Source organism: Chrysemys picta, chromosome 1, assembly GCF_011386835.1.
Source record: "Chrysemys picta bellii isolate R12L10 chromosome 1, ASM1138683v2, whole genome shotgun sequence".
Taxonomy (NCBI): Eukaryota; Metazoa; Chordata; order Testudines; family Emydidae; genus Chrysemys; species Chrysemys picta.
In genome coordinates, this window is record NC_088791.1 from 197,746,879 (window position 1) to 198,035,236 (window position 288,358).

A 288,358-nucleotide genomic window follows, 5' to 3' on the forward strand; every position below is an offset into this window, starting at 1 on the left:
GCAGATCGGTAACAGAGAAGGCAGCTGTCCCTCCTTGCACGTGTGTGTAGCAGACATGGAAATACGGTGAGGTCACCGCATTCATTGCTTTCTTCATGCAGCCCGCTCGGCTTGGAACAGCTTCCCCTCGCCACGTTCCCACGGCAGCTCTGAAAAAAACCCAACTCTTCGACGCTATTCTAGAAGCCACCCGGCTGTCGTGACATTGTGCCCCTCTGGGCCAGCTCTCCTATTCCTTGTTGTGGAATCATTGACTCACCCTCTCCCTGGCTGGGCCAGTCTGTGTCAAAAAATGGTGGCAATTTATGAGAATTTTTAAAACATTTCCCATACAAAAACTGTGGTTGAAATATCCAATACTGGAAACATTTCAACCAGTTCTATATAAACTGGTTTTAAAAACCCAGCAAAAATGATTAAAAAAAGATTGAAATGTTGACAAGCATTGGTCAGAATGGAGTACCACCATGGCAGGATCAGAAAGCATGGAGCCTGCTCACAGACTCCTTTGTCTTTTGCAAGCCATAGAGCCAGCTCTGCAGGGGCACAGAGGAGTTATGATGCAGGCCAAGGGTGTGTAGAGGTCAGATCCAGTGGGATCACAATTTGGACAAGGTATTCTTAGTATTATTTGTATTCCAGTAGCACACAGAGATCACAACCAAATGCAGGGCCCCATTGTGCTAGGAAACATACAAATCATAATATAAGATAAAGTTTATGCCTGAACAGTTTGAAAATTAAATACATAAGTCTAGTTGGGAGGACAAGCGGAGAAACAGAAAGGTGAAGTGACTTGCCCAAGATCATATATCAGACCCAGGAACAGAACTCGGTCCTCTTGGGCACAGATCCTGTGTGTATGTATGTAGGGCACAGTGTTCTAAAAAAGCTGTCTTGGTATTCTGAACTCTGACTTTGAGTTGGAGTATTTGGGGAAGAGTTTAATTTCCCCCATTGGCTCAAAGTGACATTTGTTTTCATGTTGGATTTGTAATTCTTCAGTTTTACAGTTTGTTTTTCTGTCCTAATTCCTGCACAGCTTGATAGGATTTAGTGACGCATCCTGATGTTTGCTTCTTCCTTACACCAATTACACTATTTTAGCAGAAGCCATTGCTTCCTCCCTCATTCACTCTCTGACCATGCCTACCGTAGTTAATTAACTGTTCCTAATTTAACTGGTGGAACAGAACCAATTGAAGTCCAAGTAAATGAGTGTACCCACATTAGACACGGTGATTTGTGTTCTGTACATTACAGTTTTGCTCCATGTTCTCACTAGTGCTGTTCTAAATTGCTTTAGTTGCAATGCCTTCTTGGCATCTATCCCACAATTTCAAGCACATCTTCCAGAAGCAAGGGATTCTGAGAGATTTCAAAGGCCACCAGTGCACTATTGGATAGTAGTGGGAGGGCTACTTGAACCATTGTCCATCTACTGGCATTAAACATTACAGACCCAAACACTGCTTATTCAAACACTATTCGGCTGTTTGGAGCACTTGTTGCAGAGGTTTTACATGCCTGCTAAGTGGACCAAACAGTTTTTAGAATTGCTCTAGTGTAGACAAGTGCTTTAAAAGGCAGGGTGTGTGATGAGAATAACTGCTTCAATCTATGTGGAACAGATGGAAATGTAAATAAAGGTATTGGTCAGGACACAAATGGGAGGCAGGTGCCCAACTTCCATTGACTTTCATTGCCCTTTTTGCCTTTGAAAATCTCCCGAGATTGCTATACTACTGGTAAACATTTTGAAAGGGATCATCCCCCACTTCTTTATAACAGCATATGACATTTTAGGACAGCCCCCATAATAACACCTTTGAAAGAGTAACATTGCGCAACAGCATTTTTGGAGAGAGTGGGCCACAATAACCTTCCCACCCATCCACTTCACAAGATGTTGGGTTTTTGTTTTGTTTTTTTGGCAGGCAGGAAAGAGGGAAATGTATAAGAGTTTACTATACATTTTCTCTTCTTCCACCATCCCATGACAGAGGGAGGAATCAAGGCTCAAGTATTCTTTCCTCCAACCTCAAAATCCTGAAGTCTCCTTATCCTTTATGGCAGGGGTGTCAAACTCATTGGAAGAAGAGGGCTGAATTCTACTTTTAATGATGTCTCATGGCCCAGGGTATAAATTCAGGACTATATACTCTCAATAAGACATTGATGTCAATTGGCAGTTTGCACAGATATCAAGGAAAGGATATTGTCTTTATGCAGTAACTAAATGTTTTATTGTTATTTTTCAGTACCTTATTGTCACATTCATCTTCAGTATGCACCCTTTTTGTTTTAAATATGTTCCTGTTTAAGCCTAATGTTGTTTATGCTTTTTGTTTCTCCTTCTTCCTTTCTCAATTTCTTCTCCCTCCCCTGTCTTTGGGAATTTCCTCTGTTCTCTGCATTCTCTTCTTCCCTGCAGAAATTCCAAGTTTCCAACCCCGTGGGCTGCACTCCCATCCTCTTCCCAACCTACCCACTAAAATGATGAGTGATTAAATAGTTGATGTTGGCACTGAAGTGTCATCCAAAGCAGTGGTTCTCAACCTTTTTTTACCCAGGGACCCCCTAAACTTAAATTGACAAACTTGCAGAACCCCAACTCCCCATCATTATTTTGTTGCTCATAATTTGTTTCTTTCACATTATTTTAATAGTTATTATTTTAATATCCTGAATATTACTGTAGAGAAATTATTATTTGAACAGATCAACAAAACACAGCAAATTAAAATATTGACAGCTTATTAATGCCAGAGAAGTTTTCAAACTGTGCGGCATGTCCATCTAGGGGGGCTCGAGGAGGGAGCGCCACCGCCACTCCTTGACTCACTCCAGTGGGCCACCCAGCAGAAATCGGGGGCAAGGCCACAACCAAAAATTGCAGCATCACTGCAGAAGAGAGATCTCCTGCCATCAGAATGGGTTGCCTCACAGCCATTGACTCCACAGGCAGCAGCTAGCCAAGGAGACACACCATTGCTCTGCTTTGCTGCATCAGCACTTCAGGGAGCAGGGCCAAATGTGCCCCCCACCACACGTCACCTCTGGTTACTGGTACATTCGTGGACCCCCTGGACTATATTGGCGGACCCCTACTGGTGTGCGGACCACAGGTTGAGAACCACTGCAAAATCTATATTCCAATCAGCTTTAGATTATTACCAATGCAGCTAGAAAATGGAAGCTGAGATTCTGGAGAATCTGAATAGGTCATGGTGACCACGTAAATAAATTATGTGCTGGCCATATGTTTGATGCCCCTGCTCTGTCTTCTCCAGAGTCAGCTCCTAGTCTTTCTGAGAAAGCCTGCAGGTGGCAGCAGCCCAGGATTAGAAGCTCTGCAGCCTCTGCTTCATGTGCATGCTCTCAGGCTGCTGTTTACCCTCCCACACCCCAGTCTCTGAGATGCTTATCTGCCACAACCACCCATTTCCAAGCAAATGAAAAGTGAGAAATAGAGACAGAAGGGCTGTGCATGGAATAGGGATACATTATTCAATACATTATTTTAAAATAGCAAACATAAGTTGCCAGGGTCCTTAAGTCTATGGGAGATTTGCCTGAGAAAGGACTGCAGGATTTGGCCCTATTGTAATGTACTTACGTATAGCGTAGTATCCACTTGTACCTTTAAACTTGTCAGGGCAAGGACTTGTCATTTATCTGGCACAGTTAATTTGATGTCTGGGGATGGGAAAGATGGTGTAGGACACAGGACATGAGGGTTCAATTCCTGGCTCAGGTACAGACTCCCTATGGGACCGTATGCAAGTGACTTAACCTGCCCCATACTTCAATTCCCCATCTATACAATGGGGATATTATGTCCCTATATCACAGGAGTGTTATGAGGCTAAAATCTCATAATGAATGAGGTGGTAAGAGTTAGATGTAATAGAATATTGTATATAAATAATAATACAGTAATAACTGCCCCCAGAAATATGACCGGCTGACACATTTGAATATATATTATTACTTTCAAAGTTTTATAAAATCTCTTGTTATTAGAAATGTTTTAATTTCAGATGTAAGGATGTTGTGTTTTGCTTTTTTTCTGTTTGGCTTTAGACATTCCCCTGCAGTGGTAGCAATTCAAACACTGCACCATTGTGCTAGGGAATCAGCTGCAAGGGGAGCTTCCTAGAAACTAACTAGAAACAAAAATGAAAGCGACTAGCTTAATTTCATTGCTCAGACTGAATTAAGTGCAAACTATGTATTTGTGCTCTAGAGATCAGGTATGAGAAGTAACACCTACAGGGGCCACCCAGATCTGACCTACCACACAGCTACCTCTTGCCTGAAACCTTCCTGAGGCTATGGCAATCTCATATGTTTGTGCTGTCTGTGAGGCAACTGGTGCCCCCCACTGCAAGACGGCAGAAGTTGGCCACCTTTCCAAAAAGAGAGGGCAGTTTGGAAATGTAATATCTACCATGATCTATTGTCTGCGTGTCAGACAGGGACATGGACAGAGAATAGCTCTATCTGGCACCAGGGGCTGGTGGTGGTGGTGTGTGTGTAAAGGACAGGTTTCCTGGAAGAATCAGGCCCTACAGAGCCATGTAGATGGCATAAGCCTAATGCTGCCACTGCCAGAGTTTCACTCCCTAGAAAAAGTGCAAATTAAGGAGCCATTTATTCTGTGAGCTGGAAAATCCATCAGTTATGAAATGCTGAATTCTCAGATTCTCTGAAGTACTTCCTGTCATTCCAGAGCAGCAGCTGGCAGCTCCCAATCAACAGAACAGCAGTTCTGCACACTAAGTACCACCCTTTTTTAATCTCTTACAAAACACTGGTCCCCAGTGTCATTTCCAAGTAATAGTAGCTGTTTGTTGTTTTATATTTTTACCTGTCAATCGGGGGAGAGGGAGGGGGAGGAAGAATTATGACTCAGCAAACATTTAAACATTTGTCTTTTTTTTCCTGAAGCAATGAGTCTATGTGAATTTGAAATAGTCTTCCATGAACAGGCAGGATCTCACTCATCAGAGTACAGCAATGGGGATGTGGTTAAAGTAATTAAGTGTCCATAATATTGTGTAATTTGGGCCTGGACTTCAAGGCTCAGATTCAGCCAGTACTTGGCAGTACCACGTATTGGTACCTCTCTCAAGTTGCTATATTGTTTTCCAAATTCTCCGCTTGTTTTTTCTTAGTAAATCTCTAGCTGATTTGGTTGTGAAGAAAATCTCAGAAAAATAAACTGAATGTAAGGCCATGTCTACACTAGCAAGCTTACAGCCACTCTATGCCAATGGGAGAGAGCTCTCTCGTTGACATAATTAAACTACCTCCAATGAGCAGTGGTAGCTATGTTGGCAGGAGAGCGTCTCCCGTCAACATAGTGCTGTGCACACTGGTGCTTCTGTTGGAGTAATATGTTGCTCAGAGCGGTGTTATTTTCACACCCTGAGGGACATAAGTTATACCTACAGAAGTGCTAATGTAGACATAGCCTAAGTGATGTAGAGATGAGTCTGCAGAGAGCCTGAAACAATAGCTCTGAGAGATGTGAACTACCCCATTCATCTCAGTGAGGCATTAATCAGACGTCCAAATGATGGTAATTTAAGCTTTGTCCATAGTTTTATTTCTCATGTCAGAAAGGAGAGAAGAGGATCACAGATCAGCACAACATGCTGTGAGGGACAACAAGTAGGTGGTGGTTGGGAGATACCACCACTTATCTTTTCCCCCAAATCAAGAAGGATTGAAGCTCAGTGGAACGTAGCAGAGCCTGTGGTCATAGTCAAGCCCCACTGAGCCCAGATCAAGGAGGCCAGTGGAGCTCAGAGAGCTGCATGATCATATTTTGAATAGCTGCACAATCTACTGTAGCAATGCCTCATTTTGAAAACTCACATGGGCAGAGCTTGGAAGTGTATCATCATCATTTTTTCCATCGAGTTTGGTCCCTCCTGGACTCTATTTATTGATACAATGGGACTCCTATAGGAAGCAATCATTACATAGGAAGCACAAATTCCTAAAGTTATTATTGAAAAATATTTTGAAATAGAGCATTATGGGGGCATGGATGGTGTGTGATTAGCATTTTATTCTATTCCATTCCCCAGCTGGCCTGAGCCAACTAGCACTGCAGTTAATGGCAAAACTCCCATGACTTCAAAGGGAGCAGGATCATGTCCACAATTATTTAACTAATGATGTTGTTTTATTTTATTTTACGTGTAGCTTTCACAGTAAATTCATTTACAAATCATTTACATCATGATTATGCAGGGATAAAAACACAATAAAAAATTCTTACCAGTTCGTCATCCCTATACTATAAGGTCTTCTTTTACTAACATGAGAGAGAGAGAGACAGAAAGACACGTAAGAGAGAAAAACATAAGCCTATGAAGGCTCTATGCTGCATGCTGGGCTATTAATGTTCAAGCTAGTTCACAAAGAAGCCTTATTGGAAGATATTTGGCAATCTATATCCAAAAAGGCTAAACAAACTGAAACAAACAAATAAAAGCAACAAACTCAGCAACAAAGGGTACGTCTACACTGCAAGCGAAGATGTGATTGAAGCCCTGGTAGGCCTACCTGGGATAGATTTAATCTAAGTAGCATGAGTAATAATAGCAGTGAATACACAGCAGCATGGACTTTAGAATGTGCTAACCACCAGAGTACAAGCTTGCCAGGGACCCTGTGTATTCTGGTAGCTCACCTGTACTAAAGCCCATGCTGCTGCATCTTCACTGATATTATCACCCCAGTGCAGAAGGCCCTCATGTGTATGTCTAAACTGCATAGTAAACCTGGGCTCCGACTCAGGGTTAAGCCCAAGCCCCCTACCATCCACACACAAATCTTTCTGAATTGGGCCAGAAAACCCTCAGGACCTGAGCCCAAGACTTGCCATGATGTGAGTCCAAGCACAGGCAATTTGCAGTAGGGACACAGTTCAAGCCCGGGTTGCCAGACACGTGTCCGGAGAATCTGCTAACACTATCCCACAGTACCTTTGGCCTGTATTTTCCAGCCCTTCTATCTCAAAACTTCCTGTTTGATTCCCAGGAACTGGAAGTGACCTCCCGGTTCAGATACAGCTGCTCCGCATTAACCCTTCCTTTCCATGATGATCGCTTAACGAGAAACACAGTTAACCCTGTCTCGCGTTAGCTATGGCCAGCACTATGAAGAAGCCCTACACCAAGTGCTCTGTTAGCTGGTCAGAGGAACACAGCCAGATTTTTTTTAATATCTGGTGTGTGGCAAGCAAGACATTCAACTTCAGCTAGAGTGCAAGAAATGAACACATGTACAAAGGTACCTCAGAGAGACTTGCGACTTTGGGGATTCACTGGACCCCTGATCAATTCAGAGAGCAAGGCAAGTAAGTCAAGACTGACTACTGCAAAGTCAGGGATGATAACCACCGCTCAAGGAACTCCCCAACTATCTGTCTCTTCTACAAGGAATTTGACCACGTACTGGGAACTTTACTGAGCACTGAACCCTCAGTAGTGCATGACAATCTGCTGAGCAGGGCTGACAGGCCAGAGCGATGTGTAGCTGTTGATTGTGGGGGGAGGGGCACAATGTAAAGGTTCGGGTGCGGGGGAACGTGACCACCCCACATGTTTCCTCTGGATCTAGGATAGAGGTTTTCAAACTCTGAGGCATGCCCCCTGAGGGGGGCATGGAGGAACATTCGACGGGGAGGGGCAAGCGATGACACCAGAAGGCTAGGGCCGGTGATGCCAGACAGCTCGGGCCAGTCCTATGTGGCAGGGCACAGGGAGGGAGCACCACATTTACCCCTTGACTCACCTCAGTGGTTCACATGCCCCCCCATGTCAACTCTGGTTGACACCCTAAAAGCCCCCCCAGTCACAGGCTCCACTGGAGGAGAGGCAGCAGCCGCTAGATGAAGCTAACAAAGGGACCCTGGTGCTGACACAGGTCCCTGAAGAGGCTATGTCACTGGAGTAGCTAGAGCACATCCTGGATCCATATTTGGAGGACCTGTTTGGGGACAGCCCTGGGGAGCAGCCCACAGCAGCACACACGGCTAAAGTGCTGCAGCCAAAGCTTGAGACTTGTATGTTTCTGCCGCCATGTTTGTTATTATTAATATACAAATGGGAGAGATTTCTGGGTTATGACCCTAGAAAATTATTATTACAAGTCAGGAGATGTAGCATGCGTCTGTTCAGTTCCTTAGCATCCGCCCTCCCCCCACACCACATGGGATTCAAAATGGACACTGGGAAGTGTGGGGGGGGGGGAAATGTTAAACAAGCAGTTACCATGAAATTTTTATTAGATACACACTGATTGTTAGAAAGATGAGTTGGGGTATTAATATTATGAGTCTTACATTCCCTTTCCTTTTCCTACAGTTCACCATATAAATCAGCCACGCTGGACTGCCTGTAGTATGAGTGCAAACAATACTGGAAGGTGTTTTAATTCATGGGTGCAAGTATTATGAGTCCAAACTGCACTGGAGGTATTTAGTCCATGGCTGCCTGTATTATGAGTCCAAATGATAACAGAGCGTGGTTGTCTCTGTTATGGATCCAAATGGCTGGCAGTTGGGGCTCTGCATGAATGCAGGGTGCTTGCAAGGAGGCTGAATTACATCTCCATGCTAAATCAGCATCTTGTTGATTTTGCCATTAATTTTCTCCCATTCCTGGCTCCTTTTTTAGTTCTTTTACTGTGTTTCTTAATTTGAGGTATACATTTAAGTTGGGCCTCTATTATGGTGTCTTTAAAAAGCACCCATGAAGGGCCAAGGACAACAGAGGCACAGGGGACACCAGCAATCGTGAAATTGCTGTGCAGGAAATGGACATCGTTTGGGTGTTTTGCACTCTTGTACATTTCATATTTACATGCACTAGTCGCCTCTTTTTGCACTGCTTTTGTGTATTGTGTTCTGAGTTTTGATGGCAGCTGGTCTGCGTTTCAAGTTTTTATATTGCTAGTTCTTATTTAAATGCATGTTTAAAATAAAGTGCTTAATTTGCACACAAGTTTCATTAGCAAATTTAATTACATTTATTAAAGTGGAATGTCATCCCAGTAATCCATAAGCTGTGGGTAGCGCATGTCCAGTTTCTATAAAATGCATAAAAAATTCCATCCACCATATAAGCCATAAACTGTGTGATGAAGTTCATGAACAGCGTTTACAAAATGCATACTACAAATTCATAAAAACAATCTTCTAGAGCTGCCCTACACCCAGAAACAGCGAGATGAGTATGGCACAATTAAAAATACTATTTCATTCCCCTTCATCCACGGGGCCGTTCAAACATATTATGTGGCTGCACAGAGAATCCCTGCTTTTTGTTGCCCCTGGGGATCCTGCACCAGTAGTGACAGGTGCACCTTCTGGCTCTGTGTACAAATCCAGCAATTCAGCAGTGTTGTGAGTCCATTCTTGGTGAAATGGCTCACTTTTGTCCTCACAGATATTGTGTAGAGCACAGCAGGCTACAATAATGTGGACAGCAGAGGTGACACTGTCATCCAAACAGTTTTGAAAGCAATGCCACCACAATTTCAATCTGCCAAACACACATTACACCACCATCCAACAACTACTGAGCATGTAGTTAAACTTTCTTTGGCCAGACCCTCTGAAATCAGGGTATGGTTACATAAGCCACAGTAAAAGGACATCCCCTAGAATAACAGTGACTCCATTTATAACAATGTAATTCGGAGGGAATAATGTCCCAGCTTGTCCATGAAGGTATAGTTCCCATCTCTGGAAAACCTTTGTATCATTCACTTTGCCAATACATCCCACATTGGTGCCCATGAACCTGCCTCTGTGATCAACTGGGGCCTGCATTACAATGGAGTAGAATCCTTTGTGGTTTATGTACTCATGTGCAACTTGCAGAGGGCAAACTATTGGCACATGAGTCCCATCGATAGCCCCAGCAAAGTTTGGAAAGTCTATTCTCTCCAAGACAGCAATTATTTCAGGAACATTGTTTATGCCCCCCATCTTTGGGTACATCACCTCGCAAACCTCTCCCATGACAAACCCCACAGTTGACTTGCCAACACCAAACTGGTTAGCTATGGGGTAGCAGTCTGGGGTAGCCAGTTTCCAGGTGGTTATAGCAACTGGCTTCTGGACCAGCATGGCCTCCCTCATGCATGTTGTCCTGACTCTGGAGGATCAGAGCAGGCTGATCACACAGCTCCAGGAACATCTGCTTCTTCATGCAAAAGTTTTAGAGCCCCTGCTGGTCATCTCAGGTCTGCTTGACAATGTGATCCCGCCAGTCTGTGCTCATGACCCAGCTCCAGAAGCACTATAAGGGGAATCTGGGGTTATGGCAACAGGCATAAGCAAGATCAGCTGGGTTGCCGCTGCCATGTCTGTACCCCCTCTCAAGGAGGTGTCTTTGATTGAATATATACTACCACTGAAATGTCCACAAGCATCTCTCAGATGCTGTGCCTGAATCCTGAAATAAGAGTGAAATCATGAGCAGGAGAAATTCTTCCACCATTGCTGGAACCATGTTGATGAATCTAGTTGCAGGGAGTGTGCACACCCAAAAGTGACTTGTCTGGATGCACTGGTGGGCTACAAACAGTTCTCGTCAAGTCCTGTGGGATGGACAGCTAAGGTCTCTCACAACAGACCATGAACCAAGCCCTAGAGTGGGAACAGCTACCAAGGGCACTAAGAACCCTGGCATATACCCCAGAAACAACAAGGTCTGACACACATCTGTGTGGTGCAGTGTGGATGCATTGGCACAGGCATGAGACTTGAGTAGCAAGGGAGTGTGGATGCCCAAGCACGAGCTTGGAAAGAATGGGTCTGCAGGCCTGGGTTCCACCAACCAGCATTTACTATGTAGTGTAGACACCCCTTGAGGCCTTATGTGCCATGTAAAGCTCTCTGAAGACATGAAGGGTGTCTTATCAGGAGAACTGATGCAATTGCACTATGCAGTAGAGGCAAGAAATGGGAGAGGGGGAGGTGAAGAGGAAGAGGTGTACCCCCCATGCACTGTATGGAGCGGAGCCCAGCTCCACATGGGGAGAGCGGATGTTTGAAAGGGGAAAGGCCAAAGGATTTTCCACTGCACAAATCATCCAATCCTCCCTCTGCTGGAAGGGAGGCTGTTAGAGATGCAAAAGCTACTCCAATTGATGACTAGGGGAACCTCTTCAGAGTGCTTGACTGATGCTGTGAGGCAGTAAAGAGGATTCCTTTCCCCTTTCCATCTCTGGAGATCCCTAGCACCCTTCAGATTGGGTGTTAGGCACAGAAATTCATCCTGAAGGTTTAAGTGGTGCATATGCCCTATAACAGCCCCTTCTGCACTGGGGGGGAATTTGACTGTCACAGTTCAGGGCAACTGCACCTGTATTCCCTCTCTGTGGTCCCTTGACGGCATCCACTCTAGGTTTCCAGTTCCTCAATTATCGCCTCTATTGGGCGGAGATCCAAGTCTCCCTCCTGACTGGGATTTTCCAGGCTGCACAGTTCCATGCCATCACTGTGATAGCCCAGCAAGCCAAATTGTCTAAATAGTCTGTGCTTTGCTTTCTCTTCAAAGGCAATGAACAGAGTTATTGCCAGTACCTATAAGTTGCCACACAGCCCTTTATAAGCAAGCACATTTATTTTTAAGGTGACAGCATTACAGAGAAAACATATAAAAACAATGAAACTTCCTATGCAAATGTTAAAAACTTACCAGAGGTCACCCATCAGTCTTATCGGGCATCAGGAGGCTAAAAGCCTTCTACTCTTTCCCAGGAAGGACTGCCCTCCAACCTTGGACAGGAGGTCCTATCTGTTTGCTGGATGAGAAAGAAGGTCCTGTCCATTTAAACACAGGCTGTTTATCCAACAGCTGTTTATCCCTTTCTTTGTCTGTTGGTCTCTGGATAATCCAGTTTGAACTAGTATAAACGAAACTCTGCAGGTGGTGGTACCTCTCTAGAGGTGTTACAACCTGAGTGAATTTTCTTAATCACGCCCCGTTTTTAGTTCCTGGAAGAGCTGTGGTCACTCTCCACCATAGAATTACATACAATCCCTGTCCCACAATGATGCATAAATGTAATAGAGTAAGAGCCCCAAAGACATTGCAGGAAATTGCCATATTTGTACCAAATACATTAAACATTAAGGCTAATAAAAATCCATAAATATATGAAAAAACATATTAGGCTCTCAACAGTCTACGTTTCATGTAATTCACTTGGTTGCGGAGTCTCATGTATGAGCTACAAGAACATGTCTGGTGGTGTAAAAATCATGAGATGTATGTTTATTCTTCCATATTCCCCTCAGTACAGGTAGCATCATTTGAATAAAATCAGCCTTTACAGTTATGCTTTTTCACTGGTGGGTCTGTGTTGCCTAGGCAATAACTAGGAAAGTTGGAATACTTTTATCCTGAAAATACTTCACTTATTTGTCCATTGTTCCTTGTCCAAAACTGAAGCAACATTCACCCCCAACAAACAGTTGTGCTGCACCTTTGAGAATTGTTTGAAATTAAACAACTTCAGACGGATGCCACGGACATATCTTTTGCATGTATAGTGCAGGGTGAGAGGTTCGCACACATTAGGAACACTTACAGGCATCACTTAAAACAATTAGGATGGGAAGGACCTCACCTCTGTCATCATCACATGACTATACCAGAGGAAGCTGTTGAGAGTTCTTCCCAAATATTCTGAATGATAACTCGATGCCTGTTCCTGTTATCCCTCCATTTGTACAAAATTATTTGATGTTCCTGGAGGAGACCACCAGACTAGTGTAGTCTCTGTTAATTAGAGACGGTCCTGGTTTGCACAATTCAGATCTGTATCTGGATTCATATTTTTACTCCCCCAAAGGTCAGGAACATTCACATATGGGGTTTTGGTTCATTCATTACAGGCATAGATCCCCTCATCAATTAAACCTGATCTGGATTTAGATTTGAAACACTCCTGATTTCAGAGGGCTCAAACCAAGGGGTTTGGTTTGGGCCCATTGCTATTTGTAATTTGGGCTACAGGGCTTTTAACTGCTCGTGGCATCTATCCATCAGCTTAGAGGAATAGAAAGTTCCCTCTTTAAATTCATTCTCCTCCTCAATGTGCTTCAGATCCTTCAATATGAAATTGGGGATTTCTTCACCTTTCCACCCTAATGCCAACCAACAGCTAAAAAGGTAACTGTCTCCCCAAACAACTTTGCATGCATAACTAAAAATATACTGTATATACTTGTTCATAAGCCGAATATTTTTGGTAAAAAAGTGAAGCATCAAAGAACAGGGGTCGGCTTATAAATGGGTCTACACCAAAATTTGATGATTTTAAGCTCTATGGAATTATTGAATTGAATATCTAATACATTGTCGTTTTGTTTACCTGGAGCGTCCGCAGGCATGGAGCCCCTCAGCTCCCAGTGGCTGCGGTTCGCCGTTCCCAGCCAATGGGAGCTGCGGGAAGTGGCGGTCAGTATGTCCTTCGGCCAGCGCTGCTTCCTTGCTACACCTTACAAGCCAATCAGAAAAATAAAATGAACGATAGTATTATAGCACTGGTGTCAGTTTGCTACTGTGTAATTTGATCTCTTCATACATTTCTACCAAATAAAACAACACTAAAAGACATGCCAAGAAACAAGAAAAAATGTCCAACAAGGTGCGCTTCATTTCCTGAGCTAGAGAAAGATCTCAGTAATTGGGTTGTTGAATGTCGACAAAATGGGTACATTGTCACTAGAACTGGAATTCATCTGCATGCTCTGCAAATGTCGAAAGATGACAAATACAAGTCAGTAAAGCTGTCAATGTTTGTCGCATCAGCGGGTTGGTGTACTCGCTTCATGAACCGTCATGGTCTCTGTCTTCATCAGTGAACAAAGATAGTGCAAAAGCTGCCAAGAGATCTGGAAGAAAAAAATCTAATCTTTCCAAAGGTTTATTATAAAATATCGAAAGGAATATGCATTTGAGCTGTCACAAATAGGAAATACGGATGAAACACTGATGACATTCGACCTCCCAAGCAACAGAATGGTAATTGGTGTTGGTGAAAAAACAGTTTTAATTAAAACCACTGGCCATGAAAAAATCCATTTTACGGTGGTTTTATTGTGTTTGGCAAATGGATCAAAGCTCCCTCCTGTTGTTATTTTTAAAAGAAAAACCTTGCCTAAAAACATTAAATTTCCTGCTGGTGTCATTGTACGTGCACACGATGGATGAAAGCGGGACTACTGAATGGCTGGAAAAAGTGTGGAATAAGAGACCAGGAGCACTTTTCAAGAAACCTGCTATGCTTGTTTACTTGGAGCGTCTGCAGGCACAGATCACCTCAGCTCCCATGGGCCTCGGTTTGCCGTTCCCAGCCAATGGGACCTGCGGGAAGTGGCTGGGAATGGCAAACCGCGGCCACTGGGAGCTGAGGGGCTCCGTGCCTGCGAACGCTCCAGGTAAACAAAACGGACCAGGAGCCAGAAGCCAAAGTTTGCCAACCCCTGAAATATAGGGTCAGCTTATGAAAGGGTCATACAGTTTTTGCTATTTTTACCTATCCATCTTGGGGGGTTGGCTTATAAACGAACGGGTTAATGAATGAGTATATATGGTAGTTAGACTTCATAAAGCTGACTAGACCATATGATGACTGCATGACTAACATATGACATTGAATTTCAAGGAAGCTTTCAGACACATATCTCCAGGCCTCAAACTGTCCTATTGTCAATCCACGTAGGTGCGCCTTCATAATCTTTGAAATTTAGTTGCATTTTGGACATTTCTGGCCCACATTTTCAAAAATGTCCACTAATTATGGGTGCCAAACTTGAGACAACTGTATGTTTAAATTCAGGCCCTCCAAGTCACTTTATGAAGATATGGGCCATCTGTTTTTAGGCCCTTAATTCCTATCGGTGCCCACTGAAATGTTTCTGAAAATATAGCCCTGTGAGCAGCAGCTAGGATGTATAATGCAAATATATACTCTATCATCTGGATTAGTGTTTCCCTTCATTAGCGTGGTCATGAGGGCTGGTTCAAGCAAATCTAGTGTCCCCTGCACATTGACTGTGGCCCACATTTCTGAACATGCCTTCCTGCCTCCACACACTTCAAACACTAAGTCATGCTAATCGAGGTGTTGGAGAGGGAAGTATGTTCACTCCTATGAGGGACCAGGGGACAGAGAATTAGTAGTGTTTCTAGAACTGAGGAGTATGTTTACGGAAGAAGTTATAGAAAGGTAGATGGAGGTTTCCTGTTACACTGGAAGAGTTGGCCCAGCCAACTGTGATTCTGTGTGAATTCCAATTATTATCACCATAGGCAATGTGAGCATAAAGGGGTTTCACGGAACATGGTGCTGGAGCATGAGAAGTAAACATTCCACTAGCACTGGTAGCCTGGCTCCCAGGACCTGTGGGCCTCCTGTAGCCACTGGTTTGTTAGTATTGTCTGAACCACACCTGGTTGCCATCACCCAATGCAAGGTTGCATTCTTAGCCCTGGTCTACACTACGAGTTTAGGTCGAATTTAGCAGCGTTAGGTCAATTTATCCCTGCACCCATCCACACGACCAAGCCTGTTTTATTGACTTAAAGGGCTCTTAAAATTGATTTCTGTACTCCTCCTCGGCGAGGGGTTTAGCACTAAAATCGACCTCGCTGGGTCGAATTTGGGGTAGGGTGGATGCAATTCGACAGTATTGGCCTCCGGGAGCTATCCCAGAGTGCTCCATTGTGACTGCTCTGGACAGCACTCTCAACTCAGATGCACTGGCCAGGTAGACAGGAAAAGCCCCGGGAACTTTTGAATTTCATTTCCTGTTTGGCCAGCGTGGCGAGCTGATCAGCACAGGTGACTATGCAGTCCCAGAATCGCAAAAGAGCTCCAGCATGGACCGAACGGGAGGTACTGGATCTGATCGCTGAATGGGGAGAAGAATCCGTGCAGGCAGAACACCATTCCAAAAGACAAAATGCCAAGTCCATGGGGCCAGATGCGCTGCATCTGAGGGTGCTAAAGGAGTTGGCGGATGTGATTGCAGAGCCATTGGCCATTATCTTTGAAAACTCATGGCGATCGGGGGAGGTCCCGGACGACTGGAAAAAGGCTAATGTAGTGCCCATCTTTAAAAAAGGGAAGAAGGAGGATCCGGGGAACTACAGGCCAGTCAGCCTCACCTCAGTCCCTGGAAAAATCATGGAGCAGGTCCTCAAGGAATCAATTCTGAAGCACTTAGAGGAGAGGAAAGTGATCAGGAACAGTCAGCATGGATTCACCAAGGGCAAGTCATGCCTGACTAACCTAATTGCCTTCTATGAGGAGATAACTGGATCTGTGGATGAGGGGAAAGCAGTGGATGTGTTATTCCTTGACTTTAGCAAAGCTTTTGATACGGTCTCCCACAGTATTTTTGCTAGCAAGTTAAAGAAGTATGGGCTGGATGAATGGACTATAAGGTGGATAGAAAGCTGGCTAGATTGTCGGGCTCAATGGGTAATGATCAACGGCTCCATATCTAGTTGGCAGCCGGTTTCAAGCGGAGTGCCCCAAGGGTCGGTCCTGGGGCTGATTTTGTTCAATATCTTCATTAATGATCTGGAGGATGGCGTGGACTGCACTCTCAGCAAGTTTGCAGATGACACTAAACTGGGTAGATACACTGGAGGGTAGGGATAGGATACAGACGGACCTAGACAAATTAGAGGATTGGGCCAAAAGAAACCTGATGAGGTTCAACAAGGACAAGTGCAGAGTCCTGCACTTAGGATGGAAGAATCCCATTCACTGTTACAGACTAGGGACCGAATGGCTAGGAAGCAGTTCTGCAGAAAAGGACCTAGGGGTTACAGTGGACGAGAAGCTGGATATGAGTCAACAGTGTGCCCTTGTTGCCAAGAAGGCTAACGGCATTTTGGGCTGTATAAGTAGGGGCATTGCCAGCAGATCGAGGGACATGATCGTTCCCCTCTATTCGACATTGGTGAGGCCGCATCTGGAGTACTGTGTCTAGTTTTGGGCCCCACACTACAAGAAGGATGTGGAAAAACTGGAAAGAGTCCAGCGGAGGGCAACAAAAATGATTAGGGGGCTGGAGCACATGACTTATGAGGAGAGGCTGAGGGAACTGGGATTGTTTAGTCTGCAGAAGAGAAGAATGAGGGGGGATTTGATAGCTGCTTTCAATTACCTGAAAGGGGGTTCTAAAGAGGATGGATCTAGACTGTTCTCAGTGATACCTGATAACAGAACAAGGAGTAATGATCTCAAGTTGCAGTGGGGGAGGTTTAGGTTGGATATTAAGAAAAACTTTTTCACTAGGAGGGTGGTGAAGCACTGGAATGGGTTACCTAGGGAGGTGGTGGAATCTCCTTCCTTAGAGGTTTTTAAGGTCAGGCTTGACAAAGCCCTGGCTGGGATGATTTAGTTGGGAATTGGTCCTGCTTTGAGCAGGGGGTTGGACTAGATGACCTCCTGAGGTCCCTTCCAACCCTGATATTCTGTGATTCTATGATTCTAATATATATGCCAAAATCTCCAAGGGCATGATGATGGACAGAGGCTACAACAGGGACACACAGCAGTGCTGCGTGAAAATTAAGGAGCTCAGGTAAGCCTATCAAAAAACAAAGGAGGCAAACGGTCGCTCCGGGTCAGGGCCCCTTACATGCCGCTTCTATGATGAGCTGCATGCAATTCTGGGGGGGAGGCCCTACCACTACCCCACCACTGTCCGTGGACACCTGCAAGGGAGGAGTCTCACGCAACAGGGATGAGGATTTTGTGGATGAGGAAGATGATGATGAGGAGGAGGATAGCGCACAGCAGGCAAGCGGAGAATCCCTTCTCCCCGGCAGCCAGGAACTGTTCATCACCCTGGAGCCAATACCCTCCCAACCCTCCCAAGATGGGCTAACGGATCATGAAGCCGGAGAAGGCACCTCTGGTGAGTGTACCTTTGTAAATATAATACAGGGTTTAAAAGCAAGCGTGTTTAATGATTAATTTGCCCTGAAGACTTGGGATGCATTCATGGCCAGTATAGCTACTGGAAAAGTCTGTTAACGTGTCTGGGGATGGAGCGGAAATCCTCCAGGGACATCTCCATGAAGCTCTCCTGGAGGTACTCTAAAAGCTTTTGCAGAAGGTTTCTGGGGAGGGCAGCCTTATTCCGTCCTCCATGGTAGGACACAAGCCAGTAGCAAATAGTCTGGAATTATTGCAGAACAAAGCATTGCAGTGAATGGGCTCAGGCTTTGGTGGCATTCAAGCAACATCCGTTCTTTATCTCTCTGTGTTAGCCTCAGGAGAGTGATATAATTCATGGTCATCTGGTTGAAATACGGGAAATTTGTTTAAGGGGACATTCAGAGGTGCCCATTCCTGCTGGGCTGATTGCCTTTGGCTGAAAAGAAATCATCCCCGCTGTTAGCTACACGGTGGGGGGAGGCCCGTTAATGCTGAGCTATTTGCATTTGGCTGACAGGGATCTTCCCTGATACTAGCCACATGGGGTGGTGGTGGTGGTGAAGCCATCATACCAGAGAATCAGGTGGTGCAGGGGGGTTGGGTTGAGCTGCACATTCACCTAAAACCGCAGGCCCTCCTTTTAAATGGCCAACCCAACGGGTTTTGTTGGTATGGGAAAGGAGGGCGCTGCTGTTTGAAACCATTCCCATATGTTATGAAGGTTGAAGAAGCCGAAACCCTTTGCCTTACCATGGCTACCTGCAAGCCGAATTCTGTTGCCCAGCCGAGCATATGTGATGTCTCACACCAAACCAGCAGGCACTCAATATAAGAGGCAAAATGCGACCTTGTACCAAAAGCACATGTGCTATGTAATGTGAATCGCTTGAGTCAGTGTGAAATAGTCTTCCCTTTGTTCTCTAAAATGTATCTTTTAAAATACTACTCTCCCTTTTTTCCTCCCGCAGCTGCAAATGTTTCTATGCTCCCCCTATCATCTCCATCCCAGAGGCTAGCACAGATTAAAAGGCAAAAAAAAAACCACATTAGTGACAACATGTTCTCAGAGCTCATGCAGTCATCCCGCACTGAAAGAGCTCAGCAGAATGCAGGCAAACAATGGCAGAGTCTAGGAAAGCATTAAATGAACGCGATGAGAGCAGGGAGGAGCATGATGAGAGGAGGCAGGATGCAATTCTGAGGCTAATGGGGGAGCAAACTGACATGCTCAGGCATCTGGTGGAGCTGCAGGAAAGGCAGCAGGAGCACAGACCGCTGCTGCAGCCCCTGTATAACCGCCTGCCCTCCTCCCCGAGTTCCATTTCCTCCTCACCCAGACATCCAAGAACGCGGGGGGAGGGAAGCTACAGGCGCCCAGCCACTCCACCCCAGAGGATTGCCCAAGCAACAGAAGGCTGGCATTCAATAAGTTTTGAACTGTAGTGTGGCCTTGTCCTTCCCTCCTCCCCTCATCCACTATCCCACCCGGTGCTTCCCTCCTCACCCACCCCTCCCGGGCTACCTTGCGAGTTTTCCCTCTATTTGTGTGTTGAATTAATAAAGAATGCATGATTTTGAAACAATAATGACTTTATTGCCTCTGAAAGTGGTGATTGAAGGGGGGAGGTCGGTTGGCTTACAGGGAAGTAGAGTCAATCAAGGGGGTGGGTTTTCATCAAGGAGAAACAAACAGAACTTTCACACCGTAGCCTGGCCAGTCATGAAACTGGTTTTCAAAGCTTCTCTGTGCGTAATCGGCCGCCAGGCGATTTGCCTCAGCCTCCCACCCCGCCATAAACGTCTCCCCCTTACTCTCACAGATATTGTGGAGCACACAGCAAGCAGCAATAACAATGGGAATATTGATTTTGCTGAGGTCTAACCTAGTCAGTAAACTGCGCCAGCAAGCTTTTAAACGTCCAAATGCACATTCTACTACCATTCTGCACTTGCTCAGCCTATAGTTGAACTACTCCTTACTACTGTCCAGGGTGCCTTTGCCTTCATCTGCCATGGCATTAAGGGGTAGGCTGGGTCCCCAAGGATAAGTACAGGCATTCAACATCCCCAACGGTAATTTTCTGGTCTGGGAAGTAAGTTCCTTCCCGCAGCTGTTCAAACAGACCAGAGTTCCTTAAGATGCGAGCGTCATGCACCTTTCCCGGCCATCGCACGTTGATGTTGGTGAAACGTTCCTTGTGATCCACCAGTGCTTGCAGCACCATTGAAAAGTACCCCTTGCGGTTTATGTACTGGCTGCCAAGGTGATCCGGTCCCAAGATAGGGATATGCGTTCTGTCTATTGCCCCACCACAGTTAGGGAACCCCATTGCAGCAAAGCCATCCACTATGACCTGCACATTTCCCAGAGTCACTATCCTTGATAGCAGCAGCTCAGTGATTGCGTTGGCTACTTGGATCACAGCAGCCCCCACAGTAGATTTACCCACTCCAAACTGATTCCTGACTGACCGGTAGTTGTCTGGCGTTGCAAGCTTCCAGAGGGCTATCGCCACTCGCTTCTCAACTGTGAGGGCTGCTCTCATCTTGGTATTCTTGCACTTCAGGGCAGGGGAAAGCAAGTCACAAAATTCCATGGAAGTGTCCTTACACATGCGAAAGTTTCGCAGCCACTGGGAATCATCCCAGACCTGCAACACTATGTGGTTCCACCAGTCTGTGCTTGTTTCCCAGGCCCAGAATCGGCGTTCCACAGCAGGAACCTGCCCTATTACCACCATGATGTCCAAATTGCCAGGGCCCGTGCTTTGAGAGAAGTCTGTGTCCATGTCCTCATCACTATCATAATCGCACTGTCGTCGCCTCCTCGCCCGCTTTTGCAGGTTCTGCACATACTGCGGGATAATGCAGAAGATGTTTACAATGCTCACAGCAGCAGCGGTGAGCTGAGTGGGCTCCATGCTTGCCGTGGTATGGCATCTGCAGAAGAGCAGGAGAGCAGAGTTGCAGTGGAACCGGTGGATGACGAAGGATGCCATGAGAATAGATATTTATACAGAACAACAAGAGGACCTGCGAGGTGGATTCATGGCACCAGGAGCACAAGAGAGCAGAGTTGCAGCGGCAGCAGTGGTTGACAATGGATGCCATGAGAATAGATATTTATACAGAACAACAAGAGGACGTGCAAGGTGGATTCATGGCACCAGGAGAGCGGTGGATGACGACGGTTAGCAGTCCTACTGCACCGTCTGCTGACAGCAGCACCCAGGACACAACAGCAGTGGTGACAGTGAGCTGAGCTGAGCGAGCTCCATGCTTGCCGTGGTATGGCATCTGCATGGAAAAAAGGCGCAAAACGATTCTCAGACGTTGCTCTCACTGAGGGAGGGGGGCCTGACGACATGTACCCAGAACCACCCGCGACAATGTTTTTGCCCCATCAGGCATTGGGAGCTCAACCCAGAATTCCAGTGGGTGGCGGAGAATGCGGGAACTATGGGATAGCTACCCACAGTGCACTGCTCCGTAAGTTGATGCTAGCCATGGTAGAGAGGACGCACTCTGCCGACTTAATGTGCTTAGTGGGGGCATACACAATCGACTGTATAAAATCGATTTGTAAAAATCAACTTCTATAAAATCGACCTAATTTCGTAGTGTAGACATACCCTTAGTCTTAACTAGTAATGCAGTGAACAATCCTTAGAGCACTGATCAGTATGAGTTATGTCTGCAACACTGTCAGCTTGCACAGAAAATATTTGAGCCCTCTGGTTTATTATTTATTCTTCTCTCAACCAGTTTATAGCCATTACTTTCTAGTTGATGTTATCAAAGATCCATTTCCCTTGCCCTTTATACTGGCCCCCTGATATGTTAAGCAATTTGAAGCTCCTAGTGATTTGTTAGCATTCTGGCATTCTTTGACAATATAAATAAGGGTACAAGAAAGTTTCCATACCTGACAGGTGTATCATAGACTCACAGACTTTAAGGTCAGAAGGGATCATCATGATTATCTAGTCTGACTCCTGCACATTGCAGGCCACAGAACCTCACTCACCCACTCCTGTAATAGACCCCTAGCCTCTGGCTGGGTTACTGAAGTCCTCAAATCATGGTTTAAAGACTTCCAGTTACAGAGAATCCACCATTTACACTAGTTTAAACCTGCAAGTGACCCCATGCCCCATGCTGCAGAAGAAAACATCTCTGCCAATCTGACCCGGGGGGAAATTCCTGTCCAACCCCAAATATGGCGATCAGTTAGACCCTGAGCATGTGGGCAAGACCCACCAGCCCAACAGCTGGGAAATAATTCTCTGTAGTAACTCAGAGCCCTCCCCATCTAGTGTCCCATTACTGGCCATTGGGGATATTTGCCGCTAGCAGTTGCAGATCGGCTACATGGCATTGTAGGCAGTCTCATCATATCATCCCCTCCATAAACTTATCACGCTCAGTCTTGAAGCCAGTTAGTTTTTTCCCCCCCACTGTTCCCCTTGGAAGGCTGTTCTAGAACTTCACGCCTCTGATGGTTAGAAACCTTTGCCTAATTTCAAGCCTAAACTTGTTGATGGCCAGATTATATCCATTTGTTCTTGTGAAACGTATCAGTCAAACAACATGCACTCTAGGCTTTGATCATCAAGCTATCAAGCTCAAGTCTAAAGGTGGGTACCTCTTCCCCAAGGAAGAATTTATTTAAGTACTTGTGCTGACATATTAGCAACAAAAGCCCAATTAATTACAACCTGGAAATAAGCTCTTATGGAGACTTCTCCTCTCACATTCCCTGTCCTAGATCAGATTCTGGTGGGCATGTTGGGCTTCTCCTCTCCCATTCCTGCCACTCTCAGCTCCTTCCTCTATCCCTTCCCACTCTTCTCCTCTTTTGAACAGCACTGCCTCCAACTCTTCTTTCCTCTCCCATTCAATGTTGCTGTTATCAACCATCCACCCAACTCCTCTCCATCAGCCTTTCTATCTGATTTTGACTCCTGCTCTTTCACTTCTTCTCCTCACAATCTCCCACATTTATCTTTGGTGACCACAGCTTCTATGTATGCCTGTCTCCTCATCCTCACCTCCTCATTCTATCTGTGGCCTTGGATCAACTCTCCCACCTACCTAAAGGGCTGTTCACTTGACTTGGTATTCACCAAGCATTGCTTTCTCTGATCCCTCTGTTGCTGGGTTCCTTCTCTCTGACCATCCCCTGGTCTCTTTCAGCACTGACCATTTGCCTCCTCTCTCTCACTTTGCTACCAGCCCTTCTATGACTTCAAGCCCATCAATGCTGGTGACTATTTTCCTGTTCTCAGCCCTCTCCTCTCTTCCATCAATATGACCATTGATTCTCTCCATGCTTCATTCTTTTCCACCCTGACACTTTTGCCCCACTCTCCTTTTGAAAGGTCCTCCCTGCCAACTCTCATCCCTGGCTCACCCCAGCATCTGCCTCTTTCACTCCTGCTCTTGTGCTATAGAGGTCTCTGGCAGAAATTCCATGACCAAGCTGACTTCCTCCATTACATATTTGTTCTCTCCTCCTTCAGTTCTTCCATCTTCCTAGCTAAACAACTCTACTCCTCCACCCTAACTGAATCTCACGTCCGCAATCCCAGCTGCCTTTTCCCTACCTATGACTCACTGTTCAAACCCTCCCCTCCTCCTTTCTCCACTTCTCTCACTGCACAGGACCTCACCAATTTCTTCAAAGAGAAAATTGACAAAATATGATGTGACCTTCCCCTTCCCCTCAGATTGACTTCCCTTCCCCATTCCCCTCCACAGTCCTCTCCTTCTTCTCTCTGTTATGTACACAGAAGTTTCTCATCTGTGCTCCTCCTTTAACTTCTCCACCTGCCCCATGACCCCATCCCATCCCACCTCCTCACTTCCCTCGTGCTGACCCTCATTTTTTATAATACCCTTGACCTCAAACTCTCTCCTCTGGTTCTTCCCCTTCACAATACAAATGTGCCTTAATCTCTCCCATCTTAAAAAACCTCCCTTAACCCCCACTTGCCTTCTCCAATTACTATCCCATCTCCCTTCTTCCCTCCATTTCTAAGCACATTGACACATTGTGTAAAATTGCTATGTGGAATTTCTCTCCTCCCATTCCATCCTAGACCGTGCTCCAGTCCAGCTTCTGCCTCTTGCACGCCACTGAAATGTTTCTCACAAAAGCCTCTAATGATTGTTAACCACTTTCTAGCTAAAGCTCAGAATCAGTACTCCAGTCTCATCCTCCTTGACCTGTCAGGCACCTTCAGCACTGTCAATCATGCTCTTCTTTGTCAAACTTTGTCCCCCTTTGGCTTCTGTGCCTCTCTCCTCTCCTGGTTGTTGTCGTATCTCTCTAATTACTTCTTCAGTGTGTCATTCAGAGGATCCTCTTCATCCCCCTTTCCCTCCAGGTTTCTGAGGGGTTTCTAAAGGGCTCCGTCCTTGGTTCCTTTCTCTTATCCCTCTATGTCTTCTTTCTGGGTAATTTCAGCTGCAAATGCAAATTCAGTTACCATATCTCAATGCTGACAATTCACAGATCTACCCCTCTACTCCAGATCCGCCTACTTCTGTCCAAAGTAAAATCGTGACCTGTTTTTCTGGTCTCGTTTTGTGGCTGGCCAGCCAGTTTAAAATCACCATGGCCAAAATGTAAATTTTAATCTCTTTCCCCCAAGCCCTCCCCGCTATCTCCTTTCTCAACCAAGGTGGACATCATCACCATCCTGACTGTTCCTTAGGCCTGAAACCTGGGCATCATCTTTGACTCAGGCCTCTCTCTAGGTCCTCATCGCCAGGATTTATGTACATCTTGCTCATTCTGCCTGCATAGCATCTCTAAGACAGGGCTTTTCCAGTCCATCCACACAGCTAAAACTCTTATACAGACTCTCATCATTTCATATCTCAATTATTGCAACATCCTCTTCTCTGACCTTGACAAATGCACTCTTGCTCTACTTATATCTATTCAAAATGGTGCTGCAAAGTTAATTTTCCCAGCTCATCACTTTGACATACGACTCCCTCTACTTTTTGTCAGCAGATATCTGATCTGTCCCACTCCGCTTTTGCTCGTATAAAAAAAATAAAGCATTTCCACCTCAATGAAGTTTTCATATGGATGTCATTCAGTTTTTCTTTGGCACCTGCTCCCAAATACTCACATCTCTCAAATAGGTTCAGCACCAGTGGCTCTTTGAGCATCCCACTAGGTCAGAAAATTGTTCTTTTAGTTTTGCTACAGTATCAGATTTGTAATACAGGTATGGTCCAAAATGATATCCCTCCCCCCAAAAAAACAAAACAGTTATGGCCCATAAATATAATTGTTGACAAGCTGGATGAGTTTTCAAAACAGATCAATCACAATATTTAACTTTGAAAAATCATAATTCCATATTCTTTAATGCAGAGCTGCAAAGCCATATCTCAAAATGTACTGCTAACAACACTGGACCCAATCTTCACTGCCAAACTGCAGTGCCAATCTTATGTGCCCATAATTCCCTTTGAAGTCATGCGTGCAAATGAATACAGGATTGGACCCACTGTAGTTAGGAATAAATAAAATAGACAAGTATAAAACTGCTGGCAAAATAATGTATTGATCTTTGTGTTCATCGCAAAAAATTGCTATTTCATCAGTTATTTTCAGAAGCTTCTTATCATTTCACCACAAGAAAACAATTCACTTCTTTCTGCAGGAGTAGGGTTATCCATTTCTCACTCTCCCACATCTGGGTAAACAATCTGCTGCTAAGTAATCCTGAGTTTGTGGACTGTTCCAACTGAATGACTGCTGGCAAGCATCTGATTTAGAACTGCTGATTGTTTCTTTGGTATCAGTACAGGGTGATGCAGGATCTAGGGGAAATGCTTCTGTTGCAATTACTTATAATTTATATGATTGTAGTGCACAAACAGTGTGTTTTTCAGACTTTAGTATAGCATCATTGTTTAGAAAAACTAAATCAAGCCAGACACATTTGATCGGTTTTGGGGTTTTTTTGACAGAAAAATTAACAGAAGGTAAGAAGAAGGGGAAACAATAGATGAAGGACTATGAATAAAATGGAGTGCAACAATGTTTGTACCCCACACAGGCTCTGAATGGGTGAATCTGAATAGGCCAATCAACCCTCTGGTTGCACCTGGAAGGTTGGCCAGGCCCAACTAAACTTGAGTCACAGTGGGGAAGGAGCTAGGTAGTTACTATAAAGAAAGGAAATCTGAAGCAGAAAGAAGCTACTATCAGGGTCAAAAATGGATAAAGGACATATGTAAAAAAAAAATTAAGAGAACTAAAATTTTTTAGTCATGGGAAACCAAACTAGAGCTGTACAGTTATTCCCCCATTTGTGGATTTGGAATTACATAGAAAAAAGAAGGAAAGAAAAAAATCTTACATTATGATCAATGAAATTTTTGAATTTATTTATGAAAATGGGGCCAGCTTTACCAAGTCAATCCAGATTCTATGGATCAAAAGATGATAGTGCAAGTAGAGTGGGAACAGCTTTCTGTGTTCCTTGTCTTGGAATCCAGAAATCTACAAGGATATTGAATTATGTGACCATTTTCATGGCTGAACTAATGGGGAAAATGTTGGCACTAACCTGGAGAAGAGATATGCAATCAAGTGCAGCTGTAATTTTATCTGATTCCTTGTCAGGAATTATGACAATCAGAACAGGGACTTTGGAAAGCAGAAATGCCATAAGTGAAATAATGTTCCTAACTACAGAATTAAACCAAGCAGGTATCTGTGTAACAATAGCATGGATTCTTGTGCGTATTGGAATATCTGGAAATGAGATAGGTGACAGAGAAGCAAAACAAGCTCTAAAAATGAGAAGGTGGATATCAAGAAACTCTTAAGCAGACAAGAATTTAAAAGTGTGGTCATGAAGGAACTTGGAAAGGAATGGCAAGAACAATGGACTAAGAAAACAAAAGGACAAAGTTTTTATGATGTATGCTCAGAAACAGAAGATAATACTATACTCCACAGTCAGGGTAGAAAAAATGAAGTAGTCATTTTTAGTGTTGGTAGGTCATTGTGCCTTAAATATGAAGTTAAATGTATTAAAGAGACATAAAGATGTGCTGTGTATTGTGTGCAAAACCAAAGAAACTTGATCATGTTCTATGGCATTGTGGGCAATATTCTATGGAAAGTAAGTTTCTTTATAAAAAATTTAGTTGACTTGAAATCAAAGATTTTTCCTTGAAAGGACCAATGAGACTGTCAAGGAAAATTAAACAGTGCCTTGCTGTGTTTCCTTAAGGATACTACACTGAATGAAAGGATATTTAAAAAATGGCTAAAAATGAAGGAAGGAAGTTGTGGTCATAGCCTCATGTAATGAAACTGCTCCGTCAAAAAAACAAACAAAGACGAGGAAAGGAGCTACAGGGAGAAACTCTGCAATCACTCTCTGGGACTAAAGAGACCAGGAGGATCAAGAAGGAAGGCCAGGGGTACAATTGGCCCTGAGATCTTCTCTGGAATAGGGAAGTCTGGCAGGAAAGAGATGAAGCAGCCCTGGGAGTGGAGCAGATTGTGTTGGTGAGGAGTCCTGATAAAAGGGCAGGATTGTGACTTCCAGGGAGAGAGCCCTGGGAAGTGTTTAACTCAGGAACTATATAAGGGAAACATAAGAGGCATGAAAGGTCAAACCCATGGAGGGCAGAAGTTGGATTAAGTTATACTTTTGGTTTGGGATTTGTTGGGGGAATTCCAAGGGGAGAGTCCTGTGAGTCCTGGCCCTGAAAGAAGGGTGAACTTAGAGAGTTCTGTGGGAGAGGTGTGCTGACAGACTATGGTAGGCAGAAGTCCTAGAAGGCAGCAGCAAGAAGTCAGAAGGAGCAGACTTTGATTGCTGGTTATTGAGTCCCTGGATTGGAACCCAGTGCAGAGGGTGGGCCTAGGGCCTGTGAAGCCCCCCACCCCAAGAAGGGGATAAGGACAGTTAAAAGCCCTGAGAGAAGGGATATAAGGACCACAGGGCTCAGAGTGGAGAGCTGAAGACCATTGGACTCTTATTTGTTCAGTTAGATTTTCTGTTACCCTGGATGGGACTAAAACATGACTCAGCTGGAGGGCCGAGTCATGAGAAGAGGCCATCACTGCAGGACCAGTGACAGTTGGTAAGGGGTGCTACACAGGAGAGAACTGCCATGCCATGCCCAGCCACGAGTGCATGCTCTAGCAGAGTCCACTCTTCCGCATAGTGTACTTTACACCCTTTTACACTCAGTTAGACTCCCCAAGACCTAGTTACCTCTGCTCCACCTGTGTATAAAGGAGTTTAAGATGGTGCTATTTATACACTGAGGAACCAGTAAAGGTTGTAAATTACAGTAGCCCTTATTCTAATTTATATTTCTCTGACTTCTTAATATGGACCAACTCAGATTCCCTTACACAAGAGTGGAGTGGCTGTAAGAAGATCTAGGAGAGTCTGAGTACAAACTGCTCTAACTTACACATCCTCACAGGGGACATCTGGATTTGGCCTGTGGTATACTTGAATTTTAATAAAGCATTTTATACAGTTTCTCACACAATTTACTCTTTGATTAGGTTGGATAGGAAGACTTCAATGTGGATCAGAAAGCGGCTGAAGGGTATTTATAAATGTCACTATACTGAGTTGGAGAAGCTGTCTAGGGGGGTTCCAGAGTGATAGGTGTTAGTGCAATTCTTATTTAAAATCTATAGTAAACTGGAAGAAGGAATAAACAGCATGTTAATTAAATTGGCACAGTGAGAGAAGTACGATATGCCATTGGGGACAGAAATAACAGAAGGATAAGGAACATGATTCAGTTTTGCAAAATAGAAGCATTGGCAACAGTGATCCCAAACAGAGATACTCAATGGAAGGAGAACTCTGAAAAGCATTAATATCAACAGAGTGCCCTTGTTGCCAAGAAGGCTAACAGCATTTTGGGCTGTATAAGTAGGGGCACTGCCAGCAGATCGAGGGACGTGATCGTTCCCCTCTATTCAACATTGGTGAGGCCTCATCTGGAGTACTGTGTCCAGTTTTGGGCCCCACACTACAAGAAGGATGTGGAAAAATTGGAAAGAGTCCAGCGGAGGGCAACAAAAATGATTAGGGGGTTGGAGTACATGACTTATGAGGAGAGGCTGAGGGAACTGGGATTGTTTAGTCTGCAGAAGAGAATGAGGGGGGATTTGATAGCTGCTTTCAACTACCTGAAAGGGGGTTCCAAGGAGGATGGATCTAGACTGTTCTCAGTGGTACCAGATGACAGAACAAGGAGTACTGGTCTTAAGTTGCAGTGGGGGAGGTTTAGGCTGGATATCAGGAAAATATTTCACTAGGAGGGTGGTGAAGCACTGGAATGGGTTACCTAGGGAGGTGGTGGAATCTCCCTTCTTAGAGGTTTTTAAGGTCAGGCTCGACAAAGCCCTGGCTGGGATGATTTAGTTGGGAATTGGTCCTGCTTTGAGCAGGGGGTTGGACTAGATGACCTCCTGAGGTCCCTTCCAAACCTGATATTCTATGATCAACAGAGATTTAGTGGTGATAGGATACAGCAAATTAGACATAATTTCACAGTGCAATTTCCTGAGAAGTGGCTGCCAGTAATGCAGACTCAGAATGTGTCCTTTCTATCCGACAGGAGGCACTCAGCCTGGAGATGAAGATTTTTGGCTCCTGGCTCTCTACTCTAGGATTCTCTTGCAATTGGTTCCCCAGAGGAATTGCAGGGAGGATAACAAAGAAAAGAGAACATGGAACTAGGCCTCTGCTAGACACTCCCCTTTTGCCTCCCAAAGAGAACGTTGGACGGGGGACCATCAGGTGAAATAACTATGCTGACTCTCCTTGTTCCCCTGTCAAGGACTCAGTATCCCAAGCAGTCTCTCCAAAGTCTCCCCTACACTGAGGCCCCACCCTACCCCATTGTCACGGAGTGTGGGGGGACACAAGGCCCTGCATCGCCGGCTTCCTGCGATTCACCATGACTCTCAGCCAGCCAGTAAACGAGAAGGTTTATTTAGATGACAGGAATACAGTCCAAGACAGGTCTTGCAGGCACAGACAACAGGACCCCCTCAGTTAGGTCCATATTGGGCTCCCAGGGCGCCCCAGCCCCCTTCGGAGATCAGAGCCCCGTCTGCCTCCCAGCCATCTCACCAGCCATCTCCTGAAACTCTCCCTTCAGCGACCCCTCCCACAGCCTTTGTTCAGTTTCCCGGGCAAAGGTGTCACCTGGCCTCTAACCCCTCCTGGGTTCTCTTGTTACATGCTCAGGTATTCTCCGTCGGTCAGTCTCCCATCCCTCAATGCAGACTATCCTAGCCACACTCCCCTGTCAGCATTCAAAGACCACAGTAAGAACAGTCCCAGTTCGTCACACCCATCCTCTGTGCCTTCCAGGAATCTATGTATTTTTGTGCCCTTCCCCCTTTTCCATTTTGTCCAAGGTGGATGATTTGCTGGGGGGAAGGACTGGGCTCAGACCTGAAAGATGTCTTCTCCTTCTCCTTTCCCTTCACCATGTGTCCCTATCCATGGACTGAATGCTTCCTGGAAAGTTTCTCTTTAAGACTGGGATTATTTAATGTCACACACGGACCAGATTTTCAAAAATACCCTGATGGAAAAGAGTGGTAGAGGATAAACATTCTGGTTTGCTCACCTTACAAGAGATGGGTAGAAGTGAAAAAGTATTACCAGTACATCCTTTTATCTCTAAGATGGTTGAGACCAGCTTTGCACCCCCAGTTGGAGTGGCCTATTGCCCAGAAGATGTACTGGTTGGATTTAGGCATTCAGGAGGTGTGGCTTTTACATGCTAAGATTAACTCAGCAGTTGCCTCCCATTCAAAACAATTTGGCTTATCTTTGGTCTCCAATATGTCTCTACAGGATGCCTTAAACAGAAGGTGGATTTGGCCATTCTGAGAACATTCAGAATAGGAGGCACAAATAGCCATGACGACCTATGCCTCATGTACATTTAGGGTGGCTGCTCAGTGGCTTATTGAGATCCAGGCTGACAAAGAAACCTACTTTAGGCTTCCCAGGCTTTTATGCCTTAATCTCTCCAAGCATCTCCTGGAAGTCAATAGACTGAACAACATGGCACATTTCAGCTACCTGGGAGCCAATAACCAGAGGCTTCTGTCATGGCATATAGAACTGTCTTTGAAGCTCAAATTCCTAACTCTTGCCAATAACAGGCAATCTCATGGTATCAGTAGCTCCAGGGGCTCAAAAGCAGTACTTGGGGGGGGGGGGGATTTTTTTTTGGGGGGGGGGAGGAGGAGGGAAATATTTCAGTTGCTGAAAAATGCAGTTTCGGTCAAGCGGAAATTATTTGTGAATTTGACACAAATTCACCGTATAATTTCATCCAAGAAAAGAAAATTGGGATTAAATTCACAAAACAGCCAGAGAAGGAGTTATTGCTGCTGCCCTTTATAACTTTTAGACCAGTGGTTAGGGTCCTCACCTAGGACAAGGGTTCAAATTCCTGCTAACAGGTGAATGCCAAGTTGTTGGCTATACTATGGTGAGCGTCTCTTAATCTCTCCGGTTGAAGCTGTTCCACTTTGTGTAAATAATTAACTATTCATTGGAGCAGGGACGTAAAGTTTTGGGTTTCCTACAGCCTTGGGGAATGTCCAAACTACTGTGCTAGAGAGTCATTCTCAGGCACACATTTTCTCAATGATTATTCAAGTAGTGAAACAGCTTCAACGGGAGAGGTTGAGAGAGACTTCATCCCAGAATAGCCAATACCCCAGAGCAGGAATTTGAACCCAGGTCTCTCCCTGAAAAGTGAGTGTCCTAACTACTGGTCTAAAAGTTATGAGGGAGTGCAGGGTCACAGCACCTTCTCCTCCAACCATTTTGTAAATAGAGCCCTTTAAAAATGCCTGTCAACAAAACATTTCAGCTGAAATGACGTGTTTTGTTTGACCTGAAATGGATTATTTCAAGTTGCTGAAATTTTGGGATTTGGTTAGAGTCAAACTGATTTTTTTTTCAGAACTGCCAAAGAACTGTAAAATCAGTTATTCACCCACATCTGATAAAAGAAAGGTCTCTAAACAGTAGAAGATGCCATGTGGAAGAGGCATGATTACCAACCTAATGTTTGTTATTCTTCCTCCTTAGATACAACAGATGTTACTGCTGTGTTGGTATTCCAAGAAGGATGATCTGCTGACTGGTCTGGATGTCTGGTCTTTAGTCAAGTAACAGCCTTGCAAAAAGGAAACGTTTGACACTCAACTGGAGTCTTGTTCTTCTTTCTCTTTTACGTAATCACTGCTGCTGAGGTATCAGTATCAAGGCAGTAAGTTTCTTGTTACTTATTTGCAATTATTTCCCTCCTGACTCTCTCTTTTTCTCTTCCCCCTCCAAAATTAAACATTCTCCAATAGAAGGAGAATTGAATGTCTTAGGAAATAGGTAATGGAACATAGTTTTTAACCCCTAGGTCACCAGTTCAAACTATGACCAGGTCAATAGACTGAAAGGTCTGATGATTTCATGACTGTTCAATCGTTTATGGTGTGTAGAATGAATTGGTGTTGGTCCATTTTCTATTGGGCAGATGTCTGCATCTCAAAAATCACTATAATTGGCACCCTTCTTGGCAGTCTAAGCAAGGAGGCCAATGACCGAAATAACACAGACAACTATCTGCTCAGAACAAGATTAAAGCACATTGGTAAGGTGGCCTGGTGAATGAAGTAAAAACTAGAGCAGAAGAGAGTGAGGGCACAGATACATGGTTTTCATCAAATTCCTGTGGAAATTTCCTCCAATTTTGTGAAACCACATAAAGCAAATTTCCATGCCTACAGTTCCTAAGTAGTTGATTATTTTATTTGAATGTGGAACTTGTTTAGAAGTTAAAGCATCTTAAAAAATATATTTGTCCACCCAGCTGGTGTAGTGGATGTGACATCACAGCTCTGGGTACTGGTTCCCGTGGACAGCAGCTATTACCACTAGGCCACCCTGTCACCTACACCTCTACCTTGATATAACACTGTCCCCGGGAACCAAAAAATCTTACCGCCTTATAGGTGAAACCACGTTATATCGAACTTGCTTTGATCCGCTGGAGTGCGCAGCCCCGCCCCCCCGGAGCACTGCTTTACCGCATTATATCAGAATTCATGTTATGTCGGGGTAGAGGTGTATTATGGTTTATGGGATAAAGTTGCTTTTTTCTCCCTGTAGTTAAGTTTACTAATATCTTTCAGAGCAGTACCCTCTTGCAGGCCTATGAAATTATTTTTGGAATCTATTATGCCCCTGTTAAGGATGACACTTTACTTGACTTCTAGTAGTCTTATGCTTTTCTTTTCTTTCTTAATTGCACTTGCTTCTTTCTATTTGTCCTATTCAAATTTCTCCTGAAACAAAGGGTCTGAATAAAATCAGAAAAGAAATAGTTTCCTGCTTGTGCCATTCTGGCTGTCAGGTTGAGTGAAGAACCAGGCTAGTACTCGGCAGTGGCACACTGCACAAACTTAATTACAAGCCCCTACATTTGCAGCCAGAGGAACCTCCACATGCAGATCTCTCCTCTCCCATCTTGCAGATGGGGTAAGCTCTCTCCATTCCACCATCCCCTGTACTCCACACAGGGTGCTCCGGGGTACAGATTTACATGAGGGCAGGTTTGAGAACTGAGTAGGTTGAGGACCTTTATTAAGGGATCTGGGGCACCTGTGGCCAGAAGGAGGCCCCCGCTAGTGCAGCTCCATTAAAGTCATGTTGCCAGAGTGATGGAGATCAAAGCTGGTGTTGATCCTTGGGAATCTGCAGGGTTTCTGGGTGAGTTTCAAAACCTGTTCTGTAGGGAGCAAGCCTTGCCCTTCTAATGGGGCAATGTTGGAGAAATTTCAGTAGGGGTTCCTTGTGGAGATTTCCTTCTCTTCAGTCTCCTCCCCCAGATTTTACCATGGAGAGGGTGATCTAGCTCATTCACAGCCATGATAGCCAGAGATAGTTGCACCATTTGAAACTCACAAAAGAAAGATAACCTTAAACTCAAAGATAATTGTGCATGAGGGAAGCAAGGAAAAGACTAGAGGGACCAACTCTGAGTATTCACTACATAGGACTCCTTTGAATATAAAAAATTGCAATATTAAGGGTTTGTTCTTTGCTTTTTAAAGGTTAGGAAGTAGAAAGACTCCAGTCCATTAAACCTGTAACTTATTTTTAGGGTATTAGTATTATTTTTCATACCCCTCTTCTTGTAAATTAAGCTACCTTAGTACTGTAAGTATAGCATTTTTAAAGAAAAAATAAATAGCAGAAACCTCTAAATTATCTGAAATAGCTTTTCTATATATCATTTTGTGATTTTAGGTCTGGTGTCTTGTAACCTGGCAGGATTAGAAAGAAGTGCTGTATTTCTTTAGAGAGGGTAGGTCCCCAGTGCTCTGTGGTATAAAGCCTTCTTTTCTAGCACTTGTGGGTCATAGGATATTAGACCTCTCACTGGGGCCAAATGATTTTTCCAGAAGCAAACAACAAGGGGTCCCTGGTAGTGCAGCTCTGATAGAATCGTGCTTATGTGTATGTGTGTTTTTTTAAGATGGAGTGAGTATGGAGGCCAGAGCCGCTGGTGAGGCAGAGGGACTCTGTGGGGATGGCTGTAGTCTAAGAATCCTCATGGCTCAATGACTCAACCTATTCTGTGAAAGAATGAGGGTGGGCAAACCCCATCCCCCACAACGATGACAGATTCTTCTCAGTGTGAGGCGAATCCTCCCCCGGCATTCTCTCCTAGAAGTTTTAATATGGAAAGTGGTGGCAATAAGACTCCAATGACTCTACTGACTCCAATGGCAGCACTACCAGGTCCCTCAATTGTTCCCTATAGTATATTTAAAACATTTAGTTCAATCCAGTTTTAGATAACATGAGGTGGGATTTTTAGATGCCCTCAATTAACTTAACTCTGCTGCCACTGAGGTTAAGTTTTACCATTGCCTTCAATGGAAGCAGAGATAGATCAATGGTACAACTCCCATTGTCTGCAATGGGAACAGAGTTAAGCTAGTGCTGAAATTTTTGAAAACCCTACCCTCAAAGCACAGGTTTTGTAGATGTAAAAGGATATTTTCTATGGTAACCTCACTTTCTTTATAATATTTCAATAAGATACTTACTAAAAACAAACATAAAATGTTATTTTAATCCTAATGATACCAGCTAAAAATGGTTGTGCTGTATATACAAAGCATATAGACTGAAACATACCCTTTTGTGAGCAAAATCCCACCCCACTATAAATAATATCAAATTTACCAAAAGATTCCAATGTGAGACAATAACTCAAAAGAAACAAGTGTAAGTTTATTGGACTCCAACATTTCTTAGTCAAAATCTAAGTAAAGAAAACACACAGTAGAAAAAGTCATACAAAGCAGCAATGGATTTACATTACATTAAAGGAAGAGTTATTCTAAACTATTAATTCTCAGTCCTAAAAAAGTAAAAACCTATTAATTAAAATCCAACACTGATGTAACTGAACTAATATACAATGGCTACATGATATACAGGATTATAAAAAACAGCTTTTATTTGTCTTAATCTATAACACTTTAAAATGACAAGTGATTTTATGTAACTTTAAATTGGAAAATATTACAGTTTGCATGTTTATGTTGGATTATTCCAACTTCCACAAAGCGTAGGAGACTTTTTCCAAACACTACAAGTGATCCCATTTTTCCTGTTGTTTTAAAAAGGGACACTGTCAAGGTTAAACTCTGATGTTTTGATTTTGTAACTATTCATAAGTTTTCAAATATTGTATTTTAAAGGGTATTTTAAATTTAACACTTTGCTACAGTGGTGGAAACCCAAACACAATATTTGTGCCAGTGTATGAGAACTAGAAAAGGAAACTGATTTGTCTGTTTTAACTGTCTCAGAATAGCAAAATACAACAGATCCACAAAGCTCAGATCCATATTTCAGACACACTGCCAAAGTTTGAGGGTATCCCTATCTGGGATTTTCATGCCCAAACATCTAAAATATTAACAACTGGGGTTTAAAAATTATATTAGCTTTATTAGTATCAAGTATTGTTAACACAGGTAAGGATGTTTACAGTATGTTTATCATGATAGTATCCCTTTATGTACAATAGTTAGTACAATTTTTGTCACAAGTCATTTTAAACAAACGAGAATCAATAGGACTTCAAAACAAAACAAAAACCCAAATACTATCAGGCTGAGTTCAACACAAAATTTTTTAACACTGATTCACTAATTACAACATAAAAAAAAAAATCTATCTTGCTTTGATTTTCATCTAGAACTTCTGGTAAGAAAATGTAAACAGACAGTACAGGCACATGCCAGCTTTTATAGGCACATGCCAGATATTTGCACCATAACTGCTAGTGCTCAGGAGTTAGGGCCATATTCTATCCTTGTCCCACATGAGGAACTTCCACTGATGTCAATAGAAGTTTTGGGCAAAATCTTAGACCTTGTCTACACTTATCAGGGATTTGACGTGCAGTGATTGATGCATCAGCAGTCGATTTAGTGTGTCTAGTGAAGACCCGCTAAATCAACCGCCGATCACTCTCCCGTCAACTCCTGTACTCCACCTGAACGGGAAGCGCAAGGGGAGTTAACGGGAGAGCATCTCCAGTTGACACTGCGTAGTGTGGATTCCGCGATAAGTAGATCTAAGTACATCAACTTCAGCTACGTTATTCACGTAGCTGAAGTTGCGTAACTTAGATTGATCGTCCCCCGTAGTGTAGACAAGGCCTCAGAGTACAATACAGATCTGGAAGAAACCTGCACTTCCTACTTGGGCAAAAAGCCTCAAGGATGTCAATGGGAGCATTGCCCAAGGAGAGAATGCAGGAGCAGGTCCCCTACAGCTGTGTGTTTTGGTTCACTGGAGGGTTGTAAGGCTATAGTTGTGTTCTGAAATGAGACTGACAACTTAACTGCCATCTCTGAAGTTTAACTGTCTATTGTTTTCTTTAAAAAAAGTTACAAAATTAGAGTAGCAATACCATTTCATGTCCTTTGTCTATTTTGGTAAAATTGCAGAATTACACACTAACTATATATGTAGCCTTTATTCAGAAGAACATTCACTTATAACATTTTTGTTTCTACCATTTAAAAGTCCACAACATGTAATTATTTCCATTGCTTACTTTGAGTGGTTGATTATGGCCCCAATTCAGCACAGCACTTAAGCATATGCTTAAAGTTAATCATGTTTTAAGGCCCAATGACTGCAGTGGGACTTAAGCATGTGCTTAGCTGAATCAGTACCTACATGAACTAGCTTTACTTCACAGGCCCAATCCTGTTCCTACTAAAGTAAACAGGAATTGTCACCTACTTGAGTTGGAACAAGATGAGTCTCTGTCAAATTTTGTTGATGGAGGACAAAACAAACGAAGAAAGAATTAAATTCTAAAGTATATATTAAAACATCTGCATGTTCCGTCATGCCATATGAAAAAGAGCACAAAACCTCAAAGTTTAAGAGAAATCATACAAACTTTCTGCAATTGTTAAATAATCAGACAAAAAAGCCAAGGCCTTTAGTACCCAATTCACACAGTTGCAAAACTAAACCAAATATGAAGAAGACAGGTTTTTTTGTATCAATAATTTGCCTATCATTCTTGTTATGGCCAAACTAGACATTCTTTAAAAAGACCTTTATTGTATAAACAAGCAACTAACAATTTCTTCCATAATTTAACTTTTCTAACATATATTAAAATTACATGAGTGGAAGCATATTTATTCCATATCCTCCAAAGTAAACACTTCTGTCTCAGGGCTTTTTAAGATACTGTATAAAAGCTAATAGAAAACCAGAATTGCTATATAAATATCTCATATTTAAAACTTTATTTAGAGAGCCTGTATTCCTTTATTGGACAACAAACAGGAACTAATTTTAAAAAAGCACAGAACATGCTCAAAATTAAAACAAACTTTTAAAAATAATCTAACAAATTTATAAAGGAAACTAGTTATATCCACTTTTTTCTGACTTTTACAATATATATTACACTTGGGGAAAAAAATCAAGACTTCTTCAAAATATAGCACAAGGTTGTTATGTGTGTGCTATTTATAATCTTAGTATACCAAAAATGCATCAAAGAAGTGCTTCAGTTGAAAATTATGATTATTTGATAGCTGAACTGGTCATCATATTTTCTCTTAGAAGGGTATACTCATTCTTAGAAGGCTACGTACAGACTGTCAACAAACTAAAAAGGAAATATCATGCTGTTTTGTACGGGAATCAATGGTGAAAACTTAGGCACCAATTTTAATACCTTGCTTTCACATTTTGTCCACATAGATTTCTTCTCCTAAAAGACATTTAATGTAAACACAAAACAATTATTTAGCTGTGCTCAATATATTTAACATGGCTTTATTTCATTTTGCTTTTGTTTAATAAACAAGGTTGAGTAATTATTATTTTATGGTGAAATTACTTCTTTTCATTAAATGGTTTAATTTTGTTAGTTGGAATTTAAAAAAGAAGGAGTCACATCCGGAAGCGTCACCTATAAAAGATTATATAGGAACCTTGTTTCATAGAATCATAGGGTTAGCAGAGACCTCAAGGGTCATCTAGTGCAGGGGTTCTCAAACTGGGGGTCGGGACCCCTCAGGGGGTCATGAGGTTATTACCTGGGGGGGGGGGGGGAGGTCACGAGCTGTCAGCCTCCACCCCAAACCCTGCTTTGCTTCCAGCATTTATAATGATATTAAATATATTAAGAAGTTTTTTTAATTTATAACGGGGGGGAGGGGGTCGCACACAGAGGCTTGCTGTGTGAAAGGGGTCACCAGTACAAAAGTTAGAGAACCACTGATCTAGTCTAACTGTAGTTTTGATTGCAGTTTTCATCTAAAAATACTTGCAGATTATTAGTGTAATTATGTTCTAACATAATTCATTTGGAATAAGGAAAAACACCTATGGGTAGGTGTTAGTGTGTTTAGTAACAGTTTTAGATTTTTTTTATCCACCATGTTGTAGCAAAAGACTTTGTAGCTAATTATTGCAGTTTGCTGGTAGCTGAAAGTCTGAGGGTCATATTGTGCCATCTCCTTTTATGCTGAACTTCCCAATGAAAATAAAGTGCTGTTTTAAAACAAACAAAACAAATGATGGCAAATATGGACTTTGATTGAGTAAGGTATCTAAGTATGTGCCTAAATAACCACCCACTGAAGTCAATAGGCAAACCCAGCAGCTTAAAGGTAGGCACCCATGCTCAACCTTGCTGAATCAGGGCCATTGGTCCTGAATATTATCATTGTTGTCCACACCTTTGTATTTTGGGCCTCAGCTTTCTGACTTCTGTGGGAATTTTGGATGCTGAAGGAATGCAGTATCAGAACCTTATAGGATTAAGGTCTTGATCCTGCTCCCACTGAAGTCAGCAACAAAACTCCCGTTGACTTCAGTGAAAGCAGGACTGGGCCCTAATTACACAGGACTGAATGCAATACTTTCTCTTTTCTTTTCCCATCTGAAGTTGGCCTGAATCCAAAATGGACTGTCAAGTATTTAATTCATTTGCATTCTCACTGTTTATTCTAATCCATTCCACTCAATTAAATTTAAAATACCAACAGCAGAAAGATGGTTTTAACTCTGAGCTTCTAAACAAGAGAAGCACATTGTCAAAAGCAGGTGAAAAACTAACTCTGGACCCGTGCCATAGCTTCTGGCAAATATCTGATACTAATGATGCCAACCATTCCAACTGTGACTATTTTTAATCATTACCACCATGATTTTAAACAAACCCAAATAAACACTTCTAACACAAAGGATCACAAACAATAGAAAGTGTCAGAAAAGAAACAAATATTCTATACACTGTATTTACAAAATCCAATGATTGTAGTGTGGTGCTTTTTCCTCTGCTTTGAACTGGATAGGTTTGTTTAATACAAAATTTAAATACATATTTTGTTCATTTATACAGGTGTCTATGTAAATATTTACATTTTTTAAAAAACATATCTTTGTGCTAATGGCCACATTTACTGCCACACACAGGAGTTTATTTCACAACCCCTTCCTCCTCTTCTGCCATTGAAAGTAATATATTCATACATTCTATTGTACTCAGAATTACACACAACAGTACAAACCAGAGGAAACAAAATTGTGAATTGTTTGACATCCATTCAATGTTAGTTCATATGCATAAACAGTACTGTTTGTATTATAAGTGCTGCTTTATTACAATGCTTGTAGTTACTGAAATACCTACAGTAAATTAGCCTTTGGGGCGTTATATAAAGCAGCATACTTTTTTTTCCAGAGTCTTCCTTAGAAACTTCTATTTAAATGGCTGAAAGCAGGCTTGCTGCTACTTTAAATATAAAATCCAAGTATTAATATTGCTCATCTTAGATTCTATTGTATTTTGCACAAGTTCCATATAAGAACAAAACAATTCCACATTACCATAAAATACCAAACATTCATTCCCAATAAGTGTCAGGGTAACTCAAACTTGAGGTTTATTTGTTATTGCTAAAATATTACTAAAAATCTAGATTACTAAAGAAAAATATTCCATCCACTTCTTTCTTAACTTCAAGTGCAGGGCTAATATTTATAGGGAGCTCAGGTGTTCATTATACTCAAAACAAGAAGTTGGTTACAGTATAACACTACTATAAACTCACAGTTAGAATCCACATTGTTGTTCCTTTTTTGTTTTTAATGTATATTTATATATATTGACACCACAGGATGAGGATCCATGCATACAATCAAGATGTGATTGGATTTCAATGTTAATGAAATTAAATTATACTGTTACTATAAGATCCCAGACAACAGTACTTTAAATTATTCAAATTTCTATCTACTAACATCAAAGTTAGTTTACCTTAATCTTCAAATCCAAGCAGCATCATAAATCCATCTTTACTTTTTTGATGTTTCTTGTCCCCTTAGATTTCTAGTTTATATGGCATACTTCTGAAATATCCTGGAAATGGTCTCCATTTAACCAGCTTTTTAAACTACCTGTTGAAGATCTCTAGCTAATTGTGTGTCTGTTCATGGCTCCAAAGACTAAATGCAGTCTTGAATGTCCTGTGACAAAGTTTACACATATATTGTCTTTTGAACGTGATTGCTGAAAGTGGTGGAGCATGATAAAAGAGCGTGTCCGATTCTTGTGGAACAAATAATTTCTCAGTAGTAGTTGGGCTCTCAGATAAACCTGTCGGACTATCAGGCTCTAAGGGCTGGATTTTGGGTAGAGGTGGGGGTGGAGGCAGAGGTGGCGGTGATGGGGAGTTAGCTGGTGGACATATCTCAGCATCTTTATTCACTGATTCCTCTGCAGCCTGTGACATATGAGACTGGAAGTGGCTCCACAGACGGAAGTTGGTCCGGAAGGCCTTGTTGCACACATGACAAATAAATGGTTTTACAGAGCACAAAAGCTCCTGGTGACGCTCCAACTGCTTGTGTACAGTAAAAATTTTTCCACATTTTTCACAGGGCCACAAGCCAGTGACTTTATTAGAAACTACTTCCTTAGCTTCTCTGTTGGTTTCAGTGACCTCATCCTCTATATCGTCTGCAGGCTCTTCTTTGACGTGAATTTTAAACTGTTTGGAAACACTTAGATCTTCAGGGAGGCATGAAGAATCTTCAGAATCAAAATTAATTTGTTCTGAAGAATCACTGAATACTCCATCTTCCTTTGCAGTAACAAAATTGTTCATTTTATTAGATTCTGATTGAGAATGCAATCTTGACGCATTCGTTATTTCACCATTGTGATCAAGAATAGGTAAAGAAAAATTCTCTGTTGGGGCCATGGTATTTTGATTGTGAACTTCAACTTGATGACGCCAAATACTAAAGGAGGATTTAAAAGTGCGCATACATTCAAGACAAGTGAGCTTCTTATATTCACACTTGCTTTCATGTTCATGCTTCAGCTCTGGAGAAGAAAATCTAAGGCTGCAATAAGGACAGACTGTTGCATTTCTACAAAGTCGCTCATGATTTCCCTGTTCAATAAGAGAGGAGAGCTTAGCATTACAAAGACGGCACTGGTAGACCTCTTTGTTTTCAACTGGACTTGCAATATGAATGTGCTCTTTTTGCTTAGAAACCTTATTTCCTCCAATTGGTTTTTCCCCTGGATGCATTTTTATGTGCTGTTTAAATTGGGAGAGAAAACGATAAGCTTTCCCACAGTAGGTACAAATGTAGGCTCCTTTGGATCTTGATCTTAAGTTCCTTTTGATGACTTGCTGTGCTTGTGAACTGGACTGTCCCTGAAAGCCTTGTTTGCCACGTCGTAGTTTAACAATCAGTGCTTTCTTAATCTCTCTCTCTCTCACAATATCAATTAATTTTCTTTGGAATTTTTCATCCAAGACAGCATGTGAACTGGAAGCAGGTGAGGGGTTCTTCACAATTCCATGCTGTGTCTGGCAATGAGTCCATACTTTGAAGTTTGTATGAAATCTCTTGTGGCATATATCACAAGCATATGGTTTCTCTGGATTATGATACATATTAACATGACGATGAAGTCCTGCTGTAGATCTGAAAATCTTAAGGCAGTGCTTGCATTTAAACTTTTTGTTTGGTCTCACTTCTTCCAATTCACTGTATTCATCTTTACTGACATCAGAATCTGGAAAATCAGCATCAAGACGCGTAGGACTTGAACTTTCCTCAAAATTATCCTCTGACCCAGGAGAACCATGCTCATTCACTTTCAGTTTTTTAAATGGTAGCCTTCTATCTGCTTGAAACCTCCTTTTTGCTGGAAGTCTACTCATATCCCTATTATCATCCTCAGTTTTAAAAGGGAAGTCTTTACTGGCAGATGTTGAAGCATCTCCTACTGTAACTCTTATTATTTCAGAAGGCTCTGAAAGTGGGCTGCTAGGTTCAGTTTTTATTCGTACATCAGTTAGAGGAGAAGCTACCTCCCTATCAGTTGACTGAGAGGCACTAAAGGACCTAAGGCGGTGTGGGTGTATTACCTGTGTCTTGTCATCTAGGACAGCCTTTTCTGAAGACTCTTTCAAGGATGACTTTTGAGATGTAACATTAAATGTTTTTCCCTGTGAGTCACTAGTCACCAATGATGATCCATGTGAAGCTTTTAAATCAATAGAAGATGAATAAATAGGAACCTGACTATCCATGGACAATGACCTTCGAAGGAGACTTTTTACAAGTGGGCCACTCCGGTCAATACTTTGGTTTTCAGGACCAGATCCACTAGATGGAACCACTAGTCCTAATTTTGAGTAGTATAGCAAATTCCTATCTTCTCCTTGACCATTTCCTTTTCCTGTCTCTCGCAACAAAAATGTAGATTCTGATGAACCATGCAGAGATAAGATTGGAGGACGTGGTCTTTTTAATGACATCTCTGCAGCTTTTCCTCTTAGAAGCTGACCACTCACTCCTGGCTCATCACATGAAGTTTCTTTCTCAGCTAAAGGCTTTTGTGGCAATACTGCATTCCTCTTCACCAAGCCACTTCTACTTTGGTCATCCACAGTTCCAGAAGGTTCATGAAGTTTAGTGTAGCTCACAGGACTGTCTTTTAGCCACCTCCTGTCACTTAATGATAAACTGTGAAGTGGTTCAATTGGTTTTGTTACTTGAGGCCTATTGTTTGTTTTGATGGCAATGGAGTGTGAAGGCTTAGAGCTATGGCTTAAATCATGTGTTTGACTGACATTTTTAACTTGTGCTTCATTTCTGCTCTGACAAACAATGACACTTCTCTTCTGAGAACCGCTTTCATCTTCTTCTTGAAACAGTATTTTTTTAATGGGACATGCTGGAAAAGGAGCTTGAGGACTCTTAGAAACAATGTTGGTAAGAAAGGAAATTCCAAGGCTGTAGCCCAATTCTTGAACAGCCGCAAGACTGCTTTTCTCAACAAACAAAGATGAAGAGTAAATGTAGTTTAATACATTCTCAAAAGCATCTGGTTCACAGAAGTCAAGTTGAAACACTGATTGGGACTCATTCTCTTTATTTGTGAAGAGAGTCTGGAAGTATTCACTGCTGGCAGCCAGAACATTTTTATGAGCTCTAAATTTTTGGTCTCCCACTATAAGAATAACATCGCATAGCTGTCCTTTTAGACGTTCCTCATTCAAAGCACTTAAGAGAGAAATGGCATGTGCTGGGTTTATGTAATGCAAGAGCCCCTCCATGATTTGGATTTATCTGAAAAACAAAAATAAAGATAGTTATGGTCTGTTTCATATACACTTTTAAAATATAACTATTTAACTGATTAGTTTCTGATTATAGCCCACATAGCTATTTTTTCATTAACATTAAAGAATTTTGAGTTTTGGGGCTATGCCTGGGAATTAAAAGAACAAAGGCAATCTGTATCCATAACTCCAATAGATACACAGGCATGAAAAAAAGCAATTTGTGATTCTGCTTTTCCAATGTACCTTAAATAGTCACTCTCCATTAAGATTATTATATCTGACCGATAAGAGAAGCTATGTTCTCTTCCTGTAGCTAGCATATGCCTACTTCTCTTTATACAGGAATACCCAGTAAGTTGACTGAGTGTGAAGGAAGTTTTTTCCTACCAATACTTCTGCAAAGACATATTAAAAAAATATTGCTAAAATCCTGAATCGGAGACCTACAATATGGATCAATTTTTAAATGTAACTCATTTTTGAGGCTAAACAACATTGATAGTACCCTGTTAATTGAACAGACTAAAGTTTTTTGTTGCTGTTTTTTTAAATGATGGAAAAAACCTATACTGCTTAATTGTCTCTGATGAAGACTGGTGTAATTAACTCTCATATTTGCTTACATTTAAGGGAAAGGCAAAAAGTATACATTAACAACTTTGGAAGTGTATTACTAAAAAAAATTACTTGTAATTGAGTGGCCATGTATCCTCCTTTCTGGGAATTTCCCAGTTTTACAATGGAGTCCAAGTGTTTTTTTGTCACGACTTCAATATATAGTGTACCACCAACTAAACTCCCTGATTTGACCCCCAGCAACAGATGAACTTGGTGCCCTGGTGCCTTTGAGCAGGGTTCTAGAGTGGTTCTTCCTCACTGTATTGTTGCATGCCATGAGGCTGTAGTGCTCAAATCCTCAGGTGACACATGTATGGATAGCATTAGCCTTTCTGAGACAGCATCACTCTGGAAGCTCATGTGGAGTTGCTTGCCCGCTATGATCCCTAGATCCTTTTGAGGGTCACTGGTTTCTGGGATACAATACCTCATTCTATAGGAATGGACCTGTGAGGCACACTGTACCTCAAAGCAGCATCCGGGAACCCCCATATTCATCCCATCATTAGGGCTGTCAAATGATCAAAAAGATTAATCTTGATTAATTGCAAGATTAAAAAAATTAATCATGATTAATCACAGTTTTAATAACACTGTTAAATAATAATAGAATACCAATTTAAATTTATTATACATATTTTTGGATGGTTTTTCTATATTTTCAAAATATATCAATTTCAATTACACCACACAATAAAAAGTGTAGAGTGCTCACTTTATGCTTTCACTTGTAGATTATATTTTTTATTACAAATATTTGCACTGTAAAAAAGATAAAGGGCATATGAATATTTAGCATATCTGGCATGTAAATACCTTGCAACATTGGCTACAACAGTCCCATGCGAATACCTATTTTCACTTTTAGGTGACATTGTAAATAAGAAGCGAGCAGCATTATCTCCTATAGATGTAAACAAACTTGTTTGTCTTACCGAATGGCTGAACAAGAAGTAGGACTGAGTAGACTTGTAAGCTCTAAAGTTTTACATCATTTTGTTTTTGAGTGCAGTTATGTGAAAAAATAAATCTACGTTTCTAAGTTGCACTTTCATAATAAAGAGATTCACCTCATACAAGTAGGGCAATTAAAAATACTATTTCTTTTTTTCTAATCTCGTAATCAGCAGCGGAGTTGTAAACAAGGAATTTACAATTCTGTAAGAGAAGCACCACACAATGGGGGATTGCTCAACCCTGTGACTCAGCAAAACCCACCAGGACGTGTCTGGGCTAATGTTTTCCAAGCACATGGACTGAGGATATAAAATAAGGGACAGTGGCATCATGCTTTTGCCTTTCTCCTCCTCCACCTACCCGGGAAGCAACAAGAACGCTGGGAAGACAAAGACTTGAACTGTGTAGACTGGTCCCAGGCTTAAAGGGGAAGCCTGTGTATTAAGAACTGTCACTTAGCTACAACATCCAGTAGGGTGAGAAAAATTGCTTGATCCAAATACTGCCTAGTATAATAAGGTTTAAGATTTAGACTGTATGCTTAACTTTTATTTTCTTTGGTAACTATCACTGACCTTTTGTGCCTAACACTTATAATCATTTAAATTCTATCTTTCTGTAGTTTATAAATTTGTTTTATATTTTACCTAAAACAGTGTGTTTTGGATGAAGTGCTTTGGAAATCTCAGCTCAATTTACAAAGGCTAGCATATGTCCTCTCCCCATCGAGGGAGGAGAGGACTGGGTAATAAACTTACACTGGCCAGGCGTCTGACTAGGGCAAGAGGGTGTATTCCAGGAGTCCAAGGCTGGGGGCTTGGGAGATTTGCTTGTGCCTTTCTCTGTGTGATTTGTGAGTGGCTCAGGGAGCATTCATGCAATCTAGCTGGGTGTGGGGCTCCATATGCTGTTGTACTGAGTGATGACGATGCCTGGAGGGGTTTGCTGCTTGTCACTAGCAAAGCATTGTGAGAGACAGCCCAGGCTGGAGAGTTAAGGGAGCGCAGCAGTATCCCAGTTCCAGGTTGTACCCCAGGCTTCCCATCACAACCTGCAGTTCTTGTTCCTAGATGTATACTTGCATTTGGCTGTATTAAAATGTATTCTGTTTGAATGGGCCCAGCTTATCAAGTGTTCCAGATTGCTTTTTATGACTGTCCTGTCCTCAATGTGGTTTACCACTCCACCAATCTTTTTGTCATCCTCAAATTTTAATCAGTAATGTGGGATAGGGTGACCCCCAGCTGAGGCATCCTCCAGTGGCAAGCTGTGACACAAGTGTGCCTGTCTCAGTTTCCCCTTTTGTTTGCCCAAGAAAGGAACATAAATCTCTCAAAGTTTGATACAAAGCCTGCCTCTAGGTGTAATTTATTCATACACACCAAGGCAGTAATTCCCCCAAAATCTTGTAATAAAACCGTTTTTCAATTTCCACAATAAATAGAGCCAGAGTTGGCTTTTTCCATTCCCCTCTCCAAGGACATCATCTTCAAGTCACCAAATCAAGAGTCAAAACAGCACTTTCTTCCCAGTTCATTTTGCCCCGATCCAGGCCCAGCTTGTCAGGCCTCCCTGACAGAATGACCAATTTTCCCACAGTGTTCCAGTCTCTCCCTGCTATGGAGTCCTACCCCATTCTCCCTCAACACTCCTCTTGCTTCCAGGCTCATCGTCCCCGACCACACTGATCTTCCCCTTTCATAGGGGCCACTGTCCAATCCTTCTGCTCATCGGGGGTCCCCAGCTTTGATCAGTTCTCACCAATGGCTTTCCTCCAAGCTCCTCACCAACAGCTCACAGTTACTGCTCTCCTTCCAAACTCAGCTCTCTCCCAAGCAACTTCTGCCAGCTCTTCCCTGATGCTTCCTGTCTCTCTCTGAGTCATCTCAGGTTCTCTTTCTTCTGGTCTTGTACAGCTCTCACCTGACAATTTCCTCCCTAGAGGGCCCTGGTGTCCACTTTCAAGCCCAACTGGGAGTCAGCTCACCAATCACAGGTACACTGGCCTCTTCCATCTTAAGGGGCTAGTGCCACCCTATGACAAGTGATTTTATATTTACTTGAATGATATATTAATAACATTGATGTAAATGTTAAATACCATTAGACCTAGTACTGATCCCTGTGGAACCCCACTAGAAACCACCTTGACTCAGTGGTGATTCGCCATAAAAGACTACTTTGAAATCTGTCACTTAGCCAGTTCTTAATCCATTTAACATATGCTTTATCAATATTGTACAGTGCTAATCTTTTAATCAGAATGTTGTGCAGTACTATGTAAAATGCTTTACACAAACCTAAGTACATTAAATTTAGGCAGTTACTTTTATCAACCAAACTTGTAATCTCAAGCAATGAAATCAGGTTTGTTTGACAAGACCTATTTTCCGTAAAACCAGATTGACTAGCATTAACTATTATTCCTATCCTATAATTCTTTATCAATCGATTCCCCTTTGGAACTCAAAAAGTTCTACCTTGGCCTCAGCTAGGGCGTGAACCTACAGGTGGTCAGTGCACTGCAGGAAGTAGGACTGATCAGACTTATAGGTTCTAGGTCAAACACACACCATAATCTGCTTAATACCATGAGCAAAACAGTAGAATTCCATTTCTTCGACTGAACTGAAACTATGTCCAGTACAGAGCTAGTGTCTGTGAAACTCTCTCCCTTAAATATTTCTAATATTAAGCCCATCACTGAAATATCCAGGTGGCAGAATCAAGACTATTGAAACCAGATCACAAAGAGAGCAACAACTAATAAAAGATAATTTTGTTTCAATATTCCTGGATTGATAAGATCCTTAGCAAAAACTATTTATTCCTATATTTTCCAGTATTAACATGCCACAGAGATCCTTAAGCAAATCACAGTGTATTTGGTCTCAGGAAGTCCTTGTGCAACAATGCACATTCAAGGGAAAGAATTGGCAAATATTAATCTAAAAATACATTGTGTAACTTTGCTATCACTGTGCAAACTGCCCCAGAACACAGGGACCTGTCAGGTTACCTATATTATAGTACAGTGTTTAATTACTAGATCACATACTACTTTTCCCACACGACCTCTGCCTGATTGAGTGCACAGGATGGATAGTGCTCACTAAATGAACAACTATTCACTATTTTTAACTTCAGCATCCAATGTGTGGCCCCCTGCTTTATTTACTGTACATCATCCATCACTACCTGGAATACAAAATTATTAATTTTCTCACATTTTTCTGTGGTTTCGATCACCATAGTATGAGTACTTCACGCTAATGAATTTATCTTCACAATACTCCTATAAGATGAAGTGGTAGTCTTTTTTCCCCCCCATCAGTAAAATGGTGGATGGAGGCACAGAGAAATTAAGACCAAGATAGTCAAGCATCCACTAATTTTGATTGCCCCAATTATAAACAACTAGGACCTAATCTTACAGAGTACTTAGCATTTTCATAGGACTTACCATTTTTCAAAGCACAGCTCCCATTAGCTTAGGATACAGTTAGGAGTGCTCACCACTTCTGCAAGTCAGACCCCAGGTGTCACACACTGGACACCCAGAAAATGAGGAACACATAATTAATGAACTATGAACATTTTGGTTTAAGTGGCTTTCCCAGCATCACAGAGGAGCTCTGTGGCAGAGGCAGGGATAGAATCCAGTTTTCCAGGGCAGCATTCAACTTCCTCAACCATGGGACCACCTTTCTTTTTCTGCAGTTCCCTACCTCATAAGAGCTGCCCTACTGGTCAGACCAAAGGTCCAGCTAGCCCAGTATCCTGTCTTCCAACAGTGGCCAGTGCCAGGTGCCCCAGAGGGAATGAACAGAACAGGCAATCATTAAGTGATCCATCCCCTGTCGCTCATTCCCAGCTTCTGGCAAACAGAGGCTAGGAACACCATTCCTGCCCATCCTGGCTAATAGCCATTGATGGACCTATCCTTCATGAATTTATCTAGTTCTTTTCTGAACCCTGTTATGGTCCTGGCCTTCACAACATCCTCTGGCAAGGAGTTCCACAGGTTGACTGTGCATTGTGTGAAGAAATACTTCCTTTTGTTTTAAACCTGCTGCCTATTAATTTCATTTGGTGACCCCTAATTCTTGTGTTATGAGAAGCAGTGAACAACACTGCCTTATCTATTTTCTCTACACCAGTCATGATTTTATAGACCCCTTAGTTGTCTCTTTTCCAAGCTGAAAATTCCCCGTCTTATCAATCTCTCCTCATATGGAAGCCGTTCCATACCCCTAATAATTTTTGTTGCCCTTTTCTGAACCTTTTCCAATTCCAATATATCTGTTTTGAGAAGGGGCGAGCATTGATTTATATAGAGGCAACATGATATTTTGTCCTATTATCTATCCCTTTCTTAATTATTCCCAGCGTTCTGTTTGGTTTTTTGACTGCTGCTGCACATTGAGTGGATGTTTTCAGAGAACTACCCACAATGACTCCATGATTTCTTTCTTGACTGGTAACAGCTAATTTAGACCTCATCATTTTATATGTATAGTTGGGATTATACTTTCCAATGCATATTAATTTGCATTTATCAACATTAAATTTCATCTGCCATTTTGTTGCCCAGTCACCCAGTTTTGAGAGATCCTTTTGTAGCTCTTCGCAGTCTGCCTGGCCTTAACTATCTTGAGTAATTTTGTATCATCTGCAAATTTTGCCACCTGACTGTTTACCCCTTTTTCCAGATCATTTATGAATATGTTGAATAGGACTGGTCCCAGAACAGACCCCTGGGGGACACCACTATCTACCTCCTCTCCATTCTGAAAACTGACCATTTATACCTACCCTTTGTTTCCTATCTTTTAACCAGTTACCAATCCATGAGAGCACCTTCCCTCTTATCACGTGACAGCTTACTTTGCGTTAAGAGCTTTCGTGAGGGACCTTGTCAAAGGCTTTCTGAAAATCTAAGTACACTATATCCACTGGATTCCCTTGGTCTACATGGTTGTTGACCCCCTCAAAGAATTCTAGTAGATTGGTGACGCATGATTTCCCTTTACTAAAACCTCATTCATAAGCCCCTTCGTTTTCAGTTTAAACTGATTTTTACCAAAAAAATCCTGGGTTTTACAAAAAGTATTATTCATTTCCCCTCCAATTTTCACCATACTTTTGTATCAATCAAATATATAAAAAATAACTTGTTTTATTAGAAAAATAAAATACATTGCATGAGATATATGTATTACAATAATACATTAGTCTGTGTGTATATGCAAAGCTGCTTGTTGAAGTATGGCTATGTATTAGTCTAGAAGCTACAACAAATAGGGACACACACAAGCTCTGAAGTGCGTGCATATCTTAACGTACTGATGAATCTCATGCCCACCATGTGCACATTTCAAGCTGTTAGCAGATAATGGTTTAAAGATCTGAAACACTAAAATGGGTAGAAAATGAAAATCTGTATCAGAAAACGTTTCAGAGTACAAGGAAGTCCTCTAAAGTTTTAAAAAAATAAAACCAGGAGAAAATGATAAAGTTGATTGTATGCACTGCAAATGGTGTGGCTCAATTACTAAATATAAATATTTATAGGCTAATAGCTTTAAGTCTACAACAGTAAACTATTTATTCAAATGAAAAGTTTTATTTGGGGATTAGAGATGTATTGTTTTCTTAAACTCAGAAGTAGCATTGTGTTTTGAGTTCTGCAGCAACCACATTGAATTCCATTCATCAAAGCATTAATCTGATGAATAGTTTTTCCCCCTGTCCTTCCGTCCACCAAAATAAATCCCGATATTTACCCAGAAAAATTAATAGATTTGTCCAACCAATTTTCACCTGTTTTTGTTGTTTTAGTAATAAACACGGATAAATTCCCAGGAAAAGTTAACTAAAATAAAAACTGAAAATGAAGGCCCTCCTACTCATTCACTACACACCTTCCAACTTCTGCACTAACTGAGGCAGGGATCCTGGAAACAACAGTCTCATTTCACTACAGAATTCTGATCAATTCCCTGGGATCTGTCTATTCTGTGCACTGAATGAGGTCCTTGCTGCCTCTGTTACCTTCAGGAGAGTGATATCAGCTTGGATCATCTAGCGGAGACAGTGGCAATCTTCATTTTGATTGCTCAGACTGCAAACAATAGTGCATGTGATCCCACCCCTATTGTGCTTTTCTGTTCCCTCATGGTTTCCCAGACACGCTGGCATAGCTGCTGGAATTAATGATGCGGGGGGTGCTGCAGCACCCCCTGACTTGAAGTGGTTTCCATTATATATAGGGTTTACTGTTTGGTTCGATGGCTCTCAGCCCACTATAAAAATTGTTCCAGCACCACTGCATGCCGGAGGTTTGGTGGCAGGGATAGGCATTGAGCTTATAAACTACAAACCTCAGGCCATGGCTAGCAGCAGCATAATGGGGGGGGGAGTTTGGGAAATTTGCTTGTGCACTCTTGCCGCCGCAACTCCCCCCACCACGCTGCCTCTGCCAAGGTTTACAATTTGGGAAGGTCAACGGTGGTCCCCAATCGCCACACAACGTCCATGTTACAAAGGGCAAGGGGCCAATGCCACTTGTGCTCCTGCTGTGAGTTGCCCACCCAATGCTGCAGCCAGTTGCCTGGCCCCCATGTCCCTGGGCCATACTCAACATGCCTGATACAGCAAGCCAGTTCAATGAATACCTTGTCTCAATGAAAATGTTCTGCCTTGTACTTCAGTGGAAGAAGGGGAGCGATTTTTATGTATCAACTGTGCACTAGACCCTGATTACGGACTGACAATGATTGCTTTGTGCTTTCATGTCTTACAGCTGAAAGTGTGGCCTTTAGCTCATCCTCCACACCAGTGGAGAGGCTGTCTCAGATTAGAAGAAGACAAAAGACAACACATGACGTGTTTAATGAGATTATGAACACCTCTGGGACGGCTGACACTGAGCAGAGAGCAGGGAGGATTTCTCTATCTGAAAAACTGGACATGGACATTGTGAGCAGGAGAGCAGCTCAGAAGCATGAGCATGGCATGGCACACAGCAGGAGATGCTGGGGATTCTGAAGGACATGTTGAGGCATCTCCCTCTATAGCCCCAGCAAAACAGCATTCCCGCATCACCGTATTCTCACCTCCCCCTCATGTTCCAGGGAGAAAATGCTATATCCCTTCCACTCCACACTGATGGAGGGTACTAGGAATAAAGGCGCACATACAATGGTCTTTGACAGGCAAGGCCACTGTATTTAAAAGAAAAGATCGGTGTTTTTCCCCTCCAAATTTTATTCTAATGACTATCCCAGGTTACATTATTTTCCTGATCTTTCACTTTCAATATGTTTATGCAATAAAACTACAGGTTCTGAGAATGAAATAACCTTTATTACTTCATACCATGGAGGAAGGGGAGGTACAGGGAAACTACAGAAACAGAGGGCATTTGCTGGAGACAGAAACCCAGCAGGCACAGCAAGGTTCACAGTAAGGGAAGGCGTAACTCAAGAAGCAGCACACAGTACCGGGGGTCATTACTAAATCACGTTTTCAAAGCTTCCCTGAGACACAGTGCTCTACAATGTGCTCCTCTTATTGTCCTTGTATCTTGCTGCTCAAAATTAGCAGATAATTGTTGTAAAACTAGTCAAATATCTAGATGAACTGATGTATCTCCTGGAAGACCTCTGCGTACCCTCCGTGGTATATGTACCTCTGGTTGAGAACCACTGTTTTAAGGAAGTCCAGATAACACACTAGTCGATATTAAATTTAAACTCCCCCCGCTTTACAAAAAGTCTACTTCTTTAAAAAGCATAACCACACAAAGGGGCTCAGCTTGTTTCCCCACTGCCTTGTGATCCTTCTACACTCACTCTCACCCCAACTGATTTACACCACCCACCCACATTTAACTGTTCTCCTTAAAAATTAAAAAGGTAAAAAGTAACACATTACTAGGAGATTATTAGTTTTGGAACAGCTGAATAAAAATGAGATTTTATAATTTCCTGGGAGAAAGGAGATAGCAATGATATTCCAAAGACAGGTTCCCACTACAGGGTTATCATCATATAGGATCCTTTTCTTCCAGAAAGCCTTTCAGGTTGTCCTTTAAATTCTTCAGAGCCAAGTACATGCATGAAGTGGACATTTTTACAGCTGGCTGCTTCTGTTTCCATCTTGTAAGTACCTGTTATTCCGCCGCCCCAAATTTTTCCCTTTTTATTGCTGGGTGAGTGATAAATCATTACATCCTCTCAGCCTACTGCTCATACCAGACTCCTGAACCTCTACATTTCTCTTTCTACTTGCATCATCCAATCCATGAGAGAAGTAACAAGTCACTTTATATTTATAAACATAACCGTTTTAAATCTCTCTCTGTATATGTACAAAGCCGCACTCTACAAGTGTGATTCAGATTACAACGCCCAGGTAGTTTGGAGAGGGAATAACCCAGATCCTGATACATTAAGCCACACACAACTCGATGCAGAGCTCTTTTCCACCTCAGCTTAAATGAATAACAAATCAGAATTGGGGCTTTCAGCAGCAATTTTTTTAAAGAAAAAAAAAAAAAACCCAAGCAACAGAGACTTCAAGGTGACATGTAAAGGATATTTAAAATATTGAGCTTTTAACTTTTTTTTGCTTCTTTAGGATATATTAAAAAGAAACCAGAAAGGCTGAAAAACAAACTTCTTATAAATTTTAGAACATGGTTTCCAATAGATGTTTATTGTGAGCTCCAATACCTCAGTTGAAAGCGTATTGAATCCTCAGCCAAAATGTTTATCATCATTTGAAGTTAAATAGATATAAACAAAAACCAAAAGAGCTTAAGCAGTCTAAAAATTCCTTCCTCCAACACCATTTTTTCATGGTGTGTGTGTGTGTGTGTGTGTGTGTGTGTTCCTACTGTATTTTCCACTGCATGCATCCGATGAAGTGGGTTTTAGCCCACGAAAGCTTATGCCCAAATAAACTTGTTAGTCTCTAAGGTGCCAAACGTACTCCTCCTTCTTCCTCTCTCAGGTGCTCAATTTTCACTCTCTTGATTTTTATGATGTTGTCATTTCATTAACTCTCTAGTCATCACTAAATCTTCCTGAATAGACAAGACCTGAAATTCTAATATTAAAACAAGCAGAAAAAACAGGCCTTATTTATTTATGCATCATGAATCCACAAAGGGGCACAAGCCCAATTTTCCCTCCTCTGTAGGTAACCTTTAACGGGTGTGTCTCAATCATCTTGGGAAGGCTACTCAATAAAATCTGAAGCAATATATCATAGGCACAAATGGCATCACTTTCTCTCTTAAACTGACACTACATATTAAAGGCATGTCTACTCACCAAAGTTTTACTGTTTCAACTATACCAGTATTGTTACCACAGTACAACACACCCTCTGCCCCCCCAGTCTGAGCATAGTTATACTAGTATTGCTTATTTCATATGGGAAGGGGAATAAGCTATACCAGTATAAAACATTTTTAATCTTAGGGTACGTCTTCACTACCCGCCGGATCGGTGGGTAGTAATCAATCTATCGGGGATTGTACAAGAGTTTGCCGGGGCTTGACCCTCTCCGGGGAGACGGGGGAGCCACACCGACTCACTGCACACCGGGGCTGGGCACTCCGTCCAGCGGCCGAGTTCCCCGGCGGTCCTCGCTGTCCTGAGAGACACAATAAGCTCGGCCCTAGCTTCGGGCGGACACCCACGTTATGTCAGGGCTCAGACCCTCAGTCAGGGCTGAGCAACAATATAACCTAAGCCTCAACAGTCCTGGGAGAGGGAGAGACTGCCACCCACGAGTTCGGTGGCAGGGGAGACACAGGCTCTCCCACTCCGCTGCGTCCCAACCCGGGGCCCTAGCAGCGGCAGAAGACCCGCTGTTTCGTCAGTGGGGATCCTGGCCGCAACACACTGACATAGGCTCTGGTAACGCTGCAGCCAGACTGGGGTCGGCTGCCCCCGGGCTACTTCCACACTGCCCCTCTGGGCCTACCTGGGGGCCGGTGTCGGCCTCGGGGGGATCCTGGACCATAGGTTCATCAGGCCAGGTATCGTTCGGTAAGTCCAGCAACTCCTCCGGGTAGAGGGCGCTGGGCGGGCCCAGCGGCTCCTCTGGATAGCAGGCGCAGAGCAGGCCCGGCAGCCGCCCCGGGCCGTGGAGATTTCCTAGCCCCGAGCTAGGCGGGAGACATCTGGTCTCTTCGGCGGCTGGGGCCTAACTGAGTTCTGAGGGCCAGCCTTTATGCTTCCGAGTCGCCACCTGACCCCTTGAGGGGCGGGCTCAGAGATCCCTGGCTCCGCCCACTGCGGCCTCTGGATGGGCTCTTCCCCCTCCGGGGCGCCGGGGAGCCACACCGACTCACTACGGGGATCGATTTATCGCGTCTTGTCTAGACGGGATAAATCGATCCCTGAACACGCTCCCCATCGACTCCAGAACTCCACCAAAGCGAGAGGCGGTAGCAGAGTCGATGGGGGAGCCACGGCCGTCGATCCCGCGCTGTGAGGACCCGAGGTAAATCGATCTAAGATATGTCATCTTCAGGTACGCTATTCTCGTAGCTGAAGTTGCGTATCTTAGATCGATCCCTCCCCAGTGTAGACCAGTCCTTAGTATAACTGTATCTACTCTAGTGTTTGTACCTGTATAACTATGTTGGTTAAATCAATCAACCAATCACACCCTAACTGAAATAGGTACAAAAACTGTGTGTCAACCAAGCCTAAGGAACTACAACCTGTGAGATGAGAGGATTCTGGGCAAAACACCTCATCTATCTCTCTTGTGATTCCTCCCCTTAAGTGATGTAAGAGCAGTTTGCTGGGTTCCAAAGGAAACTCCATCCAGCTGTCCTGAGCCAGAAGCAAAATAGTGTTAGCTGTGACAGATGATGTGGATGGTAATGGAAAGATAGCTGGTGGTTTGATGCTGGAGTAAATTGGGAGAACCTAATCCTTATGACAGGTATATGAGAGACTTTTCCCTCCACTTCCAAATAAAAGTTAATTTTGAACAAGCTCCTTTGCATATTTTCTAAACAAGTGTTCTTTTCCCTATGAATGGGAAACAAACATGTATTAGCTCATAACACTTGTAGTTCTGCATTAAGATAGTGACTATAATCAAATATCATGCTTCAGGCAGGCATCTGCAGAGGCCTCCCCTCCCCCCGTTCCCCCCCCCCCCCCCCCGCACAATTGGCTTGATGTATTTTTTTTTTTTTTTATCTTCTCCTTCCTCTGATGCAACTTAAATTGGTCATAGCTGGAGATGGGACGTTGGCCAGGGTGGACCAGTACTCTGAGATCATACAGAAAATGCCTGGCTGGCGTGTCTTTCTAGATGCCTGACTGATGTGTCTTGCTTACATGCCCAGGATCGTACAGATCCCAGATTTGGGTCAGGAAGGAATTTTCCACCAGCTCAGTTTGACAGGGACCTCAAGGGGTTTTCACTTTCCATTGTAGCATGGGGCACAGTTCACCTGCTGGGATCATTTGGGCATATCTCATTTAATCATTTCCCTGCCACTGGTGGCACCTGGGTCTCTCCTGTTTTCTGCCTGTGGCTCATAGTTTAATTAGTCCTTGGAAAACTAAAGTCTTTGGGTTTCACATAGGGGGATTTGGGTGAAATTTAGTGGCCTGTGATATACAAATCAGATTAGATGATCTGATGGTCCCTTCAATTCTATGAGATTTAGAAATTGTATTCTTTCTCTGTGTCCAATATAACATTAATACATTATAACAAAGGACTCTACCCGGCTCCTACAGAACACAAGGAGAGTTTTGTTATTGACTTCAATGTGAGCAGGATTGGGCCCAAAGTTAGCTCCTGCCACTGATAAATATCAGTTGGTGCTTTCAATTAATGTTAACGGAATTACGCATGTACATGAAAAGATGAGAAATACCACTGTAAACACTACCCATTAATAATACCTCCAACTAATCTAATCAAAGTTTTACAAATTAAGAAAAAAGTATCCTAAAATTAGAAAAAATGCATGCATATATTTAAAGGCATTTTCATAAGAGATTTCTTAAAACTGCTTATTTTAATTGCTTTTGAAGATAATGTAGAACAAGAGGAGGCGCGTGAAGCAAGTGCCCAAAAATACTTTTGTCTTTCTTAAAGAATTCAGTTTAAGAAATGTACATGAATTGCCCTACGATCACAGATCTCACATTAAAATATTTTTGAAACCTTCATTCAATAAAGATTGTGGGAAACAGGTTTCCATAGGGCATACTTTCAATCTGTGACAATTTAAATAAAGGTGCATTTTTAATTAAATTATGGAGCAAGATTTTAATGTTTCATTGAAGCACTACAACATAAGAGAGAGATTTACCATATATACTCGTTCATAAGCCGAATTTTTTTTAGTAAAAAAGGGAAGCACCAGAGAAGGGGGTCGGCTTATGAACGGGTATAGAGAGGGAGAGGTGGGATACAGCCCCTCCCCCCAACAGAGGGAGCAAGGAGAGGCAGCAGAGCCAGAAGGGAAGAGGCGGGGCCAGCATCTCTCCGCTTCTGGCCACGCTGCTCTCGCCCCAGCCACCGAAGCAGCTGCAGATCCGGGGCTGGCAGGCTGCAGCTGTGCCACTTGCACCCCCCCCCCCAGAGCAGGCTGTGGCTGCGCCACCCAGCCCACTGGAACATACTGCCAGCTGCGCCGCCTGGTCTGGCTCACCGGAGCAGGCTGCGGCCATGCTGCCCGGTCTACTGAAGCAGCTCCAACCAGGTCAGAGACATCCTCCCCTGGCCCTCCCCAGATAAGGTGGGAAGGGATGGTATGGGGAGAGTGTGGGGGTCCCGGGCTAGGGGTGGGGTCATGTGGAGGGTGGTCACAGGGGTTACTCCCCTGACTCCCAGCTTCTCCCCCCCCCAGTTGTTGTCCCAGCCCATCAGGGTAAGCAGCTGGCGCGCTGGGACACTTTGTTTACTTAGGTTTACCTCTGTGCCTGCAGACGCTCGAGGTAAACAAACCATCTCGGCCCACCAACGGCTTATCCTGATGGCCCGGGAGCCAAAGTTTGCTGACCCCTGAATTATAGGGTCGGCTTATGAACGGGTTATAAAAAATTTTCCATTTTTACTTATCCATCTTGGGTGGGTGGGGGTGTCAGCTTATAAACAAACCGGCTTATGATCAAGTATATACAGTAAATTATCTTAATTCATCCAAAATGAGGGATTTCTTCAGCCGTTCCAGATGAGTAAAATTTGGTAGGTGAGATTAATCACAATATTATGAAAAAGAAAAAGAAAAAACAACATGGGAGAGCGGAACAGGTGCCTAACATAAAAACAAGCTTTTGTTTCCTTTCTTGTTCCTTGAATGATTCAATTTATGAGATGTAGATGATCTGCTCCAGAATGATATGACACATAAAAGCTTCATTCAGTGAAGACAGTAAAAAATACATTTCCCTTCTTTCAACTATGAAGAAAAAAAAAAAGAGACCTGCTGTCCCAAATTTCATAATCATTGGGGAGAGGGGGAAAAAAGACTGCTTTAGGGAGACTGGTCTTATACTGACAGACAGCCATTAGGGACAGGGTTGAGGAGGAGATCTCCTTTTAACTGAGGATGGATTTTAAAGCAGACTATGTTACACCCTTCTCCATCTGTGATGAAGGATTTTGCTGTGTTTTTAGAGAATTAGTTTTCTGAGATCCTCAGATGGAAGGTGCAAGTACTATTCTTTTTTATGAAACTATTCACTCATTTAGAGGGTGACAGCCTTCTGAATGAGCCTTCACTCACAGTTAATAATGGTACTTTGCAGATATGGAAAGTTAACAGTTTTCATTTGTGTATTTCAAAACTGAAGAATATTATAACAGTCACTATTAGCAACTACTATTGTTAAGATTTCAAAACTTCAGTGATAATAAATGTGACTTGTAATTATTAATTGCTCATAACTTTGTGAAAGATTCTCCCTTTGGACTGAAATTTTCCATCTGAAAGGTGTTTAATTTAACACAAATTATGGCCACTGTTCTGAAGGTGACCAAAAACCTCTAATTTATTTTATATTCTGATCATCAGTAATTTCCAGCTCCGTGGAAATAGCTCATAACTAACTGAATTCAGAAAGCTCATACTTGGCATCATGTAGTTTTCAGTGATGTGTAGTGTCTTCAATAGGTTAAAAACATTTTAGTTTTCTATACAATGTTAACTCAGTCTTGTGTGTGTGTGTGTATATATATATATATATATATATATATATATACACACACACACACACATTAAAATTGCCTATGCAACCTTAATTTGAACCCCTTATGTGTATGCATTCTGAGATAGTCTTTAATTACATGATTACATACTATTTTTCCCCACAGGACCCTTTGCCTGTGTAACAAGCCTGACTTGTGGAGTATGGAGACAGAATCTGCAGGAAGTCCTCTAGCTTGTACGTAGAAAGGGCTAGAGCAGACATAGGGAGTGGCTGACTCTATAGCAGTCAGAGTGGGAGGCCTCCAGAGATCTTGGCCCTGACTGACCAAATTGAAGGATGACTGTGGCCACTACTGGTGGAAACCATGAGGGAATGGCCACAGGATAACACAGGCTTTGCAGGAGGCTGATGACAGTTTTGTGGAGTCAGACAGCAGTTGGGTGAGCAGCCCCTTCTCTTTGATCTGAAGCTTGTTCCTGGACTTATCCAGAGGTGCCAGACAGCTGTAAATAATAAAAGCTAATTTGTTCTTCATCCTACAAGTGATCCCCCCTTGTGCCTGATTTCTCCTACTCCAGTTCCAGACATTGAATCCAGAACCTCCCTTGGTCCACTCCGCTACCCAGAATCCCTAACTTTATCCTGGGAGTGGGGGGGGAGTAAAACCTGTTTCCCCCAAGCTTCACCACTTCTGCTCTATCCCTTCCAGTTTGTCCCTGGCCCTATCCTAGCCTCTCATTCCAGGCCAATTTTCCTTACCCAGCAAGTTTGTCTCCACTCCATAGGCTTCTTTCATCCCTGGTCCACTCTCCTTGGCCAGCCAGTCCCAGTTCTTCTCTGATCTGTCCTCTTTTTCCCATCCCAGCCTCCATTCAATGTCCCCCACACCATACCTGTCCCCAGACTCAGTCTTCTCGTTCAGCTTCAGTATCCTTATCCCCACTCACCTTCCTGGTTCCTTGTCCCAATCTCTTCTTCCAGCCAGTCCCAGTTGTCTTCCCAGACCTTGGATCCTCATCAGATTTGTCTCTCCCTCCTACCTCCATACTTTGAGGTAGCACAGTTTGCAGACAATATAAAATTTCTCAATATAGTCCAAAGCAGACCGTGAAGAATTACAAAACTTGGTGACGGGGCAGGAAACTGGCAGAAGAAATTCAATCTTGATAAGTGCAAAGTAATGCACCTTTGGCAACATAATCCCAACTATACATACAAAATGATGGAGTCTACATTACTTGTTACCAGTCAAGAAAGAGATCTTGAAGTCATTGTGGATAGTTCTCTGAAAAACATTTGCTCAATATGCACCAGCAAACAAAAAAGCTAACAGAATGTTAGGAACCATTAGGAAAGGGACAGATAATAAGATAAAATATATCATAAATCCATGGTAAAACTACACCTTGAATACTGCATGCAGTTCTGATTGTCCCATCTCAAAAAGATCAATTAAAATTGGACAAGGTACAGAGAAGAGCAGCAAAAAATGATTAAGGGTATGGAACAGCTTCCATATGAGGAGAGATTAAAAAGATTGGGACTGTTTTGCTTGTAAAAGAGATGATTAAGAAGGGATATGATAGAGGTCTATAAAATCATGAATGGTGTGGTTGAACTGAATAAACAAAGTGTTATTTACCTGTTCACATAACACAAGAACCAGGGATCACCCAATGAAATTAATAGGCAGCAGGTTTAAAAACAAACAAACAAACAAACAAACGGAAGTACTACTTCTCACAATGCACAGTCAACCTGTGGAACTAATTGTCAGGGGATGTTTTGAAAGCCAAAAGTACACCTGGGTTCAAAAAAGACTTCGAAAAATTCACAGTGGACAGGTCCATCAGTGGCTATTACCCAAGATGGTCAGGGATGCAACCCTATGCTCTGGGTGTCCCTAAGCCTCTGACTGCCAGATGCTGGGACTAGACGACAGGGACTGGATCACTTGATAATTGCCCTGATCGGTTAATTCTCTCTGAAGCATCTGGCATTGGCAACTGTTAGAAGGAAGTTTGAATATTTGCTACTACCACCAAGATCTGCACCTGCGGCGGCTCCACCCGGGCCCGCGCGCCCTAGGCTTCAAGGCGCACCGCAGCGGCCCTCCTACTCGTCGCGGCGTAGCCCCCGCGGCTCTCATTGCTGGCGACGGCCGGGTATGGGCCCGACACTCGTCCCTTCGGAACGGCACTCGCCTATCTCTTAGGACCGACTGACCCATGTTCAACTGCTGTTCACATTAGAAGGAAGGACACTGAGCTAGATGGACTATTGGTATGACTCACTATGTGACTATTGTTATGTTCACATTCCAGGTGAGTAGCCTAAAAGCTGGGCTAAAGGTTATAAGAAGGGCATTGGTACCAAAACCATCACCATCTACTCCTCTTCCTAGCATTTTGTGAATCCTTATAAAAATACCCAAAACAAAAAGTTCCAGGTCAAACATGTTGCATTTGACTCAAAACACATTTTTTCGATATGCTGAAGTTTTTCACAATTTTCAGATTCAGTTCAACCCAAATTGAAATTCTTTCCCCCAATTTTTCAGAAATGCCAGCGAACTGGGGGGGAAAAAAATCAGTTATCCACCCAGCTCTAGTGTGCATGACTATTCTGTGAGGCTAGCATAACCGGCAGTTACTTTTAAATTTTTACATCAGCATAGCACTTCTGTGAGACACCGCAAGAAGAATCTACGATATACAAATATGTTCTCTCTTTCTTCGTGGTTCAGATGAGAGAAACACGAATGTGAGCGATAGCTTCTACATATGCAGCGTAAACCACACTGTCACGGCAGTCCAGCGCCCTCTGCATTCTCTGCAGAGACGCCAATGCAGAGGTGACAGCAGGCAAACAGGGGGTGACTGGGCCCCACGCCAGGCACGGATGCCCCCTAACCAGCAACACAGCAGCTCTTGCACCCGCTGACTGCACCTTCCCTCCCAGCCCTGCTGGAGCTCCCTGCTTGGGCTGGTGTGAGCAGAGGAGGCACGAGCACGCACAAACCTATAGTGACATCACTATACTCAATTGGTCCCCACCCCACGCAGGGCCACGCTCACCGCATTGCGCATGCTCAGAGCAACTCTCTCCCGCCTGCCGCCCCCACCCCTCACAGGCACCATCATCCCGCCTGCGCAGTGAAACATTTGCAACTGAGCAGCTTGCGCCTCAGGCCAAAAGGCCACATTTTGGCTACCACGCGCGCGCAGCTAAGCAAGATCGAGGTTCTTTTAGGGGCACTACGCACGCGCATAAGAGGGAATGAGAAGCCCACTATGGGCAACAGACATGCGCACTAGAGGCTTCGACGAGTCTATGTGGCGGATGTGTGCACGCGCAATGGGCAGGCTTAGTCCGTCTCCGGGAGTGGAGCATGCGCGATGAAGGGATGGGCTAGTTTTGTAAGTGGCGCAGGCGCACTGAAGAGTTTGGGGACCGCAGCCCCGCTCGGTGGGGGGAAAAAAAACACCTCAGAGTTACGTCAGGAAAAGACGCCTTTGTGCACGGGGAGACCCGCGCGGCGCAGGCAGCTCCCAAAACGGGCGCGAGACGCGGCCGTTACTCACCTTCTCCGCCGTTAGCCGCACCCCACCCTGCTGCCCCCCTCGGCGCCTCCCTTCACGATTCGCCCGCGCGCGCTGCTGCCACCGCCGTGATTCCATCCATCTTGAATTTGACGTCATCCCACACCAGGGATGAGGTCATCGCAGGGAACGCTCGTCACGTGCGCAGTGTTGCGATTGGCCGGCGCCAGAGTGGGGGGTGCGGGAGAGGCGCTTGCGCTGGGGACTGGGTGGCGGTTAGGGGGAGTTACGGGGGTTCCCCCAACCGTCAGTCCCTCCTCGCGCCCTTCCCCTGCCGCTGGCGCGGCGGCCCTGCGCTCAGTGGGGGACTGGGGAGGCGCCTTTCGCCAAATCTCATCCCGGTCGCTGCGTCGGATGGGAGCGGCCTTCCCGCTCCGCGCTGCGGGCCGGGCCTGGGCCGAGCCCGGGGGGTGGGGTAGAGAGCGGGGCATTCCCCCGTCCCCAGGGTGCGCAACGCGTCTCGCAGCGCCCGGGGATGGGCTGGGCTGGGCACGACTGCCGGCATCCGGGCTCAACACTGAGGGGGGGACGCAGCTGCGCGGAGCTGGGGGACAGTCGGGGCTGACCTGCTTCCCGCCCGGGCCCACGCGTGCTGCCGGGTCCCAGGCGCCCCCAGCCCAGCCATAGCACCGTGACCTCCCCTGGGACACCTGCCGCGCTGCGGTGTCGCGTTCCCGGCCTGGCTGCGCTCAGCCGCGGAGTCCGTTTGGGCTCGGGTCGGCTTGCCCCGAGGAGGATCCAGCCCCTGTCCGTGGTGGTCTTGCCTGAGAGGCCCCAAGGGGCAGAGGCCGGGCTCCCCCAGCACAGACCTCAGCCCCCCGGGGTTGGCAGGACATCCAGAGCAGCGGTTCAGGTCTAGCCGCGCCCTGAATTAGAGCGGGCAGGACAGCACCACTCTCAGGCTCGCTGCAGTCTCAGGACATGTTCTCCAGGGGTGTTATAGCCCTTATTTTTGTATCCCTGAGGACTAGAAATGTTATTTACCTTTTTAAAGGGAACCCTGGTATTTTGACATGATCCCAGAAGCTGGGGCCTAGGACACATGCCTATAATGCCTCTGTTATGTTTTAATTAGGCTCTGTTTTTACAGCGTGTGCCCCCTACCTGCCCCCAGAGCCTCACTTACTTAGCAGGAGAAGGGTGGCTCCTTTGGACACTAATTTATAGGCAGTTTTTAAGATTATAATTTCTTTATGTAGTGATAAGTAAAAAATATAACATTAAATAACTCTGGGTGGTGCCTATGCTGTGTGGATAGGTAAAAGAACTACCTTTAGTACTGTATATTTAGCACCTTTAAGGTGTGAGCTGAAGCTCATTGAAATTAGTGGAAAGATTCATATTGGCTTTGGATCAGGATTGTAGTGAACATTTAATGACAGCAACAAAAAATAGCTGCTAGTCCACATAATATAATAATGGCCTGGAAAATTACATCTGATAAAATTATCTTGGTTTTTTGACTAAAATCAAGCCATTTCATAAGGCCCACTGCCTGCTTCTACACAATATCCTATACATTAGTGTTTTGTCCTTATGTTTACATCATTTTAATTTACACAAGTGTGTAAATAGACAATACTGTACATAGAAACAGCCTAACTAAATACATCCAAAACAAGCTGAACTTAAAATATAAATCAATACAGGTGACTTTAAATCTTATTAAAATATGTAAAAAGAACGAGGAGTACCTGTGGCACCTTAGAGACTAACAAATTTATTTGGGCATAAGCTCTCAGGTGCCACAGGTACTCCTCATTCTTTTTGCTGATACAGACTAACATGGCTACCACCCTGAAACCTATTAACATATGTAGAATTTGTCTGGCCCACACAAGATTGTGCTTAGGTTTATGTGGCTCTCCTGTGTAATAAGGTTGGGCACCGCTAGGTGCCTAACTGAAGGTATCAAAGTTGAACAAAGCCAAACTAACTAAAGTTATATCTATCTTCCATAGCTTTCAATGAGAGCAAGATTTGGCTCTTTGTCACTTCTAACACTAATAAGTAATACAGAAGCTGCAGGTAGAAAGATATCTAGTCCACATACATGTTTTTCGCTTAACATTCCCCCCCCCCCCCGTAATTATTAGTATTGATACTTTTTCTAGGTGGCAAATGTTCTTAAATAGATATTGGGATCTTAGTAATTCATAAATAGTTTGGTGTTGCTCTAAAAGAGCAAATTATTTCAGAAAGCTATAATACTTTAGCTTCTAGTTTACTTTGCTGTTATTCATTAGATATTTTTTTATGGATCCAGTGGTTTCCATTTTAATAATGAGATTATGACTACCACAGTCGAGCCCTTGATAGTGGCATGCATGGAATCAGCAAGTTTGTTTTCTGTTTTTATCTTTCTTGGGTGGATTAGGTACTTATTTATCTATACCAATTTGAAATATGATTCTTATAGATTTGATTGTTTAAAAGGATAGAGGACTACGTGCAGCTAAATACTTTAGCATGAAAATAGTCTCATTCAGTTAGCTGGAATTGCTCAGATACTTAAGTATTTTGCTGACTTAGAGACATAATATGATCATTTTTGTTGATGCTAACAAAACTGAGGCAAGTGATTGTAATATATACTTTTTTTTTTTGGTTTTTAAATTGTTCTTGGGCGCATCTATTTTCTCAAATTCATTCATTCAAAATTGTTTGAATGATTTCTCAGTTCTTGCTTTGTAACTTTTTTGTGAACAGTTTTGCAAATATTTAAAATGTAAGATGTTTTGGTGGGATTCTTGTTTGTATTTCACATGTTTCATTGTATAGGGTCCAGACCTGCACTCCTAACGTGGGAAAAACTCCAGTTGACTTCAACTAACTTATAATAATGTAGTCTACTTCTATTCCTATAACACTGATTTACTGGTTGTACACCAAAAAAAGTGAAACCAATCAGACAATACATATATTGTGAAATACACAAAATCCATAGTACTGGAATGGGGGTAACAAATATTAACTAGGACTATCAAGCGATTCACACTGTTGTTAATAGAATACCATTTATTTAAATATTTTTGGATTTTTTCTACATTTTCAAATATATTGGTTTAAATTACAACACAGAATTCAAAGTGTACAGTGCTCACTTTATATTTAATTATAAATATTTTTGTAAAAAAACAATAGAAATAGTATTTTTCAATTCACCTAATACAAGTACTGTAATGCTCTCTTTATCATGAAAGTTGAACTTAAAAATGTAGAATTGTTAAAAAAAACCCTGCATTCAAAAATAAAACATTGTAAAACTTTAGATCCTACAAGTCCAATCAGTCCAACTTCTTGTTCAGCCAATCGCTCAGACAAACAAGTTTGTTTACATTTGCAGAAGATAATGCTGCCTGCTTCTTGTTTACAATGTCACCTGAAAGTGAGAACAGGTGTTTGCATGACACTTGTAGCTGGAGTCGCAAGATACTTACATGCCAAATGCGCTAAAGATTCATATGTCCCTTGATGCTTCAAGCACCATTCCAGAGGACATGCGTCCATGCTGATGACGGGTTCTGCTCAATAACTGTGCAAAGCAGCGTGGACCGACGCATGTTCATTTTCATCATCTGAGTCAGATGCCACCAGCAGAAGGTTGATTTTCTTTTTTGGTGGTTTGGGTTCTATAGTTTCCGCGTCAGAGTGTTGCTCTTTTAAGACTTCTGAAAGCATGTTCCACATCTCATCCCTCTCAGATTTTGGAAGGCACTTCAGATTCTTAAATCTTCGGTCGAATACCGTAGCTATCTTTAGAAACCTCACATTGGTATCTTCTTTGTGGTGAAAATGTTCTTAAAATGAACAACATGTGCTGCTGGCTCATCATCTGAGACTGCTATAACATAAAATATATGTCAGAATGTGGGTAAAACAGAGCAGGAGATAAACAATTCCCCCCAAGGAAATCAGTCACAAATGTAATTAACGCATTGTTTTTTTAACAAGCATCATCAGTATGGAAGCATGTCCTCTGGAACAATGGCCAAAGCATGACGAGGCATATGAATCTTTTGCGCATCTGGCATGTAAATATCTTACGATGCTAGCTACAACAGTGTCATCCGAATGCCTGTTCTCACTTTCAAGTGATGTAATTAAGAAGTGGGCAGCATTATCTCCCGTAAATGTAAACAAACTTGTTTCTCTTTCCAATTGGCTGAATAAGAAGTAGGACTGAGTGGACTTGTAGGCTCTAAAGCAGGGGTTGGCAACCTTTCAGAAGTGGTGTGCTGAGTCTTTATTCACTCTAATTTAAGGTTTCGCATGCCAGTAATACATTTTAACATTTTTAGAAGGTCTCTTTCTATAAGTCTATAATATATAACAAAATTATTGTTGTATGTAAAGTAAATAAGGTTTTTAAAATGTTTAAGAAGCTTCATTAAAAATTAAATTAAAATGCAGAGCCCCCCAGACCGGTGGCCAGGACCCGGGCAGTGTGAGTGTCACTGAAAATCAGCTCGTGTGCTGCCTTCGGCACGTGTGCCATAGGTTGCCTACCCCGCTCTAAAGTTTTGCATTGTTTTGTTTTTGAGTTATGTAACAAAAAAAAACTATTTGTAAGTTGCACTTTCATGATGAAGAGATTGCATTACAGTACTTGTATGAGGTGAATTGAAAAATACGATTTCTTTTGTTTATCATTTTTACAGTGCAAATATTTGTAATAAAAATATAAAGTGAGCACTGTACACTTTGTATTCTCTGTTGTAATTTAAACCAATATATTTGAAAATGTAGAAAAAATCCAAAAATATTTAATAAATTTCAATTGGTATTCTACTGTTTAACAGTGCGATTAATCGCGATTAATTTTTTTGAATTAATTGCCTGGGTTACTGCAATTAATCAACAGCCCTAATATTAACCTCCCTCTGTTTCTATAACAGGCGATGAAATATTCAGACTCTGTAATAATTCCTAGAAAGGTTGCCGTCAGGATTTTCAGTTAGGCCACTATTTCAAGAAGTTAAGCAGCTGAACCAGAATTTTAAGGGCGTGTCTAGTGTGGGAGGGGAAGAGGGGGGAACTGGATCTGATGTTTTTATTTTAAATGTCCACTTTGCTGGTTGCTGTTGCATTTATTAACCGTCTTCACAGGATATAAAACAACTTTAAAGCTCTCATACAGTATTTATACAGAGAGGTCAAAACCAGTGAAATTATTTTCATGTCAGGATGTTTGAGGAAGATTAGTTTTGACAGATTAGTAATTACTTAAATCTCCATTTGCTATCCAAAAATATCTTCTAAATGTAGCCTGATTAGTACTTGTGGTTTGTAAGAAACAGTACAAATAGAGGGTGATTCAAGATTCGTTAAAATTATATTGAGTTAAATTTAGATGGACAAAACGGTATGGAATAATTAAGTGGTCTGAGCACAAGACTGGGAACTCAGAACTCTTGAATTCTAATCTTGGCTCTGACATTGATTCTTTCTGTGTTACACAAGTAATTTGCCTCTTTTCTCACCTTTTAAAGGGGGATAGTTATACCTAGCTCACAGAGTGTTATAAAGATGTATATTTGTAAACATTTTAAAGATGAAAAGTGGATATATAATTGTATTTTCAATACAAGATGATATGAAATTTAACAAAATCACAGATCCAGAATGCCTCCTCCTGCAGGAAAACTTGTGTCAGAAGAAAAATCAGCCAGGGGAATTTCATGGATTCTTCCCTGAACTGCTCCTACTTGTGTAAAGGTTTTTGTGGACCATGTATATTGGAGTTCTCACCCTATTATTGGATTTCCTGTGGATCATTGGGTATGTGTGAGGAAGAGAGCCCCCTTCTGCACATAGAAGCCATCCTGGAGGGATAGCTGCTGCTGCTCTGTTGCATCCTCTATCCCCAGTGGTACAACTTGTCAATTGACAGAGTCCACGTACAGCTATATAGTAGTAAAAATGTAGGATACATGCTTTGCACTGAAGTCAATGGAGTCATTACTGAATTACCCTGCTGTGAGTTCAGAATTAGACTGCAGCGGGAGGTAATTTGGTGATACCTACTGTGTGGACTGTCAGATAGAAATCAAGGAGATGAGCAGATGATGGTTCTGCAGTGCACAGCACCTCTGCTACTTCACCCCCCTCAAATGCCCACCTCTGAACTCCAAAGAAGTGAAATGGAATGCCTGGACATCAGTGAAGATGACTGAAGTAATCTCTACTTTCAGTCTGTCTGTCAGGTTAATGCAGAAATAAATATTTCAGGGAATACTGAAAATTTTAATATTGGTTATTTCCAATATCTGAGAAGTCACTCCTTGCCAAAATTATGTAGCTTATCACTTGCCAAAACATATGAAAATAATGCTCTTGGGTCACCCATTGCTGATGCAGCTATCTATGAGAAAGGAAGCCCGTTTGGTTTGTATAAAGTGCACTCTGACTAAATTTAAGACGCATCTACTAATGACTGATACTAGATGAAATAGCTAGGGACATGTATGCCATGAACAGAAAACATAATTACTAGTGTTACTATAACTATTGTAATGAATGCAGAGAGGATTTTAATTGTTCAGAAAAAAATACAAACATAATTCAGATACAAATTCTGTCTTGTCACAATACAGTGTATAAGGCTGAATTGTCATAAGTGTTCAATTCCCACAGCCCCTATTAATGTCAGCTGGAGTTTGATTTCTGAGCTCTTAAGAAAATAAGGCCCAAGGTATTTTGGTTGTAGTATAAGCAGAATAATAAAGACAATAAAAAATAAATTGTGGCATAGATTTTCCAGATACAAATGTGTACATCTTGGCTCTTTGTTTTAGAGCAAGCACATATAGTACATTGAAATATAGAAAAAGCAAAGTAAAAAGACAAAAATAAATAGCATAGCATAACCATAAATGAGTGAGTAAAGGCAAAGCAAGATGAGGAGGCACTGACATCTCATTCAGAGTTTATACTGATTATAAATAAGTAGCTCTCAGATACTTTAGATTAACTTTAGCTGACATTCAAAAAACTCACTTTCAAGAAAGATAGATTCATTAGAATCTTTGCTTTAGTACAATAATTAGGTTTATTTTCCTGTAAACAAGGCTTTGGAGATTACATTTCTTGGCAGAAACTACTGCTAGTGGAGCCTTAATTCTCTAGAAGGTTTATGTAAGTGGATATGAGAAAGCTCCAAAGAGCTATTAGCGTTGCAGAATATTTAAAAAGTCAATGAGACATCTTCATCATTCCTTAATAACCATACATTTTGGTCTCAAAAGCATTTTGGTGTCAGAGATTCCTGAGAATTGTTATCCACTTCTGTGTAATGTAGCAAATGCATTTGTTTGAGCGAGGTTAATATACTGAAAAATGTGCAGTATGCAGTGCTTTCCCTTAGGAAGCAAAATTTTTTTTTTTTCCTGGAAAGATTATGTCTGTATTTTCAGTCAAAGTGGTTTATGATACCTTCTCATCAAATAAAGAATACACGTGTTAGAAAAAAAATGCAGTTAAATCATGGTTTTTTTGCGTTACACACAAAAATACCTGTGTGTTTTTAGTTAATTTCTTACCAAATAATGTCAGAAGCATTTTGTCATTTTTATTTAAAGTTTCACAGTTTAGATAAACTAACCATGCTACATATGTACCATGGTTAGTGAACGTTGTTTTACCATTCACTCACTTCATAGATTATATTTATGTTTTAGTATGAAGACTACAAAGTAGTTATTTTTAAATAAAGATTGATTACAAGTTTAGACAGTACTTCTCTGTTCTACATAAAAGTATGACACTGAAAAAAATCAGGAACTGAAGCTTGCTGCAATGAGGTTACTGCAGAAATACTGCTCTGTAACAAGTCAAATTCTGCAATTGTGAAGCCTGTGCAGTCTCATTGTCAGCTGAGAATTTAGTCCAATGTGTTAATTGTTATTAAGTGGAAAATTCAAGTAGTATAGTAAAAATAACAGATGCCTAATTATTGATCGTTTTCTTTGTATGTCACTGGCCTAATTTCTTCAGTACATTGGACAAATGATTTTGTTTGCTACTTGAATATAGAAAACCCAAAATACACCAGAAAACCCACACACAAAAATGTGGCATACAGGATGTAAATTGTCTGTCCCAATTCTGACTCCCTAAAAACTTGTACAGAGACTACATTGTAGGTCTTCTCCAAAAGGAGCTGTGTAAGGGTGTTTGAGGCAGGACTAGTGCCATGATCTGCATTTTTGTGCATCTAAAACCTTCCCCTTCATTCCCCCAGTTCTTGGCAGGAATACACATGCACATACCCACAGATTATTTGTGCTCCCAATATAAATAATCTGCATGAGGCACCGAGGGTGCTACCAAATAGGCACACATTAATAATGATTTTTCAGCATATATCAGCCATTTTTGGAGGCCACTTACTGTATGTGAGGAGGTAGAATTTGAAATAGCTGCCTACAATTTCACCACATTAGTGATGCTGGCAGGGATAATAGCATTGGACCATGTGGTACCAAGATAACCAGAATACTTATTTGAGAACCACAGCCTATACTCAGGACAAGTGGTTTTGGTTTTAAATTCAATGTTAAAATTATTTATTTAAATTGCACAATTTTGGTCTCCAGGCTCCTCACAAACTGACTTCTTACAGTTTTCCTTACCCAACTGCCATGGAACATCCTGAAATGCTTCCCTGTAGACTCCTTAGAGTAGACCCTTCCCATAGTGCCACATAGCTCAACTTCACAGGCTTTTAACTCAAGCAGATTCTGCTTTATACTAGCCACTCCAAGGCTCTACCAGCACAGGCATATGTTGGAGCTGACTGGTGGCAAGGTTGGAGTGTGAGGTGTGCTGGCAGAAAAGTCTCTAGGGAGATCTAACCTGCAGTCTCTCCTTTTACATATATAATGCTAATCTGGAAGTGGTACAATTAGAGGAAATTCTGACATTCATCCCGCCATGACATGATAAATTACCCTTCAGAGATGATGAACTAGTCTTTGAGTAACAGTGTGTCTTTTACTGCAGTGTCACTTTTGGAGATTGGCTGACATATGTAGACTATTGTGTGTAGATTAGTTTTGAAGTGCAAGAGCTGCAGAAGAGCAGACCTGCCTATTTACATATTTTAAGTTAGAGCCTGGGAAAGGGGAATGTTGGAAACTGCTTAGGATCTAATAGAATCCAGTGCCAAAACCCTATATGTTCATGTTGCTGCTGATTCAGAAGAAAGGAAAGAAAGAAGAAATACATATCTGAATGAGCTACATTTTCTGAAGGTGTTCATATCAGATCCATGGGCCTGATTCTCCACTGCATTACCCAGTTCTGTACTGGTGTTGCTCCATTCATTCAGTGAAGATACATCAGCATGAAATTGGAATAACATGGTGAATCAGAAATTCTGTGGGTAGAGCTGGTTGACCCTCTGAAATATTCTTGAAATATGGATTCAATCTGGAATCATTTTAATGTCCAAAATAATTTTCTCTCATCTTCCCTTTTCTCTTTCAGTGTTCTCTATATTAGGTTAGATGATTCAGCCCTTTGTTATTGTTTCCGCCTTTCCATTGCCTTAATTGGCTCTTTTTGAGACATTACATATCATATGTGATTGACAAATGCTATTTCTAGCAACATGGAGTTTGTCTATTCCTTCCCTTCCTTCTCTATATTTTCACTCCTGTTTGTTCTCCTACTTCCTTCTAATTGTTTGTCTTTTTACCCCATACTTCTTCAATTTATGATAAAATGGTAGCTCTTGGGTTTGATTTGCCCCTGTACCAAGGGGTGTGTCATCCCCTGTACCAGTGGGGGCTGCTCCAATCTCAAAGTGAGATTCACTATCATGCTTCAGCAAGGATGGCAGTTTTAAGTTACAATTGTGTATCTGCAGGAACCCTGCTGGCAGAGGATGCCCAAGGACGTATTGAATCAGCATATATGTTAGGTGCCTGGGACCCACCCCCACACCAGTTAGTGGTGCTCATTTTTCAGGTGCACTATGCAGCTGTAGGCCTGTGACGGTTTACGCCCCTCATCACAGGGCAGCACAGCCTAGTGGCCAGAGTCCAGGAAATTAGTCCTTGGTTACAGGGCAGTATGGCCTACTGGCCAAAGTCCATTAGAACAAGCCCTTGGTTACAGGGCAGTGGGACCTTACTGCTGGCTCAGCGGGGGTGGTCCTACCGAAACACGCTGAGGCTTACCAGGGGCAAGGTACCAATCTGTCACACACACTCCGCCCGGGTCGGTTCCTACTGGCTTGGGAGTTGGGGTCACCCACAAATCCCAGGGTCCTCTGTTGGTCTCCGGGGCCATTGCCTCCCTTGGTGCCTACCCCGGTAGGGGTTCATGCCGTCCAGAAGAAGCCTCCACTCCAAGCAGCTCTGAGAGCATCGGCTGGTTCTCTGCAGGATCTGCCTGGTTAGATCCTTCCCCTTCAGCCACCAGCCCAGAGTGAGCTGAGTTCCCTCCTTTTATACTCACTGAGCATTTGGAGCATGCCCAGTAAGGCCGGGGCGGGACTTCCCCTGACAGAGCTACTTGTCTGTCGCTGCAGGGGCTAATGCGGGTCGGGGTGAGACTGCCCCATCACAAGGCCCCTTGATGGAGTGGGTATTGTTACTTTTTCCCCACTGTCACACCCCCTTCAAAAGTTGACTTTCCACCACTGAGGATATTCCATCTGATGCTGTACCAGCACAGATCAACAGACATTACAGCGTACCTTGATCAAAAACTAGGCTCAACCTCATGACATCACCACCTGCCAGCTGACTGCAATTATGGTATGTAACTGCAGAGACACAGTAACCTTATAATGTGAACAGTAAAGCTTTAGCATTTAAAAATATTGTTTATGATCCCAAATCATTAACAGACCTTTGTGTAGATTTAAATATGACAAATACTTTTATATTTAAAGGAAAATATTTGAAAATCAGTTCATCCTCCCTCTATTATCTGCCCTCAATTCTGTGTTTGGGGCGGGTTCATACATTTTAAGGCAGGAAGGGACTATTATGATAGTCTGGTCTCCTGCATAACACAGGCCACAGAAGCTCTCAGAGTAATTTCTGCATCAATTCCATAACTTCTGGTTGAGCTAGAGCATATCTTTTAGAAAGATATCTAGTCTTGAGTTAAAGACTTCAAGTGATGGAGAAGCCACCACAACCCTAGGTAAATTGTTCTAATGATTAATTACCCTCACTTAAAAAATGTGCCTTACTTTTGCCTGAACTTTGACTAGCTTCATCTTCCAAACAATGGGTCTCATTATGCCTTTGTCTGTTGGAGTAAATTCAGTACCTTTTCTGCAACAGTTGATAATATTTAAAAAAAAAATCAGAGGAAATGCCCCTTTCTTTTGAATATTATAATTAAGGCGGGGACAGTTTCCAGCACTGAGTAGAGAACTGGCAATTTATTCTATACAGAAAAAATGTGTTTACAATTTTCCACCAATATTCTACCCAAGAAGAGACCATATTATATATTGCGAATGCAAATGTTAATTGTATTTTTCCATTCATGTTGGCAAATTTATGGTTATGTCTCTGTTCCCACTTCTGTAATAATCATGGCTTATGTTTCCCTATATATTTGTTGAAAGATATATTTTCCCAAAATTATTTTTTAGTGGAAGTTTGTTTTGAACTTCCCCTAAATGTTTGTTACTGTAAAATTTCTTTATCTTATTTATTTTAAATACCCCTTTTCAGTTTCCATATCTTCAAATGGCTCGCAATGAACTCCTACGTTTTAGTCAACATATATTAAGAATTTTACTAGTATATCCCAACATTTTGTAGCATTTAGTATTTATATACATTCATTTAAAAATAAAAGTTTACAAGTAGTATTTGTTTGTACATACACCTCTACCTCGATATAACGCTGTCCTCGGGAGCCAAAAAATCTTACTGTGTTATAGGTGAAACCGCGTTCTATTGAACTTGGTTTGATCCACTGGAGTGCGCAACCTCCCTCCCCCCCCCCCCCCCCCCCGGAGCGCTGCTTTACTGCGTTATATCCAAATTGGTGTTATATTGGGTCGTGTTATATCGGGGTAGAGGTGTATGTCTTCTTTGAGAGACAAATGTGAAGGCCCCAATTCTGCAATTGACTGCACACGGATGGACTGCTGTACAATAATGAAACTGTTTAATTTAACAGCTTTGTCCTTCCTGTGGATATATTAGCGAGAGATGGATAAGGGCCTTGTTGGTTCCTTGGACTGCACCTTTGGCATGTTTGTCCTCATTTACATTCAGATAATTCCTGCAACATTTATTGAGAATATATAGCTTAGTACTGGAAACAGTCCTTGCAGTGACCGGATGAAAATAATCATGATATAAAAAAATGCGGAGCCGTTCTGATGACTGCCACAATGGGCATAGTATGTATTTTAAAAAATTACACACATCCTACAATGAAATGCTTCAAATAGTGATGTGTTTTGTTTTGTTTAATCCATTTGATAACAGTAAAACCCCACATTTCCTTTTATGGTAAATTCTGTTACACTGGATCTTGCTGTTGATAGGAGAGCTGATGAAATTCAAGCTTAGCTGCTGATGAGCTCAACGGAGCAAGTCACATTTCATTCTGTTTTTTGTTTGTTTGTTTACATGGTAACTGTCTCTTTCCCTCTCCCATACAAGCAAAGGCCATGTAGTGCAGCTGAATTTTTGCCTTTTATCTCCAAAACAAGGTGCTAATAACAGCATGAGTAGACACCAAAATTTGAAAACAAGAATTTAGAAAGCAGAGGATAATAATAGACTGCAGGATCAGCCCACTGAGATGTCAAAAGCAGCCTTTTTCTTTTGAGGTCTAAAAATATAAAGGGATTCAAATTTGCTCTTCTGCTCCTGCAAGTGAAATGAACAATTCACCCAAATGACCAAATTAGGTTATTAACTTTCAGGCTGAATTGCAGATTTCTTATACTGCCCTCTTCTATTTAAACATAACCATAGAACAGTAATTTTTTTTTTACAGGCATAGATAAATATTTCAAACATCAAACTGTTTATAAATGTACCTTTCAAATGCCCCTTTAAAGAGAAACTTTATATTGATCCTTAAAAATGTCAAAACAAAATAAATGTCACTGTTTTCATAACTACTATTTGTGCAATATGATTTATCTTTAATGCAGATGGCTGGAAAGAATAAACAAGTTAATAAGGAGCTGTGGGACCTGCCTTTTCACTGTGCATACAAAGGCTTGTTAAAGGCAGAGGCTTGAATGGTACTGGTAGAGAAAAGGTTTAGAGAGTTTACAAAAATCCAGTCCCATAACACAATGCACAGTGAGCCATTTCTACTCTCACTGACATGATTGTCCAAGAATGAAACTCAGCCCCTTACTTTTATTTTATTTTATTCCCCTCCTTCCTGTCTCTTCTACCTCATTCCAGAGTTGGTTCTTCCTTATCTCAAGCTGTTACTACTAGTCAAGGCAGTGACTTGTAATGTTTTAGGACTAAAATCAAGGTTGAAATTTAGCATTTATTTTAAAAAAAAAGCTTTGATAAGTGAAGACCAATATCATTCTATTACTTTTATTTTGAATATTAACACTTTTTTGAACCAAATCAAGGTCTCCCCCGGAGTATTTATATTGTGCTATTGCATCTGAACTTGGCAGTGATATTGACAAGAAACAAACTATAAGCAAAAGTGATACTGACTAATCTATTTTTATTGTTCAAGCTAAGAGAAATGCAGAATGGGAAACTCAGCATAAGGAACTAAAAGAACATTGGATTTAAAAAAAAATCTTTCAGCTCTTGTCACTTGTACTGTAACATATGTAAGACTGTCGATCAAAATATACAAACTGTGATTGTCTGTAGATTGTTAGAAACAAATTACAAAGATGACGTGCTTGGGTATAAATTTTTTATCAGGTCCTATGGAATATTGTATGTACCGAAATGTATACTGGGATCTAGAGAGTCACCTGGTATTATTATTATTGTTCTCTTATAGTAAGGTCTAAGATCTGGGCCCCATTGTGCTATGCACTGTACGAGCAATTAAGAAAGAAGAGAGTCTCTGCTCCAGAGAGCTTGCAATCTAGGTCTCAAACAGGATAGAGAAAACAGACAAATGTGCTTGTTTAACCAGAAGCAGGCATTAGGTTTTAAGGAGGGATTTAAAAGAGGATAATTTCGATGGGGAGTTTTCTCCATATATAAGATCAGCATGGAAGGAAACACAGAAAGTTTCTCTAGTAGCAACTGCTTTTGTGAAGGGTGATCTCTAACCAAAAAAGGAGGGTTTTAAAAAAGTATAAAGTAACTGAAATTCTTTCAGTTTTGTTTGTGTTCTGTGAATCTAAATAAATAATAAATAAAAATGTGCATTCTATTAGTTATTGCCTCATCTTTTCTCCCATCAGAATACTTAGAAGCTAGTTTGAGACCCCTGTAAAAATGTACCTCTAAGTGTCCAACTTCAAAAAGAGCATCACTTTCTTCCCATGCATGTCTCATTACTTCTCTTTTTTCTTGATCAAGTATGCATCATAGGCAACTCAAGGAAAGTCCTACTGTCCATTTCATTTGGTACTTTCCTATGTTTCTTTTATGGGGTACCTGCCCGTGATGCAATACAGGGTGTCATTCCAAACCAGCATTTAGTGTTTTTAAACATCTCTTTTCAACACTCTAGTATCATAGAGAAACTGCTTTTTTTTGTGGCAGCAGTTCACGCTTTTGGGAACTGGGATAGATGTTACTTGCTTTGGGATCTGGAGAGCCAGGGGGTGCTACCTAGCTCAGGCAATGGCTCTGTGTAGCAGAGGGTGTGGAGACAGCCGCACAGCTTTCCTGGCATCAGAAGTGGAAATATGAGTACAGAGTAGATTGTGTTGAAACAGAAGGATAGTTCACCCACACTAGCGTGAAAATCATGTTCCAGTGCCGTGTATGCCAATGGAAGCTTCTTCCTTGTTGCTGAAAGTAATGCAAAGTGTACATTTTGTATGAAGTCTATAGGTTACAATTAGTAGGATGTGTGCTGTTCCGTTACCTAATTGAAAATGGTCCCTATTTGAAATCTATTCTCGGATACCTGGTAAAATGAATCCTGCTTGCAGGCTAGAATGTGGTTGTGTAGTTAGGAGTGGTTTGTTTGTTTTTTTTTTTTTTTTTTTAATGCTTTGAAGTCAATGGACCCTTTATATAGGGTGACCAGATAGCAAGTGTGAAAAATCGGGATGGGGTTGGGGGTAATAAGAGCCTATATAAGAAAAAGGCCCAAATATCAGGACTGTCCCTATAAAATCAGGACATCTGGTCACCTTACCTTCATATTACAGAAGTCACCTGGTGGCAGAATGAAAGAGTGGTAGTGCCTTCTGACCAAGTCTGAATTACTCCGTTTTGGCCCTTTGGGAACACCTACTGCTATGGTTCACAAAGCGGATTAATGTAAACTTTAGAGAGGTGGAGGGCGAGGAGCAGAGAAGCCACAAAGTGTTTGGCTTTTCCATTCTAATTATGTAATCTGAATCTGAAAATGAGTGTAATTTAAAAAAAACATTTCATAAACAAATATGATTGAGGATCCAAATGCTTTTTGTAAAATAAAGAAAAATCAGTCTTTCAGATCCAGAAATAACAACCATGGAGCTACTGGCAAATTCTCAGTGTGTTCAAATTCACGCAAAGAAATAAGTTTCTGTTTGTAGCTTGTCGGATTATTATTATTATTATTTGGCATGCAATTTATTTCTCTCTCTTCTTGCAGCTGAGGGATTTTGTTTGGTTGTTTCATTTTTATTAAAAAAAACCCTCCCTCCTTGGTACACTAGCAATCCAGCCTTTGTCTGGGAGGGTTACAATGCCAAGGTGTTAAAAAAAGACACCCCTCTACATACTTTCCTGTAAATTGATCCAATTAATTCTCTGGAACTACTACTGGAAAAACTCTGCTGGTTTCCTTCTAACCCTCAGAAGCACTGAGACAGATCCTGTTGTCCTTAGTCATTACTCAGGCAAACCCTTCCTGAAGCTAACTGGGCTGTTGGCATGAGTAAGAAGTGAGTGAGGAGATCGGAATTTGATCCAGCCTTAATGTGCTTACCTCCATCCAGTGCTGCAGATTCAGGATGATCCTTCTTTATAAGTCTGTCTGTCATTTATTGACACTGACACTAGAGCACACAGAAAACATTTTCTTGGTAAACAGTGTGGTAGTAAAGCTTTTTGAATAATAAAGACTTTTCATACCCACCTATAGCTTGGGACAATCTGAACCTAAAGGGATTCTGAAAAATTCTCTTAGGTCTATAATATAGAACATTGTCTGCAATTAAAAAAAAAATCCTTAGGTGTTAAGCTTGCTTTATTTTATTTTATTTTATTTTATTTTATTATTTAGACATTCCTTAGTTGTAAACTAGGGTCAATTGATCAAAACTGAGTGGAGGGGAATCAAGAAGTCTGGTTGTTGCATACTTTGCTTCTTATATCTTAATGGTCAGGGCAGGATTCAATGGGCCAGGTTAGGAGGACAAAAAGTGGGCTGAAAAGGAGCAGTATGTACCCTTAGCTAGCATGTGTTAGAGACTATGCCACAGCAGTAGTTTGGTCACATCCCCTAGCTGCCATGGTCCTGTTGCCGTTTGGAAGGGTCTGCCACTCTTGAGCACTACGGCCCTGATTCAGCAAGGTATTTAAGCACATGCCTAACTTTAAGCATGTAAGTAGTCTCATTGACATCAAGTATGGGTGTATTTAAATGTAGGCACATGCTTAAATAGTTTGCTGAATCAAGCCCTAAATTAGAATCTGGTCCTGCACAACGGTAGGGGCAGAGTGAGGAGGGAAGTTGGGATTTAGTTGGGAATTGGTCCTGCTTTGAGCAGGGGGTTGGACTAGATGACCTCTTGAGGTCCCTTCCAACCCTGATATTCTATGATTCTATGATTCTAAGGCCGCTCTAGTACCCTCTTGCGTCACTAGTGAACCTGCATAGCAGCAGGCAGGCTCTGTCCCTTGGATTGCTTTCATATTAAGAACTCTGTTGTTTTTTATCGAGAGCAAACAAAAAAGTAACAGCACTATTTCTTGTATAAGAACTTTTCAAAAGGATGTCTTCTTTCCAGCAGTATTTCCTAAGTACAGTGTGAGGTCTGAGCAATAGTCTTATTCTGCTATTAGGTTTTGTAAGGTCTGCATTTTGAGCAGGATTGTACCATCAAAGAACTACAGAAAATGAGCGCTTCAGTGACCCCAAAATTACACAATCTTGGTTCACTCAGAGATATAAGATCAGTCAGATGTTCAGCATGACCTGCTCCTGACTCATGGGATTTTTTTTCTGCTGCTACCAATAAGAACTTTTTTCCTCATGAATCATTTTTATACAGCTGAGCATATTAGAGGAAAAACAAAACAACTTGCCTATGGAAATGTGGGTTGGTTTAAAAAAAGAACAAGTAATTTAATACAGTAAGAGACTGTTCTATATGAGAGAACTTTTCTGGGTATATCACTGTCTGTCTGTCAGTCACTTCAGTCCCATTTCTGTAGTATCTGAGCACTTCAATTTCTAATGTACTTATCCTCACAACACTCCAGTCAGGTAGGTCAGTGCTATTATCCTCATTTTACAGATGGGGAGCTGAGGCACAACAGGATTAAGCCCAGATCCGCAGTAGAAAAGGTTTGCAAGTATAACTATATCGATGTAACTATACCAGCAAACCATCCATCCTAGCGTAGACACAGCTTATACTGGCAAAAAAGTGCTTTTGACGGTGTAACTTATACTGGTTCCCCGAGCAAACTAAATTATAACAGCAAAAGCACTTTTATGCCAGTATAACAAAGGCATCTGTTGGTATTGAAATGTTGCAAACAAATCACACCCCTAAATGACACTACACAGGCAAAAGGTCTAGCGTAGACTTGGCCCAAGGTCACACAGGATGTCTGTGGCAGAGGTGGGAAATGAACACAGGTCTCCCAAGTCCCAAGCTAGTGCCCTAACTCTGGGGAATGAGTGTGAATAAGGATTCTGGAAACGTACATTTCACTGCTTATGAAATTAGGCAAAGATGTCAGGTATAAAAATTGATTTTCTGAAACAGGAAAGGAAATGGAGCAGGTCTGAATCTTGAATGATAAGAATGATTTTTTTTACTGTGGGAAGTTTACTTGAGGAAGATTAGCTTATTTATATCAACTAGCAAGATTTACTAAGCACATTCATCTTTGGTGTAATTCTGTTGACTTCAGTGGAGTTACACTACAACGGAATGACCCCAAAGGTCTGATAGTGATAATGTGCATTAAAAAGTTGGGCCCAAATTTGCAATGATATGCATCCTGTGCTATCTTATTAAAGTAAATGGAGCTGCAGAGCATATAAGTCACTCCAGCATTTGACCCTGCTGTGGTGAGTAATGGTATGTGTGGGAATACACTGTTAGCCTTTGTATCAGAGGGGTAGCCGTGTTAGTCTGAATCTGTAAAAAGCAACAGAGGGTCCTGTGGCACCTTTGAGACTAACAGAAGTACTGGGAGCATAAGCTTTCGTGGGTAAGAACCTCACTTCTTCAGATGCAAGACACTTGCATCTGAAGAAGTGAGGTTCTTACCCACGAAAGCTTATGCTCCCTGTACTTCTGTTAGTCTCAAAGGTGCCACAGGACCCTCTGTTGCTGTTAGCCTTTGTTTACCTCTGGCTTTTTTTAAGGCCATAGGGAGGTAAAGCAGTATTGTATATTAAAAATAAGCACATATCATCTTCCTTCCATACCTGGCTTACAAAAGGAGAAAGGTTTAATTTTTCAGATGTTAACTTTGTTTATTATAGATCATATTTGATAGCATTATGCTCCTGTGAGTGACACTGCAAAGAATAAAAAAATCCACCACTTCCTGCTAAGGGTCTGATGCTGCTCCCATTGAAGTAAATAACAAAATTCAAATTGACCTCACTGGTGCAGGATGGGGTCCTACTGCTGCAGCCAAATATATTTGGTAAATTCAAACATATTTATCATTGAATAATGTCAGGCTGCTCTTGATGAAAACAAGTTCTTCCACTAGTTTTGGCTTCTCACTGGAGCTGTGTGATATTAAACTAAAAATAGAATTGAGAAGCCAGAGATGGGAAAAGAGCTATTTGGCCATTTCTCTGCCAATTTATGATTATTCCCTAGAGTACACTCACTAGTTCTTTTTGCAGGCTAATTTTTAAATGTCATTCCACAGCCTAACAGACTCCATTGTTGGAAAGGGTTTCCTGACAGTTATTTCCCTTTCTTAGTTTTGTCCTGTTACCCCATTATATTGGTCTAATTCTCATTCCTTGGTGTTTACACCAGTTGGGAGTGGGGGGGTGGGAAAAGGGACAAGGTGGAGGGAGGGAGGTGCTTGGTGTGGGAGTCTAAAAGAGCTTCAGAGGAGTCAGGGTAAGGGGGGCAGAGGGGAACAGGCAAGTGAAATGGGTTAATAAGTGGAGCTATTGCAAAGAGGAACAGGAAGTAGTGGAAAGAGGGAAGAAGGCACTCAGCAATAGTTGGGACAGTAAGGACCAGGGTGCTCCCAGGACAGGTGCGAGAGAGAAAACAGAAGGAGCCAGCACCAGTATTGTCAACCCCAAGTGTTCAAAAGACATTAGATTGGCTTACAAATGACAAGATTTAAAAAATAATAATGTGGGGGTTCTCTCCATTCACTTTCTGGTTTTGGAACCTTTAGGGGTCACATTTTAAAGCTTTCCCCCCCAACTTACTTTTTCACACAAGGAAACCAGAGAGCCTGCTGAAATCACATAACTCCAGGAGCTGTGGTTTTAAGAAAACCACCACATACAGGAGAGCTGGCAATGTTAAAACAACGTCAAGGAGAGGAGGCAGCAAGGCTGCGGCATTAATGAAGTTTCAGGGTGCAGCAGTGGAAAGGAGAGTTTCTGAGTAGGGAGAGGGAGAGAGAACACAGTCCCTCGCTAAGCTGCAGGGAGAAGACGGGTTTAACTTGAAGAGGTTGCAGGAGGATTCCCTGGTGCAGAAGGGTGACTAAAGTATTGCTGCCTCTGGTCGTATCTTTACCACATGGGGCTTCTGGACAGTAGTGGGTCCTGGAGGTATTTGGGGAAACTAGATTTTTAGCTTTAGTTCCTGTCTGCACTAGAACTTTTAACTAAGTTTGTGAACAGTTGCTGGCTGTAAACATGGTGTGTGTAGCCATGGCAGCTAAACATGTGTCACTCTTGGCAGAGGCTTCGGCTGGTATGTGGTTGTCTTTGTGTGACCAGTTTGTAACACTATTATTTCACTGTGTGGGCAGGATTCTCTCACCATGCCTTGAAAGAGCACTTTAACCATGGGCCACAGTAATATGGTGTGGTGGGCTGTGGTCCTAAAGTTCTGGGGGCTGTAGGGAATGGTGTGGTGCTTGGTCTACATCTATGATATAACACTGTTAATGCACCTATTAAGTTTGTGGTGCTCTCTGTACATTATAATTATTATGCTGTGTTTGTCACTGATCCTATGAGTTCTGGAGCTCTGCACAAGAACAAGTAGTGGAGGTTGGCAGCAGTGCTAGGTATTCTGCAGCATACGTTGTGAAGTCATAACAATGAATTATTTCCCAACAAAACAGATTTTAGTGCATACCAAAACCAGTGCAAAAATCCTCTCTGCAATTAAAAAACAAATACAGTAAAAACTTCTGAAATAAATCAGTGGAACAGAACTTAACAAGGGGAAAGAACAAGGGGAAAGCTGACCCCAGGCTGCAGCCAGACTGGGGTTGGCTGCCCCCAGGCTACTTCCACACTCCCCCTCTGGGCCTACCTGGGGGCCGGCCTCGGCCTCGGGGGGATCCTGGACCATGGGTTCGTCTGGCCAGGCATCGTTCGGTAGGCCCGGCGGCTCCTCTGGGTAGCGGGCGCAGGGCGGGCCCGGCGGCTGCCCCGGGCTGTAGAGGTTTCCCAGCCCCGAGTTCGGCTGGAGACATCTGGTCTCTTCGGCAGCTGGGGCCTGACTGAGTTCTGAGGGCCAGCCTTTATACTTCCGGGTTGCCGCCTGACCCCAGCAGGGGCGGGCTCAGAGCTCCCTGGCTCTGCCCACTGCGGCCTCCGGATGGGCTCTTCCCTCTCTGGGGCACCGGAGCACCACATCTACTCACTACAGGCTGCCAGCCCTAGAAATCTTCAGGGGAGGATTACAGAGTGCCTCCATGGAAGTTTCATTGAGATCTCTCAGGAGGATTTCAAGGTACATCCCTATGTAGGTAAACAAACTGCTCCGCTTACCCTGTAGGGGAATTAAAAGCAGATAACACCATATCTCTGTTTGTTGTACCGCTACTTCTTCCAGTTGAAGACATTAATGAAAAATCTATACTTGTGTCCCGCTAAGCTGGGGGTCAGGCACCATCTGTACGTTTAAACATTGTAATGGAAAATGCATTCACACATTTACCTGATGTTCCTTCCCCAGCATCAGGCTCAACCATACTCAACTGCCGGGACCAACCAGACTGCAGTGGAATCCTGGCTTATGGAACTACATTCTCCTCCTCCTCGGTGTTCATGGAAGGTGTCTCTGCCTTGGGGTTCTGGGAGGTATGTATAATACTCTGCCAGGTGCTGATGGGGTCTCCTCCAAATATGGCATGAATCTCATTGTAAAAGGGGCAGGTCTGCAGCTCACCACCAGTTAGACTGTTGGGCCCCCCCATGCCTTCTAGTATTCCTGACGCAATTCCTTCACTTTCACACAGCCCTGCTGCTGGTCCCTGTTGTAGCCCTTCTCCTGATTCCCCCATGCAATCTGCTATTAGACGTCCACATTTCTATTACTGGTCCATTGTTGTGCTTGCACAGCCTCGTCTCCCCAGAGTCCCAGGAGATCCAGTATCTCCTGTCTATTCCAGTCAGGAGCTCATCTGGAGCACGTAGCCAGCATTGTCAGCTAGGCAGTTGCACACAACAATGGAGAGCTGCTAGGTGTGCTCACCAGGCTGGGAAATTAGGAAAAGGCACTTCAGAAATACACAGGGGTTTTAAAAGGGGTGGTGTGGCTTCCCATCTCTCTGACCCCTGGGCAGTGGAGTTCACAACTGTGATCAGAGCTGTCAGTTGTCAGACATTGTGGGAGAGCTACTGAAGGACTGGCAGGGTTGACACAGGTAACGGAGTGTCTACACTCACCCTGTGTCAACCACAGTTTGTCGACCATTGCTCAATGCCACTCGGAGGTGGTGTTACTGCGTTGCTGTAACAGGGTGCTTATGTTGGCAGGAGGCAAATTTGAGTATAGACACATGCATCAATAGATTGACGCAAGGCAACTTACACTGACATAACTTTGTAGGGTAAAACAGGCCTTACTTTCATGAAAGGAGGATCACAGCGAAGCCTGGCTGAAAAGTGCTGCAAGGATTTTGGGTAAGCCAAACTCTGCGGGACATGAGAGTATCTCATTAATTAACACTCATTCACGAGCTGAGACTTATGACTTTCTTTTATATGTAACCATTTGTTTCCAATACTACTTCTTGCTATTACTTTGAATCTCTGTGAGTTGTTAAACTTATTCTTGATTTCACTATAAGCAAATCTCAGTGCCGTGTGTGTTTGGCAGAGCGGTGATCTGAGGTGGAACTGGTAAGCTGGAGTGTGCTGCTCCCCTGGGAGCAGTGAATCAGCAAATACTGAGAGTGTCCAGTGGACCAGAGACTGGACACTCCAGGGAGACACTTGGAGAGCTTGAGGATTGGAGCGTGCCTGTTGCTAACCTGTAGAATGACAGCAGGGCCTGCAATGCTTAGAGGGGAGTGCTTGTGTTGTGCATGGCTGGTGGAGTTGGGGAGCTGACCTCTGGCAGGTGCTGACAAGGCTTCCTCACACATAGGGCAGGTGATAGTGACCTACCTCACAACCCTGAGTTACCCCCCAGGAAGCATCACATGCTGTCACAGAGTGGCTGGATCTTTACGAGGAGATGAACCTCAGCCTCAGCTGTGACACAATTAGCTAGCCTCTGCAGGTGGTGAAAAACAGCAAGGTCACATGACTTGCAGTCAAGTGGTTTAAGTAGGCCTCTTAAGAAAGATATGAGGGCCTAGAGAGGCTATTTTTCCTCTAGGGGAGGAGAAGGAAGACTCTAGGAAGGAAGCCCTGGGAATTGTTGCTGAGCAAAGGAGAAGGGAGCAACCCAAAGGAGCCGGGGCGGGGGTGGGAGATTGAAAAGGGCCTGTAAAAGGTTGAAAACTGAGCTAGAGGGCTTTGTGAAGTGTGTCTCGGTGGAAGACAGACCAGCTCCTCAGGATGGAAGGGCTGGGCCCAGCTTGAAGCTGGGGTGTAGACTCTTGATTTTTTTTGTGTTTCTCTTTTTGGACAGTTGTACCCTCAAAAGGTGCACTCTTTGTTAAATGACTTAACTGGAGGGCCAAGACACTGTAACAGCGAAACCTGGCTATGGAGTTTTTCAAGGAGCCCCCAAAAGGGAAAACTGGGGCAGGGGTGGTGCAGAGATACCCCATCTAATGAAGGGGGTACTCTGTGTGTAGGCAGTGACCTTGTTACAGACACAATTCAACCCCGTTTGTACTAACTGGGTTAGATGAAGGGTAGATCAAAAGTCAAAATTTTCATTCCATTGGAAATTCTGAATAATTTTGGAACAAAAAAGAGAAAATTCAAAACTTCTCTCAAAAGGGAAAATCTGAAATTATTTCATTACAAAATAATTGAAATAGTTTGTTTAAAGCCATTCAAACCAAAATTGAGCCTGGGAGCCCAAGCTCCAAGATTCCCAGCTCAGCTGTGACTTTCAGGGCTTCCAGGCTCCCAGCTTCATGGCAGTTAGCCTGGAAGCCCTGGGGTCTTTGATCCTCAGAGAGTCTACATGATGGGACAGCTGCAGACCCTGGGAATCTTGTGGTCCCCAGTTCACAGGCGGTCTTCAGAATGGGGCCAATGGCTCCTAGGAACCCAGGCTCCTCAGCAGCTCTCCAGCTGAGCTAGCAAGAAACCAGTTTTGTCAAAAGTTAATTGAAATTGATACACTTCCACAAAACATTTTGGTTTCAATGAATTGGCATTTTATGATGAAAAACTGTTTAGTTTGAAAATTTCCTACCAGCTCTAGCCAGATGAGGTTGTCAAACTAGTTACAAAACAACATCTGTAGCTGTAGAATGTAAAGGCCTTTATCGGGTTCCTTTGGAACTCAAGGGCACAGCCCTCTATTTTTGGGTCTAAATGTGTAAACCACTCACTGTCTTGTCACATACAGAGCATGGCTCCTAAGGATATTTCAAGTAGCTGTTACTAATTGAAATACAAAATAAGTAATTATAGAGTAAAGTGAATATTAGATCAATTGACCTTCTGCAATCAAATGCCTGACCCAAACAAAGGAATCTGTTTCCATACCCTTTTCAAAAGTACAAGTTAAAATAAAAGCTGAACATGTCAAAAGAAGTAAGTACATAAAATTATAATGGGAAAGTCACTTTTCAGCCACAATAAAATTATAACCTCCCAATCTAGAAGATTCAAATCCAGTGCTCCCCCTCTGAAACAACCTGCTTCTTTACCCCTTAATTTAATTCATTCATTTATTTTTGCCCTGGTTTTACCTGGCACAGTTAGCCCATCCTTGGGCAAATTGCATCTATTTGGGCAAATTAATACATTAAAAATGTAATTGCAGAGAATATCAACAAAGCAGTCAGGATACTTGAGCAGCTGCAAATGTTATAGATTGAGCCCTTGCAATGAGCTCCTCCCAGAGTTTGCCACCACACACCACTGGCAGACCAGGGTGAGAGCGTTCATTCCACTGCATGGTTTTTCTCTTTTCCCCCCACCAAAGTGGCAATTAGCAATCTTTCCATTAGGCTCTTGAGGGATAACACATGACCTAGAGAGAAATGAACAGGGAAAAATGGCCTCAGTCCAGAGGTAAAAGTAAGCCGGTACGCCCCGGTACAGAGTACCGGCAAGAGCCAGTGCACCGTACCGGGGCAGATCAGCTTCCCCTGGCAGAAATTTAAAGAGCCTGGGGCTCCCAGCAGTGGCTGGAGCCCCGGGCCCTTTAAATTGCCACCAGAGCCCTGCTGCCGGAGCCCTGGGGAAGCGGCGGCGGGGCTGCAGTGGTTATTTAAAGGATCCAGGGCTCCGGTAGCCGCTACCACCCCGGGCCCTTTAAATCATCCCGGGAGCCTGCTGGAGCCCTGGGGTAGCAGCAGCGGGCCTCAGGCGGTGATTTAAAGGGCCGGGGCTCAGCCGCCGCTACCGCCCCGGGCCCTTTAACTTTCCGCTGGAGACCTGCCGCCACTACCCCAGGGCTCTGGCAGCAGGGCTCCGGGGACGATTTAAAGGGCCTGGGGTGGTAGCGGCAGATGGAGCCCCGGGCCCTTTAAATCACCGCCCGAGCTCCCGGCTACTGCTGCTACCCCGGGGCTCCGGCAGCAGGGCTCGGGTGGTGATTTAAAGGGCTCGGGGCTCCCACTGCTGCTACCCTCCAGGGTCCTTTAAATCGCCGCCTGAGCCCCGCTGCTGGAGCCCTGGGGTAGCGGCGGCAGGGCTCTGGTGGTGATTTAAAGGGCCAGGGGCTCCCGGCTGCCACTACTGCAGTGGAGCCCCGGGCCCTTTAAAGCTCTGCCAGAGGCCGGGGCCTCCTCTGATGGTGATTTAAAGGGCCCGCGGCTCCAGCTGCTGGAGCCCCGGGCCCTTTAAATCACCCCCAGGACTCCCAGCCGCCTCTGCAGCTGGTAGCTCTGGGGGTGATTTAAAGGGCCCAGGGCTCCCAGCTGCTGCTACCACAGCCCCAGCCCTGGGCCCTTTAAATTCTGATTTAAGGCCTGGGGATTTAAAGGCCCTGCCTCTTCCAGTAGAGGCCACCCCTCTTTTGGTACAGGCCCCGCCCCCTCACAAGGATTCTGGATTACCGGTAAATCCTTTAAGTTACTTTCACCCCTGCCCAGGTCTGAACACAAAATCTATAAATGCTTGTCAACCTTTGTTTATAAAAATATTTAAATCTTCCAAATGGTGGATGAATGTGCTTAACTTACCTCTATTAACTCACTCTCTATTGACTTGTTGCCACTAAATCAAGCACGACTCACTATAAAAACTGCAGCAATACAAAGCACACATGCTGCCTAAGGTGGCCATATTTCCCAAAGGGAAAACAGGACACCGAGCAGGCTGGTTCGAGCCCCCCCGTTCATGGGGAAGGCCCCATTTGTTTGTCTGAGCCCTCCTCCCCCTTGGGGCTGTCCCCAGCTGCTTGGCCAAGGCACCTCCCCCAGACTCTCACTGGTCACTCAAACCTTGCCGGCCCCCCGTGAGAGGCTGTCACTATTCACTGGTCACTCATACCCTGCTGCCCCCACTCAAGGCTGTCACTGGTCACTCAAACCTTGCTGGCCCCCGGCTGGAGGCTGTCACTGGTCATTCAAACCTTGCTGACCCCCGGCTGGAGGCTGTCACTGGAACCCTGCCGTCCCCCCTCCGACACTTGAACCCTGCCTCCTGTCCCCCCAGCCCAGCCTCCTCCCTGCACAGGGCTGGCATCTCCGCTCGCCCCCCCACATGTTCCGCCACACTGGACCTCACTTTTTTGGCAAAAATGGGCATTTGTCCCATTTGCTCTTGCCAACTTGATCAACTTGCCTCCTGGGATAGGAAGAATCTTCGTAAAGGTAACACAGTCACCAAGCGCCATGGGAATCTCTGCAAAAAGACTTTTGAAAGATTTGTAATTGGATGCCTATTCTCAGGACATTTTTCATTTAAAATGCTATACTACGCACAGTTCATTCCATTTGGGTAATGGACTAGATGTCCTAGCAGGTCTTTCTCAATCTCTTGATTCTAGCCACAGTTCATCAAGTACATGTCTAGCATTTAAGCATGTGAGTAGCCCTGTTGGCTTCTAAAGGGTGATTCACATGCTTAACATTAGACTTGTACTTAAGTATCTTACAGGGCCTCTGTGATCTCCATAGCTGTGTTTAGGCATTATTGAAAATAAAAGTTGTATGTGTCTAAACAGTAATATCACATAAGAAACACTGGAAATGTGAACCACAGGTCCCCAGAACAAGCTATAGGACAAATCCTGGAGTCCATGTTCAGTTTGTATTAATTTTCAGGCAAAACTTCCGTTGACATTAATGGGAATTTTGTCAGGTAAGGACTTCAGGATGGATTGGCGTCTGCTTATTTATCCTGGAGTCATTTCATCCACCATTGACATGCTGTTGTAACACACTGTTAAGTGCCTGGCCCACAGAGGACATCAGCCTTCTACTGCTGCCAGCAAGAGGCTTGAGCTGTGATCCTGAAAAGTCTTACCCGTATGCTCAACTTTAGGCATGTGAGTAACCCCAGTCAATGTGCTTACTCAATACTCATAAGCTTAAATTCAAGCATGTGCATAAATCTTTTCAGAATTGGGAGCATTAGTTCTCTACTGCAAGATGCAGAGGCTCATGCTTTAGCTACAGAAATTCTAGGTTCAGAAGTCAGAGATGGATAAGGTGACAGTTGTTACGCAGCCAACTCTGGAATACTGTGGTTGTTTTAAAGCAACACTATACAACAGGGGTCTCAAACTCAATTTACCTTAGGGCCAGTGCCAGTCCTCAAATCCTCCCAGCGGGCCAATAATGTCACTGAAGATGGTGTTCACGCCACCTCCCAGCCCGTTTCCCACCCTTTCCCCTCACTCCCTTGGTCTCATGCCACCCCTGCTGACTCTACCCGGTGACTAGTGATGCTGACTCTGCCCAGCAATTAATGATGCTGCCTCCATGGCTGACTCTGCCCAGCAACTAGTGATGATATTTCTGTCCCTCTCCCCTAGCCAATGGGAGCTGCGGGGGGCGCAGCCTGCAGCAGACAGCTGGCAGCGTGGCTGCATGGGTCTCTCCTCTGCGGCTTGCAGGGAGCTGAGCTGCCCGAGGTGAATGACACGTTGCTGAGTGCAACCCCTGGGAGGGTCCCAGGAGCAGCAGGATGGAACAACGTTGGGGGGAGGGGCATGTGACTCTCTCCTGCCCGCTCCCCCGCTGCCCCTCAGCCAGCAGCCATGAGGGCCGGATGAAAGAACTTAATTAAAAGTTTCTGCAGGCCGCAGTGGGGAGGTTTTCAGGTCGCAGATGGCCCATGGGCCGGGACTTTGAGACTCCTGCTATACAACAATCTAGGTTAGTGAGGAATACCACATGTACTTGAAACTTCAGTGGAAATATGGGTTGGCAGAATGTAATTACCTACATTTGAATCTTTCCAGGACATTGCAGAACATTCTCTGTTCTTCCAAAAGTACTATGGAGTTTTTAATGACCATAAGTCAGGACTTAAAGTTTTATTAGGGTTAGTTAAAAATTTTCTGTCAACATTTTTTTTGACAGAAAATTGAGCTTTTGGCAAAACAAATTTTTTCACGAAGAATCTACTTTCAGCAGGAAATGTTGGCTTTTTAGTGAAAAAATGAACACCCCAATCCCAAAATATTTCTATTTGGAAATTATGCCTAATTTGTAGTTGTAGTTCAGTTGCTTCATGTCCTCTTTCTCCTTTGTGGGCTGGGCTGGGCTGAGCTTCCGGGCCAGACTACCATGATGTATGGTGCTGAGGGACTCTCATAATGCACTGCCTCCCCTCTCTAAGAGGAGATACCATAGTGCATCATGGGAGGTGTTGTCCAACTAGGGATCCTGGCCTACAGAGAAGAATGGGAGCATGAGGCACCCAAACTACAACTCCCATGAGCCTTTCCAACTCAAAAGATTTTTTTTTTTTGGCTGAAATTTTTTTTATATTTGAGTTTCCACTAAAAAACAAAATTTTCAGTGGGAAGTTTAGATGAAAATGATTTTTTTTTCATTTTTGTCTCAATTTTCTAGGGAATTTTTTCCCCAGCCTGGTCTAAGTTTTTAAATCTCATGCATCAAAACAGATGGGTAGCACCAACAGCAGCTAGGTGTCCTCAATACTATGCTGGAGCTCTGGCTCAGTACTGACTCAGAGGAAATAAACTACTTATTGAATCACTCATTGCCCTTGCGTGTTCCCTGGAGGCCTACACCGATTTAACTTGAGGGGTCTAACAAGGTAATTGTTCAAAGATGTATGGTTACATTGTTGTGGCTGAGATTTAAAAACACACATATTGGAAAATTCACAGTTGTGGTCACCAAAGAAACTTTACCTGGTTCTCTTAAGCACTGGTAGTAATTGGTACGATTGCTATATGGCATTACAGTAGAACCTCCGAGTTATGAACACCTTGGGACTGGAGGTTGTTCGGAGCTCTGAAATGTTCATAACGCTGAACAAAACGTTATGGTTGTTCTTTAAATAGTTAAGTGAACATTGACTTAATGCAGCTTTGAAACTTACTATGCAGATGAAAAATGCTGCTTTTAACCATCTTAATTTAAATGAAACAAGCATAGAAACAGTTTCTTTACCTTGTCAAGTCTTTTTTTCTTTTAAACTTTCCCTTTATTTTTTTATAGTTTACACAGTACTGTACTGCATTTGCTTTTTTCCCCCCTCTGCTGCTGCCTGATTATATACTTCTGGTTCCAAATGAGGGGCGTGGTTGACCGGTCAGTTGGTAACTCTGGTGTTCGTAACTCTGGTGTTCTACTGTATTTATGTATTAATATATTTGTGTGGTGTAGGCATACCATAACCATAACAAACTTTCCAGGCTTCATTCTGAAATCTCAGTTATAACATTTCATTAGTGAGGATTTGTGGGTTTTTTTTTGTTTTGTTTCTTTGTTTTTTCAATAAAAGAGAACAATTTCTATGCTTGCTCATTGTGTTTGAACAGTGTGGATCCATTTGTCTTTGCAATTTATATTCCTGTTTTAGATAGTGAACAGAAAGGGGTTCTGGATGCCCGAATTTGCTTATATACAACCTGATCCTGCCCTATCGCTGCCCAGCCCTATTCTAGCTCTCACTCGGGCAGCAACATGGGTGACAGTGCGGTCACAATAAAATGAGGGAGGCACTAAAGCAGCCAGTGAGCAAGCTTAAAGTTGGGAGGGAAGCATTATTTTAACATATACAGTTATTTTTAATAACTTTGACTTCAAGAGGTAGAATTTCTGAGGCCAATAATTTCCAGGTGTGAACTATAATATAACATCAGCTCTGATTTGGCCAGAGTCAAAATTGAGTTTAAAATGAATGCTGAGGTACAGTCAACTGTGTGAGATATCGTTCCTGCCTGTCTGATGTTCAAGGCACAAAAGGGGATTAGTGCTCAGAAGGATAGATGCGGACCAGTGCAGCAGTTTTTCTAACATCTTGTTTTGTAAATGACTACATTGGATGGTTCAAGCTGTGCACTGGTAGGCTCGGTAATTGAGATGCAAGAGTTCCATGGGGAAAGCATTAATGAGACTACACAGGTGAAATACCCATTGGATTTTCTCTTTGTTCAGAAGCCAGTTGTCATCACCCATCTGCAAAGGAGAAAAACAGAGGAAAATTTTTCCTTATTCCAAAAATCTGGATGCAATAACAACTGAGTTTTTGTTCTGTGAGAAAAAAGAAATTAGAAGAACGATGCCAATCTTTGCTGGTACAATGACCAGGATCATTGTTATTTCTTTCTTCATTCTCTGGACAGCCACAGGGCAAGGGAAAGGAAATGTCTTCACAGGTGAGTAATACACAACGCAGCTGAGAAATGTTGGGTATTTTAGTTTGGATATGATGAGATGTCTCTTTATGCTAAATGAACCAGTGATTGTTTCTGCTCTCCAGACACCCAGCTGTGTCTCATTGACCACATAAGAATCGCCCAATTAAAAAAACCTGTCATTTCCCTTTTGCCAGAAAAGAGAGGCTCAAACTGCAGCTTTATACTCAGTCATGTGCCGATTTTGATGAAAAATCCTTTTCCTTGTCTTGAGGAGTGTCTACAAATTAAAACTAGCAAACTTCTAGAGATGTATGAGGTGGCAAAGGCAAGAGTGTAGATGGCACATCTTTAACTCTCACATTCAGTTATCGGCTATGAATGGGAATAAGCCAGCCAAATAACCGTGCAAATTTCTGGCTTTGGCGCACCAGTTTTAATTCCTAGTTTACTCTTAATTTCTAGACTAATTCATTATTTATTTAGATTTGAACAGCTTTTAATTTTTGGCTGGGATTTTGTTGTTGTATTTTTTAAAAATTGCCTCGGTGGCTTTGAAATTCTCAACCAAAATATATAACCTATTTCTTAAACATAGGGTGACCAGATGTCCTGATTTTATAGGGACAGTCCAGCTATTTGGGGCTTTTTCTTATAGAGGCTCCTATTACCCACCACCCCCGTCCCGATTTTTCACACTTGCTGTCTGATCACTCTACTTAAACATGGATTTTTCTCAATAACGCTACCAAAAATCACATTTTAAATAATCCCCCTACAGAAGGGGGGACAGGCAGAAGATACAGAGATCTTTTTGTGCTTGCTTCAAAAAAATGTTTGAGGTTTTCAGATATGAGAGCCTAGAAAACAGAACCTTTAATTCAAATCTTTTCAAATTTTGGAGACAGAGCAGTTGTTTGAATCCCCTGGATGAGGACCCACCCCTTTGGGTTTAATTGTAGGTCAAATCAAAGCAATTAAGGACTTTGTCTCTGGTTCATGTTTGGATTTAGATCTCAAGCATTCTTGCAAATTTCAGCCCAACATGACAGCAGCTGATCTTGTGAGATTTCCATAATTTGGGATGAAAATCTAGCATGAAGAACTCAGAAGTTTTTGTCACTGGTAAATTTGACAATGATCCCATATACCAGGCCTGATTTGGTCTTGACCTTGAAATCAAAACACAGCCTATTCCTAATTCAGAGTCTGAGCTGAATATTGAATAACCAACGCAGCTCACCTCTTATAATAATACTCACACAGGTGCTTTTGTTATTGTTGCTTTAGTATAATAGCTTTGTACTTTGCCTGCCCATGCTTGAGGTTGCTAAAATGAAAGCTGAAATGCTCAAAGATGACAGACCTAATGTAACAGAAGTAACTTCAGATGATTATCTGCTTTGCTAGTAATTTCAATTGTGAGTTGGTGGAAACACATCCAGTACACTTTAATTCCTGCTGATTGGGAGCTAATGAGCAGAGAATGCCAATTTGCTGAACAGACCAAATTGTGCTAAGCCACAGTGCTCAGGAGAAACTGCTGTCCCCAGAGAACCGAGCTCTCATAGTAACAAGCCTTATTTTAAATAAGACTGCACTGTGGGCCTGAACTAGCTTCAGAGAAGGAGAAGCTGGAACTGTGCTTGCTTCTGTTAGCTTTGGTTCAGTCTCTTTAGAAGTGCATCTTTCTACACTCTCATGGGAATCCCTCAAACCTGCTTTCTTGGCTGTGGCAGTTTCAACCCGTGCCTAGTGAAATAGCCATAAAATTGAATTGCATATATCTGGCCTGACATCAGTGCTTCTTAATTATATACTTACACTTGGTTTTCACACATCTGTACCATTTTACTTTCTAGATTTCATATCCGTATATATGTTGAATGTTGCTACAAATCCAAAGCTGGTTGCGGTTGCCCTGGAAGCTTTAGATTTGTGATGATATCTTTAGACTGTCTTTTCAGCTCTGGATGTGAGGATATGTATCTTTAACCTTCCTCTTATCTCATTGTGCTATTCTGTTCAGGTTCTTATACCACACTCATTGCAGTGGGATCTGAGCACTGTTGTCGTGGCGATGGGGGTGGCTGGGGGCATGCAGAACAGCCCACACAAGCCTAACATTTTAAATTGTAACACTGCAATTCTTGAATATCACAATTTTGATCTATGAAACCCAGGAGCAGACTCTGTCTATCTATATGTATGGCCCCCTCCATCCCCGTAAAATCTGAATGCTATAATTAATTTATGCTCGCAGCACCCCAGTCAGGTAGCATTATCCCTTTTTTATAGCTGGAGAACTGAGGCAGAGAGAGAGATTAAATCACAATCACACAAGTGGTCTGTGGCCAGATCCTCCACAGATGTAAGTCAATGGAGCTCCATTGAATTCTGTGAAAATACACTAACTTAAACTAGCTGAGGATCTGGCCCTGGGTTCCAACTTTCCAAAGAGACCTCTTAAAAACGAACCCACCAAATTTTCAATTACACATTTATGTGCGCACAAATACAGGACACCATTTGCTTACAAATGTGGTGAGCATGTTTTTTGGGGGGCATGTGTGTTTGAAAATGTGATGTATAAGGACCAGCATCTAAAATTTTTACACTGAATTAGTTTATCTATATTTTTTGTCATCTTTGAATCATTTGTACTGTACATATTTTGATTACATGCTTCTCTTGCTTCATTCTCTCTGTTTGGCTGCCCACAGTTCTCCGAGAGCCCCGAAAGGTGTAGTCCCACCACACTTTGATTTCTGTATCCACTTCACATTTAACTTATTAAAAGCCCCTTCCATCTTTTTCTGTGTGTAAAGTTATACCAATATAGATGTGTTTATCTGATTAGTCTTTTCACATTTCCAAACCTCACCCCTCCCATTTTTATAAAATCTCAAGAGGAAATCATGTTATCTATCACACAACCCTAAATAAAATTACTTACAATTTTACTCTAATTAAATACTATATTTCATTTGACTTGCTAGTCTACCTTTTTTTAATGCTCCATCTTGATACTTTCATTTTGGTGCATGTGATTGGGATTCACCTATTAAACTTTTCAGATAAGTCAGTTGTTTTTATTATCAAATGAAGTATTTGAATGTTTAAAATGGTTTTCTCATAATCTGAAATAAATCTGATGAAAATACAATAGATACCAATTCCATCCTCAGGAAAGCCCTGATCCTGCCAGCATTTCTGAATGTGCAGAACTTTACTCACATGAGTAGTCCCATTGCGTGTGTAAAGGTAAGCACATTCATAAGGGTTTTTCAGGATTGAGGACTGAAATGATCCTGTTTTATAAAATGATGTGTAATACACTGACACATATTATCATTGTATCCTTCATAACTACTTTAATATAACAAAGACTTTAGCCAAGCATCACCACTACGCCTTTACTTGAGACAGCATAAAAACAAAACACTTCTCTCTCAAGTTATCTGTCCCTCTGATTGTCAGCAAATTTTGGGTTGTGTTATTAAGGAAAACTTGTCTTTCGTTTTGTGGATCCCTCATCCAATGCAATTCATCAGCAACCTCCCACTAATCCGTGGTAGCTCACCTCTATTGCTTTCCTTCTACAGCAGGCCTGTTTAAGATTTTGAAGATGTCTGCTAAGATCAAGGCCAGGGCCTAAGCAGCAGAGATTTGAGGCTAAACTTAACACATGCCTTTATGGAGGCCATTTTACCCCGGTTAAATCTAACCTCATCTAAACTGATTTCAGGTCTCAAAAGATATAGGATCAGATTTTAGGCCTCGGTATAAATTGGCATAGCTTCACTGAAATCAGTGGAGCCGTGCAAATTTATAACAGCTGAAGGCTGATCCATAGGATTTACACTGATCCACTAAAAAATTAGAAGGGTAAAACAGAAAGTCCCGTGACCTGGTCTTCTGGGAATGCTTGTCAGCGGAAAGATGTCTCCAAATGTTGTGGGGTCACTATACTCTTGTCTTCTAGTATAGTCTATCAAAGGATGTTGTTGAGGCATTGAATATAAAATGGGATGAAGCACACAAGAAAAAAAAAAAAACCTAATGAGCTTCTCCCACCTCTGATTTCTGTTTCCAGACACTATGAACTCTGTTTTTTTCCTCAGAAAATCATAGAAGTTCCGAGTCCCTTAACTCACATGTGAATTTTAGACTAATTTTGTTAATGTCCATAAAATTTATCCAAGTTATATTGCCATTGTTCTGCCCAATCTCTCAAGGCATTTATGTTTATCTGGAGCTTCTCACAAACTGCACAGTTTTTACTAACCAAAACAACTCCCACTACTAATTGCCATCAGCAGACTTCATCTGTCCACTTTCTCCAGTAACATTCTTCCTAATAATTGCCTTTCTGAGAATTAATCATTCGTTAAATGGCTTTTTTTTCTAGATCATAGCCCAGTTTACATCTAAACATTGAAGGAAACTCATTCTGTAGTGCTAGCCATTAACCCTGATTTTTTTTTTAATTTTTTAGAAAAAGGCCTCTCCTTGCTAGGCTACCATCTGTGCAACTATAGCATGACTAAAACGGTGTCTAAAATGGTTGCCTACCAAAAGTCATATGAGAAACACACTTCTTGTGGAGGATGGATTCCATGGATGGTTTGTCCTAAGACGTCTTATAAAATGCAGTATCGCATCGTTGAAGTCCCTGAGATTATGAATTTTACAGATTGCTGTGAAGAGTATGAACAAGTTGGGTTCTATTGCACTTTATGTAAGAATTATAATAATTATTTAAATAAATATTCCTTTTGTTAGGTGATTCACTGTAGATTTTGACTCAAAAGGCCAAGTTCACTGCTGGTGTCAGTCCATTGAAACTGCTGAGTTGGCATAGGTCATCGGTAAATTTGGTTCAAAATGTCCATTTTGGAAACGCATTACTTTGCCACCCCTACAGCTTGTCTTTCTGTGTGTCAGGGTGGATGCACATTAGTAGAGCAGTGTGAAGTAGCTTGTCCAGTCATTGCCTGGTGCTATACCTGTTCTGTGGATGACTTCATTTTACAGGGCTATCAGTTAGGACTGCTGGAAACACGCCGATTTAATTTCACAAGGACTTATTTTAATATTTGCTTGAGTTTGGAGCCATGGCACTTCATGGCCATCTTCAAGTTGTGCTTTGAATTTTGAGTTCAAATGAACCTAAAAATTCAAAGGAAAACTTATGCAATGGCTGCCTGATGTCATGACTTCTTCACGAATCCACAAGTTGTCCCAGGTTTGCTTGAAAAGTTGGAAAATGCAGTGAACCTTTCATTGAATCTGATCAGACTTTCTGGTTTATAACAAAACTCCAAATCTGATAAGTTTCACCTGCCGGCAGACCACGTTGAACATTTTGCACAAGGCTGCTTGTTGTCAACAATAAATCCACATTTTAAAAAGCTCCCAAAGGTTACAGATACACTGAGTTCCTTAGAGACAGTGGGTGGGATTTTCAAAAGTACTTAAGGGTATGTCTACATTGCAACCTCCCAGCTCGGGAAGACAGATGTGCACTAGCAGGGCTTGAGTTAGTGTGCTAAAAGTAGCAGTGCAGATTTTGCAGCATGGGCTAGCTACCTGAGTATGGACCCAGGTGTCTGGGTGGGCTTTTACTCAGGTGGCTAGCCCAAACCGATGCCTCTGCCACAACATCCACACTGCTATTTTTAACATGCTAGATCAAAGAGAGAGAGCGTGTCTGTCTAGCCGGGCTAGAAGGCATGCTCCCAGCTGCAGTGTAGACATACCTCTGTGACTTGAGAGCACCAGTACCATTGACTTTCAGTGGGACTTTGAAGACACAAGAAAGAACTGGTATAACTTAAGGTGTGACTTTCCTGTATAGTTAAACCAGTGCAAAAGTTTGTATGGGCACTAAGTTTGGTGATAAAAGTGGCTTATTTCAGTCTAATTAACCTGTTCCTAATTGACTTTAAGTTAATTAAACTGAAATAAGCCACTTTAATACCGAAATGTGTCCACACAGCCTTTTACACTGGTTTAATTATATTGGTTTAAAAGATGATTCAGGTTCGTTTCTCTGCTCTCTATGAGCTGAAGGGTGAAAACATTATCTACTTTCTTGTGTATACAAGCCCTTATGTCTTATGTCACTTAGGTGCATTTGAAAATCCATCCCATAACATCATACATTATGCAAGTTGTTGATCATTTATTGCTTATTAAATCACTTTTTGGCAATGTAAGATTTCAGTGGAAATGACTGGAACATAAAAGTGGTGTCTGTTTTTGTTAACCCATCTTTTTCTCAAAATAATCTAAGGGAAAAAAAGCATAGTGAGACATAAATTCTGCCCTGACTTATTCCTTCATGCAATTCTGTTGACTTCAGTGTTTTGCACAGGGTGTAAATCAATGCAGAATTTGGCCACAGACTGCAATATTTCCAGACAGTATCTTCAGGCTCGTGGAAAACTACTGTTGGTTATACAAAATTTCCAGGCAGTAACTTCAGGTTGGTGGAAAACTACTGTAGATCAAATCCCTCCTTCAAGAACCACTTCTACAGTGTAAAAAATTAACCAAATAATGGCAAGGTGAAATAGCAGTCAAGGAGAGTTGATATTTATTTACATAACACAAACCAACAAAAATCAATTTTGGCCAAGAGTTTGAAAAGTGACTAGTGATTTTTTGGGTGCCTCTGTTTTGGGATGGATGCACATTTCTGAAAATCAGGCCCTTTTAAAGAGCCTCAGTTGGACATTCCAAATTGTAGGCACCCAAAATCGCTAGTCTCTTTTGAAAAATATCTTGTGTAATTGATGTATATTTTTAAAACGAAAAGCTTCTTTAATGAACAGTTCAGATGCTGCAGTGTTAGTGCAAACAACATCTACCATGATATACTTAATTTTAAAAACAAAACCAATATTAAAATATATGGAAAATGCCTGCACTGGTTAGCTATACAAATTCTCAAACTAACCTTTAATTAGCACCGCGCCATTAATTAGCACACCTATACTCTGGAAATGTTTACTTATGGCATGCTATAATTTTGACTATTCTTTTTAAAGTTAATTTGGGAGTATTTTAAACTGATAACAAATTTGCATAATTTCTAGATGATTTCTGGCATTAGAATATTCAGGCATTTTACTTTGCTTTTCAGGGCATTAGTCATAAGTTCTATGAATGGTAATGCACTGTCTAGACAAAGTCTTAAATAAATGATGAAAGGAGGACATTTGGAACTGCTGGAATTACTGCACTGCATGCCATTGGACTATTGTTTTTCCCTCTGATGTTATCCACAGTGGCTTTCTCTATGTGCTTAGCCTTGGAGTGAAACCTATTCCTGGCCATTTCCCCATCTTTACTTTTTAGAAGCAATCAAAACCCTTTGCCTGGGAAGGCAGGCCTAGAGGCTTTCTCTGTTTAACATTTGGGTGGAGGGCGGGGTTAAGAGTACATGACTAGTATAGTTTCTTCAGTAACTCCTTCTAATGTTAATTGCACCCTTGTGATAATATTATACACCCAAGAAAAGATGTTAAAAGAACATTAATATGGTGGCAAAGTCAAGAACTCAGAAGTTAGGAAATGCCAGAATGAAACTTGCCTGTGCAATCTATGTTTGGCTCCCTTGTGGGTATGAGTTATACAACAGTCTTTAATTACATGATCACTTACTATTTTTTCTGCAGAACTCCTGCCTCATTTAGTACACAAGATGGACCAGCTCTGGGGAAGAATCAGAGTTGTGTAGTAAAATAAACTGTCGTCTATGGGACTTCTGCTTTATTTGTCATTATAGAAGTTGGAAGGTGTGTAGTGAACGAGGCAAGGGACTGTGGGAAGAGAAAGGATAGTTTCATGGTTCAAGCAGTTGAATGTTGCCCTGAAGAATTGGATTCTATCCCTTCCTGTGCTGCAGAGTTCCCATGAGATGCTGAGCAAGCCACTTAAGCCAGACTTTTCAAAGGTGGTCACTAATAGTGTGTTCCTTATTTTCTGGGTGCTTGACTTGAGACCCTGGGATCTGATTTATAGAAAAGCTGAATACTCAGCGCTGCAACTGTAGTCAATGGGAGCTGCGCTTTGAACGTAAGAAGTGCTGTGTAATGCTACATACTCTGAAAAATCAGGTCCTAGGCCTCTCAAATTGGGCACCCAAAAGTAGTGGATACTTTTGACCTTAATCTCTCTTTGACTTAAGTTTCCCATTTGTAAAATGGGGATATTAATATCCCACCCACCTCACAAGGGTGTTGCAAAAGTAAATTAATTAATATTTGTGATGCACTCATGTTATAGTAATGAGCGCCATAGAAAAGCCCCTGAGGAAATCAATAGTTCTGTCTTTAGAGCAGTGTAAATAGTGTGCAGTAAATAAGCCACACTTTGAACAATGACGGTAGAAGAAAATACTGAACAGCTGCTCATTAAGTGAGTGAGCACTATCCACTCTGTGTACTGACTGAGGCAGGAGTCCCGTGGAAAAATATTATATGATCATGTAATTAAAGACTGTATCATAATAGATAAATAGGCCCAAAGGGGCCGCATTAAAATTGCTCAGGCAACCTTTCTGATTTTTAAGATTGCAGCAGACTTCCACCTCCCTGGCTCCCAGTTCCCATCTCCTTGCTCAGCCAGAACCATTCCCTGTCCTCAGGCCTCAATTCCCTTCCCGCCCTCCTCAAAACTCCAGTCCTAGTTTCCCCCCACGGCTCCTTATCTAATCTTCTCCTTCCACCCTGGTCTGGCTCTTGTCCTCTGGATTTGCATCAGGCAGCTTTCTCCTTCATGCTTCTTGGAGGATTGGGGTGGGGTGTCACTGAAAGCACTGGATAGAGCAGGAAGGTTTGACCTGGCATGGCCCATAGCAGCCTAGAGTAGCAATTGCAGGGAAAGTCCTGCACAGCCTTGTGCTGGAGCATGCTCTTGTGCAGATGGAACCTTCAGAGACACTAGCTGTGACTCTCTACAAGTCTCTAGTGAACATGTGCAAAGTGCATTTTTCTTCAGAGGCTTACAACTTGGCCAAATTTGAGCTTTTTCCAGGGATGTCAAAAGGCACATTCCTGACACAAAGGCCCCCTGCCAAATGTCAAGTCCCTGCTCCAAAGCATGGAGGTGCTAGTCCTTCTCAAAGAAAATGTTGCCAGAATTTTTTAACATGGGAAAAACAATGTATTTTTCCCTAACCTCATTCTCAGGAGTTACTGATCTATTTTGGCTAAAATCCCCCTCACCCCACCCCCTGCAAAAAAAAAAAAAAAATCAGCCCAAGGCAGACACCTGGTATGAAAATTTCATCCCAAATATTTAAAGTATGGCAAAGTCATAAGTAACTGAAAACACAGTGTCTTATAATGGAAAGTGTTGACAACTTTAATAATAGATGATGCCAGCAGCCCTGCCTATAATAATCTGTCTTTGTTAGTCCACATTTGGGTCCCTGTGACAGTTACAGTACTTTGATCTTATGCTATACCACCACCTCAAGCTATCTCAGGATGATAGGGTAAGGGAAGTTTTGGAGAAAACTGTATATTATGAGTCCTGATCAGGTAGAGAGACCGAGAGAGGTTAATGCTAAGCTAATTATGTCCCTTAGCCTCTCTATCCCAGAGGATTCTCCTGCCTAACTAGAAATTGTGGTTATTATATGCAATAAGCTTGTAACTAAGCTTTTGGTTGCTAGGCAATGGAAACAGCATTTCTACTTTATTATTTGTGTAAAGTTATAGAAGAAGAAAAGACTATACATAATTCTATTGACGGGAGACCATTGGTTTGCTCCCGGATAGTATGATGATGTTTTGCAGATGGCTTAGTTCTGGGTGACTGTTCCCATGATAGTTACAGTAGAGAGAATAAATTGATTTTAAAGTGTGTCTTATATGATTAGACAGAAATGTGATGTGAGTCCATCTTTGTTTCTCTGCTGATGTAAAAATTATGACCTTTAGATTCTAGATTAATGGATGATATGGCTTTCAGCCAGAACTCAATGGCATTCCCTTTGCTTGCACATGACTCATTAATGGTTTATGCTGCAGTTTCACATGCTAAAAAAAGAACGGTGTGAAATAGCTATATTGAACCTCAGACTTGTTTAAAATGAGCGTTGGTTTCAGGATTTGATGGGTTCATAATTCTGAGTCCAAGCTCAGAAAAGTTCAATAAACATTGGCTTGTAGTAGTTTGCAGAATTGGGAAGCTTATTATTATTATTATTTGTATTACTGTAGCATATAGCACAATAGGTCCCTGTAATGGGGTGTATTGGCCTGTTAGGCTCAGAGGGAGCCTGAAAACCATGTTCCTGGAACACTGGAGTGAGCAAAGGTGCAGGAAATGGCCAAAGCCAGAAGAGAGGAAGCAGTCCTGGGAAGTTAATAGTTGGATGAAGAAAACCCAGGACACTGTTTCTTTAAGGGTGTGGGATCAGGAATTCTGTAGTGTAGGGTGGGGCAGGGCTGTGTGTCCCCTATCTCTCAGCCACTTGGGAGGAGCTCTCAGAAGGAGAGCAGTGTAATATGCTGTCTTCTCCCTCCGAACAGGGAAGACATTGGCAGGAGAAGGAAGCCAGAGCTAGAAGGTTGAGCTCCTGCTAGGAAAGGCTGGGAGTGACGTTTTGGCAAGGACACAGACTGAAACACGGGAAGAGCTCTGCATGTGGTAGAAGAGCCAGACAGGAGTATGAACTTTTGGGTTGTGGTGCAGGGATTTATTTTGGGGAGTTTTTGACTGTTTTTGGATTGTTTCTGTTATTAAGCAAACTCTGGGGGCAGGGGGGCATGGTGTTAGTCACAAAAAGGACTGGGTAAAGTTCACAAAGGGCATGGAAGAGGGGAAAGAGACACAATGCTGGGAAGCCACATCTGCCCAAGAGGAGGTGCTTGGGAGGTGGCCGACCAGAGGCCAGTCCCCAGCTTTGATTGGGGGAGCTATTGTGTTACTCTCTGTACAAACGCACTGTGAGAGAGAGTCCCTGCTTCAAAGAGCTTACAATTCAAATAGGCCAGGCAGAAAAAGGTGAAAGAAAGGCTCCTTTTTCACAGATGGGGAACTGAAGTGCTTTGTCCATGATTACACAGGAAGTCTGTGGCAGAGCTGGGAGTTAGTTCTGTAGCTCATGAGTCCCAGTACAGTGTTTTAACCAATCCTTTCTCTCAAGCTGGCAAACCTCTCTCCAAAATATCTGCCCCTCCCTTGCAAAACTCCCAGTGCACTCTCTGAAGACACATGAACTAAAGCAACCCAATATTTATTGGGGGAGTAGGGCTGCTGGGGTTCACCTTGGAGGTTCACCTTTGTTGAAAACTAATTTTCAATTGAAATGTTAAGAGTTGGTTCCCTGCCAGCCGTTTTGGAGCAAACTATAGAACTAAATCCATGTAGCTATTTGCCAGGTTGCATACAGCTCTACTAAAACACCCAAATATTTATTTTGTACATATTGAGAACAAAATACCATTAAAAAAGTCTAAGGAATTCTGGGCTCAAATCTTCAAAACTGCATGTGCAAATAACTTGCATGCCAGTTACTTAGACTGTATAGGTAACTGAATGTATAAATGACCAGTTTGAAGTCTAAGGCCATGTCTACACTATCCCCTATATTGGCAAAACTTATGCTGCTGGGGGTGTGAAAAAAACATAAGTTTCGCCCGCAGAAGTGGTAGTGTGCACAGCGCTATGTCGGCGGGAGAGCTACTGCTGCTTGTGGAGGTGGTTTTGTTATGTCGATGGGAGAGAGCTCTCTTCTGTCGGCACAGAGTGGCTACATGGGCGATCTTATAGCGGCGCAGCTACATCGGTACAACTGTGCTGCTGTGAGTTCACTAGTGTAGACATGGCCATAGCTGGTAATATCTTTAAGCAATTACTATGACTGCACGGCCAGTTGCAGAAATTGTGCTGCAAATGATGTATGTGTAATTTTGCACATGTATGATGGACACTGTCACCAACACACTGTGGGTGGAACTGGGGTCCTCCAGACCTAAAAGTCTGAGCTGCTGCAGCTTGAGCTAAAAAGCCATGTCTCCTTAGCTGTGGTTAGGCTCCTATTCTCTGTGGATTAACAAAGAGGCGGACCTGTAACACCCATCCACCAGTAGGTTACATATGTTCACTTTAAATCTTGATTAATAAAGATCACTAGCCTGTTAAAGGAGTATATTTAGTGGAGTCACAAGATCTCATTCAATATTACAGCCCACTTGACAGAAAAATCAAAGTTTTACTTTTAATCGGCACACTGGGATACGAGAAATTGAAACCCCATTAAAAATTGGCAGTGTCCATTTAATTCCCTAGAAGTTCAATTATGGTGAATGTATTTTTCATCACTTGAACATCTTTGGCTACAATCACAGGAATCATTTTCATTTTCTTCTTGGCTGAAGTAAATTGTCCATGCAGCAGAATGGGACTTAATGAGACCAAAAAACATTGGGCACAGTGAATGGAGAAGAAAAGAGAAACCATAGGACCCAACATGGAAAGACTAGTGGAGATGAGCAGCAGTTGGGCCTATGTCTGACAGGAGTGTATGAAGGGAAGCAGGGCCGGCTCCAGGCACCAGCCTGGCAAGCAGGTGCTTGGGGCGGCCACTCCGGAGAGGGGCGGCACGTCCAGGTATTCGGCGGCAATTCGGCGGACGGTTCCTCACTCCCGCTGGGAGCAAAGGACCTCCCGCCGAATTGCCGCCGCAGATCGTGATCGCAGCTTTTTCTTTTTTTTATTAAATCATAGAAAATATTTTCAGTCTTCCTCGGAGTGGAACCAATTATTGGCATGAAGCCAGGAAAATCATGTGCATTTTACCTAGGAAGTGGTAATATTCTTCCTTAGCCACCCTCTTCTTGGCTAAATCTGTTTTAGAATAGCAACCTCATGTAACTCCCAGAAATTAAATGGTTACAAATCATGGGCTGAATTCTGCTCTCCTTTCTTAGTATGTAACCCTATAGCTTTCAGTTGCATGGTGGTGGTGTAACTGAGAGCAGAATTTATCCCCATGAAAACTCCCATTTCCATCCCTGTGTAATATTTTAGATTATAAAAATTGAAGGAGCTGGTGGGGGTAAAACCCAGAATGTCTCACCTTTCTGCTGTTTATTGACCCTTATATTTCATTCTGTTTGGACTAGAGCTGGTCAAAAAACAGGAAAGTGACCTCATGAAAATTTCCAAGTTATTTCTGTTTTGCTGGAAATGTTCCATTTTCCATATTTTATGCAAAGTTTTATTTTTTTTTTCCATTTACTGCAACCTGTCTTTTCTAGTAACTCAAAATTTTGATAAAAATGTCATGGAAAAAGTCACAAAAATCAGAAAATGTTGATGATGCTGACCGATTTTTACAGAACACTTCTTGTCTTAAGTTGCTATTCTCCCCCCCCCTTCCCTCAGGACAACCCCAAGAAGAGACCCTCACCCAGGACTATGTGGAGATGTATCCCTTAGGTTCAATATCACAATGTTAAAGAAACCAAATATCACATGCAATTTTGCTGTTAAATGTTTTTATTACACAGCATTGAACAGATCCAGTGAATTTGCCTCAAGACCTGGTGTTTGTCCAGAGGAGGAAATGGATTCATTAAACTATTCATGCACACTTGATACTGACTGTCCAGGACTTAAAAAATGCTGTAACTCGTCCAAAGGAACAGGCTGTGTGGATCCTATACCAGAAGGTATGTTATTGACAAATTCTAAACTCCCTCCAAAAGAAGTAAGCCTTACCTTTTCTGTTGAAGATGAGGACAAACAAAGCAATTGTTATTGTGTATCTTCATAACATAATACATTAACCTGATTTCCATCAATTCAAGGATGATTGGTTTCAATATTGAATCTGTGAGCCCCTGAAAACTGGCTTTGAAGATTTGGTGGAACCTTCTTGCTCTAATTCTTCTCCCTGTCCAGTTCTGTTGCCTGGATTACATGAGAAATACCTTGATATATGATAGCTGTACATAGTACATTCACAGATACTGAGTCAAAACCCACTACATTCAATGGGAGCCTTTCTATTGACTCCAATTTGTTCTGGATCAGGCCCCAAATGCTTTTATATTTTAATTTGTTCAATTTCAGAGAGAAACCTGAAAAAATATTGGTATAATGTAACAGTCCTTGTGAAAATGGATTTTAATGAATTAAGCAGAGTGGATCCAAGACTTTTGAATCATTCACGCCTTTTGCACGCCATGGTACGTATGGATACAAAGAACTGAAAGCTCTTATGTTCTTATTTCTCTCATTGCATTGACATTGATACTCAATACCAACACAGCCAAGCTACATTGGGCTGGAAAGGTTCTTGGTGCTAGGCAGGACCTTATTATCCAGCCATTTCCCCGTATCATAGCAGGATAGATTTAATTTTTCCTAATGCATTCTCAATGGGTGAATGCCAGTTTTACTCTTGCATATCTCAAGTAACAGCAATTTCACAGCTTCCTTTGACATTTCTTAAGACACTGAAAGGGAATTTAAAGTTCTTATGTTATAAGATCTAATTTTTCTTCTACTTCAGTGACATCTGCTCTGCCTCTAAGCCCCACTTAAAAGCAGAGATGGACTTGAGAGACACAATTTAGACCTGGATTTAAAGAACTCCAAAGTTGGGTGTTTTCAGATCTGGGGTTTTGGCTTGACTCGTTCTAGAAACAAGGGCCAGCTGTGAAACTGGGATCTAGATATCAGTCAGATTCTGAATCCCCCAAATGTTGATAGTTGAACTCCAGGAGTAAACAGCAGTTGCTGTTAGAGGGAAAGATCCAATGAGCTTCTGAACAAGCTTAGTCGCTTTGTTAGGATGGTGCATGTGCAGTCTTGTCCTCACTAGGAGCTGTGAAGGACTGGAGCATGCCCAGGACATATGGAATCTTCCGATGTGTTAGCTGCTAAGCTCTAACAAGTCTCTACTGAGCATATACAAACAGATTTTTAAGAGGTTTATAACTTGTTCAAATTTGGGTGGATTTTCACAGGGGGAACAAAAGGCATCCCTGATGCAAAAATCACCCCATTACTAAATTTCAAGTCACTGCTCCAAAGCAAAGGGGCAATACTACTTCTCAAAGAAAAGGTTGTTAACATTTTCTTAACATTGCAAAACAATGTTTTTCCCCTAGCCTCATCCTTGGAAACAGCTGAACCATTCTGGCAGAAACATTTAAAAAAAATCATCCTGAGGCAGATACCCAGTGTGGAAAATTTCAGCCCAAATGTTGAATTTTGGCAGAGTCATAAGACTCTGTTTTCAGTTGCTTATAAGGGAAGTATTGGGTCCTTTTAATAATAGGCAGTGCTACCAGCCCTGCCTGTAATAAGTATTTTGTTATTGAGGCTCTGTTATTAAGTACTACACTCAAAAAGGACCTGTCTTAATAACCAGACCTTCCTTTTCTTATGTGTTCCTGGCAAATCTTTTAGGTCTGACAGAGTTCAACTCCTTCATTAGTCTAGCAGTTATCACACTGCATCCTTTTCTATGCAATAAGAGAAATAGAAATGTTCACTCTACACAAATTCAAACTAAAATACTGCTTGTTTTTCCTGTTTTTGAATTCTGAATTAATGCTTGTTCTGTTCTGTTCAGTTTAGTATTAATTTTTTTTAGTATAATAATCACTAGATAGGTTATACCTCATTGGTGTATAGTTGTATTGCTAAACAAATCAGATATAAAAGTTTATTCACCTCTTTTACAGATGACTGGTGCATTATGGCCCTTAAATTCCTCAGTGTACCATATCCAGACTACTCAGGCAGAAACATATGCTGGGACATTAGCATCTCAGGTTCTGATTGGATTACATCAGCCAGCTCCACTAACGAAAGTTTCTTCTTTGTTGAAAGGCATTGTGAAGCGTGTGTACGAAGTTATCAACATAGATGTTCAAGGTTTTTATTTTTTATGGTTCTGTCTCTCGGGGAAACTTTTTCAGTCACTCAGAATTTTAGCCCTATGGTTCTCCATTGACCGTGGGAAATATAAAGTAAAACTTTGTAAATTTGGGTGTCTAAGATACCCACTCTGTGGCAAATGAAGTTTCTAATTAGTAGTTATTTGGAAATCTGCATTTCCCTTGGTCACTCAAGAAGAAATATACTTTCATAATGTAGCATATCTTTAGACTTAAAAGAAAAGCATGCCTGAATTTGTGGCACAGTAGAAGGAATTTTAAATAGGTAATAGTCTTAATGAAAACTTTCATGGGGCACTTTGAAACCAAGAATGCTTTGTATTTTGGAAACTTGTTGCAAGTGTTACTGAAGATAACTTGTATGATCAAATAAGAATATGATTTGTCTAGGTATTTGGAGTGCACACATCCCTGTGGTATATGAGCCCCTATATTTAGGCCACTTTCTTAGAGTCACCTAAATCTGATCTATCTACCAAAACATTGCTATTTAAGTATTTGAAGATTTGAAACTCCAAAAATGCAGTGCGAAACACTACTTGGCATAAAAACGCAGTTTGAAAAATAATGCTTTAAAGACTCAATCCAGCTCCCTCTGAAGTCAATGGAAAGACTTCCATTGACTTCAGTGGGTTTTGGCTCATGCCCTAGAATAGTAAGAAAGTCAAAATAATTTTGGAACTCGTATCTTAAAAATAAATTATGGGAGAGTTATAATTGGATCAAAGCTGGTTCAAGGGAGGTGGTAACACTGCTGTCCCAAGTGGCATTCCCACACTCCTCTCTGTGGCCAAAATGCAGGGGCTGGGAGAGGTAACAATAAAATACATATTTTTCTTTCAAGGCAATGAGCTGGAAAGGGTGAGAGTGACAGAGACTTCATGAAGAGGGTGGTTGTGGGATGAACTCTCTTGGTGGGGAGACAGAATAGAGGAGCAGCACTGAGGAAACTAGCATTCTTGTATGACTTTTTTGCATTTCCTTGAAAAATGCATAAAACTGACACTGGGTTGGTCCCAGTCCATGAACTGCTTCCAAAGTCAAACTACTTTCCATAATTTACATATGCAATTGCTTCATTGTGGCATTAGCTTTGAGAATAGTAAATCATTCTTTCTACAGTAAGTGCTTTGAAATTGCTTGCTGGCCAGATTTTGATCTCAGTTGTGTTGGTGCAAATCCAGAGTAACTCCGATGGATTTACATTGCTGTAATTGTGTACATAGTCTGGCCTTACCTGTGCTATAGACTGCAGGTAAAGTCCTGTGCTGCTTTCAAGATACTTGTAAGTTCTGTCCTAAAAACTGTGTTCCTCTCCTTAGATGTAAATGAATGTTCCCACGCTGAACTCAAAGCTTGTTCCAGATCAGAGCTTTGCATAAATTTAGAAGGTTATTATAACTGCACCTGTGAACATGAACATGTGGACAGGGATTCTAGGCAGCCACAGAAAGAATTTAAAGGTAGGAAGCATGGGCCTGATTTTCAGAAGTCTGAGGAATGTTCTCTAATCTACTTTAAATGGCTGTGTGTCAGCAAAGGAGTTCTGGAGCACAGTGTGCTCTCTGCCCTTTATGATGGAGTTGGGAGTGGAAGATGGCATAGGATCGGCCTGTTAACTGTTTCCCTGTTGATCATTTTAGCAAAACCATCCATGTACTTTATCCCACAATACCAAACCATTTCCCATACCAAGCCAATTGCCCCAAAGCCCCCAAATCCATCTGCCAAAGCCTCAGCTTCAACCTGCGATAACTTCTTTGATCCAGTCATGCATTATCAATACATATCTGCGGGGTCCTCGGGAAATGCAAATATGTGTAAGTACATTCTGCATACTTAAAGTCCATTTGCAGTTTCAGCTGCATACAGTATTTGTTACGGTCCTCAACTGTTGTGTAATGTTAAGCTTAAGCTGTTAAACTGTTGCTATGTAGCACGTCAGACATAGCTGCAAATCACTGATGGGTGAAATTATTCCTTATGGCACAATTCAGAAAAGAATTTAAACATGCTTAGATCCCACTGACTTCAATGGGACTACTCATGTGCTTAAAGATAAGCACGTTGGTTAGTGTCTGTAGGATCAGGGCCTTAGCAAATTTTCTGATTTGTGTTTCCACTTATATTACTTACATTGCACTGATTTAGTCTTATGAGCTGTTGAAAATGTGGATGATGTTTAATTTGGATTTGTTTTGCTAGGAATGTCTAATTGCTTAACAATGCCCTTTTTTCCTTAATATGATACACTTTACTCCAAGTTCACTACACGATCCAGTTGGTACTAGCAATAGTTCTATCGCTATAAGTAAATCAACAGCTAATAAATCTACTGATTCAGAATGCTATAAGAAACCTTGGGTGTTAATCAATATTTCTTGATTTTAAGTTCATCACCAATTCAATTTCCTCTGTCCTGAAGGCTGTTTGAGTTACAATGTCTACAGTGCCAGCTGAGGGATAGAACGAAGAATGACCCCCAATAGATTAGCCTTTCTATTACCCAGTTTAATTCCTTCACTTGAGCAGTATTACAATCCCATTAACTATCTCCCCCTCTTTTTCTTTACAGAGGGGAAAGTTTTAAGAAGTGACCTTTTGTCTAGTTCATTGAGGCTATCAGTTATTATGACTTTGACCCTCATATTTGTCCTCCACTTGAAATTTAACATAAAGTGACAGAAATTAAATCAGTCATTTTAGAGCAATAGGCGTTATGTCTTTGGCCTCTAGGATTTGTAAAAATATCTGTCTGATGGGCCACTGGCTTGAATGATTGGGAACAAGTCCTTTCCATTGAAATAGGCACCCACATTGTTTGGTTTGAAAAAAACTTTGATTCCCTTTTCCTTAGGAAGTTCAATCAGTATAAAAAGAACTGAAATTGTGACTGACTGATGCCACAGTCTTCCATTCTATGTTGAGTGTCTGCATGAAAACTAGGATCCAAGCTCTGCTCTGATTTACACTGCCCTGATGGGTAGCATTTGGCTGAGGAAGTGTATTGGGAGAGCAAACTATAAAATAAATAAAGAGTACATGCATATAGAGAGACGAGGTGGGTGAGGTGATATCTTTTATGGGACCAGCTTCTGTTGGCGAGAAAGACAAACTTTTGGGCTTACACAAAGCTCTTCTTCAGGTCCTTTGTTAGCTCGAAGTTGGTCCAGTGAAGGATATTACCTCACCCACTTTTTCTCTCTAATATCGTGAGACCAACATGGCTACAATAACATGTATGCATATAGTATATATGATAATTATTCCAAAGGTATTGAATTCAGTTATTGATTCCTAATTCCGCAACGCTTATTCAAGTTGAGTGGTATTCTACTCTATGAGTGGTACTATTGAGATTGCATTTACATCTGTCATTCAAGCCAGTGTCTTATTGGACAGATATCTGTATTTATATAGATCAGTCACAAATCCTGGAGACAAAAAAAGGAAAACAAATTGTAAATGTATAGCTAATGGCTCCAGTGGGGCTACTTGTGGAGTACGATATTACTCAATCTAAAAATGGCAGAATCTGGTCGTTTATTTTGCAATGAGCAATTTCACTGTATTGATCAAAACAGTATATGTATATAATGGATTTGGAGTACATCATCTCTTAGAAAAAAAGTTCCTTTCACTTTTGATGATGCTCTCCTGTGCTATCATAGGCCTTTCTTCAATTGGAAACCACCGAATCGTCAGTGTTACCAGCAGCAGTTTTGAAGTATCTTGGAGTGTAAATTCTACTCTGAACCACACGTTCCAAGTACAAGTGTACAAGGGCAAAGAGTTGCTCAGAAATATGGAGACTACAGAAATGAAAATGGATGTGTCCGGGCTGGAAGCAGGTATAAAATACACAGTGAAGATCAGCTATGAATCTTGTGGAAAGAACATTGTCTCCTATCAAAATGTCAAAACTGGTAAATATCACCTTAGAAATGTTGCATTTCTCACCACATCTCTATGCTGTGATGATTCCCCATGATACCTTCAGGACCCTACATTTAGCTTTCTTCCACTCACACATGCTCTCTTCCCCTTACCCCAATGCTAGTGTAATTCAGATAACCAGCCAGCAGGGGTTGTGTGGAGCTATGTGGCTCTTTTGTTACGCAGCTGGTAAAGGGAAGCACTTGCTTCCTGACTCAGGCAATTAGAGACATAAATCTAACCTAGAATGTGGTGTTGCCAGTTGGGCAGTGCAATCAGCTGCCATTGCTGCACTGCCCTTTTTTTCCAGTCAAGATAAATTGTGGGGGAGGTCCTGCTTTTGTCTGATTTAGAGCTGAGTTGAGAGAGGAACAAGGAAGTGAAGTGATTTACTTAGGTATAAATCAGAGGCTTCTCTGAGAATATTATAACCAACACACCTGCTTGAGTGAAGGCCAGATTTTGGTGAGCTAGTTTGCAACAGATCAGGATTGACGTACATTGGCAAGAGCTGTATAAAGAACCTTGCAGAGGCTCTGCTATATTACAGCTAGTTCCATCACTCAGCAAATGCTGCTACCCCCTTGCTTTCATGTGCACGAAACACCCTCCTAAAGTTTAACAAGATACAATTTCTTTGTTTGAATGAGGTCAGTATTTACAGTTATATGAGTTAATGAGCCTCACAGTCCAAGGCATAAGCTGGTCCCTAGCTGGGGTGAAGAAGAAATTTCCCCCATGGTAGAGCACTGCTTAATTAGCTGCATCATCATGTGGGTGTTATACCTGGCTCTGAAGTATCCAACATTAGCCAATTTTTTACATAGGATATTAGGTGCACTATAGGTCTACTGAAGTTTTGCTGTTCCTTTGGTCTAAAATTATTTCCTGAGACCCCACATGACCTCTTAAATCCATTAGTAAAAATCAGAGCTGGCCAGAGGTAAACAATTCTGTTTCATGATGACTTCCAAAGTTTCAGAATTTGTTTTTGTTTCATATTGGAATGAGGACAAAACCTTTGGAATGTTTTCACAAAGTGTGTTGAAAAGGTCAGGTTTTTGATTCTTTTCATTCTGGTTATACGTGATCAGAGAGCCCTGGACCTCAGAAACCTTCCCAGCAAAAAGCTTTGTCAAATGTCTCTGAAAAATATTTGGGTTTCAACAAAAGAGAAAATTTAATCAGAAATGTTCCAACCTGTTCTAAGTAAAATATTTAGTTACAGCCATTGTAACGATGTTGCTAGTCACTTTTTTGTAGGATTCTTCCCTTTAATCAGATAAGGAATGACAATGGTTTGACTCTGTAAGGAGCTACCTCCCTTATCTCTTTTGGAGGAGAAAATAGAGGTTATAGTGACTGAGGAAATATACGTACATCAGTCAGATATGAAGGTAAAACCACCAAAAAAAGAAAAAGGTCTCAGCTGGAGACTGAAAGTATCTATCTTATCTATGTTACAGGGTAAAGCAATTGCTACAGGCTCGCAAGCTGCTGATTTCAGATAATACACTATACATAAAAGCCATTATTGTTTGTTAGGCAGTGGAAACTATATGTACTTTGTTTTATCTTCATTTTAGGAATGCTGTTAATACCACACAGCATAATTTCCAATGACAAGTTGTGATGACCTGATAGGAACCCAGACCTGGATTTAAAAACACATTGGAGAATTTCTAGAAACTTGTCTCAATCTTTAGAAGATCAGTAACAGAAAACTGGCTCTAGTTTCTTGGTTTAGCATTAACACTTAAGTAATATAGTGGTCCATTTACTTCATAGTAGTACTAGGTTATTGGACAGAGAATCTCACCTTCAGCACTAAGTATTTCTCCAATTATATTTTCTTTTCTAACCCCCCCTGCCCATTCTATTACTTTCTACACCGATTTTCACTGATTTGGGGGATAGATGGGTCTAAAACAAATACTTGGATACAAATTCTAGATCGAACTTCATCTAGAACTTCATCTGTTACAAAACAGATCTGAAAACTCCTAGGGGTTAAGGATTAAAATCTAAACTTTTCCAAACTTCAAAGTGTTCAGATTCAGGCCAGATCCTCAGCTGCTGTAAATCAGAGGAGCTCCATTGACTTCAATGAAGCTATGCTAATTTACACCATCAAGGTTCCACTTCTGGTCCTCAGTGTTTCAGTCTGCACCTGAACCCAGATCTGAGGTTTTGATTCAGGTACATCAGTTTTGATCAAATCATTTCCTCTTCTCCTTTATCTGTATTTTAATATTGTGTCTTATAGATGCCCAGATATTTGGTGTTACAATAAAGATCCTAAATTATAACTTCACTGAACATTTCCACAACACCAGTAGCTCAGAATATCAAGAGTTTTCAAGACTGTTGCTCGCAGAGGTAACACTAAAATATATGTGTGTAATTGTTTTTAACTTGGGATTTACTTAATGTCTCAGAGAAGCTTGTACACATTTACAAAGTCTGGTAAAAATCCTCAGGCCATTTCTTTGGACCTTCACTTACAATTGAAAGAAAAGCTGTTGGCAAAATAAAAAAGCAAATCAGGGCCCTGACCTGGTTACCACTGAAGTCAATGGCAGTTTTTCCTTACAGACGCGTGAAGGAAAAACAGTGATGCAAAGGGGTCTTCTCTACTTCAGATTTTTATATTGATAAGGAATTTGCTGCAAGTTGATCTGAAGATTTTTAATGGATCTCATGTGGCATGGGCTTCTTTGTGTTATGTTTTCAGCAATTTTTCACCTATTTTCAGAGCTCTTTCTCCTTTAAGCAGAGGTGGTTGGGTCAGGATTGCTTCTAATACCTCATTAGATATTCACGTACTGCATGCCATGAATCTAAGGTGTTGTCAATTCATCAGTCATGAACTATGAAATAAATAGGCTTGAGTTTGGTTCCAGATATGAACTTCTACAAAGAGTGGGGAGTTTCAGATAGGGTATTCTGTTTTAGTTCCATCTTATAGAGATGGGACTTCATTGTGAAGTTCAGATTTAAATACAAGCCCAGAATTTCCCAAAACTAAAGGGGACTTGGGCCCATTTGTACATATAAAGTTCAAAAAAGACTGACAACAAAAAGATTGGACATTCAGGACCACATTTTCAAAGGAAGATACATCAAGTACATTTGCTTACCTAAATGGACATTTGCTCATGCAAAATGGGTAATTGCTTGCATAAGTGCAAGATGTAGGTTTCTGCCATGAATACTCCACCCTTGTGGTAGAGGGCATTTTTGTGGCTCTGTCTATCTGACTCAAATGGCAAAATATTTTCAACATCATCCCAAGCCACAGGAAAATCAGAACTCAGACCAGTCAAATAGTTTGTTCAGATTCGTGAACATTTTGAGTGAACCATAGCTCAGTTTGAGCAAACTTTACCTGCTTTATGCTTTCTTATACAGTCATAGAGTTTAAGGCTAGAAAAGACCCCAGATCATCTAGTCCAATGTTTCTCAACAACTGGTCCATGGACTGGCACTGGTCTCTGAGATCTTCCTGGCCTCCCTCCCAGCACCTGCACACTAACCTCATATTGTAAACTCAAAGCGAAAATGTTCAGGATCATGCTGAAATCAAAGGCTGAAACCTGGAAAAAATTGTGCTCACGCACCTGCAAGGCAAAACTGCTAAATGTAGCACACTCTAACACTGACATTAGTGCACTAGATTCATCCCTCGGATAACTCCGTTGGCTCAGGATATGCATCAACTTAACTCATTGCTGGGAAAGCATAATATATTTGTTGTGTTGGCTTTCAGTCAGTTCATCCAAAATAAATTGATTTATATAAGCTATCCATTTTTTAAAAAGTCAATTTTGTCTTGTCCTAGTCTCAGATTTTTTTTGTAATTGGATTCCACTGCAATTGGGTTGGGATTGTGTGTTTCAGATAAACTGCAGCCTGTGAGGGTTTCAGTCAGGTCACATGGATTTGAACAGGTGAACTAGGGACAAACCAGCAGACGAGAGCTCTAGAATTGTACCATATTGGCATCAAAAGTTTAGAACACAAAGTCACTGGGACGCATACAGGCCTTGTGCAAGTGAGTTCAAGGCTAATGAAGTCAGTGAACATAAGAACATGAGAACAGCCATACTGGGTCAGACCAAAGGTCCATCCAGCCCAGTATTCTGTCTACCGACAGTGGCCAATGCCAGGTGCCCCAGAGGTAGTGAACCTAACAGGTAATGATCAAGTGATCTCTCTCCTGCCATCCTTCTCCACCCTATGACAAAAAGAGGCTAGGGACACCATTCCTTACCCATCCTGGCTAATAGCCATTAATGGACTTAACCTCCATGAATTTATCTCGTTCTCTTTTAAACCCTATTATAGTCCTAGCCTTTACAACCTCCTCAGGCAAGGAGTTCCACAGGTTGACTGTGCGCTGTGTGAAGAAGAACTTCCTTTTATTTGTTTTAAACCTGCTGCCCATTAATTTCATTTGGTGGCCCCTAGTTCTTATATTATGGGAACAAGTAAATAACTTTTCCTTATTCACTTTCTCCACAGCACTCATGATTTTATATACCTCTATCATATCCCGCCTTAGTCTCCTCTTTTCCAAGCTGAAGAGTCCTAGCCTCTTTAATCTCTCCTCATATGGGACTCGTTCCAAACCCCTAATCATTTTAGTTGCCCTTTTCTATTTTGCTCATTTGAGCCAGGGCTCAGTTTGATCTGTAGCATCATTGCTCATTAGACAAGACATTTTTCAGAAGTGCCCAAGTCCCATTTCAGAAGTAACTTAGGTGCCTTAATCTCACTGAAAGTCAATGAATCAATGAGTCTTAGGCTCCTAAGCACCTGAGTGACTTCTGGAAATGAGACAGGCTTCTAAATCACTTAGGAGCTTTACATTTTTTTTACTCTAGTTCAGTTTCATAGCAGTGAACAGCTCCTATCCTTGGGTCCAGAGGACTCAGTACAGAACTCAGGAAAAGGATAGGACGATGGATTTATGCCATCTCTGCACTCCCTGATCCCAGCACCTGCTGGGGGCTGATTTGACCTCAGATGTATATTAGACCATCTTAGAGCTGCTCTAACTGGGATCAGTCCAGTAGTTTAGCACAGAATGCTCCAACCACTCCTTCTCCCCAGCATGCCTGTGACCCCCTGGTCCTTACTCTTGGGGGAACAAAGGAGGTTGGTTATGGATTCTGGCTATGCTGTCCCTAGCGTGACCAGACAGCAAATGTGAAAAATCAGGACAGGGAGTGGGGGGATAATAGGAGCCTATATAAGAAAAAGATCCCAAAATCGGGACTGTCCCTATAAAATTGGGAGATCTGGTCACCCTAGCTGGCCCAAAGGCACCCTGGCATTCCCCTATGCCAGGAGAATCCCTAGCTGGCCACCTAGATCAGGACTGAAGCTATTTTTTTACCTCATTGGGGCTTAGGAGTTGGCCCAGAATCTGAAATGCTAATTAACCCATCTCCACTCTTATTACCACATATCAAATCTTTTAGGGCTTAATTCTCATTTACCCTGTGGCCCTTTGCACTGCTCTGGCAGAGCAAATAGGCCTTAAGGTGGGTATAAATGACATTAACTCCTTTACGGTGTCAGAGTGGTGCAAAAAGGGGCCCTAAAGTAAATGAGAATTAGTCTTCAGAAACCCATTAGTGCTTGACAGCAAGGGCACTTACACAGAGAGAGGTAGATATCATAGCTTTGAAATCTCTTCTTGGACACTACAAATATTCAAAATGTATTGATTCTCTGTTCTTAATTCATGTTATGGCCTTCCACAGTGTTGTGGGTGTATTAGACTCAGCTGAATTGCTCGTTGTTTGCTGATTTATATCACAGACTGGATGATGTTTTTCTATAAGTGATATATATATAGAATATTAAGATAGAGAGAGCATACATGTTAAAATTTGTAATGTGCTGGTTTAATTGTGTTCTTATTGTATTATCAACATTTCTCTCACTTTTTTCAGATTGAAAACTCATTTCCACCAAATATTTCTATATTATACAAAACTGGGAAGCTGAAGGTGCAAATTGAGTCCCTGACAGCTGGAAGTATCATTGTGAGGCTTAGAATCATTGTACAGGACCCTGAGTTTCCAATAGATGTGTCCACATTTGCTCCTATGCTTTCTTCTCTGTATAGAAGCTCAGTGTTTTTGGTTGATCAGCAGAGTGCCTCAGTAGAAGGTAGAGCTTTTTTAAACAAGTAGTATTTTCATAACCTGCAATAGCATTTACATTCTTTATCAAAAATACTTTACATAAAAAGAAGGTACAGTGTTAAGCTGACAGCAATAGTGTTGTAAGGAAAATAGTGAAATCAGACCTCCCTTCACAGGCTTCGAACTAGAATGGGCCTCTTGCAACTCTTTGCCCCTCGGCCCAAGTGGCTAGGGGAGAAGGGATGGTGGGTATCTTATGCCTCTATGGGCATCCTTCCCTCTGTTTATGGTGTGTGGGTCCTGATGTGGGAATGAGCGGAGCCTGGATTAGCCAGTTTCCCCCCTCCCTCTCTCCCTTCCTCCTCTGCTTTTTGTGGAATACTAGGAGGTTGCCATCTAGTGGATAGCTGAGGGTTGTGTGTGGATTACTATGGGTATGTGAAAGACACATCCCCTCTGGAATACTGTATATTCAAGGCTGCTGCTGTTGTGTTTGATCCAGATTTTAAAAAATGTAATCCAACATTTCTGTGATAAAAGTCCAGCCAGAGAAATTACCTGATGTCATCCCAGTGAAATGAGCTAAGGAACTGTGCATGGAATTTATGTTGCAGTAATCCTCTTTTGATCTACAGTACCCACTATTTTCTCTAATCAAATGGTTGTGGCATCAGGTTTCAAAACTGACAGAGCCCACCAGAGTTCAGACAGCTGCCAAAGGCAGCAAAATCGGTGGTTGGCTCTCTGAATAACATGTCCTATAAAAGCTTATTTAGCATGGTCAAGAAAAATACCCTTCCAACTTGCAGATCTGGGTGGATGGAATTAATGAAGAGACAAACTGTAGCTGAAGCATATATTGATCACATGTTCATCTGATACAATCTTGCAAAGTGATAATGATATGTGCCAAAATATGTCATTGGAGTGTTTGCCCTTTGTTGCACATAAATTATATGGGAATTTTGATGTGAAGGGATGAGGGAGGGCAAAAGTTCTAAAACGTTTTAATTCAAAAATCCAGGAGAGTTCAAGTAACATTCTTACCCAGCAGCAGTTCCCCGGAATGGCACAGAGAACTACTCCACTCTCCTGTATAGCTAGAAAAAGGCTTATGTTTCTTACCTCTGGACAAACATTCATTTATCAAAAATGTCTGAAAATTAAATGCATAAAATAAAGCTGAAAACACAGGGAAATATTTGTATATCAGGCTTTCCTGCTGTATCAAAACTGCATCTCCTAACAATTCCTGAATAGCATGGCCATATCTTTAGCTGGTGTAATCAGTATAGCTCCATTTCTATGAATGAATCTACACTGTTTTACATTAGCTAAGGATAAGGGCTTGATTTGACACAAAGGGAACTTGGCATCCCTGAAACAGCACAGTTGAAAAAATCAGGAGGGTTAATATAGATGAAAGTACTGGGGCCATAAGCATCTTTCTTTGGGATCATATATTATCATTATCTATTATGTCTACTGTGGAAGTGCCTAATAGACTAACCAAGAATGAGTCCTCATTGTCCTAGGCATTGTACAGTCAGAGAAGTAGACAGGCCCTGCCCCAAAGAGCTGACAATCTAAATAGATAAGATAGAAAAAGAATACAATATGTATGTACCCTTACATATGCAAATATAACATACCAGCAAGTGAACAAAGTGATGGCCTGGAAAGAATTACTTTTATAATTGTTTGAGTGGGATGAGGATTAGTTGGATGAAAAGACTAAGGCCAAATCTACACTCAAAAATTAAGTCAACCCAGCTACATCTCTCAGGGTGTTAAAAAATCCAGACCCCTGAACAATATAGTTAAACTGACCTAACCCTCGGTGTAGACAGCAGTAGGTCAGCAGAAGAATTCTCCCATCAACCTAGCTATTGCCTCTCAGGGAGGTGGAATAACTGTGCTGATCGGAGAACTCCTCCTGTTGTTGCAGTGAGTGTCTACACTGAATTGCTATTTCAAGTGTAGACAAGTCCTGAGGAAGGGAAAAGGGACACTGAAGTGAGGGGTAATAGCATGGGAGGAAAGGGAGGAGGGAAGTATGGAGAGCAGGTCGAATGATGCTGATCTGAAAAGACTGGGGGTGGAGTGGGAGACAGTTGGTGCAAACAGCCAATCAGCACAGGACAAATAATTTAGCTGCGGTAACTGTTACCTCATGGACTAAGGCTCTCAGTCTTGAGGTTTAAGGGAACTGGCATACAGGGGGCACACTCAGCAAAATGACAGGAAAACCTCACTGAAAATCCTCATGAGTAATGGAATGTGTAAATTATTTTATAATTAGAGAGGAAACATCCTTCTAACAGCATAAAACTCTATCAAAAGTCACAGTGGGCCCATGCTCTGGTAAAACATTAGTGAAGTTCTTGCATTCCTCATGGTGTGGTAAATCGTGGTACTTCAGCACCCTATCAATGGGGTTGGTTTTTCAACTTAAAAATGGATGTGAACTTTGGATAAATAAAATATGGCAATTAGCTCATGAGTCTGAAAGAGAGAGAAACAAAATGTCACCTGGGTGGGCAGTACCGAATGAAGCATGTGCTCAGGCACAAAGACAAATGCACGCGTGCACACACACGTTTCCTCTTCTATTTCTAGAATAGAAGTTTCCTTTGTTATAGAAAAAAATATCACAGTAATGAATAACTGTACATTTTCAGAACAGGAGCCTAAGGGTATGTCTACACTACACGGCTTTTAGCAACATGGCTGTGTCGCTACAGCCGTATCACTAAAAGGTGCACAGTGTAGCTGCTGTTTGTTGGCTTTCCTGCCGACAAAAAACTTCCACCCCCAATGAGCAGCGTTAGTGTTGTCTGCAGGAGAGTGCTCCTGCTGACAAAGAGCTGTTCACACTGGTGCTTGTCGTCCGCAAAACTTTTATCTTGGCGGGGGGAGGGGTGTTTTTTGAACACCTCTGAAAGACAAAAGTTTTGTTGTTCAGTTGACCGTGTAGACATAACATCTTAGGCTATGTTGAGCAACTCAATTTTCCAGTCTTTTGATCAGAGTGATTTGTAGCTGGGACTACTTTTTCAGTATAGTCTTTTTTTCCAAGTGAACAAGTGCTCTGATCCTGTAAAGGTTTAGCCATGTATGAGTAATCACATTGAACTTAGGGGACTACTTACATATGTAAAGTTAATCACATGTTTACGGGTTTGATGGATTGGGGTCCAAGTGTTCATGAAAGATGTCAGAGAGAACACACTGGAGAATTAAGTCTTATATTTAGCCACATACATAGCACTGGCCGTGGTGGTGGAAGCTTTTTCCACTTTACCATAGCAGAGCTCCCTTAAAGCATTTTCTTACATACCCAATCCATGGTCTCTCTCCTGAGACTGCCTAAAAGGGTATCAGCTATGCCCCTAGATTTTATGCTACTGCTTTTACAAAGACCCTTTTTTTTTTTTTTTTTTAAAGAATGTGAGTTTTCATCCTTAGAACTGCCTCGTTCAAGACTGTTCCCTGTCGGCATCACTTCATCCAAATAAGAAAAAATTAGATCAAAAGTCTGTTTAAACCTAAGTACATTTCCAGTGGACTTGCTGATCCAGATGCATCCTTGGGTTGTAACTTCATTGGTACATGAAATCTCATGAGATGTGGTGAACTGAATTCAGTGGATTGTATGATCTGAAGTAACTTGTTTCTCTGGTGTAAATACACATTGTATTTTCTAATGCCCAATCAACTTTCTCTGGTTAAACTTACAGTATGTCTTATTTTAAATCTATGAAAAAAATCTAAAGAATCCCCTTTGCAAAAATCTTTTCCTGGCTAGAACACCCCTTTTTTTTTTTTTTTTTTGATCTGCAAGGATATCAAGATCAGGCAATGTTTCGAGTCACTCAAAACTTGGATCTCAGATAAACTGTGAGGACTGAGAACTATTTAAATAAGTTCAAGAGTATTTTGTCATTATTTCTAGTTATATCTCAATTCAGCCAGAAAAGAGATTGTTTTACTGACACTTTGGTTTTGGCATTACAGACTGGGACGAATGTGCATCTCGTTCAGAGAATGACTGCTGTATGTATGCAGAGTGTATCAATTTAATGGGCTCATACATGTGCAGATGCAAGACAACCATGGATACCAATCCATCTCGGCCTGGAAGAAACTGTGAAGGTGAGCATTTAGTTTCTTTTTTCAGGAAGAGCTGGAACACATCATTTCGCCACCTCCACTTTATTTTTATTGTCATTTACCGTTTATATAGTGCAGAATGTGTGCAGAGTACTTTACACATGTATATAAGGCAAGGTCCTTTCCCCAGGAGCATACAGTGTACCATCTCCTATGCTCAAGGGCCTGCATTGTGACCACCATCCTTCCAGGAAGGGAGAACCGGGTAGATCTCCCTTTGGAACCTCTCAATAGCACTCCTTAATCAGCCAGAAGGGTGGCTTTTGAGTAATGAGTTCCTGTGCATCCCAGGAGCTAAGTGCTCTCCTCACTGGTGATCCATGTCCTGCTGACCAGAAGAGAGGGAAACCAGGAATTGAATCTGCTTCCTTTGTGTAGCAAGGCAGAGCAGTAAACCACACTACCAGACCCTGTTCTGAGTAGCTTATTGGGTAAATGTGTTAACGAAATACACACGTCTTGCTTACATAATACTAAAACAATCTGATAGATTTTAAAATAAAATAGGGAATGTTCTAATGTTTTATTCCTTCGGTTTGAACATCCATTTCAGTGTCATAACAATGTTGTTACAGGTGAAATTGTGAACCCAGTTACTGAAATGATGCCCCTAAATGAATCAGGCAGGCCAGAAATACCACCTGAAACAAGTACTGGACTGCATGCTTCACCAGCAATCACTGAAATAAGAACAATGACTACTCTCAGCTCCAAGAGGAGTACCACATTAAATATGCCTACTGTGCTGCCATCAAGTGGTACGCAAGCGTCAAGCAGTCATTCTTCCATCAGCAGTCCTCCAGTCACTCCGAGACAAGGCATGACATCGTCAATTGGATTTGAAAGAAATAATAGCACAATTGGTATGGAGGGTCCAACAACCATCAAAACACTAGTCGTGGTGACAGAACAATGGAAAGATGTAAGTGCATCACTTGAAAACTCTATGGAAAAGACTTTAACTGGTGCACCACAGCAACTGACTACTGTTACCAGTGCGTTCAGGGATGCAACCGGTCAAGAGCAGCACACTTCACCATTGCCCATATTATCTATGGTTTCAAATACAACTTCTGCCATTGTGAGAAATAAAACTATAGGAGAGACCCACAAACCTCTCCAGGTTCCTGAAGCAAGTTCTCAGGATGGCTCCAGTACATCCCTGCCTACTACAGAAAACCCTACAATTTATACTCTAAATTCTACCCTTGATGTACATGAAGAGATGGGAAAAGTTAGCAACTCTTGGTCTGAGACACCTCCTAAAGAATCATTCTCAGTGCCACCTGTTTCCCCTGACTTCTCACCACCAGCTTTCAGTGCTACTACTTTCCCGAACACAGATTGTAGTAAGTATGCATCACAGCACTGTCCTGCATGCTCGGTAATTGTTCACAAGAAGAAATCAGGGTTCTGAAAAATGCATAGTTGTGTATGTATTGGGGTATGGGATGGGACTGACCAAAATTTAGTTTGTCTTTCTGAAATATATATTTTCTTGTAGGCTTGGCATTATTCTTAGGTGCATTTTTCTAAATAAGCATGTCAGAGCATTGCCAAAGTAACTGAACCTTCCAATGTTTTGATAGTAGTTTCATCAATTTGTAACACTTTAGAAGTCTGTCCTCAAAAACAGTGAGGTGACTCATGTAACACCTTAAATGTTGCTCCATTTAACATTATGATAAACCTCTTGGTCCACAATGATCTGGGGAGGGATCCTCTCTCTTGCTATGACACTTGTAGGCTGCAGCCTACAAAGACTATTGAAGTCCCTTTGCCAGCTGAGGGAGTGTTTCCATGGCACAGGAGAATGTAGGATACCCATAGGTTGAGGGGCCTGTATAACTTGGTGTGTGTGTGTGTGAGAGAGATGGTCTGATCTTGCACTTCCCTAAAAGTTGCCAGTCAGGAAAGGGTCAGCCGGACTCCTGAAAATCCCAGCAAAGAGGGGAAGTGTGTGGAGATCTGAGAGCAACTTTGTGAAGACTTCTAATGAGGAGTGATTAGGGCAATGAGGAGGCATGATCTGCCTGGATCTAGGGAGATGTATTACAATGGTTCTTATGAATTTTCCACCTTTTTGATTCAGCATTTGGATCTGAACCAGAGTTGGGGTTTGGATAAAAATTCAGGCCTTAAATTCTAATTATGGTTGTGTCTGGATCTGAATGTCACCATCTGCAAGTATTACATTTATTTACTTAATGTATTATTGAGTTGCGCCTGACCTGATTATTTCTGGTTGGCTCAGCCACTGCTTTCACCAATGTCTCCTGCTTTTAGCTTCTAATGTCCTTTCTGAAAAGGAAATGGAGAGTCAGTGTAGGCTTCTGCTTTACTGAAGCCTCTGCAGCCTTTTTAAAGGAAATGCTGCTATGAGTGATAGTGGGGCAGGCAATGAAGACATTGCAAGTGTCAGTCTCTTCATTAGGGCCAGGTCACTGGATTGAGCAATGTCTCCTGTGAGGCCACAGGCTGTTTTTCGCCTTCCCTTTTTAATTAACATAGTAAACTAGGAACATAAAATGCTCACAATTCACCCTTTGGATATAAACAGAGAATAAAAGTGTCTCAACCTCACAGGAGCTGGTGTTTGAAGTAGCAGTCGGGAAAGGAGTGCAAAGCACAGGGTTACTTTATAAATAAAGGAGACACTGTACAGGCTTTCAGCACCTTCTAGTAAATAAACAAGATTTTGCAACTTGGAGGTTCTGTGTTGAGGCCTGCCACTTCCCTCTGGCTCTGCACGGGTCTCAGGGCTGGCTGTGTTCCTCCTCACTGGAGATATTGGGAAACACCTCACTCCCTATGCTTCTGGGTCCAGGCCAACAAGCAAACTGATAATAAAAATGCTGTGGTGGCATAAAGGAGCACGTGTGCTGCTTTTACTTTGCTCAGGGAAAATGTTTATATCTAGGGTGACCAGATGTCCCGATTTTATAGGGACAGTCCTGATTTTTGGGTCTTTTTCTTATATAGGCTCCTATTACCCATTTGCTGTCTGGTCATCCTATTTATATCAGAAAAGAAAGTAGAGCCACCCTTACTCGCCAGTATGGCTGCTGCTTGCTTCTGCATTCCACCTACCGTGCTGCTACTTCAGCTTCCCTAGTCTCTCCCCTACTCTGTCTTAATCACCTCTTATCCATCATCACTCGCTATCCATTATTTGCCCCATTCACTTTCCCCAGCCCTTCCTCTGCTTCTGCCCCTCTCCTCATTATGCACACTCCAGCACTAACCACTCACTTACCCCCTCATTTCTACCATCCATCCTTAGCTTCCCCATGGCTCCCCTCATGTCCACTATCCACTTCTCCCCTTAACTCACTGCTACCTTGGGGTTTGTCCCACTGTCTTTCTCAACATTTTTCTTCCCTCTTGATCTCTGCCTGTCTCTTTTTCCTTTTACAGTGTCTTATTTCCCCCCATGTTATCCTTTCTTTTACTCCTTCTAAATCTGTCCCTTCCCTGACTCCAGCCTCCAGGCCTTTCTGCCCCATTCTCTTCCTGACACCTTCCTGTCTCCCGCTCCTTGGATCTCCTGCCTTCCCATCTCCTCCACTTCTATTTACTCTATTCAGGCTCCCTACCTCCTTGGGCCTCATTTTATCTCTTGGAAACTCTCTCCCACTTGTTCCTGGGATCCCACCCTCATCGCTCTCTGCCACTTACCACCACCAGCCCCCTCTCCGCAGTCCCTTCTAGTGATTTGTGAAGCTGCCTAGCACTGCACAAAGGATGTTGGCTGGATGGCTGCTTCTCCTGCCCTTGCTGCCTCCTCTGAAGATACTGAAAGCCAAGAAAGGGGACAGCCAAGGGACTGCTGCTAGCTACTGTGACTGAGAAGAGGAAACATCATAACAGCATCTGCTGGCTCGAGGCAGGAAGTACAGGATTTTTGAGGAACCCACCCCCCTGCTCTGTGTGTCAAGGGTCCCATAGCATCTCCCTGGTGCAACATCTCTGCCCTGGAGTTTACCCATCCAAATACTCTCCTAATCTAATCTTGCTCAGCTTGCTATCGGTACAGGCTTTAGGCAATATTAGACTTGTTTTATTTGTTAAAATTTACATCCAGATATTTTAATATTGAAAATTACCTAAGTAATGGTCATTGAAGTTAGATACTTGAACATGGCTAGCCTTTCTAGGATCCGTTCCAAGGCTGCAAGATGAACTGCAGCAGACACACTGAGTAAAAATGCTTAAATTCTAATCTATCATTTAATTTTAAAGGCATTCCTAATGCATCAGAATCATTGTAGAGTAGAGTAGAGCCCGCTTCAATAGTTAGTTCTAAGAGAGATGTGGTACTTTCCCCCCTTACCCCAGAGGTTTGATTGATGATAATTTCTTTTCTTCCCAGTACCTGTCCCAGCTAAAAGGATTATTTTCTCCGATGTGACTAGCATCAGCTTTCATGTAGCCTGGTCCACAGATTCTGCACTGAATCCTGCTTTCCGATTTCTACTGCTTCAGGAAAACCAGCTAATATCAGAGGCTAAAATCCAGAGCACGAGTCTGACAGTGCCAGGGCTAAAACCTGGGATCTTGTACACCGTTGAAATAACGACAGAAGTTTGTGGGATGGAAAGTAAACCAGCACGCCAGAAAGTAAAGACTGGTAATTTCATTTAGAAACAACTCTTATGGTTGCTTCTTAAAGGGTCAGCTCTTAATGCCACTGAAATCAATGGGGGAAATGGACTTCTATTTATAAGAGAGCACATGGCCAGGACAGGGTTTGATGGACATACTAAAGATGATTTAGTGGCAGCTGTTGGATGTGAGGACAGGTAGAAAACAATGGGCTGACAACGACTGCAAATTTAATAGTGGTATAAAGTCAGCACTTGAGGCTGGCATGGAATGGTACAATTGATACAAATCATGTCTTGTGGATCTCCTCTCTTCCCATTCATAGGCTCGTGACGTCTCTGTAGCAATTACAGCAGTTGCTTCTGTGGGAAAGTAACACTGGGAAATTATTTACATTAGTTTGACCCAATTCAGCAGGTAGAAACTAGGAGGAATACCTACACCATGTGCCAGACAGCTTTCTGCAGAACACCAATGGTCTGTGAATCACATTCTTCTAAATAACTGTTTTCTGATTTTGCAGCTGTTCAAAAACTGAATGGATCAGTAAGAATAACAAATGTGAAATACACTGCAGGCTTGAACAATGCAAGTAGTGAAGAGTATCATAACTTTACACAGCTGTTTCTTGGTGAAGTAAGTTGATTTAAAATGGTCATTATTTGTACATGGGCTTCATAAAATGAGGAATATGATTGGCCGATACATGTGCCACACCTGTATCCCCATATACCTAAATGAATTGAGACCCACTGATTACATTAGAAAAAAGAGGAAGCATGGTGCAGTGGTTACAGCATGAGCCCAGGAATCAGAAGTTTGGGAGTTTATTCCTGGCTCTCTGTGCCTCAATTTCCCCATCAGTAACATGGGGATAATCAAGCAAACCTCATTCATAGGCGTGTTTTGAGGGGCTAATGAATATTTGTGAAGCACTTAGAGATCTTTGGACTGCAAGGCACTATATCAATGCAATTTAATACTGTTGTTGTCTTTTCTCAGATCCACTCATGTCTGATATAGTAGAGATTTTTATTATTATCCTGTTTCATATCCCCTAATTTTACAACCTATTTCTCCCACCCTTTATTAAGTCAGCTTTAATATCACATTTAATTAGGGCACAGAATATCAAATTGCCTTGGAAGATCTATTTATTTCCTTTAACAGTCTTGTAATTCAGAGGGACTTCCTTTGGAGGTACCACCCTCCTTTTCTTATTTTTTGGCTAATCCATCAATTGTTTGTCTTTGTTGTTCCTTTTCACATTTATTCCACAAACACCCAGGTCCCTTTACATTGGAAAACCAATGGACATGTTCCAGCTGTCTGTCTCCTCTCACAAGTCTACATTACTCATACATTGCTAGGGAGATTAATACTGACAATGATAAATTTGTGATGACCATTCTAGAGCTTTTCATCCAAAGACAGCAAAGCACTTTAAGTATCCCTGAAATACAGCCATCTCTGGGATGTAAAGTGGCAACAGTTTAACCATGCCCAGGAAGAGTTCAGGATAGAAAGTGAAGAATGCTCTATGCAGCATGAAAACACAGGAGAATTTTGATAGAGAGAGAATGTGTAAGGTATAAAATAACTTCCCACTGTTGCTAGTTTACACCTTCCCTATGTGCAGTCAATGGGTCCCAGCTTTCTTGAAGCTGTTTAGGCCTCAGGCTGACAAATCCTAGCAATACCTGTTCAACAGCCGTAAAATGAAAGTGACATGCTCATGCAAAGTAAAAATGCAGCAAGCATCCACTGACCTCCTTCTTATTCAGCATTGTTATATGTTTCAGGCTATTTTGGATATTAGAACCTTAATCAAGGCCTTGTCCCAGTCCCTGTCCCTTTCATATTTTATTAAAATGGATAAAATGAAATATTTTATCTTTATACCGCATACAATCAACTTCTCTGCTCCAGAAAATCATTGATGTAAGTAGCTTATCTTTAAAAAGATTAGGTAGCGGAATTAAAGTAAGACTGATAGCAATGTAAGCTAGGTCACACAGTTACCCAACACTCATGCTTTAGGCTTAAGTTGATCACCTGTGAAAATAAGGAAATAATTGTTCCTTCTAACAATACTACTGGCCAGGTGTATTATGGAGTCTTTCCCATCCATCTGTGAAACCATTGGACATAAGCCACTGCCCGAGGCAAAATACTCTTCCTCCTGATAGTGTCTTATGACAATTCTTGTGTTCCTATCTGTCAAAGAAGAGAGAGTCTGGAAAATCTTTACAATCTTCTTTTCGGGATGTAAGGGCCAGACCTTGATCCCATTAAAGTAAATGGGAAAAGTCCCACTGATTTTAAGAGCAGGCTCAAGCCCCAGTTAAGTAAGCTTTGCCAGAAGGTTTCCTTAAATCTGTTTTATGGAATTATGTCTTCGCAATCCACATATATTTACTTATTTGTAAAAATCACCATATTTTAAAAAATGAATGTAGTGCTTCATAGAGGTGCTAGATTGACAGTGCTGGAGACTGAAATCCTGTTCATGTTACAGTGTGGAGAAAAGCAAGATGTAAAAGCCTGAATTGACAGATTGCACTGTCAATGTCCAAGCTAGCTTCCCCCTGCTGTCCTGCCAATGCACTTTGTAACAAGGTGGCTTGCCCCATGGGCTGAAGAGCCTGGGGTTAAGCCAACCCTGATTACGGATGAGCCCCACCTGAGAGGAATCTGGCAATTCCAGTACAAAAAGAGCAGGATGTTGCAGTTACCCTTAGTACTCAATAAATTGGACCTTGGGAGGGGATTGTTTCAACTATCTTTGAACTGAGTGTGTTCTTAAAGGGCTCTGAAGAGGGGGAAAACAGAGGCAGGGTGCTGTAGAGCAACCTTTGGCCCTGGCTTGGAGGAATTGTCACTGGGAGTGAGAGGGTAATTCTGTCTCTGGGCATGTTCCTCAGCCTCTCTGAGACTGCCAAGAAGGATGGCAGTTAGTGTCAGTTGTGGGGGTGGTTTGCGTGATGTGGACTCAAGTCTATTAGTGCTGCACTAGGTTGCACTTTTCTTCCAGTTGGCCCCATCTGAAAATGCAGTAGGTGAAGACAGCAGCAATGGGGGGCAGAGCGGGAGGTGGGAAGGATTCGTACACACCATCCTAAATAGCAATAGCCTATTCTGTTAAAATAGCCTCTTACTCATTTTATTATCAGTCTCCAGGGTTTCATTGCAATTCTAATTCTTCCCTGCTCAACAGGGCTCCCTACATATGTGTCTAGAAGTGCCCAGATTAGCTACTGCCTGTATTGCTAGCATTTTGCCCTGGATCTATTGGCAGGGTGGCTATTATCTCTAACCAGCACCCTTCAGAAATTACTACTGCCTTCCACACAGACAGCCACTCCACTCTGAACCGATTTCTGTCTCTTACCCCTCAACAGCACTAAACCTCCAGCCACGTTACTGAGGCTCCTTTAATTTCACTAGCATTTCAGCCTGGCTTCCCCTGGCTCCTCCATGAGGGCTACTTCTTAACTTTGGGTTTATCTCCCTCCTGGTTTTCTTACTTTACTAAAGGGGGTTCCCATCTCATGTTGTAGCTGTTAGTTTGCCAGTGTTTTCCTCCTCTCTTGTAACTCTCCTTTTGGCACTAATGTGCCTTTTCCTTTTTACCTTTCAATGTACTGTACTGCAAGTGAAGGTGTAATTGTAGCACAGCTGTGCTAGCTTTCATCTAGGTAGCACAGGTAACAATAGTAGTGAAAACCCAGTGGCATGGACTTCAGGGTGGGCTAGCCGACCCAGTACATACCCATTGTCCCCAGAGGGCTATTACTTGGATAGCTAGCCTGTGCTGAATCCTATGCCACCACATCTACGCTACTGTTGTTACCTATGGTAGCTAGATTAAAGCTATCATGGATATGCCTACCCGTGCTACAATGACACCTTCACTTGCAGTGTAGGCATATCCTTTACCTGTTCTATTTAGGAGTTCCAGGTGTTTACTTTGTACCCTAATCTAACCAGCAGACCAAATTCAGTGATGAATCTGTTTGCATGCCACCTGAGGCATGCTGCGCATATGCTAAGAAGACTGAAGGTATTATAGCTAGATTTATTTCCTGGTAGTAAAACCTCAAAGTAGAGGGATGGATTTTCTTTTTTAATATAATTATTTCTTTTAAAAAGTCAGAGAAAGAAATTTCCTTTCCTTTTATATACCATGGAGCTCCCTCTGCCTCCCGCTTTTATCACACATTATTTTAATGGTAGGGCATTGTTAAGTCATTCAGTAATCTGAAGAGAGAGGCTAGTAGTGTCACCTAGTGGCTAACTATGATGTGAACATAACTATAATGTTTTCCAGGTGCTTAGCTCTGAATAAAATAAAATAAAAAAACCCTCCATTAAAATGGAGTCCACAAAACAATGCTAATTGTGAGAAGGGAATATTGTTGAATGCTGAGGAAGGTCCAAGGGAAGATTGCAGACATACTTAATGGCTGTAATTCAGACAACAAATATGAAAGATAAAAATTTAAGGCCAAAATCTAGCCTTCTCTTTCATGATGTTTCAAAGTAAAGGGGAGAAAGGCCCCACCCCACTGTTTGGCCAAGTAAGACTTTCTTGGATTTTGAGTCCAGGTCTGGTGTGGCACCCTGGATATTTCTTCCCAAGAGCAAGTAGGTGGGGAATGGGTGAAGCCTGTCTCTACCCCCAATGCATTGGAGAGCAGAGCTGGACTAATGGGAGGGGAGAAGCTGCACCCTGTAAAATGTCAGTTTACTCCACTGGCCCAGGAGCAAGGGGGGAGTAGGGAAGGAATTGTGGCTGTCCTGGACAGCACAGCTGTGTGCTGCCACTTACTCGTGGCCGTGCCTTTCCCAATCTAGCCCTTAATGGAGAAATAGCCTGAACATAGGAAAGCTGCTCTTTGTCTACCTCGCAAACATTGATCTATGAAATGCTGCTCACTTGAGAGCTTGATCAAGAGCTTGATGGTTTGACATGATCTGAGAACAAATTGTGTCAAACCAACCTGATAGCTTTCTTTGACAGGGTAACAAGTCTTGTGGATGAGAGGGAAGTGGTAGATGTGCTATATCTTGACTTTAGTAAAGCTTTTGATACTGTCTCACATGACCGTCTCATAAACTAGGGAAATGCAACCTAGATGGAGCTACTATAAGGTGGGTGCAAAAGTGGTTGGAAAACCATTCCCAGAGAGTAGTTATCAGTGGTTCACAGCCATGCTGGAAGGACATAACAAGTGGGGTCCGATTCTGGGTCTGATTCTGTTCAAATATCTTCATCAATGAGTTAGATAATGGTATAGAAAGTCCACTTATAAAGTTTGCGGACGATACCAAGCTGGGAGGGGTTGCAAGTACTTTGGAGGATAGGATTATAATTCAAAATGATCTGGACAAACTGGAGAAATGATCTGAAGTAAATAGGATGAAATTCAATAAGGACAAATGTGAAGTACTCCACTTAGGAAGGAACAATCAGTTGCACACATACAAAATGGGAAATGACTGCCTAGGAAGGAGTACTGCAGAAAGGGATCTGGGGGTCAGAGTGGACCACAAGCTAAATATGAGCCATCAGTGTAACACTGTTCCAAAAAAAGCAAACATCATTCTGGGATGTATTAGCAGAAGTGTTGTAAGCAAGACACGAGAAGTAATTCTTCTGCTCTACTCTGCGCTAATTTGGCATCAACTGAAGTACTGTGTCCAGTTCAGGGCGCCACATTTCAGGAAGGATGTGGACAAATTAGAGAGAACCCAGAGAAGAGTGACAAAAATGATTAAAGGTCTAGAAACCATGAACTATGAGGGAAGATTGGAAAAAAATGGGTTTGTTTAGTCTGGAGAAGAGAAGACTGAGAGGGGACATAACAGTTTTCAAGTACGTAAAAGGTTACAAGGAGGAGGGAGAAAAATTGTTCTCCTTAACCTCTGAGGATAGGACAAGAAACAATGGGCTTAACTTGCAGCAAGGGTGGTTTAGGTTGGACATTAGGAAAAACTTCCGAACTGTCAGAGTGGTTAAGCTCTGGAACAAATTGCCTAGGGAGGTTGTGAAATCTCCATTGGAGATTTTTAAGAGCAGGTTAGACAAACAGCTGTCAGGGATGATCTAGATAATACTTAGTCCTGCCATGAGTGCAGGGGACTGGACTAGATGACCTCTCGAGGTCCCTTCCAGGTCTAAGATTCTATGATATAGGAATGAGGGAATTTAAATAGAGGATCTTGCAAGCAAAGGGCAAGAATTATTATTCTGAGACTGTCTATGCCATGAGTTAGAGGGGTGATTCCCTTGCTCACATACACATACTTGAGTTAGCGTGATTATAAATAGCAGTGCAGCCATGGTTGAGTGGACAGTAGCAGCAGAGGCATGGCTTAACCATGCCAAGTACAGTCCCACCTGAAATTGGTAGTTCAGTAGTCAGCACAACTCAACCATGCCTCCACTGCCACTACCCATGCTACTGCAACTACATTGCTAGTCATACTCGTTCTAGCTTGAGGAGAGCTAGCAGGAGTAGATGTGCACAAGCAGGGTAATCATCCCTCAAGCAATGAAACCTCAAGTTCTAAAACTTTGGATATTTCCTCCTCTTGGCGTTCTCATTTGAAGCTAATGGGAGTGATGTACGTGCATCAGGAGGACAGTGCATGTCTTAGGTTTGTCCCAGCGTTTGTCTGTCTTGTTGTCTTCGAGTGTAAGCTCATTGAAGTAGGGACTGTGTCTCACTCTGTTTGCACAGCACCTAGCACAGTGAGGCTATGAGCTTCTTTCCACATTTGCTACTGTGAAATAAATAACAACGATAGACAGGACCGGCTCCAGGGATTTTGCCGCCTCAAGTGGCGGGAAAAAAAAAAGCCGCGATTGCAATTGAGATCGGCGGCATTCCGGGTTCAGCTCCACCGCGCCGGTTTCTTCTTCGGTGGTAATCGGTGGCAGGTGCTTCCCTCCGAGAGGGACCCGCCGCCGAAGAGCCCGACGTGCCACCCCTTCCCCTTGGCCGCCCCAAGCACCTGCTTGCTGGGCTGGTGCCTGGAGCCGGCCCTGACAATAGAGAACTGATTATAACAAGGTACCTCACTGTAGAATGTGAAGCCTAATTTTAGGTATTCAGATTTGAAAATTTTGGTGTAAGTTTATTTCCAAATGTGAAAAAATCCTAGGATTCACTGACACAAATAAGTGCCACTGAGACCTCACAGTCTGAATTCAGACATGACAAAGCAAGTGATGGTCAAAATCAGAAAAGAATACAGGCGGGGGGAAAGAAACACCAGGGATACTATTATCAGCTTCTGAAGCAAGGACGAGAGGAAAATAGGGCCCTTTATGGACAAATTCAGTGCATCTAGATATTGCAGTAGTGGAATATTAGAAGTGTCTGACAGGCAGATAGAAACAGCAGTTTACTCAGCAGTCAAACTTTAAAGAGAGATAAGGCTATGTCAACAGTTTACAGTGTTTCTCTCCCATATTCGTTCTGCACATCCTTTGCACATATATTGTGAAAGGTTTTTAATCTATGATAGATACATAAAATATTATCAAACTAGCTGACTTTCATATCTTTGTAGTTAAAGTTATGTGATGGATAGTGGTTTTACCAGTTTTCCTCAGCACAAAACTTACAGCCTCTCTCAGAAACTCTGTATTATTGTTGTAGGCTCCTCCTCTGGAACTCAGTGTGGTTGGGATGGGTCATCTCAATTTACATCTAAATTAGTAGAGGAAATAAATTGGATGTATTGTCTGCTCTCTCTTGTTACTGGTGTTCAAACTCTTTAACCATGTGGTAGTATCAGTAGTAAAGCATTGCATTCACATAGTGCTTTCCATCCAATGATCTCAACATGCTATTCAAAGTTAATTAATTTTCAGCCTCATAGCCTATCTAGAGCTTGAGACACAGGTCAATATTATCCTACGTGGAATATGTAGGGAAGCTAAGGCACAGAAAGGTGGAACAGCTTGTCCAAACACGTGCAGCAAATCAGCGGCACAGCCAGAAGTAGAACTATGAATTCCAGTCCTGTGGACACAAGACCATCCTTCTATCCAAAGTAGTACAAAAGGTTGTTGCTATAGCCTAGTGATTGTGGAGGTTCAATAGTCACTGGGAAAGGCTGTATTTTCTCTTTTCAGCCCAAGATAAATTCCAGAACATTTGCATATCGATTAAGTGTTTATTATAATTAGTCATGATCAACTGCCCTAATTGAGGTGCTCTGAGGCTAAATATTCACATTCAGATTATTTTAGAGTTATTTTCTGGCCTGGCCACAAGGCTGTCAGGGAAATGTGGGAGCCTGGGACGTATGTCCAGGTGGCAGTTAGGATCTGCAGCGATAGTGCAAGACTCCCCATGGAAGACTCCTGTGAAACATTTTTGAGTTAGTCTGGGCTGAGGCTGCATGGAGATACTGAAAGCATGAGAAACTGTTTTTCTATTTCCCCTTTGATTTGATCATTGGGTACAGATGGAGGCCAGATTTACTCTTAATAATACGTAGAGGAACTTTCTGTACCAGGCTTGCCCTCCATGGAGATCCACCCTGAGGGAGGGCAGGGGGTGGTATGGCTGCTACATTCACTTAGGGTTTGTGTTGCAGGAGCATCTGTAAGATAGGGTTGAGGTTCCAGAGGAGATTGTTGGCAGATACTGCTGCAGAGATGCCCACTCTGCCCATGCTGTCTCTGTAGCCAAAGCCTCTTAGTATTGGGCTGCACTGTCTCCTTAAAGGCCCCTTGATGGAAGGAGCATTGAGACTGAATTGCACCAATGGAATCTCTCTCCTTGGCAGGTTAAGTGTTACCAGGGACCCCTGCCAATATCTATGCCTACCTCCTTCTGTGTATACCCTGAGCTGAATCATTCCTGTGTTTTATATTCACAGTTAAATACATATTTGAGCCAAACAGCGGTATTCGGAAAATTCAGTAGTTAAATAAAAGCCCATTTTCTGCTGTCTCTGTCCTGAACATGAAGCACGGTAGTTATGCATAATGTTTGGGCATTCTGAGTCACAGTATATAATTTAATTCATACTGTCTGCCCATCTTCACATGCATTATATTTTGATCACAGGTACGGAAATCTCTGCCTCTTAACCGTCTTCGGGAAATGGATCTTGGTTTGATAAAAATGCTGATAACCAGTATTACTAATGGAAGCATAGTGGTAGGTTTCGATTTACTGACTGCAAAAGACTTGGATATCCACAACCTTTCCACAGATTTTCATGATGTCTTTAAAAATAGTTCCTATTTTACAGTTGACAACACCAGCCTCTCCATACGTGGTAAGGTGCAGTTTTATATCACTGTAATTTTTCAAAACTAGCAACAGGATAAAACCTGTCTTTTTGTTTGTGATTTAGAGAGTACAGCATCTGTGAGAGTGCTGGATGAAAATCCCATTATCTTTTCCTTAGAACTTCTGCCAGTTCAGCCCACGAGCTCTTTCAGAGAACTTCAAAAGATATAGTGAGATATGTGGTGTAGCAGGGCTCAGATGTAGACCCTCAGTTTGGTTTAACCAGGGCCACTAGTTATTGTACAGTTTCCTTCTTCTTATAGAACATTGATAAAGAAGATAAATAAGACCAGTCCATTGATAGACTGCAGTAGAATCCTTTTTTATAGAGCTCCTCAAATTGATGTCTCTGTATAAAATCATTTCTAATCCTTCTGCTGATGACACATCAGCAAGTTTAGTATCTACACCACAACATGCTTATCCAAATAATATTGTTCTAACCTCTCAATTAGAATTGCAGGCAGGACAGTATGGAAAACTTTACTAAAATAGATTTATTTCATCTGGTGCATTCTCCTTGCCTGCCACACTTACAATTGTTTATCAAAGAAGGCTATCGGTTTTGTCAAACATTCTGTGTCCTTTATAAAGCCATGCTGCATACTGTTCATCAAGTTATTGTTTTCCAAGGGCCAGATTCTACCAGCCTAACTCACATTTCAGTGGGACTACTTGAGAGTAGAGTGCTACTCATGTGAGTAGACGTGGCAAAATCTGTCCCAAAGTAATTAGAAAAGGTCAATCTGTTATTATTTGCCCCCATCTTTCATTTGGTTAGAATAAATGAACCACAGTCTCCTGTAACTTTCTTTGCTCCTTCCTAAAGACATCCTTCTCCAACTCTGGTTCGTACTGAGATATGTTCTGCCTAAACACTCATATTGAGTTGTTAATAACGGTCTTCAGCAATTCCACACTTCTGATACTCTCAGTTACATTTCAATCTGCACACTGCGGTAGATGGCCCTTAGTGTTTCTTCTCTGAAAGTAGTGCACCGCAAGTCTACAAAAGCTGAGTGCAGGTTGGATATTTCTATATCTCTTTGGATTTTTAGTGCCCATTTTTGGCTGTGAACACTCATTTTAAATCTCCTGCATGTAAAAACAAAATACATGTTCTCCTATGGCACAGAGTTTGATTTACATAAGGCACAGAAATCCATGCTGTTGACCACATGGTGGTGCCTTTTCTCCACCTTCACCACAACCAGCAACACGTGTCTCATTAATAATAAAAGAATGTCCATATCATGGTAGCACTTCATTGAGAACAGGGTTATATATGCCCCCTGAAACTGGCATTAGTCTGAGGGGTTTCAGGGACAGAGTTAACACGAGCCACCTATAGTGGTGTGGTTAGTGAGAGTCACAAGTGGGAAATTTGAAACCCACCTGTGGCTGTGTTTCCATTTATACACAATCCTAAGTAGAACCTGTACAAAAATTGAAATTTGTAACAAATATTTGTCCTTGAAATTCTAAATTTTGGCCGAAGAATGGGAAAACAAATTTGATGAAACTTTCCCAAACTTTTTTGGCCTGTTTTTCAACCAGCTCCAAATATTCTTTAAATTACCAACCACCCACTTCCCTCTTAAGAGTGTTGAGTCTGTAGGGTGGGAGAGTCTGTTTGGGAGTAGTCCCTTGTGACAGCTATCAGTTTTTGGGGATGGGAGAATTAATTGGGTGTGCCGAGGGGAAGGGGTCAGGGGGATCTGCCCTCCCATTATCAGCTGCCAGCAGTGCCGCTGGAGGCTCTTGCTAACTCTGACCTTCCGGCATTGAGTATTCTAGCATCAGCAGCTTCCGGACTGTGTGTGTTACTGTCTCCCAGATAAACAACATGAGAACTAGTGTCCAGGGTACCATGATGATAGTTCCAGTTAAGGAATAATCACAATGCCATTAATACACTCTATCTCTCTCTCTCTTTATTTTTTCTTCTTTTTTTTAATAAAAAACCCCAAACTCCAAACCCCAACAGATTATGATGAGTGCGAAAGAGAAGATAATGACTGTTCCCCGGATGCATCATGCCAGAACACATATGGGAGCTATCAATGCAGCTGTAATGAAGGATTTGCTGATCTCGATTCAGAGAGGCCTGGGAGAAACTGTGAAGGCAATATTGTTTTTCATTACCTAGTGATTTATTTGAAATTATAATGATGGTGTCTTCATAAAATCATTTGGTTACATCCACTTCTGGTGGAACTCCACTTTGGTCCATGGAGGTATACTAGGGATGACTTTGGCTCAATGTGTTCAACCACATGCTACTGAAAAATATGTCTATTTCAGTGTATTTTGCATATTTCTGTTATATTTAATTGCATTTATTATACTTTTGCTTTATCATAAAAGTTTACTGTATGAACATTTAATGGGCCCAGTTCATCCTTTTTTTTTTAAACAATGATTTCTCTTTTCTTATTTTCCCCCTTAAAGGTAAACAGAATTGTTGAGAGTACCAGTTATTTTCTTTCATGAGCAGTAATAGATAGGACATCAGAGATACAAGATAAGAGACTAAATCAGAATGGAAGCAGTTTATGTTATGGGTTATAGTATTGATAAATACTGATGTTATAACTCATTGATTTGTCTTTAGTTAATGCATCCAACTCATGCCACTTTTCCTCAAATAATTTATTTGTTCACCTAAAATAGGTCTTTCAGTTTCTCAGTTCTTTTGAACCACTTTTGTATGGATTGTATTTGTTTTTGTTACCATAGTGATGAACTGTGTGTATTGGCTGAAGTCTCAAGTATTGTAAATAGATGCCTACCTTTGTTAGGTTTCAGTAAATCAGGACATTTTCTTAGCACTGTGATTATAATGATTTGGGAAAGACATTTCTGAAATAAGTCCCGGATCCTTTTTCCTGCCATGAGATCAGTGATTTTTCAATTTAGGACATTCTCAGAAGATATGAAAATAGTTTCTTAGGAAATATATATTTTTTTAAATTTGGATTGGAGAATACATGCTATTTGTGCATATAATTCAGTAAAATATTGCAAAGTAAAATCCACACTATTCAAAACAAACCCTGTATTAGTTATGTGAATGTAGATCATTACATTGGTTAAAAGATTACATTACAAAGATGGGTGCAGAGTAGTGCTGTGAGTATCATTAAAGTATCATAGGGTAATCTAACAGGTAACCCAAAAACCTGTGATAGAAAAGGGGCTGAGGGAAAGGAGTTTGGTGTTCAGTACCCAGACTATCACCCTCCTACCTTCTTTCCTCCCTCTCTCTCTCCAGTAAAAAACTACTACTGACATACATTTGCTAACTTCCCCAGTAAAGCTCCTTATATATGTCTATAGACAGTACCGACCTGCTGTAATACTATTGTGCTGAAGGGGCAACAAGAACCAGATTCTCCAAAAAACTCAGGCCAGGGTCAGATTTTCATGTGCCCAGCGCTCACAGCTGGAGCCACATTTTACAAAGAGCTCAGCTCTCATTTAGGGACAAAAATAAGGGCCTGATTTTCAAAAGTGTTCCGCATCCAGTAGCTCCTATTGTGACCCTTACGGCCACTTATTTTGATGCCTAAATGGGAGGTGAGCTATTTTGAAAATCTGGCCCCCAAGAGACATTGGGAACACATACACATTGTGAGTGTGTAAATTATTGCAGCCAGAGAGAAATGGAATCTTTGGTCTTTTCTTACTGGTGTCTTTATTTTTAATTAAGAAAAAAAGCAGTAGTGTATTTTGAGGTAATTACACATGACCAGTTAAGAAGAGCAGCAGTTTTTCTACCAAAAGCAACAGAGGGTCCTGTGGCACCTTTGAGACTAACAGAAGTACTGGGAGCATAAGCTTTCGTGGGTAAGAACCTCACTTCTTCAGATGCAAGTAATGGAAATCTCCAGAGGCAGGTATATATCAATGTGGAGATAACGAGGTTAGTTCAATCAGGGAGGGTGAGGTGCTCTGCTAGCAGTTGAGGTGTGAACACCAAGGGAGGAGAAACTGTTTCTGTAGTTGGTTTTTCTACCAGTGACTGAAAGTTTCCTGATAATGTTTTTTTTCATTTGAGTATTCTTAAGAAATCAAATTTGAATCTGTAATTTACAATCCCTTTATTTTTATTGCTCCATAGCATTTCCTCTTAGCCATGGCCCTACAACTGCACATGGCAAACATGTAGGCGGCACAGGTTTACCTGTAACACATCCACATACTTCAGCTCCTGTGTTTTCACCTGCTACAGAGGATTCAGCTGCTGCTAAAACCAAAGCTGAAGAGGATACTATGTTTTCTAGCACAGCAATGCTGCGTGCCTCCATAGCGTCTGTGTCGAATGCCCGTAGCTCACCACACGTCACTACCTCACCACTCACTAAATCTTCCCAGGGGATATCCATAAAGGATGCAGTGAGAGTGTTCTGTGAGATTGAGAAGATTGTCATTTCCATTCAGAAGATATTTCTGCAGCAGGAATCTATCCCAGAATCTGCACTCTATCTTGGGGAGCCTCACTGCAACGTGAGCTTCAGCAACGACACTCGTGTGGTGCTGTGGACAGCGTGGGATGAATGTGGAACTAAAGTACAAAGTGTAAGTCACCTGAACAGATGAAGGAAACACCCGGCTAATGTACTTGTCATTGTAGAGTGCAGTGGCAGAGATTGAGCTTGGGGGTGCAGCCTGTTACCATCAGGGTTTCCTGAAACGGTGAACAAAGAATTCAATCCCACTTTCCCAAAGTAAAATCACTTCCGCTTCTACTTGGGGAGTAAGGAGGAGGGAAGTAAAGATTGTATCCTCAACACCAAAACCCTCATTGCACCCCCCACAATAAAACCCATTTGCTACCCTCCTGGGTTCCAACAGCCTTGAGTGTTGTTCCCTCCCCAGTTTCTTCTGTTAACTTCTCACTGCCAGTACACAAATCTGTAGCATATTTAAAATTTGGGGTCTGAATGAAATACGTTTAATGTAATATGTAAATGAATAAGTAATCCAAACAAGACTGTACTGATTGGTCTAGACTCAATGGTTCCCAAACTATGAGGCGGGCCTCCCAAAGGAGGTGCGGGAATGTGTCAAGGGAAGCACGAGCCATGTGTTTTTTATTTACAGTATTTATTTTTTGAAGATCTCTGGCTCTCAGCCGCAGGTGGTGGGGCTAGTGCAGAAGGGCTGTGCACATCTGTGGAGGTGAATATAAAGGGGACAGACGGAGGCCCACTGCCCCTGGGCTGAGAGCTGAAGCCCCACCACCTGGGATTGGGGTCTCCTTGCCCCTCCCCCGCCAACCCCTCACCTGGAGGCAGTGGGGCTCCGGCTGTTAGTACTAGGGTGGCAGGTCTGCAGCTGTCCGCCCCAGGATTGTAGCAGCAGTGCAGAAGTAAGGGCGCCAATCGGGAGCTAAATCTGCTGTGAAAAGTGATAACGATCACTTTTCACATTGCCACTCTTACTTCTGTGCTGCTCCTGGCACGGCAGTGCCTTCAGAGCTGGGCGCCCGGCCAGCAGCCGCTGCTTTCAGCTCTGCCTTCAGATCCTGGTGGTGGTATATGTACTTGGGAGGGGGGCATAAATGACTACAGACACAAAGAAGGGGGGCCTGATCAAATAAGTTTGAGACCCACTGGTCTAGACAGGACAATGTGGAATAAAAAGCCCTGGTCATACAAATGGTATGGATGTTTTATGGAGCAGTGAACAATATGTACTAAGATGAGAACAACAAACTTGTTTTCATTTGCTAGCCCCATAATGACAAAACTAGTAGATGCTGATGGTTTTGGTTTTCATGGCCAGTTGTATACAGAATTCCTGAGGTATTACTTAAAATTACCAGAGGTAGCTGACTAGTGGGACTAAGGTGTTCTCAGAAACATGAAGGTTGATAAAGTATCTCTCTCTCCTTTTTCTGTTCCAGAATCTGACTAAGACTATTGTGAAAACAATACTTCGGAATGACAACTCCTCTCAGGGAGTTATCCACAATTTGAAGATTGTCTGTCCAATCCATTGTGTGTTTCAGAACAATCTCTTGACTTCATCTGGATACAGTTCAGAAGGGTAAATAAAAACTCACCCAACTTCTAAGTTGTAATGTTTGGCACTGTGTGTGGGGGGAGAGGAGGGGGGGGGGAATTTAGTCTTCTAAGGTGTATTCTTGTGGCATGTGCACAAGCTTGAGAAATCAGAAATTCCTGTGCTGTAATCCCAGCTGTGTCACTGGTTCCTTGTGTGGTCATGGGCAAGTCGTATTCCCCATCAGCAAAATAACTGCCTCTGGGAATGAATGAATGAACGTACAGTGCTGTGTAATTGCTATGCATTATGATGACGATAATGATGATTATTTTTAAAATCCACAAACTTACGTGATGACCTTTAAAAAAAAATGTAATGCAAATTTAGTTCTTGTGAAAGGCTCCAGGTTAGCAACACTATAGAGTGAGAGCCTCTGTTTATATCTATAGAATGGGCAGAGCACAAGAAATGACAGCCCAGACTTCATCACATTGTCTTGCCAATGAGCCTCATCCCTTCCTCAGATGGACCACTTCTCTCTTTCTTTCCACCACACCCAGGCCGTCACCAAATCCTCTCACTTTCTTTCCTATACAGCTCCAAAACCCATCCTTTCCTCTCCATTCCTACAACAAAACTGCTCATCTGGACTTTGGTCATTTCTTGCCTTGATTACTTCAATCACCTCCTCTGGCATCCATGTTTCCCCCCCACCCTCACACTCTCTTGCAGTGTGTCCAAAAAGCTGCATCAAAAAGTCTTGCTCATTTACCGTTCTGACCCCATCACTCCCTCTTCAAATCCCTTCACTGACTTCCTCTTGTTCTTTGCATCAGGCTCAAGCTTCTTGTTCAGAGCTTTGGTAATATACTCCTGTTCCCATTTTAAATCACTGTCATCACTACGCTGTCTGCTCATATTGCCAATAACTTCCACCTTTGTAGCCTCCCAGAGTCTTCTCCATGCCTTCTTCCACACTACCCCAAGGGCCTGGATTGCAGCAAACAACCACCCTTTCCTCTTGAAATCCTAACGATATGCTGGACTACAGATTTTTCCTCCCTACTGTAGTGCACATGTGCTAGAGAAACAGGAATCATATTTGTGACCTGTAAAAACACTATAATCAAATCTATAATCTTTAAAAGCGGCTTATTGTCTTTTCAGGGTTTATACCTTTTTTGAGGATTTACAGGGATCTGGAGATTTTATAACTGAGATGCAATTGTTTGTTGGAAACTCTTCAATCCCCCAAAATTTCAGTGTCTCTGTCACTGATGATATACTGATTGAGGTGGGAATTCAAAAAGGAGACAGCAGGCTCAAGGTGGTCGTCACTGAGTGCTGGGCAACTCCAACGAGTAATTCAGTGGATCATCTCTCATTTGGTTTTATTAACAACAGGTACAGCATTACCATTAGAAGTGACATAGGCATGTGCAAGCTGTCTAGCAATGTGGTCCCTGAACTTGAGGAACCTTTCTATGAGCTGAAGATGGCTATTAATACCCTATCTTTTTAATGTACTTTTTATGTGCCCTCAATGAGTCCTTGTTCTTTTCAAAGCCAAATACTTAACTTCAGACATTTTAAAAGAGAGTCTGGGAAGGCTGTTGCCTCCCCCTAATATTTGTAAAGGAGATGTTCAGTGTAGGTCTACTCTTTGATTTCTGATTGGTCCTGGAGGCGTAGGTGGCTTTGGTAGTCAATAGTGCAAAAGAAATGGCTGCACCATAGATTTTTCTAATGCAGCCATTGCCAAAGGCATGCATGCCTTTATGGCCTTGAAGTTAGATTATTGCTGTATGCTGTACATGGGGTGATCCTTGAAGAACATTCAGAATCTTCATATGAAGTAGAGTATGGTAGCCTGATTTGTGAAGCAGAATAGGCTACTAGGACATAATTTTAAGACAGTGGTTGAACAAGTGAAACTAAGGACCTCACCTGGCTTGCAGTACCTTTGTTACTGGTGATGTGTATGAGAAAGCAGGAGAGAGCCCGAGATGACACTCAGGTTACATCTACACTGCAATAAAAATCCTGCGGCATTGAGTCTCCGCCCAACTCAGCTGATTTGGCCTTGTAGGGCTCAGGGTGCAGGGCTAAAAATAGCAGCATAGATATTTGGGCTTGGGCTGGATCCCAGGCTCTGAGCCTCACCTGCCTCCTGAGCTTTCAGCATCTGGACTCCAGTCCAAGCCCGAACATCTACTCAGCCATTTTTAGCCCTGCAGACTGAACCCTGCGAGCCCAAGTCAGCTGACTCGGGCCGGCCTTGGCCATGCCGTGGGTCTTTTATTGCAGTGGAGACGTAAATCCTCAAAGTCCAGGATTATTTTGGAGGGGTGGCAGTTTGAATGAAAATATTTAATAGTAACCTAGGCCCATCTGATATGGAAATAGTGGAGAGACAATAAAGATGGAGAACCTATGATATATGTTTACAAAGATAGCTTTAAAAGTAGAACCTCACTTTAGGAGCTGAAAAGAAAATATTAAAAAATCCTATTTAATTTCTGAAGAATGGGATTGCTTCACCAGCACCACCCTTCCAAAAGTCAGAATTAATTCTTATATGTAGCAGGACATTTGAACCCGGATCAAATGGTGCTGTGGGCATGACTGGGTTAGTTTACTGTGTCAAACTACTGTGTTGTGTGTAAAATATTCAGTATTGTGTGACACCCACTTCATCTTCTGCCTTCAGGCATCTCAGACTTCAATTTGTTTTTGTTTTTTCTCCAATGCTGAAGTTGAAGAATCTCACTAAATACTCACCTCTGAATCCCCTGTGTACTCAGGCTTTTGTGTTCAGTGGTGTTCTATCCTAGGGACAAACCAACACTCAGAACACTGCCACCAGTGTCTATACTGGAGAACACGCCACGGAATATCTAGATAAGGATTTTCAGAGGAAGCTTATAAACAGAACCACAAGGTGCTGTTACTGGGGTATAGTGCCTATAGCTCTAGTTATTTTGTGTGTCTTCCTATTCTCTTTTAGCTGCCCAGTCCCAGAGACCTACACCACCATGATTGAAAATGGAAATTCAAGAAAAGCTCAGTTTAAGCTGAAAATCTTTTCCTTTGTCAACAACTCTGTGGTTTACCTACACTGCAAAATTCGTATTTGTGTGGAAACTCCTGAAAGCACCTGTAAGATGGTAAGGGGTTTGCTCCTTACATTTAACTTTCTATGTGACATATGACCAACAGTGCTGTACCTGGAAAATGAAGGGATAATATGCTTCCGAAAGGTGATGGTATCCTTTAAACTTCTCTTCTCCATTTTCCTTCATTTTTCAACTCACAGCAGTGTGAAGTGGGGAAATAATATAGCCACATGTAAGCCTCAATCTTTTTCTCTTTCCATTCCCTATCCTTCAGCTGAAGCATGGAACATAAATAAAAAATGGTATCAAGGCTGGGAAACTGGATGGCTCTGGGGGTGACTGGGGAAAAAAACGTGAAATGAGCAGGTGATCTCAATACAAATACTAGTGGACAGGTTCCACAGACTAAAAAACAGTCAACTAGCTGATAAGGGTGCGGTCTCATCAGAAAAGCCAAAGTTGGAATGGTCAAGGAGACGGCTCTATCTTTTCTTGCCCAGTGATTATTTCCCCAGATTAGGGTTTGGGCACAGTCTGAGGAAGCTTACACTGTTGTTGCCCAAGTTCCCTGGTTTCTAGGGCTGTCAATCCAGCACCTTTTCAAAAGCACTTAAAAAAATATAGTGAACAGTATTCTGGTAAAGTTGGGCACAGATATTATCTTCTGACTACATCCAAAAATTATCACATTGTCTCTTTTTAGTTCCAGGTATGTGAACAGCACTTATAATTTGCTGCTCGTGAAGACAAGATAAATTAGGGCTCTCTTTTTACCGTAGATAAAAGGAATTATTATTATTTTATTTTATTTTGGCTAAAGATCTTCTCTGTGGTGACACAATGTTTTCATTAGGTATTTGTCCATTATTTAATAGTTCCCTCCTGCTCTAAATTGCTCCACTTGGTCTCAGTATAAATCAAATGACTCCTCCTAGAAGATCAGGAATGGATAGCAGGAGGAAGAAAACCTTTTCCTGTCTCCAATTATAGAGCTTTGTCCAGGGAAAAAGGAAAAGAGGGACAGGAAATTTGAGTGACAGATGGAAGGAGGGCTCTAGGTTTGACACGAATATAATTTTGAATATTTAAAGTACCGCAAAACTCATATTCAGGTAAGTATTCAAACCATAGAACTTCAACTCCTAATAACATAATGGAACAAATACTAAGAGATGATGGGGGGCAGAGTTGCATCTATTCATATGAGGACTGAATTTGGATCAACATCTAGAGGACAATGGAATCATGAGCATCAAGGAGCATGAATGTATGACAGACATACTTAGCTTGTATAGAGCATGTTTAATCCCCGGATCTCAGTGTCCCACAAGGATGGGGTACATGTCACTGTCCCCATTTTACAGAGAGGAAGCAGAGGCACAGAGAGAGGATATGACTTAGAATCATAGAATATCAGGGTTGGAAGGGACCTCAGGAGGTCATCTAGTCCAACCCTCTGCTCGTAGCAGGATCAATCCCCAACTAAATCATCCCAGCCAGGGCTTTGTCAAGCCTGACCTTAAAGATTCCACCACCTCCCTAGGTAACCCATTCCAGTGCTTCACCACCCTCGTGAAAAAGTTTTTCCTAATATCCAACCTAAACCTCCCTCACTGCAACTTGAGACCATTACTCCTTGTTCTGTCATCTGGTGCCACTGAGAACAGTCTAGATCCATCCTCTTTGTAACCCCCTTTCAGGTAGTTGAAAGCAGCTATCAAATCCCCCCTCATTCTTCTCTTCTGCAGACTAAACAATCCCAGTTCCCTCAGCCTCTCCTCATAAGTCATGTGCTCCAGCCCCCTAATCATTTTTGTTGCCCTCCGCTGGACTCTTTCCAGTTTTTCCACATCCTTCTTGTAGTGTGGGGCCCAAAACTGGACACAGTACTCCAGATGAGGCCTCACCAATGTCAAATAGAGGGGAATGATCACATCCCTCAATCTGCTGGCAATGCCCCTACTTATACAGCCCAAAATGCCGTTAGCCTTCTTGGCAACGAGGGCACACTGTCAACTCATATCCAGCTTCTCGTCCACTGTAACCCCTATGTCCTTTTCTGTAGAACTACTGCCTGGCCACGCGGTCCCTAGTCTGTAGCAGTGCATGGGATTCTTCCGTCCTAAGTGCAGGACTCTGCACTTGTCCTTGTTGAACCTCATCAGATTTCTTTTGACCCAATCCTCTAATTTGTCTAGGTCCCTCTGTATCCTATCCGTATCCTCCAGCGCATCTACCACTCCCCCCCCAGTTTAGTGTCATCTGCAAACTTGCCGAGGGTGCAGTCCACGCCATCCTCCAGATCGTTAATGAAGTTATTGAACAAAAACGGTCCCAGGACCGACCCTTGGGGCACTCCGCTTGATACCAGCTGCCAACTAGACATGGAACCATTGATCCCTACCTGTTGAGCCCGACGATCTAGCCAGCTTTCTATCCACCTTATAGTACGTTCATCCAGCCCATACTTCTTTAACTTGCTGGCAAGAATACTGTGGGAGACTGTATCAAAAACTTTGCTAAAGTCAAGGAATAACACGTCCACTGCTCTCCTCTCATCCACAGAGCCAGTTATCACACCACAGAAAGCAATTAGGTTGGTCAGGCATGACTTGTCCTTGGTGAGTCCATGCTGACTGTTCCTGATCCCTTTCCTCTCCTTTAAGTGCTTCAAAATTGATTCCTTGAGGACCTGCTCCATGATTTTTCCATTGACTGAGGTGAGGCTGACTGGCCTGTAGTTCCCCGGATCCTCCTCCTTCCCTTTTTTAAAGATGGGCACTGCATTAGCCTTTTTCCAGTCATCCGGGACCTCCCCCAGTCGCCATGAGTTTTCAAAGATAATGGCCAATGGCTCTGCAATCACGTCCGCCAACTCCTTTAGCACCCTCGGATGCAGCGCATCCGGCCCCATGGACTTGTGCACGTCCAGCTTTTCTAAATGGTCCTGAACCACTTCTTTCTCCACAGAGGGCTGGTCACCTCCTCCCCATGCTGTGCTGCCCAGTGCAGTAGTCTGGGAGCTGACCTTGTTGGTTGCCCAAGGTCACACAGCTGGTCAGCAGCAGAGCCTGAAATAGAACCAGGTCTCCCAATTCTCAGTCCGATGTCTTTAGCACTGTGTCCCTTTATAAAGCACAGGTAACGCCAGACAAACTAGGCTGGGCAAAGCCTTAAAAATGCATTGTAGAGAACAATCCTGCATTGGCCAACAATGGATGGACTAGGAGATCAACTAGCTTTCTTCTATCTTCAGCTTCTTTGTTTCTGTAATATCCTGCATTTAGTATAATAGTCTCAGTTTATTAGATCGCCTCATACAGGTCCAGTTTAAAGTACTGGGTATGGATGCTCTAGATGACCTAACAGAATGTCTCCATCTCCAATGTGTGTGGTTGTTTTTTTGATCCCATTGCAGAGTTAATGCATAAAAAGAATGCAGTTGATGTAATGTATCTTGATTTAGCAAAGCATTCAGTACAATGCCTCTCAAAATATTACTTGCATATTTAGTTCACATTGGCTTGAATATGAGCACTATCGCATGGATAGAAAATTGGCCGAAGGACTGCAAACAAAGGGTAAAAGTTAACATCAATGCACTGAGCAAAGGCCTAATAGAAGCTACAAGGAATAGTGATAGATCTGATTTTAACATCTTTAATTATATAGATTGGGGTAGAGAGTATGTTAATTGAGGACCATATTCTGATTTCAGTTACACTGGCTTTATGCTGATGTAATTTCATTGACTTCATTGGAGTTGCTCCTGGTTTGCAAGTGAGATCAAAATTAGGCCCCAGTTTGTAGCTGATTCTAAATTAATGTCTAGCACGATACAGCAACTAATTACTGGGACCCCTTTTACATCTTTCTTGTAGGATTTAGAAACTTTATTAATTTAAAGAGGAAAACCGTATCATCCCTTATCCCAAGCAAAATGTATCCCATATGACAATGTAGTGAGTTTAGTATATTTTTATTGGATTTAAATTAAAATAATAAGCACAGAAGGCACTAGACCGCATCCGGCAAATCCAGTGAGGGGAACTTTTGGGAAACCAGAGGAGTTGTTGAAGCCCACAAAAGAAAGTAGAATAGTGACATGACAGGCACTTGAAAACCATTGGGGATGCCCAGAGCATGCGTAGGGCACTGGGAACCACTCCAAATGCCAGAGTGAGGGTGCATGAAGGATCACAAAGAGCCACGGGGAAATTGGAGCGCAGGACTGGGTCTCCAATAGTAGACCAATCTGCTTTATTGTGGGGTTATTTGTCAGCGTGCCTGCATGTTCCTCCCTGGGAGTAAGGGGAATAAGGAGCCCTCTTTCTCCTCTGTGGGGCTCCACATATCCAGGCCCTGTGCAGCAAGGAAGAGCAGCTGCTACAAACAGGTGGGTGGGGAGCAGTTGAAGCCTGGGCTCTTCCCCGACCATGCGTCAGCTGGCACCTAGGGGAATAGAGCTATGATAGGAAAAGGGCAAGCGCCCCATGGAGCAAGGGAAAAGCAAGGATTGAACTGTAACTTTGAGTCCAGGTTTGGTCCCTGCCCTATTCCTGTGCTGCTCCTTATGTGGGTCGGATGGCAAAGCGTCATCCAACACTACGTGACTTAAGTGAGAGAACGAGTTAGGGAAGCGTGAAAGTGAAGGCTCACAATATCCTCATACTTGACCCACCTTCTGCCTCCAGGAATATTTGCTCACTTCAGAGCTGATCTGAGGCCTGGATTATTGCCTAAAAGATTGGAACTCACCTATTCTTTCACCTCTTCTTGTCACTCCCCAGTTTTTTGGTAGATGAGTCTTGGTTCTTTTAAATCTGGAACAGAAAAGAGTAGTTTGGGAGAAAAACATAGTAGGACAAAGTCAAGACAGTAACATCAGGCATAGCCAGCAGCACAATAACAAATCGGAGCAAAAAATGTTACAGCGATTTGGAACCATGAAATTGCACAGTAGCTACCTATGTAACCACATGTTCTTATTTTAGGGCTTGTCTACACAGGAAAGTTATACCTGTTGCTATGATGTGAAATTAAACTGATATAGTTATACCTGTATAACAACCCATGTGGATACTCTAATTCTAGAACAAGAGTGGCTTTTTGGTGTTTTTGTTTGTTTCATTTATGTGGCTTTGGAAAGGTTTCAAGGTAGGCAGGAGAAAGCCACTGTTATACTGGAATAAGTGTATCAACAAGTGGAGTTATGCCAGTATAACTACAGTGATATAGTTATACTGGTATAACTGGTAAAACTCTCCCATGTAAACAAAGCCTTACTTACCCCTACTGTCCATTTCTTCCTTTTGTTTATTAAGTTCACATGTTGCATCTTGCTTCAAACTAGACTGTAAACTTTTCAGGAGAGGGATAGTCTTATCCTGACTGAGACCTTCAGGTGGCAACACAATACAAATTATTATGATTCATAATAATAATAAATATAATGAGCAATGCTGTTAAAAAAGGATGCTGAAGGCCATGTAGTGTGCTTTGGCTTATTTTGCAGATCCTTCTTACATACCCTAAGAGTGCTGGAGAAAACTTAGTAGTACACACACCGTATTGCTTAAAGAAAATTTTGATAGACATTCTCCTGTAGACTTTTTTTTTTTTTAAATAGACAACACAACCTGCTTTGTCCCAAGGGCCTGTCCACAGAAGTTTCTTTTCAGTGTTCTGATAAGTTGATATATTTTTTTTTCAGTACTGTTCTCTGATCTTTTTCAGTTTTGTAACAAAGGTTAGCGTTGGGAAATAAAAAAAAAAGCTCCGGTACTGCCTTCAGTAAATCAGCATAAATTCTTCGTTCTTTAGAGGAGTCATTACAAGACTTCAAATATATTACATATGTTTATATTATAAATGATCAGGGTTTTGTAATTGTTACAGAGCTGCCGAGATGTTCGATCCCTGAAAAGTGGTGAAATTATTGCCACACACAGAACATCCTGGGGGCCTCTGTGCAGAGCCACTGGTGAGTAATGAGTAGATGGCTACAAAAAAGTTAACACAAGCTAATTTTTTAACAGATTCTGTTTTACTGATGGGTGAACTTGAAAACCTTCCTTGTAAGGCATAAACCCCCGGGGCTGAGAAATAGGATGGTCAGTTGAAGCTGGGTAACAATTACTGATACTTTATGGGCCAATCTCTGCCTGTTGGGATGCAGTAATGGTGATACACTTGGGGGGTGGGGGCATGTTCTGTGCAACTATTTGTGCTAGTGAGGAGGTAGAATTAATTGCAGAAAGTAATGGGTATTTGAACTGTAATGTTCTGAGTCTGCTCAAGTCTTATACTGCAATCAGCTTTTGTACAGTGATTACACTAGATTCCCTTTAGAGCAGAGTATGTTGGGCTCTGAGGGCCAAATTCAGAGATGTGCTGTGTAAGGTGATATAAGTTAGGTTTGTTATGCTCCCTTACACCCACTTTACTGATGCTGTAAGGGAGGAAAAGTTGGCACAATTTACATGTTGAACTGGAATAAGGTGTAAACTAGGGTGGAGATCAGTCTAATTTACACCGCTTCTGGGTCCTTGACAAGTTAGACGGCTTAGAAATGGATGGAGTGGCCAAAAGTCAATCAAATGGAGACTGAGTGCCGGGGGTTGGGCAGGTAGGAGTTGGTGTACAAGCTGGACCTTGCTCACTACTCTACACCCCATCTCAACATGATGCTGAATGTTCTTTTTAAGTGCAATTATTGCCTGTCATGGCATTAACTAGTACCTGCCCCCCAATAATATGAATAGTATCTCATGTGGTGTAAACATATTAATTTTACAAATATGCTTAATTACTGCAGATGAACGACAGGACTAAAATCAAAGAACGTTCTCCCTACAGGGTTATGCTGAAGCTAGGGCATTAGCTCAGAAATGTATATATCATTATTATTACTTGAACAGAAAATGCCTAGAGCCACATCCTCCATACCAATTTGAGTACATATATCCCATCACAGTCAGTAGTGGTTCTGCACAAGTATCTAAAGACAGGATTTTCTCTAATGCACAGACATTGCCATGAGAATAACCTTTCCAAGAGGACCGAATCAATGTATCAGAGTGCCATGCTCTTACCACTGCATTGGGCTACTTGATGTGTCCTAAATTGCATGCAAGCTTGTAACACTAAGTTGGCTTCTTAATGAAGGAACAGATTCCAGGGATTCAAAACTTTCCCTTGTTCTTTCTCTAGCATCTGATGCAAAAAGTGAGACGGCATCTAGGCTAGGAGTAGGGCCCATCATCCTCATCGTCATTGCTGTGTTTGTTTTTGTGCTGGGAGCGGCGGCCCTTTTGGTGTTCCAATACCAACGGAAGACGGGGAGATACAACTTCAAAATCAAGTCTGACAACTTTAGCTACCAAGTGTTCTATGATTAAATATTTCCAATTTATCACATGTAAGTACTAAACCGTGATCAATTAAGTTTTAAACTGCTCAGCCCTTTCTAAAATGGAAAATGAAATGCTAACAAATTTGTCTTCAATAACTTGAAGCATTTTTTAGTTTAGTGATGTGGACAGTAATTATATAGCCAATAGAAAACTTCCCATCCCCTTGCAGCTGTGGATCAAGGGGAGTATGGAGCCTGCAGCTCCTGCACCAGAGTCATGATCCAAGTTGGTCCTACATGGCCATACTGGGGACAGGTGTGTTGCTTCCCCTTATCTTCTTGCATGGCCTCATAGCATGATGGCACAATCTAGCTCAGTGGTTCTCAACCATGGGTACGTGTACCCCTGGGCATACGCAGAGGTCTTCCAGGGGGTACATCAACTCATCTACATATTTGCCTAGTTTTACAACAGGCTACATAAAAAGCATTAGCAAAGTCAGTACAAACTAAAATTTCATACAGACAATGACTTGTTTATACTCCTCTATATACTATACACTGAGATGTAAGTACAATATTTATATTCCAATCTATTTTATAATTATATGGTAAAAAGGAGAAAGTAAGCAATTTGTCAGGAATAGTGTGCTGTGACACTTCTGTATTTTTATGTCTGATTTTGTAAGCAAGTAGGTTTTAAGTGAGGTGAAACTTGTGGGTACACAAGACAAATCAGACTCCTGAAAGGGGTACAGTGGTCTGGAAAGGTTGAGAGCCACTGCTCTAGCTCACAGTAAATGACATGCCACCTTTGTAAAGTGCCTGTAACCATTTCCAGTGCCATGTGTCAAATACAGTATCAGAAGGAATTTTTGCCACAATATTTATAGGCAGGGTCCCGTTTGTGCCATGATTCTGTGATTGCAGAATTTACCCCATGCCACAGAATTGTACTCCAGAATCTCAGCTTTCATTGAGGGTTGTGGGTGTGTGGTGTTTTTGTTTTGTTTTGTTTTCAAATTGACTTCCCAGCCCTTCTGGTTGCAAAGATAACCTTGAAAATTTGAACGGAGCGTAAACCTATGTTTATCTGAGTCTGCAAAAAGCCTGAAGCCGTGGTGTGAACTGCCCCTGTCATCTCACTCGTGGTCCTGTGGACTTCATGACTATGCTGCTGGAGAATTTTGTATTTTTCCAAGATACCGCAGAATTCAGCATTTTTGCTGTACAATGAATATTTCCTAGTATAAGCCATAGTTGTTGTGTGTGTATCTGAGTGTGGGAGGGTTGGAAATGAAGGGTATTTCATGGTGGTAAAATAAATAATTTCCTCAGAATTTGGGGGCGATAGTTGCAAATTTTGGACCTATCATGCCACAGAGCACACAGGGCTCCTGTTTGCAGGAGACTTCTACTGTTGTCTCTTACAAATAAGTAGTTTTCCTGGTCTGAAGCCTCATGCTTGAAAATGCAACTGGTATGTACATAGGGTGGTTCATCACTATGATAGTTATTAATGCCTTTGCAAATCATTAACATCGCTGAGATATTCAGGGAATTTCTTAGGTATGTCAGATAGAAAGTAAAAGGAATACTGTAGTAAGTATCTGCTTACAAAGATCTTAACAGCAACTGTTAGACATGCTGCTTCTGATCCTCTGCTTTGTGACTGCTTTGTACTGGTCTGTGGGCATAGCCAGCCACAGAAAGAACACCCCATCAGAGAGGGATCCTCTGGTTGCCTCCCTGTGATTGGATTAAGGTGCAGGCTTGGGGGGGAGGAAATAGGGTGACTGTGATTGGGGTGGGGGTGGGCTCCATCAATTATAGGGCTTGATTCTCATTTACACCAAGGTCTCTGGCAAGTGTAACGAGGCCTTGGTGTAAATGCAATTCAGATATGTATGTATAAACAGCCTAGTCTACTCTCAGCAGTACACTGTCTAATAGCTTCCTTCTGGAAGCTAAGACAGCTAAGCAGTTCTTTGCCACTCATTAATTTTTCCTGAAGACTATTGATGCCACCTCTCCAGCATGATTTCTCTGTTCTTGTCTTCTAGCTGGAACTTGTCTCAACACACAGATGGCAACAGCTTTTCTTCGCACATCATTTTGCTCCCATTATCTCTCATGTCGGTGGTCATGATCTGTCGCAACATTGAATCCCCAAAGTTAACAATCACTACAACATATGACTATATTCTTCCTGATCTCGTGCCACAAGTCCTCCTGTTCTTCTTTTCACTGTCTGTTACTCACCAGAGCAGTCTAATTACAACACACAAACTATATGGTAGAGCTGCATTTTAAGTGGCTGTGATCTTCTACATGTAGTACAATTGCAGGATATTTGATTGGGTACTCCATTGTACGAGGCAGCAATTCAGTTCTCAGCTGGATAAACTGGGACCCAAGGCCAAGAAACCGCATACCTCTCCTCTTAGTCCCATTTTACAGCAAGTGTACCACTATTTTCCCTTTTCAAAATATTTGTGAATAGAACTTCTCCTTTCCCTCACAGCTCAATTGCTCCAGTTCCAGCTATGCCCAAAATTCTTCTGCTTAAAAATCTCTCTCAGCCACTTGCAGTTCAGCTCCTCCATTTTTGTTTTCATGGTCAATTAAGAAATGTCCTTTTTAACATTTTGATCACTATATTTTCTTCTGTTGTTTGTTGTTATCTCATGCTTTCCTGCATTGGGTTAATCTCTTTCCTGCTGCACTGAATGGCACTGAAACCTCCTAGTTTCTAAGGCGGAGAAGGAAACTTAAAAAAGAAAGGTTTAGCTCATCCCTGTATAAGGAAAAATAAGCACTGGGCCAAGAAATATGATTAGTTTGATAAACTGTATAATCAATTGCTTGACCACATTTTGGTTTGTTATGAAATATACTCAAGAGACCAAATAGCCAACGTAAGTCAGGTTATTAATGTCATACAGGAAAAAGGTTCTATAAGATATCAGGCTCCAAAGAGCAGTCCTGTGCATTCACCTTACGCAGAAGGTGCTCTGTGAAGGTACATCCCTACTTGTTTCCCAGTGAAAGGCACTATGTACGTCACCCGAAATTGGATTCAAGTAATCAGCTTTTTACCTTGCTTGTTTCTGATACCCTGGTGTATGCCTCTATTTTTTTTTTTTTCTGAACACATGCATTCCAGGTCATGATGCCCTCTTACCTTTGTTCTGGATACATGCATTCCAGGTACTAAGGGCATGAGGATACCTCATATATCTGTGCTGGGACAAATAGGTTTTTGAGGGTAACACCCTTTCTGTTGCTATGAGGAAACAATATATGTCCTGACAGTTTTCCTATCTAGTTAAGCCAAAGCTTACTGCAGCTAATGTAAGATGTTATGGAATCCTTAGTATAAGTGAACAGGATTAGGTACAAGCCTGTTTGGGATATATAGCTGCTATGTTCATGCTTAATAATATGTGTACTTAATTGCTTGGAATATAGATGGTGGGTAGTATTATCAGCATAATATATATATATATGTATGCTAGCCAGTGTATAGTAATCATCAAGTTTCAAGTTGCAGTTTCCTGCTACCTATCTTGTGGAAAGCATGATGATTTCCCTGCAAAGTGCTGGCAAACAGCTTGGCCTTCCAAACCCCAGGAGACCCAAGAATAGTGGGGAAATGAGCGGGAGCGTGGGTCACCTGTAGAAGGCTAGGGCATTTGTGCAAGAGGTCCAATATGTCTCGCAAATGCTTTAGGCCAATCCCGTCTCCATGGCAAGTTGCTTCTTCAGGAACTCTCATGACATGATCTTCCCTCCACTGCCCCAATCCCTGACCTTACAGATGTTTCCACAGCATGGAGAGAGAGGCAGCATAATAACTTGTAATTAATAATGATGGTAACTTTGCATTTGAATTGCTTAAGAAATTGTACTTGTGGTGTGATTTTAGTTACCGGTACCTGTGTCACATGTTTGCTTTGATTGATTATGGTGGACATAGTCACACCACTTTAAGGTTGATGGCTATAATTATAAACAGCTGCTCCTTTTAAAACAAAAAACATTTAAAATGATCAGTAGAAAATGGACATAAACCTGAACAGACAGATCATCTAAAAGATCATAGCCTTTGCACTGATTTACTGGTACTCCTTTACATTCCTTGCAGTCCTATTTATATTCAAGAATACAATTTGTATCTTCTGAATCCAATGTTTGCTCTGTGCCCAGATTACAAGGGCAGGTTCTATGGCCTGTATTATGCCGGATGCCAGACTAGATCATAATGCTCCCCTTCTAGCTCCAAAATCCATGGATCACCTACAGAGTAAATTATCTCTGCTTTTGACCCAAGATGTCTTACAAAGCATGCAAGTCTCCTTTGTACCGTCATTCCATAAATCATGACTGACTTGTAGAGAGACAAGGTGGGTGAGGTGATATCTTTAATTGGACCAACCTCTGTTGGTGAGAGAGACATGCTTTTGAGCCACACTGAGCTGTTTCTCAGGTCTGGGAAAGGAACTCCCAGCCTCACAGCAAAATGCAAAGTTGAACAGATTGTTTTGCATATATAGTTAGCATGTATTGTAAGAGACCATTCAAGGTAGACAATTCAATTACTGGATTGTCATCTATGTATCAGTTTCAACAGCAAGTTAGATCCTAGTTAAAAACACTGTCTGGGCTGATGACGGGGCAGTGAAGATGCAATGCTTTGCAATCTTAGTTTGATGAACATACCACTAACTTTTCATTGTATAGAAGTTCCTTTATTCTTAGTGAATTTGCTCTGAGCATCACACTGTATTTGCCTTCTGCACAGAGTGAAAGAGGAAACTATTTTAATGTCCATATTTTTAATAGTTTGTAGTATTCACATCCTAAATTGCTCTCAAATTACAGGGCCAGAGCTTTCGGTTTTGATTTCAGCGGAGCTATGCCGATTTACAGCTGCAGCGGATCTAGCCCACAGTTTTTAATGAAATGGGATAACTTGAATTTGACATTTAGCATGCTGAACGGAAACTATTGTTGTGAACAGACACAAATCAGATATTATGTAGCCTGTTTTGATGTCTTAATAAATGCAAGGTCTAAGCTTTATTTCCGTTGTTTTAAATTATTTAATGACTTGGTCACAAATTAAGACTTTGAGAATGTCCTGGAGCAGTGTGTGGAGTGAATGTGGCAATGTAAGTTGTATGCAGTGTACCTGTAGTCGTGTAGGTCGCAGGGTATCAGGGACACAGAGTGGGTGAGGTAATATCTTTTATTGAGCCAACTTCTTCCCGACAGTTTCTGAACAGCTGCTCCAACATCAGTTTAATGAATATCAAGCCAAAATACGTGACATGATATAATGCAAATACGTATTGCAATTACAAATTATTACATGCCCAGACTTCTGAAGGGGATATATCTTCAATACCATATGAGAGAGGCACAAAACTTTTTTGTTTTGTGTTAGGATTTTCACAGAGCCAAACACAGTGAGGTAGAGTTGTGACACGTCCTGGGGGTTGTGAGGCACTTCATTACCACCTTCCCTGTGTGTGAGGAAGGCTTATCTGTGCCTGCTGGGGGTCAGTTTCCCAATGCCACCAGCCACGGGCAACACCAGCCCTCCCCACTAGGCCTCTGCAGGCCCCACTCTCTCTTTACAGGTAGCAACAGGCACACTCCAACCTTGAGCCCCCTCAGCTTCTCTCTCTCTCCATAGTGTCCAGCCCCTTGTCCACTGGACACTCGCAGTATTCACAGATGTACTGCTCCTAGAGAAGCAGTACAGCCCAGCTTACTAGTTTCACCTCAGTCACTGCTCTGCTTACCAAACAGCACTTATACTTCACTATAGACATATGTAAGTGTATTTAACAAAGAATAGAGGGTCAAGCAATAGCAAGTATAAGTATTGGAAACAAATGGTTCCATATACAATAAAATCATAACATGCATTCTAGAACCTAGACTTATTTAACTAGGCACTTTCATGTCTTGTAGGGCAAAGCTCACCCAAAGTGTGCACAGCTGGGCCTGGCTGTGATCCCTCCTACATGAGATGAAACATTCTGCCCACTTGTATCCTAGGTAAAGGATCCTGGGTGTCTCTTTTGCTACCCCAGGAATATCAAAACAATCCTTTGATCTTTGTTCATAAAGTGGACACCCTCTTGCTGATTGCTCCTTCCTGTGGATTTTGCCATCTCTTGTAGATTTCACAGTCTTGATTAGCTTGTGGCTCAGTAGTCAAATAGACCCCTACTGTGAAGTGGACAATACACACACTGACCAGACAGGGAGATAAGTGTCTGTTACCCTCAGCCTGAACCTCCTTGTTACCTGCCTCGGCTCTAAAGGTTTTGAGAACATAATATTCAGTATAGATCTATAACTCCTTAAATATTACCCTTACATACATTTTTTCAATGATTATAACAACCAGTGGGCTACTGACTCTCGGTAGAGACCTCACATCACCCTTTGGAGAACTAATATGCATATATATGACTCAGGGCATCCCTGTAAAGCCCAATGCACCCACTCTGCCAGTTTGGATCAAGTGGGTCACAAGTGGATTGTCTACCGAAAAGCAGATTCAGTAATGCCCCTGCACTGTGGTCTGGCAGTAGGTGCTTCCCTGAATGTGTGGATCAACCAATGGTAGGGCAGAGTGGAAATGTGTCCCATCTTCCTCCACTCTCTTGCCAACCGACTGAGTCCTGAGGGAGGGTAGAGTTTTTGAGGCAGAAGTTACAGCAAGGTCCCAATCATCCATGCTGAGATTTGCAAGGCGAGAAGCCTCAAAAGTCTCTGCAGGCTTTTTTATAATTTCTTTACAACCACTTTGCCCTACTCTTCTTCATTAGTGGACTGGATATAACAGGCACACGAGCAGCTCCTTGTCCATCAGTCCATCTCCTATCAAGTCATCACTGGGTTTCTCTCACCTATGTGTAATTATTTTAATACACCCACTGAAAAAGCTGTAGGGCCAGATAGTTCCCCTGCTGCTCTGTAAAAGGCTCATCCAAAGACTGTTGAAATCAGTGTCACTCTGCTTTGGTGTCACTGGATCGGACCCTGAGTGTACAAGTGCGGGGAAAGGCATAAGGACCCTCCCGCCCCCTTTACATTCCTGCACAACAGTGGGGCCAACTGCATCCCCTGCATTGCCGGGAGGTCATGACTTCTACCCTCTCTTTGCGCAACACTTTAAAATCTTCACTAAATTTCAATTGTTAGCATTTAATCTCTTGTCAATGCATTTTTCTTCTTCAATCTCCCTCTTGTGCTATGGCACATATGACTATTTGGTTGGGATATTTAGTGGAGTGTTACAGTAGGTTCCTGCACTGCCCTTCTGTCTTTGTCAGCTTAAATCCAGATGTTCCCCAGGTAAGAAGATGTAGTGAACTTGATGGTCTCATCTTAGACTCCTGTGATCAATTATCCACTTCACTGCCATATAAGTCAGAACTAATATCAGTCACTGTTCAAGAATAGCTCCCGCCAAAAAACAGAGCTGCTAGCTGCCTCTTTGATGCAGTTTGGATTTTGTCCACCTTTTTCCCCCTGTTAGTAGGGCATTCTATGAGGCCTATTAGAACTATGGCGGAAACCCATATAGAAATAACACTGGGGAATTTTGTTTTGACATCTTAAATTTTGTCCTAGGAAAATATTTGAGCCAGCTGTATTTCTAAATATTCCATTTTAATTGGAAATGATGGACATAGCAAGTTTTGATGTACAATCAGTGTGCCATTTTGCATATGTACATTAATAGTGTATTCTAAGGACAATAAGTTATTGCCAACCTTGTGGGCATAGGGAATAGTTGAAATAATAGAAAACAGACCTGTCAATGAAAATATATGAAATTTGAGCTGTTTTTTAAATGTCTGTTTGGAAAATTCCCTTCTTCGCTGGGAAGGAAAACAAATAAGAGAGACCCAAAAAGTTTTACTGTAATTGATCTTAAAGCATTAAACAAAGGATGCAAAATACATTCTCGTCACAAGCTTAGAGTAAAAGAGCCACCTAACGGTTTGGTTTGGTCTGGTCTGTGCAGACAATTGTATTATGCAGGGGATTTGTCTGTGAGGGTTGTACTCAGCCATAAAACCAAATAGCACACTCATCGAAGAGGAACAGTACGTTCCAACCCTTCTTCTTTATAGACAGTCTTCTTCTACTTTCTCTTTCATCATGATCCTAACAGGCCCTCCTCATTCCTCTTTTCTGTGCTCATGATCTCAGTAGGTCTCTGTGGCCAACTTCCAACTCGCTTCCCTCTGGCAGTCATATGTGTTCATATCAGGACTTATCAGGTTGCCGTGTTGTGCAAAGTGGCCAGTCTATTGAAAACATTGGGGCTTTCCCATCTGATGCACCCTTTAGTTCCTACACCCTTCCAACGGAAAGCTGAGTATGTCAAAAATATGGGTGCTTTATCACGTAAATGCCTTCTCAGTCATAACTTCTAGTGATCATAAAAGTCACATGGCATTATTTCTGCACCCTGATTGGATGACTGAATCTTTAAAACAGGAGGCTAATGAATGACAGAGCCAGGAATACACTTGTAGTATGAATTTTCAAACTAATAATTTGTGCTAAAATTCCTGAAAACTTTTGGATTTGAAACAAGCAATTATCTGAATATATGCAAGTAATGAATAATGTGAACCCACAAATAGCAGCAGGACAAAATGTTGTCTCATTTATTCACATATATTTGTAAATCTGTTCTTCATTATTCAATCAGCTCTACTGTGAAATGAGTTAGTGGTGTCAGTCTAGTTCCTAAAACCTGCTTCTATCAGGTGCTAAGCACCTTCAACTCCTATGGAGTCAGTGGGCGTGGAACGTAATTAGAACCTTTCAGGTTCGGGTGCCTAGTGAACAGATCAACCTATCTCAGAAAGCACCTTCCGGCTCCCTTACTAGAAGTCTCAGCAGAAAGGCAAAGAATTAGACAGGAATGGAGACTGACCTACCCTCTTAGTCAGACAGGTACATTGGAAGGGTAATGTGCGGAAGCTTAAACTGTGTCTGCCTGCTCAATAGATGGACTTCTGTAGAGTGCATAGAGGAGTTATAGTAGCAGAGCTGTCAGTCCAGCATCTTTCATGAACATGAACTTCATTCTGAAAGGTTTTCAAAACCAAAGAAAAGGAGAAACAGAGACAAAAAATGTCATACATTTAATAAAAATACTTCTCATGACCAATGCTCTGCAGGCTGCTAGCTGTGGTAATGGAAGGAAAAAGAGGTGGGAAGTAGGTAAAACATTTGGAGGTGGATAAGGAAAAAACTGAGATGGGAAATGTAAATATACTAGCGACAGTGATAAATCCCTGGTACTTGCAATACCCTCATTACTTTCTTTTTATCAGCCAGTGCTCAGCAACTGCAGTGATGAGGCCTACATAAGTATTGAGACAGGTAAAATAATTAGATGGCACTGCCTGGTAAGTGGGTTTTTAAAAATAATTGTGGTGGGTGAACAAATCTCTGGGTGTGACAAGGAACTGCACATCTGGAAGGCTGAGTTGAAGTGATGCAACATAACCTGATATATTATGGAGAAAAGTAGCAGTGTGAGCACTTTTAGTAAATTACCCTGTCCTCTTTGTTTTTCTCCAAAGAAGTGTTTCTCTTCTAGGTAAAATATTTCCATGGCCATGAAGCGTATCACTTCTGGAAATAACATAGGTATTGTAGGCAGGGATGCTGTCAGAATATGAATCTTTCCAATGCTGTCAGGCAGGGCTGTCCCTACCCATACACAAAGTATGCAGCTGCGTAGGGCACCAGGAAATTTGGGACACCAATTTGGGGCTCCGGCCCAGCCCCACCCCCACTCCACCCCTTCCCCAAAGTCTCTGCCCCAGCCCCGCCCCCACTCCTCTGAGGACTGCAGCAGGGGTTGGGCCTGCCCTGCACACACCAGGTGGCGGGAAGTGGAGCGACCAGGCCCCAGCTCGCTCCTCTCCACCAGTGAGTGCTGGGGGCGGTTTTCCCCTTGCCCCCCAAGCCTCAAGGCTGGGAGCAAGGGGAGCAGAGTGGAGCGGGCTGGGGCTGGGTCGCTCCACTTCTCGCCGCCCCGTGAGTGCCAGGTTGGGCCTGCCTTGCACTCACGGGGTGGCAGGAAGTGGAGCGACCCAGCCCGAACTCGCTCCGCTCTGCTGGTGAGTGCTGTGGGGTGGTTTCCCCCCTGCCCCCCAAGCCTGCTCCTGTCCCCCTGTGGAGGCCTGGGGCCAGCTCCCTCCTCCATGGACGCCTGGGGCCCCACACACACACCCTGCGGGGGGGCTGCATAGGGCACCAAAATGGCTAGGGATGGCCCTGCTGTCAGGGACCAGAGCATGAGTGGTCAGGTGCAGAGGTTAGAGACATAGATGGTTGGGCTGGAGGAGATCAAACTGGAGTCAATAGCCGGGGCCAGAGCCATGGGTCTAGCCAAAGTCAATTGCCAGGAACTGGAGCCAAGGGTCAAGCTTGAGCCAATACCCAGGAACAAGCAAGGAAACAGAACAGAATACAAAGTGCACAGTGCTCACTTTATATTATTTTTTATTACAAATATTTGCACTGTAAAAAATAAAAGAAACAGTATTTTTCAGTTCCCCCATTACAAGTACTGTAGTGCAATCTCTTTATCATGAAAGTTGAACTTACAAATGTAGAATTATGTACAAAAAAATAACTGCATTCAAAAATAAAACAATGTAAAACTTTATAGCCTACAAGTTCACTCAGTCCTAGTTGTTCAGCCAACTGCTCAGACATTTTAATCCAGCCCTTGAGCTCCAGCCAGCGAGCGGGGTCTGGGGCTTGCCCTGCTCTGCATGGCTCCCAGAAGCAGTGGCATGTCCCAGCTCCGCTTCTATGAATAGGGGCAGCCAGGGGGTGCCGCACACTGGTCCTGCCCCAAGCGCTGAACCTGCAGCTCCCATTGGCCGGGAACCATGGCCAATGGGAGTTGCAGGGGCGACGCGTGCGGACAGGGCAGCACGCAGAGCAGTCTGGCTGCACTTCCGCTGCTTGAGGTAAGCACTGCTCAGAGCCTGCACCTCTGGCCCCCTCCTGCACCCCAACCCCCTGCCCCAGCCTGATCCCCCTCCCGCCCTCTAAACTCCTCGGTCCCAGCCTGGAGCACCTCCTGCACCCTGAACTCCTCATTTCTGGCCCCACCCAAGACCCCACATCCCCAGCTAGAGCCCTAGGGTGACCAGACGTCCCGATTTTGTCGGGACTGTCCCGATATTTGCTTGTTTGTCCCGTGTCCCGTTTGATCAGGACACTGGACAAACAAGCAATGTTTGCCCTCCGCTCCGGCTCGTGTCCCCCGCCCGCCCCGACTCCGCCCCCCCCCCATTGGATAGCTCCCCAAATCCCTGCCCTGGCCCTCACTGCCCCATTGGCGCCCTCCCCAAATCCCCGCCTCTTCCCCAAGCACACCGCATTCCTCCTCCCTCCCAGGCAAGCGCTGGAGGGAGGAGGCCCGGGGACAGCAGAGTGAGTCCGGCCTGGCCCTGGCCTGAGCGCAGGCATGAGGGTGGGGCGGTACCTGCAGGGGGTCAGCCCCGGGTCCGGCCTGAGGAAACGGCTCCCTACGCGCCCATAGGTGGGGGTGGGGGAGCAGCAGCTGCCCGCGTGGGGACTCCGGTTCCTCGGGGCTTCACCTCCGCCATGTGCGCCCTGGCCCTGAGGCGGAAGCGGTCGGGACCCGAGCGGGCATAAGCCAGCTCGGTGCATGCAAGCTCTCGGGCCCCGTGCAGCGTGCGCTGTAAAATCGCACAGAGCCTCCGCTGCTGCTGTGCTCCATTCCCCAGTGCATGGCTGGAGCTTGAACCCGCGTGGAAGGACAGGTCAGGTGTGAGCGGGGCTGCGAAAGCCTTGCCTCGGACCCTGACTGTGAAAGCCCCTGCTCCCCCAACTCCGGGGCCACCACTCTGACAGGATTGCATGGGGGGAGGTGGAGGTGAGGTGTGTGGGGGAGGGTGCTCCGGCTTTTTTTTTTTTTTTCTCCGCCGCCGTTTTTTTCCTCCCCCACTCCCCGCATCCCGATAGTTCAGTTGTGTCATCTGGTCACCCTATGGAGCCCTCACCCCCTCCCGTACCCCAACTCCCAATTTTGTAAGCATTCATGGCCCGCCATACAATTTCCATACCCAGATGTGGCCCTCAGGCCAAAAAGTTTGCCCAGCCCTGATCTAAAGTGAGCACTGTGCATTTTATATTCTGTGTTGTAATTAAAATCAGTATATTTGAAAATGTAGAAAAACATCCAAAATATTTAATACATTTCAATTGGTATTCTATTGCTTAACAGTACAATTAAAACTGTGATTAATCACGATTAATTTTTTAAACCATGCTTAATTTTTTTGAGTTAATTGTGTGAGTTAACTGTGATTAATTGATAGCCCTAATCCCCCAAAAAATGAAAAAAAAATGAACAAGATGAAAAAAATACAAATAAAATACCGAAGATGTCATTATTTCAATTCCCGTGCACGTACGGGAGGGAGATGTATGAGACAGGAATGTGCAAGTTAAGTGCCCAATCAAGAAGCACTTAATGGACAATGGATCTTGGAAGGCTCCAATCCACATAAGAAGTCTACTTGAGGACATTCAAGGCAGCATGTGAACCAGGCTGCTACCTGTAAGTTCTGAGTCATGCATGGACATGTGACTTGCCCATGTGACCCCAAAACTCCATCTTGGAGCTGAACTTTGCCTAGGAGAGAGGAGGGGGTCTCCACCCACAAGAGAAAGTCTATTTAAACCCCTGGGAGACCCCTCCAGTTTGTCTTCAGCTGGCTCAAGAGATAGCCTCTCCACCCCCAAGGATACCTGAAAGAAACTGGAACAAAGGACAGTAACTACAGGGGGTGTGAGTGATTGCTGGACCCAGATTAGAAGGAGACTAGTCTGTAAAAGGAAGCTTATTGGAACACCTCTGAGGGTGAGGTTTTATCTGTATTCAGTTTTATTACTGTATTAGGCTTAGACTTGCACATTTTATTTTACTCGGTGATTCACTTTGTTCTGTCTGTTACTACTTGGAACCACTTAAATCCTACTTTCTATATTTAATAAAACCACTTTTTACTTATTAATTAACCCAGAGTATGTAATAATACTGGGGGGGGGGGCGGCAATCAGCTGTGCATATCTCTCTATCAGTGTTATAGAGGGCAAACAATTTATGAGTTTATAAAGCTTATACAGGGTAAAATGGATTTATTTGGGGTTTGGATCCCATTGGGAGTTGGGCATCTGAATGTTAAAGACAGGAACACTTCTTAAGCTGCTTTCAATTAAGCCTACAGCTGTTAGGCAGGGGCGGCCCGTCCATATAGGCGAACTAGGTGGTTGCCTAGGATGCCAAATTAATGGGGCGCCAAATTCGAGGGAAAAAAATCAAATTTAAAAATAAAATAAAATGGAAACAAAATGAAAAAGATGAAAAAAATAATGAAGATGTCATTATTTCAATTCCTGTGCACGTACGGAGGAAATATGAATTATAATTCATTTCTCTACATTTCTGAGAATTTATTAATATGTCAAATCTTTATTTACTGTAAAAATAAATAATATTTTAGTGATTTTTTCTTCAATTTGCGACATAGGGTCAAGATGACCCACCCCGCAATTTTTATAAGCAATAACTCAGCCACAATGAAACACATCCGCAAGCGGCAAGAGCTGCAATGGTAGTGACACCTAACTTGACTATACATCAAGGTTGCATAGCCAGAAATTCATGTAGAGTGGAGATATCGCGAGTTGATACATGTCAAACGGTCATTTTAACACACATCGCAGGTAGATGATTAAGAATCGAGCGAATACTGTGGAAAATTGTGTTCCTTGGTGCCAAAGAATAAAGAATAATTTCTTTCAGCATTATAAATCCAAAATGTGAGTATCTTTAAGCATTATTAAACCTTAGCGTTATGATCGGGCTGTATAATTATGAACTTTTCTTTGTTATAACTGGTTCACATGTAATAAATAAGGTCCATAAAAGAAAAGTAACAGCGTTAACACTTAATAGACTACAAAAGTGATGATGTCACACTCCAAGCGAGTAACCGTGAGGAAGAGGATTACTTTCCAAACAACCGGTATCAGGTTATGATGTCAAAAGATCATTTTGTTTCCGTGTAAACGCTGTAACTAAAAGTTTTAATAGGTAAGTAAGTGTATGTTACTAATCATTGAACCTTTAAACAGTGAAAAGACATGTTGGGATGGCTGCAATGTGGTTGAAATGGCCAACCATGAGGGGTGTCAACTATCCTTAACGCTATAATGCTTGCAGTTGGGAGCACAGTACATGACAATATTCAAATGCCCCATGGCAGAAAGAGGAAAAAGAAAACCCTCAGGAGCTGAGTATCGTAAATGAAAGGCTGAGAAGGGAAAGGCCCAAGCAAAACAGCAGGGATCCTTCCTGAAATATCTTCTCTTTGGGTATGTCTACACTACGGGATTAATCCGAATTTATATAATTCGAATTTGGGAAACAGATTGTATAAAGTCAAATGTATGCGGCCACACTAAGCACATTAATTTGGCGGTGTGTGTCCATGTACCGGGGCTAGCGTCGATTTCTGGAGCGTTGCACTGAGGGTAGCTATCCCATAGCTATCCCACAGTTCCCGCAGTCTCCCCTGCCTATTGGAATTCTGGGTTGAGATCCCAGTGCCTGATGGGACAAGAAACATTGTCGCAGGTGGTTCTGGGTACAGCCTCACCTCCTCCCTCCCTCCCTGCATGAAAGCAACGGACGGCAGACAACAATTTCGCGCCTTTTTTCCTGGGTGAACACTGCAGACTCCATACCAGGGCAAGCATGGAGCCCGCTCAGCTCAAGACAGCAGTCATGAACATTGTAAACACCTCGCGCGTTCTCGTGGAGTTTATGCTGAGCCAGGACCAGAGAAACGAGGCAAGGAGAGGCGGTGGCAGCGCAGCGATAAGCGTGATGAGGACATGGGCACGGACACAGAATTCTCTCAAACCGCGGGCCCCGGTGCTTTGGAGATCATGTTTTTTAATGGGGCAGGTTTTATCCATGGAACGCCGATTCTGGGCAAGGGAAACAAGCACAGACTGGTGGGACCGCATAGTGTTGCAGGTGTGGGATGATTCCCAGTGTGCAAAGGAGAATGATGGAAATCAATCCTAGGACCTTTTTCATTCCTTGCAGTGCGCATTCTCTGAATTTGGTTGTCAATGATGCTGCTAGATGCTGTTTGGAGGCAAGCAGTTTCTTTGACCTGGTGCAACGTGTTTGTGTGTTTTTCTCAAGCTCAACACACCATTGGGAGATTCTGACTCGCCATGTGGATTCTCTAATTGTGAAACCACTTAGTCAGACAAGATGGAAGAGTCGCATTGATGCTTTTAAGCTTCTTTGCTATGAACTTGGAAACATTTAAGATGCCCTAATTGAAATTTTTGATGATACTACCTTTACTGGATCATCTGGCAATATGGCACATTCATATGCAGAAGCTTTTGCAAATGGCCTTTCCAAGTTTAAATTTGTGAACTCACTCATTTTGTGGTATAAAATCCTTTTCAAGATTAACCTCACTAGTAAGCAGCTTCAGGAAAAGAACTTGAACATACATTCTGCTATTCAAAAAGTGCAGCAAACTAAAAATATTCTGGAGGAATTCAGAAGTGATGAAGGGTTCGAAAGAACACTGGTAGATTCTCTCGAGCTTGCTGAAGAAATAGACTTTCCGACAGAATTTGAAACAGAGCCAGTTCGCATTTGGCAAAAGAAACAGCAGTTTTTGTATGAAGGATGATACACACCCATTCAGAACCCAAAACAAAGGTTCAAAGTGAATTTCTACTTCACAGTCCTTGATATTGCTATTCGCTCGGTTGATGAAAGGTTTTAACAGATGCAGCAGCTAGAGTCAGTATTTGTCTTTCTATGTGATATCCACAGCTTGCAAAAGAAAACAGCAAAACAGATAAGAGAACTTTGTATAAAACTGAAGTCGGCATTGACTCATGAAAATTCAAAAGACATTGATGCTACAGATTTGTGTAGTGAACTTCAGGCTTTTTCAAGACGACTTAAGAAACATTCCATTCCTGAAGAAGTACTGAAGTTTCTTTGTGAAAATAAACTTACAGGCAGTTTTCCAAACATTTTTATAGCTCTATGCATTCTTTTAACTTTGCCAGTTTCCATAGCTAGTGGGGAACATAGCTTCTCAAAGTTAAAATTGATAAAAACATATCTGTGTTCAACAATGGTGCAAGAGAGACTTGTTGGACTTGCCACAATGTCAATAGAGCATGAAATAGCTGAAAAACTGGATCTAAAAGAACTAGTGACTGAATTTTCAAAACTTAAAGCAAGAAAAGTCATGTTTTAAGAGCACAGAGTGGTTTGTAAATACAGGTTAAAGTTCATTGAAGAGTTTTCTTATTTCTTTCTATATTGGATGTGGTGGTAATGGGAGTTAAAGCAGGATAGTGTAATGGGTGATTTTGGATTTGTAATAATAAAAATTATAATTAACATTTTAATGCATTTTTATTTGAAATTGAATGAAATATCATCTAGCTGTCATGTACAAATCTATTCTGAAAATGTCATGTCTCTATTTTATCTGATCTCAGAAACATTGGTTGGACAGACGGACGGATGGGAGTTTGGGAGCTGCGAGCCCCAGTTGCATGGTTGGACAGCAGCCGAGAGCTGCGAGTCTGAAGCCCTGTGCCCCGGTGCTGCTGCAGGGCAGTTGCTGGGAGCTGCGAGTCTGAAGCCTGGAGCCCCAGTGCTGTTGGGAGGCTGAATCCATGGTGCTGCGGGCTGAAGCTGGGAGCTGTGCTGAAACGCAGAGGCTGTGTGTCCCTGCAGGGCTAACGCTGGGAGCCAGGGCTGAATCTATGAGACCAGTGACAGTGCTGAAGCTAGCCGGAGGCTGAAGCCCTGCTAGGGTGACCAGATGTCCTGATTTTATAGGGACAGTCCTGATTTTGGGGTCTTTTTCTTATCCTAGTACCCCCGTCCCAATTTTTCACACTTGCTGTCTGGTCACCCTAAGCCCTGCACCCTGTGCGCAGAAGTCCTGCCCCCACTGTGGGGCTGAAGCTCAGGCGCTGGCTTCCTGTGTGGAAGGTGGGGGCTCAGACTTCTGGGTCAGCCCCTGGGGTGGGGTCACCCAGCCTGCAGGTGCTCTGGCCCAGCTCTGGCTCTGCCCCCAGAGACTTTGCCTGTGAGAGCTCACTCCTTCGTTTCTACCCTTGGCCCAGTGAGTCTGACGCCAGACTTGCAAGTTAGCTAGCTCCCTTTACTGATTGTAAAGGAGCTATTTCAACAGGAGCAGGACAAGTTCCACAGCACAGGGGGAAAAATTGTAAGTGTAAACAATAAATATCGGATATGGATAAATTTTTAATTAGACCATCAGCTTCAAAACAACAAAATCCACAGAGCGATGATAGCAAACTTCCTTCAACACGTTCAAGCACCATAATGGCTGAAGAACATCAAGGAGGTGACGTGAGTAAGAAACAAAGCCGCTATTAACCTTGCAAAATTTAGGAAATATGAAGACAGCTAGTTGAATTTTGGTTTTATTTGTGGAGATATACCTCAACTGCAGCGTGTAATTTGTGCACAAGTATTGTCCAATTAATGTTTGAAACCCTCCAAATTACAGAGGCATTTAATTACAAAACATGACATCTATAAGGATAAGCACTGTTCATGTTTTGAGCAAAAGGCCAAGGAACTGCTTGGCACTAAAGCAGTAATGAAATCCACAACGACTGTAGATAAAAAGTTTTTAAGGTCATCCTACATAGTAGTGCAGAAAATGGCTAAAACAAAAAAAAATCACATACGATTGCTGAGATTTTGATAATGCCATGTGTTATTGAAATAACAAAGGAAGTGTATGGAAAGAAGGTGAAGGTACTTGACAAAAATACTGATGTCAAATGACACTGTCAAACGACAGATCGTTTCTGTGGTCAGAAGACAGTTTCTCAGTGTATTGATTGGTTGCATGACAATGATTTTGCTATATAACTAGATTAATACACAGACATTTCAAAAATATCCCATTTACTTGCCTATGTTTGGTATGTGTATGTCAGGGTTCCCTCCCCACTCTGAACTCTGGGGTACAGATGTGGGGACCCGCATGAAAGACCCCCAAGCTTATTTCTACCAGCTTAGGTTAAAACTTCCCCAAGGCACAAATGCTTTTCTTGACCTTGGATGGTATTGCTGCCACCACCAAGTGATTTAACAAAAATTCAGGGAGGGCCATTTGGAGCCCTCTGCCCCCAAAATATCCCCCAAGCCCCTTCACGTGAGCACAGACCAGACCAAACCCTTTAGTTTTTAGGACACTAAAAATCAATCAGTTTCTTAAAAGAAGAACTTTATTATAAAGAAAAAGTAAAAGAATCACACCTGCAAAATCAAGATGAAAGGTAACTTTACAGGGTAATACAAAGATGTTAAACACAGACGACTCCCCTCTGGACTCAACTTCACAGTTACAAAAAACAGGAATAAAACTACCTCTTAGCATAGGGAAAATTTCAAAATTCCAAAACAAAACAAAAGATAACTTAACGCATTTCCCTTGCCTACTTAAAATTTTTGTAATCTTAGGCTACGTCCTCACTACAGGTGTGTGTGGGGGGTCGATTTAAGATACGCAAATTCAGCTACGCGAACAGCGTAGCTGAATTTGACGTATCGGAGCCGACTTACCCCGCTGTGAGGACAGCGGCAAATCGACCTCCGCGGCTCCCCCGTCGACAGTGCTTGCTCCTACCTCCACTGGTGGAGTACAAGCGTCGATTCGGGGATCGAATGTAGCGTCCCGACGACTCGCGATAATTCGATCTCCGAGAGATCGATTTCTACCCGCCGATTCAGGCGGGTAGTGTAGACATAGCCTGAGATGCTCATTTCAGGTATGTTTTTAGGAGATGTCTTTCCTGCCCTGCTCTCTCTCTCCATCCAGAGAGGGCACAAACAAAGAGAGCACAAACAAGAGCTCCCTGCCCTGCCCCCCAGATTTGAAAGTAGCTTCCTTCCCATTGGTCCTTCTGGTCAGGTGCCAACTAGGTTAATTGAACAGATTAACCCCTTACAGGTAAGGTAATTCAGTACAGCTGCCCTGTGTATATTTATGACAGTGTGGAATAAGGAAATAAAGGGAGACTTTTTGTTTTGTAAAGAGCTCAAGGCAACAACAAAGTCAGATGACATTTTCAAACTGTTAGATGATTTTATGATTTCAGCAGAAATCGGCTGGACTAATTGCATTGGGGTTTGCACTGCTGTAGCAATGACTGGAAAGCATTCTGGTTTTGTGCAAAAAATAAAAGCCGTTGCACCTCGTGCTATTTGGACACACTGCTTTTTACATGGAGAAGCGCTTGCTGCAAAAGATGTTGAACCAGGTCTTCACAGTGTTCTGAATACTGCAGTAACACTTGTTAATTTTATTAAATCCAGGTGTTCTGCTGAACTTTGTGAGGAAGTGGGTGCAGAGCACGATTCCTTGCTCATGCATACAGAGGCACACAGAGGTGAGATGGCTATCTCGAGGCAGAATGCTTGTCCATATATTTAATCTCAAGAAAGAGTTATGTAATTCCTAAGTTGATCCCCTTTAGTATCACCTACTTACATGAAGCTGGATTTTCAGCCATGACATCAATGAAAACAAACTACTGAACCAGGATGAACACTGACCATAACATGTGCATGTGCTTGTCAAAGATAACCCCTCACCCCCCCACATCTTGACAGGATTCTTGATCAGCACCAACAACAAGTTTCACACCGAGTAAATAAAAAAATAATATTCGGTTTATTTTTGTGCCTATATTATCCTTTTTATATATTTTGTGTATGTGTTTAACTGTATAACAATCCATTTAATACAACTTTTAATATACAGGATAGGCAGAAAAAACGTTGTGGCACAGGTGGGCCTTGGAGTTTTTGTAGCATTGTCAGGGCGGCCTCAAAAAGAAAAAGGTTGAGAACCCCTGTCCTAGAAGATGGGAGAAAGCAGTAGGCATGTTATATCTTGATTTTAGTAAGGCTTTTGACACAGTTTCATGTGACATTCTCACTAGGGAAATGTGGTATAGATGAAACTACGAGAAGGTTGGTGCACAACTGTTGAAAGACCATACTCCGAGATTAGATATCAATGGCTAGCTGTCAAACTGGAAGGGCTTATCTAGTGAGATCCCACAGGGGTCAGTTCTGGGTCTGGTAATGTCCAAAATTTTCATGAATGACTTAGATAATGAAGTGGAGAGCGTGCTTATAAAATTGGCAGACGATGCCAAACTGAGAGGAATTGCAAGCACTTTGGAGGATAGGATTAGAATTCAAAACAACCTTGACAAAGTAGAGAATTGGTCTGAATTCAACAAGATGCAAGTAAATAAAGATCAGTCCAAAATACTTCACTTTAGGAAGGAAAAATCAGATGCACAATTACAAAATGGGGAATAACTGATTAGGTGGTACTGCTGAAAAGGATCTGGGGAATATGGTGGATCATAAATTGAATATGAGTCAACAATGTGATGCAGTAGTGAAAAAGGATAATATTCTGGGGTATATTAACAGTACTGTTGTATGTAAGAAAAGGGAGGTAATTGTCCTGTTCTACTTGGCACTGGTGATGGCTCAGCAGGAGTACAGTGTCCAGTTCTGGGCATTACACTTTAGGAAAGATGTGACACATTGGAGAGAGTGCAGAGGAGAGCAACAAAAATAATAAAAGCTTCAGAAAACCTTTACTATCAGGAAAAGTTGAAAAAAACCTGGGTGTGTTTAGAATGAGGGGGAACCTCATAATACAGGGGTGGGCAAACTATGGCCCATCAGGGCTTTGGATCCGGCCTGCAGGATTGCCATCCCCATGGCATCACGGGACTGAGGCAAGCTTCCTGCCAACCCTGGCCCTGTGCCGCTCCCAGAAGCGGCCGGCACGACGTCCCTGCCACCCCTTGGGGGGGAGGGGGCAGAGAGCTCCGTGTGGTGCCCTTGCCTGCAGGCACCGTGTGGAGGGCAGTGTACTGCAGGCAAGGGCAGCGTGCAGAGCCCTCTGCCCCTCATCCAGAACCGCAACCCCCTCCTACACCCCGCACCCCACTCCCTGCCCTGAGCCCCCTGCCACACTCCGCACCTCCTACTACACCCTAACCCCCTGCCCTGAGCCCCCTCATATACCCCGCACCCCTCCTGTGCCCCAACCCCTTGCCCTAAGCCCTTTCCTGCACACCGCACCCCCTCCCACATCCCACACTCCCTCCCACACCCCAATCACCTGCCCCAGCCCTACATTCATGGCCCTGCATACAATTTCCCCACCCAGATGTGGCCCTTGGGCCAAAAAATTTGTCCCCCCTACCCCCCGTCGTAATAGCTTTCAAATATGTTAAAGGCTGCTATAAAACGATGGTGACCAATTGTTCTCTGTGTTCACTGAAGGTAGAACAATAAGTAATAGGCTTAATTTGCTGCAAGAGAGACTTAGAATAGAAGGTTTTGCTTAGTATCTAACTACAAGCTCTGGAATAGGTTGCTAAGGGGGGATTGTGGAATCCCCATCACTGGAGATTTTTAAGAACAGGTTGGACAAATACCTAGGTTTATGTGGTCCTGCCACTGCACAGGGGGCTGCACTTGATGACTTCTTAATTTCCCTTCCAGTCCTACATTTCTATGATTCTATGAATGTGCAGGCAGCTTATGACGTTATTGGTGGCACGGGTTCCTCATGACTTACATTCAGCAATGCTTAAACTCCAACCTCACCCTGGGAATGATTAATTTCTTATGCCCTAGAAGGCTTTGATCTGAAATACCAACTGCAAACAATGCTTCCTTTTATTATATACATTGGACACCTGGCATTTTCAAAGAATGAAGGTAGCACTGTCGCTCGACATTTTCTATTAATACATGTGGCTAGAAGAATCTTGTATTCCTTCTAATGCCAGCCTTAAGGGAATCATTGCTGTGCATTATATATGAGTGGCCTTCTTATGCTTGTAGCTGACATTTAATTGTGTATTTAATAGTGTTTGCTTGAAAGCAAAACAATAACACTGCTCTGCAGCCAAAATGCTTCTGAAATAAATGTAGTCAAACTTTACTAATTCTGGGTCACTGAGAACGAAAATGATGCTTAAAATTGTTGATTGGCTCTAGTTTTCAAGATATGCTATTGGGTTAGTATATATGACCCTTGACTTGGGAATGGCAGAAGATAAGCGAGTTATAAAGGGAAGGGATCTCAATTTAAACCAGAAATGACTAAAATACATCTTTGACTGGATCTATGAATAAATCTATGACTGGGTTTGGACAGTACTTGCTTTTTAGGCAAAATAATGAATGATGCAATCTGAAGCTGGTATTGCATCATACATGATATGAATTGCATCATGTTATTCCTAGAAGTCATGGATGATGCAATCATAACGAAGCTTACATCACTCTGCTGAACAAATTGCCCTATATCAGCTCTAGAAATCATACAGTGTCGTGCTCTCTTATTTGTCAGTGTTTGATTTTGCAAAGGGACACATTTCTGTTTAGCCAAAGTGAGCAGAGATGCCTCGTACTTGTGTGAACAGTGCAGATAACTTCTGCTATGTTTGTGGTGAAGTGACTTTTGCATCACAAAAGCGCAGTATAACCACTATGGTTAAGAAAGCCTATCACCTTTATTTTGGCTGCAAAATTGGAGATCAGGACAAGAGGTGGGCCCCACACATATGCTGCAACACTTGTGCAACAAATCTTTGCCAGTGGTTGAACAGGAAAAGGAAATCTATGCCTTTTGCAGTGCCAATGATTTGGAGAGAGCCAACAGATCATACCAGCAATTGTTACTTCTGCATGGTGCCTCCAGTTGGGAAAGGTGTGTCAAAGAAGAAAAAGGGGACTGTGCCTTATCCAAACATTCCATCAGCTATACACCCAGTACCCCATGGAGAAGGACTGCCGGTTCCTGATGCACCAGAATCATTCTCACTTGAGTCAGACGAGGAAGAGGAAGAGGATGAAACTTCTGGTCCTGAACCATCAATGTCACAGGACCCACATTTTCTCCCAACCTCCTCCTCTGAACCACACCTCATAACACAAGGTGAACTGAATGACCTTGTCAGGGATTTGGAACTACCCAAGCGTAAGGCAGAGCTGTTGGGCTCCAGACTACAGCAGTGGAATCTCCTGGCAGGTAATGTTAGGGTTTCCATGTTCCGTGACCGTCAAAAGGATCTTGTCCCATTCTTCTTCATGGAAGGTAATCTTGTAGCCTGCAACATCATTGATGGTGTGATGCCAGTCCTCAACATTGTTCACGATCCAGATGAGTGGAGACTGTTCATTGATTCATCGAAGACGAGTCTTAAAGCTGTTTTACTGCATAATGGCAATGTTTTGCCATCAATTCCAGTTGGTCATGCAGTCCATATGAAGGAAACCTATGACAACATGAAATAACTTTTGAGGTGCATAAACTATGACCAACATCAGTGGCAGCTTTGTGGCGATTTGAAGGTTGTTGCTCTCTTGCTTGGTATGCAGACTGGATACACAAAGTACTGCTGTTTTCTCTGCAAATGGGATAGTCGTGCAAGAGATTCCCACTACATCAAGAAAGATTGGCCACTCCGACAGTCATTGGAGCCTGGGAGGAAAAGCGTTCAGCATCCACAACTTGTTGAATCAAGGAAGATTTTGTTACCACCCTTACACATCAAGCTGGGTCTGATGAAGAACTTTGTCAAGGCCATTGACAAAACACAAGCAACTTTCAGGTACCTCCGTGGAAAATTTCCAAGGTTAAGTGAAGCTAAGATAAAGGAAGGTGTCTTTGTTGGTCCTCAGATTCGTGAACTTCTTCGAGATGATGCATTTGACCATGCACTGCGTGGCAAGGAAAAGACAGCATGGAAAGCCTTCCAGTTAGTGGCAATAAATTTTCTCGGAAACAACAAGGCAGACAACTACAGGTTGTTGGTGGAAAACCTCCTCAAGGCATACAAAAGCCTTGGTTGCAACATGTCACTAAAGATACATTTTTTGCACTCTCATCTAGATTTTTTCCCACCGAACTGCGGAACAGTGAGCGATGAGCATGGCGAGCGATTTCACCAGGACATTGCAACAATGAAGAAACGCTATCAGGGCAAATGGAGCCCATCAATGCTTGCAGACTATTGCTGGACAGTGATAAGAGATGCTCCATTTAATGAATACAAGAGACAAGCCAAGAAGCGCAGAGTAGACACTGAATAGGACTAAACTATGTACATAATAGTTTTTTGCCTTTTGTTTCATAATAAATTGTATTTATATAACCCTTTTGCTGATTTTTAAAGTGTTACATAAACAGGACAGGTGAAATATTATCATGTAAAGCAACCATAGACACATGAAAAGACCTAGGTTTACAATTTATGATTAAAACTCTACTATCTACACAATATACATAGACATAAAATGTAAAAACTTAAATATCTTAGAAACAGTAGCCAATCAGTTGTTTTAATTGTCATATTTGAATTCAGCACATCAAAATACATAATAAATAGCGCATTTTATCTCTGAAGCAGACGACTTCTCAAAAATTGTAGACCAGTGTAAATAGACATTTTCTGCTAAGCCTACTTAACAAACCCTATAGAAATGCTTGTTTGAATTGGAATTTGGGGCTTAGTTAACCCGACTTTTTGTTTTGCAAAATAGAACATGCGTGACATAAAAAACCCCTCACCTTTGGCAGCAAGGCTAAAGCTGTGACTGTAAGGTAAAAGCTGGAGGGCCAGATGCCATCAGCTACAGCAGCAGTTTTGTGGATCTGCCAACAGAATTCTATTCCAGCGGCTTGTGCTAAGTCATTGTATGGAATCCCTCTAAAAAGCAAGATTTTTCTTCTTTCTCCACCGAGGCATCTGAATATTATTAATTGTCCGTCTTTTGAATCTGGCGCCACCAATTTTGGCTCCATGTCCCCACTGCTTCCCTTTGTTTGGCCAGAAGTGCAGCATCTTTCCCTTTAATAGGAGGAAGTAATGTGTATTATGGTGGTAGATGACAGAACAAGGAGTAATGGTCTCAAGTTGCAGTGGGGGAGGTCTAGGTTGGATATTAGGAAAAACTATTTCACTAGGAGGGTGATGAAACACTGGAATAGGTTACCTAGGGAGATGGTGGAATCTCCTTCCTTAGAGGTTTTTAAGGCCCAGCTTGATTTAGTTGGGGTTGGTCCTGCTTTGAGCAGGGGGTTGGACTAGATGACCTCCTGAGGTCCCTTCCAACCCCCTAATCTTCTATGATTCTATGTATTCTCTTCCAGGTTTAACAGCAGTTCAGCTTTGTGGATCAGAGAGTAAGGTATGCTTTAAGATCACTAGAACTTGTACCCTATCACATAGTTATACTGAATAGAAGAAGCAAGATGAGGACAGGGGGGTGATGGAAGGGGACTGATCCTGTGTAATCCTTCCTCACTAGACTAGTTCCATGAAAGTGAATGGGATTAATCTCATTTGTAAGGACCATTCATATGTCAAGATGTGTATACTCTGGCCCTTGTCCTGTAATCTGGGATTCTTATATGACAACAGAGATGCCACTGAAATAGACAATTTACCATCCTTCTTTTGCCACTCAGTCATTAGGAAACATTGGAGGCAGCATGCCATCCCTGGAAAGGAAGTGACAAATATTATCTAGGCTGTCTCTGTATGAAGGCAGCAAAAAAATTCCCACTGGTTTTGCCACCACTCGAGGTAATGCTTTTGAGAGGCCTAGCATAGACAAATCTCCAGGAGCTTCCAAGTTTTTTTTTACTGTGTCAATTAAATATGCCCTGAGGAGAGTTAGACAAGACAGTGGTAAGAATACCTGAGTCTATCTAGTTTCTGGCTTCCTCCATTGCCACTGCCAATGGCACTGCTCTTGTGGTGATTTACATTTCCAATTTTTGCCAGTGTAGAGCCACGCTGCGTCAATACACAGTGTCTAGATTTTAGAGCGGTAAAAGGCTAAATGCATTTAAGGTGCATTCCACTTAAATGGTTAAAGGCAGTAGTGTCAACCATATACTAAAACTGGTTTAGTCAACCATCACTGAGTACAAAACCAGAAAGCCTACCCATTCTCAGACACACACATTTAGGCATACATATGCAGTTATTGGATATGTTATTTCATGGGACTGTATGAAAGGGGGATTATTAAAGTAGGCATGTTTAATTTGAAATGAATGTCTAATAAGAGAAGGTTCAAAAGCAAGAATGATAGAATGCATTTGTGCCTTTGATTACAATAAGTTTTCTGATCCAAAGTGTTAGGTGCTAGTTAGCAATTCAGTGTTACTTCAATGTGAATGGTTGCACGGCACATCTGACTGGCAATGACTTAAAAGCCTTTCATTTCTAGGGCAGTGCAAATTCAACCCATGTCAGCAGCCATTACCACCATCTGGAAAGGAATTTCTTGTCCTATTTGAAATGAGTTGGTAACCTCCCTCCAATCCAGTTGCTAGAGGGCAGATTTGGTTCTTGAGCTTTTTGAAGATAGGTGTTGCATGATGACAGTGTATGGCATATGAGTAGGGCCCTACCAAATTCACGGCCATGAAAAACATGTCACGGACCGTGAAATCTGATCTCTTCCCATGAAATCTGGTCTTTTGTGTGCTTTTACGCTATATTATACAGATTTCACGGGGGGAGACCAGCATTTCTCAAATTGGGGGCCCTGCCCCAAAGGGGAGTTGCCGGGGGGTCATAAGGTTATTTTAGGGGGGTCACAATATTGCCAACCTTACTTCTGCACTGCTGCCTTCAGAACTGGGTGTCCGGACAGCAGCGGCTGCTGACTGCGGGCCCAGCTCTGAAAGCAGTAGCACAGAAGTAAGGGTGGCAGTACTATACTATGCCACCCTTACTTCTACGCTGCTGCTGGTGGCGGCTCTGCCTTCAGAGGTGGGCTCCCGGCCAGCATCCCCTGCTCTCCAGCTGCCCATTTCTGAAGGTAGCACCGCTGCCAGCAGCAGCGCAGAAGTAAGGATAGCAGTACCGCACTCCCCCCTACAATAACCTTGACTATTTTAAAAATCCTATGACCCTGAAATTGACCAAAATGGACCGTGAATTTGGTAGGGCCCTATGTCTGAACTCTTTGCTGAAATATAACCTTCTTTGGGGACAGCTCTTTACAGTTTAGGCAAGTCAGCATTTTAAATATTTATTTGACTTCTTGGCACATTTTTGTCAAAAGGAGATGAGAAAGCTGCTAGAGGTGAAAAAAACTTAAAATACTTTACATAGTTCTACAATGAGTAGGGGTTACTTGAAAGAAAAAGTTTTAGTGTATGGCAGAGAAATCCCAAGTATCCCTACATCTTGAAGGTGCATTTACTGGGAGGTGTTTGATCGCTGTTGTTTTTCACAAAAAGAGACTAATAAAATCCCTACATTTTAGGGCGTTTCCAGGAAGTAAGACAGAATTCCATCTTCGACATGTTGTGTAATTTAGCTATACAGGCTCTTCTTTTGTTCAGGATCACAACCTTGGTAGTTAAGAAGTACTTAGTACCACTCCTGCAAGTCAGCATTAAGTTAAAAGTATGCGTTCCACTATATCTGCTAATGCTTAATAGCAGAGTGTAACAGTCTCGCAACTACCACCATGTTGAATTTCAATAACATCTGTATATAAATAAGAGGAATCTAAATAAAATCAGCATTACTGCAATTTTTCTTCCAAAAGAGCCGTGAATAATACACTCTGTGCTGCAGCATTGGCCTGCTAAACCCAGGATTGTGAGTTCAATCCTTGAGGGGGCCATTTAGGGATCTGGGGCAAAAATCTGTCTGGGGATTGGTCCTGCTTTGAGCAGGGGGTTGGACTAGATGACCTCCTGAGGTCCCTTCCAACCCTGATATTCTATGTCTCTTCAATCTAATACTTTGGTCTAATACTTTCTCTTTGTTTTCTCTGTCTATCCCATGTATGGTTTGTTGTACCTTTGAGCCAATGCTTCTTGCTTTGTTAGCCGATCATTTCAGGCCATCTTCCTGGGCCCCTTCCATGTGGAAAAACTGGAAAGAGTCCAGCGGAGGGCAACAAAAATGATTAGGGGTCTGGAACACATGACTTATGAGGAGAGGCTGAGGGAACTGGGATTGTTTAGTCTCCAGAAGAGAAGAAAGAGGGGGGATTTGATAGCAGCCTTCAACTACCTGAAGGGGGGTTCCAAAGAGGATGGAGCTCGGCTGTTCTCAGTGGTGGCAGATGACAGAACAAGGAGCAATGGTCTCAAGTTGCAGTGCGGGAGGTCCAGGTTGGATATTAGGAAACACTATTTCACTAGGAGGGTGGTGAAGCACTGGAATGCATTACCTAGGGAGGTGGTGGAGTCTCCTTCCTTGGAGGTTTTTAAGGCCCGGCTTGACAAAGCCCTGGCTGGGATGATTTAGTTGGGAATTGGTCCTGCTTTGAGCAGGGGGTTGGACTAGATGACCTCTTGAGGTCCCTTCCAACCCTGATATTCGATGATTCTATGATCTTCCAGCTCAATGAAAGCAATGAGAGTTATTTGTATCCCTTTTGAATGGCACAGCAAATAGTGGTTTGAAAGATAGCAAAAATGAAAGAGCAACAGCTGCTATAATAGTTTTCACTGAAACATAAGGGAAAAAAAAGAAAACATTAATTTGCTTTAAAGAGCAACTACTTGAGAGACCAGTTTAGTTGCTTGGTAATGGGCTGTAGGAAACTTGGTTCAAAAATGAATGTAGCTCTTTTGCTCCATAGGCTAGTTGAACTAAGGCTTAGTGCAGAACATGCTTGCTATGGAGCTGGAAAAGAGGGGAGAGTGTGGGTAAAACTGCCATTGACTCCACATCCTGCCGGAGCAGGTGAAGTAGCAGCTCACGTTCATTACTGGCCAGGGTAACTGCACCTAGGTGACAGCCATACAAACAGATGGGGAGGGAATGACAGTGATGGTTTGTGCAGACTGAAGAGTGTGGGGATACTTAGAACCCGTTATGGTAAGTCTTGATTGGATCAGACAGGAAGGTAGACAGGACTCCTGGCCTTTAACAAGGCAATGGAAGGGGCCCAGGAAGTCTGTCAAGTCTCAACAGGCCTCCAGGTTCCCTGGTGGATGCTGTGTCCTGAGCAGTACACAGCCCCAGAATATGTGAAATTTACAATCTGTGTCGACAAAGCCTCTGTAATTGTTATGCCACTTGGATGCCAACTTTTTTATTCTAGGGCCAGATCCTGCAAGCACTTACTAGAGGAGATAGTGCTTCCTACATCACTAAGCTTATTAATAGGGCACCCCACTGAGCCTTTTCAAAGGAGAACACACATGGAACTTTTTTGATCTGGCCCTACCAAAGTTGTGCCTGTCAGTAGGTGCACGTTGGGCTTCAGTGTAACCACCTGCAATGGCATGGTGGACCACTGCTCGGGAGAAGGTGTGGTGGGCTTGATGTTCAGAGTGTTAGAAGCCTCTCTGAAAGTAAAAGAGAAAAAGAAGACGCAATCAAGGCAACCCATGCTTTTGTAGTTCACTCTGACGAACAAAGACCAGTAGCAGTGGTCCAGTGTTCGGAGTAATGTCCGAAGAGTGGCTTGGACTTGGAGCCAATTGCTGAAATTATTTCAGTCTGAAATGTCTGGCAGTGCTGAAATTATTTCAGTCTCTAATGCACCCCTAACCTCTCCCATGCTCATCTCACCTTCAAAGAGATGAGCCAGCACTGAATCAGGGTCGAAAATAAAAAGTCTAAGACGTCTTCCATAGAAAGATGCTGTTTCTGCGATATATTTACGGGTGAGCCATTTCTTTGCTTTATGAATTTAAACATGACATTAATTTAAAAAATGTCTGGCAGATGTGGTTAAAAGAAATAGCAATGACTCTCTAAAGAAAGGAGTGAAAAAGATGCGTGTGGAACTACTCCTTGACATCTAAACATAAAACAACTTAACATTGTGACGTTGTGCAGTCTATATGGTTTTATAAAAACTTGATAAGTCAATATAATGTAACTGAGATAGTTTTAGAGAAAATACGGTAATAAGTGAATGTAAGTAACTGGGATATGCTTCATGCAAAAGGTCTCTTGTAAGGTATCATTACAAAGCTTATAATCTACTGAGTGTGATCATCTGATTTGTAGAAATGTACCACTCTTGTATCTAAAACTAGCAATATAAAATGTAACTCTGAGGGCCTATTGTAATTGTGTAAAGTGTGGACCATTAATGATGGTTTGGAATCTTGATGACTCCCATTGTCTGCAGATGGCTGTATTTACCTGTGAGTCTTCCTGTATATGTGTGTGCTGGCAAGTGAGTAATGAAGTCTTGCAGTGACATGTGATCATGTCACCTGAACTGGAATCCATCTTTAACCTGGTGCTTTTCCAGTGAGGGGGGGGTGGAAACCCAGAGAGACAAAGAGTTCCCGCCTTATGCAAAAGATATATAAAGGGGGGGAAGAGAACAGAGAGAGGGAGAAGCCATCATGAAGAATCCCCTAGCTACCACCTGAGCTGCAACAAGAGCTGTACCAGGGGAAAGAATTGTGCCCAGGCCTGGAAGGTGTCCAGTCTGAGAAAAACTTACTGAAACATCTCTGAGGGTGAGATTATCTGTATTTAGTTTGATTAGGCATAGATTTGCGCATTTTATTTTATTTTGCTTGGTGACTTACTTTGTTCTGTCTGTTATTACTTTGAACCACTTAAATCCTACTGTCTGTATTTAATAAAATCACTTTCTATTTAGTAATTCACTCAGAGTATGTATTAATACTTGGGGGAGCAAACAACTGTGCATATCTCTCTATCAGTGTTATAGAGGGCGAACAATTTATGAGTTTGCCCTGCATAAGCTTTATACAGGGTAAAACAGATTTATTTGGGTTTAGACCCCATTGGGAGTTGGGCATCTGAGTGCTAAAGACAAGCGCACTACTGCGAGCTGTTTTCAGGTAAACTTGCAGCTTTGGGACAGGAGATTCAGACCCTGGATCTGTGTGTGGAGCCAAACAGGAGTGTCTGGCTCAGCAAGACAGGGTGCTGGAGTCCTGAGCTGGCAGGGAAAACAGGAGCAGGGGTAGTCTTTGCACATCGGGTGGCAGCTCCCAAGGGGGTTTCTGTGATCCAACCCGTCACAAACATGCCTCAAGTATTCCTGCTCCCCTTGAAGTTAATGGTGCAAAAATTCCACTGGCTTCAACAGACACAGAAGAGAGCTCCAAACCCGTGTCTATGATGTTTTAATCCTTGCCCTGCCACCGATGTATTGTTTAGCAGATTCCAGAGTCGCAAAATGAGGTAAATAATATTAACGGAACAGGGAAGTTGCAAGAATTAATTCACTTATGTTTGTACAGTACTCTGAAAAATATTAAGTACTGTGGTTTACTCTTCTTTAACTGCTTCTTTGCTGGTGATTTCTCTCAACCCAGAGTCTTTTTTTTTTTTGGCAAAAACTAGAGGCTGTCCAATGGCTAAAGAAGAAAGTTGTTAATGCTATGTTGTGGGATTTCTAATTACTTGACACACAGTTCCTATTTTCCTGCTAAGCAAAAGAAGACAAATGACTGTTAAAAATTAGTTTGAAACCTTGCCCAGAAATGATCAGTCTATGTCTTTACCAGCTTTATTTCTTGAAATCAGGATATGGATGTTGGCTAACCAAATTGATGTAAGTATTACATTATTTAACAGTAAATAAACTGGATATTAAGATTCCCATTTCTAACCTGGTTACTTCTTCAGTTACATTTACAATTACCAAGATTGAATACAAAAAAGGTATTTTACCTGACTAAGTACTTTACCTTTGATGGAAAATGACACACTTACTAAGAGCTTTGTCCCATAGGAAGCCTTTTCTGGGTTCCATGGCACAAAAGCTGGAAAAAGACCATAGGAAGCAGCTCCAGGCCCATTCACAACATGATAAGAATTTAATGACAGGAAAACACTGAGGGTTCTCGTATAGTTTATATTGACTCAGGTCTCAGGACTGTGCCTACACCTGATTGATACTAAAAATACAGTACCTCTAGTCAAAGTGTCATACTGCTTGATAAAAATATATTTAAAACATACATGCTAAATACGCTAAGGCAGGGATTGGCAACCTTTGGCATGCGGCCCGCCAGGGTAAGCCCCCTAGTGGGCCGGGCTGGTTTCTTTACCTGCCACATCTGCAGGTTCGGCTGATCGTGGCTCCCACTGGCAGCGGTTCACCACTCCAGGCCCATGGGGGCTGCGGGAAGCGGTGTGGGCTGAGGGATGTGCTGGCCGCGCTTTCTGCCACCCCCATGGGCCTGGAACGGTGAACCACGGCCAGTGGGAGCCGCGATCGGCCGAACCTGCGGATGCAGCAGGTAAACAAACCGGCCCGGCCCGCCAGGGGACTTACCCTGGTGTGCTGCATGCCAAAGGTTGCCGATCCCTGCACTAAGGTATAACCTGTTATAAATAAAATACAGTGCTCTCAGTGGTGACAATTTTACCATTACTAATTTAGGTAATTGGGGGGAAATGATTCTCTTTGAGAGATTTTAATGTTTAACTCCTGGTTTTGGCAGCTCTCGGAGCACATTTATTGCTGCATAACTTTTATCATATTTTCCCCTATCACAAATGTATATTCTAAATGCGCTGATGTTAGCGGTCAAAGGGGTTTGCCGATGAAAACTCTAGAAACTAATCGTGGGCAGTGTTCAATCTGTGATATAATGGTTATACGCAAAACACAGAAACAGCCCTTTTCCAGGAGTATTTTCCTCTGTAGCTGCCTAGTCCTCCTTAATTCTTCCCAGGGCAGGTTTGCCCTCTTGTAGGAACTTTTCTCCCAGCACGTCTTTGTGGGCCCGGCCCTTTAGATTGGCAGCTGTCATCATAATGTGATAAATTAATGGAGATATCCCATCTCCTAGAACTGGAAGGGACCTTGAAAGGTCATCGAGTCCAGCCCCCTGCCTTCACTAGCAGGACCAAGTATTGATTTTGCCCCAGATCCCTACACAACCCTGGGTTTAGCAGGCCAATGCTCAAACCACTGAGCTATCCCTCCCCCCAAGATATTTGCAACTGATTGCTGCATCTTCCAGCTAATAAATACTCAACTTCCTCTATGGTTTTCCCTTTCTTATTCCAAGGAGAAAGGCACATTTTCACACAACTAATAGTTAGCCTCCTCTCTAGGGCTGCCTTTAATTCTCATTCTGGCTGACCAACACAGAATAGGTTCCTTTGTCTTTTCATTATCTGAAATTATAATGATTGTTGTAACTCTAAATACTAGTAACTTTTTTTTTTTTTTACTGGCATACCATAATGACCATAGCTAGATAAACTGAAAGCCAGTTTCACAATCCTGGCCATTATCTTATGAAAATGTCATATACCACAGTGTGCGTATATCACAGCTCATAGAACTCCTCTACTGAACTTGCTGCTGCTGCCGCGGAGTCATTTTTATTCTCCTCAAGAGGTTAGCTGCCAAATAAAGACTCAGCCATGTCGCTTTGACTCACTCAAGTAACTCTGACTTTGCTGCCATCAATGGCACTATTTGTATGTGTAAGAGTTAGCAGTATAGGGCCCTGAAACAGAAATGAACGCAGCATTTTGTAGCAAGGGTCGTGTATTCTGTTAAAGGTAAAGCCTGTCTCATACCAAAGCTTTTGGTTGTTGTACGCCGTGTAAGCTGTACCATGTCACCACTAGCTTGAAGTCTGTTATAGTCAAAAAGCAGGGGGGTGTGTGTGTTATACTATAGCCCCTTCAGCATGTCACAAAGTGCTGCAACCCTGTCTCAGGAAGCTGCCAAGAGTGTGCCTGAAATAATGGGTGTAGAAAACATGGACTTCAATTAAATGCTCTCGAGACAGAGGAATTTAAATAATTGTTTGTTGTTCCCCTTTTTGGCTGACCCACATCACCTCGAGGAGCAACAAACCTGAAAGGCAGGAGGCACAGAGCTCTGGAGTGAGGCCCATTTAAGAGTCTGGAGGAGGACAGACTTCCAGTAAATCATTTTCCAGAGATATTCACATCGTCTGTGCAAAGTGCCAACTTGATGGCTCTGGAGCATGAAATCCATTATCTGCAGAACAAGCGCAGCATGGATGGTGGCAGTGCAAGCTCACAGCTGTCCTGCAAATGTACCTGAATCAAGTAGGAGGGAATAGCTCTGTGGGTAAGAGCTTAGTTCAGTCTCTATTCCCATGTAGTCTTAGGACTTTCTCATGTGACTTCCAGTAACAGTGCCAATGACAAGGGTGATTTTATGATGTGAAAGATGGTCTGTAGGGAATGGACTGAGACCTTGCATAAGCCAAAAATTTCTTTTTTTTCAGTTCTGGATGTAATTGGAAAGTGTGGTCTAGGCTGAAGTTATTGATTCCCAGTCGTTGTTATTCATTCAGGTTCTGAAACCACAGCGGTCATCTCTTTTTTCCTCACCTGGACTCTACCTTTTTATCCAAGTGCGGTCATAGCAATGCCACACCTAGACCCCTTTCCTGCCGATGCAAGGCCTATAAGGAGTAAAAATAAGCAAAGAAGGAAAGCTCTCAGTGAGCAGATCAAAATCATGTTGCGGAAAGGGCATTTTTCACTTCTGAGGCAGCACGTTGCAGGCACAAACAATGATATATTTAGGGCAAACACCTGCTGAGTTTGTAATTGGCAAGAGGTTACAATAAATACAGAGTGTGGCATTAGCAATGACAACGATGCCCGCCAGAGCCAAAATAAAAAGCAAACATACATAGCACAACTGTTTCCCTGTCTAAATTACTGTGTGGTTTCCTCCAAAGAAAGATGATGTTATAACCTTTCCTGGCCACCTCTTTGGTTTCAGTTTTAGTCTTTGTATCTTTGTAACTTGCATTATTTGCTACTTTCTAATGTGGTTTTCAGAAGGTTGTTACACAAAAGTAGTTCTTCAATAAGATTCCTTTGCCATAAAACAATAGTCCACAAGATACATGTCAATGGCCCAGTTTTCAGTAGCTAGAGGCCTGGATGTGTGTGCAAAAAGGTGTATGCAAATGCTCACCTACAATTTTGTATACCTGTCTAAATATCCCTTTGCATCTGCAGTCATGATTAATGCATATGAAAATGTATATGCCTGCAGCAGGGCCTCTATTCTTTAAAGAATTAGAATAGGTTAGCTGTTAGATGCCCTAGAGGTACTGCCTGTTGGCTATTTAGAGAGGTTTGAGAAATAGAAGTTTTCTGTTTTATTTTATTTAATGTTTCTTCAACATTTTACTGCTTGTGAACAGAGGACCTCCGTTTTCAGCAATGCACTGTCGCAGGCTATATGGAGCACAGGGACAGGCAGTTCAAGCTTCTACCTTATTCCATCTAAGTTCTTCAACACTGCTCTGGAGGCACCAGTTAGCTAACCATACCCCTCCCAGTGAAGTCGGATGCTCAGCATTAAAAGGTCCTGGGGGTTCTACTTAGAGTGGAATAAAGCATTTAAATTCCACGCTACTTTTTGCTTTATTTGATGCCAGTTCCCTTGAGCCTGCCCTCACTAAGGACCTGATTCAGCACCTATTTAAATCAGTGGATGACTTTCAACTGACTTCTGTGGACATTGGGTCAGGTTCTAAAGGATGGTCTGATTGCATTTTGTGTGGCATTGACCTGTCTGGCCTAAGATTACAATGCCAATCATGGTTCACTTGATCCAAGCTAGGGAGGCCTCCACTGCCTACTTCAGAGAAGTTTCTGTCTCAGAGCTGGTCTACACTACAACATTAGGTTGGCTTAACAGGAGCACTCAGGGCTGTGAAAAATTTCACGTCCCGTGTGATGTAATTAAGTCAACCTAAGCCCCAAGTGTAGATGCCGTCAGGGTGATGGAAGAATTCCACTTCTCGGATTTACTATAGCTCTTCCATTATTGTAATAAGTGTCTGCGCTGCAGCAGTGAGCATGTCTAATGTAGACATACCCTCAGATACTTATAGATATAAAATCAGCCATCTGGTCCTCGCTTTACACATGTGTAGATCTTTGGTCTCCCAGTGCTACAGCAGCAGTTTTCTTGAAGTAAGGACGGGGACTACTTTCTCCTACCCCCAGTTTAATTTCTTTTGAGATGTCACATATTTGACCTCTGTGTTTTGGATCCATCGTACAGGAGGCTGAAGGGATGAGCCTGAGGTATTTGTGCAGTGTTTTACTCAACCTTACTGGTTATGTAGCAGTATTTGTGTTTATATGTGAATATATCTACATATAACAAAACATTTCCATTTCCATTGTTTGTACTTGTCTTGTTCTTGCTTGTTCTGGTTACTTTTTTTGGTTTGAGACCTCCCTTGAGCTAATTACTCTCCAGGTGTGCAAATTCTGCACTGAGCTTTTAGAGAAGGGGCCTTACAATTCTGCTTCTCTGAAGATATCATGCAGGCCAAATTATTAGTCTTCCACCCACATCTTGTCAGAGACCTTGTCTAGACCAGGAATGAGGTCAAGGTTAGGGCAGAGTTGGCTAAGGACAAGCTTAGATGTTCATTAACTCTGACCTAGCCTTGCTCTCTTTTTCTAATCCAGACAAACGCAAAGTTTGGCAGGGAGTTTTATCTTTTACACATTGATATATTTCTGGTTCTACCTTTTGGAAGCACTGATTTTGCTTTGTGACTGGCTAATTTTTCTTCGGGGAGCCTTCTCCCCTCTGTGCAATAATGAAATGACTGAAGGCTCCAAGGGCAGTGATTAGTGATGGGTAGCACGAGACCACCATGGGACTGGCTCAGACTCCAACTCACTATCCCTGCCCTCAGAGAATAAAACCTTTAGCTGTTGGCGAGTTACTTCCTCTTGGCTCACATTAGGGAGCACAAGACAAGGTAGAGAAACTTGCTATATATCCCCAGAGGCAGAATTATAAGGCAAGTTATTACATCCAATGAGTCATTGTTCTATAAATACTTGATGTGAAAGTCTCTATAAAAAGAGTTAAAGAAAGAGGGCATTGCCCAAGGGACATTGACACTGCCATAAAACCCCCTTAGCACTGAGTCTCAGAGTCCGTATCAGCGGAGGTGGGCTGCAAGGCTAAACATTACAGCGTCAACATTTGAGCTAAGGTTGGACCCTCCCACCATGCAGGGTCTCAGAGCCCAAGCCCCTGCCTGAGCCTGAACGTCTACTCTGCCCTTTTATAACCCTGTAGCCTGAGCCCCACGAGCCTGAGTCACCTGGGCCGGACCAGCCATGGCTGTGCCATGGGTCTTTTATCACAGTGTCGCCATACCCCAGTGACCCCAGAAGGGCTGGCTACAGCAACTACACCCAGATGTCTGTTACAGGCTTTATGTGAATTAAGGACTCTCCGTTGGCCTGAGTGGAGACTTGCAGAGACACCAGCTCTGCTGAACATTGGTTATAAGAACGGTCATGCTGGGTCAGGCCAAAGGTCCATCTAGCCCAGTATCCTGTCTGCCAACAGTGGCCCCGGAGGGAATGAACAGAACAGATAATCATCAAGTGATGCATCCCCTGTCACCCATTCCCAGCTTCTGGCAAACGACCTGTCGGAGGGTAGACATACACTAGCCTGTCGGAGAGGTTACTTGGCATTGCGGAGTAGCTGGACAAAAGAATGGCTACTGCCTAGGACCCCTCTGAACTAGTCATGCCAGTTCAGAAAAGCTGACATAGCCAGCTCCAGACACCTGCTCCTCCCACCCCCCCAGTATACGGGGCACCCTGGAGTGGGCTAGGTCAGTGACCGAAGAGCAATGCCATCTGCCTATTCCCAGCAAGCAGAGTGGTCCCAGGGGCAGCCTTTTAGCTTGTGTAATTTAGAGCCAGCCCTAAGTTAGTCCAGGGGCTTTTGACTCCCAAATTAGAAAAGCAGTAAAGTGACTTAGTCACCTTTCCCAATGCCCCTGCCCCAAATACTGCCCTGAGCATAGCTTGGCCTGATTGGGGTTTTGGCCCTGTCGTGGCTTTGAAGCTGTTCGCTTTGCCAGCTGTTAAAGGGATGTTTTCTCCTTGCTCTGAATTGTAAAAGGATTGTGTTTGTTTGAAGGCCTCATCCTCACTCTGTCCCAAAGAGAGAGGGACACAGAGAAGCAGAGACTTTGGTTAAGCGAGGGGGAGGAAATAGTTTTGGGAAGGCAGGAGAGTTTGGGAAGCCAACCAAATTGGAGTGAGACCATGGGACTGAAACTCTGAAATGCACAAGGGATGGATTTCTCCTCTCCCTGGGATCCTACCCCGGGATACACATATGCTACAAATAACTACATTAGGGGAGGAAACATGCTAAGTCTATCTCACATTTCCAATGAGAAGTTGACATGCTTCAACGTCGCTCCTCCTCCCACTCATCAATAGAGCAACAACATTACCAATAGCAGTTAATTCTAAGGTACACCATGCAAATATGGTTTGGAGAACTATTGCCTTCTAATTCTAGTGAAGAGGAAATAAACCAAATTAGAGGTCATCTCGGGGTGGGGTTGAGGGTGTATTTAATGTTTCTGTAAACAGTGACTTATCTGCCAACTAGGAACACAAATAGGCATTGCAGTTCTGCACACTCGACAGTGTCCGACACACTATTTTTAAATCACACCAAACCAAACAGACACTTTGTGGATGGGCAGGCAGAAAACACCAGTACATATTTTTAGACTTAATTCCTGCCTGCATCATGTGATCCCTACAAGTACCAAACAAATTAATGCTATCTCCTAGTGAAGGAGGTATTTAGATGTATTTGTAAAGTTGCAGCTCAACTGGTTTTTTCTTTGTGTGGACAAGCAGAACTTCCACAATGAGGCAGTACCCAAAGGCTTAACGGGGACTTGGTTAGTGGCCACATGCAAATCTAGAGAGTTATGACGTCTAGGAAACAGGAGATGACTCACTGTGGTTTGTTTTGATGAGACTCGTCTATGTCTCAGATCTTTTGATTTCATTTTGTCACGGCAATGCTAAAAGCCTCCGCAAAGGCTTTGTCTTCACACAAAAGTTGTACCACTTTAACTATGCTGGTATAGTTAAAGCCATGCAACCCCTCTGATGCCGTAATATCAATGTAAATGTTATTATACCAGTATAGCCTATCCCCGTATAGGAAGGGAAATAAATGATACTAGTATAAGGCACCTTTATACCAATATAATTGCATCCCCACTAGGAACTGTAACGCTACGACTCTATCGGTTAAAAAAAAAAATCAACCCCTTCACTAACAACGACACCTGTACAAAATCCGTGTGCAGACAGACCCAGCCAAAGTTTTTGTTCATTTTTTTTGTTTTACTTACAGAGCACAGATGACTCAAACCTTCCTAGTAGCATAGATATGCACCTTTCAAACTAAGCTCAATTACCATTTTCTGATGGAGCTGGATGAAAAATGTGTATAAACTATTAGAGCTGATGAATTTGCCCTCGTTCTGTTTATGAATTATCTTCAATCATTTGCTGTTTTCTGGAGGGTTTGTTATTCAAAATAATATATTGAATCATTTCTGCTAATAATTATTGGTTGGTAGATTGTCTGCATGCAGTTCACAGTGAGTATCTGCTATTTAAATTGTGCTATTCAAGTTATGTTGGTTAGTTTCATTAGGCATATCAGCTACCTGGCATGTTTTTGTTTCTTGACTTGATTCAGAAGACCCTACTGTGTGCCTATGGAGCAACCAAGATTGTGGCCCCATTGTGCTTGGCACTGTACATACACAGCGGAGTAGACTCTCTGCCCCAAAGAATTTACAGTCTACATAGTATCGAATGGCTTTAATGTAAGCGCAGACAAATGTGGAATGAGGAATTAAAATTTCAATGAAGTTGAATATAAGTAATTGTTAGCCAGGAAGAAGGCTCAGATCTTGTGTTGTGTTATATGACTCGGGTGTTTGTTTAATAGCACAATAGTTAATGCAGAAAACTAAAACTAGAATTGGGAGGATTGCTTGGAAAAGGTTTTTGCAAACAGATTGGCTAATTCCAGCTTGCAATTCAATTCTACCGTGTTTGTGCCCCTTTTAGTTCTTTTTACTAACTTTCATGTGACTGGTGTAGGTTCCTACAAATATTTGCTTTCTTTCCAGATGACTAGTGGTATTTATACTTGTCTATGTAAAAGCATGGTCAAGCATGTTTGTGTGCAATGCAGGTTTTCATTGCAAAGTGCTGGAGTGCTCAACCTGGTATGCACTGTGTTGTGTATTCAGTAGAGGGGTGTTAGGAGAATGGCAGAGAATGAGAAAGTCTGTGCTCTCATGGATTGGTAACTGGTTAAAAGATAGGAAACAAAGGGTAGGTATAAATGGTCAGTTTTCAGAATGGAGAGAGGTAAATATTGGTGTCCCGCAGGGGTCTGTTCTGGGACCAGTCCTATTTAACATATTCATACATGATCTGGAAAAAGGGGTAAACAGTAAGGTGGCAAAATTTGCAGATGATACAAAATTACTAAAGATAGTTAAGACTCAGGCTGACTGCGAAGAGCTACAAAAGGATCTCTCAAAACTGGGTGACTGGGCAACAAAATGGCAGATGAAATTTAATGTTGATAAATGCAAAGTAATGCACATTGGAAAACATAATCCCAACTATACATATAAAACAATGGGGTCTAAATTAGCTGTTACCACTCAAGAAAGAGATCTTGGAGTCATTGTGGGTAGTTCTCTGAAAACATCCACTCAGTGCAGCGGAAGTCAAAAAAGTGAACAGAATGCTGGGAATAATTAAGAAGGAGATAGAAAATAGGACAGAAAATATCATGTTGCCTCTATATAAATCCATGGTACGTCCACATCTTGAATACTGTGTGCAGATGTGGTCACCCCATCTCAAAAAAGATATATTGGAATTTGAAAAGGTTCAGAAAAGGTTCAGAAAATTAACAAAAATTAGAGGTATGGAACAGCTTCCATATGAGGAGAGATAGACTCATAGACGTAAGGTCAGACGGGACCATTATGATCATCTAGTCTGACCCCCTGCACAACGCAGGCCACAGAATCTCACCCACCCACTCCTGTAACAAAACCTCTAACCTATGTCTGAGTTATTATAAGAAGACTGGGACTTTTCAGCTTGGAAAAGAGATGGCTAAGGGGAGATATGATTCAGGTCTATAAAATCATGACTGGTGTAGAGAAAGTAGATGCGGAAGTGTTGTTTACTACTTCTCATAACACAAGAACCAGGGGTCACCAAATGAAATTAATAGGCGTCAGGTTTAAAAACAAACAAAAGGAAGTATTTCTTCACACAATGTACAGTCAACCTGTGGAACTCCTTGCCAGGGAATGTTGTGAAGGCCAAGACCATAACAGGGTTAAAAAAATAACTAGATAAATTCATGGAGGATAGGTTCATCAATGGCTATAGCCAGGATGGGCAGGGATGGTGTCCCTAGCCTCTGTTTGCCAGAAGCTGGGAATGAGCGACAGGGGATGGATCACTTGATGATTACCTGTTCTGTTCATTCCCTCTGAGGCACCTGGCACTGGCCACTGTCAGAAGACAGGATAGACTGGGCTGGATGGATCTTTGATCTGACCCAATAGGGCCATTCTTATGTTCTTATTATAACACAAAATGGAGTGATCACTGGTCAGTGCCTGCATGAGCAGCAGCAATGAGAGGAGGAAGGGCTTGAGGGGGGAAAAGGCGCGGGCAGCTCCAGAAGCAAAACATTCCATTGTTGGAGACATTTTCAAATGTTCAAACCCCAGAGCATGAAGCAAGTTGTCTGCAATGTGGCTAGAAGCCAAGAAAGGAGTACTGGCGACCCAGGATCATTACCAATAGAACCATCTCTACGCATGACCACATTAATGATCCTGAAGCTTCATGGGCAACAGCCAGTACAAATAATTATAATACAACACAGAGATTGCTGGCCCTCAGCACAATGACTGCTCTTCTAGCAGCTGGGGGTGGGGAAGCCACCCCAAAGGCTTGTGGGAGGATTGATGAATAGGGAGGGAGAAATTTCCGACCTCCATCTCTTTCTGCAGCCCATCGAGCAGCCTAGACATGCTGGGGGAACAGGCTGCACCATCAATAAAGATCCACCATCTCTGTGCTTTAGAGGAGCCAGGGCTGTGATTGTGTCTCCTGTGCCACAGCCCCTTTCAAAACTTCCTCTTGGACAGTGTAATCTCTGCACTCCTTCTCCCCCCAGTGCAGCCTACGCCTCTCAGACACAACATGGCTCTAGACCACAACGGGGCAGCGTAGTGTGGGAAAAGTCCTCAAGAATTTTGTTGTCAAAATGCACTGAGAGGTACTTGGTGCACTTACACATTTCTGAGCTCCGCTTGCAAATTGAAATGTATTAGAGGACAAACAAGTGCAATCTTATATGATGAAATCAACATTAGCACATAAGGTTTTTCTCTGTAAACAGAAACTCAGTCCTGACCTTTTCAGTCCAATTTTATATGTGATGTTAGCTTTCAGATGTTATCACTGGATAGATACAGTACTGATAAGGAAGTCAGGTTTATAGACTTACTTCATGCAGGCCAACAAGCTTAAAATAAGCATGAGAGAGAACTGTAAAGAGGTGTAGAGCCCTAAGGATAACACTACAAGATCTTATTACTACATGGTGTATTTTCTTTAATTTCCTTTGAGTGAAATCCTTTACTCATCTCTTTTTCCTCATGTCATTTTACTCAGGTAGGTAGAGCCAAGCAGAGCATTATCTGAGGAGATATCCATATGAGGAGAGATTAAAGAGGCTAGGACTCTTCAGCTTGGAAAAGAGGAGACTAAGGGGGGATATGATAGAGGTATATAAAATCATGAGTGATGTGGAGAAAGTGGATAAGGAAAAGTTATTTACTTATTCCCATAATACAAGAACTAGGGGTCACCAAATGAAATTAATAGGCAGCAGGTTTAAAACAAATACAAGGAAGTTCTTCTTCACGCAGCGCACAGTCAACTTGTGGAACTCCTTACCTGAGGTGGTTGTGAAGGCTAGGACTATAACAGCGTTTAAAAGAGAACTGGATAAATTCATGGTGGTTAAGTCCATTAATGGCTATTAGCCAGGATGGGTAAGGAATGGTGTCCCTAGCCTCTGTCTGTCAGAGGATGGAGATGGATGGCAGGAGAGAGATCACTTGATCATTGCCTGTTAGGTCCACTCCCTCTGGGGCACCTGGCATTGGCCACTGTCAGTAGACAGGATACTGGGCTAGATGGACCTTTGGTCTGACCCGGTACGGCCGTTCTTATGTTCTTATATGTGCTGATCACTGCAGAGAATAATTCAGAATCATCTGACTTATGAAGCCAATTTTCCACCTGCTGATTCAGTATTTACAGTTCTTTCCTCTCTTTGACCATGCATTTGAACAGAAGGCTGTTATATTCCAAAACTTTCTTTTATTATTTACTTATTTGGCACTACAGCATGGGGCGAACCAGGTCATGGTCCCATTGTGCTAAGTGTTGTACAAACATAGTAAAGGACAGGCCCTGCCCCAAAGAGTTTACAGTTTAACATTGGTATTGCTGTTTATCTAAAGGAAGGTGGAGTATGTCATGTGAAAATGGAAAATCACCATAGGAGCAGCATTCTTGTAAAACCATACAAGGAATTTTATTAAAGGTAAGAGCTTCTCCTACGACCTTCCCTAGTCTATCCTGCCTGGTTTCCCGCTGCAGATTTAAAGAAACAGCATGCCCATATCCTTCCACACTATGTTCTCTTAAACTTACTTGGCACTTAAGATTTCTTTTGTACAATGTAGGAATTCTTGCAGAGACTAGATTTCAAATTTTATAGTACTGACACCATCCTCTCTAGTATCAGTCACTCACTGAGCCTGCGTCACTCTTTGGGTGCACTGATAGCATTTCGACTCTGGGCCTCCGGCAGCACAGAAGCTGCAGGAGAGCTGGGTTGTATTTGTAGCTCTCCCAAGGACTCGGAGATGTCATTTAACCCCTCAGTTTCCCAGTCTGTGCAATGAGTTTAACGCTGCACACGTGTGGCAACAGAGGCAGGATGAGGCTTAATTCATTAATGTTTGTCAAATGCTTCGGGATCCTCAAATGGAGTGCAAAGTATTGTCACTATTAGGCCAATTTTTGCAATTTTTAGTGCATCCTCAGCAAAAACTCCCATGGAAGTCAAAGAAGTTCTTCCTGCGTATGGCCTGAGGGAGGACTCCAGGATCTGATCTGTTTGTTACTATTATTTTTATTTATGTATCTTATTATTACATTAGTTATTTGTTATGGATACTATTATAGCTGACGGTATCATTTGACCAGCGCATGGAATATATTATTTTCCTGGCCTGACTCTGTGGTTCTAAGCCCCAATTCAGCAAAGCACTTAAGCAGGTACTTGATTTTTAAGCTTGTGTTTAAATCCAGTCCTATTCAACAAAGCATTTAAACGTGTGATTTAGGGCCAGATTTTTAAACTCCCCTGAGTTAGGCATCTAAATACCTTTAAAATGTCTGGCCCTAACTGCTTTACTGAACTGGGGCCCCAGGCAGTTGCACTGTATTACCATGCAGGCCATCCAGATGTTAGGAGTGACTTTGGAATGATAGGAGTACTTGTGGCACCTTAGAGACTAAAATTTATTTGAGCATAAGCTTTTGTGGGCTACAGCCCTCTTCATCAGATGCATCCATGAATGTGCATCTGATGAAGTGGGCTTTAGCCCACGAAAGCTTATGCTCAAATAAATTTGTTAGTCTCTAAGGTGCCACAAGTACTCCTGTTCTTTTTGCGGATACAGACTAACACGGCTGCCATTCTGAAACCTTTGGAATTATAGTTCTTCAAACTCTCAGGGCCTGGCAACCTCATGGAAATGACAATGAGCTATAAGGGGAATATTCTCACCTCAGTGAGTACAGGGTTTGCATTGTCCCTAATTAGCTGTTAATGGTTCTATGACTTGTACATGCATACATATTTAGGAATGCACAAAACAGGATAACCAGGAATAACTGGATTAAATTCAAGCTAGCTCCCCCCCCCCCTTTTTAAAACACATATAAATAATGTTTGTTTCTATTATTTGGTCTGCATTATTTTCATGCTGCTTTGGCAATAGTCATATGCAGGGCTTGGAAGTAAATTGAGCAAAATGATCACTTGAGAAGAAGAGTAAAAATGCTGACCTCTTCCTAAAAGGAAATCAATGCCGGTGTGGGAGTAGAGAGTTTGGATTGGGAAAGTTCGCTCATAATCCAAGTTCAGACAGAGTAGACCTTTGAAATCTTGTGGCACTGCATGGGAGGACAATGAAAAGACTCAGCTCAAAATAAGATCAATTTAACAGCATCAATAGTGGCTACAAATATACATCTCTTACTGTATCTCTTACTGTGGAGATACAATTAGGAATGCTGGAGGAAAAGGTCCCCAGAGTTCAAGAGTTAGTATGGGAATTGCTTGATAAAGTCAGTGCCCTGCATGGAAGCTATCTCAGAGACACTGATGAAAGAAAAGGGGAAACTGAGATGTACGTAAATATCAGAAATGCAAGAAATTTGAGTTCCTGGTATCTCAAAGTGGGCTAAGAAGGAATGCAGGTAGGAAGAAGACCAAATCTTTATTATCTTCAGTCCTGAGTCTGAGCCAATGGGGATTAGTGGTTTGCTCCTACCCTCATTGATCTCAGTGGTACAGATCCCCAAAAGTAATTTCCATTCCAACTAAGCTCTCATCCCTGTAATATATAAACTCACAAAAGATATCCACAGAGAAGGCTGGAATAGACACTGCTCGTGGGAGAAACTTACTTCACCTGTGTGTTCATGTCACACTATAGTACAAACATAAGAAATAAATATTCAAAGGCAGAAAAAGAAATCTTTCCTTAATATAAATCACTTTCCACAAACAAGGAGGTATTCACATCACAAAAAGGGAGTCCAACTTGGATGAGGCAGTTCGATACTACTCAACATAGTCCTCGCTAGTCTTATCTATCTTATTCACAAGTGCCATCAGCTCCTTATTCCCTAAACAGTAATATGCAGAATAATTTCCTTGGCAGTAGTGTGTGATATGTTTGCAAGTTGCATCGTGATGTCAGTTATTACTGTGATTACAGAGAATAGAGTTGTTGCCTGAAATTTTTAAGCCAGCGATTGTTATTTCTCACGAAACAAAAGGCAATCTCAATAGTTCACTCTCCCACACACTCAGGAATTAACTAAATTAGTCAATAATACCTAGCAAGTCATTTGTATCGAGATGCTGAGTGTAGAAAAAGGAGAGGAGTGCTGTTCACTGCGGAGATGAAGGGAAAGAGCATCTTTGTCCACAGATGCACCAAGTGATGAGGGCTTTAAACTAAGTTCAAAGGGGGCAAGTGACAAAAACCAACAGATGAGCATGAAAAAAGACAACCTTAACAGAGAGCTAGATGTTGTGGGAGGGGGATGTGGAAAATTACACTAGGGTCACAGGTTTCTGAGTAACAGCGTGTTAGTCTGTATCTGCAAAAAAAACAGGAGTACTTGTGGCACCTTAGAGACTAACAAATTTAGCTCAAATAAATTTGTTAGTCTCTAAGGTGCCACAAGTACTCCTGTTCTTTTTACTAGGGTCACAGGGGCAACAAGAGGGAAATCTGTCAGGGAACCTGCTCAGCATTTTAGATGTCTATACACAAATGCAAGGAGTATGGGGAATAAAGAGGAAGAATTGGCAGTATCAGTACATGAGCTAAATTATGACTTGATTGGCATCACAGAGTGGGATAAATCTCATGACTGGAATATTGGCACAGAGGGATATAGTGTTCTGGAAGGATAGGCAGGAAAAAAAGGGAGGAGGTGTTGCATTAAACATCAAGAATATATACAATTGTTCGGCAGTCCAGAAGCAGGTGAGAGGCAGACCCAGTTGAAAGTATCTGGGTAAAGGGGGAAAAAGAGGGGTGACGTCATTGCAGGGGGCTACTGCAGACTGCCAAATCAGGAAGAAGAAGTGGATGAAGCATTTCTAGAACAAATAACAGAGTCCTTGTGAAAAGGCAGAAAATGTTCTTTGGAGTTGGAAACAACTGCCTTAAACTAGCAGTCTGCGGATTTATTTGCAGTATGTACCCATGCAAAGTATAACGTAAGTTGAGATGGCTGAGTGCCCTGACTGGGAAAAGGTTCATAACCCTTCATTTTCTGTTTAGCTTAAATGAGAATGGGATCCAATTCAGCATTCACTGAAATCATTGGAAAGACTTGGATTGACTTCAGTGGGTGTTGGATCAGGCCTTTAATGGGCAAAATGTATTAGCAACTCACGCCTGGCTATTCCAAAAATATCAGGTTTAAATTACTGATGACATTTGTTTGCTGATGTTCAGCAATTTACTTCCTCATACAAAAGACCTCTTCATTGACAGAGGAGTGGAATGTTTGTTCTTGGGTGTTACCCAAGTCATGTACGTGGAACCTTCTACATTTTTTACTTGCATCTGTCAGACAAAGGAAAAGAAATGTAAGTCTTTGTGCTTAAAAAGAAAGAGAAACTTCCACAAACCTAATTTATGACCAGAAAGGGATGATATATTTCCTTTACCTTTCTGATGTCTTCCCTTCCCTAGATTTCACTCATATCCTCCACTACAAACAGACTAGATCTCCCTACTCCCTGTGCCTTATGCACAGTTCCTTGAAACTAAACACACACTTAGGTTTGGGGCAGGGGTGTTAGAAGGCTGGAATCCCTGCCGTCAGAGCCGGCATTAGGCATAAACAGACTGAACAATTGCTTAGGCCCCAAGCAGCTCAAGGGGCCGCCCCGATTAACTATTAATATGTGTTGTATGTGGGAGCCCCCCCAAATATTCCTGCTAGCACTGCCTCTGCCTATCGTGGGAGTGGTAAGATTGTGGTGTGTTCTCTGGGTTTGTTGTGCTAGTGTTGAGATACGTCTCTGGATTGGGGAATAGAGTGTGTGAGCTGATGATAGCCTTACCTTTCCTTAACTGGCACACAACACAGTGTTTTTGTGTATTAATTTCTCAGGTTTTTTAGGGAGGATCTTTGATACAGCAATGACTCCTTTGACAAGGATCGTGTTCTATGTGAAAGGAACCATTGCGGTGTTGAAGGTCCTGCTCCTTATTCAACTGTTCAGCTGTCTCACAAGTAGAGCTGGTTGAAAATTTCTATTGGAAGTTTTCCATCAGAAAAGGCTGATTTGATTAAATTGAAATGTTTTGCAGGAACATATCAATTTTGTCAAAGAAATTTTGACTAGAAATTATCAAAATGTTTCATCTCTGTAAGGTGGAAATGTTTTGTTTTGACTTTATCACTTCAACTTTTACTTTGTATTATTATAATTTGTAATACAATATAAAATCTGAAATGTTTCAATTATAATAATATAGCAGTCAAACCAATAAAGACAAATATTTCAGATTATTTCATTTTGCAAAACTATTAGAGGGTTTGATTTTTCATCCCAATTTGGATAAAATGAAATTTTGAAATCTCAGCCTTTTCCCTGGAATGGAAATTTACACTTTTCACCCAGCTCTATTCCAGGGCTCCACTCTTGGATCAGTTGATTGAAATCTTTTTGCAGAGCCACTAGTTGCTTCATAGAAGATCCTCATGGTCATAAATCTCCTTTTCCGTCAGCTAGTGGTGACACGTAGTGGAGGTGCTACCCGATATCAAAGCCATATTGGGCTAGGTGATGTACATACAAACACTAGCATACAGTCCCCACTTCAAAGGGTTTACAATCTAAACAGAAAGACAAAGGAAGTACAATGCCCATTTTACAGATGGGGAATGGAGGCGCAGAGAAATTAAGTGATTTGCCCAAGGTCACATGGGAAGCCTGTGACAGAGCTGGAAATTGACCCAGATCCACTGAATCCCAGTCCAGGGGCTGAACCACAAGACTGTCCTTCCTCTCAGCATATGTGGTCACAAGGGGCGCTCCACTGCAGCCATATCACCAGATCTCTAGTGCAGTGCCTGAGGTGCTACTGGGATTGCAGGAGTTATACCACGATCTGTAACTTTTTCCCTTCCCCCCGGTGGTGGTGGTGGTGGGTAACTTCCAGCTTTTGCTACTGGGAAGCTGACATAATTTCCATCCCCATCATGCTGTCTCCTGGCTCCTCTGCTTAACTAGGAAATCATATGTTTCAAAATTTAAGCCTGCCCTCCATTTTATTGTACTCCCATGGCAGACATCTGGCCACTGCTCTGTAACGTTGGGGAAAAGGGAACGATGGATTAATGCTGCCATGCAGATAAGAGTTTTGTTTGTCTTAGGGTTTTTCTAGAGCACCAACCACTGTAAGTAATTTATTGTTGGGAGTGGACTACATCCACCCTGATTGAATTGGCCCTGTCAACACTGGTTCTCCACTTGCGAAGTAACTCCCTGCTCTCCATGTGTCAGTATATAATGCCTGTATCTGTAACTTTCACTCTATGCATCTGAAGAAGTGAGGTTTTTACCCACGAAAGCTTATGCCCAAATAAATCTGTTAGTCTTTAAGGTGCCACCAGACTCCTTGTTGTTTTTGTAGATACAGACTAACACGGCTACCCCCTGATACTTGACACCATGCAAGGCACTAAATTTAGCCGTATGGAGTGGAAATCCATCAACCTCAACAAAAAACTTGCACAGATACAGACAGACATCATCTTCCTCTCCAAATGCAAACAGATGGACATCATACCAAATGGACTGAAGGTAAAAAATCCATTACAATCAACATACTACACTGACTATGGTTAGAGACTGTGCCACACACTCTCAAAGAGACTGAGGAACCACCTGATCAGCATCCTGTACAGCAGACAGGAGAAGATCAAGAATGAGCTCTCAGAACTGGAGACGCTCATACAATACCAACCTTCCACACAAACTTCCACGTGGCTGGACTTTACAAAAGTGAGACAAGCCATTTACAATGCACACTTCACTTCTCTACAGAGGAAAAAGGACAGTAAGCTATCTAAACTCCTACCTGCCACAGGGGGCTACAACAGTGGTACCCTCAACTCATCTAACAACATTGTCAATCTTTTCAACCACACACTTAGCCCAGCAGGAGAGTCTGTCCTATCTCAGGGACTCTCTTTCTGTCCCACCATCCCCATGAACATGATACAGTTCTGCAGTGATCTGGAAGCCTACTTTCGTCGTCTCCGACTCAAGGAATATTTTCAGCGCACCACTGAACAGTGCACTGACCCACAGGAACCCTCCTACCAACACTACAAGAAGAAGAACTCTGCGTGGACTCCTCCTGATGGTCGAAATGACAGACTGGACCTCTACATAGAGTGCTTCCACAGATGTGCACAGGCTGAAATTGTGGACAAACAACATCACTTGTCCCATAATCTCAGCCGTACAGAACGCAATGCCATCCACAGCCTCAGAAACAACTCTGACATTATCATCAATGGGGCTGACAAAGGAGGTGCTGTAGTCATAATGAACAGGTCGGATTATGAACAGGAGGCTGCCAGGCAACTCTCCAAGACCACATTCTACAGGCCACTATCCTCTGATCCCACTGAGGAATACCAAAAGAAACTACACCATCTGCTCAAGAAATTCCCAGCTACAGTACCGGAACAAATCTACATGGACACACCTCCAGAACCCCGACCAGGGGTATTGTATCTGCTACCCAAGATCCATAAACCCGGAAACCCTGGACACCCCATCATCTCAGGCATTGGCACTCTTACAGCAGGATTATCTGGCTATTTGGACTCTCTCCTCAGACCCTACACTACCAGCGCTCCTAGCTATCTTCGAGACACCACCGACTTCCTGAGGAAACTACAATGCATTGGTGTTCTTCCTGAAAACACCATCCTGGCTATCATGGATGTAGAAGCACTTTACACCAATATTCCACATGAGGATGGACTACAAACAGTCAGGAACAGTATCCCTGATGAGGCCACAGCACGCCTGGTGGCTGAGCTTTGTGACTTTGTCCTCACCCACAACCACTTCAGATTTGGGGACAACTTATACCTTCAAGTCAGTGGCACTGCTATGGGTACCCGCATGGCCCCACAGTATGCCAACGTTTTTATGGCTGACTTAGAACAACACTTCCTCAGCTCTCGTTCCCTAGTGCCCCTCCTCTACTTGCACTACATTGATGACATCTTCATCATATGGACCCACGGAAAGGAGGCCCTTGAAGAATTCCACCTGGACTTCAACAATTTCCACCCCACCATCAACCTCAGCCTGGACCAGTCCACACAAGAGATCCTTCCTGAACACTATAGTGCAAATAAGTGATGGTCACATAAAAACACCACCCTATACCGGAAACCTACTGACCACTATACGTACCTACATGCCTCCAGCTTCCATCCAAGACACATCACATGATCCATTGTCTACAGCCAAGCCCTAAGATACAACCGAATTTGCTCCAACCCCTCAGACAGAGACAAACACCTACAAGATCTTTATCAAGCATTCGTAAAAGTACAATACCCACCTGGGGAAGTGAGGAAACAGATTGACAGAGCAAGACGGGTACCCAGAAATCACCTACTACAGGACAGGCCCAACAAGGACAATAACAGAACACCCCTGGCCATCACATACAGCCCCCAGCTAAAACCTCTCCAGCGCATTATCCACGATCTACAACCTATCCTGGAAAATGATCCCTCACTCTCACAGACCTTGGGAGGCAGGCAAGTCCTCGCTTACAGACAACCCCCCAACCTGAAACAAATACTCACCAGCAACTACACATCACACCACAGAAACACCAACCCAGGAACCAATCCCTGTAGCAAACCTCGTTGCCTACTCTGTCCCCATATCTACTCTGGCGACACCATCAGAGGACCCAACCACATCAGCCACACCATCAAGGGCTCATTCACCTGCACATCCACTAATGTTATATAAGCCATCATGTGCCAGCAATGCCCTTCTGCCATGTACATTGGCCAAACCGGACAGTCCCTCCGCAAAAGAATAAATGGACACAAATCGGACATCAGAAATGGTAACATACATAAACCAGTAAGTGAACACTTCAATCTCCCTGGTCATTCTATTACAGATTTAAAAGTCACTATCATTGAACAAAAAAACTTCAGAAACAGACTTCAAAGAGAAACAGCAGAACTAAAATTCATTTGCAAATTTAACACCATTAATCTGGACTTGAATAAGGACTGGGAGTGGCTGGCTCATTACCGAAGCAGCTTTTCCTCTCCTGGAATTGACACCTCCTCATTTATTGTTGGGAGTGGACTACATCCACCCTGATTGAATTGGCCCTGTCAACACTGGTTCTCCACTTGTGAAGTAACTCCCTGCTCTCCATGTGTCAGTATATAATGCCTGCATCTGTAACTTTCACTCTATGCATCCGAAGAAGTGAGGTTTTTACCCACAAAAGCTTATGCCCAAATAAATCTGTTAGTCTTTAAGGTGCCACCAGACTCCTTGTTGTTTTTGTAGATACAGACTAAAACGGCTACCCCCTGATACTTGACACTGTAATTATTATTACTATCATCATTAATATTACAGTTTTACCTATAGGCCACAGCTGAGACCCTGGCCCCATTGTGCTAGGAGCTGTGCAAACACACAAGACAAGTCCCTTCCCTGAAAAGCCTACACTTTAAATAGACAAAACAGATGAAGGATGGGAGCAGAAACAGAGGCACAAAGACTTGCCCAACATCACACAGCAGGGTGAGTGGTAGACCAGGACTGGAACGCAGAGTTCCTAGCTCAGTGTGCTATCCACTAGACGACTCTGCCTCCTTATGTTACCTCTGCGCTACTCTGCTCTGATAGTGTCGGACAGGATGTTTTAAGACTTGTGCTCCAGAAAGGCAGGCAGTCTTCTTTTCTTGAGTTCCAAGCCCAATCTGGGAAATAAAGAGATGCTTCTGGAGTAATTAAAAATAATTTCAAGGGGTCTCAAAGAAGGAGATGGAATGGTGGGAGTGGCTGGTGCCAGCGGAGCAGAGACCAGCTCTGCTCCTGACTCCAAGAACACTAGCCACCAGTTGCCTGTTACCCAGCAAGACACACAGCAACCCGTCAGGGCACAGAACTCTCTCTTTCTTGGCACTGCTTTCTTTATTAATGCTAGCTCTATGTAATTATGTGAAATTATTAGTGTTGGCAATATACTCTGGGTACAGTGGTTAAACGCAGTAATTGGATTTGTTTTGCTTGCTAGATATTCTAGATACCATAGCTAATTTCTTAATTGCTCTCCGCTATTAGCTTTGATTTTTTTCCCCCCTTGGTGGGATATGTGGACAGGTTTCTGGAGTGGATGTTATGGGGCTGTTTCTTGGTGTAGGATCAGCCACTTTTTTCAGAAGGGACATTGTCTCTTATCTCTCCTCAGGGCCGGCTCCAGGCACCAGCCTGGCAAGCAGGTGCTTGGGGCGGCTGCTCCGGAGAGAGGCGGCCACTCCGGAGAGAGGCGGCACGTCCAGCTTTTCGGCGGCAATTTGGCGGACAGTCCCTCACTCCCGCTTGGAGTGAAGGACCTCCCGCCGAATTGCCGCTGCAGATTGTGATCGCAGCTTTTTTTTTTTTTTTGGCTGCTTGGGGCGGCCAAAACCCTGGAGCCGGCCCTGTCTCTCCTTCTGCCTGTATTGATAGGGACACCCTGTGGAGGATCTGTTCTGGTTCTCATGGCTCGAACGATTGGTGTGGATCAGACATCCCTGCCTCCCACCAGATGTGGCCGACTCCTTGCTCAGGAAGCTTTTCTACGTGCTACGCTGTTGATAAACTCAGTAGACTCTTCTGATTTTCAGAATAAAGGTTTTCAGGAAATGGATGCCGTGGCTATTTAAAACTGGTGTCTGTAGTTTTTGTGGGTTAGATTGTACGCTCTCTCTGGATTTAGGTCAATTATCTCCCAGGCTATTTATCGACTGTGCTGTTATGATTCACTTGGTTCTTTGTGCTTGTTTTTTTCCTCCATCTCCACTCTCCAAGAGAATACGGGACAAGTCTGGCTAGGAAAGAATGGGCTGCCTTTCATCTTAGATGGTGAAAGGCAACTCACACATCACAATCTACATGGCTCTGCACCCAGCAGCATGCTTCATTAGCTTTCTACAAAGGGGAAATTTGTTTTTAGTGGCCAGTTTTAAACAGGTTTGTTTTCTGAGAAACCCATTTTCCCTCAGCTTGAGAATGCTGAATGATGATTTGTCAGATTCACCATGTATTTATGACAGGTTTCAGAGTAGCAGCTGTGTTAGTCTGTATCCGCAAAAAGAGGAACAGGAGTACTTGTGGCACCTTAGAGACTAACAAATTTATTAGAGCATAAGCTTTCGTGGACTACAGCCCACTTCTTCGGATGCATATATGCACCCGAAGAAGTGGGCTGTAGTCCACGAAAGCTCATGTATTTATGTTGTACTAGCTATTGGAATTTAGTAGTCTTACAGTCATTAGGCTGGTTGCTTTATAATCTTGCAAATGGTCTGTCCATACGGGTACTCTCCATCCCTTATCTGGTGCTTCCTTGCCTGGTGTAAAGGGGGCAAAAATGGCCACTGGGGAAATAGGAGGGGGATCCCCTGCTAGTGTGTCCAGCCCTATTCCCAGCATAGGAGTATGTGTCTGGGGGTCTATAGGGACTGAAGGGGTGGGTCAGAGATGTAGTATGGCTGGTGTGTACTGTGGTACAGCTATTTTATGTCCCTTGACTTGCAACATGAGTTACAGTGTTATCAACTCTTGAAATTTGACAATGAATCTTCTTGTATTTGTTTTCTTAAAGCCCCAGTCACATTGTTATGTGAGACTCTCAGCTGTTTTAGGGGAAAAATGTTTCTAGTCCTTGTGGTTGCAGGAAAAAGCTTGCAAACGTGAACCCTAAAGGCTCAAAATCCAGAAAGCAAATGAAAAGAACCCGTCATTTATTATTTTCACAAGTCACATGATTTTTAAGCCCATGTCATGATTTTGGAGGGCCTGACTCATGATATTTGCACAGGCAGGGTTGGCAAGACTGATTAGAACTGCCCCGGGGCATCTGTAAATCGCTTCTCAGGACCAGACATCACCCGGTGTCCTGGCGATCAGTGAGCCTCAGAGGTGGCTTTATATCACTTATATATATTCAGCCACCAAAGGGCCAGTCCCAAGCATTGAGTCTCTGTGTTAAAGCTTTATGTTAGTAAGGTGTAGATTATAATGACCTGTTCATTTACTGAAATGCACACATCTAGTTTTGTATAAAAGTGGCCTATCACATCATAAATTAATCGTGAGTGATCATTTCAAGAGAGGCAGCATGATTTAATCAATTGACCAGGGACCTGAGACTCAGGAATTCTTTTGTTTTAATCCCACTGTGTGTGACTATACGTCTCCGAGCCTCAGTTTCCCTAGGTGTAAGATGGGGATCATAATACTTATCTTCCAATGGTGTGATGAATAAGAAGAATAAGGAGTGATGAGCTTCCTCTGAGCTATCTCGGTGCCCAAATGGAGCTGGATTTGGGCCTAAATAGTTAGTGTTTGTAAAGAGCTGTGTAAGTACCAAGTGCTAGTATGATCATTGTTCCTTTATGTCTGTTTAATTCATTGGGCTAGTATGTATTACTTTGTATTATGGAGCCGTTGAGACACTCACTGGACCCCAGCATGAGTGTACATTTGAACATAGATTTTTTTTAATGCTTTCAGAGTGTTAGGAAATATGTGCAAGTCTCTTATCTTGGCTGATGTGACATCACAGGAATGAATCTAGACGTGCATGGAATTTACTGGAGATGGGAAAGTATCAAACAAATGTAATTTGAAAGACAGCATTCTCTCTCGTACAGATATCGAAATTTAAAAGGTACTCTCATAGCATAAGGCAAGGAAGAACACTCAGTATTAATAGATTTTTTAGGCCTAAAAAACCCACTCAGGACCAGGTTTTTATTTCCTATGCACCAGTGTAATCCTGGAGTAACTCCAGTGACTTAATTGCAGTTAATCTGGGTTTACATTGGTGTAACATATCAAAACGTGGCCTAGGCATTAAACAAAGAAACGTACGCAGAGTTCAACAATCGGGTAATTCTTATATAGGTGTGGTGGTAAAATAAACAATAATCCCAGGTGAAAAATGTCATTAGCCTTGAGTTTAAGGCTGAAAGAACCTAAGCACAAAACACTTACGAGACATAAAGGGAAGAAGGGTTAGAAAGCTTGAAAATTCCAAGTAAAGGTACACTTTACAAAAACTCAGCTAATCACATTTTTCACCTGGAATTGTTGTTTAATTTACAGCTGCACTTGCATGAGTGGGCTGATTGTTGAACTCTTTTTGTATTACTCTATATACAGCGTGGGCCCACAGGGCCGGATATTGATCTGTTACACCAGCGTAATACACACATTGGCTATGCAGACTCTCTGATGTATGTGGAAAGTACAGTTTCTATCTAATTCCCCTTTTCCTCCCACATTAAATAAAAGGAGAAGAAGCAGCAGCGTTAGCAAGAGCAACAACAAAACACCTCATTGAAAGCACCGCTCTGCATTTGGAAATTCTTGGCTAAGTCATTTTGGAAATATGTTGGGACAAAGTTAAAGAAATCTTCAAAATGTGAATGCCCCCCATCCCTCAATGTCTGATTTCCCCAAAGGGACACTGACAAACTCTCTCCTTGAATAACAACAGATAGGTGAAATTTCAGGGGGACTGGTTGGCTGCTGGTAGAAAGGGAAGAAAGGAAGGGGTGTGCATGTGTCTCAGAACCAGGCTTATCATCGAAAGCAAGTGTATACTTAAACTATGAAAACAACAAGGAGTCTGGTGGCACCTTAAAGACTAACAGATTTATTTGGGCATAAGCTTTCGTGAGTAAAAACCTCACTTCTTCGGATGCATAGAGTGAAAGTTACAGATGCAGGCATTATATACTGACACATGGAGAGCAGGGAGTTACTTCACAAGTGGAGAACCAGTGTTGACAGGGCCAATTCAATCAGGGTGGATGTAGTCCACTCCCAATAATAGATGAGGAGGTGTCAATTCCAGGAGAGGAAAAGCTGCTTCTGTAGTGAGCCAGCCACTCCCAGTCCCTATTCAAGCCCAGATTAATGGTGTTGAATTTGCAAATGAATTTTAGTTCTGCTGTTTCTCTTTGAAGTCTGTTTCTGAAGTTTTTTTGTTCAATGATAGTGACTTTTAAATCTGTAATAGAATGACCAGGGAGATTGAAGTGTTCACTTACTGGCTTATGTATGTTACCATTCCTGATGTCCGATTTGTGTCCATTTATTCTTTTGCGGAGGGACTGTCCCGTTTGGGGAAGTGAGGAAACAGATTGACAGAGCAAGACGGGTACCCAGAAATCACCTACTGCAGGACAGGCCCAACAAGGACAATAACAGAACACCACTGGCCATCACATACAGCCCCCAGCTAAAACCTCTCCAGCCCATTATCCACGATCTACAACCTATCCTGGAAAATGATCCCTCACTCTCACAGACCTTGGGAGGCAGGCCAGTCCTCGCTTACAGACAACCCCCCAACCTGAAGCAAATACTCACCAGCAACTACACACCACACCACAGAAACACCAACCCAGGAACCTATCCCTGTAGCAAACCTCGTTGCCTACTCTGTCCCCATATCTACTCTGGCAACAGCATCAGAGGACCCAACCACATCAGCCACACCATCAGGGGCTCATTCACCTGCACATCCTCTAATGTCATATATGCCATCATGTGCCAGCAATGCCCCTCTGCCATGTACATTGGCCAAACGGGACAGTCCCTCCGCAAAAGAATAAATGGACACAAATCGGACATCAGGAATGGTAACATACATAAGCCAGTAAGTGAACACTTCAATCTCCCTGGTCATTCTATTACAGATTTAAAAGTCACTATCATTGAACAAAAAAACTTCAGAAACAGACTTCAAAGAGAAACAGCAGAACTAAAATTCATTTGCAAATTCAACACCATTAATCTGGGCTTGAATAGGGACTGGGAGTGGCTGGCTCACTACAGAAGCAGCTTTTCCTCTCCTGGAATTGACACCTCCTCATCTATTATTGGGAGTGGACTACATCCACCCTGATTGAATTGGCCCTGTCAACACTGGTTCTCCACTTGTGAAGTAACTCCCTGCTCTCCATGTGTCAGTATATAATGCCTGCATCTGTAACTTTCACTCTATGCATCCGAAGAAGTGAGGTTTTTACTCACGAAAGCTTATGCCCAAATAAATCTGTTAGTCTTTAAGGTGTCACCAGACTCCTTGTTGTTTTTGTAGATACAGACTAACACGGCTACCCCCTGATACATTAAACTATGAAGAGACTAGCATCTCTCTCCAAGGTATGAAGGTTATATTCCCTACCCTGATTTAATTTAGAAGCTGAGGCCCTGGAAAGCATGTACCCTTTAACTGCATGCACTCCAAGGCAGGTGTGAATTAAAGTGTAGTATCCACAGCCTTCAGGCATCGCAAGGTGATACAGACTCCATTTTAATGATGTAATTATATACAATATCGCCCCTTTCCCTCTGTCACAGGGCAACTGCACCTGTAATCTCTCCCAATGGTCCACTCCAGGCATGCCCAGCCAGGTCTCAGGTCTCCAGCTGTCACCTGTCTGGACAGGGACCCTGGTCCACTCCTTTCTGACCAGGGTTTTTAAGGTGGCACAGCCCCTACCTTATCCTGTGATATCCCCAGCAATCCAGCCTGCCTGAAGGCCAGCACCTGTACTTTGCTTTCTCTTGAAGAGGTATTAATAGTGTATTGCCAGCAGGTACCGGTTACAACACAGCTCCTTCTAAGCAAGCACATTTATTCTTAAGGGGAAAGCATTAAAAGGAAAACAAAAACAAACATATTTAAACCCACACGAAACACCAGGCATCATCCACCAGTCTTATGGGGCCCTAGTAGGCCAAAGTCTTCCCAACCCTTCCACAAGGGTTGGGGCCCTCCTTGGACCAAAAGTCCTGTCCATTTGTTGGATCAGAACAAAGGCCCCAAGTCTATTTAATTAAACACATCCTTTTTGAGCCACAAGCCCTTTCTTTGTCAACTGCTCTCTTGAAAACCCATTTTGAACCAGTATATGCAAGCGTCCCCAGGGTTGGCACCTTTCTGGAGGTGTATACAACCAAAGCGATTCATCTTAATTATCCCCTACTGTTTATGGTTCCTGGAAGAGCTGAATAACCCCCCTCCCTGAAGTTTCCTACAGTCCCTGGCCTGCAGTATGCATAAATGTAACACAATACGGTGCCCAAAGATATTTGCATGCAGTTGCATATCTGTCACACCCTCTCTCATATAATATTTGTCCTTGTATCTTCCCCTTTCATGCTAAATAGCTATAGCGAGAATCTCTTCTCTTGTGAAAGGCATACATAAACCTCAGCAGCGTAAATCAAATTTGGAGTTTATAGGAGGGTGTAGCAAGCCAAAATACATTAAAATAGTTGTGAAAGGTCAACAACAGGTCAGTTTTGGAAGCCCTCATCTCTCTCAATCATCTTTTGTGCTTTGTTCCAAGTTTGTTGGAACATCATCTCTGGGATAATGTGGCATGCTGAAATTCAGGTTGACGAATTTGGTTCTGGTGCAGTAAGCTGGAATTGTGTGAAAGAATGGAAAGCAGGTTTTATAGTAACAAGAAGCTAGCTGCAACCTTGGAGGCAAAATCTGCCAGCCCAGAAAAGATAAAAAAAGACTTCAGTTTCTCTACAATATGCCTATACCATCTGCTTTATAGCCCCTAACAATTAATAGGTTCTGAAATGTTCTGAACTTGGTATGCTCCTTTGTTTACCAAATACCTTTCACACCCATAAGTCTGAAATTTCACTTGTGCATTAACAACCGATTGCTCTTCCCAGAACTTTACAACATGACGTTTGTTGAGTTTATGGGTAGAATTTATAGTAAGCTTTTCAAGACTTGTGAGTAGGCGAGAAAATATGTATTTAAAAACTGAGAGCCCTCCAGGGGCAAATCCTACTCCCTCCTCACTGGGTACAGACGATTCCAGATTGCACTGGGAACTATTCAGTTCTGTTGCTCAGAGAAGGATGTAGGGAGGCCATTCAGGGGATCCACACACCCTGCATAGCGACTCATACAGCTCTGCAAGCGCTGTTATCTTGCAGTTGCATGGGAGTGGGAGGTTGTGGCTGGGGCAGATATGCGATAGGGGAGTGGTGGGGCAGACTGATCTCTCATGAGGCCGATCCACCTGTCATTGAGCTGTATGGAGAGGAGATACAGGCACCGTAGAGGTTGCTGAAGCTTCAAGGCTGCAATATCAGGCACTGGGCTAATAATGTGAAAAAAGTACTCACAAATCTTCCCTTGAGTGGGAAAGTGAAATTCAATTCAGCCATATTTGTGACTAGTGCCTGGCAAATAGGGTGAAATTAACACTTGTGTGGAGGGTCTGCACAAGGGCCAAGTCACTATTTTTGCTGTCAAAGTAGGGCTGGTAAGTGATGGGTAGGCCTGGTGCTGGGCATTTGTGGGGCAGTGCAACCCCAAATTCAAATATTGGTAATTTTTTTTTTGAAAATTTTACCAAAATTTGTGAAATTATTCAAGGAAGATGCGCCCAGATCATCCACCATCTCTATCTCAAAACTACTCTGCACTCCTGGGAATAGCAAGGCTACTACGAATTTTCCCCACTTCCTTGCACTGGACAGCTCAACTTTCTGAACTGTTTTTCTGATTTTTCAGGACCTGTTTCATGGATATAACAGGAGGTCGAATTTGACACTGCCCACTTGTTTCGCAATATTTCCTGGGAGACTTCACCTACCATAAATATAAGCCATAGATGGAAAAAAAAAAACTACTGTAGACATGAAAAATGGACATCATGCTTTAGGAAAAGGTAAGGGCAGTTTGTGATGCCACCTTGCCTTTGAAAGACGGATGTATTTATCTGTGGGATAAATAACTGGGGTAGCTTAAGGCCGAGCCAGTTTTGCATCTAAAACATATTGAGAAATGAAACAGAAGTTAGAGGTCTCCCATGCAAATACCTCTGTAATTTAAACAGGAAATCAGACAATAAAGTAATAAAACAGTCTAAATGATCATTTCTGTTTAGTTAATGATTAACTTTCATTAAAAGTTTGTGACATCTTGATTAAAGACTGCCAGAAATGTGGCTATGGCAAAGGGTTCTAGCAGCCTGCAGGCTAGGGGTCACTGAGTGTAAGCTTCCAGGCTGTCTTTAAAGGAGACTGTGAGTATGTCTACTCTAGAGCTGGAAGATATCTATTCTATCTTGAGGAGATACACCTGTGCTAGCTCTGAGTGAGCTAGCGTGCTAAAAATAGAAGTCTACCCGTGGTGGTGCGAGTGGCAGGCAGGGCTACGCCACCCCCCAAGTACATACCCGTCTGAGACCATAGGCACGTACTAGGTATGGCTGGCCCCTCCTGCCATTTGTGCAAGCACAGCCATACTCTATTTTAGTGCACTAGCTTTGATCAAGCTAGTCTCCTCGAGCTGGGAATCACCCCACCTCCCAGCTCCAAGTGTAGCTGTACTTTGTGGGTCAAAGCACGCTCCTTTGGCTGGCAGCTAAACTTCTGAGGTGCCATTGGGTTGCAAAGCAGCTGCACAAAAGGAAGGGTGATGCACAAGGCTCACCTTTCAAGGCCGTGTGGCCCCAGGTGAGGCGGTTTGGGTTATGGTGTAAACTGCAGGGACTGGAGCAGGAAGAGGGAACCACATTTTTTGCAGTTAAAGCTGAGTTGCATTGTAGCGAGAAGCCGAGAGAGATTCAAGGCTTCTCCTCTTGGTAAAAGGCCAGTGGTGCTTTTTTTGAGGCTTTGCAAGATGAAATTGCCTGTGCAACCTCTGTTCAAGGAAAGGGGGCCCGCTGACATTTTGTAAATAAACAAATTGCACTATGAAAATACCCTGACTCTGCACCACCAATTGCTGCATCCAGCAGGACCCTTCAAGGCCTCAACATTTGTTACTGCTCAGCCGCGAGGCAACAATACTGTTTATTGCATTTGATTTCAATATCCTTTGTTCTCAATTATAGTCACCAGTCACAGTAAAATCAGAATGAGTGGAACAAATGGAAGTTAATTTTAGAAAAAAGTCTGCTAGAGGACTATACAGAGTGAATATATTTTTGTTTCTAAACACCAAATACTTCTAGTATCGGAGATAGTTAAAGTTCTTCCTCCTTCAGTCATGCATCCCTAATCACATCCATATGTAGGATGTTCTCAATGGAAAAACAGGCAAATCTCCAAACAGCACAGGGATAGATTCTCCCACCCTTACTCACAGTGTGGGGTGTCTTACACCTTAAGTATTTCCAGTGTAATGATTGGGATTCACTTGAGAGCTCAAGTACTAATCAGTGTGCCTGAGGGTATGTCTATACTGTAATCACAGGGTGTGATTGTGGTTCATGTAATCATCCACAAACAATGATCTAGCTAGCTTGGGTAGCGGAGCACTCGATCCATGACCGGTTTCATCTTGGTTTGTACAAACCTGCCTGGAACATTGGGTAATTACTCGGGTGGCCCGTGCTGCTGTGGCTTCACTGCTCTGGTCCCCGAGCTAGCTAGATTAACGCTAGGTCAGGTACATATGCAGGAGCTGCCATACAGACATACCCTGTGGGTTGAAGGAAGTAGCCATTGTAATTGTGAAAAATGAGATAAATTGGCACAAGGGGGGCAAGGCTGTAGAAAAGACGTGGTGTAATGATAGTCTGCAAGGAGGAATAAAAGGTTATCAACTAAGGGCCAGACTGAGGCTCCCCATTCTACTCACACAGGATTTAGCCACCGCTGCAGCACTTGCACTCATTCTACTGGGCCAGTACTGCGGGTGTCTCCAGAAGAGGTGGGGAGGAGGCAGGACACCTCTGCACTCCCTAATGGAGGCGAGCACATGCTGCGCCTGTCTAAGTGGTAGAGCAAGAGCTGTGCTCTCCATAGACTGGGGAGCACCCAGAGATGATGTGTGTTTGAAAAATATTACCCTGAAAATCATCTAATCAGACCCTTTAACCACACACCTCCAGACCTGGAAAGCCTGTTTTTAAAATGATTAAATGTAGCATAAACTAGAAGCTGAAGACGATGTAGAGGCAGCAGTTTCACAAAGGCCTAGGCTTTCCATCAGACCAGCAAGCTACTGAGCTAGTCTCCATGCAGCCACTCTGCAGCCAGTGCAGGATGGGAGGTTATAGATTCCCTTGCATCTGCCTCAGTGCCCAGCTACTTGGCCTAGGAGTGGGCCTGAGGATTTGACTCAAAATGAGGTATCAGCCAGCCAGCATCAACCATCTGTGAAAAGGAGCTGGCTGGGCTGTTAAGGAAAATGGGACAAGTTTAGCAAAAAATAAAGGGCTTGATTCTCCATTGTCTTGCACCATGTTCAAAGAGGTGCACAATGCTACCATCAGGGTATGAGTGATCAGAGAATTCTAACTGGGAAGCATTTTACAGCTGCTTTATAATCCCTTTACACAAGATGCTGGGCAGTGAAGAATCAGGCCTGAGAAATGTATTCTGAATGTAGAATGGCTTGAAATTTTACTCCATTACTGAGTTCTTAATGAAGAAATTTTGCCTTGGATTGAATACATCCATATCTAAGGCCAAATTCAAAATACTGGAATTTTTGGGACACAGTTTTGTCTAGTGGTTAGAGCAACAATCTGGGAGTCAGGGTGCTAGAGTTCCATTGCTCTGTCTTCTCTTGACTTGCTGCGATAATGTCAGTTTTAATTAATTACACCTCTACCTCGATATAATGCTGTCCTTGGGAGCCAAAAAAAAATCTTATAGGTGAAACCGCGTTATATTGAACTTGCTTTGATCCACCGGAGTGCACAGCCCTGCCCCTCCCCGGAGCACTGCTTTACCGTGTTATATCCAAATTCCTGTTATAGCGGGTCGCATTATATTGAGGTAGAGGTGTATTATTTAAAAGACTAACTTCTCTAGATGATAAACGATATGTACATTATGTAGTGGGCCAGATCCTTAACAGCCATAGCTCCATTCAGGAGCTGACCTCCCACTGATCAAAGCATACTTACCAAATCCCCACATGAACACACAAATAATACAATGAATTTAGAGCTTGATACAAAGCCCACTGAATTCAGTGGAAGTCTTTCCATTGACTTCAGCTGGCTTTGGATCGGTCTCTAACTTTGTAATATTAAAGAACACAAGCAAACAACCAACCAACTTGAACAACAATTTAGAATTTATAACTGTTCAGGTGAATACACTTTGTTAGACTGGCTGGATTGCAAAACAAGCTTATGCTCCTGAGAGTGTGAGGAATTACCTCAGGTTGAAACGTAACAATGCATACAGCCTCACCCTGTTTATAATACTAAAGCCTTCAATCCATAATGTCAGTTTCACAAATGGGATGAGTACAGAAAGGAGACCAAAAATAACCATGGAGACTTGGAAATATTTATGGCATTTCATTCTCTGTGTTTTGCTGGGTAAGTCAATATTCAATTGGACTAAATGTATTGTTATATGTTTTTATGCAATGTTCTACATTAAGAATATAATATAAAGACTACTGAAACAGATTTCAGTAACTGAAACAGGCTAAAAGGTTGCAAACGGCTTAATACTTCCTATTAGGAAATATTTTTAGTTTGCATTGTGTCTCAGTATTCAACAAGGTATTGAGTCTGTACATAAAGTCTGCAGTCAGTAGAAAATTAGAAATAGATGAAAAGACAGTATCTGACAGTCTTTCATATCAACAGCACAACACAGTGTCTAGCTGGACTGCGTGAAGATTGATTGATTTATTTAGCCTTAGGTCTTATTTTGTCATCTATGAGAAATATGAATGGCACACCTTTGCCAGTCTTTTCACCCCCACCAAAGAATCTTTTGGTAAGACTTCAGTAGAAGAACATGGATTGTGCTACTTCTGCTGTCCTACACTGCAGGGCCAGCTCTAGGCACCAGCAAACCAAGCTTCTGCACTTTGCTCTCGGAGGTTTTTTTTTTTTTTTTTTTTAAACTTGGGGTGGCAAAAAAAACTAGAGCCAGCCCTGCTACACTGTCCCTATACAGCAATTATTTTTGAGATAATATTTAGAAATTGAGGCATTTCATAAAAATGATTTTCTTCTATTAGAGAATGTTTTAAAACATCTTATAATCTAATGTAGCACCAGTAATAGTTTTTGCCACTACTCACTACTTACTAATGTGACACACAAGACTACACAAGCTGTATCCTACAGTTCAATCTGTATATTGGATCAGAAAGTGTATCCAAGTGCAGTAGGAATGATTTGATATGTTATGCTATATTTGAAAACACTAACATAATATATATTTCCTATGCTATGGTAGACTCCAATATGGCTTCAAATAGATGTACTCTGATTTATACCAGCTGAGGATCTGGCACTTTGTTTCTAAACACTTACACAATCAGAATCAAATTGCAAGTTTATTAGAAAGAATGCTCCTAACAGATAATATTAAAGATAGATAATAGACATATAGGCTAAACTCCACACAACTACAAGTCGGGGCAGACTTAGCAAGACGAGTATATGACACTAGTAGTTAGTGTACTTTGTATTATTTATACTACTTTGCCACAGTAGAAACCACACTGGCTACACTCTAAAAAGAAATTTTAGGAGCTATAGGAGATGTTGAAATCTACTTTCACACATGATTGTCCGCTTCAATCGTTAATATTTACTCACACTTCATGACACAGGGAAACACAGGATAGAAGGGAGTTCTGTCTAATTATTATTTACCTTCTAGGGTGGCAAAGTAATGATTCTTGAGGGGCAAATACCTGACATGCCCAGAGGGTTAGTTACCAATACAATGGATAACTTTGACTTGCAAAACAGAGCAGGGGGAAATACTTGAATAAATGAGTACTTTGCAACTGGGACTGGAGTCAAATTTATTTCGAAAGATGTAGAGGAGCAGACTCACCCCTGCGGCACCTCCTGCTAGTGACTCTGGGAATTAGCTCAATCCAGCTTTCAGAGCACCCTCTGCAGGCTGGTGATCCACCTGTCCTCTGGCCCCATGTCCCTCCCAGACCCCAGTGCCCTTATCTGGGGGGGCTGCCCTCAGGCAGAACCCCTTTCCACTGGGTTTCCCCTCCCCAGGGAACCCCCCCCCCACTATCCCTACCTCACCTCAGGATAAGGCCACTGCCAGCCACCAACTAGCCCCCGCTCCCTGGGGCAGACTGTAGTATAGGCCACTCATCATTGGCAAGGTTGGGTTTGGACCTGCTGCCTTGGCCTAGCTCTGGGCTGCCCTCTGCAACCACCAGTACCCCTTGGCCTTCTCCTAGGCCACAGCCTGGGGTTTTCCAGGCTGGAGCTCCCCAGCCTTTCCCCAGCCCTGCTCCACTCAAGTACCCTGTCTCAAGCTCTCTGCAGCCAGGCCCTTCTTCCTCTGAAAGCAGAGAGAGACTGCTGAGCTCCCAGTCTTTTTATACAGGCCAGCTGTGGCCTGATTGGGGAAGTAGGCACGGCTGGGCCATGCCCCAATCAGCCCAGCTTTTAGAGCTGCAGCTCTCTGCCAGGGCTGTTTTAACCCCTTCCAGGCAGGAGCGGGGTAATCACCCTGCTACAAAAGAGTCTTGCAGTTTTTTTATTCATGTTTTATTGCTTCCTCTATTCCACCATACAGTCACTTGGGAGTGCGGGGGGGGGAGGGGATCTTAGTAAGTTTGAGGGTGGGTCAAAGGCAGAGAAGAAATTTTGACATTCTTTGTGCACACAAAAGCAATTGGTTTTATTTATATATATTTAACAATAGCTAATATAAAGACTAGGAGCCAGATTCTCCACTACCTTGTATCCTGTGTTGTTGCTTACATCTGTGCCAAAGGGGTGTAAAATGCCACTATTTCAATTTGGCTGTAAATGAGCACACAATCTTCAATGCAGGGGACAGTCAGGTCCTAAGACTTTATTAATAATCCTGTAGTTTTATTTATATAAACTTTAAAGCAACGATATTTGACTTAGAACTAGAGCTGGGTGAAATTTTTTGGTGAATAATAAATTTGGGGTCTTTTTGGAGGGGTGGGGGGACCAAAATTATTTGCCATTTTGCAGAATAATTTGGGGCTGAAAAAATATTTTTTAAAAAATGTCAAAATGAGATGTTTCAACCTTTGTTTCAAAATGACAATTTGTTTTTGTTTCAGCAAGAAAAAATGTAAACTTTCAGGTTCAGTTCAAAATTAACCAATTTTTCCCTTGCTCAGCTCTATTTTGAACAGTGATGACAGTAGCCAGACTAGTGGTCTAGGTCTGCCAAATTGTAATGTAAGGTGCAGTGTTGCCAAGTATTGTGATTTTATAGCAAGTCTTGTGATATTATACTTAAAGCCCCAGCTCCTGGAGACAAGTGAGTTTCAGCCTTTTTTTTTTCTAAATAAGATTCTAGCCCTCATTATTGTGAGGAGAAAAGTTTGAAAATATTACCTGAGTGGACATGGAAGGTTCAGAAACAAGAAGGGAAAGAAAAAGAACCAGAAATGCATTATTTAAAAAAAATCCAATGATTTTAAGTCAATCGCAGGATTTCTTGGGGCCTCATTCATGATTTATAAATTTCACAAATTCTCTTGTGTGTGTAGAATACTAAAATTTGATTTATAAAACACAGTTTGTTCAGAGTACATTATGGAATTGGTTAAATTAGGAACTTGTGAGATTTTAATACTAAATTTCTAAAGATATACTCTGTTAGGGTGACCAGATGTCCCAATTTTATAGGGACAGTCCCAATATTCAGGGCTTTGTCTTCTATAGGAACCAATTACACCCCACTTCCTGTCCCGATTTTTCACCCTTGCTATCTGGTCACCCTATACTCTATGGGTTGAATAGCTCACATAATGGAAATTATAAGTCTATTTAACATTACCTGCTTTATGACTGCCCATGCTGAAAATGGCCCAGTCAACCACTAATTCCCAAATTCCTTTTGAATGGCTATTAAGTCTAGACATAATGGCATACATTTGAAATATTGGAAGAAAAATATAGAAGCTATTTAAAAACTAAGGATAAAATAATTGTTCTGAATACAAATACAGTACAGTTTTGTCTTCCTAAGGGGGGGAGGGATAGCTCAGTGGTTTGAGCATTGGCCTGCTAAACCCAGGCTTGTGAGTTCAGTCCTTGAGGGGACCACTTAGGGATCTGGGGCAAAAATCAGTACTTGGTCCTGCTAGTGAAGGCAGGGGGCTGGACTCGACTCGACTCGATGACCTTTCAAAGCCCCTCCAGCTCTATGACATAGGTATATCTCAATATATAACTGCTTTGAAGTGGAATTAATAAAATCTAAACTGGTTTATCAACAGAAACAACTCTGGCACAAAGCACAACGGATGTAACAGCCGCAGACCTCAGCCATTCCTCACTGCTTTCAACTGCAGAGACACCCAGCACAGATACAGAGAAGTCGGCTCTTCCAGTGAGCACCGTGATTCTGGAGAGCAGCACAGTGGCACCAAGTGCAACATCCCGTTTCACCACAAATATTCCTCCTCAGACAGAGGTTTCTCAAATCACTGGCACTAGTAATACCGTTCCAAACACAGTACCCATGGGCAGCACAAGTAGCGATACAACTGATACAGAATCCAACACCCCACCTGCCTTCACAGACAAAGTCTCCTCTACTGCGTCTGTAGCTTCTGAACTGGGTGATAAAAGTACAGCTTTTGTAGGAACCAATCCAATGAGTCACCTAAGCACTACAGCAGAGACCCCAGCAGAAATATCTTCCAACAGTCCAGCCACAACTGGATTCTCCAAAGAAACAACTCCGCCTTTGTCAACAACAAGCACAAGGGATGGCACAGCTACTTTAAACCCCTTAGCAACAGAATCTAGCACCTCTTCTTCCTCCTCACCTGTATCAGAGAGTGCTTCTCAGGCAAGCGAGCAAATTGCTCCTATCGGTGTCAGTGGGCACGGCTCTACTGCCCCAAGTAACGCACGCACTGAAGAAACATCCTCTACTCCTTCTGCGACTGTCACGGAATCCAGCCTGGGCATTACATCCACCAAAGGTGCATTGTCACCAGTTACCTCTGAACAGAATACGCAGGAGGGAATAACATCTTCCTCTAACCAGACAACTCTGAACGATGTAACAGCAGCGGACCTCAGCCATTCCTCACTGCATTCAACTGCAGAGACACCCAGCACAGATACCGAGAAGTCGGCTCTTCCAGTGAGCACTGTGATTCTGGATAGCAGCACAGTGGCATCAAGTGCAACATCCCATTTCACCACAAATATTCCTCCTCAGACAGAGGTTTCTCAAATCACTGGCACTAGTAATACTGTTCCAAACACAGTACCCATGGGCAGCACAAGTAGCGATACAACTGATACAGAATCCAACACCCCACCTGCCTTCACAGACAAAGTCTCCTCTACTGCGTCTGTAGCTTCTGAATTGGGTGATAAAAGTACAGCTTTTGTAGGAACCAATCCAATCAGTCACCTAAGCACTACAGCAGAGACCCCCGCAGAAATATCTTCCAACAGTCCAGCCACAACTGGATTCTCCAAAGAAACAACTCTGCCTTTGTCAACAACAAGCACAAGGGATGGCACAGCTACTTTAAACCCCTTAGCAACAGAATCCAGCACCTCTTCTTCCTCCTCACCTGTATCAGAGAGTGCTTCTCAGGCAAGCGAGCAAACTGCTCCTATCGGAGTCAGTGGGCACGGCTCTACTGCCCCAAGTAACGCACGCACTGAAGAAACATCCTCTACTCCTTCTGCGACTGTCACGGAATCCAGCCTGGGCATTACATCCACCAAAGGTGCATTGTCACCAGTTACCTCTGAACAGAATACGCAGGATAGAATAACATCTTCCTCTAACCAGACAACTCTGAACGATGTAACAGCAACGGACCTCAGCCATTCCTCACTGCATTCAACTGCAGAGACACTTAGCACAGATACCGAGAAGTCGGCTCTTCCAGTGAGCACTGTGATTATGGATAGCAGCACAGTGGCACCAACTGCAATATCCCATTTCACCACAAATATTCCTCCTCCGACAGAGGTTTCTCAAATCACTGGCACTAGTAATACTGTTCCAAACACAGTACCCATGGGCAGCACAAGTAGCGATACAACTGATACAGAATCCAACACCCCACCTGCCTTCACAGACAAAGTCTCCTCTACTGCGTCTGTAGCTTCTGAACTGGGTGATAAAAGTACAGCTTTTGTAGGAACCAATCCAATGAGTCACCTAAGCACTACAGCAGAGACCCCAGCAGAAATATCTTCCAACAGTCCAGCCACAACTGGATTCTCCAAAGAAACAACTCCGCCTTTGTCAACAACAAGCACATGGGATGGCACAGCTACTTTAAACCCCTTAGCAACAGAATCCAGCACCTCTTCTTCCTCCTCACCTGTATCAGAGAGTGCTTCTCAGGCAAGCGAGCAAACTGCTCCTATCGGTGTCAGTGGGCACGGCTCTACTGCCCCAAGTAACGCACGCACTGAAGAAACATCCTCTACTCCTTCTGCGACTGTCACGGAATCCAGCCTGGGCATTACATCCACCAAAGGTGCATTGTCACCAGTTACCTCTGAACAGAATACGCAGGAGGGAATAACATCTTCCTCTAACCAGACAACTCTGAACGATGTAACAGCAGCGGACCTCAGCCATTCCTCACTGCATTCAACTGCAGAGACACCCAGCACAGATACCGAGAAGTCGGCTCTTCCAGTGAGCACTGTGATTCTGGATAGCAGCACAGTGGCACCAAGTGCAACATCCCATTTCACCACAAATATTCCTCCTCAGACAGAGGTTTCTCAAATCACTGGCACTAGTAATACCGTTCCAAACACAGTAGCCATGGGCAGCACAAGTAGCGATACAACTGATACAGAATCCAACACCCCACCTGCCTTCACAGACAAAGTCTCCTCTACTGCGTCTGTAGCTTCTGAACTGGGTGATAAAAGTACAGCTTTTGTAGGAACCAATCCAATGAGTCACCTAAGCACTACAGCAGAGACCCCAGCAGAAATATCTTCCAACAGTCCAGCCACAACTGGATTCTCCAAAGAAACAACTCCGCCTTTGTCAACAACAAGCACAAGGGATGGCACAGCTACTTTAAACCCCTTAGCAACAGAATCCAGCACCTCTTCTTCCTCCTCACCTGTATCAGAGAGTGCTTCTCAGGCAAGCGAGCAAACTGCTCCTATCGGTGTCAGTGGGCACGGCTCTACTGCCCCAAGTAACGCAAGCACTGAAGAAACATCCTCTACTCCTTCTGCGACTGTCACGGAATCCAGCCTGGGCATTACATCCACCAAAGGTGCATTGTCACCAGTTACCTCTGAACAGAATACACAGGAGGGAATAACATCTTCCTCTAACCAGACAACTCTGAATGATGTAACGGCCACGGACCTCAGCCATTCCTCACTGCATTCAACTGCAGAGACACCCAGCACAGATACCGAGAAGTCGGCTCTTCCAGTGAGCACTGTGATTATGGATAGCAGCACAGTGGCACCAACTGCAACATCCCATTTCACCACAAATATTCCTCCTCAGACAGAGGTTTCTCAAATCACTGGCACTAGTAATACCGTTCCAAACACAGTACCCATGGGCAGCACAAGTAGCGATACAACTGATACAGAATCCAACACCCCACCTGCCTTCACAGACAAAGTCTCCTCTACTGCGTCTGTAGCTTCTGAACTGGGTGATAAAAGTACAGCTTTTGTAGGAACCAATGCAATGAGTCACCTAAGCACTACAGCAGAGACCTCCGCAGAAATATCTTCCAACAGTCCAGCCACAACTGGATTCTCCAAAGAAACAACTCCGCCTTTGTCAACAACAAGCACAAGGGATGGCACAGCTACTTTAAACCCCTTAGCAACAGAATCCAGCACCTCTTCTTCCTCCTCACCTGTATCAGAGAGTGCTTCTCAGGCAAGCGAGCAAACTGCTCCTATCGGTGTCAGTGGGCACGGCTCTACTGCCCCAAGTAACGCACGCACTGAAGAAACATCCTCTACTCCTTCTGCGACTGTCACAGAATCCAGCCTGGGCATTACATCCACCAAAGGTGCATTGTTACCAGTTACCTCTGAACAGAATACGCAGGAGGGAATAACATCTTCCTCTAACCAGACAACTCTGAATGATGTAACGGCCACGGACCTCAGCCATTCCTCACTGCATTCAACTGCAGAGACACCCAGCACAGATACCGAGAAGTCGGCTCTTCCAGTGAGCACTGTGATTATGGATAGCAGCACAGTGGCACCAACTGCAATATCCCATTTCACCACAAATATTCCTCCTCCGACAGAGGTTTCTCAAATCACTGGCACTAGTAATACTGTTCCAAACACAGTACCCATGGGCAGCACAAGTAGCGATACAACTGATACAGAATCCAACACCCCACCTGCCTTCACAGACAAAGTCTCCTCTACTGCGTCTGTAGCTTCTGAACTGGGTGATAAAAGTACAGCTTTTGTAGGAACCAATCCAATGAGTCACCTAAGCACTACAGCAGAGACCCCAGCAGAAATATCTTCCAACAGTCCAGCCACAACTGGATTCTCCAAAGAAACAACTCCGCCTTTGTCAACAACAAGCACATGGGATGGCACAGCTACTTTAAACCCCTTAGCAACAGAATCCAGCACCTCTTCTTCCTCCTCACCTGTATCAGAGAGTGCTTCTCAGGCAAGCGAGCAAACTGCTCCTATCGGTGTCAGTGGGCACGGCTCTACTGCCCCAAGTAACGCACGCACTGAAGAAACATCCTCTACTCCTTCTGCGACTGTCACGGAATCCAGCCTGGGCATTACATCCACCAAAGGTGCATTGTCACCAGTTACCTCTGAACAGAATACGCAGGAGGGAATAACATCTTCCTCTAACCAGACAACTCTGAACGATGTAACAGCAGCGGACCTCAGCCATTCCTCACTGCATTCAACTGCAGAGACACCCAGCACAGATACCGAGAAGTCGGCTCTTCCAGTGAGCACTGTGATTCTGGATAGCAGCACAGTGGCACCAACTGCAACATCCCATTTCACCACAAATATTCCTCCTCAGACAGAGGTTTCTCAAATCACTGGCACTAGTAATACCGTTCCAAACACAGTACCCATGGGCAGCACAAGTAGCGATACAACTGATACAGAATCCAACACCCCACCTGCCTTCACAGACAAAGTCTCCTCTACTGCGTCTGTAGCTTCTGAACTGGGTGATAAAAGTACAGCTTTTGTAGGAACCAATCCAATGAGTCACCTAAGCACTACAGGAGAGACCCCAGCAGAAATATCTTCCAACAGTCCAGCCACAACTGAATTCTCCAAAGAAACAACTCCGCCTTTGTCAACAACAAGCACAAGGGATGGCACAGCTACTTTAAACCCCTTAGCAACAGAATCCAGCACCTCTTCTTCCTCCTCACCTGTATCAGAGAGTGCTTCTCAGGCAAGCGAGCAAACTGCTCCTATCGGTGTCAGTGGGCACGGCTCTACTGCCCCAAGTAACGCACGCACTGAAGAAACATCCTCTACTCCTTCTGCGACTGTCACGGAATCCAGCCTGGGCATTACATCCACCAAAGGTGCATTGTCACCAGTTACCTCTGAACAGAATACGCAGGAGGGAATAACATCTTCCTCTAACCAGACAACTCTGAACGATGTAACAGCAGCGGACCTCAGCCATTCCTCACTGCATTCAACTGCAGAGACACCCAGCACAGATACCGAGAAGTCGGCTCTTCCAGTGAGCACTGTGATTCTGGATAGCAGCACAGTGGCACCAAGTGCAACATCCCATTTCACCACAAATATTCCTCCTCAGACAGAGGTTTCTCAAATCACTGGCACTAGTAATACCGTTCCAAACACAGTACCCATGGGCAGCACAAGTAGCGATACAACTGATACAGAATCCAACACCCCACCTGCCTTCACAGACAAAGTCTCCTCTACTGCGTCTGTAGCTTCTGAACTGGGTGATAAAAGTACAGCTTTTGTAGGAACCAATCCAATGAGTCACCTAAGCACTACAGGAGAGACCCCAGCAGAAATATCTTCCAACAGTCCAGCCACAACTGAATTCTCCAAAGAAACAACTCCGCCTTTGTCAACAACAAGCACAAGGGATGGCACAGCTACTTTAAACCCCTTAGCAACAGAATCCAGCACCTCTTCTTCCTCCTCACCTGTATCAGAGAGTGCTTCTCAGGCAAGCGAGCAAACTGCTCCTATCGGTGTCAGTGGGCACGGCTCTACTGCCCCAAGTAACGCACGCACTGAAGAAACATCCTCTACTCCTTCTGCGACTGTCACGGAATCCAGCCTGGGCATTACATCCACCAAAGGTGCATTGTCACCAGTTACCTCTGAACAGAATACGCAGGAGGGAATAACATCTTCCTCTAACCAGACAACTCTGAACGATGTAACAGCAGCGGACCTCAGCCATTCCTCACTGCATTCAACTGCAGAGACACCCAGCACAGATACCGAGAAGTCGGCTCTTCCAGTGAGCACTGTGATTCTGGATAGCAGCACAGTGGCACCAAGTGCAACATCCCATTTCACCACAAATATTCCTCCTCAGACAGAGGTTTCTCAAATCACTGGCACTAGTAATACCGTTCCAAACACAGTACCCATGGGCAGCACAAGTAGCGATACAACTGATACAGAATCCAACACCCCACCTGCCTTCACAGACAAAGTCTCCTCTACTGCGTCTGTAGCTTCTGAATTGGGTGATAAAAGTACAGCTTTTGTAGGAACCAATCCAATGAGTCACCTAAGCACTACAGCAGAGACCCCAGCAGAAATATCTTCCAACAGTCCAGCCACAACTGGATTCTCCAAAGAAACAACTCCGCCTTTGTCAACAACAAGCACATGGGATGGCACAGCTACTTTAAACCCCTTAGCAACAGAATCCAGCACCTCTTCTTCCTCCTCACCTGTATCAGAGAGTGCTTCTCAGGCAAGCGAGCAAACTGCTCCTATCGGTGTCAGTGGGCACGGCTCTACTGCCCCAAGTAACGCACGCACTGAAGAAACATCCTCTACTCCTTCTGCGACTGTCACGGAATCCAGCCTGGGCATTACATCCACCAAAGGTGCATTGTCACCAGTTACCTCTGAACAGAATACGCAGGAGGGAATAACATCTTCCTCTAACCAGACAACTCTGAACGATGTAACAGCAGCGGACCTCAGCCATTCCTCACTGCATTCAACTGCAGAGACACCCAGCACAGATACCGAGAAGTCGGCTCTTCCAGTGAGCACTGTGATTCTGGATAGCAGCACAGTGGCACCAACTGCAACATCCCATTTCACCACAAATATTCCTCCTCAGACAGAGGTTTCTCAAATCACTGGCACTAGTAATACCGTTCCAAACACAGTACCCATGGGCAGCACAAGTAGCGATACAACTGATACAGAATCCAACACCCCACCTGCCTTCACAGACAAAGTCTCCTCTACTGCGTCTGTAGCTTCTGAATTGGGTGATAAAAGTACAGCTTTTGTAGGAACCAATCCAATGAGTCACCTAAGCACTACAGCAGAGACCTCCGCAGAAATATCTTCCAACAGTCCAGCCACAACTGGATTCTCCAAAGAAACAACTCCGCCTTTGTCAACAACAAGCACAAGGGATGGCACAGCTACTTTAAACCCCTTAGCAACAGAATCCAGCACCTCTTCTTCCTCCTCACCTGTATCAGAGAGTGCTTCTCAGGCAAGCGAGCAAACTGCTCCTATCGGTGTCAGTGGGCACGGCTCTACTGCCCCAAGTAACGCACGCACTGAAGAAACATCCTCTACTCCTTCTGCGACTGTCACGGAATCCAGCCTGGGCATTACATCCACCAAAGGTGCATTGTCACCAGTTACCTCTGAACAGAATACGCAGGAGGGAATAACATCTTCCTCTAACCAGACAACTCTGAACGATGTAACAGCAACGGACCTCAGCCATTCCTCACTGCATTCAACTGCAGAGACACTTAGCACAGATACCGAGAAGTCGGCTCTTCCAGTGAGCACTGTGATTATGGATAGCAGCACAGTGGCACCAACTGCAATATCCCATTTCACCACAAATATTCCTCCTCCGACAGAGGTTTCTCAAATCACTGGCACTAGTAATACTGTTCCAAACACAGTACCCATGGGCAGCACAAGTAGCGATACAACTGATACAGAATCCAACACCCCACCTGCCTTCACAGACAAAGTCTCCTCTACTGCGTCTGTAGCTTCTGAACTGGGTGATAAAAGTACAGCTTTTGTAGGAACCAATCCAATGAGTCACCTAAGCACTACAGCAGAGACCCCAGCAGAAATATCTTCCAACAGTCCAGCCACAACTGGATTCTCCAAAGAAACAACTCCGCCTTTGTCAACAACAAGCACATGGGATGGCACAGCTACTTTAAACCCCTTAGCAACAGAATCCAGCACCTCTTCTTCCTCCTCACCTGTATCAGAGAGTGCTTCTCAGGCAAGCGAGCAAACTGCTCCTATCGGTGTCAGTGGGCACGGCTCTACTGCCCCAAGTAACGCACGCACTGAAGAAACATCCTCTACTCCTTCTGCGACTGTCACGGAATCCAGCCTGGGCATTACATCCACCAAAGGTGCATTGTCACCAGTTACCTCTGAACAGAATACGCAGGAGGGAATAACATCTTCCTCTAACCAGACAACTCTGAACGATGTAACAGCAGCGGACCTCAGCCATTCCTCACTGCATTCAACTGCAGAGACACCCAGCACAGATACCGAGAAGTCGGCTCTTCCAGTGAGCACTGTGATTCTGGATAGCAGCACAGTGGCACCAACTGCAACATCCCATTTCACCACAAATATTCCTCCTCAGACAGAGGTTTCTCAAATCACTGGCACTAGTAATACCGTTCCAAACACAGTACCCATGGGCAGCACAAGTAGCGATACAACTGATACAGAATCCAACACCGCACCTGCCTTCACAGACAAAGTCTCCTCTACTGCGTCTGTAGCTTCTGAACTGGGTGATAAAAGTACAGCTTTTGTAGGAACCAATCCAATGAGTCACCTAAGCACTACAGGAGAGACCCCAGCAGAAATATCTTCCAACAGTCCAGCCACAACTGAATTCTCCAAAGAAACAACTCCGCCTTTGTCAACAACAAGCACAAGGGATGGCACAGCTACTTTAAACCCCTTAGCAACAGAATCCAGCACCTCTTCTTCCTCCTCACCTGTATCAGAGAGTGCTTCTCAGGCAAGCGAGCAAACTGCTCCTATCGGTGTCAGTGGGCACGGCTCTACTGCCCCAAGTAACGCACGCACTGAAGAAACATCCTCTACTCCTTCTGCGACTGTCACGGAATCCAGCCTGGGCATTACATCCACCAAAGGTGCATTGTCACCAGTTACCTCTGAACAGAATACGCAGGAGGGAATAACATCTTCCTCTAACCAGACAACTCTGAACGATGTAACAGCAGCGGACCTCAGCCATTCCTCACTGCATTCAACTGCAGAGACACCCAGCACAGATACCGAGAAGTCGGCTCTTCCAGTGAGCACTGTGATTCTGGATAGCAGCACAGTGGCACCAAGTGCAACATCCCATTTCACCACAAATATTCCTCCTCAGACAGAGGTTTCTCAAATCACTGGCACTAGTAATAACGTTCCAAACACAGTACCCATGGGCAGCACAAGTAGCGATACAACTGATACAGAATCCAACACCCCACCTGCCTTCACAGACAAAGTCTCCTCTACTGCGTCTGTAGCTTCTGAATTGGGTGATAAAAGTACAGCTTTTGTAGGAACCAATCCAATGAGTCACCTAAGCACTACAGCAGAGACCCCAGCAGAAATATCTTCCAACAGTCCAGCCACAACTGGATTCTCCAAAGAAACAACTCCGCCTTTGTCAACAACAAGCACATGGGATGGCACAGCTACTTTAAACCCCTTAGCAACAGAATCCAGCACCTCTTCTTCCTCCTCACCTGTATCAGAGAGTGCTTCTCAGGCAAGCGAGCAAACTGCTCCTATCGGTGTCAGTGGGCACGGCTCTACTGCCCCAAGTAACGCACGCACTGAAGAAACATCCTCTACTCCTTCTGCGACTGTCACGGAATCCAGCCTGGGCATTACATCCACCAAAGGTGCATTGTCACCAGTTACCTCTGAACAGAATACGCAGGAGGGAATAACATCTTCCTCTAACCAGACAACTCTGAACGATGTAACAGCAGCGGACCTCAGCCATTCCTCACTGCATTCAACTGCAGAGACACCCAGCACAGATACCGAGAAGTCGGCTCTTCCAGTGAGCACTGTGATTCTGGATAGCAGCACAGTGGCACCAACTGCAACATCCCATTTCACCACAAATATTCCTCCTCAGACAGAGGTTTCTCAAATCATTGGCACTAGTAATACCGTTCCAAACACAGTACCCATGGGCAGCACAAGTAGCGATACAACTGATACAGAATCCAACACCCCACCTGCCTTCACAGACAAAGTCTCCTCTACTGCGTCTGTAGCTTCTGAATTGGGTGATAAAAGTACAGCTTTTGTAGGAACCAATCCAATGAGTCACCTAAGCACTACAGCAGAGACCTCCGCAGAAATATCTTCCAACAGTCCAGCCACAACTGGATTCTCCAAAGAAACAACTCTGCCTTTGTCAACAACAAGCACAAGGGATGGCACAGCTACTTTAAACCCCTTAGCAACAGAATCCAGCACCTCTTCTTCCTCCTCACCTGTATCAGAGAGTGCTTCTCAGGCAAGCAAGCAAACTGCTCCTATCGGTGTCAGTGGGCACGGCTCTACTGCCCCAAGTAACGCACGCACTGAAGAAACATCCTCTACTCCTTCTGCGACTGTCACGGAATCCAGCCTGGGCATTACATCCACCAAAGGTGCATTGTCACCAGTTACCTCTGAACAGAATACGCAGGAGGGAATAACATCTTCCTCTAACCAGACAACTCTGAACGATGTAACAGCAACAGACCTCAGCCATTCCTCACTGCATTCAACTGCAGAGACACTTAGCACAGATACCGAGAAGTCGGCTCTTCCAGTGAGCACTGTGATTATGGATAGCAGCACAGTGGCACCAACTGCAATATCCCATTTCACCACAAATATTCCTCCTCCGACAGAGGTTTCTCAAATCACTGGCACTAGTAATACTGTTCCAAACACAGTACCCATGGGCAGCACAAGTAGCGATACAACTGATACAGAATCCAACACCCCACCTGCCTTCACAGACAAAGTCTCCTCTACTGCGTCTGTAGCTTCTGAACTGGGTGATAAAAGTACAGCTTTTGTAGGAACCAATCCAATGAGTCACCTAAGCACTACAGCAGAGACCCCAGCAGAAATATCTTCCAACAGTCCAGCCACAACTGGATTCTCCAAAGAAACAACTCCGCCTTTGTCAACAACAAGCACAAGGGATGGCACAGCTACTTTAAACCCCTTAGCAACAGAATCCAGCACCTCTTCTTCCTCCTCACCTGTATCAGAGAGTGCTTCTCAGGCAAGCGAGCAAACTGCTCCTATCGGTGTCAGTGGGCACGGCTCTACTGCCCCAAGTAACGCACGCACTGAAGAAACATCCTCTACTCCTTCTGCGACTGTCACGGAATCCAGCCTGGGCATTACATCCACCAAAGGTGCATTGTCACCAGTTACCTCTGAACAGAATACGCAGGAGGGAATAACATCTTCCTCTAACCAGACAACTCTGAACGATGTAACAGCAGCGGACCTCAGCCATTCCTCACTGCATTCAACTGCAGAGACACCCAGCACAGATACCGAGAAGTCGGCTCTTCCAGTGAGCACTGTGATTCTGGATAGCAGCACAGTGGCACCAACTGCAACATCCCATTTCACCACAAATATTCCTCCTCAGACAGAGGTTTCTCAAATCACTGGCACTAGTAATACCGTTCCAAACACTGTACCCATGGGCAGCACAAGTAGCGATACAACTGATACAGAATCCAACACCCCACCTGCCTTCACAGACAAAGTCTCCTCTACTGCGTCTGTAGCTTCTGAACTGGGTGATAAAAGTACAGCTTTTGTAGGAACCAATCCAATGAGTCACCTAAGCACTACAGGAGAGACCCCAGCAGAAATATCTTCCAACAGTCCAGCCACAACTGAATTCTCCAAAGAAACAACTCCGCCTTTGTCAACAACAAGCACAAGGGATGGCACAGCTACTTTAAACCCCTTAGCAACAGAATCCAGCACCTCTTCTTCCTCCTCACCTGTATCAGAGAGTGCTTCTCAGGCAAGCGAGCAAACTGCTCCTATCGGTGTCAGTGGGCACGGCTCTACTGCCCCAAGTAACGCACGCACTGAAGAAACATCCTCTACTCCTTCTGCGACTGTCACGGAATCCAGCCTGGGCATTACATCCACCAAAGGTGCATTGTCACCAGTTACCTCTGAACAGAATACGCAGGAGGGAATAACATCTTCCTCTAACCAGACAACTCTGAACGATGTAACAGCAGCGGACCTCAGCCATTCCTCACTGCATTCAACTGCAGAGACACCCAGCACAGATACCGAGAAGTCGGCTCTTCCAGTGAGCACTGTGATTCTGGATAGCAGCACAGTGGCACCAACTGCAACATCCCATTTCACCACAAATACTCCTCCTCAGACAGAGGTTTCTCAAATCACTGGCACTAGTAATACCGTTCCAAACACAGTACCCATGGGCAGCACAAGTAGCGATACAACTGATACAGAATCCAACACCCCACCTGCCTTCACAGACAAAGTCTCCTCTACTGCGTCTGTAGCTTCTGAACTGGGTGATAAAAGTACAGCTTTTGTAGGAACCAATCCAATGAGTCACCTAAGCACTACAGCAGAGACCCCAGCAGAAATATCTTCCAACAGTCCAGCCACAACTGGATTCTCCAAAGAAACAACTCCGCCTTTGTCAACAACAAGCACAAGGGATGGCACAGCTACTTTAAACCCCTTAGCAACAGAATCCAGCACCTCTTCTTCCTCCTCACCTGTATCAGAGAGTGCTTCTCAGGCAAGCGAGCAAACTGCTCCTATCGGTGTCAGTGGGCACGGCTCTACTGCCCCAAGTAACGCACGCACTGAAGAAACATCCTCTACTCCTTCTGCGACTGTCATGGAATCCAGCCTGGGCATTACATCCACCAAAGGTGCATTGTCACCAGTTACCTCTGAACAGAATACGCAGGAGGGAATAACATCTTCCTCTAACCAGACAACTCTGAACGATGTAACAGCAACGGACCTCAGCCATTCCTCACTGCATTCAACTGCAGAGACACTTAGCACAGATACCGAGAAGTCGGCTCTTCCAGTGAGCACTGTGATTATGGATAGCAGCACAGTGGCACCAACTGCAACATCCCATTTCACCACAAATATTCCTCCTCAGACAGAGGTTTCTCAAATCACTGGCACTAGTAATACTGTTCCAAACACAGTACCCATGGGCAGCACAAGTAGCGATACAACTGATACAGAATCCAACACCCCACCTGCCTTCACAGACAAAGTCTCCTCTACTGCGTCTGTAGCTTCTGAACTGGGTGATAAAAGTACAGCTTTTGTAGGAACCAATCCAATGAGTCACCTAAGCACTACAGCAGAGACCCCAGCAGAAATATCTTCCAACAGTCCAGCCACAACTGAATTCTCCAAAGAAACAACTCCGCCTTTGTCAACAACAAGCACAAGGGATGGCACAGCTACTTTAAACCCCTTAGCAACAGAATCCAGCACCTCTTCTTCCTCCTCACCTGTATCAGAGAGTGCTTCTCAGGCAAGCGAGCAAACTGCTCCTATCGGTGTCAGTGGGCACGGCTCTACTGCCCCAAGTAACGCACGCACTGAAGAAACATCCTCTACTCCTTCTGCGACTGTCACGGAATCCAGCCTCGGCATTACATCCACCAAAGGTGCATTGTCACCAGTTACCTCTGAACAGAATACGCAGGAGGGAATAACATCTTCCTCTAACCAGACAACTCTGAACGATGTAACAGCAGCGGACCTCAGCCATTCCTCACTGCATTCAACTGCAGAGACACCCAGCACAGATACCGAGAAGTCGGCTCTTCCAGTGAGCACTGTGATTCTGGATAGCAGCACAGTGGCACCAAGTGCAACATCCCATTTCACCACAAATATTCCTCCTCAGACAGAGGTTTCTCAAATCACTGGCACTAGTAATACCGTTCCAAACACAGTACCCATGGGCAGCACAAGTAGCGATACAACTGATACAGAATCCAACACCCCACCTGCCTTCACAGACAAAGTCTCCTCTACTGCGTCTGTAGCTTCTGAATTGGGTGATAAAAGTACAGCTTTTGTAGGAACCAATCCAATGAGTCACCTAAGCACTACAGCAGAGACCCCAGCAGAAATATCTTCCAACAGTCCAGCCACAACTGGATTCTCCAAAGAAACAACTCCGCCTTTGTCAACAACAAGCACATGGGATGGCACAGCTACTTTAAACCCCTTAGCAACAGAATCCAGCACCTCTTCTTCCTCCTCACCTGTATCAGAGAGTGCTTCTCAGGCAAGCGAGCAAACTGCTCCTATCGGTGTCAGTGGGCACGGCTCTACTGCCCCAAGTAACGCACGCACTGAAGAAACATCCTCTACTCCTTCTGCGACTGTCACGGAATCCAGCCTGGGCATTACATCCACCAAAGGTGCATTGTCACCAGTTACCTCTGAACAGAATACGCAGGAGGGAATAACATCTTCCTCTAACCAGACAACTCTGAACGATGTAACAGCAGCGGACCTCAGCCATTCCTCACTGCATTCAACTGCAGAGACACCCAGCACAGATACCGAGAAGTCGGCTCTTCCAGTGAGCACTGTGATTCTGGATAGCAGCACAGTGGCACCAACTGCAACATCCCATTTCACCACAAATATTCCTCCTCAGACAGAGGTTTCTCAAATCATTGGCACTAGTAATACCGTTCCAAACACAGTACCCATGGGCAGCACAAGTAGCGATACAACTGATACAGAATCCAACACCCCACCTGCCTTCACAGACAAAGTCTCCTCTACTGCGTCTGTAGCTTCTGAACTGGGTGATAAAAGTACAGCTTTTGTAGGAACCAATCCAATGAGTCACCTAAGCACTACAGCAGAGACCTCCGCAGAAATATCTTCCAACAGTCCAGCCACAACTGGATTCTCCAAAGAAACAACTCTGCCTTTGTCAACAACAAGCACAAGGGATGGCACAGCTACTTTAAACCCCTTAGCAACAGAATCCAGCACCTCTTCTTCCTCCTCACCTGTATCAGAGAGTGCTTCTCAGGCAAGCAAGCAAACTGCTCCTATCGGTGTCAGTGGGCACGGCTCTACTGCCCCAAGTAACGCACGCACTGAAGAAACATCCTCTACTCCTTCTGCGACTGTCACGGAATCCAGCCTGGGCATTACATCCACCAAAGGTGCATTGTCACCAGTTACCTCTGAACAGAATACGCAGGAGGGAATAACATCTTCCTCTAACCAGACAACTCTGAACGATGTAACAGCAACAGACCTCAGCCATTCCTCACTGCATTCAACTGCAGAGACACTTAGCACAGATACCGAGAAGTCGGCTCTTCCAGTGAGCACTGTGATTATGGATAGCAGCACAGTGGCACCAACTGCAATATCCCATTTCACCACAAATATTCCTCCTCCGACAGAGGTTTCTCAAATCACTGGCACTAGTAATACTGTTCCAAACACAGTACCCATGGGCAGCACAAGTAGCGATACAACTGATACAGAATCCAACACCCCACCTGCCTTCACAGACAAAGTCTCCTCTACTGCGTCTGTAGCTTCTGAACTGGGTGATAAAAGTACAGCTTTTGTAGGAACCAATCCAATGAGTCACCTAAGCACTACAGCAGAGACCCCAGCAGAAATATCTTCCAACAGTCCATCCACAACTGGATTCTCCAAAGAAACAACTCCGCCTTTGTCAACAACAAGCACAAGGGATGGCACAGCTACTTTAAACCCCTTAGCAACAGAATCCAGCACCTCTTCTTCCTCCTCACCTGTATCAGAGAGTGCTTCTCAGGCAAGCGAGCAAACTGCTCCTATCGGTGTCAGTGGGCACGGCTCTACTGCCCCAAGTAACGCACGCACTGAAGAAACATCCTCTACTCCTTCTGCGACTGTCACGGAATCCAGCCTGGGCATTACATCCACCAAAGGTGCATTGTCACCAGTTACCTCTGAACAGAATACGCAGGAGGGAATAACATCTTCCTCTAACCAGACAACTCTGAACGATGTAACAGCAGCGGACCTCAGCCATTCCTCACTGCATTCAACTGCAGAGACACCCAGCACAGATACCGAGAAGTCGGCTCTTCCAGTGAGCACTGTGATTCTGGATAGCAGCACAGTGGCACCAACTGCAACATCCCATTTCACCACAAATATTCCTCCTCAGACAGAGGTTTCTCAAATCACTGGCACTAGTAATACCGTTCCAAACACTGTACCCATGGGCAGCACAAGTAGCGATACAACTGATACAGAATCCAACACCCCACCTGCCTTCACAGACAAAGTCTCCTCTACTGCGTCTGTAGCTTCTGAACTGGGTGATAAAAGTACAGCTTTTGTAGGAACCAATCCAATGAGTCACCTAAGCACTACAGGAGAGACCCCAGCAGAAATATCTTCCAACAGTCCAGCCACAACTGAATTCTCCAAAGAAACAACTCCGCCTTTGTCAACAACAAGCACAAGGGATGGCACAGCTACTTTAAACCCCTTAGCAACAGAATCCAGCACCTCTTCTTCCTCCTCACCTGTATCAGAGAGTGCTTCTCAGGCAAGCGAGCAAACTGCTCCTATCGGTGTCAGTGGGCACGGCTCTACTGCCCCAAGTAACGCACGCACTGAAGAAACATCCTCTACTCCTTCTGCGACTGTCACGGAATCCAGCCTGGGCATTACATCCACCAAAGGTGCATTGTCACCAGTTACCTCTGAACAGAATACGCAGGAGGGAATAACATCTTCCTCTAACCAGACAACTCTGAACGATGTAACAGCAGCGGACCTCAGCCATTCCTCACTGCATTCAACTGCAGAGACACCCAGCACAGATACCGAGAAGTCGGCTCTTCCAGTGAGCACTGTGATTCTGGATAGCAGCACAGTGGCACCAACTGCAACATCCCATTTCACCACAAATACTCCTCCTCAGACAGAGGTTTCTCAAATCACTGGCACTAGTAATACCGTTCCAAACACAGTACCCATGGGCAGCACAAGTAGCGATACAACTGATACAGAATCCAACACCCCACCTGCCTTCACAGACAAAGTCTCCTCTACTGCGTCTGTAGCTTCTGAACTGGGTGATAAAAGTACAGCTTTTGTAGGAACCAATCCAATGAGTCACCTAAGCACTACAGCAGAGACCCCAGCAGAAATATCTTCCAACAGTCCAGCCACAACTGGATTCTCCAAAGAAACAACTCCGCCTTTGTCAACAACAAGCACAAGGGATGGCACAGCTACTTTAAACCCCTTAGCAACAGAATCCAGCACCTCTTCTTCCTCCTCACCTGTATCAGAGAGTGCTTCTCAGGCAAGCGAGCAAACTGCTCCTATCGGTGTCAGTGGGCACGGCTCTACTGCCCCAAGTAACGCACGCACTGAAGAAACATCCTCTACTCCTTCTGCGACTGTCACGGAATCCAGCCTGGGCATTACATCCACCAAAGGTGCATTGTCACCAGTTACCTCTGAACAGAATACGCAGGAGGGAATAACATCTTCCTCTAACCAGACAACTCTGAACGATGTAACAGCAACGGACCTCAGCCATTCCTCACTGCATTCAACTGCAGAGACACTTAGCACAGATACCGAGAAGTCGGCTCTTCCAGTGAGCACTGTGATTATGGATAGCAGCACAGTGGCACCAACTGCAATATCCCATTTCACCACAAATATTCCTCCTCAGACAGAGGTTTCTCAAATCACTGGCACTAGTAATACTGTTCCAAACACAGTACCCATGGGCAGCACAAGTAGCGATACAACTGATACAGAATCCAACACCCCACCTGCCTTCACAGACAAAGTCTCCTCTACTGCGTCTGTAGCTTCTGAACTGGGTGATAAAAGTACAGCTTTTGTAGGAACCAATCCAATGAGTCACCTAAGCACTACAGCAGAGACCCCAGCAGAAATATCTTCCAACAGTCCAGCCACAACTGGATTCTCCAAAGAAACAACTCCGCCTTTGTCAACAACAAGCACAAGGGATGGCACAGCTACTTTAAACCCCTTAGCAACAGAATCCAGCACCTCTTCTTCCTCCTCACCTGTATCAGAGAGTGCTTCTCAGGCAAGCGAGCAAACTGCTCCTATCGGTGTCAGTGGGCACGGCTCTACTGCCCCAAGTAACGCACGCACTGAAGAAACATCCTCTACTCCTTCTGCGACTGTCACGGAATCCAGCCTGGGCATTACATCCACCAAAGGTGCATTGTCACCAGTTACCTCTGAACAGAATACGCAGGAGGGAATAACATCTTCCTCTAACCAGACAACTCTGAATGATGTAACAGCAGCGGACCTCAGCCATTCCTCACTGCATTCAACTGCAGAGTCACCCAGCACAGATACCGAGAAGTCGGCTCTTCCAGTGAGCACTGTGATTCTGGATAGCAGCACAGTGGCACCAACTGCAACATCCCATTTCACCACAAATACTCCTCCTCAGACAGAGGTTTCTCAAATCACTGGCATTAGTAATACCGTTCCAAACACAGTACCCATGGGCAGCACAAGTAGCGATACAACTGATACAGAATCCAACACCCCACCTGCCTTCACAGACAAAGTCTCCTCTACTGCGTCTGTAGCTTCTGAACTGGGTGATAAAAGTACAGCTTTTGTAGGAACCAATCCAATGGGTCACCTAAGCACTACAGCAGAGACCCCAGCAGAAATATCTTCCAACAGTCCAGCCACAACTGGATTCTCCAAAGAAACAACTCTGCCTTTGTCAACAACAAGCACAAGGGATGGCACAGCTACTTTAAACCCCTTAGCAACAGAATCCAGCACCTCTTCTTCCTCCTCACCTGTATCAGAGAGTGCTTCTCAGGCAAGCGAGCAAACTGCTCCTATCGGTGTCAGTGGGCACGGCTCTACTGCCCCAAGTAACGCACGCACTGAAGAAACATCCTCTACTCCTTCTGCGACTGTCACGGAATCCAGCCTGGGCATTACATCCACCAAAGGTGCATTGTCACCAGTTACCTCTGAACAGAATACGCAGGAGGGAATAACATCTTCCTCTAACCAGACAACTCTGAACGATGTAACAGCAGCGGACCTCAGCCATTCCTCACTGCATTCAACTGCAGAGACACCCAGCACAGATACCGAGAAGTCGGCTCTTCCAGTGAGCACTGTGATTCTGGATAGCAGCACAGTGGCACCAAGTGCAACATCCCATTTCACCACAAATATTCCTCCTCAGACAGAGGTTTCTCAAATCACTGGCACTAGTAATACCGTTCCAAACACTGTACCCATGGGCAGCACAAGTAGCGATACAACTGATACAGAATCCAACACCCCACCTGCCTTCACAGACAAAGTCTCCTCTACTGCGTCTGTAGCTTCTGAACTGGGTGATAAAAGTACAGCTTTTGTAGGAACCAATCCAATGAGTCACCTAAGCACTACAGGAGAGACCCCAGCAGAAATATCTTCCAACAGTCCAGCCACAACTGAATTCTCCAAAGAAACAACTCCGCCTTTGTCAACAACAAGCACAAGGGATGGCACAGCTACTTTAAACCCCTTAGCAACAGAATCCAGCACCTCTTCTTCCTCCTCACCTGTATCAGAGAGTGCTTCTCAGGCAAGCGAGCAAACTGCTCCTATCGGTGTCAGTGGGCACGGCTCTACTGCCCCAAGTAACGCACGCACTGAAGAAACATCCTCTACTCCTTCTGCGACTGTCACGGAATCCAGCCTGGGCATTACATCCACCAAAGGTGCATTGTCACCAGTTACCTTTGAACAGAATACGCAGGAGGGAATAACATCTTCCTCTAACCAGACAACTCTGAACGATGTAACAGCAGCGGACCTCAGCCATTCCTCACTGCATTCAACTGCAGAGACACCCAGCACAGATACCGAGAAGTCGGCTCTTCCAGTGAGCACTGTGATTATGGATAGCAGCACAGTGGCACCAACTGCAACATCCCATTTCACCACAAATATTCCTCCTCAGACAGAGGTTTCTCAAATCACTGGCACTAGTAATACCGTTCCAAACACAGTACCCATGGGCAGCACAAGTAGCGATACAACTGATACAGAATCCAACACCCCACCTGCCTTCACAGACAAAGTCTCCTCTACTGCGTCTGTAGCTTCTGAACTGGGTGATAAAAGTACAGCTTTTGTAGGAACCAATGCAATGAGTCACCTAAGCACTACAGCAGAGACCCCAGCAGAAATATCTTCCAACAGTCCAGCCACAACTGGATTCTCCAAAGAAACAACTCTGCCTTTGTCAACAACAAGCACAAGGGATGGCACAGCTACTTTAAACCCCTTAGCAACAGAATCCAGCACCTCTTCTTCCTCCTCACCTGTATCAGAGAGTGCTTCTCAGGCAAGCGAGCAAACTGCTCCTATCGGTGTCAGTGGGCACGGCTCTACTGCCCCAAGTAACGCACGCACTGAAGAAACATCCTCTACTCCTTCTGCGACTGTCACGGAATCCAGCCTGGGCATTACATCCACCAAAGGTGCATTGTCACCAGTTACCTCTGAACAGAATACGCAGGAGGGAATAACATCTTCCTCTAACCAGACAACTCTGAACGATGTAACAGCAGCGGACCTCAGCCATTCCTCACTGCATTCAACTGCAGAGACACCCAGCACAGATACCGAGAAGTCGGCTCTTCCAGTGAGCACTGTGATTCTGGATAGCAGCACAGTGGCACCAACTGCAACATCCCATTTCACCACAAATATTCCTCCTCAGACAGAGGTTTCTCAAATCACTGGCACTAGTAATACCGTTCCAAACACTGTACCCATGGGCAGCACAAGTAGCGATACAACTGATACAGAATCCAACACCCCACCTGCCTTCACAGACAAAGTCTCCTCTACTGCGTCTGTAGCTTCTGAACTGGGTGATAAAAGTACAGCTTTTGTAGGAACCAATCCAATGAGTCACCTAAGCACTACAGGAGAGACCCCAGCAGAAATATCTTCCAACAGTCCAGCCACAACTGAATTCTCCAAAGAAACAACTTCGCCTTTGTCAACAACAAGCACAAGGGATGGCACAGCTACTTTAAACCCCTTAGCAACAGAATCCAGCACCTCTTCTTCCTCCTCACCTGTATCAGAGAGTGCTTCTCAGGCAAGCGAGCAAACTGCTCCTATCGGTGTCAGTGTGCACGGCTCTACTGCCCCAAGTAACGCACGCACTGAAGAAACATCCTCTACTCCTTCTGCGACTGTCACAGAATCCAGCCTGGGCATTACATCCACCAAAGGTGCATTGTCACCAGTTACCTCTGAACAGAATACGCAGGAGGGAATAACATCTTCCTCTAACCAGACAACTCTGAATGATGTAACGGCCACGGACCTCAGCCATTCCTCACTGCATTCAACTGCAGAGACACCCAGCACAGATACCGAGAAGTCGGCTCTTCCAGTGAGCACTGTGATTATGGATAGCAGCACAGTGGCACCAACTGCAACATCCCATTTCACCACAAATATTCCTCCTCAGACAGAGGTTTCTCAAATCACTGGCACTAGTAATACTGTTCCAAACACAGTACCCATGGGCAGCACAAGTAGCGATACAACTGATACAGAATCCAACACCCCACCTGCCTTCACAGACAAAGTCTCCTCTACTGCGTCTGTAGCTTCTGAATTGGGTGATAAAAGTACAGCTTTTGTAGGAACTAATCCAATGACTCATCTAAGCACTATGGCTCACACTCCAGCGGAAATATCTTCCACAACTATATTCTCTTCTGCCCTCACTGGTTTAGGCACTTCATTTTCATTAACATCTGTAACTTCATCTGAATCTAATTCTATTTCAAATACTGTCCAAATTTCTACACTTACTGACATGATAAATGCCAGTGAAACCGTTACGATGTCCTCCACAACACCTAAATCTGTCATACCTGTCACTGTTCTGAACACTACAATATCTCAGATTTCTTCTACTTTTTCCACACCCACCATAGCTGTTACCCCACCAACTACAGCCCCAACAATAATTTCTGCTAGTCCCACAAAGACATCATTAACTAGCAGATCCACAGTTATTGTTGCTACAATTGTAACAGCAGGAGATACTTCCTCGAAGAATACAAAGCCCACAGTTAGAATTACAGCACCTGAAGCTGGCACTGTTTCATCTATGACAGAAAATACATTACCACAAGGAACTTGCAGTAAGTGTATTTGTGCTTTTTACTAAAGATTGAAAAACAAAATATAATAATAAATTCTGACGTCACCTGTGAAAATATATATGTTTGTATTGGAAAGTGTGAGTAACAAACACAATAAACTGTGGCTTTAGGAATGAAACATCTAAATTCTAAATAATTTTTTTTAGATGTCATACAAGGAATCAGAAATTGTTCTACATGTAGGGAATGTTCATCCAGTAGTTGAAATATGTGGACCTTTTGAAATTAGAATTTTGAACTGTTACGTGTCTACTACTGCCTCTTGCCTGAGAAGATTTAGAGCATTGTATACTAAACAAATGAAATACAGCCAAATAGGCTACAGTAACAAATAAGAGGTTAGACAGTATTTTAGAATATAGTAGTGACTTAAATATTGAGACCAAATATGATCCATATCTTTATTTCTAGACTGTACTGAAGCATTTTATTAACTTATAAATTCTGCAAATAATTTAGTTTTACCTAAAATAAGAATTTGAAAACTAAGATTTATTTTTTGACTCACAGAAAATAAGCAAATCCATGACTTACAGCAACTTAATTTTTTGTTTATAGCTTCACTTATTTTTTCCATACAACTTGAGAAAGTAACCAGTGAAGTGATACAATTGAATTGGACACCTCAAGGTGGGACAAGAGATAGCCCTTACACTGTATATCTGTTGAGGGATAACACGGTGAGGAATAAGAGCACTACGAACAAAACACGGATAGCATTTGGAGATCTGGTTCCTGGTTATGAATATATAATATCTGTGGAAGTTTTAACTTGTGCTAAGAAGATCAATACTTCAAAGAGAGTTCGCACAGGTATGGCCTTCATTATTGAATATTTTTTTCTTTATTACAGTAAGTCATATATGGCCAAATTTGGAAGTCCTTACTCAGGCAAAACTCTCTTCGATATAAATGGGATAAATCCTGAAATGACTTGGCCATATCATGGACACTGAAGTCCAGATGTGCACTCAGTGATGATGGATCAGTCATTACATTTGTAGTATCAGAGGGGTAGCCGTGTTAGTCTGAATCTGTAGAAAGCAACAGAGGGTCCTGTGGCACCTTTGAGACTAACAGAAGTACTGGGAGCATAAGCTTTCGTGGGTAAGAACCTCACTTCTTCAGATGCAAGTCCCTTGCATCTGAAGAAGTGAGGTTCTTACCCACGAAAGCTTATGCTCCCAGTACTTCTGTTAGTCTCAAAGGTGCCACAGGACCCTCTGTTGCTTTCTACATTTGTAGTGATCACATCATGCAAATGAACAGAAAAATAAGTGTTTCATTTTGTAATGTTTTGATCACCCTCAACTCATTTGACTTTCAATGAAAGTTGTGGGTACTTTTGGGATTGGGCCCTAAATGATGTAGCACTGAATCTCAGAGACTGTCATGTCTATGACTCAGAAAATCTGGGACAAATCAAAGGAAACTGGCCCCTGAAAGACATTAATTCCATAGAAAGACATGACAGCCATTCTTCTCTCAGTTACACATAAACCACCCCTCTGCCATTAGTGTGGTTGTACACGTGTAAGTAAAGAAAAGATTTGGCCCATACAGGTATATCTTAAGCAAAAGACAGAGAGATACAGTAGATAAGTTATATTTTATTCTGGATATTTTCCATCTGACATTACAGGTTTCAAATATATATATTTGATAAAGAAATATATATATCTTACCTAGAAGAATAGAACAGAAATCAAAATTAGGATAGCAAATTGGGGTGTGAATTGAAGACACTTCCCATTAAGATCTATAAGGGTGCGGACTCACCCCTGCGGCGCCCCCTACTGGTTGCTTCGGGGAATCAGCTCATCCAGCATCTGGAGCGCCCTCTGCAGGCCGGTGATCTGCCTTGTCCCTACTTCTGGCCCCTGTGTTCCTACCAGGACCTGGTGTCCCTATTACTGGGATGCTGCCCCCTGGCAGTACCCCACAGATCTGGGTCTCCCCTCCCTGAGGAACCCCCACCCCCTATCCCCACCACTGGGGGGGTGTCTATCCCTAACACCTCAGCATTCCTCTCAGCTGGGCCCGCAGGGAATCCCTCTCTGCTCGCAGGCTCTCCAGTGCAAGGAGCAGCCTGCTCCCTTCCTCCAGAGTTTGGGTTCCCCTGGTAGCCTTCTCAGCTCCCCCATGGGATCCCAGGTTTGTCTGGGGCCTCCCTGCCCCTGACAATCCCCTCTCTAGGGCCCTGGTCATCACCACCCCCTCCTTCAGGGCAGTCTCAGACCCAGCCCGGTTCTGCGGCCTCCCCCTCCTTCTTTGGGGGCTAGGCCATTTTCCTCGGTGCCCCTTGTGGCAGAGGAGGCACAGCTAATGCCCACCCCTGACCACCTCGGGGCTAATCTGGGCCCTGCGAGTTCCGTGAGGGCACTCCCCCTTCTTGTGCCCTGGCTCCCCACAGGCCCAACACAATTGGAGCCCCCCTGTTAGCTTCACAGGGGGCACTCAAGTCTGTCCATGGTCTATCTCTGGCATAGCCCTTCCTTCAGCGCTCGCCTGGGCCCTATGAGTTCCATAAGGGCACTCCCTCTTCAAGTGTCCTGGTTCCCCACAGGCCCAACAGTTCCTTGGCCTTGGCACCGGCCTCCTGCCCAAGGTGCCTGGCCCCCAATGAGGTCCTTGTGCCCTCCCCCGCAGCAGCTGAAGCAGCCCCGCTTGCTGCTCGGCGAGCTGGGCCACACAGGCTCTCCAATAATAGTCTCTCATTTCTTCTTCACCGTCAGTTAATCCACTTCCTGATTCGGGCAACTGTCCCACAGTCCTTGCTCTGGCCCCATGTGTCAGTGGTGGACCGCTATGCCCACATTCTCCACCACATGTAGAGGAGCGGACTCACCCCTGTGGTGCCTCCCTGGGCTATCTCAGGCCCTTCCAGGCAGGAGCAGGTGTCCATCCTGCTACAGTACAGTATTGAGTGTCTTAGTGGATGAAGACATCCTGCCTACATTAACTTATGCCTAGTGCTATTATAGTTTGTATTTAGACAGAGAACCATTTTTGAAATAGAATATAAAATAAACTGACCAAAGTATATCTTCCTAAAATTTTCAGTGAAGAACCCAACATACCCCAGTAACAGTTTTATTATTGTGCTATTAGCTCTAATTAAATAATTCAATATGACAAACTTTTGACTACAAACAGTAGAATCCAGGTCCACTTTCTCCTGCTTACGGTAGATTCATTCTAGTTAACCTTTTAAAAATTGATATAGATCACATTCATTTTGATTACTTTACAATTCTTTTACCTTTCAACATGTCCCAGAAGTTGGGGTGAAGGTAGCATGCCAATGTTGTGTTTGATCTGGGTGGTAGCCAAAAGATTTCATGTAACAAGTGCATTCTTGCAGCACTGTGCTGAACTGTTTTTCAATGTCTTTACAGAAGCTAAAACATTTGACGGAAAAACCAGGATTACAAATGAAAATTTCAAACCTGAGTATAACAACAAATCAAGTGAAGAATTTAAGGATTTTGAAAAGAAGTTCATTGGGGAGGTATCATTTCCAGGATTATTCAAATAAAATTAGTTTTCTATTGAACTATTCCTAATCCAAATATATGTGAGAACCAGCTCACACGCGTTCTACACGGATGGAACACACTGGTTGGAGATTAGAACACCAGTGATAATTATTGCACAGTGATGCATGAACTCTCATTTACACTAAAGCCCTATTGGGCCTTAGTTTAAATGACGCTCTGGCCCACAGTGGTATTAACTCTGGAGAGAAGTTAAGGAGAATGAGTTTTTGAGATCTGAGATGGGGTAGAGGTGATGGGTTTTTTTTTCCCACCAGGGTGTCCATGAAATGCCAGTGAATGTTGAATTTAGGTTTGGACTGCATAGTGAATCTGGATTGCCATTAACCAGAAGCAGAATCAGGTGTTTCTTGTTGTGAAATATTATCTACTTATTTGAGGATAAGACTGATGAGATTTGGATTAGGTCACCTCCTAGGTAGATGAGTCATACCAGCAGCAGGCAAATGTGAAATCTTCTCTGGTTAATTTCTCACCAGTTTCATTTACTGAGAGTTTTTCTATAGGGAGAAATGCAGTCTGTTACCAGTGACTTCCTGTCTTATGGCTAGCAACATCCAGTAGGGAGTCATTGGGTCCCTGTTGTTTTGAGAACATCAGTGGTAAGGTACCAACTTCTTGCATGTGAGCAGGTATTATGCTCTTGATCAGGGAATCATCCCCTGACACAGACAAGTTTTGACCATTATTGCCTTGTCTCTATCTTTCCCAATAAGTGATTTTACTGCTAATGTTTCGGCCAAGCATCTCTGTGTCCTTTGACATCCTCAGATTTCCTGATCCCCCTTCAATTTGACCTTATTCCTGGGACACCAAGACACTGCACTAATCTTTTTGGTTGACCATCACTTTCAAGGGATTGATCAATCTTGGGGGCTATTCTAATTCCTAAATCTCTCAGCAGCCTTTAATTTCAATGATACGTTATATTAACCATCCAAATGATAAGCTATTACTTTAATTTGTAAGGAATTTACTGGTCTGTCTTGTAGTTGAGGGAGCTCTGGAGGGAAATGTGCAATCTAGTCTTCAGCAGTCAATCTGCAAAGAGCCAGTCTAGAGCATGGTGGGTTGAGTTCTGCCTCGCTGTTTTAGGGGAGCAGTCTGCTTTGTTTCTCCATTTTTGGTGCTTATATGTTAGGGTTTTGGAGTCTGAGAAATAAAGTAGTGTAACACTGCTATATTCCAGAAGGAGTATTTTATGTTTTTTATCTAACTCCTCTGTGTGTATGCCATAACAAACAAAAGACTGTAACAAAAGATTGGCAGATCTTGTCGATGCCCTGTGGACCCAAGTGGGGTAGATGGACTTGCACTTTGTTTAATCCTCTTAGATCCAAAAGGGTGGTGTTGAGCAATTACTTCTATGCCCTGAGGGTCAGTCAAACATGATTTTGGAGTTTCCGTCCCATCAGAAGGAGCCTGTTAGGAGATATAGTGAGATTACATAGTGTACTCTCTACACTTTCCACTTCCAAATGAGGTCGGGCCTTGGATGAGAGTGAGTTGGTCAAAGCTCTATCTAGAAAAAATTGGGATGATGCTTCTAGAAAGGGTGAAGAATGTAGCAAGGGTGCAAACACTGGCATTTGTTCCTTTGTATTGCAGGGGCTTCTCCCCCCCTTTGTTAAGGAAGTTCACAGCTAGCGCTTGTAAAATGCTTTGAACATGAATAGTGTGATATAATTGCTAAATTTTATTTTTAAACATAACTTTTTTATTAAAGTCTTTCCAATAACTGAAATACAAAACGTGTTGGTAGTAAACATACTTCCAAAGATTGTGAATGCATATGTAGACTTTGGACTTGATCTTCTACTATTTTTTCTTTTTTATTGCATGTGCTTCATTGTGGTTAGACAGAGCTAAAAACAAGCAAATGAAAAATAAAGTGAGAGGAAAACATGTATCCAACAGCATAAACCCAAACCCAAATAACTGCTCTTTTATGACACTCTGGTATCTAATCATCACTATGGATAGTTTCATGTTCTTTGATTCCTGCATAGTGTCAGTGAAAAGATGAGCCTTTTCCCATTTCCATTTGGCTAGACACATGTGGACATTTTGTTCATTTGGGTCTTGCCATATTTATACAGTGATTCTTGGCCTTCCAACTGGATTACTGCAGAAAACGCTAATTTGTTACTACACTTAAATACCACTCAGAAGCTTCCACTAAAGCAGAATTTGGGAGACAGGAAGAAGAGATTTAAAAGTAGGGGATTTCAATTTGGTTTTAATTGAGGGCCAAAGGCTGTTCTAAACCAGTGTTCATTGAAGGGAACGGGCCTGACCTAGACAACTGGGAGAGTCCTGTACACCTTACAATCCTCAAGGGGAGTGGGAACAACCTCTGATTTGTAGATCTCTTTCTCAAACAGTTTTTAACCCTATCAACTCTTGCGTTTTTTTTACCATTTGCCATTAATAAATGAGAGTTATGAAAATGTTTGAAGGTCGTAGAACTGATTTCTATAAGCATTTGGTTCCACTATCAGTAATGCTTGTCAAATGAATTGAACAATGCAGGGTACTTTTTGCCTTAAGAAAGGAAAATTGAATAATTTAAACTTTTTTACTTTACAGATAAGAAAAAACTTGCCACCTGAGATGCAAAGGTTACTAGACGAAGGAAAAATGCGTATAGTAATCAACAATCTTAGAAGTGGCAGCATATTTGTGGACTTTATGATTGTTTTGGATGTAGGAGAAAATGTAACAAAAACAGAGCTCACAGCTGCTTTTACAGAGGCCTTTAACAACAGTACAGAATTTCAAACGGACCGCAACAGTACACTTATAGAAGGTATAGCCTAATGCTCATACAAACTGTTTTCTTTATATTTAGTGATTATAGTGTTTATCACTGATAGTGACTTTATGTGAAAACAACTGCACTGGCAGTGAACTGTGTCATTTAATTGTACTTTCAGCTTTTCCATGATGAGTTAAAGAGTTGTTCTTTTTATGTTTGTTCAACTTCATTATAGAAACAAATAGTTGTGAGACGGGATTAGATGACTGTTCTGAACATGCCACATGCCACGCTAGTGGACCATCTTATTCCTGTCAGTGTCAGGCTGGATTCACAGACTTCAGTCCCAGTGTACCTGGGAGAGATTGCCGAGGTAAGATGAATTTAAATTCACAAAACTCTTTAGATGGTCATTTTCTAAAACTTTGTATTTGACTCTTAAAAATAAACTTATAAATGAGTTATTTAAGAAAATAAGAAAAAGAAATAACTAGAATAAAACGTGGTTGAATCTTAACAGTTGATGATGATGATTTTATTATCTTATTACATTATTGTCAGGAGGCCCCAACCAATAGTGGAGTTCACTGTGATAGTCTCTGTACAAATACATAATAAGAGAGAAACGTTCACTGCCCTGAAGGACATACACTCTAAGGCCTTGCCTTTCTGACACTCCTCCATGTGGTGAATTGAAGCACGGTGTTGTCCAATTGAAACAGAGTACAATGGAATGAGTCATTTGTTTACTAAGTGTTTGCAGGACTGGGGATTAAATTGATAAGACAGATAAAGGATAGGAGAAAGGAAGTATCATTATCTCCATTTCACAAATGGGGAACTGAGGCAAAGAGAGATGAAGTAATTTGCACATGAAGTTTGTAGAAGCGCCAGTTTTGATCCCCCTCTCCCAAATGCCAGTGCAGCATCTTAACACAACACTCTCCTTCTCCTCAAGAGAAACGTTTTTATGAAAATTCACAGTCTGGCCCAGGTGTACTTTAGAAATATGTGGGTCCTTTAAAAGGAAAGAAAGATTAATCCAAATTTAAAAGACAGGGACATGGCTTCAAATTGGCTGCATAAAGAATTATTTATAAGAGTAAAGTTATGTAGGATTGGGTCCATAGTCATATCACAATGGTAACTGAAGAGTGATTCCTGTTTACAACACAAGGACTATATTTTGGGTATATAAACTCTGAGGTTGAACCCTTTGTTTAGTACATAATTAATAGTAAGCAACTCTCAAGTTATTATATTGACTTAAAACATATAAAAAGCATTTTCCCTTCCAGCAGCTTCACAACCCTATTTTCTTTTCTTCTCTTTCATCTACATTTTGGAATTCTTCTGCTTCACCTTTATCTTAACAAATAAGAGTTGTGAGCCAATCAGAGTACAGAGATTCACATTCTGTACAGTTGCTGAGAAATAACTGCATGATGACCCTGCAAGTTAGATACACAGAGCCAACCAGAGTACTGGGAACTACACAACTGGGGAAAACTATGGATCAGACTGAGCTATTAGTCCCAGTCCTGAGTAAGGTGTAATGCATAACTGTGGCCCCAGGAAAAGCCCTGAAAAGGAATTGTGGCACAGAGCTTCATAATTCCTGCCCTGGTTTCATCTTGCTACAGGGAAAATTCAGTTACTACAGCTCTTGAAATGGTGAGCTTACTTCCCCAGGGCAGCTCGCCATCTACTCTCAACAGTAAGGAGGGCCAGTGGAGCCAAAACTCTGTCTATTCCCTACCTGCTTTCTTGGTGGGGCAACGATCCAGAAAGCAGAGGCTGCACTCTGCATGAGACCCAGACCCAAGATCCAGGGAGGTTGTGCAAAGGGGTGTGTGGCCCCTACTTCTCCTTATTCCCCTGCTTAGCTGAGTAAGACAAGGGAACAATCTAGCCCTGCATGACTGTGCTTGGGTAGATGGACAGCAACTTTGATTGGCAGAAGCAATTCCATTTCAGTATGATTTAAAAATGATGTTCTCCATCTCTGATTTTAATGTTGCCTTATTTTTTCTATAATAGAACCAGCTGGAGAGCCTGTGACAATTGCACCATCAAGACAGCCATCTACATCAAAGCCATCTGTTGAAATCATTAGCCCCACACAAAAATCTGAAACTGCACCTGCAACTTCTATAAACACGACAGTTCCGTTACCAATGCTGAGTCCACAATCTACATCACTCATATATCCAACCACAGACACAATAGCAACTACAGAGACACATTTTTCAACACCTGCCACCACTGAAACACATGTAACTTTGCCAGTATCTTCATCAGTAGCTACAAAATCCACATATACATATTCGGTAAATAATACATCCTTGGAAACTACCCGCTTAGGAACTATTGCTACGGAGTCCACTGCAGCTCCCGTGTCCAATGCAGTGCTAACAAATGGCACTTCTAGGCCTTCTTCTACTATGGACACTAATGATATATCTACAGCTCCTTCCACAAGTACTCTTCTGGATGCCACAAAAACACCTTCACCTGTTTCCACCACACAAAAATCATTATCGTCTACGGCTTCTTCCACAGAGAGAATTTCTACAGGGTCATCAAATACATCATCTGCTGATACTTCCAGAGCAACTCTGACTACTCCCTTAGGAACGATTGTGACACAGTCCACTGCAGCTCCCGTGTCTAATGCAGTGCTAACAAATGGCACTTCTAGGCCTTCTTCTACTATGGACACTAATGATATATCTACAGCTCCTTCCACAAGTACTCTTCCAGATGCCACAAAGACATCTTCTCCTATTTCCACCACACAAAAATCATTATCGTCTACGGCTTCTTCCACAGAGAGAATTTCTACAGGGTCATCAAATACATCATCTGCTGATACTTCCAGAGCAACTCTGACTACTCCCTTAGGAACGATTGTGACACAGTCCACTGCAGCGCCTGTGTCTAATGCAGTGCTAACAAATGGCACTTCTAGGCCTTCTTCTACTATGGACACTAATGATATATCTACAGCTCCTTCCACAATTACTAGTGTGGATACCACAAAAACACCTTCACCTGTTTCCACCACACAAAAATCCTTATCACCTACGGCTTCTTCCACAGAGAGAATTTCTACAGGGTCATCAAATATATCATCCGCTGATACTTCCAGAGCAACTCTGACTACTCCCTTAGGAACGATTGTGACGCAGTCCACTGCAACTCCTGTGTCTAATGCAGTGCTAACAAATGGCACTTCTAGGCCTTCTTCTACTATGGACACTAATGGTATATCTACAGCCCCTTCCACAATTACTAGTGTGGATACCACAAAAACACCTTCACCTGTTTCCACCACACAAAAATCCTTATCACCTACGGCTTCTTCCACAGAGAGAATTTCTACAGGGTCATCAAATATATCATCCGCTGATACTTCCAGAGCAACTCTGACTACTCCCTTAGGAACGATTGTGACGCAGTCCACTGCAACTCCTGTGTCTAATGCAGTGCTAACAAATGGCACTTCTAGGCCTTCTTCTACTATGGACACTAATGGTATATCTACAGCCCCTTCCACAATTACTAGTGTGGACACCACAAAAACACCTTCATCTGTTTCCAACACACAAATATCCTTATCATCTACAGCTTCTTCCACAGAGAGAATTTTTACAGGTTCATCAGGTACCTCATCTACTCATACGACCAGAGTAACTATGATTGTGGAACCCAGCACTACTTCTGAGAGTTCAACCACAAAAATGCCAACAACATTTTCTACAATCCCTGTGACATCTCCATACAGGTCTACGATTTCAACATCTCCAGAGACTTTCAACAGGACGACAAGGTCTACAGTTATAGTTACAGGGTCTACAACAAATCCTATTTTAACTGCCACATCAGGAGCTTGCAGTGAGTTAATTAATATTGCACAGTAAGAGAAAAAGAAATTGTGATATAAGCTATGAAAATATAATTCTATGTTTACTAGGTACTTTAACTGGGAAGTAACATCTCTAGTAAAATGTGTCTTTAGGAAAGAATGATCCAAAAATCCTATAGAAGCTATATTTATTTGAATTATGTTTAAGGCTAGAATGCATGATTAGATCTGTGACGGGAGTCCCTCCCTGAACCTATGCAGAGCCACAGTGAGTGCAGAAGGGCTTGACGTGGACAAAAATGTCTATCTGCCCAGATAAAGCTGCATGTTGGGAGCTGTGACTGTTGTTATAATGCACAATTGCGCAATGTCCATGACCACAATCTGTATACACATTAGCATGATAGAATTCGTTCTGAGCTTTTTGGGTTCTTGACTGCTTTTTAAAAAAATCTGCCATGATTAAGAGATCGGAGTCTGTTTTAGAGCCATCTGTCCGCTTCTGATTATGGTTATCAGCGAAGCCATCTTTAATTTGTGGTGAGAGATTAAAAAAGGAGAATACAACTTTCTTTTGGATATATCAGATAATGCAAGTTAATATTTTAGAATGTAATTTACATTTTTAGAGGAAATAGTTACCTTCCAGCTTTGAGGGAGACAAAGAGCTTGGGGCTGGATTCTACCCTCAGGTAGGTGCACAGAGCTATGGTTTGATTCAATGGGAGACATGCATGTACATCTTTGTCCCTTAACACTAGCCTAGAAAATCCCCAAAGTATTAAATTGTCCTTACATAAGAAATCATTTAATAACAATGTTTAATTTTCATAAGTATTTATTTTTAGCATCACAGATGTGGGTAAATGTGTCACTTACAGAAAACTGATCTTTTTGTTTATAGCTTCACTTGATTTTTCCATACAACTTGAGACTGTAACCAGTGATATGATACAATTCAATTGGACACCTCAAGGTGGCGGTATAGCTTATACAACTTCTCTGTTGGGAGATGAAGAGGTGAAAAAAACCACTACATATAAAACAAGCATAGCATATGAACATTTGCTTCCCGGCCAGGAATATATAATATCTGTGGAGGTTTTAACCTGTGGTAAGAAGACCAATACTTCAATGACGGTTCAGACAGGTATTTCCTTGATAATCTAATCATTTTTATTAATAACTCATAAGATATCTTTTTTTAGATAAGATTACAGCAGGGATGGGGAAATTTTTTGGCCTGAGAGCCACATATGGGTATGGAAATTGTATGGCGGGCCATGAATGCTCACAAAATTGGGGGCTGGGATGCGGGAGGGGGTGAGGGCTTTGGCTGGGGGTACGGGTTCTGGGGTGCGGCTGGGGATGAGGGGTTGGGGGTGCAGGAGGGTGCTCCGGGCTTGGACCGAGGAGTTTGGAGGGCGGGAGGGGGATCAGAGCTGGGGCAGGGGGTTGGGGCGCAGGAGGGGGTCAGGGGTGCAGGCTCAAGGCGACGCTTACCTCAAGCAGCTCCTGGAAGCAGTGGCATGTCCTCCCGCCGGCTCCTATGCGGAGGTGCAGCCAGGCAGCTCTGCGTGCTGTCCCGTCTGCAGGCGCTGCCCCTGCAACTCCCATTGGTCGTGGTTGCCGGCCAGAGGGAGCTGCGGGGCAGTGTGCGGAGCCCCCTGGCTGCCCCTATGCGTAGGAGGCGGAGTGCTGCTGCTTCCAGGAGCTGTGCGGAGCCCCAGCATGTGCAGAGTGGAGCAAACCTCTGACCCCACTCCCCAGCTGGAGCGGGGCAAGCCCCAGACTCCACTCCCTGGCTGGAGCTTGAGGGCCGGATTAAAATGTCTGAAGGGCCGGATGCAGCCCCCGGGCCATAGTTTGCCCACATTTGGATTAGAGTCTACTTCCGTAACCTTTACTCATGTGAATAGTTCTTATTTATGTGACTCATCCCATTGACTTCAAGAGGACTACTTGCTTAAGCAGGAGTTATTCTGTATAATTTTGCAGTCATGGCACTTAAATAAAGAATTCTGTACAAAAAATCCCATTGAATATTTGTTACAAATTTAACACTCAAAAGTAAGGTAATGCCAAAATTAATGTTGCATGAGCCACCTTAACTGTTCCCCTATGTTTTATTATTTATTTATTTATTTATTTATTTATTTATTTATTATTATTATTATTATTATTATTATTATTTTATTATGCCTAGGAATGATGAAACAGTATTAATTATAGGGTCACATACTATTTCTAAAAAATACATATATGATAAAAAAAATTCTACAACCTTAGACACACAAGTAGCATCATGTAACAGTTTTTCATTCTTGTATATTTATATTCTGTTCATCATCATAATGCTCTAGTGTATCATTGTCATAAGACTTTTCATATGAATTACAGTACATATTTCCTTATGTGTAATTCCAGGAACGAGGCAAGTAACTGTGGGTCTGACTCTTAGAGCTTGTCTACACAGAATATTAGTGGGCAGCAAGCCAGGGTGTGAATCTGCAGCACACTAGATTGCTGCACAGTAACATACCAAGTGGGCACTCCTTTTGCACACTAAATGTGCTGTAATGGGCTTTGAGGTACTGCGGTTTGAAATGAAAGTACTTCAAAGTGCACTACAGAACTTTTAGTGTGCTGCTGTACCAGTGTCCATGTAGGACGTTACTGCCCGGCAAGCTGTAGATTCACACCTTGGCTTGCTGCACGCTAATGTCCCATGTAGACAAGTCCTCAGAGGTGCCAAGAACGTACTGACTTCAAATGAAATCGCAGGTGCACTGTACTTCTGAAAATCAGGTTTCAGAATAGCAGCCGTGTTAGTCTGTATCCGCAAAAAGAAGAACAGGAGGACTTGTGGCACCTTAGAGACTAACAAATTTATTAGAGCATAAGCTTTCGTGGACTAAGAAGTGGGCTGTAGTCCACGAAAGCTTATGCTCTAATAAATTTGTTAGTCTCTAAGGTGCCACAAGTCCTCCTGTTCTTCTTTTTTCTGAAAATCAGTTCCTACAAGGCTGACTTAGCTGCACAAGCCTGTACAGTACAAGCTGTCACTCTCTCTCTTCTAAGGAAATGGCAAACGGGGGCTTTAAATGAATTAAAATATTGTAGTGTAATTTCAGCAATGTGCATGAATTCCTGGGGGGGGATTCTCTTCTCACTTATTCCAGTTTTACACCAGTGCAATTCTATTGATTTTGAAGGGATTACTCTCAATGTACAATGATGTGCTGGAGAGGAGATTCAGACTTCTCAGATATGAGTATACTGCCTTTGTGTCTTTCAGTTTATGCCTGATGATGCTCTAGTTTGGATTTAGAGACTCAATATCAAAAAGGACATCAAATAACAGGACAAAATATACATTGCTTACATTCTCTGACTTTGCCTAGAAGCGCTGCTCCTTTGTTTTAATGCGACGATGGGCCCAACCCTGCGTGCCTTCTACAAATGGAACCCCCCACTCTCCTCAGGGGAGTTTCACGTGGAGAAGGATAAAGGAATCAGACCCAAGGTTTTTTGCACAGTCAGATTCTAATATTGTCTGATTGAAGAAGTTGTCTCATTCCAGCTAATTTTTAAAAATTAAAATTGACTGGATAAGTAATGATTTTTATAAACCCTTTGTGCCTTCCAAAGTGTCCCAGAGGTTAGGCTGATTGTGGCAGTCCAAGATTATTTTTTGCTCAGTCTAGTAAACCCAGTGCATCAATGTCATTAGGTTAATCCTTCGGGGAGAATGTTTAATATGTTCTATTTCTTTACAGCATCCAAAAACTTCAAAGGACAAACCAGGTTGATAGATAAAGTGTTCAACCCTCAGTACAGAAACAAATCAAGTACAGCATTTAAAGATTTTGAAAAGAATTTCACTGATGAGGTACCACTCATTGCTTCAAAATATCTATGGGCTTTATCATTCCCTACACTGCTTACTACTGTCTAGAGGACAGTTTGTCACATTCTTCTGGAGGAGTGTCGGGGATTTTCTGCACTGGTGAAGTAGCAGAGGGTTAGGCCTCCCAAACCAACAGACCCCCTGAGAGCCACCTAAAACTCTGGGATTTCGGAAGGCCAGGGCCATCTGGGCAGAGGCCCCATGTTTTCCCACTAGCTTCCATCTCAGTCTGATCCTTTGTTAACACAGCTTCTGCAAGCAGGGCCGGCTCCAGGCACCAGCTTGTCAAGCAGATGCTTGGGGCAGCCGCTCCGGAGAGGGGCGCCATGTCCAGGTATTCGGCGGCAATTTGGCAGACAGTCCCTCACTCCGCCTTGGGAGCGAAGAACCTCCCGCCGAATTGCTGCCGCAGATCGCGGCTTTTTTTTTTTTGGCTGCTTGGGGCGGCCAAAACCCTGGAGCCGGCCCTGTCTGCAAGAACCATGCTACTAAGAGCTTCCCTGTTGGCTGCTGTGTCTGGAACTCCCTCAGAGATGGGTTGCAAGGGGTGGAAGGAGAAAGCATGTAAATTAATTCTGATGGAGTCAGCAGTAATCGGAGGGATCCTGCTGTAAACAGTGGCTGCCCCTCCATCCCGCAGCAACTTGCCCTTTCCCGGATTTTGGATCCTGACTCCTGCAGAGTGGCTTTGACTGTCATGGTGCAAAACCCTGCTGGGTGAATGCAGCACAAAACTGCAACAGACCTACACCTAAATCATCATGGCTAATGTGGCCCCACTGCACCACTGGTGCTTACAGTTGGAGATGCCCTATCAGTTTAATTAAAAATGGTTCCATTCACTTGTGTAGATAAGGCTAAAATGGGAATCACATGGTGAAATGCTGTTTTTTCTGTTCCTCTTCCCCTTTTTCCCCAGAATGGGGAATTTTGTTTTGTTTTTAGAGTTTTAAATACCACCACAGGTAAATGAATAAGGAATGTTTTACATTATTTGGCTTATTTTATTCCTTTATCGGTAGTTCATCAAACAGTTACATTTAAAACTGAAAGGTCTATAAAATGGTTTGGGAAACAGAGAACTGATTCCTATACGCGGGTTATTTTTTTATCGGTGGCTCTTATGAAAGGTTATGAAATCACAAAAAGTTGGTTTAAGAATTTATGAAGGTGAAAGAAAATCAGATTTATTGTTACTTTTCATTTTACAGATAGGGGAAAAATTGACAGGCGAGTTCAAAAACTTATTTGACATGCGGAAATTGCGTATAGTAATTAACAATCTTAGCAATGGCAGTGTGACTGTGCTCTTCAACATGGTGATGCCTGTGCAACAAAACTTAACACAAACAACGGTCTTCGATGCTTTAATAAAAGCCCTGAACAAAAGCGCTCTGGGGCGAGTGGACTTCAACAGCACTTTTATAGAAGGTATGGCCCAGTACTCACAGGAATCTCTTTCTGGTATACTCTGCGATTACTGTGTTTACCAATGACGATGACTTGCCTGTAAAAACTACTGTAGTGGGATTTCTGAATTTAGGACCCAATACACAAGGGGAGTTATTCCTTATTTCAGATGTTCAAGAACCCATAAGAAAATGCAGACCCAATCCAACAGCCACTGATCTCAGTGGAAAGACCTCTGTAGAGGCAGTGGGCATGAGATTGAGTGCTAGGGGCAGAGCAAGGAGGACACTGCACATTTTCCAAGGATTCAATGGGATGATGAGCCTTTTGCAAAGCCCCCAGAAAGGCATCTTAAAAGCACAAGAGAGCCGTTAGCCTACTAGCCATGCAAGTGCTAGTATTACACATTTGGCTAAAACCACAAACATTGATTTGAGAACATAGCCAGTGCCACTTTTAAGTAACATTGATAACAATACAATGCTCATCAGCTTAAAGCTAGGTAACAAACTGTTTCTGTGTTTGGTTATTGATTAATAAAAATACTTCCAAATTGTATGAATTTTCCAATTGCTGGGAGCATTATTTCCTTCACTTCACTGACAGACAAAATTAACAGCTGGGCTACTTTTACAAAGTAAATGTGAATATTTTTAGAGTGGCTCTTACGTTTTAATTTTGGAAGTTTGCTTCTTGCCATATGGCTAAGCTCACTGGCTGCAGTACATAGCTATACGACGTTATTCTCAGAAGTTCTCTAATTGCTTCATGTTGGAGCAAGTCTACATCAAGTAGAGGACTGACAATGGTGGAAGCACAATGCCTCTGAACGTTACGTTTCTATATTTCCTACATTTCCAAGAGGCATTAAGGGAATTTCCGGGTCAAGGCAGAGTTAGAAGTCTAGCTGTCCAGGCTGATCCACACCCTTGTCTTTCAAGTACGATTAATGATGCCAGTAATTGTACCTTTCACTGTTTTTGTTCATGCTGTGCATCCTATTATTCAATATGGCAGAGGAGCACTTGATGCAAGTTGTGTGTGTGTGGGGGGAGTGGGGGGGGGGCAAAAGTCTCCCAAACTCTTTCTTCTGCGGAAGATCTACCTTTACTATGTTATCTATGCCCCTAGGAATTAAACTAGTCAGTGTTTAGGTAATTTTACTTCATTATTCTTGCCAGAACAGTGACTAAAGAGTAAATGCTGCAAATGCTTATGCTTGTATTGACTCTATCCACATGAGTAATCCCGTGAAATTATGGCCCCTAATGCCAAGATTGGGCGCCTAAAGTTATGCACCCAAATCCAGATGAAGTGCTTGATACAGGGACTGCAATGTGTCATGTTTTCTTTCATGAACAGTCTTATTGCACTCAATGCACTTCACTAGGACATACAATTTGTAAACACGAAGCAGTAAGTGTCCGCAGGACTGGGCCCTATGGCACCTAAATAAGGTGGCCTGATGTTCAGAATATTGAGCACCCATAGCTCCCATTCTCCCACATCACCCATTGCTAAGCACCTCTGAAAATCAGGCCATTTTTATTTAGGTGTCTAAATATAGATTTAGGAACCAAAGTTTGCACATTGTTGCCTACTACCTTCCTGAGTTATACCCTAGGAAATGGCAGGAAAATGCAAGTTACAGACAGTATCTTATAGTAACTGGTTGCCTTAAAAAATAAAACAAAGGGAAGAGTGCAACCAGTGCTTCTGGTTTTTCAGAAATAAAAATCATACATGACATGAAAATAATACAAGAGCATGTGTGCCATCTCTTTGGTTGGAAATACTTCTGTATGATGTTAGCTTTAATAATAGAAAGTTGGTTGTCATTAGTGTCAGCACTAGAGCTGGTCAAAAATGTTCTGATGAAACAGTTTTTCATCAGAAAATGCTGCTTCGACAAAATTGAAATGTTTCATAGGAACGTATCAACTTTATTGACATTTTTGAGGAAAAATTAACAAAATGTTAAATTTTGGTAATGTCAAAGCCTTGGTTTTGACATTATCATTTCATCTTTAATATAATAAATATAATATAATATAACTACTGGGGGAATTCTGCCGGACTGCATGCCTGCAGAAAATGCCCCTCCCACTCGCAGAATTCCTGTGCTTCCCTGCAGAAAACAGCAGAGAAGCAAAGGGAAGCCATGCGTGGGGAGGGGAGGGACGACTATGGATGAATTTTTTGGGGGGGCGGATTGCACCCCCAAACAGAGGCGAGGCATGGGGGGCACACAAGGTTATGCCACTGCCCCCCCATTTCTGCAAGCGCAGAGCTGCCCTGCAGAAGGAGGCTGCGTCTCAGCTCTGCTAACTCTGCAGCTGAACGCCACCTACCTGGGTCCTACTGCCAGTTGTGCTCCCCTATGTGTGCTGGGAGCCTTCCTGTTTTCTGTGCAACAGTGAGTGCCCACGGCGGGGCTGGATAAGGGGAGCAGGGGAAATGAGGGAAGGAGGAGTGAGTGGGTGAGGGTAAGAGGCAATGGGGAAGGAAGGGGGTGGAATAGGGCAGGGGAAGGGAATGTGGGAGTGAGGGGAGGGGGGTGGGGCATGGGGCAGAGCGGGAGGGGGATGAGACGGGAAAGAAAAGGGAATAGGGGAATCATGGAGGGAAGCGGGAGCCTCGGCAGCAGCTGGGACTTCCTTGTTAAGTAGACCCATCGAACCCTCATCCTGACAAGCCCTACCCCACTACACCAGATCTCCCCCAATGAGCCCCCCACACCCAGACTCCCACTCCACTGAGCTCCATCCAGCTGCACCTGGACCCCCACCCCATCAAGCCCCACTCCCCCAGCACCTGGACCCCCCACTGAGTCCCCCACACCCAGACCCCCGCCTCCGAGACTCATTTCCCCACACCCAGACCCTCCCACTGAGCACCAACCACTTTTACATGAAATGTCAACTTTTCATTTTGATTTGGGATGAAAGGAAATTTTGAAATATCAGAATTTCATGTGAAATGGCATTTCTGTTTTTTAGACAGCACTAATATTTTCATTTTTTCCAAGAGGCGTTTAATATGACAAATATTTACTTTATTACAGCGGGAAACAGCTGTGAAACAGGATCAAAAATCTGTTCTGAACATGCCTCATGCATCCGTGAAGAGGCAACTTATTCCTGTAAGTGTAAGGATGGATTCTATGACCACAGTCCCCGTGTACCAGGGAGAGATTGCCAAGGTAAGAAGGAAAGGCTATGATACCCTTTCGGAGATGTGCACTGATATGAATCTGATCTTGATTAACCCAATGCAAGTTTATGTGTAAAAACAAACTGATTACATTTACATCTGTATTAACTGAAATTGTTTGCTTAAATCTTCCATACAGTGATTTTTCAAGTGTGAAAAATTAATTTTCAGTCTCATGTGTGTATTATGGTGTCCATCTGCCTTTATACAGTAAAAGGGGGAAAATGTTATCTCAGTTTATAAACATGATCTTCTCTTAACTTATAGACATAAATGAATGTGCTACTAACACGTCATCATGTTCACGCTTGGCCACATGCAACAACACTGTAGGAAGTTATGAATGTAACTGTAATCCAGGAATAAAAGATGGGAATCCAACAAATCCTGGAAGACAATGTAAAGGTAAATGAATATTGGCTTACTGGTGCTGAGGAAAACATTATTTTGCAATATGTTGCTGAAAAACCTCAAATAAATTCTCCCAGGCCACACTTATTTCACCAAAAATGTTGTTTTGTACTCTCTACACATAAAAGCTTCATTCTAAGTGGTATACTTGGAGATCCATACTGTGGAATTCTCAAAGCTATTATTATGTATGATAGGGGCACAGGATGTGGGGCTGAAAGTTGTCTCCACACGGAGGGGCAGATATCGTTCCACAGATCTGTGCCCTGACCGGGTCCTCCCGTCCCACATCTTCTTCCTCCCATGTAGAAGTGATGGGCTCAGACACATCCATGGCACTTTCCCTAGTCTACCTAGGATCCCGTGGTGGGTTCTGTGTAAGGCTGGGATCTCCACTCGGTGAAGACTAGGTGGGCTGGGGGAGGGGACTGGGCAACTCTGCACTGAGTGGGAATGGATGAAGAGAGACATATAACGGCCCTCACTCTGGCCCCTAGAATCCCCAGAAAAGTCCTGGTGCTGTAATAACTTTCCTGCAGAACCCCCTTTGTAGCAAGAAACTCTCTTTAACGAGATATGGGTAGGGTTGCTGGGGACTGCTGCTAGTTGCAGAAGCCCTGGCAGCACTGCTCCATTGGAACTTCAGTTCCCCAGCCCAGCAGGGCCTCCGTGTGGCTAGCCCTGACTTCCCACTGATCCCTGAGGACATGCATGAATTCCATGGGCTCTGCAGGGCCTAAGATCAGGACTCATGGCTCACCCCACCTGCCCGGTGGAACTTTGTGGGGGGAACCTTGTGAAGCTTATCTCCCCTATTAACTCTCTTGTGTGGTCTTACCATGAGATGGAGAGATCCAGCCCTAGGTGATCCAGCTGCATCTTTTCATGCACCAGAAAGAATGGATCTCCCATTCCATATGTTCTCTGGTGTTTGCGACATGATACTCCCAAGAAATAGCATGAGAGCATCCGCTGCTTTCCCCATACATTGTGGTGGCATCAATGGGAATAACTCCATGCTGGCTACAACAGGCTGGGCTGAGGATTTTGTTCCTCAGCTCTGTCATTTTTGTATGAAAAACAGAACCTTTTAATACAGGCTTTCTTCCATACCTAGGGTGATCACACCTAAAAGTGTGCTAGCTGCTTTACAGACATATAATTCCATTGGAAATTCCCATCATCTCTCCCACTGGATGGAATTCACACCTGGGCAAAGGGCCACTACAAGGCTTATATATACCATTTCTGTCCTACTTAAAGCCTCAGAGTGTTTATGTGTTATATACAGCTTACAATGGCCCTTTACCCGGGGTGAATTTCCTTTCTGTATCTAAGAGTATCACTTAACTTGGTTTTGCTATTTACTTTACAGACCCTGTTCTCTGCTTCAGCAGTGCTAACCTTTGCTCAACACAAAATAATGACTGTCTTGACTCCAAAAATCGGATATGCTCAAGTAAGTTTTTAAGCATTCCTGATTCATTTCAGATTGCTGGGTAACATCCCACATGGGAGCAAGTGTTTTTGGTATACAGTTTATGCTCTACTTTGGTACGTGAGTTCAACTAGCACCTGAAGTTTACATTTCTTTGGCCTATAGTTGTGAATGCTCCCTCCACCAAAGCTTCACTTTCAGCCTCAGTCTTTATTTTTAAATAAGACAATTGCTTCTAAAGTGTCTTCTTCTTGGGTAGGGATCATCCATTTACTTCCTGGGAGTTGAGGGTATTCAGCTCCTAGCATGGAGTGCATCTTGAAGGAGCCAGAACTAACAGCCTGATCTTGCTCCCACTAAAATCAAAGGAAGTGTTGCCATTGAGTTCGGTGGGAGCACTGTAAATGGTCACAAACGATAGCAAGGGATGATAAGCAAACGGCAGCCACTGTGATGTGGGACACGTTTTGGGAGGGATGAGGATTGTACTAGGTAATCTATTCTATGAACAGACTTGATGAGTTCCTTTGTTTTTATTTAATTAATTTACTTTTTACATAAAATTAATATAATAAATTAATAACATGAGATAGGAAAGTCTAACAAGAAGACACAAGTGAAGGTCAGGGATTCTTTGAATCTATTACCTCTTTTTCCTCCCACAGGTAAACAAGCTTTTGCTTGTGAAATTTTGTTCAAAAACTTGGTGTTTGGTCCTGAACTTTATAACTCTGAAAGTCAAAGGTATCAGAATTTGTCCCAAAGCATCACAACAGACGTAAGTTTGACTTTCTAATGGATTATCATTTTGTAAATTGTCCTCCTTTGTCATCTGGAAATGCACTAATAATATTGTTATGAGCCCCAGAGTCATTCGCAGAGGTTGGTATCTCACTGAATATTTTGATGTGATTAAGCAGAAAAAAATTACCCCTTCTTGTACAGTGAAAATAATACACAAAGCATGTGCCTAAAAAGAATCATCAGGGCAGAGAAGGAGCTTTTGGCTGCCTGCTCAGTTTTCAGATGTACCATATTTAATAATGGGAACTTTAAAAAGTTTTAAATAAAAAGGAGGGGAATTCCTCATCCCTTTTGTTTTCTTTCATTCCTGTTAGATAAATGTCTATAGGAGTAGCTATTATAGTGTTCTAAAGTCATGCTGCAAAAAATATTTGTAAGATGTAGGGCTTTGATTAATTCCAGTAGAATACTGTAACTCATGGCCAATGCCTTACGCTGGCAGCTGAGGCACCGGAGGGGGTGCTGGTGGAATACAGAAGGGAGGAGGGGAGTTCAGAAACGTTACATAACATAGAACAGTTTAGCAAAATTGTCATGAAAAATGTACCAGGCAGGTAAAAAAATCTACTCTACCTTGCCATGATGATAATGTAAAAACTAATGATAATTTATTCACCTGTCAAAAAGACTTACATGCCTGAGCCAGCTTGAAGAGTGAAAATATTGCAAGGTTGGGATAGACTGTCATTGATTTGAATAATAAAGAAAAGAATTCTTAGCGTGTCTTTTGTAGCTTTCACCCAAGAATTTCCAAGTATTTTACAAGCAGTAAATAATTCCTTCTTACTACATAAGGGGGGGAGGGATAGCTCAGTGGTTTGAGCATTGGCCTGCTAACCCCAGGATTGTCAGTTCAATCCTTGAGGGGGCCATTTAGGCATCTGGGGCAAAATCAGTACTTGGTCCTGCTAGTGAAGGCAGGGGGCTGGACTCAATGACCTTTCAGGGTCCCTTCCAGTTCTAGGAGATAGGATATCTCCATATATTATTATTATTGTTACATCAGCTGAACGTTCATACAATGTTGTTATTAGCATCCCCATTTTATAGAGGGGTAAACTGACTTTTTAAAGGGCATGATCCAAAGTTCACCAAACACAGTGGGAGTCTTCCTCCCGATTTAAATGAACTTTGGATCAGGCCTTGTATGACTTGCTCAAGGCAATAGTGATTATTATTAGACAGTGACAGAGCTGGGGAAAGACCCTCCTCTGAAGTCACAAAATGTTTTCTATTTCTGTGGACAATTTTATCAAAAATGTGAAATATTTTGGGTTGGAAATGCTGTCATGGTGCCTCATGGGAAGTATAGTCAAATTCCCCATGCTCCTATTCTCCTCTCACATCTCCCATGATGGTCTTGGAGCTGGGAAGAAGTGTGTTATGGGAGTCCCTGGCCATGGTGCATCATGGAACATGTAGTCCAGCTGGGGAGTGTGGCCCATAAAGGAGAATGGAGACATGAGGCAACTCCCAGCTGGCACTACAACAGTGTTTCCAAATCCAATTTTTTTGTTATTTAGGCATTTGTTTTTTCAACAAAAAAAATCAAAATTCTCCATGGAAAGCAGATACTTTGTGAAATATTTTCTTTAATGAAGAGTTTTGACAGCAATTTTTGACCAGGCCTACCTAGAAGGAAGGGAACTATCAGTACTTTTCCTCTATCTGGTAGGAAATACTGGGCCAAATTGCATTTTGATGTACACCAGTGTAAATCTGGAGTCACCCCAATAAAGCCAATGGAGGTTATGCTTGATTTATACTGGAGTGGTTGTGAGAAGAATCTTTCCTCCTGTCTCTCCTTTGCCCAGTCATTTTGAAATGTCTGGCTCTTGATTATGTGACGATGAAACAAAGGGTACGTCTATACTTACCTCCGGGTTCAGTGGTAAGCAATCGATCTTCTGGGATCGATTTATCGCGTCTTGTCTAGATGCGATAAATCGATCCCGGAAGTGCTCGCCGTCGACACCGGTACTCCTGCTCTGCGAGAGGAGTACGTGCAGTCGACGGGGGAGCCTGCCTGCCGCATGTGTATTTCGAACTAAGATACTTCGACTTCAGCTACGTGAAGTTGCGTATCTTAGTTCGAACTGGGGGGTTAGTGTGGACCAGCCCAAAGTGAATAATGCTCTACAAGTTATACATGCTATTTGTCTAGACTAGTAGCACTATCATATCCATTTTAAACGCCTATTTCCAACCTCTACCATTGGATGTGTACGCATTGGATGAGCACACTTGAAGTCAAATTGTGCAAGCTAATAAGGCTGAAGGGATCCTAAAAGTAACCTTAGAAATCTTATATGTGCTTTGTAAATATAGCAGTAAGGTGCTGCCGGGTTCCAATATACATGTGAAGAAGGATACTGCATACAAATTCCCGACTGATAGTTAACTATAGATTGCTACGCCAAAAATCAAGTTCTGATTTCATACTTTAAATCATGCACTGTACATCGCCAAGAGAACCTTTCTTGAATAAATATTTTGTGCTATAGAAAAAAAATGTATTCAATTACTTCTTATTCTAAAAGTATTGCCTTAAAAGGGTGATGTGTACAAAAAATAAATTTACTGGTGTATGTATATAGTAATTCTTGCTCTGCCTCTGACATTTTGGAACAAATGTTGGTTTACATTTTTCCAGGTTGTTAAACAAATGCGAATTAGTCTGAGAGATGACAGCTTTGATATCATAGTGGTTGGATTCAGACCTGGGAGTGTGATCGCCTATTTCGTTTCTCTACTACAAGGACAACAGTCCATTGACGCAAATACTCTTCAAGCAAATTTAAGTAAAATAGTAAAGAATGTGTTTGGTAATGAAACTGAAGTAACAGTACAATGTAAGTGTTACTAAAACATCTTATTAGTTATGGCATAGGGACCTGAAAGCATCTAATCTCATGCACTGCACAGAAATTGTTAAAAATAATTCTTTCCTTCTACAAGGTGCATATCTTTTATGCTAACTTTTCAAATAACATTCACATCAGCACAGGGGCATAACCAGAATTTTCCTAAGGAGGGAGCCTAGGGAAAGGACCCCTCTTCAGTGAGGGAATGAGGATGGTGGTGTGCAGGGTGCCCTGTGGGCATGGCTCAGAATGACAGAGGGCAGAGCCAGTTGCAGGCAGGTTTTCAGGGCTGCACCCAGGGAAGGAAGTGCTGGGACATGCCAACCTCAGGCCCTGGTGCCAAGGCAGGGCAGTCCTGCGGGCCCTTAGTGCTCCTGCTCCCTGTGGAAAGCCCCAGCCTCTTACCCCCAGCCAGGACTCCAGCAGGGGGCAGGGATGTGGGTGCCCCAGCCTGTTAGTTCCGGTGTGGGCCAAGGGTCTCTGGTCGTGGGGCTGCCACACACTGCTGTCTCAAGCATGGCCAGGAGGGAAGGCTGGGGGTGGGGCTCTGCTCAGAACTAAGCGGGGATGGGCCTGGGCCCCCTACCTCACCCCTCTTCTGTTGCACCTCTTCATCAGCTCATTCCCTCTGGAATGTAGATTATTATTCTATTTTGAACATGTTATAACTCTCCTCAGCAGTGTGAAAGTAGAATATTCTGGGGTACATTCTTATATTTAAAGATCTATGGGGCAAATCCTGTCTCTCTTTACACAGAAGGAAGGAAATGATATAGATCTCCTTGTTGCAGTGTATGCCAGCTCTGCACCAGCCAGGATGGTGCTACAGATGGTTGGCTTTGGGTGGGAGGGGGCATGAAGAGTCTCCATACTTGGTCCATGATGTGACCCCCTGAGCTGCTTTCCAACTGCTGCTCTCCTTTTCTAGTACTTAAAAATGAAATGCTGCAGTATAAAGCATATAGGTCCCACGACCCTTCCTTAGCCTGGTAAGTACATACTTACAAGAGTGGTTCTCTGGAGGGACCAAAGCTACTCACGTAAGTACTGCACAACTGGACCCTACGTTGGTGTAAGATACACTTTGAAGAATCTGAAAGAAGAGGCAGGTTACATTAACTTAAACTTTCTCTCAGCTCACTTAGACTCATCTCTGAATTTGCCTCTGTGGACCTGATGTAGCTCGCTTAAAATCAATGAAAAGACTCCTATTGACTACACTGAGTGTTGGACAGCATGTGCATATCTTGCATTGAGTATAAGGGCTGGATCAGGTCATTTCTGTCACAGCTCTGGGGAGGGAGCTGTGCCGAGCCGCATTGCCACAGGAGAGGCATCGACGACATCAGGCATAATTCTGTGTGCACACAGCATGCAATCTGCTCCAACTATTTGGATGCAGCTGATTGTTCCCCCTGGTACACTGACTCTGCTCTGGGTTGGCACAGGGCCAGGACCCTTCCCCCTCTGTGCTCCCTTCTTGGCACCTGGCTCCCCAGGAGGAGTGGAAGTAAGCAGTTCTTACACTTCATACAGCATAGTGACTGCTATGTCAGCCGGCACACCTGTGCCAGGGCTGCCACAATCTGGCCCCAAGAGATGGGCATGAACACAGTAGTATTTAACATCGGCTCAGTTTCAAAGTGTCTGATGTCAGACGTTGAATGCAGCTGTCATTTAATGCACCGAGCTTTCTAAAGGCTTCACATTTTGACATTTCAGGCTGGCATTTCTCAAATATATTTTCCATTTACAGCAATCCCAACATCTGAAACAAATCTGGCCTGGAAAACAGCGGTGATTGTCCTTGGAGTTCTACTTGGAGTTGCATTAATACTTGCTATGCTGATACTGGCAGTGTGCCTTTGGATGAGGTCTACAGCTGGTGAATATTGGCTTGAACCTAAAGGACTCATGGGAAATTTTGCCTACCATTACTTATAAGCCTTTACTTTGACTTATAAATGATTTCACACACTACCTTAAAATAGATTTAATAGAGAGATTTTAATGTATCTTTTTATCTGAAGTACTTACATGACACTCCGTGCCCCCCATTACAGTTGTACCTGAGTGCCTCACAATCTTTAATGTATTTATCTTCACAACAGCTTTGTGAGGTAGGGAAGTGCTATTATCCTCATTTTATTAAGGAGGAACTGAGCCACAGAGAGACTAAGTGACCTACCCTGAGAAGTCTGTGGCAGAGCTCGGAGTTCCATGCTAGTGACCCAAGGAAATGAAATGGCCATAAATGGCAGTTATAGATTAGATATGTGGTGTTAGAGTTATAAACACAAAAGAGTTGATGCTTCTACAGAAATCACCAGCAACATTTCCATTGTCTTAAATGGGAACATGATGAAGCCCACTATTATGGTCCATATTTTGCTCTTGGAAGTACTTAACTTCAAGGAGAGCTGTATATATGCATCTAATGGCAGAACTTGACTCTTTGTGTGCCTGTGTGTTTACTACATTCATTTAGTTTTAACCCATCACATAAATTCACTATACAAAGTGTGGCTTGGCATGTACCTACATGTCTTACGCACATCACAAATGAACTTATACATATGAATATTCTACACAACTCCATGATTATCTTCTTTCGTTTTGACCAATGAGCACAGTTTGCAATAAACAAATAAAATCTTTATAAAGTATGTTGACTTTAAATACACATGTATGTGTGATCTAAAAAGAAACTGCCAAATGTAAAATTTTAACATACCACTGAAAGGGAAGGAAGATGATCTGGGGAGGAACAGATTAACTCATTTTTACCAATTAGAAATGATTAGACAAAAATCTGACATATAATCTCATTTCACTTTTGCCTGATCCAAAGCCCATTGAAGTCAATGGAAAGACTCAGGGATTTCACTAGGCATTAAATCAGACCCTGTATATTTTATAATCATAAAATATTTTACAGAGTTTTCCTTATCTTCATCACACCTAGACTGTAAACTCTTTGGAACAGGACCTGTTTACATTTTTTGTGTATTTTACAGCACTGAGCATACTAATAAATAGTAATAATAATTATTCCACTATGATTTTTGTATTTCATATAGGCTTAATTTTGTCTGTGTCTGTATTTCCTTTTGTCTGTGAGCCAACGCCTGGTTCTATGATTTGTTATTGAATGTGCGTTACTGTGAAATACTGATTGGGTGGAATTTCTGAATAATGGGGTCTGACTTCAGTTCAGAAGTCAGCAGTCAATTAAGAAAGAACGGAGTTCATTTCTTCATAACAGCAGGAGTCCTATTCTTTTACAGGCTACATCATGTCTTTTGGGCACAGCCTAGATAGAGTTAGAAGGAAAGCAGAGCTGCACTGCCCCAGACGGCTGAATGCCTTTCTGAACATCCCAGTCCACAGGGACAGCACACCTATTCTTACTGTTTTATATGGGTGCAGCCAGTTCCTTTTTGCGAGGCCAAATCCCAAGTCAGTTTGACCTCTCAGTGCTGTTTCTCTGGCTCTCCTCTTTTGCCGGATAGCATGTCTCGTGGAGGAACCCAAGATACAATTAACTAAATGGAGGGGGTCACACCTGTATGGATATGTCTACGCAGCATTTTGAAGGTCTAAAATTAGCTGGATAGGCAGCGCTTTGAAGCTGCTGCTCAGGCTAGAGCTTGGGGTCTGAAGGCTAGTGAGGAGCATGGGCTTCAGCATCCAAGCTGCAACTTCAAAGAGACGTTCCCACTGCTATTTTAGAGTGCGAGTGTGAGCCCTATAAGCCTGAGTCTATCGACCTGGACTGGAAAGCTCACTCCCAGTCGCTCCAAAATGCTGTGTAGACAGACCCTGTGGGACTTTGCTTCCCAGAACATAGGGTGGGTGCGTTCAGGCTGCACCATCCTTCCAAGAGGTCGCTTACCAGGCCCTCCATAGATTAGCAACACAGTGATATTCCAGAATGGGCCATGGTGGTCACGAAGGGATGGCTGCATGTTTGCTGCACCTTTCTGCACAAATTTGTGTCACTATTTTGTGCTCCTGGCAGGACTAATATTTGCAGGAATCTGTGACGGGGGCTTGTGCCTCATGAGGCACAAGCCCTTTCTGAGCATCCCTGGGGCAGTATATGCTGCACTGCCCTCTACTCGGGCTGTGCCTATATGCCACAACCCAGCCCCACAGAAGAAGACTTAGTGACATTAATATTTGTGGCCACTATTTTACATGCTTTATAACCGTCATGTCATGCTATACTCATGAATCACTTGTTAATGTGTACATAGCCATTCATTAGGGTGACAAGATGTCCCGATTTTATAGGGACAGTCCCAATTTTTGGGTCTTTTTCGTATATAGGTTCCTATTAACCCCCATCCCCGTCCCGATTTTTCACACTTGCTGTCTGGTCATCCTACCATTCATTCTATCAGTAAATGCTGTCTCATTTGAGTATTATGCTTTGCAAATACAAATGAAGGTCATTGGCTGCTGTTAATATTTTTTTCTGTTTTTTTAAATATTGTATGAATAATAATGGACATGACTCTTAGTTTCAGTTTTTCTGGTGTCTGGAAATTATATTGATTGGAAGAGTATGTACAGCTGGGTTGTACTGTAATATAAAATGACAGAATTCTATGATACTATGTATGTAAAATATGTTAAACTCTCTGAAGACCTGTTATTTTAAATGATTTCCAGAAATATATTAGAAATAAATATACTATTTTTACAATTTTGCATTTCTAAGGGGTTTGTTATTGTTATTTTGCAGTACAATTTTGGGGACTTTTTTTTTTAAATATTTTCAGTTTTGATTGAAATTATTAAGTAGTGGCAGAGCCAGGTTGGCAAGGCTTAATTCAACAGATACAGAGATGTGATTTCTCTGCGCAAGATCAGCACCGCCATTTTTACAAGCTGTGGGACCCAGATCTGGTGGATATGGCCCTATTCCCTCCAGCCCTATGAAAGCCTCTCTGCAGCTGTACTGTGGGGACCAGGCTCCAGGAACTCCCCGGGGGCAAGAAGAGGATTAGCCACTCTTCTCCCTTCCAGAGGTAGGGGATAATCTCTTGAATTTCAAGTAGAATTAAGTTAGGCTCTACACCTGCTCCCTCCTCAGTGAGATAGGCTTCTGCACTCATGGGGTGCCTGTCAACAAGATTCACGCTGTCAGCCAAAAGAGGGAGACCAGAGAAACCACACAGAAAAGGCCAGACCTCCATGGGACTTGATGTTCCCATTCCTGGGTTCTGTGGGCTGGGAAGGCTACGCTCCCTGCCTCTTCCAAAAAGGCACATATCCCTCACTGGTGAGGAGACACTTTCAAAGAAACACTACAAGGTTCACCGTGCCGAGTTTCCTGGACACTCTACCTCCCTTCCATGGAAAGGCACAATATATAACATCCATGATGGTAAAGGGTTAGCCAATAAGGGTAGGTCTACACTGCAATTAAACACCCGTGCCAGCTGACTCGGGATGTGGGGCTATAGAATTGTGGTGTAGACGTTTGGTCTGGGCTCCAGCCTGGGCTGTCGGACTCTCCCTGCTCCCCATGTTCCAGAGCTCAGGCTCCAGCCACAGCCCGAACCTCCAATTTTACAGCCCTGCACCCTGAGCTCCACAAGCTTGAGTCAGCTGATATTGGTAGAGCTGGTGCTAGGCATAAGCAGACTAAGCGATTGCTTTTAGGGCCCTGAGCAGCTCAAGGTGCCCTCCCCCTTAATTATTAGTATGTCTAGTGTGTGTATGTGGGTGGCTGGGGGAAATATTCCTGCTTAGGGCCTCCAATGGGCTAGCACCAGCACTGGCCATGGGCCAGCTGCGGAAGTTTAACTACAGTGTAGACATACTTTAAGCGTTTAAGAGAAAAGGACACTGTCAACTTAAAAATCACTCTGCTGTCTCAAAACGGATCTACCACTGATAGACATAAAACCCTGGATTGCTCTACCTCAAGACATTAGAGAAAACACATACCTTTTTCTTCTTTTTTCCCCCTCAGTTTGTTCCTTTGTACATTTGACAGAACTTTGTCCACAGTCAGTCAATTTCTCCTGATGAAGAGAAACGAACTTTTAAAAGAGAAAAAAAAAACATTATTGTAAAGCCCCAGAAACTGGCAGGAGGAACAGGGTTAGTACCTGACATTATTTTCACTCATATTTGGAAACTGACAGGATTTCAAGCAAAGGGGATCCCTTTAAAAAAACATAAAATCAGAGCTACTTTGCTCCGATTCATAAACCCACACCTGTAAGGGGAGAAACTTAGCCCTAACTGTAGGTTCTTTATTTTAAAATGTGTATGTCCCAAAATAAAATGTAGGACAACATGAAGTATTTATATTTATCGGAAATTAAAACACTAATAAATACAAATGATAACTTTAATATATCATACATATTAAATGCTTCTAGCTATAGGAAAGAATAAACTAATCTGACAAATCCAATAATAGATGTATTAATCATAATTCTCTAGAAAGTTAGACCAGACTGTATTGAAGCCCTTTAGTTAGGATTCAAATGAGGACTCACCCTTTCAAGGTTCACCAACTCTGTCAGACCAATATACTGTTCTGTAATGCTTAAGAGGTCTTGATATTTCCTCTTTTTTGTCATATTAACCTTTTGGCCCCTAAGTTTTCTCATAACAAAATATTTTTTCCTGAGCTTAGTTAATATTAGGCAGATTCCTGTTATTGCCTCGTAAAATATTTAGGCTCCAGATACTTAGGTGCCTATTTAGGTGCCTAGCCCCTATTGAAATCAAACAGAATGAGGTGCCTAAATATCTTTGATGATCTAGGCCTATAGTAATAACTAGGTAGGAATGTAGGATTTGCCATACTAGATCAGATCCCCGGTCCCTGAGATCTTGGAAGACACTGCCCTTCTGTGGTGAGCTGGCGCTACATTAGAGCTGGACAAAACTTGTCAGAGATAACTTTTTACCGCCAAACAATGCAGATTCAACTCAAATGAAATATTTTGCATATTCATGTCAATTTTGGTGAACTGTTTAAGTCAAAATGAAAAAAAAATGGACCTGTCAAAATGAACTGTTTTGACAGTATCACAAAGAAAGATTTTGATTTTTTTGGGCTAGCGACTCACAGGGTTTTTGGCACCAGTCACAAAAGAAGTAATACTGGTGGTGGTCTTATACCCAGTAACTCAGTGATTAGGGCACTCATGTGGGAGACCCAGGTTTGAATCCCCACTTCGGAACAAGGATTTGAATACATGTCTCTGCCCTCCCAGGTGTCTTAGCTACCAAATCATTGGGTATTCCAGGGTGGGTCTCTCTCAGTCTCTCCTATTACGCTCTGTATAAATAATTAAATATTCATTGGAGCAGCAACTGAAATCTGGGTGGACCCCCTTCCCCACCTCCCAGGAGAGTGCCCTCACTGTAGATCATAGGTCATGGAGTGTGCAGATCATAGAGCATATCCCCAGGATGGCGCAGCAAGACACCAAGATCTGCTGGATGAAGGGACTGAGCACCTTCCTGATGTCAAGATTGAGCTTCCAGTGAGTCAAGGAGCCATTTGCTCCACTATTGGAGAAAACAGGAACAACAAATTCTGGAAAGATCAAGCAGCCAGTCCCTCCAGCCCACAGAATTGCTGTTGTAAAGGATGTATGTGCCGGTATTCCTGTTCTTCCTCGTTATGTGGCCTTGCTCTACTAGGAGTAGGATTTAACTCTAATGGTGATTGTTCTCTATATTAAAGAACAGCTTTTTAAAAAAAGAGCTTCTTTAAAAAAAGGAATAACACTGAAATAATTGATCCATAAAAATAACACCCTCGTGGATCTAAGCAAATATATACCATTTTTACCATATTCCTGAAAGAAAGCTGGGTTATCTTAGGACATGACAAATTTCTGGGTAAACAAATCAATACCTATCCTTTTAGCTATCATCAGCCATATAAATGTAGTGCATTCGATCATTGGAAGCTGCGTTTCTTCCTTAGTATCATAGGGACCATGCTGCTGAAAACACAATAGAAATACAAGCGTCCAGATTTGGTATTGTGGGGGGGCCATACTTCAAATTCCCCATCAAGTTTGATTCTGTGTTGATCAGTACAGGAGTGCTAATTTTCTAGCTTGGCTTGAGTCACTGTTGTGACAGTTGGTGTGACTGTGATTCTATATTATGCACACACAGCAAGTAAATATTGTAAAAATCCTTTTGACAGTCCTTTTGAAAAATCTGCTCTTCAAAGTTACTGTTTATAGCATATTAATATAAATTTCCCTTTTTTTTCAAAATACCAACGTTGTGAAAGAAGGCTTTAATCTATTGAGACTGGGTCAATTTATCAGTCACTACACTGAAGTTCTGGAAATCTTTTTTAGCATCCTGATTAGATACAGAACAGAAAACTATCCAGCTTATAAATGGCCCAGGGTAGATGGAGAATGCGGTACATTCCTGCAATTTCCACTAGGTGCTGCTGTCTCTATCCATTTCAGACCACAAGGGGAAATATTTAGATTACAGCCAAGTGGTTTACAGATGTAATAAGCATCGTCTAAAATAAATCTCAGTGACTGCGAAATTTGGAAACTTGCTCCACATGGATAAAATTCACCACAATGCCTAAGCACCACTTCAGCTCTCAAAATAGGACTTAATCAGTGCCTGGGTCTTATACTGACTTTTTCCACATCAGTGGATTTTACCCCATGTGAAGAAAACTGTTTTCTGAATGACATAGTTACCTGTGCCAAAGATACATTTACAATCTGCACTCGAAAAAAAGTGGTTAATATGAGTGGGTGACCTTAGTTCAGTTTCTGTGAGACAAGCATCCATATGACAAAAATCTCCACCTCAACTGGAGACAAGAAGACAGCCTTGTTAGCAGTCTGGGCAGAGAGGAGAAGGTTTCAAAGGGAAAGGAAAACAAACACTTACAGCACCTTCTCAGATGGCACCTCCTTATGGGGCTGGAGACACTCTGGAGGGGCCGCTTGGGGACATTTGCACTGCTGTTACCCATGTTGTAACTCTACTATGGACAAAGATGACAGACTTCGCACCCTAGGTCCGTCTGTTCAGAATAGTTCGCAAGCACTGAGGCCCAGATTTTTAAAGGTGTTTAGGTGCCTAAAGATGTTGATAGGTGTCTTGTGGGATTTATAAAAGTACTTAGGTACCTAACTTTCATTGAAATCAAAGGGAGCTAGACCTCAAGGGTATGTCTACACAGCAATGGGAGGTCTGATTCCCAGCCTGGGTAGAGAGACTCATGCTAGCTCACCTTGAGCTAGCACGCTCAAAGTAGCGGTGTACATGTTGCAGCAGTGGCAATGGTTCAGGCTAGACATCTGAGCTCTGGGGATTGGGTGGGCTTGGACTTGGACACCTAGCCTGAGCTGCCACCAGTAACATCCATGCTACTATTTCTAGTGCGCTAGCTCAAGCAGAGCTTGTATGAGGCTATCTACCTGCACTGGGAATGACACCTCTCAGCTGCAGTGTAAACATACCCTAAGTGTCTTTGAAAATCCCTGTAGGCACGTACCTGCATTTTTAGGTGTGAAATACCTTTGAAAATGTGGCTTTAAATCCACCTATTAAAAACATTTTAAAGAAAGAGAGATTGATAGATGTTTCCCCATATCGTGTTCCCTCCACTCTCCCCACTGCTCTCCTTTGTGTTTTCAGATAAATGTTCTGGGGTGGTGCAGTATGAAGCTAGCACACAAACAAGACTCGCTCTTTAAGGGCTTGATTTACTGATTCTGAGAGATGCTGAGCACCTGCATCTTGCATTGACTTGGTTCCCACAGACTCCATTGATTCTTTTTTGTATCCTACTGAAGATCATTGTGAAAATGCAACAAATTTTTGTTATCTCCAGGAATTCCAGGACTCTTCCAATGGAGAAGAGTGATCTTTTTTCTCTGAGAAATTACATTCCCCAGATACATGTTCTTTTAAGAGATGGGATAGAGTGCATGTTATAAAAGTAATAACTACGGATGTGGGAATATAGCCAAAGTACTGGCATTAACATTCCAACTCTTGCGTATAATGCCACTGGATCTTTAATGAATGCAAGCAGTCAGGAAAATTTATCTGACACAGCACCTCCAAAAACATAGTGTCCCCTATTGCTAATGTTAGGGCATTGATTCAATCCCGACTCAGAGGGAAGCATGCTATTTATTGAGTCATTGGTCTATTTGTCATTTCAAATCAACAGCTATGTCCTCTTAATTTTATTCAACTCACTTCAGTAATAAGCATCATTCTATTCTTCTGATGAAAAGGTTAATTTTATACAAAGGTTATTACACATAGTACATTCAAAATCTTAATCTGATTTGAGTTAACTTCCACTTTAGTTTTTAGAGTCGTCTACAAATGTTTGGATTATTTATTATTATTGCAATTGCTTATGGCAATTTTTACCTTGGAATTACTGAATCAGCAGATGAAGAGAATTCATGTTTAAAAAGATAGGATTTCATGAGCACTGCTGAATTATCTGACCAAAAAGATCCTGTGTAAATCAAAAAAGTAATTAAACATTAGCTCTATGTTAACTACAAAGTCTGATGCTCTACGTTTCAGTTTCCTTGACTGTCATTAAAGTCACTTTATGTATTTAATTATTCCCCCATTATGAGGAAATGGATAACAGCCTAGAATAAGGCTACCAATGAACTGGACTGCTCTTGAATATCAAACGATAGAGCTTGAATATTGTTCATTACATTTTAAATCTTGATTAGCATTTAAGGATCAGATTCTGATTCCCTTACTCCCGCTGAATGGATGCTAACTCCATGAGTATTTTTTGCTGAAGTCAGTAGGACCACTTATGGAATAATGTGCTACTCAACATGAATAAAGGTATCAGAATCTGTCTCTATAGACATAACAGGTAAGCAGTAACATACCACAAACTGCATGGTTATGCTGGATATCTGCATGCATTAGGAATGTTCTTAGGTACGGGCCCAATAAGACAAGAGTTTACAGCTAACCAGGAAGCATGATAATACTGCTATAATCCTACATCTTGACTTTAGAAAGCAGTCCAGCACCACTAAAGGAATGGACAATATAACGTAATGCCCTGCTCTCATTTATTTAATTCTGTGATAAGAGCGTTATTACAACAATGCAGGGCTATCTCTGGCTGTTTTTTGCCTTTCACTTACCTGAACTTCAGTGGTATCCTACTTGAATGGGGGGATTGGGTTATTGTTGTTTTATTTCATTCTGTGAAGACAGATTAGCAAAATGACTCCTCCAAAAAGGTGTCCTACAAATTGTTTGCAGAAAATTCCCTCAAACCTAACAATATGTGCTGAAAATCCCCAACAACTAGGCCAGGGGTCGGCAACGTTGGGCACACGGCTCGCCAGGGTAAGCAACCTGGCGGGCCAGGCCAGTTTATTTACCTGCTGACACGGCAGGTTCGGGTGATTGTGGCCCCCACTGGCCGCGGTTCGCCGTGCCGGGCCAATGGGGGTGGAGGGAAGCGGCACGGGCTGAGGGATGTGCTGGCTGCGGCTTCCCGCCGCCCCCATTGGCCTGGGACGGCGAACCGCGGCCAGTGGGGGGCCGCGATCGGCCGAACTTGCCGCATCAGCAGGTAAATAAACTGGCCCGGCCCGCCGCGAGCCGCGTGCCGAACGTTGCCGACCCCTGAGCTAGGCTAAAAGAGTTTTTAGCTCATTCTTGGTTTAATCCCCCATTTGTGTCTTTATTTGTTTTCCCATTGCTTAGGCTCACTCTAATGACTTTTCCCAACTGCACTATAACCTAGTGTGCGCTATGCTGATATTAGTCATTAGGGTTGACTGCAGCATGGGGCTGACATATGTAGGTGGGGGATTTCTCATCTGGGCTATGGGAGAATGCAGCATGGATTGCTGCAGCTGAGAAAATTTAGTAAAAAAATTTGCAGGTGTCCTTCAAAAGTAATATGATGACTTTATTCCATTCACAAGTTGTCAAAAATCACATGCTGATGTCTTAGTTTTGAGGAAGAAATGTTTCCTACTTTATCCTGCAGCTTACATGGCAATGGTCTCATTGATTACGTTATTCAATGACCTTTCCAGCAATTTTTTTCCATGAATTTTCCCCTGCTATTTTCAAATGTGTGCTGGGATCAGATATTACAGTGACAAGGACCATACAAGTATAGACTGATAGATTTTTAACTTCCACTTTGACAGCCACCAAGGATCTCATCCAATTCATTCATCCTAACTGCTGGAGCGGGATAAAAGTGAGAGTGCTGTCAACTTAATCAAACTGATGTTGATAAGGAATAAGATCCCGTTTTCTTTCTTGTTTCTTTTTTGTACTGGAATCTGCTTATAAGGCTGCATAGAGGGGTCCAGGGCAAAAACCCAGAGAAGAGGCGGAGGTTTGGGGAATGAATCTGTCTTGCACTCCACCCATAGCACCAGTCTCCTATCCCGCAGGGCTGGACCTGGCTCCCCACTCTGGGTGTTACGACAGGGTGGCAGCACCACTCAGGTTTGGCGGCTCCTGGATCATGAGCCAGTGGCCGTGCAACTTGGCATGCTGGGTTGCAGCACCACTCAGGTGTGTGCCAGGTCTCAATGCCCAGAGCAAACTTCCCCTTTCACCCACGCTCTGGCGGCCCTGCTTATAAGAAGGGAGTAGAATATCTAAAAATACTTGAACAATAAAAGATAAATTGGATAGTTCTTGTATTACCACAAATCAATATGTTAGCTGAAGAACAAAGGGTGGAACAGGAACATATACTGTGTAGAGCAGAGTGTACCTATATGTAAAAAAAAAGATCGTTTACATAGTTCAACAATGACTCAAATTCTCCACAATTGACAACTGTATGGAAAGTCTACTCTGGGTATAAGCAAGGGCTAGTGGGGAGAGATGGCATGTTTTATTTCTATTTTAAACTATTCTGAGAGAGATGTAATTCAATGAGTGTTAAAATAAGTTGGTTGTATTTGAAGCCTGTGGTTGATGAGAGTTGTAATTATATTAATCAGCGTCCTCCTGGGCAGCTATCACAGATGCCAAAGGTTAGTAATTCCAGGACTGGATGAAAGCAAGGTAAGAATAGGGTTGGGGGAAAGGTGGCACAAGGAACACCAGCCCTAACCTAGATTCATCGTAAAGTTACATGTCCTCTTTTAGAAGTTTATTTTATATGTTTAGGTGGCCAGAGGGGGTCCAGATCTCTGAGCCTCATTCAGCCACCAGATGGAACAACAGGCATCCAGTCACGGAAGCCTCTATGTGCTATACAAAACCTGGGAGTGTGGGGGAAGGTATACGTATTTAAATATTGTTTTTGTTTTGTAGCTAAAGCCTGCCATAATGGCTAATGGCCATGTAGTCATACAAGCCAACTTCTTGCTCTAGCTACCAGGGCTGGCCTGACAATGGATGCTACAGGAAAGAACACTGAACAAAGGTAAGAAAAAGGATGAGCTGGGTGGGAAATGGTTTTCCATTCTGTGAAAGTTTTCAAGATTTTGAATTTTTTCCCCTGTCCCAAATTGGGATGAAAAGTAGAAATCATGAAAACTGTTGCAAACAGGTAATCTGAAATTGTTTTTGGATTGGGTCTATCAAAAGGTTTCATTTAAATAATTTTGAAATATTTTATTTCAATCATTTCAAAATGTTTTGTTTCAATTTTGAGTTTAATTTTTAAAATTTCGAAACAAAAAGTAATTTCGAACTGGAAACTAGAACTTTTCCTTTAGCAAATGTTAAATCAGGAGATTCATCGAAACTGACCTTTTCCCTGAATGGTTTCATTTTTGACAAATCAGCATGTTCTGATGCAAAAATGTTTAGTCAGCAAGCTCCTGACCAGCTGTAGTTCTTGGCCCTTGTAAGAGAGGAGAACAACAATCTCCCCTCCCTCATGGAAGTTTTATTAGTCTGCTTATATGGGTTCATTATATGATCAGAGAAATTCAAGGGGAGGTGATGATGGTAAAATGTGTTTCTGGGAGCCAGATAAGAGGCATGGGAGTAGGGATGGCTTACGAACCCCCTACTACACATAAATGTTGGGCGGGGAAGTTATCCCGACGTGAGCCTGTGGCTGAAAACTGCCTTTCCACTTCTTATTGGGCTTCATTTGTAGCAAGCTACATATTTGTTACCTGAAAGAAAAGTGCAGGAAAAACATTTTTCAAGTGTTTTCATGTCTGGGCTCATATAGGAAGCACAGTGATACTTTAGTTATGATCACACTTTTTCTTTCTTCTTTCAGTGAGATTGTGAGGGTTTTTTAATTCTCCTTTGCTTTTCCATGCCTTTCCCATATTTTCAATCCATCTATCAAGAGCCAGTTGTTGAGAATTGGAGGTACTTAGCAACTCATATGTACTATGACCTAAGTACTCTCTCAGCCTCTTCTCTGCACTGTTTTAACATGTGTATTGCTCCTCCCACTTTTTTCATGTAATGCCTTTTTCTTTCCTCATTTTCTCTTTCTCCCCTGTACTTCACAACCTTCGAATCCTAAGCCACACTCGTCCTTCTTCCTTACCATTGCATCTCTCTCCCTCCTGTCTTAAGCTTCTCCATTGCCCTGCCCCTTGCTGCTTTCTCCCAATTCTCGCTTCCTTCATCAGTATGACACGTCTTTATCCTTCATGTGTTGTTTCTGTTTACTGTTCTGTGGGTCTAATGCAGTAGCAACTGGAAGCTGTTAGTTCTTCTTCACCTGTTCTGTTCTATTTTTGGATTCAGGATTTTTGTTCCTGACTGCTAGTACTCACCTGCCTTTGTAGTTTTCTTGTCCTGTTTTTTTAACACCCTTCCATATCTTAATTTTTCTTCTTCCTTGGCTTGTGTTCTTTATCTCAGTCTGTGCAGGGATTTGGGGACCACCTGTGCAGTTAATGGAAGAGTTAATGAAGGAATGTGAGAGAACCCAGGGCATTTTGGTATCTCAGAGAAAAAATGACATTACATAACTTGAAAGAATATGTTATCTAAAAATAGCAATCAGCTAGAATTTGGTTTCACACAGGATCTTTCACATCAAAGTGCTTTACAAGAGGTTGAGTTAGATACTGATTTATCAGTGGCTGTGTGGGAAAATAAATCTGTAGGGTCTGATCCTGCACTCCCTGCTCAGGCAAAATTCCTGTGGAAGTTAACAGGAGTGTTGCCCGAGTAAAGACATCAGAATCCAGCCATTAATTGTTTAAAGATATCTCTTGCACAACATGTGGGTATTTTTGCCCTTGTTATGTCACACATCATATAAATGACAACATTCCTGACACACAAGATGGAATATGGGCGATGAGAAGAGCATACCTCCCAACTGTCCCATTTTATAAGGGAGGTCCTTCATTTTAAAGCTTGATTCTGCTGTTTTATCTTATCTGTGTTAATTATGACCCATCCCAGCCAGCAAGGGTGGCACTGGGAGCTCCTGGAGCTCCTACTGGGGGCAAAGCAGTGCTGCACAGCTTCCAATGTAAGACAGTTCCCTAAAAGGCACAGTCCAGCCCTTACTTTGATAAATTACTTACAGACTGAGTTGAGACTGTTGCTTATATCAGAGATTTCAGCACCATGAATTTAACTTTCCGGACTGGTTATTTTCTTGTCCTTCATTTTGGGGTTTTGCTCCACATTTAGAGTCCAAAAAGGTGAGAGTTAGGGGAAGGAGTAGGCATTGGATGGATGGGTATTGCACATATCTCAAACTACTAGATGCTACACTCCTTCTTCAGTAATATCTCTACTCTGTCCCCCCATCTGTTTTACTTTACAGCTGGCTTACTTAAGGAGGCCATCTGACCACATAACTCCTAAACGTATATTGTACAGCAGAAGCTGACACACAACACAATGCTTTTCAGATGTTGAAAGGAAGGAGGGAAGGTTATTTCAAAAGCAAACATTTTAAGGGGAAGTGAGGCATCTAGTCTACACAAATATTAAGTTCTGTCAACAATGGTTCACAAAACCAAGCTAGCTAAAACCTTTTAACATAACCAGGCCAGTGCTTGACAGCTGATTTTGAACAGTAGGGAAGAATCAATTTTGATATCATTTTCCCAACATGGTTCAGATTTGTAGTTAACACTTTTTGATACGCACACAGTTTAGTTGGTACTCCCCAGTAGGCAAACATTTTCTTTTTCAATATTTGTGCTGCAAACAGACCCAGCAATGTCTATAAAACTGAATGCAAGCTTAGGTGCTGGAAGCTCAAATGTTCTAGTCCCAGTTCTGCCACTGCCTGGGGTAAAACTTCACCTCTCCATCTCTGTTTCCCCATTGTTAAAAGAGGTAGCTTACCTACCACCCAAGAGCATTGTGAAGATTACTTTTATGTCTGTACAACATTATAGACGGGGTAAGTAAAGTAGTATGACAGACTCCCTGTTAGAAGGGTTCAAACAGTTTATGAACTTGATTATCAAATGCTTTGTAGACATTTTGGGCCTGATTCTCATTGACACTGGCCATTTTTTGCCATTCTGGCAGTAATATATACCTACTCTAAGGCCTCCTTACATTTCCAAAGACATGTAAATGGTCCTTAGGACAAATGAGAACAAGGCTCACTAAGTATGTGGTTATTACCTGGACCAGGCTTTGGGCCAGATCCTCAATTCTGCAAAAGCCAAAGAAATCTTAAAAAGAAGAACAGGAGGACTTGTGGCACCTTAGAGACTAACAAATTTATTAGAGCATAAGCTTTCGTGGACTACAGCCCACTTCTTCGGATGCATATAGAATGGAACATATATTGAGGAGATATATATACACACATACAGAGAGCATAAACAGGTGGGAGTTGTCTTACCACCTCTGAGAGGCCAATTAATTAAGAGAAAAAAAACTTTTGAAGTGATAATCAAGCTAGCCCAGTACAGACAGACAGTTAGATAACAAGTGTGAGAATACTTACAAGGGGAGATAGATTCAATGTTTGTAATGGCTCAGCCATTCCCAGTCCTTATTCAAACCGGAGTTGATTGTGTCTAGTTTGCATATCAATTCTAGCTCAGCAGTTTCTCGTTGGAGTCTGTTTTTGAAGTTTTTCTGTTGTAATATAGCCACCCGCAGGTCTGTCACTGAATGACCAGACAGGTTAAAGTGTTCTCCCACTGGTTTTTGAGTATTTTGATTCCTGATGTCAGATTTGTGTCCATTAATTCTTTTGCGTAGAGACTGTCCGGTTTGGCCAATGTACATGGCAGAGGGGCATTGCTGGCACATGATGGCATATATCACATTGGTAGATGTGCAGGTGAACGAGCCCCTGATGGTATGGCTGATGTGATTAGGCTGAAATTGTGGAAAAGCAACATCACTTGCCACATAACCTCAGCCATGCAGAACACAACGCCATCTACAGCCTCAGAAACAACCCTGACATCATAATCAAAAAGGCTGACAAAGGAGGTGCTGTCGTCATCATGAATAAATTGGAATATGACCAGGAGGCTAAATTAAATTAAATTAAATTAGCAAAGCCTGAAATTGTGGAAAAGCAACATCACTTGCCACATAACCTCAGCCATGCAGAACACAACGCCATCTACAGCCTCAGAAACAACCCTGACATCATAATCAAAGAGGCTGACAAAGGAGGTGCTGTCGTCATCATGAATAAATTGGAATATGACCAGGAGGCTGCTAGACAGCTCTCTAACACCACATTCTACAGGCCATTATCTTCTGATCCCACTGAGGATTACCTAAAGAAACTACACCATCTGCTAAAAAAACTCCCTGACAAAGCACAGGAACAAATCTGTACAGACACATGCCTAGAACCCCGACCAGGGGTATTCTATTTGCTACCCAAGATCCATAAACCTGGATATCCTGGACGCCCCATCATCTCAGGCATTTGCACCCTAACATCAGGCTTGTCTGGTTATGTAGACTCTCTCCTCAGACCCTACGCTACCAGCACTCCCAGCTATCTTCGAGACACCGCTGACTTCCTGAGGAAACTACAATCCATCGGTGATCTTCCAGAAAACACCATCCTGGCCACTATGGACGTAGAAGCCCTCTACACCAATATTCCACACAAAGATGGACTACAAGCTATCAGGAACAGTATCCCTGATAATGTCACAGCTAACCTGGTGGCTGAACTTTGTGATTTTGTCCTCACCCACAACTATTTCACATTTGGGGACAATATATACCTTCAAGTCAGCGGCACTGCTATGGGTACCCGCATGGCCCCACAATATGCCAACATTTTTATGGCTGACTTAGAACAACGCTTCCTTAGCTCTCGTCCCCTAACGCCCCTACTCTACTTGCGCTACATTGATGACATCTTCATCATCTGGACCCATGGAAAAGAAGCCCTTGAGG

The 288,358-nt window shown here is 42.9% G+C and overlaps 2 protein-coding genes across 8 annotated transcripts; one reads left to right on the top strand and one right to left on the bottom strand.

Annotated features, from left to right (window-relative positions):
* Positions 1-35,336: 35,336 nt before the first annotated feature.
* Positions 35,337-63,780, bottom strand: ZBTB21 (zinc finger and BTB domain containing 21). Of its 2 annotated transcripts, XR_510212.4 has the most exons (3): positions 63,642-63,780; positions 40,942-44,279; positions 35,337-38,385 (listed from the first exon to the last, which is right to left on the bottom strand). XR_510212.4 is itself a non-coding variant. In XM_008179851.4 (2 exons), exon 2 carries the CDS (start codon positions 44,264-44,266, stop codon positions 41,099-41,101), a length of 3,168 nt encoding a protein of 1,055 aa, XP_008178073.2. In that variant the 5' UTR covers positions 44,267-44,279; positions 63,642-63,780; the 3' UTR covers positions 39,797-41,098. The 2 variants fall into 2 exon arrangements, 1 of the variants encoding a protein (XP_008178073.2); XM_008179851.4 differs by lacking the exon at positions 35,337-38,385 and having other exon boundaries at positions 39,797-44,279.
* On the top strand, positions 63,319-160,005 carry UMODL1 (uromodulin like 1). Of its 6 annotated transcripts, none has more exons than XM_065577728.1 (25): positions 63,376-63,476; positions 85,120-85,244; positions 85,996-86,069; positions 94,109-94,329; positions 98,807-99,049; positions 107,844-108,005; positions 108,409-108,524; positions 110,031-110,223; positions 111,569-111,709; positions 113,918-114,172; positions 116,449-116,561; positions 120,146-120,365; positions 124,358-124,495; positions 125,089-125,862; positions 128,886-129,143; positions 129,642-129,754; positions 138,211-138,424; positions 140,426-140,563; positions 142,562-143,019; positions 144,350-144,492; positions 145,618-145,854; positions 147,458-147,617; positions 153,465-153,549; positions 154,779-154,986; positions 156,984-160,005. In XM_065577728.1, the coding sequence occupies exons 2-24, from the start codon at positions 85,212-85,214 to the stop codon at positions 154,964-154,966; spliced, it is 4,677 nt and encodes a 1,558-aa protein (XP_065433800.1). In that variant the 5' UTR covers positions 63,376-63,476; positions 85,120-85,211; the 3' UTR covers positions 154,967-154,986; positions 156,984-160,005. The 6 variants fall into 6 exon arrangements, with proteins under 6 accessions (XP_065433778.1, XP_065433809.1, XP_065433815.1 ...); XM_065577718.1 differs by lacking the exon at positions 63,376-63,476 and adding an exon at positions 74,286-74,425; XM_065577706.1 differs by lacking the exon at positions 85,996-86,069 and having other exon boundaries at positions 63,319-63,476.
* Positions 160,006-288,358: the final 128,353 nt, after the last annotated feature.

Excerpts from the sequence above, each read along its gene's own strand:
- ZBTB21 (XM_008179851.4), bottom strand. The coding sequence starts at position 44,266 with ATGGAGGGGCTCTTGCATTACATAAACCCAGCACATGCCATTTCTCTC.
- UMODL1 (XM_065577706.1), top strand. The coding sequence starts at position 63,456 with ATGAAGGGATGGGCTAGTTTT. Across the intron at positions 99,050-107,843 it reads TGGGTTCTATTGCACTTTAT|CATTGAACAGATCCAGTGAA; the intron begins GTAAGAATTATA and ends TTTATTACACAG. Across the intron at positions 124,496-125,088 it reads GCCTGGAAGAAACTGTGAAG|GTGAAATTGTGAACCCAGTT; the intron begins GTGAGCATTTAG and ends ATGTTGTTACAG.